This window comes from Lissotriton vulgaris, chromosome 2_1, assembly GCF_964263255.1.
Source record: "Lissotriton vulgaris chromosome 2_1, aLisVul1.2, whole genome shotgun sequence".
Lineage (NCBI taxonomy): Eukaryota > Metazoa > Chordata > Amphibia > Caudata > Salamandridae > Lissotriton > Lissotriton vulgaris.
This window is the reverse complement of record NC_141687.1, coordinates 944,624,152-944,912,509: the sequence shown is the minus strand read 5'-3', so window position 1 is coordinate 944,912,509 and position 288,358 is coordinate 944,624,152. Positions and strand designations below refer to the sequence as shown.

Genomic DNA, 288,358 nt, shown 5'->3' with positions numbered 1-288,358 from the left:
TTAAGGAAAGGATCACCTTTAAGACCCTTTGAATTTCACACAAAATAATGCAAGGCAGAGGCCCGCCGATCCTGAGATCCCTCGTCAAACCCCATCAGTGTAACAGACAACTCAAATCAGACTCCCTCTCCCTGGCCAGTGTCCCCAGAATAAAAAAGGCCCGCTCTGGGGGGCGATTGTTCTCCTACAATGCTCCAAAACTGTGGAACTCCCTTCCACTTTCCATCCGAAGAGAACATAACCTACTTGCCTTTCGTAGGCAACTGAAAACATGGCTCTTCCCATAATACTTCACCTCTTCTTCCCCCCTCCGGAACTATAGGTCGATTTACAGCGCTGAGACGCCCCAGGGTAGCTACGCGCTTTATAAATCCGCATTCAAATTCAAATTCAAAATTCAGGAGTCCCCCAGCCTCGTCACGGCGCTAGGAAGAGTCACTTCCTGGGCACTAGGACTGGGGGAGGAGTATATAGGCCTCCCCCACTCTCTTGGCGCCCTCTTTCGCTTGCCCGACACGCCGTCTCCCATCCTACCGCTTACCCGGCGTGGTTTGTGGCAGGCAGGAGCCAGAGAATGTTGTAATGTTGTCTTTTTTCGTTGCAGTTGTGTGTTTATTTATTAGCATGCATGTTACGTTGGAGGGATGGGGAAGGCTGCTAATGGTGATACTATGCCTTGGGACGGAACTGAAGCATGGAGGAAACATCTGCAGAGAAAGGTGAGAAACTACTCTCTTGCCCAGGAGGCAGTTGAGACTTATAGCGAGCAGAACGGGAGTGAGATGCTGAATGCGTTCCAAAGGGAGAGGCGAGTAAGTTGCCCCAAAGAGAAGAAACAGAGGAGGGAAAAAAATCTCTCTGAGTCTCACGTTTACAGGCATCGAGTTATCCCCACGTCTGCTTGTGTGTGGGGCCTAGAGCCATACATTCCAACATTTGGGAATGTACTGTAAGCCCACCATCACCTTCCAAATATTTGAGTGCAGTTTCCCCAGTGTGGATTGGTCTTTGTCGGACTGTTTGGAGCGCGTCTTTGGAGTGGTATTACAGAGGACTCCAGCTTCCAGCAACAATCAGCAGAGTGCAGGGACACATCAGCCAGGCCCCTGCTACCCTGGTGAAGGGATGGCTCATCGACGCACGTGTGTCAAAGGAGAGGCAAGGCTAGGGAAGAATTCTGCATTTTACTTCCTTTGGACAACTTGCTGGAGAGAGTATTGCCCTGGGAGACAATCTACTCCTTTTCACCACTCGTTAGTCGTAACTTTTTGCACACCTTTCTCTCTTTTCCTCTGTTTGATCGATCCCCACAAGGTTTGAATTGTGTGCATGTTTTAAGCATGGGAGGGCCTCGGGCTCTGTGTGCTCCTTAAGCACTCCACTGGGGAGCTTACCTCTTTGTACCATACCTTCATTTTATAATTTCTTAGCATATCATTATTTCACTCTAGAACTGTATGTTTCATGGCCAAACGCAAAGAAAATCTACAATTGGGAGTGATGCATTTTTACAAGTTGCTTTGAAATAGGGCCTAGATCACGGGTACTCCTTGACGGCCCGCGGACTCTGCAGACATCATACCAGCCGCGTAGCTAGGGGGCGTTGGGCGGAGGGGGGAGCGGTCCACCCCAGGCGTCACCTTTTGCTGGGCGCCACCTTTTTTAAGGCGGCCGCGGCCACGCGGGCTGGCACTGGCGGTCTGCCGAGGCCCGTTGCGGCCGCGGCAGCCTCTGTGACTGTAGGGCGGCGGCGGCGCTCATTATGATCATCATCATAGTCACTTCATTTCCCAGCCAGCCATCTGAAGTAAAGTTAGTTAGCACTAACCAGCACCTGAGCACGGATAATTTCGTATGGGGCAATGCATGGCATTATAAATATATAAATACTGTAAACTTGCTGCTGCGGTATTGGTAACGGCCCCCCACCTCTCAGCCTCGCTCACTAGTCCTCCAGGGCCGTCAATCCAGTGGTAGTGTGCACGGCGCGCGCGAGCGCAACCAATGACGGCCCTGTAAGGACATATTTGGCCAGCCCTCGCCGCACCGTGGCAGTGTAACGCATTACTCAATCACTGCCCCACGTCGTGTCGAGGAGTCAGAGGAGTGCGTGGAGACCATTCTCTTCTTCTTGCCTGGCCTGGCTGCGCACTTGACGGAACAACTATAAAATATTTAATTTCAAGGTGAGCTGGTCTGAGTGAGAATGTCCGTCCAATGACCAATTATCATTGCACCCGACGGCACCAAGAAGAAGGTTTGCGTGTGCCTTACATGCCTTCAGGCTGTCTGTGTGTGCACCGTGCACGTTGGTGAATATGAATGTGTGCCTGGCACAGGGAGTTTCTTCGGGCTGTTACTGTAACCGTTTCTCCACTCCAAAGGTACATCACGCTCCGTTTAATTCCAACGCTGCTAATTAATTAAAAGGTACCTTTCGAGCGACTGGCTCTGACTGGATTGTGCATTCTTTTACTGTACCACGAGGTGCTGAAACCCCCGTTCAGAGGGTGCGTGCCGTGCCGCTCCACCAGGACATGCCCTAATGATAGGCGCCTCACCAGGGAACTGCAGGCCGCAGCCCAACCCCTTCTCGTTCTGGTGGTGTCTTGTACCTGTTCGCTGCTGGTTCCTGTGGGCTTGGTTTAGGAGGGGCAAGGACACTCTTACTTACCTGTTCCAACAAGCACCCAGACTCGTTTTGCACTCTGCCGTTAGTTAGATTTTGGATCTATGTGCACTTCTAAAACCCATGTTACTGACTGCAGAATTCCCCTTGGACAACCTGCAAGGAAAAACGATAAATAAATGATAGTGACACTATTGCATGCGTGTGCAAGCCATGTTGCCAAGTTGAGTACCAGCCACTCCTGCTTAGTTTTGCCAAGTCCTGTTGAGGTGGGAGACTGGTGGCTTCCATGTCGCTTCGGCAGCAGCAAGACCTGGTTTGCTGGTTGTAGTGGTGGCGTTGTAAGGGTGAGGGATGCATTAATGTTGTGATAGCTTAGTTGGCGCTACTCATTTTCGTAGATTTTCAGGGAGGATGGATGGAGGCTTCCAGTTTGGTAATCAGACCTCCACTGGTTGCTGGGCTTGGCCCCAGAGTTTTTCCTACTCAAGTGTGGTTTGAGTGACTGTTCAGTTCTCAAGACCTCGTCCCGGCTCGACTGTCTGATTGTTCTGGTTCGGCCCTTGTTCCAGGACCTCATGTGCGGATTTGCAGTGCTTGTCTCTGGTGACTGTGGGGCTTTTGGCAGTAGAGGGACAGAGCTCAGCTTTGTAATCCAATCCAACAGAAGGAAAACTACCTTTTCTTATGACGAGTTAGAGAGCGTCAGCGTTTGCTAACATAAGGGCTCAAAGTGCCTGAGTGATAGCTACATCTGCTTCCTATAACCTGCTACATTTTCTGTGTGTCCGGTCTTATGGTATGACACAGAAGCATCACACAATCACACACTCTCATGGTTATTGTAGATTACAAGAGCTTGAATACTATTGTGATAGTTAAGAGATAGTTAGGGAGAGAACCAATGGTCTGTTAGTTACTTTAGTTTTAGAGAGGGGTGATACAGAACTAATTTTGCAACAACCTCTATATACGAACGCTGTGAAGTATGTGATACTTTTCTGGTGAAGGTTCTTCTAGAAAAATAAACCAGGGCATGAGTTGTCAAGGAAGACTCAGTCTCAGAATTAATAAAGTTCTTCTCATAAGGGTCATTAAATGCTTGATGTTAACTTACACTGGGATCAGTAGTTGCATGAAACATTTCCAATATCCTGGTAGCACCAGTCATCCAAAAGTATTTAGTGTTCTTTTAAAGCTCACTTGTGTATGTACATGTGCTGCCAGTATTGATACCCTGGGATGGTTTGTAATTTGACCTGTTATCATCCTTCCTCAGTTGTGCAGTGTTGGACCGTTACTTCACTGGGTGGCAGTGTGATGCTGGGGCTCAGTGGTGGACTTTCCTGGAAGTTAGTGGAGAGGTGGGGTAGGTGTGTGGTACTCTGAGCTGGGAGTCAGGTGGCAGTGTAACAGGGATAGTGTGGTTGTCAGAGGTGAAGTGGTTGTAATGTGAGGTGGTGCTGCTGCTTGTGAGATGACAAGCTAATAGAAAGAGATTATGTAGTGGAGTGATGGGGAATCGTAGTTTGGTAGTGACAGATGGTAATGTGGGTCTCTCAGGTGGTATTGCTATGGTATTGGTGATGGTGCTGTGGTGGAATAGAGGAAGGTGGTATTGTTAGACCAGTTTTACTGCAGTCTGGGTTAGCAGGGCATTTATTTTGCGACTGTGCCATGCTGTAATGTGGTTGGATTATATTGTTGCTAAATTTCCTGACTCCGCGCCAGAGAAGGGCTTAGAGTGATGGAGTTCTGTGCATTGTAATTTTGAAATACTATAGCCTGAGCTAATCCTTGGCAAAGGGAGCTCTAGGTATTACTAATAGTACAGGCTTTGTGTGCTGAGTTGGTGCGCTTTTTATTTTGCACAGATAATTATTTAGGATGTTAGACGACCACCAATACAAGGCAGTCTCTGGCACTCATTCAAAAGTCTGATGGAAGGCAATGCTCATGCTGATTTTGTGAATGGGTGTTCTTCGGCTCTGATTGACAGTGTGAAACGTGTCTGACTGAACGTGGCGTATGTGGCTGCTCTAAGAACAAAATAGATTGATGCATATGCCCTTTTATATATCACACTTTTTGTCAACAATATCTGATGGCAACGAATCTTCAGTCGCCAAAGAGAGACATATTTTGCACACCTCTTTCTCTGGCTCTTTATAGTGACTCTGATGTTGTTGGATACTGTCTTTTTTGGAAGACTGCGTGGGATGGGTGGGTTTCGGTTCATGTCTCATCGCTTTCGCCCTTTGGCTCTTTTGTCCATTTGCTTTGATGCCCAGTATGGATGTTAAATCTCTGTGGCTGAGCCACTGACACATGACCTGAGGACATATGAATTTCCAAGAACAATGACGTTACTAGGGGTTTAACATATATATGCACTAAACAGGCAGCTTAGTTTTAGTTTTTTATTTATTTACAAAGAGGTTAGCCTAGAGCTGCAGTGCCAGGTGCGTTAAGTTGTATGAGAGAGGAGCGAGCACAGCGCGCAGCGTTGATGACATTGATTAATTACACACACTGTGGAGACATTTTAGATTCAATGTATGCGGCAGGTCGCATAGTGCACTCAGTAGCTCCAGAAGTTAGTTATAAAGATGGACAGCCCTACAAATGTTTTACTGTTGTTTCTAGAGCATTATTTTGCACAAAAGACCGCCACAATTTATAAACGACATATAGTTTCCATGATGTAAATGCTTGTTTTACTCTCAATGAAGAGTCACTCAAAGTGCGACGAATTGTACATTAGAATGCCACGCATAACACACGCATGGACAAGTCACTCACAGATGATACACAGTAGGAAGCGTTCTACTGTGTACATTGTTGTTTTGAGTAGTTCCAACGTCAGTTGGTAAAGAGCAGCCTCAAAGTGCATAGCTGCCAAGCTTTCAGATTGCTAGGTGTGATATTTTCATAATTTTATTGTAATCATGAGTCGGCCGCCATAGACATTTGCACCAGTTTTAGTCCTTTTAGAGTGTCTCATTGCTGATTGCTCAAATGGGTGCATGTAACTTGCATGATCGAGGTAACTTTTAGCAGCAATACTACGTGTCTCTCCTCGAAGACTCAGACATCTTTCAAGTGCTCGCCGTCCTTTTTCCCCAGCGCTACCCCCCGCCCCCCAAGGGGCAGCAATCTGAGGGGTAGCCCCGGGCACCACAAGCTCTAGCTACGCCCCTGCATCATACCTGTGTTCTTTTATTGCAGGAGTGCGACTGAGACTCTGCTCTATGGGGGCCCACGCGATTCCAGCGATATTCAGAGTTGAGCTGCAAGGGCGCTAAGAAGAGATGAACAAAGCCTCATTTACATGTAAATGGTCTTTTAAAGACCTGTGAAGTACTGGGGTGCGGCTGTGTCCGCGCCTGGGAAGCTGTTTTAGCCCAGGCTGACACACACGCGGGATGAGATGACAGAGGGTGACAGAGGACAGCAGGGACTAAGAGTGAGGGGGGTGAGAGGGGGGGTTGGGACGGTTTGTGCCCCTTTTGCTAACCATGTTGATATTAGCATAAGGAAATTGTGGCCATGCTCGGTGCCTTTGCAGGAACTTTTACTGATGGCTTTCTTAGTTAATTGCTCTCAACTTGTGAGCAGGAATTTTTGGGAAGCACGGGCAAAATAAGATTTTGTGTTTGGGTACTCCCTTTGCCATGCAATCTGGCACCAACTTGCAGTTGCAAGCGGCCAGGCAGCTGCCTACAGTGGCTTAATGTATCCCTGGGCCTCTTTAATCTTTCAAGTATTAACATCTGAGAAATCGCGTCTGTGGAATGATAACATTTTACATAATAGTGCTACAATTTAAATGGCATTGCTTCTTCTGAATGGTGAACTTACTAGCCTTTATGCCATTCCATCAACTGGTCTGACTTTTCTGCCCTTTTTCCTCAACTTCTTTCTATATGTATGAGTGCCGAATGCAAATTGCTGCGTGCGAGACATAAAGACAATAAATCCTATTCCCTGCATTGCCACTTTAAGTGCTAAAAAGATGCTACAATAATCGGATATTTGCGGTGCGAGGTGACGAAGGGCAGCAGGGAGTGAGAGCCAGGTGAGATGGCAGAGGGCAGCAGGGAATGAGAGGGGGGAGGGTGAGGTGACGAAGGGCAGCAGGGAGTGAGAGCTGGGTGAGATGGCAGAGGGTGACAGAGGACAGCAGGGACTAAGGAGGGGGTGAGGTGACAGGGGGCAGCAGGGAGTGAGAGCAAGGTGAGGTGAGACAGGGACAGACAGAGACTGATAAACACATTTAGAGTCAGGTAGAGGCAGAGACAGATAGAGACAGGGGCAGATAGCGACTGTGGCAGACAGAGGCAGATAGAGGCAGACACAGGGGTGAAGGCAGAGACAGATAGAGACAGAGGCAGATAGAGACTGGGGCAGACAGAGGCAGATAGAGGCAGACACAGGGACAGGCAGGTGAAGGCAGAGGCAGATAGAGACAGAGGCAGATAGAGACTGGGGCAGACAGAGGTAGACAGAGGCAGAGACAGGGATAGACAGAGACAGATGGAGGCAGAGACAGATGGAGGCAGAGTCAGATAGAGGTAGAGACAGACAATGATAGAGAGAGAGAGACAGAGACAGAGAGAGAGACCGGGAGAGACAGAGATAGAGACAGAGATAGATGCAGGGACAGATTGAGGCAGAGACAGACAGACAGACAGAGATAGAGACAGAGAGAGATAGAGACAGAGATAAGGGCAGACAGAGGCAGAGACAGACGGAGACAGAGAGACGGAGAGGGGAGACAGAGGGAGGGAGACAGGGACAGACACAGACAGATGGAGGTAGAGACAGATGGAGGTAGAGACAGAAGGAGGTAGAGAAAGATGGAGGTAAGGACAGATAGAGGTAGAGACAGACAGAGACAGACAGCGATAGAGACAGAGAGAGAAAGTCAGAAAGAGAGAGACAGAGTTAGAGACCGAGATAGAGACCGAGATAGAGACCGAGATAGAGACAGAGATAGAGACAGAGATAGAGGCAGGGACAGATTGAGGCAGAAACAGATTGAGGCAGAGACAGATAGAGGCAGAGACAGACAGTGATAGAGAGAGAGAGACAGACACAGGGACATATAGAGACAGACCAAGACAGACAGAGACAGAGGGACGGAGAGGAAGACAGAGAAAGGGAGACAGGGACAGACAGAGACAAATAGAGGCAGAGACAGGGACAGGAACAGACAGATAGAGGCAGAGACAGAGAGGCAGAGTGACAGAGAGATGAGAGGGAGACGGACACGGAGGGAGACAGGGGGAGACTGGGGGAGGAAGAGGGAGGGAAAAGGAGGGAAAGGGTGACAGAGGGAGGGAGAGGGAGGGGGCAGAGGGTGACAGAGAGAGAGGGAGACAGAGAGAGAGGGAGACATAAAGAGGGGGAGACAGAGAAATAGGGAGACATATAAAGAGGGAGACAGAGAGAGGGAGGAAGACAGAGAGAGGGAAGGCGACAGAGAGGGAGGGAGACAGAGGGAAGAAGGCCGATGGAGTGAGACAGAGGGAGGGAGACAGAGAGAGAGGAAAATAGAGAGTCAGAGAGAGAGGGAGACAGAGAGGGAGATAGACAGAGGAAGACAGAGGGAGAGGGGGGCAGAGGGAGGTAGACCGAAGGAGACAGAGGGAGGGAGACAGGAAGAGACAGGGAGACAGAGGGAGACGGACAGAGGGAGACGGACAGAGGGAGATGGACAGAGGGAGACGGGCAGACGGAGGGCACCAGAGGGAGGGAGACAGAGGGAGGGTGACAGAGGGAGTGAGACAGAGAGAGGGAGACAGAGGGAGGGAAGGAGACAAAGCGAGAAAGGGAGGGAGACATAGAGAGAAAGAGAGGGAGACAGAGAGAAAGAGATGGAGACAGAGAGTGAGTGAGTGAGACAGAGGGAGACAGAGAGGGAGGGAGAGAGAGAGAGTGAGGGGGAAAGACAGAGAGAGGGAGGGGGAGAGATAGAGAGAGGGTGAGAGATAGAGAGAGGGAGGGAGATAGAGAGAGGGAAGGAGAGAGAGAGAGAGAGAGAGAGAGAGAGAGAGAGAGAGAGAGAAAGAGAGATGTGTGTATGCAGGGTCTGTTGGCATCCGCTGCCAGGGCCTGTATTAACCTCATGGTCACAGTTTTCTTTTGCTCTAGCCCCGCCCACGCCCCCTCCCCCACTGACCCCGCCCCCACCGGTGCAGCCCTCGGCCACAAACCACACTGTAAATTTGGCCCCCGAGAGAAAGTTTGTGAGTACCCATGGCCTAGATGGACTTACAGCCACCTGGCAATAACAGTATTAATAAAGTGAGAGTGTGCTTCCCCCCTCCCCAGCGCTCAGTACAGTAATGAACAAGAATGCTGTATGTTGTGTAACACCTGTCGGTCATTGTAAACCTGCACAATTGTATACCTTCTGCTGGGAGACTCTCAGTTTGCTGCTCCCAGCGAATTTCACAAAAAAGCCCTCGGTATCGAAGTACATCAGGATGGGCACTCATTCAACACTTTTACGCCTCACCATTTTCAAATGTCAACAGCCACCACTGCCTGCAGCCACGTAGACATATAGGAGGTCACACTGTACTAAGGACCATATTTCTGAGGTCTGGAGGAGGAGCAAACTATTTCCCTCGGTCACTGGAAGGTTGAGCTGTGAATGTCCTACTACGGAATAGCTTAACTGCCTCACTAACACTAGCCAACAGGTCTCATCTACTGTGGTCTGGAAGTCCACAGTACAATTCCAATCAATCGAAGTGCTTTCTATTCACTGCTAGCATGCTTCCATTGGATTTGTGTTAATTTTTCTTTTGCAGGATAATTTGGGGCATCACAGTCCAATTTGTGGTACTACTGCCTGCCAAGCACCTAACATGGCAGAGCAGATGGAAGGCAAGCATGAGGAAAGGGGCCTGCCACGCGCTCAAAGAAGAAGAATCCCATGATAGTGATCCTCCCCTGACCTACAGCTTCACAGGGGCATGAGAGCTTCCATGGAGGATCATGTCTCTCAGGCAGTATCAGAGGCTTCAGAGCCTCACAAAGGATATGTTTGAAGGCTCATTGCAAGCTGTCCCATGCCTGATGAGCCCTCCTGGGAGGGAAGCCAGGCACAAAGCTACGCAAGTACAGAAGTTTTGAAGAGCTTGGCATACAAGCGAAGCTTGTGTATTCAAGAAGGCATTGGGGGATAGTGGGCCTTTGAGAGAAGAGTTGTGGCATCAGCTCAAGAATACGCAGGAGACCATATTACAGAGAGAAGAGGAGCCTCCCTGACTGGGGACTTCTTTGGAACAAGACCTTTGAAAGGATGCCTGAGATCTTTTTGGGCTCTGACACTCAACTGCATAAGGAGGTTTCTGTGGGAGCTTGGAAGTGGTGACGCAATGCCAATGTCTCGTCCCCGGTTCTCTGGCATAGCAGAGGAAGACGAGGACACCAGGAGTCCTGTGGATCCAAATGTATTGAAGGGGTGAACCTAAGGAATGATGCACTTTCTGGGCAATACCAACTGTGCGTTAGCCACAGAAAGGATTAAGGGTTTCCTGACCCTAAGTTGGGGGACCATGCAGCAATCTAGGCAGTGATAGTCGCATCAGGCCAACTTTTTGGAGACTCCTTAATTAGGAAAATAACCAATAGCATGGGCAGCTAGACTGTTTTGGAAAAGGCCCAATCAACGGTGACAAATGTGTTTAGCTAGAATTTGTTTCGGCAAGGCCGGTCGTAGCAGGTGCTGTTTGGCCAGCCATGGATCATTGGCAAACAAGGCCCGGCAAAACCAATACTCTCAGCAGTGGCAGGATAGGAGAAAGATATTTAAAAAATAATTTGTATAAATAATAAAAAGAGATATAGTTCTATTAACGCTTGGTACATTAAGTTGTTCTTTTATAATTGTTCTATCTGATTTGATCCGCATCTGACCAGTTTGTTGCCTAGTGATTCCATTGTGTCAATAGAAGAAATACATCACCTTTCCTTCCTTCCTTCCAGAGGCAGGAGAAGCTATGGCAGACCCTGGAGAGAGATATAACAGTTCACTCCTGACACTTAATCGGGAGGATCCGTGTCTAGGTGTCAGTTTGGTATGTTTCTCCAAAAATGTGTAAATAATTTCTCAAAACACCTGGGTTTTAAAGATGGATGTGGGGTTCTGACTGTAGTGCATTCAAATCACACTTCAGATTTGACACACAGCCCTAATCAGGTTCACTCAGGATGCATCAGTATTGGTGGACAGGGATGTTCAGAAGCTGGTAGAGAACGCAGTCATCTCCTACGCATATACAACTATTACAAGACCAGTTAGGGTGGACCCTGGAACTTCATTTACTAGTAAAGAGCCTGCCCATTCACAAATAAATGTAAGATAAGACCTGGAGAAGGCAAACTTTTGTTCCTTCAGCCAGCCAGCCACCTAGGGGGAGTGGAGCTACCAATCCAATCCAATCCAAAAATTCTTTATTTCGGCCATTTGAGACCATAAAAGATTCATTAAAACATTTAAAACATTAAAACACATCAGACACACAATAAAAGCATGGCGAGGTACATTTCATAAGTAGTTCAATTCCCTGTAGAGTCTGGGCATGAGGAAGCGATTAGCTCTATTTCGTTACAGTTCATAACACTTTTTACAGAAAATCAATCTTTTAATATTTTTCCCCTTATCTGCCACATGGCCATTATAAACTTGGCAACTGCAAAAACTATATGGGGCAGGGTACTTGTCTTCAGTATTCTGTACGAGTGTACATAGTTTCTTATGCCCAAGTTCCTACACAATGGCACTAGCCAATATTTCCTCGGTCTAGTGTAGGCAGGGCAAAAAAACAAAACGTGTGCTTCTTCCTCATCATACTTATTGCACCCAGGGCAGATTTTATCACCCCGCACTGTCCATTTACAAGTGAAAGTTTTGAGGGGCAGGGTGCCTAGCCTCCATTGAATGAACAGTTTCCTTGCCAAAATAGGAATATAATGTCCATAAAACCTTCAAAATGATAAGTATTTTTGGAATCCAGAAATTGTTCAGTCGGGGTGCCGATTTTGGGTGCACACACAAGAGAGACTAGACTTTTCTCCTTGGATATTTCAACCAGCCTTTTGCGTGGGACCCTTTGGCAGCCTCTTTCAGGAACCTCCCATAACTCAGGAAGTCCCAAACGATAAAGTTCTCTCTTGACAAAAGCTAACCACGGGATTCTGTCCCGCTGATTAAGATTCATAACGTGCTTAAGATCTTCCCTATAGTGGGCAAGTTCACCAGTGGACCAGAGCCTGTGCCAGAACCTCAGTGGTTTTAGTTCCAATTCATCCCCTATAGAAGGGAGCCCCAGATCTAATCTTAGAGGTAGCAAGGGTGTACCTTGGGGGAGAACTAAAAAGGCGTCTGAGGAAGTTATTTTCTACTCTGACAAGTTCTGTCCCGGCTTTGTGACCCCACAACTCACTACCATAGGATGCGGCCGCTTTGGCTTGAGTTTTGTACATCTCCACAGCTGGACTAATGGGTTTAAAGGTTGATGTGTTCGCAACCTTCAGAATTGCCCCCGACATTTGGGCTAACTTTAACCGGGATCTGGCTATCTGAAGACCCCATGATAAGTTCTCGTGTAAAGTTACCCCCAAATACTGGAACGTTCTGACCCTTTCCAGCCTTGCAGAACCCAGTGTTGGATTGGGCCTAGTTGTAAAGGAGGGGTTGAATATCATGAATTTAGTTTTCTCTGTATTAATCTCCCGACTGTGTTGCCTACAGAAAACCCCAAACCGTCTAATATCCGTTGAATCTCCATCGGGGATTTGGAAAGCAGGAGGGTATCATCGGCAAACATAATAGCCGGAACCCTCCTGCCTGCCAACAAGGGTGCGTCGTTGTCCCTGATATTGTCAAGATGGAGTATGACACTGTTAACAAAGAGGCAAAACAGGGTCGGCGCAAGAACGCAACCCTGTCTTACCCCTCTGAGAACTGGAAATCTAGAGGACAACGCTCCATCCCTCCCACACCTAACCTGGGCAAAATTGCCTTCGTGGAGCCTAATTATAGCATGTAGTAGTTGTGAAGGAACGCCCAACTCCTTTAAAACCTCCCATAGTTTCTTCCAGGGAACCAAGTCGAATGCGGACCTTTGGTCCACGAACACCATGTACAGACTCCCCCCTCAATCCTCACTGTTTTCCAGTAGAGGAGGACGAGGCGGAAAATCTGATCCATGGTGGACGTGTTTTTCCTGAAGCCCGCTTGGAGGGGACTAAGAATCGCATTATCCTCCATTCAGTCGAGAAGATGGTCCAGGAGAAGGCGGGAGAATAGTTTTTGGGGTACATCTATAAGGCTGATCGGCCTGTAGTTGGCAGGGAGCAGAGGAGAGCCCTTTTTGAAAACTGGTACTATCTCTGCCCCCAGCCAAGTACAGGGGATCTCCATGCCTCCCAGGATGGAATTAAAAAGAATTAGGAGGTATGGGCCCCAGATCTCTGGATGATATCTGAACAGATCGCCGGGCAACCTGTCAAATCCCGGGGCCTTCCCCGACGCCAGTCTCTCTATGGCGTTAACTACCTCGCCCGATGTAAATTCTAATCCAGCTGCGGGGTCAGATGTAATATCAAGGGCCACCTCATTGGCAAATTCAGGAGTATCTTGGTACAATTTGCTAAAATGGGATTCCCATACCGAGGCAGCGATGTTTGGCTCCACTGCTGTTTTTGGTTCTCCTGTGCCAGTGTTGACCAGAGACCAGAATTTTCTTGAGTCCCTCGTTTCTAGTGCTAGGGAGAGGTCCTGCCATCTGTTCCAGTCCCATTCTGACTTTGCTTGTGCCATGGCTTCCCTATATTTATGTCTGAGCTCAGCAACCTTATCCTTATTAGTGCCGGACTTTATAGTAGAAATCAGCTCGGTCTTAATCTTTTTACAAGTAGAGTTATACCAAGCTGAGGTTTGAGTCTTCTTCTTCCTGGGCACCACCACCGGGAAAAAAACCTCTCCTAAAGTTCCCACTAAATCTGTGTGGATTTGGGCTATTTTCTCATTAAAATCTGTGGCTCTAGGTTGGTTAATCAGTCCGTCTATTTCATCTAGCTTGGGGAGTGCTAATTCGTAAATTTTAATTATGCTCTCTTTTGAACTTACTAATTTCCCGTCTGTTGTTACTTAAAACCAAATTCCCTAGATCTTCACTGGGGTCAATAGATGACAACCCTACTGCAGGAACAGGGTGAGCCATATCTAAACAGAGGGCATTATGGTCGCTGTCTGATCTTTCTATAACCTTAAAATCCTGGACCTTGGACCACAAACCTGTATCTACAAAAATGTAGTCCAGGCGCGATTCGTGGTCCTTCCTATTGAAGGTGCACGTTGAAGGGGTATCAGATGGAGTGCGGCCATTGCAGGCCCTTAGGTCAAAGTTCAGAGTCAGGGACATAATCTGCACCGCTAGAGGATACCATGATTTTGGATGAGGGGATTGGCATGGAGGGATCCCCCAATACTCGTCTTCAGCAGTGAGGGCACCCTCCTTCAAACCTTCGAGGGGTTCGAAGTGGCAGTTAAAGTCTCCACCCATCAATATGTTACAAACGGTGGGAAGTTGGCCCAAAAATGATGATAGATCATCCAAAGTGGGTGATTCCATGGACGCACTGACTGGGCGTGAGTACACATTGACAATTCCCAGGTTGAAGGCATTGGGCCATTTAAGAATAACACATTGTATGTCCTCCGAGAGAGTAGGTACTATCTCCGCACTACAACCAATGTGACTGGCCACCCAGACAGCTAGTCCACCGGAAGGCCTCCCTTTACCATTCCACTTAGCATTGATGTAGAAGGTTGCATAGCCTTCTCTAAGGAAGGGTTCCCTAGCCCAAGTCTCCTGAAAGAGACAGATGTCGCTGCTGCCTACTAGGGAAACCCAATCATTTGAGTCTAATTTGTTGGCAATACCTGCCACATTCCAAGAGAGGACCTTCATGGGTCCTACGGGAGTCTTAGATGCCGTCCCCCTGGTCCTCTCGGCAGCGTTACCTAGTGATGGTAATTCAGACCTATCCTGTAATACTCCCAGATCTGATGGAGCTTCAGATGTTGGATTAGAACAGAATGGTCTCAGAGATAAATTAGCAGGGTGGCCCCGGGAACTACTGGTAATTGTGCTCTCCGAGGGAGATGCGTCAAGGTCTCGGTTGGTGATGTCAATTACATCTCTTCCTGTCCCCAGCCCAGCGGTTTCAGAAACTACACCTTGAGTGTCCCCAACAGATGCGTCCTTCGGGAGTCAGTCAACCTGGTCGAGGCAACTGTATCTGTTGGGGTGAACATAATTGCTATAAACAGGGGTATCATAGCGGGGGGGCCTGTACCTTGACTCGTCGACAGCAAATCCCACCCTGGTCCAGCCGTCGTCCCTCCTCGCGGTCGCGTCTCCAACATTAGGATAGACGAACGGCAGGGGGACCAGTTCTATGATGTGTTCCCTGAACTCCCAAGCTAATTGCAGATGTAAGTAGCAACCTGAGCATTCCTAAAGCTTATGATTATACAACCTCCCCCTTTTTTCTTAACAGTGTACCCAACCCATGGGACCCTTCTAACCATCAATACTTCTCCTCTTAGATTGGGTGGTAGGGGCCTTTGAACGTTTAACCAGCTGATAACTTTATTGCGTAGGGAGTCATAGGATTCCACCATGTTGCTGGAGAGCTCAGGTACCCCCATCAGAATTACAGTATAAGCCGCCGCCTCAGGAGGCAAGTAAACTACTTTTCGCCGGTTAAGGCTGTTGCCTGTCCGGTTGGGGCAGTCAGCCATTACGTTAGGCGGCCTCTCCTGTCCCATTGAGGTAGCCGAAGTAGGTAACTTCGACCTCCTAACAGGCGGTACCGGAGGCAGTTGCCTGGGGAGAGGTACAGGGACAGGTTGTAATGGGGTGATTGTGGGAACGTTCTCCGTGGAAAGGGTAGTTGGTGAGATTGAAACCACAGTAGTAGAAGCACTAGGCGGGAGAGAAATCCCACCATTAGTCCCATTTGCTCCATTTGAACTTGATCGTAACTCTTGCTGATCCGCCCTACCCCCACCTAATTTTTCTATTGCTAGAAGTCTAGCCTCCATGCAATCCAATTTGGACAAGAGGGGATCCAAGAGATTTTTAAAAATGTCAGTGAGTCTCGATCCCTGAGTGAGTTAGATGGTGTCCTCAACTGCAGCAGAACTGACTCTATAGTTTGATCGATGCTATCCATAAGTGATAAGTGTGTAGCATCCAGAAGTTGTGATGATCTAGCATTTGAAGATGACCCCGGGGAAACTAGGTGCGAGCTTTCCATCCCTTCTGCTATTTGTTTTTCTAAGACTGTGAGACCCTTGTTTACTACAGTATTAGCCTTAGCAAGAAAACTATCCAGAGTACCTGTGACCATGGTGGCCGCCTTGCTTCTTGTTTCCCTTGTTGTCATGTCGTTCGCGCCAAACTTCAGGGTAGTCAGGCAAGTGTTTGCGATTGAAATGTTCTGGTGAACGTGAACTTAGGGGGGTGACCCGGTCCGGTCACTACCATCCTCTATCGGCCTCAAACGGCCCGCCCTTTGCCCGGGCTTCGCCCCGGTCTTCGTCCCGCGCGCGTCCCGCGTGCGCGGAGATAGGAGGGATTAAGTAGGAAGAGGCGGGGCGGGGAAGAGGCTCCAGCTGCGGCGATTGCCTGGCAGCTCTGAATGCTGAGCCTCGCAGTCCCGGCCCCGTCCTCACTGACCAACAGTGCCCGCGATGGCCTTAGCATTCCTCAGGCTCGGGTAAGCGCTGGTCACTATGCTCCTTCAGGGGAAAGGCAGGGCTCCCAGGAATACAAGAGAAGAGAGATTCCACAGTGTCCCACAGCTTGCGAGTGGCTACCGCGAAGCGGGGGCCGCGAGCCGTTTTCAGGCGCTGCTGAGAGGCGGGGCGGGGAAGAGGCTCCAGCTGCGGCGATTGCCTGGCCGCTCGGAATGCTGGGCCTCGCAGTCCCGGCCCCGTCCTCACTGACCAACAGTGCCCGCGATGGCCTTAGCGTTCCTCAGGCTCGGGTAAGCCCTGGTCACGATGCTCCTTCAGGGGACAGGCAGGGCTCCCAGGAATGCAGGAGAAGAGAGATTCCACAGTGTCCCACGGGTTGTGAGCTACCTCATAACCAGATTTCAGCGACCATTGGGGAGTACAGTGCTAATTTCCTTGGCTACGTGGCCATGAGGACTGTTTCACAACAGATTCATTGCAAGTGGTTCTGAAGTTACCCATAAAGAAGATTTGGATGATCGACAAGTAGATAAGGAAGGCTCTTGCAATCCCCAAGTCCCTATTAGGGTTTTAACCAAAGTAGTGGTGAGACTATGTGCATCAATGCAGGTGATATTCACTGGTTCGGCCCACTAATAAGTTGCGGAGAGGATGAAGGGAGGTCACCTGCAGAGAGGCCCATCCTACTCACATTGGGTACCCTTGTCAGAGGTCAGAAGAAACAAAGATGGAACTGGAATAGTGGTTAGTACACATGGAAGCATGGAACAGTCAAGTCATCTTAGATGCAAACCCAGACAAGGTAGTGACTTCAGCCGTTTAGGCTGGGAGGCCTGCTGTAGCAATGTATTGGCAGGAGAACTTTGGTCAAGGCAGGAATCTGAATTCCATATCAATTGCTTTGGGCTGTTAGAAGGGTCTTTTACAGTGAACACAATCACCAGAGGCTAGGTACTGTATCCCTCTAAGAATGGACAGTGCATCAGCTATACATTACGACAATCGTCTGGGGAGAAATCAGGTTGAGAATGTTGGCCGAACTGGAATATTTGTCAGGTCTTCACAAGGTGACAGACTGGGAATCACTCCATTTTGTGAATCCCAGAGATTGGAAACTGGATACTTTGTCAGTGCAAGCACTACAGAAACACTGAGATCCGTGAAACTTGGATCTGTTTGCATCCTTGCTGAATTTTCCTAAGGAACGTTATTTCAGTTGGAGACTTGCCCTGGGAGCACCAGCGACAAACATTACTCTTCAGGTGTGGGGTCTTGAGTTATATTATACATTTCCCACACTTCGGATGATTTCAACGACGGTGGTACAGGTCAGGAGGCTAGTTGCAGAAATGATCCTGTTTATTCCTAAGTGGACAACTCAAGAGTGGTATCCAGTCTTCCTGGAGTTAACAGGGCAACCTCCAGTGCGGCTGCTGCCCAATGTTCTGATTCCAGTGAAACTGGTAGGAAACAGCCATCCTCTGGTAGAAGAAGCAGTGGTGGCTACTCTCAATGCCACGTGGAGGGGCAGCCTGGGGAAAATACAAAAAATCACTAAAAAAATAATGAAATGCGCAGACTCCCAGATGCCAATTCAGATGGCTCTCTGACGCTGGGAATACTATTACCAGCAAGAGAGAAGCAACAGAATTGGTCTGAGTGGCCTGGTTTGGCACTCAGACAGGGCCACGGAGCCTTTGTCTGTTCTCCACCCAGCTGTATAACACAGCTCGGGTTGGAGAAATGCTTAGTGTGCATGTTGGTATGGCCATACTAAGACAGCTGGCCAAACTGACATGCGCACTTATGGTCCCCACCATGTGTCCTCCCTTCTGCTGTCCATCAAGATGGTCCCATCCCGCCCTAACACTCGGCTGGTTCTGGTTCAGTGAAAAATAAATGATAATAACATTGTTTTTTTATCATCTTATTTTTGACGTTTGCCTCTGCTGACTATCAGCAGTGAGGCGTTGCTTCTCCGCCATAATGGAGGAGCCGCCACTGAGAAGAAGGTCTCTGGGGACTAATAGGATGGAGAATTTCGGAAACAGATGGGCCATTAGAGGCCTTTCAGAGCACGCTGAGCACCTCAATAAGAACGGTGGGCACAAGGTGCACACAAAAGCTACACAACAGCTTGGGCTAGATGTTCTAGCAGGTGTATTAAATGGGATTTGTATCCTAAGTCAGCACCTTCAGAACATTTATTTATACTTTCTCCCAGAGTTGGTTCAACAACGTAAGGCATATATGGCAGTGCATTCCTACAGGTCCACCATTTCTCTGTGCCTTGTTAATGTAGATTGGGCACCGGATGGTAACACCATTTATTAGTGTTATGTACCTGAGGTAGGCCCGGTAGACAGTCAAAATATCGAGTTGTAAATATCGACTTCCCATAATATCGAGTCTGTAATATCGAAGGAGCATAATATCGAAGGCAAGAATATCGTAGGACAGAATATCGACCCAAGGTAAGTAATATCGAAATACTTAATATCGATGTAAGTAATATCGAAGTTAGTAATATCGATAGCATATATATCGATGTTAATAATTTCGATGACACTAATATCGATATTTGTATTATTTTATAGTTTTTTATTATGTATGTGTTATATGTTTAATTTAAGTATTTAAAATAATTACTATTATATGTGTATACATTTTCTATAATAATATAGAAATTTATAAGTAAATTTGATGTTTTAGTACCGGAGCGGGTTGTGGGTTTATAGGGGAATAGGGTGGGAAGTAATTTAATTATGGTACGTTGATTAATAATTAGTAGGATTAATTAATTAATTATAATTATTTGCTAATTAATATTGATTAATTGGGAAATAATTAATTGATTAATTGATATATATTTTCTGTAGCGGGATGTGGGTTTATAGGGGAATAGGGTGGGGAGTAATTTAATAATAATTAATTAATTAATATATGTTTTTAAATATTTATAACTAATTAATTGGCAAATAATTAATATTAATTAGTTAATTAATTAATATAATTTGGTACATATTTTAAATTAGTAATTAATTGGTAATTAAATAATATTAGTTAGTTAATTACATTATTAGAGTAATTTATTTATATATAATTTTTAGTTACTGTTAATTAATTAATTGGGGAAAAATGATAATAATTATTAAATTATATTAATTACAGCTTATGTGCTAATATATTTACTTTATTGTTATTGTTAATTAATTATTAATTGCTAATTAAAAAATATTATTTAACTTTGGGTTAAGGAGTATTTTTAGGGTTCAGGGTCATTTTTGGGTTTTTGGGTAAAGGGGTATTTTGAGTGTTCAGGGTCAGTTTTCAGTTCATGGGTAAAGGGGTATTTTTAGGGTTCAGGGTCAGTTTTCAGTTCATGGGTAAAGGGGTATTTTTAGGGTTCAGGGTCAGTTTTCAGTTTTTGGGTAAAGGGGTGTTTTTTTAGGGTTCAGGGTCAGTTTTCAGTTCATGGGTAAAGGGGTATTTTTAGGGTTCAGGGTCAGTTTTCAGTTCATGGGGAAAGGGGTATTTTTAGGGTTCAGGGTCAGTTTTCAGTTCATGGGGAAAGGGGTATTTTTAGGGTTCAGGGTCAGTTTTCAGTTCATGGGTAAAGGGGTATTTTTAGGGTTCAGGGTCAGTTTTCAGTTTTTGGGTAAAGGGGTATTTTTAGGGTTCAGGGTCAGTTTTCAGTTCTTGGGTAAAGGGGTATTTTTAGGGTTCAGGGTCAGTTTTCAGTTCTTGGGTAAAGGGGTATTTTTAGGGTTCAGGGTCAGTTTTCAGTTTTTGGGTAAAGGGGTATTTTTAGTAAATTAATTATTAATACTTATTGTTTAGTACATATATATTATATCTTTACTGTATATATTTTTATTTATTAATTTTAAACATTATTAGATACTTTTAAATATGTTTATTTTATTTATTAGTGTTATATACTTACTTTTACATTTATATATATTAAAAAAAAAATCGATATTTTTAACATCGATATTTTTTACAACGATATTATTTTTTCGATATTTTTGTACTTACCATGTTGTAGATAGGATGTCGATATTTTTGCCCTCGATATTGTTGACTCGATATTCTTGTAGGTCGATATTTTTGTAGTCGATATTCTGTCATAGATCCGGTAGGCCCATGTAGCAAAACAGCCAGTTTTCCTATATTGTCCTTGTTTCTGCACAGTAACATTATTTGCTGTGACCTTTGGACATATTTGTGTGCATGACAATGTTGGATTTGTTTCTCTGAAACTACTTCTGTTTACACATTTGGCTTTGTGCAACATTATCAAAATGCCTCGAACAACAAGAACAAGGCTATTCGCATGATGTACAAATGTTGTTCTATCTTCCTCCATGGGGCTACAGGGCTATCTACATATCCACGACAATGCTAATCTGTGTGTACATAGCAAGGATGCTTTTTATTATAAATAAAGAAGCATTTCTGGGGGTTAGCAGAGGAGACACGTCCGCTGACGCCAAGGGTCCCTGCATGCTGAGGCTGCCCCAAGCAGCTGTATGACATCTCCATGAGGGGTATCCAATTCGTGACCAAGACGGGGTCCTACATTCTCTCCCACCAGGTAATGGGGTTGGATCACCCCTTGGGGGGATTAATGGCTCTACACCTACATACACACAGCAGGGATTGCATAGTAGGAGTATGCTTGAATACTACACTGTGTTATATGCCTGCATCTATACACTGTCTTAGCACCATGGTGGAACTGTATTTCCGATTTACTCTTTTAGTGCTTGTAATCAATTTCATCTGCCTTTGTCTACTGATTATCGCAGCATATGTAGCCTATACAAGAATAACTTTGGTTCAATAAATATATTGAAAACGTCCAATTGTGTATTCTCTGCAAATTTCTCTGAGAACAAGAGTGCACGAGTGACTGAGCGAAAAGGTTCTGTACTGTTTCCACGATCCTTGAATGGTCAGGGTTGTCATGTTCAGTCGTTTCCAGAAACCATTCGCTCCTTGTTTGGGTTAGGTGGGCTTGTGGTGGCACTGTGTGCTAGCTGGTCTCTAGGACAACATATACTACAGGGTGCTTGGAATCAGTCTAGACACCACACCCAAAGTTGTTTCAGTCCTGACGTGTCAATGATGTTTTGCCTATCAAGGAATTGTCAGGAAAGCTAGCCTTGCTTCTGTTTCTTTTTTTTTTTCAAAATATCTTTATTTGATTCTACAGTAAACATACAGTTTACTTCCCCCCTCCCCCCTCCAGGACAGGCAAGATAAATATAAAATTAGATGGTAAAAAGGAAAGGAAAAAATACCTTTGTAAAAGAAAGAAAAAAGCAAAAAATAACAGAAAAAAGAAACGGAAAAGGCATTAAGAAATTATACACTTCAATTAAGGTATACATAATTACTTAAACATATAATTCAATTCTAAATATACAGCGATATTTTCTGATATATAAACTGTAATATTACTAAGTGCTATTTTGGCGTTGAGACCATATCCTTAGAGCGAGCCAGACTTTGAGCCCCTTTCTCCGTCGTTTCCTGCCTTTTGTCTTGTAAATAGCCATCTCTAAGTTAAATATGGCTAGCAGCCTTGAAAACCATTGTTGGAATGATGGGGCAATGGGGTCCAGCCAGGCAGAGGCTATGCAGATTCTCAGTACAGCCATTGCTATAAAAATTAATTCGCGCCCGGATAACGGATTAGTGAGATTCGTTACACCCAACATGACTGTTTCATCGGGGAGGGTAATTACTGCATTTAAAACCAGTGATAAAAAGCGTTCAATTCTTGATTTCAAAGAGGTTAAACATGCACAAGCAGAAAATATATGTATACAGTCAGCACTTGGTAAATTACATCTAAAACAACATGTGCCTCTCCCACTCCCCCATTTGGCTATTTTGTCCGGAGTATAGTACATGAAAAAACATATCTTGTAAAATTGAGTCTGTAATTTTGTTGACATTAGAACGTACTGTGAAAGGCCATATGCAAGTTTAAATTCTTCTTATGTAATATTAAGGTTATTCTGCCACTTTTGCGTAATTTTCTGTATATCATCCGGAAAGTGAGACAATAGGAGAGCATACATCCCCCCAAGCCTGATTTTTTTCCGGGGGTTACATAATATATTAGCAATGTCAATCTCACAAAATAATGTGTTTTCCCTGTTATGTTGTAGTATAAAGTCTCGAATTTGGAGGTACTTGAAAAAGTCTCTCCATTCCAAGTGATACTTCTCTCGTAAATCCTTAAAAGAGTATAACCCTTCCAAGGAGAACATACATCCTATGTGGGTGATTCCCGCAGCCTTCCATCTGTTCATGAATACCCCACTAAATATTTCAGGTAGGACGGGGTTATTTTGAAGAGGGGAATAGAAAGATATACGTCCTATACCAAGTAGTTTTCTCACAGCTTTCCATACTTTGAAGGATCCCAAGAGTGTTTTTAACCTGACTTTTCTATGGTAGCTGTCGAAAAGATGTCTTCATAAATAACTTGTACTTTTGTGGCCCAAGATTAGCTGGTAAATAGACGGGCAACTGTTGCCCATTGATGTTTCTATCCCATCGAAATGAAGGAGCTCCTGACTGTATAACAAGACTGTTGCCCAGTAATATACCTTTAAGTTCGGGAGGGCAAGTCCTCCTTTTTCTTTTGGGAGCGTCAAAGATTTATAAGCACGGCGGGGCTGGGTGTAGGACCAGAGAAAACTTGAGAAGGTGCGCTCCACTGTTTTAAGCCATTGATCTGAGATTTCCAGATTTATAGCTCTGAACATGTACAGGATTTTTAGGAAATAAACCATTTTTAGCGCGTTTACCCGACCGATCAATGATAGGTGTAAGTTATTGATATGGCGGAGGTCGTTTTGCATTGTATCTACTAAGGGCTTCAGGTTTAGGTCCACTAGATTTTCTAATTTGGATGTGATAGTTACCCCTAGATAAGTAGCTTTATCTGTTACCCGAGGATCTCTCAGATCGCACTTGCTGTTTAATATAATTTGTGTCTTCCCTTGGTTCAATGCATATCCTGCGACTTTCCCAAAAGTTTTTGCCCCTGTTTCAATAATGGGCATGGCCGAATTTGGATCAGCGGTCACTGTGGCGATGTCGTCGGCATAGGCAAGTGTTTTTGTTAGATATCCTTGTGTTGAAATGGGAGCTATGTCCCCGTTGCTTTCCAATTGTCGGATAAAGGGATCTATGTAGATTGCGAACAGCAATGGGGAACAGGGGCATCCCTGCCTAGTGCCTCTTGTGATTATCAGCTCTTTGGAGAGGTTACCGTTAACCATGACCGAGGCACGGGGGTTAATATACAGTTTCTGGACAGCCCCTAGGAACCCCTGTTTAAATCCCACTCGGGACATTGCCTGCCACATTAAAGGCCAGGAGACCCTATGAAATGCCTTCTCTAGCGCCATAGGGTCTCCTGCCAACTCAGTGTTGTCGAACAGGCTGATTACTCGCCGAGTGTGATTTGTGGTTTCCCTCCCGGGAACAAAGCCGTGCTGCGATTCAGATATGATTTTATGGATAATAGGTGAGATGCGGTTAGCTAATAATTTAGAGTACATTTTTGAGTCAACATTTATTAAGGTGATAGGGCGATATGATCCCATCAGATCCGTGGGTTTTTGTTTTTTGGGGAAGATGACCATTTTCGCCCTGGACCATGAGATGGGGGGCCGCCCTCCTCTAAATATGTGTCTACATAGATCTAATAATATATTTTTAAGTTGGTCCAGGAATGCTGTATAAAATTCCAAAGGAATAGCGTCTAGCCCAGCTGCTTTCCCCCATGGGAGATCCTTCACAGTTTTTATGATTTCGTCTATGTTAGGGGCTACCTCCAGGTTTCCATGATCAGCTGAATTAAGTTTGTTAAAAGTATCCATTTCCAAATATTCATTAATCTTTCCTGGTTCTACTTCACCTTCTTCTTTATATAAAACGCTATAAAAGCCCTAAAATGCCTCTCTGATCTTTTCAGGGTCGGAAATCCTGCCCTCTACTGGGTCTTGTATCTCCCTTATGACATTCTGAGATGTCTGTTGTCTCATCCGAATAGCCAGCTGATGGCCGACTAGCTCATTAATTTCATATACCTTTTCACGGTGGGCAGTAGCTTTTTGAACCGCTTTGGTGGTATAAATATTTGTTATTGCCGCTTTGGCAATTGCCACCTGGTATTGAACATTAGTTATTTCTTCTATAGTAGAAGAACCTCTTGTTACATTTATCAGGTTTTCCTCAGCCCCCCTTAGAGTTTCTTGTAGTGCATTTAATGACTCTCTTGCTTTCTTATTAGATCTTAAAGAATATTGTATTGTTTATCCCCTAATTCCTGCTTTCAAGGCATCCCACACATAGTCTACTGTTGTACTCCCATTGTTATCTTCCAGAAAATTGGCAATCCAGCTTCTCATGTGTTTACAATATTCAGTCTCAAGTAGCAAGGATCTCTCGAAAGTCCATATTCTTTGTCCCTGGTGTGCTAGGGCTAGATCTACTGTGTATAACAGAGGATTATGGTCCGAGAGTATCCGGGGTAATTGTTTTAAAACCGATGTGGATCTTAATGAATTTGAGATTAAAAAGTAATCTAGCCTTGCATGTGTATGGTGTGGGTTTGAAAAGAATGTGTATCCTGGATCATTGGGGTTGGGGTTTGATGATTGCCATCCATCCACAAGTCCATGTGTAAGAAATAGCTGCTTAAAGGCCCTGAATACTTTTGGTTTCCGACCACGGTACTGCCAGTCATCCCCAGTTGACCAATCATGAGGGAGATTTATGTTGAAGCCCCCACAAATTATTAATGATAGAGGCCAGTGAGTAAGTTAATTCGATACCTGATGTATAGCTGAGGGGTCATTAGTATTATTCCCATAAATAGAGCAGATGGTTATTAGCTGGGACTTTCCAGGTTTATATTCTGTGATCACCCATCTCCCATATTTGTCCCGCTTAGTTCTAGTAAAATTATTCCCTACACCTGCACCTTTAGCCAGAATTGCTACCCCTCTTACCAGCCAGGTTCTGAGCTGGGATGGGGCAGTGAGATAAATAACGGTGATGGATCAAGCCCTGATCTTTGGACTGGGTAAGAGTGGTCTGCTTAATTCAGACACTCTGTTCATCACCACCCCCTTTTCTAAATCGATTTTGGCCACTATAGGTGTGGCAGGGTATACTCAGACATGAGTCCCTTTCTCACTGCTCCATCAGGATTCAAGCAAGCCGGGCCGAAGACGGCTGAAATGCCAGAAACCGGTCCCCGGTAGCTTGTCTCCTTTCTGGTAAAGAATTGGCTTGGTAGTTTAGTCTGCCCTGTTCCCATGATGCACTGGGCCAGGGACAGACTGATTTGCATATAGCCAGGTTCTGAGCTGGGATGGGGCAGTGAGATAAATAACGGTGATGGATCAAGCCCTGATCTTTGGACTGGGTAAGAGTGGTCTGCTTAATTCAGACACTCTGTTCATCACCACCCCCTTTTCTAAATCGATTTTGGCCACTATAGGTGTGGCAGGGTATACTCAGACATGAGTCCCTTTCTCACTGCTCCATCAGGATTCAAGCAAGCCGGGCCGAAGACGGCTGAAATGCCAGAAACCGGTCCCCGGTAGCTTGTCTCCTTTCTGGTAAAGAATTGGCTTGGTAGTTTAGTCTGCCCTGTTCCCATGATGCACTGGGCCAGGGACAGACTGATTTGCATATAGCCAGGTTCTGAGCTGGGATGGGGCAGTGAGATAAATAACGGTGATGGATCAAGCCCTGATCTTTGGACTGGGTAAGAGTGGTCTGCTTAATTCAGACACTCTGTTCATCACCACCCCCTTTTCTAAATCGATTTTGGCCACTATAGGTGTGGCAGGGTATACTCAGACATGAGTCCCTTTCTCACTGCTCCATCAGGATTCAAGCAAGCCGGGCCGAAGACGGCTGAAATGCCAGAAACCGGTCCCCGGTAGCTTGTCTCCTTTCTGGTAAAGAATTGGCTTGGTAGTTTAGTCTGCCCTGTTCCCATGATGCACTGGGCCAGGGACAGACTGATTTGCATATAGCCAGGTTCTGAGCTGGGATGGGGCAGTGAGATAAATAACGGTGATGGATCAAGCCCTGATCTTTGGACTGGGTAAGAGTGGTCTGCTTAATTCAGACACTCTGTTCATCACCACCCCCTTTTCTAAATCGATTTTGGCCACTATAGGTGTGGCAGGGTATACTCAGACATGAGTCCCTTTCTCACTGCTCCATCAGGATTCAAGCAAGCCGGGCCGAAGACGGCTGAAATGCCAGAAACCGGTCCCCGGTAGCTTGTCTCCTTTCTGGTAAAGAATTGGCTTGGTAGTTTAGTCTGCCCTGTTCCCATGATGCACTGGGCCAGGGACAGACTGATTTGCATATAGCCAGGTTCTGAGCTGGGATGGGGCAGCGAGATAAATAACGGTGATGGATCAAGCCCTGATCTTTGGACTGGGTAAGAGTGGTCTGCTTAATTCAGACACTCTGTTCATCACCACCCCCTTTTCTAAATCGATTTTGGCCACTATAGGTGTGGCAGGGTATACTCAGACATGAGTCCCTTTCTCACTGCTCCATCAGGATTCAAGCAAGCCGGGCCGAAGACGGCTGAAATGCCAGAAACCGGTCCCCGGGAGCTTGTCTCCTTTCTGGTAAAGAATTGGCTTGGTAGTTTAGTCTGCCCTGTTCCCATGATGCACTGGGCCAGGGACAGACTGATTTGCATATAGCCAGGTTCTGAGCTGGGATGGGGCAGTGAGATAAATAACGGTGATGGATCAAGCCCTGATCTTTGGACTGGGTAAGAGTGGTCTGCTTAATTCAGACACTCTGTTCATCACCACCCCCTTTTCTAAATCGATTTTGGCCACTATAGGTGTGGCAGGGTATACTCAGACATGAGTCCCTTTCTCACTGCTCCATCAGGATTCAAGCAAGCCGGGCCGAAGACGGCTGAAATGCCAGAAACCGGTCCCCGGGAGCTTGTCTCCTTTCTGGTAAAGAATTGGCTTGGTAGTTTAGTCTGCCCTGTTCCCATGATGCACTGGGCCAGGGACAGACTGATTTGCATATAGCCAGGTTCTGAGCTGGGATGGGGCAGTGAGATAAATAACGGTGATGGATCAAGCCCTGATCTTTGGACTGGGTAAGAGTGGTCTGCTTAATTCAGACACTCTGTTCATCACCACCCCCTTTTCTAAATCGATTTTGGCCACTATAGGTGTGGCAGGGTATACTCAGACATGAGTCCCTTTCTCACTGCTCCATCAGGATTCAAGCAAGCCGGGCCGAAGACGGCTGAAATGCCAGAAACCGGTCCCCGGTAGCTTGTCTCCTTTCTGGTAAAGAATTGGCTTGGTAGTTTAGTCTGCCCTGTTCCCATGATGCACTGGGCCAGGGACAGACTGATTTGCATATAGCCAGGTTCTGAGCTGGGATGGGGCAGTGAGATAAATAACGGTGATGGATCAAGCCCTGATCTTTGGACTGGGTAAGAGTGGTCTGCTTAATTCAGACACTCTGTTCATCACCACCCCCTTTTCTAAATCGATTTTGGCCACTATAGGTGTGGCAGGGTATACTCAGACATGAGTCCCTTTCTCACTGCTCCATCAGGATTCAAGCAAGCCGGGCCGAAGACGGCTGAAATGCCAGAAACCGGTCCCCGGTAGCTTGTCTCCTTTCTGGTAAAGAATTGGCTTGGTAGTTTAGTCTGCCCTGTTCCCATGATGCACTGGGCCAGGGACAGACTGATTTGCATATAGCCAGGTTCTGAGCTGGGATGGGGCAGCGAGATAAATAACGGTGATGGATCAAGCCCTGATGTTTGGACTGGGTAAGAGTGGTCTGCTTAATTCAGACACTCTGTTCATCACCACCCCCTTTTCTAAATCGATTTTGGCCACTATAGGTGTGGCAGGGTATACTCAGACATGAGTCCCTTTCTCACTGCTCCATCAGGATTCAAGCAAGCCGGGCCGAAGACGGCTGAAATGCCAGAAACCGGTCCCCGGTAGCTTGTCTCCTTTCTGGTAAAGAATTGGCTTGGTAGTTTAGTCTGCCCTGTTCCCATGATGCACTGGGCCAGGGACAGACTGATTTGCATATAGCCAGGTTCTGAGCTGGGATGGGGCAGCGAGATAAATAACGGTGATGGATCAAGCCCTGATCTTTGGACTGGGTAAGAGTGGTCTGCTTAATTCAGACACTCTGTTCATCACCACCCCCTTTTCTAAATCGATTTTGGCCACTATAGGTGTGGCAGGGTATACTCAGACATGAGTCCCTTTCTCACTGCTCCATCAGGATTCAAGCAAGCCGGGCCGAAGACGGCTGAAATGCCAGAAACCGGTCCCCGGTAGCTTGTCTCCTTTCTGGTAAAGAATTGGCTTGGTAGTTTAGTCTGCCCTGTTCCCATGATGCACTGGGCCAGGGACAGACTGATTTGCATATAGCCAGGTTCTGAGCTGGGATGGGGCAGCGAGATAAATAACGGTGATGGATCAAGCCCTGATCTTTGGACTGGGTAAGAGTGGTCTGCTTAATTCAGACACTCTGTTCATCACCACCCCCTTTTCCAAATCGATTTTGGCCACTATAGGTGTGGCAGGGTATACTCAGACATGAGTCCCTTTCTCACTGCTCCATCAGGATTCAAGCAAGCCGGGCCGAAGACGGCTGAAATGCCAGAAACCGGTCCCCGGGAGCTTGTCTCCTTTCTGGTAAAGAATTGGCTTGGTAGTTTAGTCTGCCCTGTTCCCATGATGCACTGGGCCAGGGACAGACTGATTTGCATATAGCCAGGTTCTGAGCTGGGATGGGGCAGTGAGATAAATAACGGTGATGGATCAAGCCCTGATCTTTGGACTGGGTAAGAGTGGTCTGCTTAATTCAGACACTCTGTTCATCACCACCCCCTTTTCTAAATCGATTTTGGCCACTATAGGTGTGGCAGGGTATACTCAGACATGAGTCCCTTTCTCACTGCTCCATCAGGATTCAAGCAAGCCGGGCCGAAGACGGCTGAAATGCCAGAAACCGGTCCCCGGGAGCTTGTCTCCTTTCTGGTAAAGAATTGGCTTGGTAGTTTAGTCTGCCCTGTTCCCATGATGCACTGGGCCAGGGACAGACTGATTTGCATATAGCCAGGTTCTGAGCTGGGATGGGGCAGTGAGATAAATAACGGTGATGGATCAAGCCCTGATCTTTGGACTGGGTAAGAGTGGTCTGCTTAATTCAGACACTCTGTTCATCACCACCCCCTTTTCTAAATCGATTTTGGCCACTATAGGTGTGGCAGGGTATACTCAGACATGAGTCCCTTTCTCACTGCTCCATCAGGATTCAAGCAAGCCGGGCCGAAGACGGCTGAAATGCCAGAAACCGGTCCCCGGTAGCTTGTCTCCTTTCTGGTAAAGAATTGGCTTGGTAGTTTAGTCTGCCCTGTTCCCATGATGCACTGGGCCAGGGACAGACTGATTTGCATATAGCCAGGTTCTGAGCTGGGATGGGGCAGTGAGATAAATAACGGTGATGGATCAAGCCCTGATCTTTGGACTGGGTAAGAGTGGTCTGCTTAATTCAGACACTCTGTTCATCACCACCCCCTTTTCTAAATCGACCCCTCTTACCCGAGCACCCTGTGTGGTGGCACTATCACATTGTAGCCCAATGATTTTAGCATATGCGACTGAGAGCCCTCAATATGGGTCTCTTGAAGGCAGACTATATTAGCACCTATAGACTGTAAGCCGACTGTTACTAGTTGCCTTTTTTTCACATCGTTTAATCCACATATATTTAGTGACTGGTGGAGAAGTGTGGCTCAATGGTTAGAGCGGCAGACCCTGATGCAGAGGTCTAGCCCGGGACCAGGGTTCAATTCCCTGCCTGGGCGGGTCTTGGGCTCAAAATTCCACGGACCTGATAATTCTCGCCTCGGTGCCTATTCTAATCATAGAGTCCCACTCTGCAACTCTGGGCAATAGCTTGCTTAATCTCCACAACGGCCCCCACAACGCTAAGGATGCCTGGCCTTCACCCTGGGGGTGCCCAGGAGTGGACGCCTCACAGGGAAAGCCAGGACGGGTTCCACAGCGGTATTCGTACAAGCGCCTTGAGACCCTTGCAGGTGAGTAGTGCGCTATACAAGTATCAATTTACAGTGACAAAACTTTTAACAACCCCATTTTATCATTCTATGTGTCTCTATGTATCTTTTCTAAGAGAAGGCCGTAGAATGGCTAGAAGTTTCCTTTTTATTTAGAGCAGAAGAGATATGCCTGACCTGGCCCTGGTTCCCCACCCCCGCCACCTATGAAGGTTACCTGGCTCCGGTCGAGCCAGGGGTGTGACATCCGGCATGCAGGACCCGGTGAGCCCACCTGGGCCCCCCCCCCCCACGAACCATTCAAATATCCTGTTAGACATGAATTGAGAGAGTAATACTCATAAAAGAGAAAAGGGAAAGAGAGAGGGAGAAAAGAAAGAAAGGAAAGAAGGAAAGAGGGCTATAAGTGAATCTCTAAGCATTTGAGTAGCCATTATTTTTGTCCAGAAATTTCATCTAAGTAGGTTTTAGCCTGTATCTCAGACACAAAGCTACGAGTATGCCCTTTGTACACAATTTTCAATCTTGCAGGGTTTTGAAGAAAAACTGTTGCGCCCAGCTTCTGGAAAGGATCAAAGAGTTGCCACAAGCGCCATCTTCGCTCCACTGTAGCATGTACAAAGTCTGGCCTGGTGAAGACTGATATACTATCCAAGGTTCTTTTGCTGGTAGGTCTAGCGAGATCATAGAAAGCTTGTCGAAGCAAGAAATTCCCAAAGAATACTAGCATTGCTCTAGGATGTTGTTGAGTAGCTGCATTGCGATTTTTAATCATCAGAGGAAACCGATGGTCTCTTTGAATTTCCCTGCCCAGATCCCAGGCTTGTAATTCAGGAAAAGCTTTTTGCAGGAAAGTTATCATGAATTTCCTTGGATCCTCTTTCTCGATGCCCTCGGGTATTCCTAGGAAGCGAAGATTGTTTTGTCGCTGACGATTTTCCTGCTCTTCTAGCTTCCACATGATGTCCTTGACCGCGGCTTCATGTTTCTCAGTTTTGTTTTGAAGAGAAGTAACATGTTTCTCCAACTGTTCCATTCTGTCCTCGACTGCTGTCATTCTATCAGTGATCTCTGCACAGGTCTTGTCGACTTTCCTGACTGCCCCTTGAAGTTTTTTGGCAGCTAGGCAGAATCTGCGGTTATCAGATTTGGTCTCTGCTTGAAAGCTTTTAATAGATTGGAGGATATCTACCAGACTGGGTTCTTTTGGCCTCTCCCCGAGTGGTCCCTTTGTCTCAACATCCACACTTATGATAGTTTGATTCCCCCCAGATGCATTTATAGAGTCGGAGCAAAACAAAAGTGGAGGTGTCCCGTTGTAATCCCATTTTAGCTCAGGGATGCTCTCTTTATCCGATGAAATGTGTTCATTTCTGTGGCGGTCTCTGTCTTTCTTTTTCTGCAGTTTTTTGGAGAGAGGCTGGTGTTTCTGTGAGTCAGGGTTGGAGCTATTATACCAGTTGCCGCCCTCCTCCTCACTAGACAAGGAAATGCTAACATCAGACATTAATGACTCATCTGTGAGAGAATAATACAAATCTACATTGTCTGGGGTGTTAGGTATGTCCTCCTGCGGCCCTTTAACCAACAGCCCTTGTATAGGATCAATTCCTTCAGCACCCAGTGAGCGGCCTTGCGATGATGGAAGAGAGGGACCGGCAATATTACTCTCAGAGTCGAGAAGAGATGGTAAATCCTGCTCATTCAGAATATCTGGATCCTCGGGTAGTACCCCCTCCTCGGTTAATACCGTGCTACTTGCATTATTTTTTAACGGGTCAGTCAGTGCCCCAAAGCTGGCTGTAATCAGAGGTTGGCATACATCAGTATCTTTTTTTCTATCAGTCTCCTTTTCTGTGCGGCCCGGGCCTTTTTTGAAGTTATAATTATTCCCGGTGTTAGATTCATTTAGAGGTCTTAATGTGCCATCTTTTCTCCCCATTAATTTTTCGGTGGCTTTGTTCTTGACTGGCAGTAATGTTTCTGATTTAGGTGCCTTCTGTCGGGTAAGTGCTGAAGCAGAGCCCTGCTGCGCGCTAATGGTTATACTGCAGTTGCCTTTCGGCTTAGTAACGCGGTGTCCCTTACCCGACATGTCTTCTTCCTCTTCCGTGATGTAGACGGCAACTTGCGTGGCACTCCTCTTCTCCTGTATTCTAGCCGGGTTACTTTTTGTGCGGCTGCTGTAGAACGATCTCCTTGTGGTCGATTTCTGTACGTGTCTGTGCTTCGCAGCGCTTCCACTGAGTGATCCGTTGCTCAGTTGATCAGCCAAGGGCTTGCCCAGTTCGAACGTAATCCAGGATACCAGAGCGTGAAAGAGTTCTCTGATGCGTGATCGTAGAGAGAAATCCCGGCTGTCCGACCAGCGTTTACAAGTGAGTGATAAGGACAGCTGCTTCTTCTGCTGGGAGCTAGGCATACCGTTTTTTTTTCGTAGCTCTGATCGATTTTCCTACTCGTTTGCCATTTGCTCTTTCTTTCCTGTGTTTCCGACGTCTTTCATGCCATCACTCTTAGTTAAAACGAGATTTTTTGCAGGTGGAGCTCGGCGGAGCTCCGCCAGGGAGATGTCAGTCAGACGCCATCTTCCTTCCGAGCCATGCTTCTGTTTCTAGTGTTGTTCTGAAGAGTTTCCAATATCAGGGCTTTAGTCATAGTTGGTCAGTATTTTTCTTCAGAGGGGATTACTATTGTAATCTCCAGGAGAAATACAATGATCTCTAGGTCAGTTTCTTATCCTGTGTTCCAATGATCCTGAAACTACGTGTGCTCAGATGCCTGAAAGAATATGAGGATAGGATAAGTATCATAGACAATAGCAAGGCTTCTACGTATTGCCATGAAGCCTCCTGATCACGCAGTGACGTCTTCCTGGCAGGTGAGATGGGTCTGGTGGGTGATGCCACAGGCAGGGTAGATGTCTCGTTGCTTGGGGCACATTCAGAGGGGTCAGGCAACCAGTCTTTAAGGAACTTTATTTTAAACCCATTGAACCAGTTGGCTTGAATGTGTTGAGTAAGCTAATGACACAGAGATGAGTATTATCCTCCCACCAGAGAAAGGGAGATGGGAAATGTTGCCCATTGATTGGTTTGGAAGGGGTCAGATTAATACAATATGCAAATTGTTCAGTTGCATGATGATAGCTAAAAGTACAGAGATAGCTTTTTTCTGTAGCCCAACCACATTCTAATATGTCTGTTTTTCTCACGTTTTATTCAAAAGACAGAATGATCAATGTGGCTGAGGATTGCCTTTGTGTCCAGGATCCAGAGTTATGCTAAGGATTTTCACAAAAAAAGAAAAGAGGAAGAGAAGGTCTTATTGAAGGATGTTCTGGACTGGAGGAGGATATTGGTTACAGTATTTTATTTAATGTTTAGGCCAGCATTCATGGGATCTGTAGTTTTTTCAAAGAAATGTTACTGATATTTATTTGCTTCTGGTGGCTCATAAATATTGGAGAAGTACAATACTCGCTTTACAGACTTTTTAAAGTTTCCCATTAAATTTCCATACTCCTTTACAACAGAGGCGTAGCTGGCGGTGTTGGTGGAGGGCACTCTTTCTGGGGGCTGCGGAGCTCTCAAGTCGGGTCTGTCGACTATCTCCATCCCCCCGCCCACGAGAACAAGTCATCGCTCAGCTGCCACCACGCTCTTTTCCTGCACCGGGCAGCAAACTTAGCTAGCGCCCACCCCGGTAGGTCTAGCTACGCTCCTGCCTCACAAGAGTGATCTCTTAGAACAGGAACTGGGGGGCATATTAACAAGCTGAAGTATCGCCGCTTTCTCGGCACAATTTGCCGAGAAAGCGGCGATACTTCCAGCGCCCTATGAACAAGGGCATTGCAACGCCTGCCACAAGCCCACTTTGCATGTCAGCGAGAAACATCGCCAATGACATGCAAAGTGGGCGTTCCCACGTCCAACCACATGTAAAATGTGGTTGGAGGTGAGAACACCCTATCACCTAGGCAGGCGTTGGGAGGAAAAGACCAGCGATAAACTTGTTTATCGCAGGTCTCCCAACGCCTGCTCTGACCAGGCGTTAGGCATTGATAACATGGGGGTGTGGATCATAAAGCTGAATCCACCCCCCCATATTATCAAGGCACACATTAGCGCGTGAAAACAACGCCTGTTTTCACGCGGTAATGTTCACTATCACCGGCTATCGCAGGATTTACTATCGCCTACTTGTTGCGCGTTGATAATATCGCGCTAACACAGCAAAAAAATCCGGCGATAGCCAGCGATAGTGAAATGGGCGATGTGCGTTTTTTAACGCGCATCTTGTTAATATGCCCCTGGCTTCTTTACATGCCCTGGCATGTCGTGGCAAGGGTTTCTAATCCTATTTAAAAGCAGATCCTAATGCATCTCTACTCTGGGCATTAGGTTAAGAACCCCTCTCCTCGGTGTGCAATGGATCTGCATCACACATCATGGTACTGAAGCTCAAAAAGTGGCAGCACATGTGAAAGACAGAACCATTCCAGGCTATCTTTTGCTTGTGTTTGTTATGGTCCAGGAACTTGCATAGCACAAAGCATTGCAAACTAAAGGCCTGAGTTAGAGTTTAGTACTTCTTTGCAAAGCAATGGAGTACCTTGTCCACCAAACCCTCGGACTACCTGTCTCATTTACAGTTTGGCGGACCATATGTATTCTGTCGATGAAACCTGTGTGGATGGGGTAAATTCCTTCCTCCAACAGCCCCTACTCCATCAGATCATCAGAAGTAGGACTGTATATCATCCACCATATTTAGGGTTGATGGTGTAAAGTCTTTCCTGTCAGACACCAGCAGGGAAAACTTGGTGGTAAAGGACAGGAAAAAACACAATGTCCCCCAAACCATGGGAGAAAATTCCTAGGAACTGGGGGCCATTAGTTGTTTGTTTTTCAGAAATGAGCTCCCGCTTTTGTTGGTTGTTTCTGAAAAACAAAAAAACTTTTGAAAAAATTGCTGACCAGCCGTCCTGGCTGAGGGTTCTGTCAGTCAAACATTACCTACAATGACAAGAACCACTATGACTGTGGTTTCTGTAATTGTAGAGAGTTTTCCGCTAGGCTGGCGGACTACTACAAATTTGGAAGACGGATGCCCCTTGGTATTGTCCTCCACCATCCAGATGAAGTACACTCTATCTCTCAATCTCTAAATCAGGATCTATATCAGCTCTTGGCTCTACTGGGTGGATAAAGATGTGTGGGTGGCTTAGAACAGTAGCAGGTAGGTTCTCATGAAAAGAAATCAGTTTGGGTGAGTGCAGCAGAGGGAGGTGTGGTGTACATGGCAGGGCCTGGAAAAGTGCCATGTTATGATTCTAAAGCCATCATAGTTGAATCTTAAGGAGGCTGAGGAATCCATCCCCCTTCAATCTTCATGTTTCCACCTTTTATCCCCCCCTCCCCATTAAAGAGTGCCTCTTGGTGTGGTTGTGGGCGGTTGGCGGGCTGGAAAATCAGGCAAGGAGGCCGGATATAGCGTGCAATAGTGGGTTTTTATTGTTAAACAGGGAGAGTCTTGGTTGCGTAGTTCAAACCAGGCGAGAAGGCGGGGAAGTCTTGGTCTTGAGTGAAGGTCCGTGTCTTGGGGTGATGGTCCGGGTCGGGTGTGAAGGTCCGCTCCGTCCTGGGGAGTTCTCCGGAGGGCAGTAAGAGGAGACAGATAAAGGAGCCGTTAGTCCCACCGTACTGGGAACAGTATTACCTCCACCAATCACCGGTTCGTAAGGGGATTGAAAAGTACAGTGAGGGAAGGAGGGAAGGGAGGTTTAGGACGACGGAGTTAGGGCGAAGATATAGAGGCTGAGTAGCAGCGTGAGTTGTGTTGGCGAGGGATGGTTAGTACTTTGGGGCTATTTACATAAGGGTGCTGTACATGAATCTACGGTGAGCTAGCAGGGTTAACGTGTCTAAGCAGTGTTAGGCAAGAAGAAAAACACTCTACACTATATACAGGGACGTATAGGCTAGGTGTTACTCACGCGCTCCGCCGCAACTCTTCGGGTGAGTTGCGGCCGCTCTTCAGCTTCCTCCTGGGGACTCCACCAGTCCTCGCACCACTCGTCTGCTTCTTCAGGTTCTCCGTTCTCTTCCTCCGCTCTAGTCGCAATCTCCTGCCACGATCTTCCGACGGCGTCTGCTCTCCCACTTCCGTCTTTTCTGTCAGTGGCCGGCGGTGTGGAGGCGGGACTTCCGGGGTCAGGCGGTTGTGCTTCCGGTTCTTGGTTTCTCCGGGTTGGTTCCTGCAAAACAGAGAGGGGAGGGGTTCTCGTTGTCAGGGACGCTGTTGTCGACGGATCCGCCGGGATAGGTGAGTGTCTGAGTGGCGGCAGCCCTGGTGTTTTACGTAACGGGGTCCCCGGTGTCAGCTCCCGATGGGCCATTTCACATCTGGGTGGCAGGTTTGCCCCACAGTCGAGGCTCCTGTTCCACTGCCCAGTCAGAGGCACTGCAGCTTACCAACTCTGCAATAGAATAGCCTGTTGGCCGCTGGGAGTTGAAGCTCAGGAGAGAGCCAGCACAAAGCATCATATGTTCCCCTATAGAGATGCAAGTACAGTCATCTGCCATTCAACCGCCCTGAATGTGTTAACGAACACCATGCTGGGGTTCTGGATTAGGAATATGCCTTTGGTGTTTATTTCTTCCATTAAGCCTGTTTCAAAGTGTTCAACTATTGTGAGATAAGTGGAGAGAGGCACAGGGTATGAGAGTATGATTTGCAAGGGATCCAACAGTCTGTAAAAGTAGGAGACTTGTGCCTGCATCACACAGCTGCTTGCTTCAAATGCTATCAAATTACCACTATATCGAGTTTTGGTGAATATACTATGAGACTGGACACTGCTCCTGCCCAGATGTCATTCAGTCCACATTTTCACCACACACTTACTACCAGCTTTTACAATGCGTGTAAAGAGTCCCAATCTTCCCTTATACAGAACAAAGCAAGAACACTCAATTTAGCCAAGTGGTGAGGTCTGGATTAAAAAACATGCACCCTATTCACAAAAAAAGATGTAGAGATGTAAGTATAATCCTCACAGATTTCACCAATTCCTACGGAAATTGCCATAAAAAGCTGTGCTGAATGCAGGTGTGAATCTATAGTAGATCATTTGATTCCAAACTTTTATTTCTATTTCCTCTATTTCTCTGAAGAGCGGGACTATATTCCCTTATTCAAAAGCACTTTAAAAAAGTATCCACCTGACATGCATATGGCTGTGTCCAAACTGAGGTGATATGGTGAGCTAAGAATGATGGGTTGGAGTGCTACCCCAAACAATTGCCAGTGGTTAGACATATTGCAAAAGGTCTTCCATCACCTTTAGTGTGTTTCTTGGGCACACCCAGACGTGGGTCCTGTGCTCATTGTGAACCTGGAACCAAGCGTTACCCTGATGATAAGCCCTTAACTAGGGTGACACCGGTCCTAGTTTGCTTGTGTTCTGGTTCAGAGAGGTCTTGGCTTAGCAGCTAGAGCTGGACTGTTCCCATGAGGAGCAGGGTCAAGGCTGATTTTTATTTGACTGGGTCCAAACTGAGGTGGTGTGGTGAGCAAAAGAATGATGGGTTGGGATGCTACACCGAGTTATTGCCAGTGGTTAGACTTAATACAAGCAGCCTCCAATCACCTTTTGTGTGTTTCAGGATATGGATATTTACCATTGGCATGCTAGCACTTAAAACAAGCGTATTCCATTTGGATAACAGAATTGTTCATTTTGTAAACTAGCCTCTGAAAGGTGACATTAGCAAGTAGTCATGGCTTACTCAAAAGGGTGGTAAAGGGTTGGGACTCAAAATATTAATAGTAATCACACTCAAAATGCTCAATACATGCCCAAGTTATCTTTTTTAAGCTGGCCTGATCTAGAGGAGGGCGATATCATATAAAAACCCCAAATGTGTTCTATGCAACTCATAGGCAAATGTCTTCTTATGCTGCTGCACATGCAAAGCAGCGGCTGTGCAAAGTTTCCTGCATAAAAAGTTAGCCACCATAAGTGCTACCTGGTTGGTCTGCCATTGATGGAATAAAACAGACACTCTGCCACCATGAGACAGAGAGGGCCTCCATCACTCAAAATATGTCCACCTTTCTGTGTCTGGTGGAGGGGTGCCTAGCAGCCCATAACAAAGTGACAACCCCCTGGGGAGTGAAGCCACTTCACTGCCACTCCAGTTGTGGTCTAGTGGGTTAAGAGGAAACTATGAAACTTGGTGACGTGTTTTAATCCTGGGACTCCATATTTGGCCAAATTGTGTGTCCTTGGCCAACCAAAGTTTGAATTTAATCCTCTGTTTCCATTTTGTCAAGAATGGGAGTATTTAGAATGATCCTAAAAGCTGTGTGGTTAAAAATATGTAACCGTTCTTACTATTATCCGCGAGGAGAGTCAGTACCTAGTCTCATGGTCTATTCACCGAAATGTATTAAGGTGCTAAAATTATCGACACACTTGATAATATTTGAGCTTTAGACAGAAGTAACAGTGAAGAGATGCAAGATCTGTAGAAAGATGGGCCAGCGAAGAGATGCTAAAAGGCGAAAACTGGGGATAGATGGGACAGTGAATATATTCTAGGCTGGTGAAGATATGGCAGAGTGAAGAGGTGCAAAAGTTGTAGAGAAATGTGTCAGTGACAAGATGCTGGGCTATTTATGAATGATGGAGACAGTGCAATGCTGGGGCTGTGGAGAGAAAGGGTGGGGAAGGGATCAGGGGACTTTAGTTTCAAAGGATGTAGTGACAGTGAAGAGATACAGGAGGTGTGGAGAGATAAATGAGAGAAAAAATAGCTGGGTTTGTAGAGTGATAGCGAAGTGAAGAGAGGAAAGGGTTGCAGTATAAAAATAATGGCAGCACCATAGTACAAAGCTGCTGTGGGGGTTTCTATTATGAGGATTTCATATTTTGTAATACTTTTGTGTTTGGCTTAAAGAAATCAAGTTCTCCCTACAATGTCACTTATTCCAACCAAGCACATTATTGCTTTCAATATAAGATAACCAGAGGACCCCCTTTACAAACCAGTGGTCCAGTTCTGAGCTTTCATTTTAAAAACACTTGTAATTCAGAGGCACTGTCTATTTGTGTTCATTCATAGGAATGCAGTCTAAAGCTACCACAATGCAGTTTTTGTGTGAAATAAAACTCCAGGACTGGAGCGTTCCATCATTTGTGGCACGCAGTCATTTGGTCACATTAATAACGGGCGAGTCCATGTTGCATGCTTAATTATGAATCATTTATATTTGGCTAGTGCAGCCCTAACGTTTTGACTTGAGACACATCACGTTTTGCTCAGGTTTGGAAAATTATAAACGCATGGCTGCCAATAATTCTCTTGTCACGAGGGCCACAAAAGCCAGGACTGCTGTTTGTCTGCTTGGAACATTTACAATATGCTGTTCATTACCGGTGTTGGGTGAGGGCAGCGGCCTTGACTCACGAGAGGCGGAGTCTCGAGTGGGTAATGACGCCATTCACCACCCTCACGCTATTGGTGCAGGTCACACAATTGGTCAAGGTTGTGACATTGGTCTACATCCCAGTACTGATGAAGGTCGTGGTGTTAGTCTTGGTTACAGGACGGATCATGGTTGCGGTATATGGCCGGCACAGGAAAGCGCGGTGGGGAGGGGCTGGGCGCGGCAGGGAGCGGCAAGGGGGGAAGCCGACAGACGACGGAATAGGTACTATTTATTTATTTCATTATTTATTTATAGCTAGTCCGTCGTCTGTCGGCTTCTCCCCTTCCCACCCCGACCCGCCCGACTGCGTTCTCTGCCGGTTCAGATCGCAATATTGGTCTGGGTCGTGGTAATGGTAGAGGCCACTGTGGTGATCTAAAGTGTGGAGTTATTGTTGCTTAAGTTATTGGTATATGTTGCATATGTACAAGGGGATTGCGCCATTGGAATGTCAACTTTTTACAATGTTCCGGTGGTGCAATGCCCTGCACCATATTTACAAAGTGGCGTTAAGCCACTTTGCTTGGCTAAACGCCACTTTGTAAATATGTCACCCTTTCACCCAGTTTTCTGCGTGAAAGGGGCGTGCAATGGGTGTTGCTGCAGGCGTTCCACCACAACACCCATTGCTTTTTGATGCTGCCCTAGATTTACAAGGATCTATAAATGTCAGACATCTCCAAAAACTAACACCATGCAAGAGCAGGTATTAGACTGGCGAAACGAGGAGAAATAGTCTTATTTCTCCTCGTTTTTGCTTTTTCTATGTGTGCTGTAACACGCATAGAAAGAGCAAAACGCCATGAATGATTGTTATGTGCAGGTAGGGACATCTTCCTACACATAAACAATCATTCCTAGTATTTATTGACACCATAGTGCAAGGGTGTCTGCTTTGGCACTAGGCAGCTAATTTTAGCACCAGCGCTAGGAACAACACAGGGGTGAGCTGTATTGTTGCAAATATGATGCATCCCTGCCTTTTGGAAATGTCGGAGCGTAGCGCTGAAATATTTGGCACACTCCACCCTTCGACATTTCATTGTACATATGTCCCTAGGTTTCTGCATCGGCCTTCGTTGCTGATGCCCAAGCGTTGCACCCAGTCACCCTTCTGTGCTATGAAACGCCACTGGCGCCAGGGTGTCTCTGAGGACAAGAACTAGTGTAGAGGAGTTAAAAGTCACTATTAGAGAGACAAGGGCAAAGAAGAGGGATCATTGTAGAGAGAGATGGCATTCAATATATATATTCTATTTAAGAGTGTTCCGTGATTGTTAACGTGCCTATGTGCTCCAGGAGGAATGCCGCTCTTCCTTCCCTATCTCTCTCTTCCTTTTCTCAAGATGTGTGGACAGCTCTATATGAATACCAATGCAATCAATATGCCATATATATTTCACTGATTGGTATTATACAGGAACGGGCAAGGAAAATATGAGTTTATAAGGCTGCCATGGTAACCAGGACTTGGGAGCGGCAGCAATCACCATTGCAACACTGTCATCTAGTGGCCAAATAGTTTATGGTGTTCCAAGAGATTCTGGAGGGAACTCGGAGCATATTTACAAGGGCTTTATCTCCACTTTTTTGGCTTAAAAAGCCAAAAACGCAGTGATGGAACAATCACCCTATTTACAAGAAGGTGCTAACATGCATAATCGCATGTTAGCACCCTTTTTCCCAATGCCTCCCTTTGCATCTCTAATGAGATGCAAAGTGGGCGTCACTAGGCGTACCTCGGATGGACTATCTCGCAAATATCGCTGATGTTCACATCACGATATTTGCAAGGCTGCCCCGATATTTTAGCACACGTTAGTTTTTGGAGAAAAACTCTGTTTGATCCAAAAACTAACGTCTGCTAAAATGCAGACTTACATTTTCCTAACATTGGGGTGGATTATGCTGATACGACCCTGTGGGTAGTATCAGCAAGGTTATCGCAGTTTTGCAGGGAACATCGCTGGAAAACCAGAGATTTTCCCTGCAAAACAGTGATAACGTCGATCTCTCTTGAATTTTTATCACCCTGGAGAAACGCATTGTTAATAACGCGCTTCCAGGGCGATAAATTCCAGAGATAGCCTGTGATGGCAAATTTATCGCTAAGCACGGCCAGCGATAATTACTGCTGGCCATTGATAATATGCCCCCTTGTTTATTTATAACAATGGGCCAGATGAACTAACATACCCACAGTTGGTTGCAAATTACGCACCAACTTTTTGCAGCAGGCATTTTATTTTGCAAACTTATTTATGCGTATATAGGGCAGTTTCCATAATACAAAGCAGGTTGCCTGGATCACTGCATACTCTCCCTGAAGCTGCCACCTCTACTCCCAAAGAACATGTCCAAATGAGACCACTTCCCATTTGTGAATCAGTTACCAACCGGACTTGACAAACGATAACTGATCAATGGCATGTGACCAAAATTACGTTTACAAATCATTGATTCATAGGTTACCACAACACAATTTGGAAGGTTTGCCTTTTACATGCCCTTTCCAAATTGTTATTCGTTAATGATTTCTTAACTAATTTTCGATTCAGAAAACTCTCTCTGCATCGGTCCTGTTGTAGTATCAGTCTAGGTAGCAGAGTTGGTCTAAAGTGTGTTATTGGTCTAGATCCTGATATTTGTCTTGGTTGCTGGCTTGGGTTAGGTCGCAGGGTTGGCCTAGGTTGCTGAAGTGGTCTAGAGTGTGGTATCAGTATAGATCATGGTATTGGTCTTTGTTGCTGGCTTGGTCCAGTTGCAGTATCGGTCTAGGTCACACAATTGGTATGTGTCGCTGTAGTGGTCTACAGTGTGGTATTGGTGTTGATCATGTTATTGGTTTTGGTTGCTGGCTTGGTCCGGTTGTAGTATCAGTCTAGGTGGCAGGTTTTCTCTATGTCGCTGTAGTGGTCTAGAGTGTGGTATTGGTGTCCATCATGTTGTTGGATTTGGTTGCTGGCTTGGTCTTGTTGTAGTATCAGTCTAGGTTACACAGTTGGTCTGTGTCGCTGTAGTGGTCTAGAGTGTGGTATTGGTTTCAATCATGTTCTTGGTTTTGGTTGCTGGCTTGGTCCTGTTGTAGTATCAGTCTAGGTCGCAAGGTTGCTCTTTGTCGCTGTAGTGGTTAGAGTGTGGTATTGGTGTCGATCATGTTATTGGTTTTGGTTGCTGGCTTGGTCTTGTTGTAGTATCAGTCTAGGTCACACCATTGGTCTGTGTCGCTGTAGTGGTCTAGAGTTTGGTATTGGTATCAATCATGTTATTGGTTTTGGTTGCTGGCTTGGTCCTGTTGTAGTATCAGTCTAGGTCGCAGGGTTGCTCTTTGTCTCTGTAGTGGTTTAGAGTGTGGTATTTGTGTTGATCATGTTATTGGTTTTGGTTGCTGGATTGGTCCTGTTGTAGTATCAGTCTAGGTCGCAGAACTGCTCTGTGTCGCTGTAGTGGTCTAGAGTGTGGTATTGGTGTCAATCATGTTATTGGTTTTGGTGCTGGCTTGGTCCTGTTGTAGTATCAGTCTGGGTCGCAGGGTTGCTCTATGTCGCTGTAGTGGTCTAGAGTGTGGTGTTGATGTCGATCATGTTATTGGTTTTGGTTGCCGGTTTAGTCCTGTTGCAGTATCAGTCTAGGTCGCAGGATTTGTCTGGGGTCGCAGGATTGCTCTGTGTCGCTGTAGTTGTCTAGAGTGGGGTGTTGCTGTTGATCATGTTTTTGGTTTTGGTTGCTGGTTTGGTCCTGTTTTAGAATCAGTCTAGGTCGCAGGATTAGTCTAGGTCCCAGGATTGCTCTGTGTCACTGTAGTGGTCTAGAGTGTGGTGTTGCTGTCGATCATGTTATTGGTTTTGGTTGCTGGCTTGGTCCTGTTGTAGTATCGGTTTAGGTTACAGGGTTGCTCTGTGTCGCTGTAGTGGTCTAGAGTGTGGTGTTGCTGTCGATCATGTTATTGGTTTTGGCTGCTGGCTTGGTCCTGTTGTAGTATTAGTCTAGGTCACAGGGTTGCTCTGTGTCGCTGTAGTCGTCTAGAGTGTGGTATTGGTGTTGATCATGTTATTGGTTTTGGTTGCTGGCTTGGTCCTGTTATAGTATCCATTTAGGTTGCAGGATTGCTGTAGGTCGCTGTAGGGGCCTAGAGCTTAGTGTTGGTTTAGATCATGGTTTTGGTCTAGGTTGCAGGATTGGTCTAGAGTGTGGTATTGGTGTAGGTAATGGTATTGGTATTGGTGTTGACTGCCGGCTTGGTCCACTTGTAGTATCGGTCTAGATTGCAGGATTGGTCTAGGTTGCAGGATTCCTCTAGGTCGCTGTAGTGGTCCCGAGTGTGGTGTCCGTGTTGCTCATGGTACTGGTTTCGGTTTCTGCGTGGGTGCTCTTTGCTGATGCTTGAGGGGTACAGGTGCATCAAGTCAGCAGCCACCTCTACGTGATGAATCGTCAGTGGTTCAAGGAAGGCTCGTTAGACGTGAGTTGGTATAAAGGGGGTGATAAGTCATTATTAGGGAACTGAGAGCAAAAAATGGGGAAAAATATTGAAGAGATGAATGGTCTCCAAACTATGGATATTTTAATTGACAGTTTATATTACGGTTAACGAGCCTATGTGCTCTATGAGGCATTCTCCCCTCTCCGTCTCTTCATTTCCTCTGCTTCTACATTGTGCTTTCAAGTGCACGAATGGCGCTGTAAAGAGCTGTTCGAGCAAATTATACAAATGTTTAGGGCCTCACGAGGGGTATGGAAAGTGCTATACAAAAAAGCAGGGCACGAGTCGGGGGTCCACACAGGGGGACAGCGTCCCCCCACTTCTTTCACAGGGTGGATCCCGTCCACCCTGCAAAGAAGTTGGGCCCCACTAAAAAAGATGCTAAATTCGACCCGGTGTAATTTCCAAACATCGGGACACATCCAGCAGCAACTGCACGTTGTTGTCTGCTTTCGATCACAACAACGTGCAGGCGGGTACGGGGCTCTCTTATTTCTGACTCCTGCTGGGATAGTCGGCCATAACAAAGGCAGAGGGGTCTCAGAGGACATCAAGCCTCCTTTAGTTGGAGTTTCCTGGCTGACTTCAGTCAGGAGCATCACACCTGATGCAAATGCAGCAGAGGGGAAACAAAGGCTTGCACCTTGTTAGCACTTCACACATACTTAGGAGAGGCATCTTTTCACTTTGTTCAGGCTCTGTTTAGGAGTTTTGCATGCACTGTTAGAAAGTCAGATGTGTTGATCTTTCCCAGTATTTGCAAAAAATAAATTGCATTTACATACGCTTATTACCCCTGAGGAGGCGTTGTAATAATTTAAATATCACTATTTCTTTTAAAGCACCATGGCTATAGAAAGCTTAACGCTGACAAAAGGTAATATTTAATATGTAGCGTACAAAAGTGTGAATCTTCTACCTAAATCAGAAGGGTTTGCAAGTATACTCGAAGTGTGCTCAAATGTACTCATGATACACCTGCTAAACATATATGTGATGGCTTAAGATCTGATATCACTTCTTGTGATGCCAGTTCCTGTGATGTCATGTGCTGTGATGTCACACGCAGTGATGTCTTTCGCTGCGATGCCACGCACTGCGATGCATACTTGCATACTGATTAACTAGGTTAGTCCCCCCACTTCTTTTTTTTAGGACTTGTGCCCTGCAAATAAGCAATTCAGTAAAAGCAACATGGCATATATATTTCAAAATTAGATTCGAGTTTGAACTACGGTCTTGTGGAACAAACACCAGTGCAACACTGTCATCTAGCGGCAGAAGGGAGTAATTCGTTTCCAGAGGGCATGGCGTGAACTTGCTTAGTTTAGCTGGCTCTATGCTCTATAACTTGTCAAACAAAGAGGGTCTGAAAGGGGTGGTTCTTAAGTTTTTTGCTTTTATTATCCCAAATATGTTTCCTGCCTGATGCAGGCTCAGCTATTCCAACAGTACGCCTGAAACATAATTTCTCAGTGCATATACATTTATCCATGGTGCTTGGTTTGTGTTTGATTTGGTTCAAACATTCGCCGGATGGTAGCAGTGACTGGTGCGCTTTAGGATTTGGCCACCTTGTGCAAACTACAGGAGACAAGTTACAAATGTAATAACGTAGCTCAGGTTTTTTTTTTGCTATTTACAAACCATTGCATGCAGTATTCAAGATAACATAATGTTTTGTAATTATAAGGTTGTCAAAATGAGTTCTATTGGGTGACATTAACTTATTACAGTTTGCAAGCTGGTGCCTTGGTTTGACCAGCTGAATACTTGCTCAAGTAACTGCAGGTCACAGTTTCGAAGACATTCCTTCCATCTAAGGTCGAGTTTGGTTTACTGTTATTTAATATCTACTGCAATTGTTAGCCCATCATCAGGATAATAATGACAACTCTCATTTACAGGAGTCAGAAATGCAACACAGGTGCTATTTTTTTTAAAAGTTCCGGTCTATTTGGCTCTTGCAATGTATGACTTGACACAGAGGGTATTTGTCCTGCCTGGAGGAATTTTGAGGTTCCAGTTAGACTCTCACTTCCACCTCTAAGACTTGCTGTCAGCATAGGAATACCCTGGAAAGGGAGGACTGTGATTGCCCATGAAACTGGAAATTTGCAGCCTTGTCATGACTGAGAGGTAAAAATTGATTTCTCTCCTCCATGCAGGCTACTTCTCCACTCAATGCACACACATTCTATGGCGTTGCTGCATGGCCCTCTCAACCGGTACATAAATTTGCTGGGGCTGGCTTGACTTCAGCTAAAACAGCTAATCTGAACCAGAATCAGGAATGCCTCCAGTCTTCTCCAACACTGCTTCCTGTCATGTGCGCAACTCCTGTTCTACTGAGTTGGGTGTACCATAGTGCTGTTGGGAAATCTTAGACTCACCCCCCCACCCCCAACCAACAATATTTACTAAGCTACGCCCCTGACTCACATCTACCTGATGTAGGCCAAGGATGATTAAGCTCACAGTAGTGGAACTTTTAAAAGGTAAGTGATCCTGTAGGCCTCACTTCAGTGACATATGGTAAACAGGTCCTGTTCACTACTACTGATCACTATATGGCAGTGCTTAATTTGTAGAACAGTAAGTGCCAGGGCGTTCGTCAGGGACCACTTCAGCTCACCCCACCCATTGGATTTACAAGCGCTGCCAATGACATTACACACCAACTAACCATCACACTCCTACAAGTTTGAGAATTCAGGCTATTCCAGGCCACCAAAGCTATTAGAATGACTTTGGTTGCTGGCATTAGTCATTTTCAATGTATATCAAATTTATAAACAAATTGTTTTTGTGCTATTCTCTCAATAGGATAAACAGCGCCACTGTGTAACTGACTGCCATAGTTGCCAGTGCTGACAATTAAGTGCTGGTGCTGAGCACCGGAAACCACTGGCTCAAATTAAGCACTGTTATACGGTATGCTGCCACCACCACACTTATGCTGCTGAACTCCTGGTGAAGGCAGTAACCTTCCATCACAATGAGGGTAGAGCTTTGGGTGCCCCTCTCGGTCTAAGATGGCAGGCGAGCCCAGACAGCAATAGACCCTTTACAGATCCCGCTCTAGCTGCTCGGGAACAGACGCCCATCTACATGGTGTAAGCCTGGACTGGAGGTGAGCTGCGAAGAGCGGTTGCCGGTGCTAATGGGCTCACCCCTCACGGCTACATATGCAATCATTCTTCACTCCTGCCTGACCCTAAAATGGCGGCCGCATCGCGCTAAATGGCGGCGCTGACGGACCTTAGCGATCAGCCCCGCTGGACCACCCGCCTTCTTCTTCTTCATGGCCAGATCTGCTGCTGCTTTTTAAAGCCAGACTGGGGGTCCATCGGGGGGGGGTTAAGGGGGGGGCGTCTGCAAACTTGTATTCTGGCCACCTGTGTCGATATTCTTGAAAATGGTGGATCTGAACGGAGAGCTGAACGGGAGCTGCTACAAGTCAATAAGATCATGAAGGACTGAGCCATGTATCATTATAAGGTGCTGGTGCCTTACTACATTCCCCGATGAGGAACTATGCATCATTTTAATTCTGGTGGATTGCTTGGCACAACTTTTAACTTTACTGCCTGACCTCAATATGGCGGTGCTGTCGTTTGGCATTTTGTTTTCCGAATCTATGTGGGTTCCTTAATGAGGTGCGGAGAGTGAACGCTGATATTTATTGCAGCCTGGGCAATCAGCAAAGTTCTTTCTATAGCGGGGTTTCTTATTGTGCCAGCTTTACCGCCGTAACTCTGTGCCCTAGCGTGAACTTTTGGGTCCTATGTGACGGTGAGGAGTTCTGCTTTGAAGGAGCTGTGGCACCGATACATTGCGGTGCGGTGGAGGCGACAGGAGGATATTGAGGATGCCACTTCGAACGACAGACCCCGGCCTTCTCTGCGTGTGCACTAGGAACGGGTCCCTTTGAGAGCCAACGGTGAGTGTGGGAGCCAGCTGCGGGGGCCATATGGGTACACAGTGAGGACCCTCTAATTATCTGGGCGAGAGTTGAGAGGTGGAGGAGCCCAGCACAAGCTAAGAGGCTTTCCCGAACGGGCTCAGTAACTGGGCCTCCGAGTGATCACCCAGCACAATTTACCCATCTACGCTGTTGGTGCACTTGTGTACCCAACTGGCAAGCTTTGCGTTCATCCCACCGGCACCACCGGGAAGAAGGAGACTGGACCATCTCTCCGTCACCGCGGAGCCCTCCTTGCCACGCACCCTCATTGGAGACTCCGAGCTGGGGTACGGAATGAAAGACGTCCATCTCAGGAGAACACCTTGTAGTGACAGTCTGTGAGTTGCCAGATCATGAGTGGAGTTGAAGTGGAAGAAAGGTGCTGAAAAGAGTGACCAGTTTGCACGCAGCGCTGGTGCTAGCAGCTGGTATGCTTAGGCGGCAGTAAAAGAGTATCACAGTATACGAGTGATTCTTGAGTTGAACATTTTGGCTGCTTCCTGGTTGCATCTGCTTGGCAAGGTGGTAATGGGAAATGGTGGGGTGCCTTTGCTTCGTCTTGCCCACCTCGCTGCTTCGAGGTCGCCCTGGAGCTGAGGAGGGGCCGCAGAGCAGCAGCTCGCTGGCTCGTCAGGGAAGTTAGCGCCAGTACTAGCTGCTCCCTGGATCCTACGAGGCACGAAGGGGCTGAACAGGAGCTGAACACGCATTATGTGGCAGATGTGACGGCCTACTCCCAGAGAACACCGGGCTACATGGCGAGGAAGTCTGGAGTGCAGACATACGCAGAGGCCTGTGGAGCGCCTGGGCAGAGCCCCGGTACAACGGAGCTGGAGTCTCCCGAGGCTAGAGACGCCGCAGTGGTTGCCTGTCTGGCACCAGAGCTAGATCCCGAGATCTGAGGTGCGAGCAGCCATCCCCGCCCTGAGAGCTTGATAGCTGGGCGGTGTTGGGGGATCCATTTAGATCGAAGAGACAAGGGTTGATCGGAAATGCAACAAGAGCGCCCACTGCCCGCAATCGCTAAAAGGTGAGTTAGGGGAGGCCTGCGTCAGAGAAGTTCCTGGGGCCCCCCTCGACACCGTGATCATTTTCTGCTTAACGGCGCGCTGCGCCAATGAGCAACCGCAAAGTGGGACAATAACTTGGGTGACGCCCTAAACTGTGTCTTGAGCAGGTGGAGCGTGGAAACCCCCCACACAAAATCGAGAGAAGCGCTGATGAAACTTTAATTGGAGCACAAAATTGAGAGCACACCTCAATTCAGCTGGAGGCCTTGTTCACCTAGTTAGTAACTGCGACCACAGCTCTAAGAAGTCCCATGTAATTTCGGCGGGGATGCGAGGAATACAGGCAATGTCTTGGGACTACACAGTTGTGTACCCGAAAATAAAACTGGGTTGATATCATCATCTCAACACCATCAAAATGGCTGATTTCTCTCCATTACCAACCAAGGACTGGCATTCATTTTGTTCTTCCTCTTTCATTATCAGAAATTGAAAGAGGTATGCACTCATGACAAAGTGGGCTTGGAAACAGAAGGAATGTTCTTTCAATTTTTGGTGGCCATCTTGGATTGGGCAACCCTTTAGAAATAGAAGAGGTATGCACACATGACACAATGCTGCTTCTCCCCTCTACCTTTCTGCCTGTTTTTAGCCTTGTTAGGTATCTCCCTTTGGTCCTGATTTGACCTCTCTCCTATTGGTTTTATTCTCACTTGATTTCCGGAATATGCGCACCCGTCTTATTTTACTTCTGTGCGCTATCACTACCCTAGTGGCCCCTTTTTCTATCCACCACACCACGTCTTCACCTCATCTCCTTATCCTGGCTTCCAGTCAAATTAAGTCTAAAATCAAATGCTTCAAAGTCATTAATCCCCCTTATCTGTCCAAAGCAGCAGCAAAACGGTTCAAGCATAATACCATTGAACAATTTCCAGATTCCCTCTTTGTTGACCAATTCCATAATGGGCGCCTAGGGAAGATCAAAAATGACTTCATTTTCTTCACTCATGACATCCCTTCCTGGTCCTCCAGCTTCTTTAATTCCTTCAACGTCTCCTCCTCCTCTTCTTTCCCGCAGGGGACGCGGTTAAAAATGTCTCCCTCCGCTTGCTTTAATGGCTCTCTCACCATTACACTTTATAACAATGGCACTGTCATGATCCAAGATTCAGACTCCTGTCTCTCTCTCTCTTTGACCACCTCTTCCACTCCCTTCGTCCCACCCCTGCGACTAATATCTCTCTAGATTCTTCCTCTTCTTCTAACTTGTCTGATTTCTCCCTTTATCCCCCCTGACCCCCACACATTCCTTCAGACCACTCTCCCGGGAGTCACAGGTCTACCCCTTATCCCCCCTTCTCTCATTCCCTCCCCTCCCATTCTGCCCCCTTCCCAACTGAACCTCACCCTTACCTCGTCTGCTTTACACCACACTTCACCTCTACATCCTGCATCTCCCCATTATTCCACTGCCTTCTCCTGCCCCCTAGCTACCCTATTCCTACCCATTTCCCCCTATTTAATCCACCTTTCTTACAAACTGAACTACCGATCAACTCGCCTTACCCCCCTCCTTCCCCTCTTCTCCTCACCCCTTTCCGCTCTTCCCCTTTCGTCGTACCTTCGATTCTGTTCTTACACCTCCCATCTCTCTACAACCTTCACTCCCCCTCCTATGCCTCACATCCCTGCCTCCCCTATTTGTAATTCCATCATCTTCCCTTCCATTGACCCTACACCTCCCATCTCTCCACAACTTACACTCCCCCCTATGCTTCACAACCCCTGTTTCCCCTCTTAGTAATTCCTCCCTCTTCCCTCCCTTTGACCGCACAGTCCTTCACTCCTCCCACAACTTTCATTTAGCTCAACCCCCTCCACTCTTCCTGGTGCCTGCACCCCTACATTCACCTTTCATTACTCATGGCAGCTGGCCTGCACCCTCTCTCTTCTCCCCATTCCTGTGGCCTTCCTTTGACCTCCATCCCTCCCCTCCCTGTACAGCCCCTTCTCCTCTCATCTCACCGTATCCATGGCCTTCCCATAACCCCCCTCCTCCCACCCTCCTCCTCCATCCATTTCTAATTCTCAATTTTCTCCTCCTATGTATGATCTCTATTCTTCACCTCTGTTCAACACCAGTAAAAATATCACTGTAACTCCATCCACTCCTTTCTATCACCTTCTTTCCCCCCCTCAGACCCTTGCACCACATCTCTCTCCCCAGTCCCCCACAGCCCACTCTCCTCCTTCGCCTACTTTACTTCCTCCTCCATCTTCGACCCTCGCACTCCACACTCTCCCCGGTCTCCCACTTCCCTCTGTCCTCCTTCTCTTAAGCCACTCCTTCCCTTTACCATTGAGCCACCCTTCACTCTATGCTCAGCTCACCTCTCTCTGGAAACTAAACTTGATTCTCTCATCTCTTCGATTTCCCAGCTTGAAGCACCCATTTCACTCTTATGTGCTAAGATATCCCCCTCCCCGAATAACCTCTCAAGGAGTTTCTTGCTCCTGCGCCCCAAGAAAGCCAACCACAGTCTGTCCTCCACAGACATCACCAACTTACTGGCTAGCTACAAGACTACCAACGTCAATTCGCCTCCACTCGCCTCTCCTAACAATTCTACTCAATTTGCCATTCAGACCATCTCTTCCGTCAGAACTTACCAGCCTCCCCACAAGGTGCACCAAGGTGCACCCTCATTCAAGAATCTAACCCCTATCCCCCTTATCAGTCCTGACACTCACATCACCAAAACAGTTGCGTCAGAGCTACACTGTATGCTCCATAACTGCAGATCTGCAACCAAACACAAACTGGAAATCTCTGACACCATCACCCAACACAAGCTCGACATGCTCTTTCTCACTGAGACCTGGTTTAATGACTCCTCTCACACTTCATTTGATCTTTTGATACCTACTGACTACTTTATCCTCAGAAGTGACAGGACAGACCAGATCGGGGGAGGTGTTGCGATTATCTTGAGAAACTCCCTCCAAATCAAAGCCTTTCCCACCATCCTCTTTTGCACTTTTGAATGCCTTTCCCTTGAACTCCAAGGTTCCATGCCATCTACCAACCACCTGGTAATTGCTCTTCCTTCATGGAGGAACTCATCCACTGCATTACCTACCAATATTCACAAAGCGACAAGAAGATCTTCCTAGGTGATTTCAATCTCCACTGTGGCTTCGCGGAAGACTCGGCTGCCAACAAACTTGCAACCTTTCTCTCAGCTAACGATCTTGTCCAACACTGCTCGGAAATTACACACGCCAAGCGCTAAATTCTGGACCTTGTTATTTCTAAATCAGACCAGCTTACCACTGCTCCCCCCATCTGTGTAGACTGGTCAGACCATTTCCTCATTCCCTTCCATTTTCACCTCTCGCACATTATAACTCTCTGCCAACCTGAAAGAGCCTCTACTTTGTTTCGCAACAAAAAAAACATTGATCTTGGGACTCTATGTGATTCTGCTATGCGTTCACTTCCTAGTCTAGACCCCAATACGGATGTCAACGATCTCACCTCCCATTGCCTCTCAATACTTGCAGTCCAAATCGACAAGGTAGCTCCACTCCAAAGCAAAAGGAAAAGACCCACTCCATCAGCTCCTTGGTTCAATAAAGTTCTCTATGCCGAAAGGAAAAACCTTAGAATCTTGGAGAAACAGTAGAGGCAAATCTCCTTCCACCTCCAACCTCTCTCTTTTACATTCAGCAAGATCCAAATACCACAAGCACATCTTCCAGGAAAAAACATCACATTTCAGATCCTTCCTCGATTCAGCTAAAAACAGACCCATAAAAAGTTTCGGCCTCATCAAAAACCCAAATTGTTCTCCCCAAACCATCAAACCTGAGGATGCTTCAAAGACAGCAACTGAGTTCGCTATATTCTTTGATCAAAAGGTAAAATTCTGGTGGAACAGGTCACCCACCCCTCCCCCATTGAGTAGCAAAAATCCTTAGTCACTTGGCAGAACGTTGCCGCCATCTCGGAAGATGATCTCCTCAAATGCATACTCGAAACCAAACCCTCCAACCATTCTTCTGCCCTCATACCCAGTGTCAATGCTATTGATTTCTATACCAACACTCTCTCCTATTGGACCAGGCAAGTTAATCTCTTCCTCAGTCAAGGATCCCTCCCAGTTGTCCTCAAAAAAGGACAGGTTACCCCCTTCTAAAAAAAGCCTCTGCAGATGCAAATTACCTCAATAACGTCCGCCCATCACCATTCTCCCTTTTCTTTCAAAGCTCACAGAAAAATGTGTTGCAAAACAACTTTACCAACACATTAGAGACAATAATCTCCTTGACATGTTCCAGTCTGGCTTTATTCAAAATTGCAGCATTGAAACATCCCTGCTGCGAGTGATCGATGATGTGCTGCATATACTCGATTTGGGGGAATCGTGCCTTCTGATTCTTCTTGACCTCTCTGCAGGCTTTGACATTGTTAATCACAACACCCGTCTTAACACTCTTCAACAGAGAATGGGCGAGGAAGGCACAGTTCTCAAATGGTTTGCCTCATTCCTCTCAGACAGATCCCAAATGATCAAGATTGCAAACAGTCTCTCGTCTCCACTGGTGGTTGGTCAAGGTGTCCCTCAAGGTTCTGTCCTTGCTCCCTCTCTGTTTAATCTCTATCTTGAACCATTAGGGAACCTCCTAAGCAAATCTGGAATCCTCTACCATCTCTATGCGGATGACACCCAAATCTACCTCAAGGTGTCTTCCTCTCATGATCTCTCACTACTCAACTCTACTCTCAACTCTATTCACAACTGGATGTTAGTTCACCAACTCATTCTCAATCCCTCCAAAACGGAAATTCCTCCTCTTATCTAGCTCTCTCTACCCGCCTCCTGTTCAATCCTGGATGGATCAGTTGAATCTACTCGACAGTAAACCCGTCCTTGTTGACTGCCCTAAATCCTTAGGTGTCATTCTTGATAAAAGACTCAACCTAATCTCACACATCAACTCCATTGCCTAGAGCGCACGTTATCAGCTGCGCCTTCTATGGGGGATTTGTCGGTTCTTCCCGGAGAATGACCTAAAAACCTTGGTCCAATCGCTAGTTCTCTTTAGACTGGATTATTGTAATTCTCTTCTGACGGGCCTTCCCAAATCTCACCTCTCCCCCCTCAAATCCGTCCTCCATTCAGCAGCCCACTTCATTTCAGGGTCCAAACGAAGTGACACATCACTCCTATCCTGTCTTCTCTCCGATGGCTTCCCATCGAGGCTAGAGCTATTTACAAAATGGCGTGCATCGCCCACAAAGCTTTGCACTCTTCCTCTCCTCGCTATCTGGCGAACAAAACTGAAATTGTCTGGAAGCTCAAGACGTTCTCCGAATGCGGAAAAGCTCCTACTTGAGCCCCCCTCCTTTAAAAAGGAAAAATTGATGGCGCAATCGTTCTCAGGTAATACGGTGAGAATCCGGAACTCGCTTCCTCCTTTGCTCTGTGCCATCACCTCTATCCAGATCTTCAAAGCGGACCTCAAATCTCTTTTATTCCAAAGACACTTTCAGAACTAATTCCCTCCTTCTCAGACCCCGCCAGGAAGTTCTTTATTCATTGTAAATTTGTCTTATCTATTTATATTTTTGTTTGTACATTCTGTGCTTGTTGTGTTTGATATTGTGTTCCTTTTGCCTGCGTAGTTTTGATTCTATGACCTGCTATTTTTCGCCAGGAAGTTTTTTAGTCATTGTAAATTTGGCATATATATTTATATTTTTGTTTGTACATTCTGTGCTTGCTGTGTTTGATATTGTGTTCCTTTTGCCTGGGTTGTTTTGATTCTATGGCCTGCTATTTTTGTTTGTTCCATTTTTGTAGCAGTTCTCTCATGTAACGCAACTGGTTCTATTGTACAGTGCTCTGATGACACCTTCGGGTAAAGTCTGCGCTTTATAAAAATGCATTAAATAAATAATTAAATAAATGAAATAAATATGTCATGGCACACACACATGATCCATGTTTGCCTAACACAAAGAATCTGCATTAGGGATCCAGGCAACAGTACAGTTGAGCACTCAGGGCAGGGGTATATGTCTTTACCATGCAGAGGACATTTCTGCCCCAACATCTCCTCATTCTAACTCTGAGCTCTTCACGCCATCTACTTGTGTGCTCCAAACTCCCCAGGCTGTCTTCCTATATGTTTCATGTTTCTCACTTGATATGCTAATGTAGCCTCAGCCCTTCACACCAGGCCAGATTCACAAAGGCAAATGTACGCTTTCGTTTAAGTTTACTACTTATTGGTATTCACAAAGGTAAAGTTGGACACAAAGTCTAACTTTATTACTTTTCGGTATTCACAAAGGTAAGCTTAGACCAAAAGTATAACTTTTGTTTGCAAGCGCTTTGCATCGCCTCCACTGCATTGATTTTTAATTTATATTCAGAGCGAGTTTACCCCCGGCGCTGTGCTCTGCCCTCCCCTCCGCTGCCATTTTGTTGATTGTTGTTTTCCTCGTCAGCCCGCCCCGCCTCCCAGCTGAGACGCCCTCCCACTTAGCATATACAGCGCTCCCGTAGCAGGAAGCGCTGTGATCCCCTCACTGCTGCTCACTGAGAGGTCGCTCCCCTAGTCTCTCTTGAGAGACCTGGTATCGTGTGCTGCCTTCATTTAAAATTGCTTTTTCGTGTGTTGCCTGCACTTGTTGTTTACATTGTAGCGCTTCGCCTCGCTTCCACGTGTTGCCTGCTTCTGTTGTTGTTTGCTAGCGCTTTGCATCGCCTCCACTGCATTGATTTTTAATTTATATTCAGAGCGAGTTTACCCCCGGCGCTGTGCTCTGCCCTCCCCTCCGCTGCCATTTTGTTGATTGTTGTTGTCCTCGTCAGCCCGCCCCGCCTCCCAGCTGAGACGCCCTCGCCCCTCCCCTTACCACTTCCCATTTATGCCCTATGTCCCAACGCGCAGCGTTCACGCGCAGCGACCGCGCCCAATCCGTGCCGAAGGTGCGCCAAAGGTAAGCCCGTCTACGCCCGTCCGCGCCTGGACCGCGCCCAGCGCCAGACCCCCTGCCCCTCGCGCTGCCCAGCCCTCCCGCATTACCTACGATGCCGCCACCCTCCTAGCCCTTAACCCCGGTCGCGCCCCCAACTGCGTCCAAGCCGCTCCAGGACACACTCATGGACCTTTCTCCTGCCACTCCTGCAAATTCATCGGCACCGACAACATCCCCGCTACGACCACACCACAGATTCCCGACCCCAATCACCTACAATGCATCCTTCTCAACACCCGATCGGTCCACAGACACGCCATCGACCTATGGAATCTACTAGACACCATCTCTCCAGACGTCGCCTTCCTAACAGAAACATGGATGAACGCTTCCTCCGCCCCAGACATCACCATTGCCATCCCTGAAGATTATAAGATCACACGCAAGGACCGTACCGGCCACACAGGGGGAGGAATCGCTATCGTCCATAAAAAATCAATCCGCATCTCAACCAGCTCTGACGTCAACCTCGCCAACTCTGAACACCTTCACTTCCAGATCCACATCGACCCCAAGACCACACTCAGAGGCACCCTCCTCTACAGACCACCAGGACCCCGCGCAAAATTCAGTGAAGACATCACGGACTTCATCACTCCACACGCGCTCCCCTCCAAAGATTACATCCTTCTGGGAGACCTCAACTTTCACCTTGAAAAGAACAACGACCGCAACACCACCACCCTCTTGGACAACCTCGCCAACCTTGGACTTAAACAACTGGTCACTTCCCCCACCCACATCGCAGGCCACACACTCGACCCCATCTTCACCTCCAGCAATCATGTCTCCTTCAGCCATACTACGGATCTCCTCTGGACCGACCACAGCTGCGTTCACTTCACCTACAACAAGCCGAAACCCATCAACCACCTCCAACCAACTCTGCAAAGAAACTGGAACAAAATCACCATCGACCAGATCTCCTCATCGCTCCTTCTAAACACCCCAGCCCACTCTTCTAACCCAGACCAAGCCGCCGCCAACTTCACCCTATGGTTATCCAACACCGCCGACACCTTAGCACCACTGAAAAAACGTCAAAGCAAACCTGGCAGCAAGAAGGCCTCATGGTTCAACGATGATCTTAAGAAGTCCAAGAAACTCTGCCGCTCCCTTGAAAAGGCCTGGAAAAAAGACCCAACCACCAGCACCAAGGACGCCTTCAAAAACGCCACCCGCATACACCACCAACTAATCCGAAAGGCCAAGAAAACAGCATTCAAGGATCGACTAGACAACAACGCGCACAACAGCAAGGAACTTTTTAACATCGTCAAGGAATTTACCAATCCCTCGGCCAACTCCAACGACATCACCCCCTCTCAAGCCCTCTGCGACTCCCTAGCCTCATTCTTCCACAACAAAATTGCAGACATCCACAACAGCTTCGACAACCAACCCAGAGACCAACCCACCCAACCATATGATGAACATTCTCCCCCCTTGAACACCCTTAACGACTGGAACCCAATCTCCACTGAGGACACCATCCGCCTGATGAACTCCATCCACTCAGGATCCCCCACAGACCCATGTCCTCACCACATCTTCAACAAAGCAGACTCCGTCATAGCACCACACCTCCGAGACGTCATCAACTGCTCCTTCAACTCCGCCACCTTCCCGGAAAGCTGGAAACACGCTGAACTCACCGCCCTTCTGAAAAAACCCACAGCGGACCCCACCGAACTCAAAAATTACCGCCCCATATCACTCCTTCCTTTCCCGGCCAAAGTCATCGAGAAAGCTGTCAACAACCAGCTCGCCGCTTTCCTCGAAGCCAACAAATCCCTCGACTCCTCACAATCTGGCTTCCGAGCAAAACACAGCACTGAGACCGCCCTCATCGCAGCAACAGACGACATTCGAACTCTACTGGACAATGGAGACACAGTCGCCCTCATCCTCCTCGACCTCTCCGCAGCCTTCGACACAGTCTGCCACAGCACCCTTTTACAACGCCTCAGAAACATCGGAATACAAGGAAAAGCACTCGAATGGATCACCTCGTTCCTCACCGGAAGAACCCAGAGAGTCCGCCTTCCACCATTCAAGTCCGAGGCCTCTGAAGTCATCTGTGGCGTACCACAAGGATCTTCACTCAGCCCCACCCTCTTCAACGTATACATGAGCCCCCTCGCGGCCATCGCACGCCTACACAACCTCAACATCATCTCTTACGCGGATGACACTCAACTGATCCTTTCTCTCACCAATGACCCCAGCACCGCCAAAACTAACCTACACGAAGGAATGAAAGAAGTTGCCGAATGGATGAAACACAGACGTCTGAAACTGAATTCAGATAAAACTGAAGTCCTCATCTTAGGTACATCCCCCTCTGCATGGGACGACTCTTGGTGGCCGGAAGCCCTTGGAAAAGCACCCATCCCGACAGACCACGCACGGAACCTAGGCGTTATCCTGGATTCTTCACTTTCAATGAACAGACAAGTCAGCGCTGTATCCTCATCCTGCTTCAACATTCTTCGCATGCTCAAAAAAACATTTCGCTGGATCCCCACCGAAACAAGAAAAACAGTCACCCATGCTCTGGTCACAAGCCGACTGGACTACAGAAATACCCTCTACGCAGGTACTACCGCTAAACTTCAGAAGAAACTCCAACGAATCCAAAACGCCTCAGCCAGGATCATATTAGACATCCCGCGTAACGAACACATCTCTGGTCACCTGAAAGACCTCCACTGGCTACCCGTCAATAAGAGGATCACTTTCCGACTGCTAACCCACGCACACAAATCACTCTACGGCATCGGACCAGAATGCCTCAACTCACGACTGTCCTTCTACACCCCCTCCCGCCAACTACGTTCTTCCAGCCAAGCCCTCGCCACTGTACCTCGCATCAACAAGACAACCATGGGAGGCAAGTCCTTCTCATACCTGGCTGCTAAAACATGGAACTCACTCCCCACTTACCTTCGCCTTACCCAGAACCACCTAGCATTCAGAAAGCAACTTAAAACGTGGATATTTGACAAGTAGTCCTCTTCCCCTCCCTAAGCGCCTTGAGACCCTTTGGGTATGTAGTGCGCTATATAAATTCTTTGACTTGACTTGACTTGACTAGTTAGACTTTTGATCTAACTTTACCTTTGTGAATGCCGAAAAGTAGTAAAGATAGACTTTTGGTCTAGCTTGACTTTTGTGAATTGGACCCACCATCTCTGCACAGCAACCTCCATACAAAGTCCACCTTTGTACCTCAGCTGTTCCTTGCACTATCCACCCATTTGCTCCAAGTTCCTAATGTTGTGCATCTATGTTCTCTGAGCTACAGTACTGACACTTTCTGCCCATGTGACTCAGGACAAGCCTCACAATGTCTAGGACAAAAAACTGCAGGAGAACTAAAAAATTTAACACAAACATATCTCTCCCCACTCGACAACATTGTGCAATCCTAGGCAAGACAGTTCATCACCTTGTTCGTCAATTCCCTCTGCTGTCAAGATTGGGCGTGCCTAGAAACAGGAAAAACGCAGTATTAGATGTGAAATACATTTTGTATTGTACATAGTTTCCTACAGCAAATGCATCAACACAAATTATTATGGCCGCAATAATGCCACCTGTTTACAGAATGGTTTCTCTTCTATGATCATGGCTAGTTTGAACCTGTAAGGTAAGCCAGCTCACTGTGATTTACATCAAACACCTTTACCAACCAAACTATCTCACTAGTTGAAAGGTAACGATTGACTTACAATCTCTATTCCCTCGGTATGCTCCACCGCGTTGCCTAAGATCTACTGACACTGGACTGGTACATCTTCCGAGGATAAAAAGAGTAAGATGGGGAGGAAAACGTGTTTTCATTCCAAGCAGCTAAACTATGGAATTCCCTCCCCGTCCAAGTACAACTGCAGTCCTGCCATACGCTTTTAAGGAAAAATATAAAAAACTGGCTCTTTACACAACACAAATTTTTCCTGCTGTTCCGGTTTCCACATTCCCCAGCACCAAGGTGCCTCGGCAATAATGCGCTCTACAATTATTTCACTAAGTCAGTCAGTCAGTAAATGTTGGCTTATGCCAAACAGTCTCCACTGTCTGAGCTTGGCAGGCTCTACCTGGGTATGCAGGTCTTTAATTGGCATGGAAAAGGAGGGATGTCTCTAAAAGGGTGTGGCGAAAGTAGCTCAACTAGGAATCCACTTCCAGAGGCATGGCCTATGTAATAAAGGGCTTGGCTTAAAATATGTAAACTATACTCCTGTAATTCACACAGTGTCTCATCTGCCCAATAAATGGGTGTTTGCCTCTTAGTACATCAAGACATATTACTCAACAATGAACATATGCCTAAAACAGGCCTATTAGCTTTGACAATGCTTATTGGCTATATCAAATTAACCCCTTCCATGGTGATGACGAACCCCAGCCGTCATGCACTACGGTGCTCGTGTGCTGATGACGGCTGGGGTTCGTCACGGCCCGCCCCTGTTCGTGTTGTTTACAGCACACCAGGGGAATCGCGGCCGCATGGAAAGGGTTAATGAATAACAGCATTTATTATTATTATTATTATTATTATTGAAATCTTATATATCACAACAGCGGGAAACATCACTTACAACGCATTTATTACAACGCACTACCATTACAAAGCAACCATTACAACGCAAACCATTACAACGCATTGCGCTGGGGGGGCGCTCTAGGATAGGGAATATATTTAATTTACTATCCAACACCTTCCCTACTATCCATGGGGACTGGATTTGGAATAGTAAATTAAATAAATCACTATCCAGCGCTTAAAAGCACTATGCGTTGTAGTGGTATGCGATGTAAAAACGCGTTGTAACAGCAGGCGTTGTAATAGCCTGCGTTGTAATGACACCAATCCCACAACAGCTACTGACAAAAGGTTTCCCGGCGCTTTCGCCACGGTTCAGGGTCTTACAGGACACTACCAAAACAGAAAATCCAGGTCTTCAGCAGTTTTCGAAAGATGGACAATGAGGTGAAGTTTCTCCGGGATTTCGGAAGATCATTCCACAGCTCGGGCCAAGGTAAGGAAAGGTCCGACCTCCTATACATGACAGTTTGACTCTGGAGACAGTCCAAAGGGACAAGCGAACTCAACGACAAGCAGGCTCTGACCAGTTTCCGAAGGTACCGTGGGCCTATCCCTGCCCTAGCCTTGTGCGCGTTGCACAAAGCTTCAAATTGCAAACCGCTTCTCCAGAGCAAGCCAGTGAAGCTCTCGGTAAAGGGCTGATGCTGAAGCACATTTTGAGAGTCGGTATAGAAACCTAGCAGCTGAGTTCTGGACTACTTGCAAACACCTGATGGAGACTTTCTCAGCCCCTAGGTAAAGGAAGTTGCCGTAGTCCAGTCATGAAATAATTAAGGTCTGGTTGACTGTCCTTTGGGCTGAAAATGGGAGCAGCCAAATGATTTCCCTCAGCCATTTCAGGACAACACAACAGGTTATGGCAACCTTAGCCACCTGAGGCTTCATGGACAGCTTCTCATCTAACCAGAAGCCAAAGTTCTTCAGCTTGGAGATTGACTCCAGAACTACACCCAAGGTTTCTGGTAAGTGCTGTGGTCCACATAAAAAAAGGTTCCTTCCCAGCACCAGTACCTTATTCTTGTTGCAATTGAGTTTGAATGGATTGCTGTTCGTCCACATAGAGTTCAAACCCAGGCAGGAGTTTAAGGACTTCGAGCTGTGGTCCTGCGCAGATGACAGTGAGAAGATGATTTGTGTGTCATCTGCATATGAGAATAAAGTTAGGCAACAGCTCTCCACTAAGTCTGCTAGTGGATGGATATATAGCATATAAATAACATCGGACTTAGGGCTGATCCTTGAGGAACACCAGAGGTGCTGCTACTCTACAGAGTCCATGATAGCTTTTTAGTGCCATTTTCCATTTAATCTTTTTATCCTCATCATAGGAAAGCCTCCAGGAACTCTCCAGGCCCTTGCAATTCTTTTTCTCTGCCCTTAGAGCCTCGTTAACTCGGTAAACCAAGGGACTGGGTGTGAAGTCTGGCTGAACGTCAAAGTTTGACCGGCAGTACAGCATCCAGAGAGTCCTGCATCCAGTCATCAATCAGTCACTTGTGCTAGGCTTAGCATCATATTCCTCAGATGGACATTAAAGGCCAGAACATTCAACCTCGACCAGTTTCTGGCCCTGACCTGAGATTTGTCCTCCACTGTGGAGGGACCTTGAGGAAACTGGATGGAAAAAGGTACTGCGAGATGGTCCGATCAAAGTAGTGGCAGCAGGGGGGATTGGCGGGGGGGGGTCAGTATATACATTTTTTAGATTTGAGAAGGTAAATTCTAAAAGATGACCTGCTTTATGGGTTGGGTGGGATTAATTAGACCCAGATTCAAAGCCCTGAGATCCTCTATCAGGGCCTAGCCAGGAGTACAAGAGACATCTTTTATATTTAAATCTCCTAACAAAAGGAAATGTGCGCTTCTAAGAATGTGTGGCACGAGAATGTCTGGGACAAGTGTGCACAAGTTTCCGGCATATCCAGGGGTGCAATAGATTAGTGCACCGGATATTGTCAGATTGTGTGTGAGGCCAATCGAGAAGGACACGCTTTGCAAGCCGGGATGGTTAGATCCTGGATAATGCATTTCTAAATGTGCTTGAAGACAATGGCAATCCCACCTCCTGCTGTGTCTGCCCTGTCTCTTCTCACTATGGAGTAATTTTGAGGCATTGTTGCAATAATATCGGGCTGGGAGGCCTCATAGATTTCCATGACACAGCTTCAGAGTCATGATCCAGCAGAACGGTAAACAGATACTCTGGATGGCATGGGAGTGAGCGACGGTTAATGCTGAAGAAGTCAAATTTGCTTCCAATCTCACTGTCTATAGTGGAATCCTCACTTCTCACTGATTCCAAATCAAGAGCCGCATTCCTCTCAGTGAAATGCAGCGAGTTGCTGTGTGGACTGAACAAAATGTTATAGGAGGAACAGCATTCTGAGCTCATTTGCAAGTTAAGCGAAGTCCGGTAGGCATCTAAACAAACTGGACAGAGTGTCCTCAATTGGTAGGCAGAAAATGTCTTAAAACCTGCCTGAGAGGCAGTGTTGGATTGGTAACGCGGGCACTCCGGCAATGCCCGAGGGGCCGGTGTCCAGTTCCAGCCGTGGGCTGCTTTTCTGAGCAGCCTGGGGGGCCTATTTGGGCAGTTTCTTGTTGTTCCGATGCCACCAGCGGCCCAGTGAGTGCCTGAGTGGCCTTTCTAGAGGCAGATGGGCGTCCATTACCTCCCTTTTATTAACGGCAGAGGTGTCACTCCCTTTCTCTCACTGGGCCGGAGGAAGTGGCCACACTTGTTTTCAGGTGTGTTTCACTAGTGTGAATAAATACGTGCATTTTTTTAATGCTCCGCCCTCCTCCTCCCATCATTTTTATAACATTTTGCCAAAGCAGTGTTTTACGGAAAGGAAATATGCAAATGGGGGCTACTTTTTTTAGCCTGCCCTGGCCGATTTTTAATCCCAATCTAACCCTGCTGAGAGGGGCAGGGTTATTGGACCCGTTTTGGTGCAGAAGGGCATAGAAGGGTGCAGATAGGCTTGTTTTAGGTTTGCCTTCGGCACGACTACGCCTGGGCTGGTAAAAGTAGTGGCGCATGCTAAAAGACTAACCACCTAACTGAGCATGCGAGGGTCCCAATAGTGGCCGCTTCTTAATGAAATACAGGCGGGCACATAACATGTACTCCTCGCTATTATAGGCAAATTCTAGTGCAGTCTTTTTTTCTTTTAAACAATGATTTGGTTGAAAATAATTAGAATTGAAACGGCTTCAATTCAGACATAAGATATGGTGAGTAAAATATTTCTAAGGTCTGTGGACCAGGTAGTGGCAGTATCGCAGACTTTATTCGACAGTCTCCCTTTTAGCCACTTATGCCCTTTTTCTCCCCACATCATTCTGAAACTCCATCTGTGTATCTTACACATTCTCACAATTGCAATTGGCACATAGGCGACCATTGCGCTGTGCGCTCCACGGAAGGCCAAGGATTGAATGAGCTTGAGGCACTGACAGACACTGTGAGAAACTCGCACTGCATTCTGCCTAGGGGGGCCAGATGTCCCTAATTTGCCAGACAGTCACAGTTTTTGAAGGACTGTCCCTGCATCCCAACACTTTCTTCAAAAAACCAATCAGTGAATTGGAGCATTCAAAAATGATCATTGAAATGATAACGATGTGTCTCTACAACAATATCTTTCTTTTTAACAAGAAAATGTATGCCCAATGTTGTGGGACTGCAATGAGAGTTTCCTTCGCTCCAAGCTATGCTAATCTCATGATGGGGTGGTGGGAGAGGTCCATAGCTTGGAGAGAAGAAAACAACCATCACATGATGAACGTAGCCCTATGGCTACTTTTCATCGATGATCTGTTTATAATGTGGAAAGGGACAGAAAGAGAGTTTCTGACCTTCATGGACATTCTCAATGATAATGATGTGGGTTTGAGGTTTACCCATACCATAAGCTCAAAAGAAATAGAATTTTTAGACACAAAGGTCTATATAAAAGATAACTGTATGCACACCACAGTACACAGAAAAAAGACAGCCACTAACAGTCTCTTACATGGACTGAGTTTCCACCCACGAACTCTGAAAAAGAGCATTCCGTATGGAGAACTACTGCGGATGAGGAGAAACTGCTCGGAGGATCAGGAAATGGAACACAAATTTGTGGAAACAAGGAAACGGTTCATGCAACGTGGATACAAACATGCAGACATAAAGAGAGGAGAACTCAAAGCTAGAACAAAGACAACAGCAGAAACATTGATAAACAAGAAAAAGAATGCAACAAGAGAAGGAATGAGTGGAGACACAAATGAGAATCGAAATGCTGCCAGTAAAACAACTCAATCAGACAGTGATCAACCACGACTCATAATCACTTACACCAAAGATAGCCAAAATATCCGAAAGACCTTGGAAAAGTACTGGAATGTCTTAAAGAAAGATCTGGGCATAGGAAATAAAATAGGGCTCCCAATCTAACAGATCACTTGGTGAAAAGCCACTTTGAATTGAAAAAAACAGAAACATGGCTTGAGGTTATATCAAAAGAGTTCACAAGATGTCTAGTGTGCAAAGCGTGCAAGATAGGTAAAAATCTCAAGAACTTAAAAGATCCCTCAGGAAACAACTTTGAAATCAGACAAACTATAACGTGTGAATCAACATATGGTGTTTACATCTGACACGATATGTCCATTAAAAAAGCAGATCTTGGAGCACACTCGAGCAATTCAGAACAATGACCAAACATATGCCATAGCCAAACATATGAATTTACATACTGGAAAAACATGGCTAGACATTAAATATTCCGGACTGGCAACAATTCCCCCAAACGAACGAGGTGGCAATCGTGTTTTGAAATTACGCAGACTGGAATCGAAATTGATAATGAGGTTTAAAACTAAGCAGCCACAGGGACTTAATGGGGATGAAGAGATGCATGTTCATCTCTAACATCATATGGATGGCAATGATCTGAAGAGTGGATAATGCATTTAAATAATTGATCTATGAAACTGTAGTAAACTGTAATTGTTTGTGTGAGACATATGTTTAATATTTAATGCACCATGCAAATCAGTGATTGACATAATGATATATTAAATTCACAGCCTCTTAATTAGATATGTGAGAGCGATGCATTGCCAGAGAATGGAGGTGATACTGTATAGACTAATGGGCACTTAGCCCTGTAGAGAAAGACATCAAGTCTAGTAACTTGGTTCATTGCAAAAGTCATTATAAAAAATAAATAATTATAATTGACTCATGATTCATACTTTGATGAATCAATCATGTGCCAGATAGGCAACTAGCGCAATTAAAATAGCAAGTATTCATGTAATTAGTCAAACAGCAAAACCAACATACGTGGCAATGCACAAGGACAATATAGTCGCTCAATAAAGTTGGTTCAAAAAATGTAACATATGTAATGAACCACGTTACCCACAATGCACCTTTAATGAAACCTGGTGATGCACTATATATAGAGAAAGTGAGAAGGGACAAACTGTTACAGACTACCGTGAGAAGGGACTTCGGTTCGAAACACGTAGGAAGGAATTGTATGGTCTGCCATAAATAACATCTTTAAACAGCCAAGAGGTGTCCCATGTATTTTCATCTTGAGGAAAGATAAACATTCAAGGCGCTGCCCTGGTCCTGACACGAGCACCACCTGAAAAGTGCTCCCTTCGAGAACAGGACATTTTGTGAGACGTGGAAAACAGAGTGAAGGAGAGCCCAGCATCATTTCCCCCAGTAACAGAGCTCTAAAAAGAATCAATGCGTGTAAATACCTGGAGGCCACAAAAAGCATAAAATTGATAAGTCGAACTGCTACGGACCTGAGCTTTGAACTGGAAAACAAACGATGCCAGCAACAGACCACGCCACAACTGCCTGGTTGAGCGCCGACGTGCGGAGTCGGAGGACGCCAACGTGATCGGGAGACTCCCAGGTAAGGTAATAGCAGGCTTTGTGGCGCAATGTTGCATATGCTGCAGGGAAGTAACTAAAGTGTACGCTAGTGGCTACGCATGAGCCAAACACTAACGGAGGCAATATATTTATCTGTCTCTGGTAAACTTCTCTTGGACTGAAATATTTGCACAAAGACCATACGTGAGGGAACATAAATGAGCTCTTTCTAAATGAGCACCCGATTTTATTCATCAGAATCATTACAGTCTGACCAGTGTCTCAGGCGGATTATTATATAAAAAGTGCAGAATTCAACAAAAATACAACTGGGCATTTGAGATTGTGAAAATAATATAAACACGCCGTGCACACTAAAGAAGACGCTGTTAATAAAATGGAGGAAAGAGCTGCCAAAAGAGCATCAAAAGCAGAAAACATGTTTCAACGAGGGGCAACAACATCAAAAGCTAATGATGGGAAAACGACATCACAACCCCAAGTAAGCACGATAAAACAACTGTTCTTACAACTTGAGAAATTAATGCGTAAAGAAATCTCCAGAGGATGGGAGATTATTACCCTCGAGAAATATATAGAAACCGGTATAGTGCCTAGAGGACTATGCATATTTACCCTTCCGAATCACCCCGATACCAATACGGAAATGCTTGAAGAATGGGGTAGGAATAATATGGAATGTTCAAAAATATGATGCTCATTGTAATTAAATATGCGAGAAAAGATGTAGAGGAACTCCATCAAAAAATAGCGGACATTGAAACACAAATTAAAGCAACAAATGAAGAAAGTGAGGTTATCAAAAAATTGCGTGCAGATATGGAAAGATACTTGGATAAACATGAGGATGATGTGCAGGAGAGGAAACAACGTAAATTTCGTAGAGATGAGGACGACTACAAATATGGCACCATCCTCACATTTGCGAAAAAATTTGAAATCTTTAAAAAACAATGGGAAAACAGAAAATCAAACATCGACCCCAGCACAGGTCAAATAACAAGTGAATCAGAATCGGACCTAAGCGAGGGGGAACAAAGATCAAGTGGCTTGCGCAAATTCTCTTTTTTAGAAGAGATGAAGCTGCTCTACCAGGAGCAGCAGACACCAAGAGAAAAACCAAAATATCGTGGCACAGGAAGAACAAGAGCGAGGGGTAGGGGATCCTTTCCCTCAAGAGATCAAGAAGGAAAACCAGAAGAAGCAAACGGCAAAGGCGGAAGATACAATCTCCGAAACCGCCAAGTGATGAGGAAATGAAACCTTATGGTCTAAAAACACCAGATCTGGTCATAAACTTATCCAGGTATAATCTATCAAAAGCAGAAAGTCATCTACTGAATAAGAGACTATCATTCTGTCCGGAAATAAATCAGGATATGACTGAAACAAAAATAGACTTATATAAGTATGTGAGAAAACTGAAGCTGAAAAAATTCTTCTCTAAAAAAGCATGTATGAGACCAAGTAACCAAGATCAAGACATACAGATGGAAGATTTTGAAAAGTATAACATCACAGAAGTGCCGCACTTGAGGACTGCCTATCAGCTGGCTAATGAAACTAATGGTTCCCAGATAACAGATACCCAAGTGCTGGAGGAAATGGGTATACAAACCAACAAACGGAAACCGACCCCTTTAAAAAATAAGTAAAAATTCTGTCCCGCTCTCCATCCTGGGAACAAAATCGACATATTTTATGACCTTGTCTTGGGAGAACTTGAAACCTTGCAAAATATCTCGAATAGAAACACCAAGGAGAACTTAACCAAGGAAGAGCGCAATGCAATAGGAACGCTGAAAGACAACAGTACAATTGAAATCAAGCCAGCCGATAAAGGCGGAAATATTGTAGTAATGGATAAACAACACTACATAGAGGAAGCAATGCGCCAGTTAAGTGAGGAGAAGAATTATAAAGTACTACAGAAAAATCCCACACAAGAACTGTTGGTAGATTTAAATAAAAGACTGGATGAATGGCAAGGCAAGGACCTTTTGGCAGATGAAGAAAGGGAATTTCTTCTAATGGAGAATCCAACTACACCAACGATTTACTTTCTTCCGAAAGTTCACAAGACATTAAACAGGCCTCCTGGAGGCCCGATAATTTCAAGTTGTGGGAGCCTGTATGAAAATGTAGCAATCTATGTGGACTGTTTTTTGGCCCCAATGGTACCAACGCTCACTTCCTACATCAAGGATACCGGGGATTTCCTGCGCACCATCATGGATACACAATGGCAACCCACATACTTCCTGGCGACAATCGACGTGGTGTCGCTATACAAGTCTATCGATCACAAGATAGGACTACAAGCGATGCAGTACTTCTTAAACCAAAAACCAATCAGTGAATTGGAGCATTCAAAAATGATCATTGAAATGATAACGATGTGTCTCTACAACAATATCTTTCTTTTTAACAAGAAAATATATGCCCAATGTTGTCGGACTGCAATGGTAGTTTACTTCTCTACAAGCTATGCGAATCTCATGATGGTGTGGTGGGAGAGGAACATAGCTTGGAGAGAAGAAAACAACCATCACATGATGAACGTAGCCCTATGGCTACGTTTCATCGATGATCTGTTTATACTGTGGAAAGGGACAGAAAGAGAGTTTCTGACCTTCATGGACATTCTCAATGATAATGATGTGGGTTTGAGGTTTACCCATACCATAAGCTCAAAAGAAATAGAATTTTTAGACACAAAGGTCTATATAAAAGATAACTGTATGCACACCACAGTACACAGAAAAAAGACAGCCACTAACAGTCTCTTACATGGACTGAGTTTCCTCCAACGAACTCTGAAAAAGAGCATTCCATATGGAGAACTACTGCGGATGAGGAGAAACTGCTCGGAGGATCAGGAAATGGAACACAAATTTGTGGAAACAAGGAAACGGTTCATGCAACGTGGATATAAACATGCGGACATAAAGAGAGGAGAACTCAAAGCTAGAACAAGGACAAGGGCAGAAACATTGATAAACAAGAAAAATAATGCAACAAGGGAATGAATGAGTGGAGACACAAATGAGAATCAAAATGATGCCAGAAAAACAACTCAATCAGACAGTGATCAATCACGACTCATAATCACTTACACCAAAGAGAGCCAAAAGATCCGAAAGACCTTGGAAAAGTACTGGAATGTGTTAAAGAAAGATCTGGACATAGAAAATAAAATAGGGGACCATCCATTAGTCTCCTATAGGAGAGCTCCCAATCTAACAGATCACTTGGTGAAAAGCCATTTTGAATTGAAAAAAACAGAAACATGGCTTGAGGTTAAATCAAAAGGGTTCACAAGATGTCTAGTGTGCAAAGCGTGCAAGATAGGCAAAAATTTCAAGAACTTAAAAGATCCCTCAGGAAACAACTTTGAAATCAGACAAACTATAACGTGTGAATCAACATATGGTGTTTACATCTTACAGTGTTTCTGTGGAAAGCAATACATAGGGAGCACGATATGTCCATTAAAAAAGTGGATCTTGGAGCACACTCGAGCAATTCAGAACAATGACCAAACATATGCCATAGCCAAACATATGAATTTACATACTGGAAAAACATGGCTAGACATTAAATATTCAGGACTGGCAACAATTCCCCCAAACGAACGAGGTGGCAATCGTGTTTTGAAATTACGCAGACTGGAATCGAAATTGATAATGAGGTTCAAAACTAAACAGCCACAGGGACTTAATGGGGAGGAAGAGATGCATGTTCATCTCTAACATCATATGGATGGCAATGATCTGAAGAGTGGATAATGCATTTAAATAATTGATCTATGAAACTGAAGTAAACTGTAATTGTTTGTGTGAGACATATGTTTAATATTTAATGCACCATGCAAATCAGTGATTGACATAATGATATATTAAATTCACAGCCTCTTAATTAGATATGTGAGAGCGATGCATTGCCAGAGAATGGAGGTGATACTGTATAGACTAATGGGCACTTAGCCCTGTACAGAAAGACATCAAGTCTAGTAACTTGCTTCATTGCAAAAGTCATTATAAAAAATAAATAATTATAATTGACTCGTGATTCATACTTTGATGAATCAATCTTGCGCCAGATAGGCAACTAGCGCAATTAAAATAGCAAGTATTCATGTAATTAGTCAAGCAGCAAAACCAACATACATGGCAATGCACAAGGACAATATAGTCGCTCAATAAATTTGGTTCAAAAAATTTAACATATGTAATGAACCACGTTACCCACAATGCACCTTTAATGAAACCTGGTGCTGCACTATATATAGAGAAAGTGAGAAGGGACAAACTGTTAAAGACTACCGTGAGAAGGGACTTCGGTTCGAAACGCGTAGGAAGGAATTGTATGGTCTGCAATAAATAACATCTTTAAACAGCCAAGAGGTGTGCCGTGTATTTTCAACTTGAGGAAAGAGATATATATATATATATATATATATATATATATATATATATATATACAAATTTCCACAAATTTTCATATATATATATATATATATATATTGTTTTCACGTTTGCCATATGCTTGGAGGTGCTCACGGGAAACAACACAGGACACCAACTCTTTTACAGGCGTCCTTTATTCCCTTTGAAAATCGGCAACTTGCTTCCTCAAAAGTCATTTCAGGTCCTACGCGTTTCAAGGCTCCTGCCTCTTGTTCACGGACCTCAGTGCAGAAAGGCAGCAGTGTCTCTGTGAATCCCACGTTTGATGTTAATTACCTGCCCCCAGGTGGGCTGGCTCCGGTGTCAGGCTGCAGGCATTCTGGGATATGTAGGAATGGGTTTCCCCCTCCTGTTCGCAGATAACGGCTGTCAAGGGACTGTTCATTTATTTAATAATGACGCTCTCCAGTGAGCAATTGTGCAAGGGAAGCCGGTTTTCTAATTTCACGGGAAGCAAGTTGCCGATTTTCAAAGGGAATAAAGGACGCCTGTAAAAGAGTTGGTGTCCTGTGTTGTTTCCCGTGAGCGCCTCCAAACATATGGCAAACGTGAAAACAGTATTAGGCCGGCCACGGTCGTGGAGTGCGACCTGCCACAAAAAGTGAAGTGGACTGCCACGAGGCACCAGAATCTCGAGGGGCAGGAGAGCAACACCCGTGAAATAAGAAAACCGGCTTCCCTTTCACAATTGCTCACTGGAGAGCGTCATTATCAAATAAATGAACAGTCCCTTGACAGCCGTTATCTGCGAACAGGAGGGGGAAACCTATTCCTACATATCCCAGAATGCCTGCAGCCTGACACCGGAGCCAGCCCACCTGGGGGCAGGTAATTAACATCAACCGTGGGATTCACAGAGACACTGCTGCCTTTCTGCACTGAGGTCCGTGAACAAGAGGCAGGAGCCTTGAAACTCGTAGGACCTGAAATGACTTTTGAGGAAGCAAGTTGCCGATTTTCAAAGGGAATAAAGGACGCCTGTAAAAGAGTTGGTGTCCTGTGTTGTTTCCCGTGAGCACCTCCAAGCATATGGCAAACGTGAAGAAAAAAAAAATACATATATATATATATATATATATATATATATATATGTATGTATGTATGTGTATATATATATATATATGTATGTAGCTGTAGTTTCCATTGCCCAACTACAGCTGCGCTGAGTTTGATTGAGTCAGCTGACTTCCCATTTGGGGAGGACCGGAACACTTTAAGGGAGAGGTGGTGCATTCCTCATTTTGTGAGGGGCGTCTGACGAAGGCACACTACGCCGAAATGCATTATGCCCAGCAAAATCTACATTAAAGAATCTTCTGAAGCCCCATGGTGTCCTCTGACCTCTTTCTACTTCGAGGGGTCGCGCTTAATTATTTATCTCCGCGGCAGCTGGCAAGCCGTGTTCAGAGGACCCGTTCTACAAGAGGACTGTGTACTTGCCGGATCCAGTGGCAACACTGCGTTTTCTTTCTCCGAGGTATCGGATTGTCGCAGTCCCGCCTCATCAACCAGGGCGAGCACACGGCCATCGCTAGCAGCGACTTGTGACTTCACTCGGCAGCAGCTTCATTGTAATGCTGCTGCATGGTACGCTCTCATCCTGCTGATCGAGGGAGAACGTGTGGGGACCCGAGGAAGACTCTCAGCTACACTTCAGGCTGCATCAAGGATCCCATTGCTTGGTATCACAGCGCTCATCAAACAAAGGTACCTAGTATACCGAACACTGCATCACGGTAGCTGTAGTTTCCATTGCCCAACTACAGCTGCGCTGAGTTTGATTGAGTCAGCTGACTTCCCATTTGGGGAGGACCGGAACACTTTAAGGGAGAGGTGGTGCATTCCTCATTTTGTGAAGGGCGTCTGACGAAGGCACACTACGCCGAAATGCATTATGCCCAGCAAAATCTACATTAAAGAATCTTCTGAAGCCCCATGGTGTCCTCTGACCTCTTTCTACTTCGAGGGGTCGCGCTTAATTATATATATATATATATATATATATATATATATATATATATATATATATATATATATATATATATTTCCGCCCGAAACGCGTCGCTGGTTCTGTTTTTATTTCAATAAAATTCCATCTTGCTGACTTTGATGGTCCGGTCCTCGTTCTTTGCTGGCGTGGAGGCGGTGTCTGCGAGCGCAGAGCAAGCTGAGGAGGAACTTTTCTTCATATATATATATATATATATATATATATATATATATCAATACGAACATAGCTAAAGAGGAGATGGTTTGTGGACTTCCCCCTCGACCGTCACCTACCAGGCCGGACTTTGGGCAGACTTTCCTTCGTCTCTCAGTTGCATTCTCCATCCTGCCCCTTTACCCTACCCCCTTACTCCCCATATTCTCCGTTTATCTTGTCCCCTATGCTCTCTAGATGTTTCCCAGTTGAGATCTAGCTATTTGATCGATGACCGGTGGAGCTACCTGATAGCTACAAAGGAGATGGGGTGGATAACCCCCTCGGCCGTCACCTACCCAGCCGGACTTTGGGCAGACTCTCCTTCGTCTCTTCATCCTATTTCAATCCTACCCCTTTACCCTACACCCTTTCCCTCCTAAGCTCCACTTGTCTCGTCTTCTACGTTCGTTAAATGTTTTTCTAGTAACTGTTGTAACTTATGTAATTTTCTAACTTTGAGGAACCTTACGTACAGCGCTCTGATACCTCCGGGTCTAGCCAACGCTATATAAAACTCAATAAATAATAAAGGAACTTTTCCGAAACATGTTTGGCAATATATGGCGTCAGACTCACTGTGAAGGCATTACCTCGTGTGCTGCTTCTTACTGAATAAAAGGATTAATCAATACGTCGGGTACAGTGTCTCCATTTGTGTGAGCAATTTTAACTGTATATATATATATATATATATATACTTACGCTAGGTGTCTGCTTCATGCAAATCCAGTTTCCTGTGTTTGTGGCTACCCAGCGTGAAGATGCCAGCAGTGTTCTGACCAATTGAAGCGGGACACTTAGCTTTTAAACTTGGGCGGGAGGAGCACTTAGTGAGATTCCTGGCGGCATCTGAGGAAGTTTTAATGCAAAACTAAAAGCGTCACGCACAACGCCTGAATAAAGGAATTTGGCAGCTTACCTGTTGTTCCGTGGTGCTCTGTTCCCTCTGCAGTGGAGGGGGAAGGTGGAGAAAATATATATATATATATATATATATATATATATATATATATATATTTTTTTTTTTTTTTTATTCTGTTACAGACTACCGTGAGAAGGAACTTCGGTTCGAAACGCAAAAGAGGCAATGTATGGTCTGCAATAAACAACATCTTTGACAGCCAAGAGGTGTGCCGTGCAATTTTTTTTGTGGAAATAAAAAATATCGAGACACTGCCCTGGTCTTGACATGAGCACCGCCTGAAAAGTGCTCCCTTCCAGGACAGGACATCGTGGGAGACACGATATATATATATATATATATATATATATATATATATATATATATATGAAAATTTGTGGAAATTCGTCAAGCTGCGCCAAAGTTATTGGCAAAACATAAAACGCTTTTCCTATGGAAACTTTGGTCCTTAGTATAACTACCAACTGGCGACCTCTAGTATGTAATATATTTTTATATAAGATGTCCTGAGACTCAATAGGACATACAGTCCTATTTCTATGTCTACGCCCGCCCCATTTTTCGTTCGAAAATCTGGTCACCTTACTTCTGCCTCAATTTCAGGACTTTCAATTGTGTGCTGTCCAAACACCAACCTATAGCCTGAGCTCACTCAGACACCTGAATGCAACTCTGTTCAAAGTATGCACTATACAAATGTCAAACACAGTGCTTAATTTGAGCCAGTGGTTGCAGTTGCAGCCCTGTCAAGTGCCACGCATCAGTCGTTAGACCAGTGATACCTGAGGGCCGCTAGCTGTCCTCTTGATCTTTACCTGCAGCCCTGCCCCTCCCCCCTCTCCCCGGTGACCAGCAAGACCAGCTGCTGTTTAGTTGCTCAGCACTAATATTCAGAAAAAAAAGTTATACGGTAAGCACCCGGTAACCTGCAAATAAATGCTTGCCCATTTATTTAACATTGTTTTTAGACATCCTTACCCAATCCCTGACCCACCGAGACCCCCTACTGCCACGCTGCTGGCATCAGTGCGGCCCTCGGTCACACCACAGGCAGTACTTTGAGACCCCTGGGCAAATATTTGCGAGCACCCGGTTAGACTAATGTATTTCAGTGTAGTGGTCTGCATCACAGCATTGAGAGTCGTGCATGCATAGCTCCCCTTGAAGCTAGGTTTGGTCTGCCAACACTTATTTGTTATCATTGAAAATTTAAAGAGAATAAAAGTGGAGAAAACACACAAAGGGGAAAGGAAGAGGAAGAGAAAGACTGAAAATCATCATAAAGGGAAAAAGCAGGACCCTGCAAGAGTGAGAGAAAGGAAGGGCTTTAAGTTGTCCGGGTCTCAACGGTACTGAGCACCGGCAGTTTTTTAAAGGGGGCCTCGAAATGGGTCTCTATTGGGCTCTGTTTTGTGCCCTGGCACAGGCGGTCCGCTTTTTTCCAGACTGCAGTGAGAGGAGGCACATCGATGTGCGCATGCTCACACTGCTCACTTCTCACCAGTGGAGAAATTACTGCAGGACGTCAACGTCATGCTAGGTGAGCGTTGTAGGGTAAGGGAAATCCTTTAAAGAGAGTCATTTTCTCTCTGGATTTCCCTTCTGATTTAACCCCTTGGGTGCGCGTGACAGCCGGGAGCGTGTGCGGAGAACAGCCCTTAGCCGTCGGAACCCCACCCACTCATTATTTCCCCAGCACCGCGGTGGAATTTTTTTGCAACTGACAGTCCACCGAAAGGTAAACACTGAAGTCTTTCCAGAAGGACTCCGTGTATATACAGTCCCACAGTAATATCCTGAATAAGCAGGTAATTATTATGAAAAACACAAATATATTTGTGAAAAAATTGTGGAAAAACAAAATTGTGAAAAAACAAAATGACCCCTCACGTGCTCACCACCAACAGGTTTACTGGTAGGTGCTCACCAGTTGTGCCCACTTTTATCATCATCGGTGGTCATTTTGTTCGAACAAATATATTTGTGTTTTTCATAATAATTGCCTGCTTATTCAGGATATCACTGCAGGAATGTATATACACAGAGTCCTTCTGGAAAGACAGTCAATACACAACCAGGCAGAGGCACACAGAAAGGTTGAACAGTAAAATAGCCACTTTCTAAAAGTGCTATTTCCATACTTAGAATTTAAAAACCATCTTCACTAAAGGATGTGTTATTAAATTGAATGAATGAATGAATGAGTACAGATTTGTATAGCGCTGGCTACCCGGGGGCATCCCAGCGCTTTAGACCCATCTCAGACAAATCACTCAGCAGAACAGGAAGGTCTTCAGCCGCTTTCTAAACTGCAAATGATTAGGCTCAAGCCGCAGGTAATCAGGCAGCTGATTCCAACTTTTTGCTGCCTGTACTGCAAAACGTCGGCCCCGTGTACGAGAACGCTTGATCCTCGGGACAGAGAGCAAATTGCGGTGGTTGGATCTAAGAGCTCTGGGCCCTTGATGGTGCCTCAGGAGAGGGCACAGAATGGCAGGGCCCTTGTTGATTATTGATTTGTGGGCCATACACAAGGCCTTAAACTGGATCCTTTCCTGAACAGGTAACCAGTGTAGACCCCGGATGGCCGTCTTCGCCGAGCTGTGTCTAGGGACATCCATAAGCATTCGGGCTGCGCAGTTCTGGACTGACTGGAGTATCTTAATGGTCCCTAATGGTGCCCCCAAGTAGACCGCGTTCGCATAGTCAAGCCACGAGAGGATCAGGGACTGAACCAGGATCCGTCTTGCCTCGAACGGAAGAAGGGTCAGGACCTTCCGTGGGATCTTCAGAAGGCCGTAACAGGTAGCGGCAACCTTACGGGCTTGAACTTGAAAACTAAAGGTGGGATCAAGCCACACCCCCAGACTTTTAATTTGCTCCTTCGGGGGAGGGGGCGGACCCAAACATATGGGCCACCATGCGTCAAGATTGATGGGGGCCTTATATCCCAGCATCATAATCTCTGTTTTTGAACCGTTAAGTTTCAGAAAAGAGGCATCCATCCAATCGAGGACCTTGGTGAGACACGGGGAAAAGTTATTGACCCCAGAATCCACAGCATCTGCCCTAGCCAGGGAAACCACCAACTGCGTATCGTCGGCGTAGGTGACCAATTGGATTCCCCAGGGAAGGACCTCATTAGTCAGGGGCCTCATATAGATATTAAATAGGGTCGGGCTCAATGAGGATCCCTGGGGAACGCCGTAATGCAGTGGGAATTGTTCGGATGCTGAGTTCAGGGATACCAGATTCCATATGTCAATCTTGACGTTATGGGAAGATATGCAGGTAAACATGTTACACAGCATTCCCTATGTTTTCCTATGGGCAAGTTAGCCTTTCAATAGTGAAAAATGAAATTGGCAGTATTTCACTATCAAGACATGTTACCCACACTAGTAACACCAAACAAAACCCGGGACGTCTGGTCACCCTACCTTTGAGCTTTGAGGCCCGAAAATAGAGCCCCCTAGAGCCCCTTTTTGAGGCCCGTGAAAAAAAACTGGGGGGCTCAGACCCCCACAGACTCCCCCCCCCCCTCATCCTCCCACTTAAAGCCCTGCTGGTAGTGAATTAAAGAGGAATGTGGTGGATTCAAGACTTTCAGCCTTGGTGTTCGGCCCGCAGGAATTTATTCACATTGCCTGACAAGGAATGCCTTAAGGCTATGGACTTTATTTACGGTGAAACGTCGTCGGCAGTGCCTCCACAAACATGGCCGGGAGAAACTGTCAAAACAGCCACTTCCTGTATTTTCATAGTCAGCCTCGGCGTCCGTGACTCCGCCCGTCCAGCACAGGCTTTTTATTGCACTAAAACCGAAGAAGAACCGATTTTGACCTGAAACCGGCGAGCAAGGAAGGGTGAGTGTGCTCTTATAGAAGAGACGGGAGCAGGAGCCGTGTCGGCGAACGGCGGAAATTCCGCTCAGCAGCATCTGAAATTCACGGGTCCTTCAGGTAACAATCACAAGAGAACATGGGAAAAAGTGAGTGGAAAATAGCCACGCACACAAGTGTGTTTATATTTTTATATTTTGATGTATATATACTCTGAATAAGACAATCGTTTGGATTTTGTATAGTGAAATGTTTTACTAAGTTAACTCCCAACCAGGTAGAGCACGGGCAGTAGCAATGCCTGAGTCCCTTCTTCACAAAAACTGTTTTTCCTCAAAGAGCACCTGAAACATGGCAGCAGCAGTGCAGGGATTTCACCCTCAGACTCCGAGTGCCACGAGAATGAGGCCAAGTATATCCAACAGTGCCTGCCTAATATATTGTCATGTTTTGCTTCCCACACTAACATTAAATCGGTGCCAGTCAACGGGCAGCGAGGAACTGTGTCTGAAGACACACAACATACAGGTGAGTGATGACTGGAAGCACTGTGCATGTATGGTACAGGGAGTGACCCTTAGCGTTAGGATGCCCTTTGCTTTGACGGCAGAAAGTGACCATTACTCCATTCTGGGAGGACTTTACGCAATCAGATTGGCTCCTAGTGATGATAGCAGTAACGGCCCAGCGGGTGTTTTTTCTTGGTTGATTTAATTGGATCTCATTAAGGCGGAGATAGACTCGTAGATTAATTTGGGACCAGCTGAAAATAATATGGATTGCGATTCACACATGAATACTCCACACCGAAGTGATTTAGGTGTTGTGTTTGTACTCCGTAGTGAGGCAATGGAACAAGGAGGGGTTTATTAAGTTAATCAGTTTCCATTTATGAGACTCCTGGTAGATACAGGCAGGCTACCAAACGAGGCTTGTCTGCTCTTTCCGGGTCTCGGATGTTGTATTCTTGGAGGTGAGCACTGCCAGGTGTCCTTCACTCCAGTAGCATCAAGGTCACACTCTTGGGTGAGGACACATATGGAAGTTGCATCCGAGATCGCTGACCTACTGGTCAGTAAGGCAGCTTTGTTGTGATGTGCAGCGGATGGGTCACTGAGCTGAGAGGAGGCGAATCTTCTGAGACTGCTTGGGTAAAATGACCCTGGCTCTGGGGACTGTCTTTGGGATCAAGGGTCAGTGGGTGGGGTTTGTGAACGGTAATGTGCCAAAAGGAATGCTCAGAAGTATTGGATGTGGTGAGCATGTTGGGCTCCACATGAGAAGGTGTGTTGGGTGAGGTGTGGGGTTGGGAGGAGGGTAGTAGAACTGTTCTTGGGAGGTGAGTGCTTGTGGCGGGGGAAAGACACTAGAGAATGTGCTTTGCAAACTTTTGGTCATCTCACGCAGAGGGTTCTGCTTCCGCTTAATGTCAATCATTTCATTTATGGTAGATAAGACATTTGTGCCCTGGTCAGTGATAAGAGGTCTTATTTATTTATTTATTTATTTATTTCATTTTAAAGGTTTTATATAGCGTTGACTAGACCCAGAGGTATCAGAGCGCTTTACAAGAGTGCAAGGAGTTACAGTAGTTGATACAATTGGTCAATAACATTGCCATACAAACCAATATAACAGGAAAAGCAGATAAATACAAGTGCAATAAATACAAGAGTATAATGATAAGCTAATGTGGATGGGGTGTGATTAGATTAGGGTGGGTGTGAGGGAGTGAACAAGGGAAGAAAAGGAGGGAGATATGGAGATTGGGAGATTAGAGGAATAGGGACGTGGGAGATCAGAGGGAGGCCTTGCTAGAGTCTAGATGTCATACTCCATGAAGTATGAGACAAGTGGCCATATTTTTTATGGCAATCGTACCTATGGGTGATTATCTCTCTGTGGAGAGTCAGTTTGTGTGCTGGGTGTGTTTTTAGGTTTTGCCTGGCGAAAAGATGCGCTCTGCGCATCTTTTTCGCGCAGGCGAAAACCTAATGAGTATTGTAGTGGAGTTAGGAACGGCCCCAGTCTTCTATTGGCTAGCTCCATAAATGGAGGCTAGCCATTGGAAGATGGGCCTGTCCGTCAATGCCGGACCAGATTCGGGGGCGTTCCCGAGAATTTTTGGCTTTTGGCGACGTCACGCTACGTCAGCCAAAAGCCGGGAACGCCCCAGAATCTGGTCCGGCATTGCTGGCACCTGCCTTCCTGCTCCTGTTAGCTGATTGGTTGAGCTGCGTGGACGTCACTGCTGGTCCGCGAGGGAGCCTACTCCTCGGGAAACTTCGCCGCCCGCCTGCCTGAGCTAGAGACGGGGCGCGGCCGGCCGGAAGTGCCCGCCCCCCCGCAGCCCGGGGGAAGAAGGAAGACGGCAAGAAGTATGGCGGCCCACGTGGGTCTCCCGTGGCCTGGAGGGAGCCCCGGGAGAAGCGGAGGACGTTGCCGGTCTCCCATGCCGAAGAGGGAGACCGGAGGAGTGCCCAAGAGATTGCCGCCGTCGACGTTGCCGGTCTCCCATGCCGAAGAGGGAGACCGGAGAAGTGCCCAAGAGATTGCCGCCATCGCAAGGTGCAGGTGAGTTGATTTGTTTTATTTGGGGCTAGGGGAGGCTCCCTCCCGCTACCCGTGGCAGCAGTGGGTGTGGGGGGCACGCAGGAGTGTTGAGGTACGCCCCTGTGGGTGTGGTGAGGCAAGGAGGAGAGTTGAGGTACGCCCCTGTAACGGTGGGCGGGCCCAGCACTGTCACCCAGGCTCAGACCCCTTGCTCTGTATTGCTCGCGGCGCGGTCCCTGCTGGAGCTGCTCACAGTCACACACCCTCTGCAGTGGAGCCGGGACTCGGACGGAGGCAGCACCGAGGCCATGGCGGACAAGGACCCCGAACAACCCAAGGCCCGCAGGGCGAACGAAGGCGTGGGCCACTTCGAGGGTAAGAGGGGGCGCGGGAGATCGGAGAGCTGGAGAGGGGGCCTGGCTGGGGAGGTGTGTGACGGGGGAGAGGGCAGGAGAAGGGGTGTGTTGTGGAGACGCGCAGTTGGGGTGGTGTGTGGAGCAGGGGTCAGAGGAGGAAAGAGGGTCTGAAGTGGGGAAGATGTTCTGTGGGATCCCCACGGGAGATCAAGACTGGGAAAGGGGCGGGTGATATTTGCACCAGGGCCCAGGGGGCAAAAACGATCAGTAGTTGGTAGGGTTTGCAGGGGGAATGTTGGGATACTCTTGGAGACGAGTCCTGACAGAGCACGAGTCAGGGGGTACACATGGGTGGACGGCGAGAGAGAGAGAGGTCTCGCACTATAATGGACCGGAGAAGTGCCCAAGAGATTGCCGCCGTCGCAAGGTGCAGGTGAGTCGATTTGTTTTATTTGGGGCTAGGGGAGGCTCCCTCCCGCTACCCGTGGCAGCAGTGGGTGTGGGGGGCACGCAGGAGTGTTGAGGTACGCCCCTGTGGGTGTGGTGAGGCAAGGAGGAGAGTTGAGGTACGCCCCTGTAGCGGTGGGCGGGCCCAGCACTGTCACCCAGGCTCGGCCCCCTTGCTCTGTATTGCTCGCGGCGCGGTCCCTGCTGGAGCTGCTCACAGTCACACACCCCCTGCAGTGGAGCCGGGACTCGGACGGAGGCAGCACCGAGGCCATGGCGGACAAGGACCTCGAACAACTCAAGGCCCGCAGGGCGAATAAAGGCGTGGGCCACTTCGAGGGTAAGAGGTGGCGCGGGAGATCGGAGAGCTGGAGAGGGGGCCTGGCTGGGGAGGTGTGTGACGGGGGAGAGGGCAGGGGAAGGGGTGTGTTGTGGAGACGCGCAGTTGGGGTGGTGTGTGAAGCAGGGTTCAGAGGAGGAAAGAGGGTCTGAAGTGGGGAAGATGTTCTGTGGGATCCCCACGGGAGATCAAGACTGGGAAAGGGGCGGGTGATATTTGCACCAGGGCCCAGGGGGCGAAAACGATCAGTAGTTGGTAGGGTTTGCAGGGGGAATGTGTGGGATACTCTTGGAGACGAGTCCTGACAGGGCATGAGTTGGGGGTACACATGGGTGGACGGCGAGAGAGAGAGAGGTCTCGCACTATAATGGTTACTTTTAACAAATTGTGTGTTTTCAGTGCTTGTGGACGCATAAAGGGGCAGCTGTGTTCAGGTATCACAAAGGTGCCAGGTGCCATGTGATGAGTCTGCAATTTACCATTTATTTACCTGATGGTGGTCTTTCCTTTACGTAATGGACAGGGTTAAAGTTGTATGGGATTTTTTTTAATTTTAGCTCTGGGTATTTGTAATACTTTGTTCTGTCTACATCTAAGTACTTGAACGGATAGGGGAGAGTGTAGAAGGTGTGTGTGGGTGTGTGTGTAGAGGGGTCATGAGGGGGGGAATATTTATTTACTGTGTGTGTTTTAATTATTAAAACATCGCAATCTATAGAAATGTAATTAAAAACGTAAATGGGTTCCCAGTGTGAGGTGGAAAATAGATTAAATGGACTGTTTTACCACTTTTGAAAAAGATTGTGACCCTGCCCTGTGGAACGGAACATACACATGTAAACCTTATAGGGAAACGTCATGAATAGCGGAATAAAGGTGTGGGACGGACTCCCAACAGCAGACTTTTAGCTGAGTAGGACGCAGCTTCCGGTTAATGTCAGTCTGTCATTTATGGTTCGTGGGGTCAACAGGCTAGAGTAGAAAGGTCTACTGCATATACTAGTGAATACAGTCATCTCTATATACAGAAAAAATGAGTTATATTTAGAGGGGTCGGAGTGGGACACTGTGTGGATGGATGCATGATGGATGGATGGATGTATGCATGATGCATGGATGTATGGGTGGATGCATGGATAGGTTGTTGGTTGGTGGATTGCATAAATTGTTGAGGGATTGGCTGTATATATGCATCTATCCATCCACCCATCCATGCATCTATCCATACACCCATGCATACATCCACCAACTCATCAATGCAAGCATTACAACAAGAGCCTGCAGCTCTCCTTCGTCTCTCCTCGCCCCCCCTTCCCTGAGCCCGCATCTCTCCTTCGCCCCCCTCACCCCCCTTCCCTGTGCCCTGCCCTGCTATTGTAAATGACAATGCCATTTATTCATGTTAAAAAAAACATAAATAAAAAAAATGTCAAGAGCAATGCCAATAGCTCTAACTTTAACAAAGGCAAAACCATTGCATTGTAAATGCTTGTTTAATCATCCTGCGCGTATATTGATTCCATATTATCAGCTTGTATTATATCACTAAGTTAACTGGACGTGGATCTGAAACAGTAAATCTACCCTTCTCTATATCTTCTTACCTTGATGATACAGTAGAAGAAAAATGGTGTGGAGTCAATATATGTGGCAGTCGAAATACGGCTGTTATCGTTTTGGTGTAGCTGGACTGGACCAAGCATTCGTTGACAGAGGGAGGCAGTATCGAGGGGAGGTTGTGGCTACTGGTTGACTTGTGGGGTTGTTCCAGGCTATGGTGCTTTGACTTGTGCTGCTGTATGCTGTTGTGTTTCATTCCATGAAGGGCGTGTGGGTGAATATGGAGAGATTGATTGATGAGCCAGAGGTGTCATAGTGAGCATAGATGATAGGTACAATATCAGTTTTAGCCATCACAGAAGATTTTAGGACCTTCATGGTAACAAACAATCTGGTGTAGAAATTGATGTTTATATCTGATGATTGAATCATGGCCTATGTCTCTGTGCTACTAGGAATGCCTTTGGGGCCATTGATCCAGGTTGCCAGCCCGCTTGGGACTAATGGGGAACTCATTTTGAAGCTCTTAGTAGACCAGCATTTGCAATGCAATAGGTCTCGCAATAGAAAAATTTGAGCTTTTGGTGTGTAAAATGTAAATATTTTTTAATTATTGTTTATGTTTTTCAAAATATAAAAGTATTAATTTTGTTATTAGAAATGCCAATAGTTATAAAGTTAGCAAATATTACATCTATAGCATTAGTAAAGGTACATGTTTAATTTTCCCGTCTTACATGCATTGATCTGACAAATCACAATGTTTTAACAAGAACAGAAGTGAAAACATTTAAAATCTTTTTATGACATTTGTAATAAAGCTTGAAACATTGACAGTAAATATTTGAACCAGTTGGTGTTGAATGGTTGCACAGATTGATGCTGTGGTGGCGCTGAGTGATGTTGTTTTGGGGACAAGTGATGCTGTGGCATTCAGTGATGCTGTTGTAGCGCATAGTGATGTTGTGGTGCCCCTGAGTGATGCTGTGGTGGTGCTCAGTGGTGCTGTGGTGGTGCTGAGTGGTGCTGTGGTGGTGCTGAGTGGTGCTGTGGTGGTGCTGAGTGGTGCTAAGTGGTGCTGTGGTGGTGCTAAGTGGTGCTGTGGTAGTGCTGTGGTAGTGCTGTGGTGGTACTGAGTGGTGCTGTGGTGGTGCTGTGGTGGTGCTGTGGTGGTGCTGTGGTGGTGGTGCTGTGGTGGTGCTGAGTGGTGCTGTGGTGGTGCTGTGGTGGTGCTGTGGTGGTGCTGTGGTGGTGCTGAGTGGTGCTGTGGTGGTGCTGTGGTGGTGCTGTGGTGGTGCTGTGGTGGTGCTGTGGTGCTGTGGTGGTGCTGTGGTGGTGCTGAGTGATGCTGTGGTGGTGCTGAGTGATGCTGTGGTGGTGCTGAGTGATGCTGTGGGGGTGCTGAGTGATGCTGTGGGGTGCTGAGTGATGCTGTGGGGGTGCTGAGTGATGCTGTGGTGGTGCTGAGTGATGTGGTGGTGCTGAGTGATGTGGTGGTGCTGAGTGATGTGGTGGTGCTGAGTGATGTGGTGGTGCTGAGTGATGCTGTGGTGGTGCTGTGGTGGTGCTGTGGTGATGCTGTGGTGATGCTGTGGTGGTGCTGTGGTGATGCTGTGGTGGTGCTGTGGTGATGCTGAGTGGTGCTGAGTGGTGCTGAGTGGTGCTGAGTGGTGCTGAGTGGTGCTGAGTGGTGCTGAGTGGTGCTGAGTGGTGCTGAGTGGTGCTGAGTGGTGCTGAGTGGTGCTGAGTGGTGCTGCTGAGTGATGGTGCTGAGTGATAATGTGGTGGTGCTGAGTGATAATGTGGTGGTGCTGAGTGATAATGTGGTGGTGCTGAGTGATAATCTGGTGGCGCTGAGTGATAATGTGGTGGCGCTGAGTGATAATGTGGTGGCGCTGAGTGATGATGGGGTAGCGCTGAGTGATGATGGGGTAGCGCTGAGTGATGATGGGGTAGCGCTGAGTGATGCTGGGGTAGCGCTGAGTGATGCTGGGGTAGCGCTGAGTGATGCTGGGGTAGCGCTGAGTGATGCTGCAGCAGTTATGTCATACAGGGACACATTCTTTTGTAGCAAGCAAGGGGTGAGTAAGTGATTTGCGCTGAATCACAGGATGTTCAGCAGACATCCAAAGCCCGGAGCCGGCAATTCTGAGCGTTAAGCCACACCCGGTCTTGGTTCTGTAATGACAGCCTGAGCAGAGAGCGAGAGAGAGGGGGCTTGTACCTGGCTTAGATGCTTGGTATGTTGGGCAGGTCAGTGTTTTAGGGTATAACTTACGGCGACAAGCCCTTAGCCGTGGGCTGCATGCATGCCCCTAGAATTATGTTCTGACTTCTCTGCATTTCTTTCTGGGGACACAGATTAAGTCGCCGATCCTTTTAATATCTTCCCCTGCCATATAAAGATGTGTTTACCGAGTCCCACGCTGTTTAAATGTAAACAATGTAAGTATGCTTCAGCTCACAAATATGAAGCCGCGCAAGGCCATCTCTGCCTTCCATCCTTCAGCGCACGTTACGTTGGGATTTAGTCCAGTTATTCGCAGCGCTTAGCATTTGTAAACTTGCGAAGTGAGGCCGTGGTCACGATCTGTATTATTTTCAGTTCTTAGAAACAACAGCAGTGCGCAATTTAGCGCTATATAAAATCAAGGAGCTAGATTTATCAAGAAGCAATTCCCATGGGAAGTCAGCTTTTAAAGCAGATACCTGTGTTTTCCCACAAGGAAATGTCACCTTAAACTGTGATGTTTGTGTTTTTCACTCCGATGTCGAAATCAGTGGAATTCTTCGCCTGGTTTCCATGGGAGTGCAGTAATCCTCCCTGTCCGTGGACAGCTGATAAGATTTCACCGGATGCTCATGGCTGGAGGTGGGTAGGCTTTGCTCGCTCGTGCACACGCCCGGGGCGAGGCAGATTCTAAAGTACACACCCTGCTCGTTGCGTCTAGGCCCCAGCCATTCATTCGCATTTACAAATGAACGTACCTTGTAATGAGGCTTAACAAGTGGATTTGTAAGAGTTAAAAAAACTAGAGTCAGTGAGAGCTGGGCCCAACGGACGGTTGTATGTATAGTGTCCTGGCGAGATGGTGAGCTAGGTGTGTATGAAAAGAAGGTAGGCACTATACTTCTGTGAGGGCAGCATCTGAAGCTGGGGAGAGAGGGTGCAAGTTGCTAAAGAATTGGAGTTTGTAGTATTTCTTTCAAACATGCCCCTAGAATTACTGATTCCCACGCTGTTTAAATGTAAAGCGACGTGCCTCGCGCGGCAGCAGGAACGGACGGTTGTATGTATAGTGTCCTGGCGAGAAGGTGAGCTAGGCGTGTATGAAAAGAAGGTAGGCGCTATACTGTTAAAATGTGGAATTTCAAACCATTCATTAAGCAGGATGGCTCCGTCTAGTGGTCCTTGTGCAGTGTGTACTGAGCCATGTGGTATGATGTGATGCGATATATTTTCTGCCAATGTGCAGTGTAAAGTCCAGTAGCCTTGCTAATACATGTTTATGTGATCGAATCTGGAGTGATAGGGTATGCTGGGTTGTTTTTGGGGTTGACGAGTGAGAGGAAAGTGTGAAGAAACCTGGCGGGAGGATCCTATTTGAAATGCTAACTTTGTTCAGCTGTGCATGGATGTGTTTCGAGGTCGTAGATGGTTGGTGTGAGTCAGTGGCAGAGACAGTAAGGTATCATGCAGAGAGGCGAATGATAACTGAAAGGCGACAGGAAAATGAAAGAAGCGGAAGGAAAAAGACAGGAGGAAGGAAAAGGTGTAGAGAATGGAAGGTGAAGGAGGAAGACAGTCGGAAGCGATGGCGGAGGAGGGGAAGGGGTGAGTAGATTTAAGAGGAGAGGCAGGAGGATGAGAAGGAAGGAAACTAGGACGGAGGAGGGGAGGGGTGAGTAAACTTAAGAGGAGAGGCAGGAGGATGAGAAGGAGTAGAGAAGGGTGGGAGGGAATTATAGTGGGAACCGCTAAAGGAACAAGGTTTGGAGATTGTGGGCAGAGAAAACTGCAGGACGAGCACTGGGGGAGGGCTATTAAATGAAGTGGGTGGAGAAGAGCCGAAGCAAAACAAGCGGCCGGGGGCGGGGAGCGGATCACCGCGAAAGAAGTGTAATTAGGGGGAGGAGAAGTGAGGCCGGGTGTGCTGGGGGGAGTAGAGATGCGAGTCACGGCCTGCGGCTGTGAAAAGTGAAGTGAATAAGGCTCGGTCTGCGTCCCCTGCAGCGTGCACGAGGGAAGGAAGGCTGGCACTGGCAACCTGTCGGCTCATGTAAGCTCACAAAACACACGTATTACGAGCTAGTGGAAAAGGAAGTGACTCATTAATATAGTGAGTAACAATAGGGGAAAAGGAGAGAATAAACACAGCGTAAGTGAGCGAGAGGAGAGGAAGACGGAGGTAAACACAGAAGTGTAAAGGAGAGGGGGGCATGAAAAGGGAGAGGATGACATGTGGCTCGGGTCTGATGCAATTGTGCGAGGCAGCATGGTTGGGGAGTGCAGGTGGGGGGGCGGGGAGGGAAGCCTGTGGGAGGGAAGCCTGCGGGAGGCTGATGCCTTTGATGTGAGACCAGGGGGGAGTAGAGATGCAAGTCACGGCCTGCGGCCGTGAAAAGTTAAGTGAATAATTAAGGGGGGAGAACTGGCAGAGGCCGGCCGAGCGCACGCTGTGGGAGGGAGGCTGATGCCTTTCATGTGGGGAAATGCACGTGCTTGTGGTCACGTGATTCACGTGAACTGTTGGAAATCTGCTTTTTGGGAGCCTTGGGTTTAAGTCTTGGTTTGACGGCATTAGACTCGCATATTCATTCCTTGCGGAATGGAATAGGCGAGACCTAAAAACGTTTAGTGTATCATCCAGGAGAGTATGTCTTGTGTAAGAAAAGAGTATGTCTGAGGCCAGTCTAAGACTACGGTATTTGTCCTGCTTGAGGTTTCCAGGCTGGTCATCAAGGCTCGATGTTTGTGTGATTTCAGGGTGGCTTTGAATCGGCCGGGGGGGATGGTTCTTTTGTGAAACTTCTTGTCAAACTGTTTGTATGTAAACCGCATTCTGCAGGTTGAAACTGCTTATGTGAAACCCTCAAATACCTATTCGGTCTTGTTTGCAGTATACAAAACTTTTAAAATCGATAAAGAAGGAAATAAATTGGATCTCTGCGGTGTTGTTCAGTATACGACAGATAGAGTATTAGGCTGTGGGGTATCAGTCAGTAAAGAGTCAATGCGGTAGTAAGATGTAACACTGGGAGTAAAAGTTACACATAATTTTGACCTCATTTTGATTAAGAGCAAATGGAGATGCAAAGTCATCTTTGGCACAATTGCAGCAGAAGGATAACAAATTATATTTAGGTGCAAAATCACATTTAAGTGCAGAACCACCTAGGAATTCTCACAAAATATACTATGGCTGATAGCATGAGGACTACTGCTTCCTATTGGTTTCACTTAGCTATACCCAGGTGGATTCCCCAATCATATACTAGGGGCATCTCATATGCCTCTGCTTTTCAGTAGCTCCACAGTGGAACCATTAGAGCATATATTGCGGCTAGTTCTATGATGATTGTAGCGCTCTAGTGGTCCGAGGGTCTCGGCTGAGCCCCGGAACCACTCACACACAATGTAGCACCTTCAGGCCAGGCGTGGCCTGAAGGCTATAAATAAATGGTGGGAAGTCACTCGGGACTTCCTGTCCGACCGACTCACTATCTGTGTCCGTGTCTCATTATTCCTCTCAGTAATCCCAGGCCTAGTGTGCAACCCTTGCAGTATCCTGTGTACCTCACATATTCTTACCGGCACCCACACTGGCGACGAGGGTGGGATCGCCATAACCTTACCTGCAGGCGATGTCTGTGGCGAGTCCGGAACCGGAGCGACGCGTGGCCCACGAAGTTTTCCCCGGGGGCGCCGAAGCTGTCCCCGCCCGAGACCGTGTGGCGAGCTGCTCAGCCCTCGAAGGAAGAGGGCGCACAAGAAGTCCAACCCGGTAAGCAGCGTGAGCGGGAGCTGCGTCAGGCACCGGGTTGGGGGGAGAAGGCAAGACCAAGGCCCAGAAACGCCGCAGAAGCCACCCAGAGCCTGCGCAGAAGCGGGCCCGACGCCCGACTAGGCTCCACACACGCGGAACCCGCCAGAAACACGAGCGCAGAGCAGCGCTCTCACCAGCAAGCGGGAAAAAGCATCGGTGAAGCCCATTTCAAACGCAAAGAAGGCCCAGCTGCCCCAGGCCCATAACAAGAAAGAAAAAAAAAACATACACGAACAATAGTGAAGCATCAAGCATTGGCAAATGCAATAGATAGAACAGAACAGAGGGAGAAACAGACGGTTAGATTTGGCAGCTACATCCTGAAGGAAAACACAACAGAGAGACATCACAGGGACACATTAATGCCAACAAGCACTGGCAAAACCAACAAACAACCCAACAAGCATTGGCAAAGCATCACCAGGTACGAATTGCCTAAAAGACGTCACAATAAAGCCAAAAGGGACCATCAGCACCCACAATGTCCAACCAACCAGGGGGAAACGTGGGAGGTAGCCCTCCAAGTAATGCAGATAATGCTGCGCTTCCACCAAATGCAGCAGTGCAGCCTCCACCCCAACAGCACGTGCCAGTGCCGATACCACCCAACACTCATCACACGCGCAGGTGCAAGCATTACCACCATTCAGTGGACTGGCAGACCCGTCGACGTCAGCACCTAGGTGGGCCATATGGCTAGGGAGACTAAATAACTATTTTGTGGCCACCAGGGAAAGAGACAATGAAGTGAAGCGTTCACTACTACTTCACTTTGGTGGCGAAGAAATATACAAAGTATTTGCGCACCTCCCGAACACAGGGGAATCAGACAACTACGATGCCGCAGTACAAGCACTTAATGCACATTTTGATCCTCAACTGAACCCACACTATGAGAGATTCAAATTTAGGCAGTCCAGGCAAAGGGAAGGTGAAAGCATGGATGCATTCCACGCCCGCCTACGCGAACTCGTCAGCACGTGCACAGAAGATGACCCGAATAAAGAAGTCACAGCCCAGCTCATACAAGGGTGCAGAAACAAACCCCTAAGGACGCTGATCCTCCGCCAACCAAAGATCACCTTAGAGGAAATCTTCCTACTGGCAAGGTCGCATGAGTTGTCGGATGTACGCTCATCAGCAATGGAAGCAGCGTTGAACGCCAACGCGAACACCGGAGTGACAATCAAGACAGAGAGGGTCGATGCAATCAGCAAGTCCAGCCGAGGTGGAAGAGGCCGATGGCCAACCAGAACACAGAGACAACCACAATGTGGCTACTGTGGGCGTGAGGCACATGAGGCGGAGAGTTGCCCAGCACGCGGGAAGACCTGCTCGAACTGCGGGATCCTGAATCATTTCTCCAGCGTATGCCGAGGGAGAGGCAGAGGAAGGGGATCATTCAGGAAGAAATCATTATCCGGAGCGGTCCGCCAGCTAGAAATCGAAGAGGAACAAACACCACGAAGCATGAAATCAACATACCGAAGATGTGACAGGCTCGACGACTCCTCGGAAGATGGCGAGTGCTACTTCGTCTCGTTCACAAGTGAGCTGAAACGAAGACGGCGGCCGCAACCCAAGTGCAACATACTCATAGATGGGTCCCCGGCAACCGGGGTGATTGACACAGGCGCCACAGTGAACGTCATGGGCATCCAGCACTATAAGGCTTTGGACCTAAACCGAAACTAGTTCCATCCAAGGTCCGAATATTCACATACGGCGGGAAAGAGCCACTCCCGTTGCGAGGCAAAATGGTAGTACAAGTAAAAGCAGAAGAACACGAGGTCACTGCGACGTTCCACGTGGTGGACAAAGAAGCCGACCTCCTCGTTGGAAGCCACACGGCCGAAGACCTGCACCTAATTGCGTTCGCCAATGCCATCAAAAGCATCCAAGTTGACGAGTTACTACAGCAATTTCCATCGCTGTTCAAAGGATTGGGCATGATCAAAAGACCGCCAATAAAGTTGCACATCGACAAAACGATACAACCCATCGCTCTCAGGCACAGAAGAATACCATTCCATCTCAGAACAGCAGTAGAAGAAGAACTAGAGAACCTGGAAAAACAAGACGTAATAGAAAAAGTCACTGGCCCAACCCCATGGGTTTCACCAATGGTGATCGCCGAAAAACCCCGTCAGCCCGGGAAAATACGCATCTGCATAGACATGCGCATGCCGAACAAGGCAATCAAACGAGAGAGGCATATCACACCGATGGTCGATGACATTCTAGCTGACCTCAACGGAGCACAATGGTTCTCTAAGCTCGATCTCAACGCCGGATACCATCAACTCCGGCTAGCGGAGGAAAGCCGATATATCACAACATTTTCCACGCACCTGGGCCTGCGACGCTACAAACGCCTGAACTTTGGCATCTCGTCAGCTGCCGAGATCTTCCAAAACACTGTCAAAGAGATCTTATCAGGATTGCAAGGAGTACTGAGCGTTAGCGATGATATTCTCATCCACTCAAAAACTAGTGAGGAACACCACCAACGACTACGTGCAACACTCAAACGGCTATCGGAGCATGGAGTCACACTCCATCAGGAAAAGTGCAAGTTTTTCCAAAAATCAGTGGAGTTCCTTGGATACATATTCGACAACAACGGAGTAAAGGTGGATCCCCGCAAGTCACACGCCATAAAGCACGCGCCAGCCCCATCCACAGCATCAGAGGTGAGGAGCTTTCTAGGCATGGCGCAGTATTATGCGCGATTCATCCCCGGCCTGGCCACCATAGCAGAGCCGCTTCGAAACTTGACGAAGAAGGATGCACCGTGGAAGTGGGGTTCAGAAGAAGAGAAAGCATTCACAAAAATCAAGACAGCTCTGCTAGACACCACAACGCTTGCGTATTTTGACACCACCAGGAAAACGGAGATCCTAGTCGACGCTAGCCCGGTGGAGCTCGGAGCATTACTGACGCAGGAAGCAGAGCCAGGTGTATGGACCCCATTGGCATTTTGCAGCAAAGCACTAACAGCCACAGAGTCCCGGTACTCACAAATTGAAAGAGAAGCACTGGCAGTAAAATGGGCCTGCAACCATTTTCATTTATACGTGGCGGGATGCCCGTTTCGATTGGTCACCGACCACCAACGACTGATACCACTGTTCAGAGGAACCGCTCCACATCCAGCCCCTCGGATAGAGAGGTGGGCAATTCAAATACAACAGTATCAAATGGACCTAATTTACAGACCTGGTGAAAAGAACCCAGACGACTTTCTGTCCCGCCATCCAGCAGCGGATGGAATGGTGCCCGAAGAACAAGAAACCCTGTTTGAAGAAGAGATCAATCTCCTGGCTCAGAGAGCGTGCCCTCAGGCCATGTCCATTCCAGCGATAATCGAACATTACCTTCAAGACAAAGTGTTACAAAAGGTGGCAAACACCATCCGAACAGGAACATGGCATGGGTTCCTAAAAGACAACAATGACTGGTCAGAGAATGAGCACTCTAGGATAGGCCAAATATGGAAAATTCACAACGAACTAAGCATGGCAGAAAATGGACTGATCCTCAGGGGACGCCGCATAGTACTACCCCTCAGCTTGCAAGAACAAGCCACCATGTTGGCGCATGCAGGACACCAAGGAACGCGGCGGATGAAGAGCCGAATGAGAGAAGGTGTGGTTCCCATAGATGGAGAACAGTATCGACACCCTGGTAAAGAATTGCAGACTGTGCTAACTCGCCAGCACTCCTGAAGCCCCAGCGCCTGTCATCTCAGAGGAACATGCCCCTACACCCTGGTCATGGGTAAGCATGGACTTTGGGAGCTTCCCAGATGGGAGAACAACGGTTGTACTAATAGACTCATTCTCCAAATATCCCATCGTGGAGCTAGCTGAATCCACCAGCTTCAGAAATGTTCAGCCCATATTGAGCAAAATATTCGCCATGTTTGGTCGCCCCCAGATCCTCAAGACAGACAATGGACCTCCTTTCCAGGGGGGTGAGTTCCGCGACTTTATGAGCACACTAGGGATCAAACATCACCGCATAACACCGGAGTGGCCGCAAGCCAACGGTGAGGCCGAAAGATTCATGCGAACCATCAACAAGGCATTACGGATAGCAAGTATTGAGGAAAGCGACCCAGAATCAGCACTACAACAGTTCCTGGGAGAATATCGAAGCACGCCGCACAGCACAACACAGAGAACAGTGGTCGTTGATGTTCGCAGGGAATCGGCAAGACAGTCTCCCGATGACAGAAGGCTGGGCACCAGAACCTTATAAATCCAGTGAGACCCAGCGGAGGAGAAGACTGAACAATGAACGGATCAACAAAAGGAGGAGAGCACAGAGTCGAGACCTAGCGCCGGGAGATACGGTGTTACTATAATAATAATAAAGAGCTTATTGAGCGCTCAGTAACGCCATCACGGCGTGTCCCCGCGCTGAAAGCTATCAGTGAACAGCGTGAGAGCCTAGGATCTACGCAGTGTATAGATGTGTTTTAAGCATGGCCCTAAACCGCGATTCACTGCTCTCCAGTCTCAGAGCAGGGGGAAGTTTGTTCCATAGTTGAGCTGCTTGGAGCGCAAAAGAGCGTCCACCCATTCTGGCCTTCCTAATCCTGGGGACTGTCAGCAATCCGGCACCCTCCAAGCGGAGGGTCCTAGTTGGTTCATATCGGCTGACTAGATCCTTTAGGTATGCGGGCGACCTGTCCCAGACAATTCGGTGACAGAAGAGGAGGCACTTAAACTGCACACGCTTCTTCACAGGCAGCCAATGAAGCGCGTCCAGCGCCTTTTTCGAGTTAGCTCTACTGGGTCTTCTTAACACCAGTCTGGCGGCGGAGTTCTGTATGAATTGTAGGCGGCCTATGCTGCCCTCGGTTGCCCCAAGGAACAGAATGTTTCCATAATCTAACCGCGAGGTCACCAGTGCCTGAGTTAGTGTCCTTCTGGCCGCTAAGGGAAGGAGGTCTAAAGTTTTATTTAGGGTCTTTAGTACTCCAAAACATTTGCCCACAAGACGCCTTATGTGGCCATCATATGAAAGAGAGGGGTTCATCCAGATTCCTAAATTCTTAGCCTCCTGACATGGTATGGGGGTAGGGCCCAGGCATGAAGGCCACCACTCGGCCGACACGGCGGACATGAAGACCAGGTGGCAAGTTCAGGACGCCATATGAGCCCGAACCATGGGTCATCAAGGACACCAAGGGCACCGCTGTCACTGCACACAGGAATGGAGAGGAAGTGACCCGCAATGTATCCTGGTTTAAACGCATCCCAGCGGAATCAGCAGAAGCTGAAGAAGGCTTTGAAAACCACAATGATGACCGGTCAGCTGGTCGATGTGAAGACCAACCCAGGACAACACCACATGAAGGGGAACAGACTCCGCCGGCACCAGTATCACCAGTGCAATCGCCTGTGCGAACAGCGACGTCAGCAAGAGGGAGACAGATGTACCATCTCCGGCCTAACCCCAAGCCCAGTCAGAGACTAGCAGACTATATGTGCTACTCGTGAAAAATGTTTGAACATAGCAAACAAGAACTAACTTGGGAAGGGATGTAGCGCTCTAGTGGTCCGAGGGTCTCGGCTGAGCCCCGGAACCACTCACACACAATGTAGCACCTTCAGGCCAGGCGTGGCCTGAAGGCTATAAATAAATGGTGGGAAGTCGCTCGGGACTTCCTGTCCGACCGACTCACTATCTGTGTCCGTGTCTCATTATTCCTCTCAGTAATCCCAGGCCTAGTGTGCAACCCTTGCACTATCCTGTGTACCTCACATATTCTTACCGGCACCCACAATGATGATTTCTGCAGGCTGCTCCCGCCTATCCTGGGTGGAATCTTCAGAGCGTGTACCATGACTGACTGTATAATGCCCATTACTATGGGTTGCTGCTATACCACCCCTGTGTAGAGCTCTAGAAATAAACTAACGTTTATGCATGATTCCACCTCTTAAGGGTATCGTCCTTCTTCACCACTTGGGTACCTCCTATCCCACTACTTTGTGAGCTTGTTGTTATGATACAGACCAATCAATATCTGGGATCATATTACAGAAGGTGCCCTTGAGATGCACCCTTGGCATTGCCCTGCAGGCGGATGAAGTAATGCAGGCGAAGGCCTTATCAACATTTTAAACACACGCCTTTTAAGCGTTTCCCACTTTTTAAGCAAAGGGAGTCTGCGACTAGTAAAAGACTAAGCCATGGCTTCAAACCACTGCTTTGACTTTCACTGATGGTCTGTCCTCTGTGCAGGTGCAAGCAGTTTGCACCTGCACTTAGTACAGGATTTTTTTTGTGATGGGATGCACTGTCTCGGTCTGCCCTGGGCCCATCTTATTAAGGGTCTGATATGTAATTCATGCCCTGGTAGATCTTTTCTTGCATACGCAGCCTGGTCTTTTCTCACACTTTTCTCCTGCACCCTTGGTCCACTTGATGCAGAACAGCAACCCTACCCTTTAAGCCACATGACAAACACATGCTTTTCCTTTCATATCACTGCAGCAGAGTGTCATGCTACCAGCCCGTAAATGCTCTAGAAAGGGGTATGAAGCACATAAAAATGCAAGTATAATACTGTACACTCTGCAAGACTGGGTAAACACATTTGGTGCCACAAATCATGTTTAGAAACAAAAATACATTTATGTGCAAAATCACCCTTTGAACATCATACAGGAGCAAAAAGCAAATGTAGGATCAACATTTAGAGAAGTCCGCTTATGCTGTTTTGAAATCAGGGTCATGCATCACATTTGTGATCACCAGGGCCTCACAAAAGCTACTGCCAGGCCTGCACTTACAAATGAAGAAGTCTCTTCCCGAGTCTTTCCTAGCACAGCTACACAAAACATTGACAGACCTTGTCTTAGAGAATTAAAGAGTCACATTTCCCTTGCACGTCTTCAAAAGCTTAGTGAATCTGCCCTTGTGCTTCTGTCATTAGATTTTGCTTTTGTGGTGCAGTAGCATCATTCATGACAATTGTGCTTCGTATAAAACAAGAAGAAGGAAGTTAGTTCTTGTGGGGGCGAAGTTGTGCCCTTTGTGATTCCTGCTTGACGAAACTGCAAGGAAGTGAAGATATTTAGATGTTACACTGTTACCATGTGGTGTCCTTATGTCATTCGAGTTCTGTTGTAAATGCTCCTGTCCTCACCTTGTATGAGGAACTCAGCCATTTGCTGTAATTACTTGTATCCACGGCACAGCACTTGTAGCTGAAGCAAAACCAGTGCATGCACTCTTTCCCCAAGATATGTTTTTTTCACAGTTAATCTGCTTGGTATTTCCCTTTTGCTGGGGTCTCTTCCCTCACATGAAAAACATTTGAGTGCGTTTTGGCTGGTAGAACTACACACACCAAAATTAACTTTTCAGAATTAGCAGTTTTAGACACTTATTAGGTCGAGTTTACTCGAACCTAATGTTGTCAACCCAAAAAATTCCTTTCTAGAGGATTTTGAACAGTGCATGAGAGTCACGTGACTCCTTGTGGACGAGCATGCCCAGCCCTCCCACTGCCAGGAGCATGTCTCCACGGCCGCCAGGCCACATCAAAGGCTTCCCCAGCGTGCACTCGGCCGGCCTCTGGTATTTCTCCTCCCCTAATTATTCACTTCACTTTGGCCGCCAGGCCGTGACTTACTCGCATTTCTCCTCCCACCAGCCCATCGCAGCCTGCCCAGCCGTATCTCCCTACCACTTAACCCTGCCCCCACCACCTCTCGATATTGTTGCTTGAGCTTTTGCTATTTAAACTTGTTTGACATCTAATGATGGCGCAGAGTGTAACCTGACGTTAGAAAGTGTCACCGGAAACAATAGCACTCGATAATTTGGCTTCAGAAAGCTTGATATCTGACAGTATTACATTTGAAATTATATTTACATTTACTGTCCCATCGGACGAGCTCATTGACATCTGATGAGTTAAACGACATCGGATCATCTGATAGTACCCAGGCCCGCAGACACACATCCAGTTCTGCGCATTCTTGTTGACAATATGTGTGTTCTTATGGATTTCAGGGGTGCTCAATTCGAAGATGGACGGACGGAACTCTGCGTCTGCCTGACACAGATTTTTAGTGGCATAAGGTGTGCGCGGGGTTGGAGTGATGCTTGCTGATGGGACATGTATTTTACTGTAACACTCAGATAGTTAGTGCCTCCATCCGACATTCAAGTGCTGTAATTTTACAAGTCTGCCACCTAAGAACGGTCTACATTTTACCCAGGGTGAAGGATAAACAGCAGACCGAGCCACGTTGGGATTCGATTGCGTGCAGTTCACGCGCACTTATCTCCGCCGCGTACACTGCAATTCTGCGACTGTTTTTAAAGCCAATGACGCAGAAAGTGTAGAGAAACAATATCCATATTTATTAGGTGGGTTTGGAGGAACTGGAGCCGCGTGAATATTGATACATAAGCAGAGTTGAGGAAGCACCGTGCATAATGCACGTGCCCGTGAAGCAGCCAAGGAAGGTGTAGGCATTGTATTAGCAGGGTCTGAACCACAAACATAGGAGCAGTAGCAGATATTTCACACTATAAGGCTACTTGTTATTCAAAAGCACCTCGTAAGAGCGCGGCTAAAATGCATGTCCTTAAAAGGGCATTTTCACCCGGGAACAGGTCTCACTGCCCCTTCCCCGTGCGCCGAATCCTTCGCTCTAAAGATGGCAATGACAGCCCACTTGGGCCCCGCGAGTTTAGCGTGTGCACCTTGGCAGCCCTCTAGGATTTGTTACAACTCGAAAGCATTTTGAGAAATCCTGCGCAATTTCACCATAGTCTGTAATTGCTCAGAATGTTATAGTTTTATAGATTGCAATCTGTATATTTAGTTATATATTGTGTTCTATACTGGCTTCAGTGTTTAGGCTTACAGATGGTGAGGTCATTCTTGTATTGTTAGAACCTGCAGGTAATCCCAGCATGCAGAATTACAGAGAGGGAGGTCCAACCTCACACAGAAATGGCTCAAGGAGTCCCCTAGTACCCAGGACGTACCATGTTAACTAAGTTGCAAGACATTGTACTCTAGCGATGATCCTGCACAGGGCACTCAGCTTGAAAACACTTGACTTGCTAGCTGCAATGCTACATCCACTATGCTTTGCCTCTAGACACTCACTCACCCTCACCTTCCCCCCTCACCCTCACAACCCTCTCACTCTCACTCACCCCCTCACACACCCTCACCCTCACACCCCCTCAACCTCATCCCCTCACCCTCACACACCTCCCCACCCTCACCCTCAGAACGCTCTCCCCCTTACCCCCTACACCTCTCACTCTCATACCCCCTCACCCTCATACCCCCTCACCCTCATACCTCCTCACCCTCATACCCCCTCACCCTCACCCACCCCCTCACCCTCACACACCCTCACCCTCCCACACCCCTTCACCCTCACACACCCCCTCACCCTCACACACACCCTCACCCTCCCACACACCCTCATCCTCTCACCCCCTCTCACCCTCACACAACCTCTCACCCTCACACAACCTCTCACCCTCACACCCCCTCTCACCCTCACACAACCTCTCACTCCTCACACACCCACTTACCCTCACACAACCTCTCATCCCTCACACACCCTCTCACCCTCACTTACCCTCACACCCTCTCACCCTCATACACCCTCTTACCCTCTCACCCTCACACACTCTCTCACCCTCATACACTCTCTCACCCTCACACACCCTCTCACCCCCTCATCTTCACCCTCACACCCCTCACCCTCACACCTCCTCGCCCTCACATCCCCTCACCCCCCTTACCCTCACTCACCCTCACACCCCTCTCACCCACTCACCCTCACCCACCCTCTCACCCTCATTTACCCTCTCACCCTCACACACCCTCTTACCCTCACACACCCTCTCACCCCCTCATCCTCACAACCCCTCACCCTCACATCCCCTCACCCTCACATCCCCTCACCCTTCCTCACACCCCCACACTCCCCCACCCCCTCACACCCCCACACCCCTCACCCTCACACACCCCCTCACCCTCCCTCACACCCTCTCACACCCCCTCACACCCCTCACACCCCTCACCCTCACTCACCCTCACAACCCTCACTCACCCTCACCCCTCACACCCCACACACCCTCACCCTCATCACTCAGTACCACCCCAGTATCACTCAGCACCACCCCAGTATCACTCAGCACCATCCCAGTATCACTCAGCAGCACCACATTATCACTCAGCACCACCACATTATAACTCAGCACCACCACAGCACCACTCAGCACCACCACAGTACCACTCAGCACCACCACAGCGCCACTCAGCACCACCACAACACCACTCAGCACCTCCACAGCATCACTCACGGCCTCCACAGCATCACTCATGGCCTCCACAGCATCACTCAGGGCCACCACAGCATCACTCAGGGGCACCACAACATCACTATGCACTACCACAGCATCACTGAACGCCACAGCATCACTTGTCGCCACCACAACATCACTCTGCACCATCACAGCATCAATCTGTGCAACAATTCAACAACAACTGGGTCAAATATGTTCTCTCAATGTTTCAAGCTTTATTACAAATGTCACAAAAAGATGTTAATATTTCACTTCTGTTCTTGGATTTTCGTCACAATAAAATACACTAAACATAATCTTCACTAAAGTTATTTACAAAAGTTTAAGCTATTGCCATTATAAATTACAATCACTTTAATTTAAGTATTAATTATTTTTAAAAATTAAAAGCCGTGGTTATGTGTAATATCAATACACCTAAGTCACGTAAATACAAAACATGGTTCATTACAAATGCTATAGGTGTCACATTTGCGAAAGTTATAACTATTGGCATTGTAAATGACAAAGCTATTAATTTAGCTTCTTTCAAAACCAACACATAAATAAAAAAATTGTCATTTACAAGACCAATAGCTCAAACTTTCATAATGCGAGACCTATTGCATTGCAAATGCTTGTTTTTTGTGAGGAATCTAGAAAATAGTTTACCGCCCTTTGACCCGGAAGCGATTGAATCGCTTCCGGGTCAAAGGGCGGAGCTGAGGTCAGGCCAGTTGAGACTGGTCTGACTGGGAGGGTTTAAAAGGCCGGGGAGCGCGGGAGGTGTTCTCTTGTTTCCAATGACAGAAACAGCAAAATACAAGTAGGGCAGCTCACCATGCTAAGCACAGAGGGGCAGATTTACAAGCCCCTTGCGTCTCTTTTACGCCGCCGTTGCGTCACTTTTGTGATGCAGCGGCGGCGCAAAAGATGCGCCATGGTGCGGGGTATTTACAACGTGACGCGTTACGTTGTAAAGCCCTGCGCGTTAAGGAGGCGTTCCGGCGCAGGGGGGGGGGGGGGCGTTTCTGCCCTTTGCCCCCTCAGCCTCTTAGAGGCTGTTATCTGTTTCTCTCGTTAGTCTTACAGGTTTATCCCGGATAGCGTCGGCGAGGAGGACAGGACGGCGGCGCTTTCTTTTGTTTTTTCTCTGCAGGGTCGAAGGAGCGGGCAGGAGCATGCGTCGGGTTTTTCCGCGTGGGGATCGCACCGGCACCGAGAGCGGGAGCCGGTGAACGTGCGGCAGGAACAAGGAGTTGCAGAGGAGTCCGGGTGTCCGTGGAGACGGTTTAGAGGTAGACCCGGCAAATCGGTAAGGCGCGCACACACGCGCTCACAGGTGCCGAAAGGTACCGGGGGCAGTTGTCTGAGGCGGTGCGCTCCAATTCAGCCACGCTTGAGCATTGAATAGTCTGAGGGCAATTTAGATTAACGGGGCTCTGGGGGCATTTTAAAAGCATTGAGGGCTGGTTGTCGGGGCTCTTGTGGACCAGGCAGTGTTTCGTTTTTCTCTGCCCGATGTTGTAGGGGCATTGGTAAATATAAGGGTCTGAGAGCAATTCAGATTACGGGGGCTCTGGGGCATTTGAAAAGCATTGAGGGCTGGTTGTCAGGGTTTCTGTGGACCAGGCAGTGTTTGGTTTCCTCTGCCCGATGTTGTAGGAGGTTAGCTCTCCGTTTTGCTCGCAGCCAGTAGCTTGTAACGTGGATGGTGGAGATTCGATCCCTGGCAGGCATTTTTTAAACATAAAGGTAATAAATAACCCAGCGATAATTAGGAGCACAGTGGTTATAATGCTGGGGGGAATTACATTACATTAAACGTCTTAATAACCCTGTGTTTTGAAGGCCTGTATGCTATTACTGATGCTCATCCACTACTGCAGGGTTGAATAAGTTTGGTTTTTGTGTGTCCCTAATATATGCGAATCTGTTTTCCATCATAGGAGCACAAAAAGGGGCTCTGCTGTGAACGCCGGGTATTGAGGCTGTGGACATCGCTGACAGGGGACACAGGCAGGCCTGCACTTCACTGCTTCTGAGGGCCGCCGGGCTAGAGTGCGCTCGCCCAACACCCAGACTAGCTGGTGTGGCGCGTTCCCAGTTGCGTGGTGCTTACGGCCAGTCTGTGTACCCCCAACTTCTGCAGGTAAAAGCCGGGTTAGGACCTGGTGGTAGCAAAATAGCATTGTGCTGGCAGTGTTATTGCAGGTGTAGGTGACCTAGCAGTTGTTGGGTGAAAGGGGATGTCTAGTAAACGTGGCGCAAAGCGTTCCTGCATGGCACAATTGCTGCAAGGTATGATGCGTAGTATGGCAACGATGAACAGGAGATGGGGGAAAGTAGAACAGATAGGAAAGAGAGTGGTGGAGCTCAGGCAGAGGTTGGATGAACAGGCTGGGCTGTCGGGCAGGCCCAAGCGAACGATAGTACCCCCGCAACCCAGGGGGGAAGTGGATCCACTCCCCAAGCGGGCTAGAGCCAAGCAGGGGAATGTTCGAGATCCAAAGCAACATAGTGGAGAGGGTCCTTCAGGGTAGGTCCTGTAGGGGGGCTGGTGCCACCGGTGATCCCTATACCTACTCCTCAGATTCCGGTAATTATACCTGCAACCCTGGCACCTGCCACGTCCGGGCCAACATCAAGCTCAGTGCCTCTGGTGGACCCAGATGTAGTCCCGGTGGTACCCACATCTAACCCTGTGCCAGTGCCGGGGATGCCTGTCCCAAACGCAGCAGCCCCCATCCCTGTTTCAACACCAGCAGGGGTTGGTCAGGTTCCACCTGAGCTAGCGGCGCAGATAGCGGCAGTTCTCCCTTGGCTAGGAAAGGGGAAATGTTACCGTCTTCAGTGGGCGCGAAAGAGATGGGGGAGGATCCTTTAGCTGAGGCACATAAGATGGTGGCGAAGATCATGTCTGCCCCAAGTAGCGAGGGGCCGAGTATTCCTAGTCCTTCACAAACAGCGTATCCATCCAGCAACCCCGGAAAAGACAAGATGGTAGAACCAACGGGTGCCGAGGAAATTGGTAAGGAGGTGGCATTACCATTGCTGGGCGAGGGTACATTACCCTCTAGGAGAGAACATTTGGCTCGGCATGTAACACGAGAAGTGAAGGAATTAATTTGGGCTGGCGTTTATGTCAATATTTTTTCTTAGCTTGTGGATAGCAGGGAAATGGAATATGCTAGAAGGATTGGATGTTGCCTAGTGAATGGCAGGTGGAAATGGCGAGATTCAGGGTGGAGGAAACATTGAACAATTGGATTAGAGCCTTCTTTGTGTTTATGGCTATTACAGCTGAGCGTTCCTCTAACTTGCAAGCAGAGATGGCGTTTTACCAGAGTAGGATCACAACATTCCATGATAAATATGGGGGGTGTAGGATGGAAGGATTATGACATTAGTTTCAGGAACGCTAAAGAGTTTGACTCATCACTTACCTGGGATCAGGTTGACTCAATATCATGGTATGGTCAGTTTACAGCAGGACAGGCTGGTAGTGCGGGGCAGAGCTTGAACAGAAGCTACCCCCCCAAATCCCCTCAGCCCTTCCGGCCGGCGCAGGGCGGGGGCATGGCCCCTAGTGCAGGGAACAGTGGTGGGTGAAAAGGGGTTTGCTGGGATTTTAATAAACGTTCATGCACTAGGGCACAAGTCACATGCAAGTTCAGACACGCATGTTCCATTTGTAACCAACCTTCCCACCCGGCAACAACATGCCTCAAACAAGCATTTACAATGCAATGGTTTTGCCTTTGTTAAAGTTAGAGCTATTGGCATTGCTCTTGACATTATTTTTATTTATGTTTTTTTTAACATAAATAAATGGCATTGTCATTTACAATGCCACTAGCTTTATCTCTCGCAAATGACACACACAAACACACAGAGCCCCCCCCCACACACACACAGAGCCCCACACACACACAGACAGCTTCCCACATACTATCACTATAAATGCAACACTCGCCGCACACTTTCACAACAAATGCAACACTCTGCTAAAAACTACCTCCTCAACCGGGTACTGTCCGAAAATACTCCTCAGCGCCCCACAACTACGTATAAAGGGCTCTATAAATACTTCAAAAAGGACTAAATTAATAGCGGTTACTGTGCTACTCGCAAATACAAGCAGGGTGAATATTACCACAAGAACATGGTCGGAGAGTATGGCGAAGCCGAAGCATACTTGCTCTTGCAATGATGCAGTGCTGTTCTACATGACGCGCGTATTAACACACATTACATGCAGTAGAAGTGATGGCAAAGTGTCATGTTTGTCAACCAGGACACAGTTTCGTTTCGCCATCATGTTTTTAAAATAGTTTAAAACTGAGAGCGTGTTAGGCTAAAAAGTTGGGGCTGGCTGAAGTTGTACAGCACTACTTAAAAACAAAGTATGGTATCGCTGGCAGGTTTGCCGCAGTGTTTTGAAGGGCCAGTGTGTGCACTGGGTTTGGTTGTGCTGTGAAGTGCGAACCACTGCAATGGTTTCAGTAGAGTTCTGTCAGCCTCCTACCTGTGCCCGGACTGTGGCTCTCCTCCCCGGGCTCTCCCCGCCGCGGGCACTCGTGAGGCTGTACCAGGTCACCCCCACGCCGAGGAGCACACCCCCCACCACGGGGGCTTTCGGCCACAGAACTCTCCGGCTCCCTGTTCTTCCAAGGGTAGAGCCGAACAAGCGGGCAACCCGGCCCCCACATACTCTCCAGCCTGCAGCTGCCATCTTCACGGAAGTACCGGCGATCTCGCGAGAGAGAAAGCGACAGTTGGTGATACCTCTCAGCTCGGGATAGGGAGGAGGAGGAGGAGGAGGAGGAGGAGGAGGAGGAGGAGGAGGAGGAGGAGGAGGAAAGCCTTTTGGGCACCGCAGGCATGCGAAGGAGCCACTGTGTACCACATAAACGTCAATATATGCACTTTGTGTTTCCACATGTAAATAGTAGCTGGAAAATCAGTCCTCAAGTGCGCCTAGGCTGCGCATGCAGAGTTTGCTTTTTATTGCATAGGCATCCTTCTTATCTCAAAGCCCCCTGGGCAATCCCATTCTCCCTTTAAAGTTGTAATTCCACTCCTGGCAGTCCCCCGTCTGCCACACTCGTGTGCCCTTTTACCCCTCCTTTAGTCAACTCCATGTTTTTTAACGGGGCCTCTTGAAGGTTGGGGCCACTCCTGGCGCTAAGCCCTTGCTTAAAATACAGTAGTTCTAACAATTCGTCGTTGAATTGCACCTTATGACAAGTCTCTTCTGTTATGTGCTACTGCCACCAAATGTAATGGTATTGGATTCGTCCACCTTAAAAGGATGAAGGTATTGCCGGAAGTATGAGCCGTGGCGTTTAGGTGCCATTGGCGATAATTTGATTCACCAAGCCAGCTTTACAATGAAGTAATGACCAACCTCGCCAACAGGACCAACAATGGCAAAACGTTTCATCTCCATAGATGCAGCTCCTGTGGGACAACAGTTATTCATTAATTGATTGATTCATCCATGTCCAGTATCCTCTGCTTCCATTAGGGCAAGGGTATGAATAGGTTCAATTAATCCATTCATTAATGCCCTCATTTCTGCGTTCGCTCATGTGCGATAGCCTCAGCTTTCATGAGGCCAACACGCTCATCCGTTGAATGCATGCATCAAACCCCTAGCCATGTGTTCATTCATTCATGGTAGCCTAGCATTCTTGTATTGATGCCATCCATGCATTCATTCTTTCGACCACAAGTGCACTCATTCATTCGACGATTCAGTTAATCCGTTGATTCATTATTCAGCCTATCCAGGTGTTAGCTCATTTATGCATGCATCCATCCATCCATCCATGCATGCATTCATTCTTTTGTCCACAAGTGCACTCATTCATTCAACGATTCAGTTCATCCGTCGATTCATTATTCAGCCTATCCACGTGTTAGCTCATTTATGCATGCATGCATCCATCCATCCATCCATGCATTCATTCATTCATTCATTCTTCCACAAGTGCATTCATTCAACGATTCAGTTAATCCGTCGATTCATTATCCAGCCTATTCACGTGTTACCTCATTTATGCATGCATCCATTCTCGAGTCGTGGCTCAAGCCTGCAAATGGAACATAAAGGGCATAGCGGATTCAATTCACCCAGTCATTCATCCATCATTCAGCAACTGAGGAAGGCCGCGCACGCGCATGCCAGGTTTGCTTTGCATTGCCTCGCGGGAAGCCCCGTTCCCCCTTAAAGTTTTAATTCCACTCTTGGAAGTCCTTTGGGCAAGGTTACCGAAATGCGCCCCCCCGTTTGCTGCCACACTCGCGCGTGCTGTTCCCCCTCTACTTTCCAATGCTTCCCTTGGCTGGAGTAGGGACACACCGGCAGGCATGTTCTTGTAAATACGTCCAGCTTGCATTCAAGTATTCACGACACGGGGCTAATGCCAGCTCAATGAACGCTGCTGCTCGGCCGCCTAGCGCAGCTAAAAAACATCACCTCCCTGCTCCCCCCTCCACCCCCCCAACACCCCCATTGTACCAGGACCCCTATCTACAACCACGTGGTGCTAGGGCGCATTGAAACATCACAGCACTGCGTCCTTGCCCCATCTGCCTGCACCTCAAAGCTCGCTGGCTCTGGGGCATCGAGGCTGGTTTAAAAGACACCCCTTCTCTCTCCCCCTCCCCTCTTAAGAACCGACAAGCTGCCGCAGTTTACTTTATCTGGCATGCATTTGCGTTGCGTAATTTCTTTTCTCGGGACCCCCGCCACTGGTTAATGGCCAACTTGTATATAAAGTAACATTGCTATTTACAGCGCAAATACCCCAATGTGTAACTAATGTGAGAATCATTGCAAATGCTTGTTTTACGTTAGGTTTCAGATATTAGCATTCGTACACGCAGACCGGACAGGCTGGACCCGTTCCAGCGGCGCGGGGCACAAGGCACCCTACCACCTGAAATGTGCCCTCTGCCGCAGCACGATCACCCCCCCCCCGCCCCCGCCGCCGCCGCCCACAACACCCGATAAGAAAGCAATGAGTAATCCTGTTATCAGAGCAGTGCCCGGGGTCACTGGAAACAAAGCCGCCTCGCGGACCAGATTCGGGGGCGTTCCCGGCTTTTGGCTGACGTCGCGTGACGTCGCCAAAAGCCAAAAATTCTCGGGAACGCCCCCGAATCTGGTCCGAGATTGACGGACGCCCCCTCCTCCCAATGGCTAGTCTCCATTTATGGAGCTAGCCAATGAGAGGAGAGGGCGTATTCCCGACCCCACACACACACATCAAAAGGTTTTTTGGCGCATGCGTACTGAAGTACGCATCGCCAGTCAAAACCTAAAAAGGTGGCACCTCCTCTGGAAACAGGGGAAGAAAGAAACGGGAATAGGGAGACAGTACGGCTGGTGTCGCATTCACCCATTGACGTTCTGGCTATGACTCCTTGGCTGAACAGGTACCCAGACCATGCCTCTGCTAGGATGTTGCAAGAAGGTTTTTTGCATGACTTTAGGATCCCACGCTGGACTACACAGTCAGAGTGTAGAAATCAACTGTCTGTTAGGAAAACCCAGAGGTGGCAGCAACCAAAATTGCAAAAGATCTACGCCTGGGCAGAATAGCGGATCCTTTTGATCACATCCCTGTCCATAATTTTGTTTGCTCACCCCTGGGCATGGTGCCGAAGAAAGATGAGGGCGAGTTCAGGCTGATTCATAAACTGTCAGCTCCTAGGGGCGCATCGATAAATGAAGCCATCAATGGAGACATCTGTAGCGTTAAATATGCCTCCTTTGACCAGGCGGTGGATATGCTGAGAACTTCGGGACCAGGGGCCCTTTTGGCAAAGTCAGATATTGAATCCGCTTTCCGGCTACTGCCGGTCCACCCTCTAGATCACCATCGGCTAGGTTTTTTCATTTCAAGGCAAATTCTATATGGATGAGTGTATGCCCATGGGTTGTTCTGTTTCCTGCGCCTACTTTGAGAAATTCAGTTCTTTTTTGGAGTGGGTTTTTAGACAGACAACTGGGCACCAACACGTCATGCATTATCTAGATGACTTTCTCTTCCTCGGGTCGGCGGGCTCTCAGGAGTGTGCGTGGGCATTGCGGGAATTTTGCTTGCTCATGCGGGCTTTTGGGGTCCCGCTGGCGCCAGGAAAGACGGTGGGTCCAGCAACAACATTAGAATTCTTGGACATTGAACTGGACTCGATAGAGGGTTGTTTTAGGTTACCTAAAGACAAAATCATGAAATTTAGAGTAGCATTCCAGCAATGTTTGGCCAAAGACACAGTGACACTACATCAGCTACAGCAGACTGTTGGCCAGTTAAAATTTGCACTGAGAGTGCTACCCATGGCATGACTACTCTCCCGCTCAATCTCGCAGACCATGACAGGCCTGCGGGAGAAGCACCATCACACAAGACTGCCGGCTGAAGTACGCCAAGTCATGCGCATTTGGATCGCATTTCTGGAGGGCTTCTATGGCAGGGTAGTGGGGCTCGGTCCCCCCAATATGTCTGCAGAGTTAGGTTTATGGACAGATGCTGCGGGCAGTGTGGGACTTGGTGCCATACTTGGAAACAAGTGGGTGGCACAGCAGTGGCCGGCATGGTGGGAGGAGAGTGGTCTGACAACTAATATAGGTTTCCTGGAACTATTTCCAATCTGGGTTGCACTGCCAGTTTGGTAGCAGTTGTGTAATCAATCTGTAATTTTCTGGTCGGATAACATGACAGTAGTTGAATGTATCAACCAGCAGGTGGCCTGGTGTAAAATGATACTCTGCCTACTGAAGGAGATAGTGCTGGTGTGCATGAAGCTTAACATACAGTTTAGGACCAAACATGTTCCAGGGGTGCTAAATAATGCAGCTGACGCACTCTCTCGCTTTAAGATGCAGGTATTCAGGGAACATCTACAATCTACAGAGGCGACGCCTACACACTTCCCGGCAACACTCTGGCAGATTGGTGCCCCAGCTAGAGAACCTCGTGGAAGCTAGCCTCGCACCCAGGACCAGAACGGCTTACGAAGGGGCGTTTTTGTCTTACTGCACTTTTCTGGGGCAGGGTTGGGCGGAGAGATGGGATCAGTCAGGGAGCTTCACCCAGTGCCTAGATGCATTGCACAGGGAGGGGCGCTCTGCGGCGACGGCCAGCCGGCACATGGCAGCTGTTTCTTTCTTTGCACAGATCAAGGGTACCACGAACAGTTTCATTGTGAAGAAGGCTCTGAAGGGGTGGCGGCGCCTCCAAGGAACCGCCACGGACACAAGAAAACCCATAGGTTTAGAGCAGCTGGCATCACTATTAAATGCCCTGGGTGGCATTTGCAGTTCAACAGGGGAAGTGCTATTGTTTAGAGCTGCCTTTTCACTAGCCTTTTATGGGGCATTCAGGGTAGGGGAGCTGGTGGCTAGCAATAAGCAGGACCTGCTAGGGGGACTCCAGCTTGAACTCACACGGATACTAGGTGATGCGCTGTTAATTACCATTAAGAAATCAAAAACTGATCAAGAAGCCCGAGGTGAGGGGCTGGTACTTCATCGGGCACAAACTAACCCATTCTGCCCAGTGATGCACGTCGAGGCCTTCCTCCACCAGAGAGTAGGTGCAGTGGGGGGGACATTATTATTAATGCATGCAGATGGTACCCCACTTACCAGGTTCCAATTCAAAAGGGTGTTGGCTATAACAATTGACAGGGCTGGTTTAAGTCCAAAAGATTTTGGGACACATTCGTTCCGAATAGGGGCTGCCACTGAGGCAACTGCTAGAGGGTTACACAATAGCAGTGTGAGAAGAATTGGGAGATGGTCTTCTAACTGTTACAAGCGTTATGTGTGGTTGCACATGTTGTGAGGGTGGCAGAACAATTGGACTGATCCCTGTCTTGTTTGTTTGCTTGTATTTCAGTTTCTCGAACCTGTCACGCAGGATGGAAACTGCCGTCAGCACATCACCAGCAAGTATCTTCATCACGGCGGACCCATGCACAGGACAAGGATGCACATGTTGTGTGGGTTATTGGTCATTCTTATGTAAAGTGTGTCAAATCTGTTTTTTCACAGGTAATTACAAACAGAGGGCTGAAAAGGGAAGTTTCAGGGTTTCCTTTCATGGTAGGGGGGTCTCTGCCTCAGTCAGTTTAGGGGGTTTGTTACAGAGTTGCTGAACAGACACACCCCGCCGCCCACAGTGGTTATCCTGTACTTGGGCGGAAATGATCTGGTAAAATTGGGGAGAAGGTTCCTGATGGAGGAGATAATCTCTGAGGTAGGCTGGTTAGCTAAGACATGCCAGGGCTGTATCATAGTTTGGTCTCAGATGATTCCCAGACAGGTGGAGGGGGGTTGATGCTGTCAAAGCATTGAATCACTTGGTAAAGATGATCATCAATGAAATTGAGAAATTATTCTGGTCACCTCAATTGCAAAACATACCACAGGGGTGTGTCAGGGGGGACCTGTGCTTCTTACAAGATGGGGTTCACCTGACTAGTGCGGGCAATGACATATTTTTGGAGACCATCATGGCGGGGCTAGGGGGTTTCAGTTCTGGGCATGACCTTTCAGTGTAGGAGGATGGGGGGGCAGTTAGTCGGGCAACTACGCTGGCCTGTGACGTAAGGTCATGATTGGTGAGCAGTCAATTTAAGGTCCTTAGGGGGCCATTCTTGAATGGGGTCACCCAGGGGGAGGGACAAGCGGTTTCTCCTAGAACTCAAGGGGCGGTACATCCGGTTGGATGGATGGGTGCGGGGGAGGAGGGAGTTACGCTTTCTTAAGGCAGGTTGGCCACCCCGCACATGCACTATGACGTCATTAAACGGCGCAGAGTGCAAGGGCCCCCCTTTTGTTAGTGGAGTTCATGGAGCGTACGGGGGTAACCGGGGAGGGGGAGAAAGTACCCTCTCGGTAAACGGGTCCTCTGCGCATGCGCACTCATACGTGAGGGCGTGCTGATTGATAAGGATCTGACACCGGTTAGCGACCTTGCCATAGGCCCAACAATACGACCCTTGCTCATTGCACCATCAGGATTCAAGCAAACCGGGCCGAAGACGGCTGTAATGCCAGAAACCGGTCCCCGGGAGCTTGTTTCCTTCCCAGTGTAAGAATTGGCTTCTGTAGTTTGGTTTGTCCTGTTCCCATCATGCACTGGGACAGGAACAGACTAATTTGCATACAGCCAGGTTCTGAAACTGGGATGGTGCAGTGAGCTAAAAAACGGTGTTGGATCTAGCCCTGATCTCTTGACTGGGTGAGAGCTTTCTGCTTAATTCAGAGACTCTGTCCCTCACCACCCCTTGTTGTAAATATTTTTGTCCACCCTAAGCGTGGAAGGGTATTCTCAGATGTGAGGCCCTTGCTCATTGCACCATCAGGATTCAAGCAAACCGGGCCGAAGACGGCTGTAATGCCAGAAACCGGTCCCCGGGAGCTTGTTTCCTTCCCAGTGTAAGAATTGGCTTCTTTAGTTTGGTTTGCCCTGTTCCCATCATGCACTGGGACAGGAACAGACTAATTTGCATACAGCCAGGTTCTGAAACTGGGATGGTGCAGTGAGCTAAAAAACGGTGTTGGATCTAGCCCTGATCTCTTGACTGGGTGAGAGCTTTCTGCTTAATTCAGAGACTCTGTCCCTCACCACCCCTTGTTGTAAATATTTTTGTCCACCCTAAGCGTGGAAGGGTATTCTCAGATGTGAGACCCTTGCTCATTGCACCATCAGGATTCAAGCAAACCGGGCCGAAGACGGCTGTAATGCCAGAAACCGGTCCCCGGGAGCTTGTTTCCTTCCCAGTGTAAGAATTGGCTTCTGTAGTTTGGTTTGCCCTGTTCCCATCATGCACTGGGACAGGAACAGACTAATTTGCATACAGCCAGGTTCTGAAACTGGGATGGTGCAGTGAGCTAAAAAACGGTGTTGGATCTAGCCCTGATCTCTTGACTGGGTGAGAGCTTTCTGCTTAATTCAGAGACTCTGTCCCTCACCACCCCTTGTTGTAAATATTTTTGTCCACCCTAAGCGTGGAAGGGTATTCTCAGATGTGAGACCCTTGCTCATTGCACCATCAGGATTCAAGCAAACCGGGCCGAAGACGGCTGTAATGCCAGAAACCGGTCCCCGGGAGCTTGTTTCCTTCCCAGTGTAAGAATTGGCTTCTGTAGTTTGGTTTGCCCTGTTCCCATCATGCACTGGGACAGGAACAGACTAATTTGCATACAGCCAGGTTCTGAAACTGGGATGGTGCAGTGAGCTAAAAAACGGTGTTGGATCTAGCCCTGATCTCTTGACTGGGTGAGAGCTTTCTGCTTAATTCAGAGACTCTGTCCCTCACCACCCCTTGTTGTAAATATTTTTGTCCACCCTAAGCGTGGAAGGGTATTCTCAGATGTGAGACCCTTGCTCATTGCACCATCAGGATTCAAGCAAACGGGGCCGAAGACGGCTGTAATGCCAGAAACCGGTCCCCGGGAGCTTGTTTCCTTCCCAGTGTAAGAATTGGCTTCTGTAGTTTGGTTTGCCCTGTTCCCATCATGCACTGGGACAGGAACAGACTAATTTGCATACAGCCAGGTTCTGAAACTGGGATGGTGCAGTGAGCTAAAAAACGGTGTTGGATCTAGCCCTGATCTCTTGACTGGGTGAGAGCTTTCTGCTTAATTTAGAGACTCTGTCCCTCACCACCACTTGTTGTAAATATTTTTGTCCACCCTAAGCGTGGAAGGGTATTCTCAGATGTGAGACCCTTGCTCATTGCACCATCAGGATTCAAGCAAACCGGGCCGAAGACGGCTGTAATGCCAGAAACCGGTCCCCGGGAGCTTGTTTCCTTCCCAGTGTAAGAATTGGCTTCTGTAGTTTGGTTTGCCCTGTTCCCATCATGCACTGGGACAGGAACAGACTAATTTGCATACAGCCAGGTTCTGAAACTGGGATGGTGCAGTGAGCTAAAAAACGGTGTTGGATCTAGCCCTGATCTCTTGACTGGGTGAGAGCTTTCTGCTTAATTCAGAGACTCTGTCCCTCACCACCCCTTGTTGTAAATACAACAATACGATATGCAGAAAATTAATAATGTGTGATTATGATTCAAAATATTAGTTTCGGATAGAAAATACTTTGTATTAGAAGTATGTTAAGGTTATCCCTTTGATACCTGTCTGCATGAATTGTAATCTAATGTCAATTATGTTTTCTGAATAAATTATTGTGTAAATATTGTTTATTTCAAATTATTATTTGTTTTTATGTTTTATTAAATACAGCCGGGGGGTTGTAAGATCCCCCCCTGCCTTCCAAAGAAAAATCCTCTCTCATGTCCAATTTCTAATAAATGTGGGGGAAAACAAGGCAGGGGATTGGGATGGATGGGAGTCCCTGACCATAAGGAAAGGCTGTGGCCGCATTGGCCCCCCCACAGGTATGGCAGGGCGCCGGCCCCCCTTCCCCCCTGTGGACAAACCATAGTGGGGCGTGCCCCCGCCGCGTTATTATGACGTGGTAAGCCCGCCCCACCATTGATTAGTGTACAGCTACCCAGTTGACCAGAAGCGATTGAATCGCTTCCGGGTCAAAGGGGGGAGCTGAGGTCAGGCCAGTTGAGACTGGTCTGACTGGGAGGGTGTAAAAGGCCGGGGAGCGCGGAAGGCGTTCTCTTGTTCCCGCGCTCCCCAAGCCTGCCCTTTGCCTCCTCAGCCTACTAGAGGCTGTTATCTTTTTCCGCACCCACCATCCCCTGAAGCAGATAGTGATTCTTGTGTGATGATGTTGTTGTATGGTTGTGGTGCTCTTTTTCAAAGTAACTGTGTTGTGGTGTGAATTTTATCCTTAGGACTTTTTCCCGTTTACAGGTCAGCAATTGTCGTATTTATTGATATTTCTTGGTCAGACGGTAAGGTCATGATTGGTGAGAGTCAATTTAAGGTCCTTAGGGGGCGGTGCCATTCTTGAATGGGATCGCCCAGGGGGAGGGTCAAGTGGTCTCTCCTAGAACACCAGGGGCGGTACATCCGGTTGGATGGATGGGTGCGGGGGAGGGGGGAGTCACGCTCTCTTTAGGCTGGTTGGCCACCCCACACGTGCACTATGACGTCATTAAACGGCACAGAGTGCAAGGCCCCCCCTTTTGTTAACGGAGTTCATGGAGCGTACGGGGGTAACCGAGGGGGGGGGGAGTACCCTCTCGGTAAACGGGCCCTCTGCGCATGCGCACTCATACGTGAGGGCGTGGCTGATTGATAAGGATCTGACACCGGTTAGCGACCTTGTCGTAGGCCCAAAAATAGAATATGCAGAAAATTAATAATGTGTGATTATGATTCAAAATATTAGTTTCAGATAGGATATACTTTGTATTAAAAGTATGTTAAGGTTAGCGCTTTGATACCTGTCTACATGAATTGTAATTTAATGTCAATTACGTTTTCTGCATAAAATATTGTGTTAATATCGTTTATTTCAAATTTTTATTTGTTTTTATGTTTTAATAAATACAGCCCGGGGGTTGTAATACCCCCCGCCTTCCAAAGAAAAATTCTCCCTCATGTCCAATTTCTAATAAATGTGGGGGAACACAAGGCAGGGGAGGGGGATGGACGGTAGTCCCTGACCATATAGGATGCCCATATAATCCCTTGAATTCAGCAAAATACAATAAACACACTTTTTATTTTTTTATTCATCAACCTTTTCGCCCCATAAATTTGTTCATGTTGCACTCACATCCATCCATCCTTGTACATCCATCCATCCTTGTATCTGTCTGTCTACTTGTACACTCACACATGCATTCATCCACCCATGTATGTTATGTTATGTGTTTTAGATAGTACACGTCTGCTTATTGCTTGCTACCACATCAGTTTTACTTTCAGACGTGTGGCTTTGGTTGTGAGTTTGCCCACATAGGGTCATCCATGCTATATATTCCGTGGCTGAATGTTTCTTTGTGTGTGTATGGATGTGCCGTGTCTATGGATATTCCTTGATATGTCAACTGTATTTGTATGCGTTGATATCTGTGAGTATATTTTTGTCCTGTCTTTATATGAGCATGTTGGTGAATATGAACCCTTCTTTGTTACTTGCATTATTCAGTGTATTTTTAGGTCTGACCTAAAGACTGCTTTATCTGACTCACGAGCCTCGTGTTTTATAACACATGTATAATTAAAATACATGCAAACATATACACCCACAGGGGCTTTCAGGCAGCCCTCTTAATCTGTTGGTTTGTTCAGGTGTCAATCATATTTTGCTTCTACTCACCACAGTATAAAATATGGATAATGGGTCCGCAGACTTCATCCATTTGCTCTCTTCATTGTGAGTGACAGCATTTTGCTTGTGAACTTGTGCATATCCACGTAAAAAGTAGTCTACTTCAATGCCAGGGCTGGTGGGGCAAACTCACTTTAAGTTTTCTTTAAAATGTATTTTCATGTTGAGTCATTTTTAGGTTTGACTTGACAGTGCAACTGACATCATACCTTATGTAATATCTTTTGTGATCAAGCGAAAAAAATCTTTCAGGAGAATACAGAGAGGGACTGTAGCGCGGCCAATTTGTTTGTTACCCTGAGTACAGATTTTGATTGGCAGAAGTTGCGCGGTTCCACTGAAAAAGACTGCTTGCATTACAGTTTCTGCCTTGTGAGGAACTGTAGGCTGTTTATTATGAAAAGTTATGACATAGGCAGTAGACCTGGCTATTTTGTTGTGAAAATTACATGTTAAAGTGAATAGAACTTTAAGCGAGGATTGTTATCACACCCGGTTTAAAGCTTGGAGGCAGGCTTTGCATTACATGGGTTCTCACAAATCTTTGCGGTGTGTAAAGGTTTTGTTGTTGACGCTCAACATCCTGTTATTCTGGGCAAAGCACTTAATCTCCCTGTGCCTAACAAAAATAATGAATGTGTCCTTCTGTAACGCAACTGGTGCTCATGTAAAGTGATCTGATACCTTCAGGTCTAGTTCGCGCTACATAAAACACTCCAAAAAACAAATAACATTTTTTTCAAAAAAAGAGTGCTTGAATATTTTTTCCAACTGTAATTTTTTCTAAATATACATACATTTCTGACTGTTTGGCTGTAGTTGCCCTATGTGAAAGCTTATGCAGAAATCAGTAGGCCAGAGTGAGTTGGGCGTGGTGACAAGTTAACGATAAAGGATATGGGTCTAATTGGTTCTTTGGAAGATTTATGCAAAGTCCCAAAGGTCTGATATGTTTATTATGAAAGTTACAACAAAATCAATAAGCCTGATCAGTTTTTAGTGAAAGGCCTTTGTTAACACCAACAAGACTTTAAGGGTGCATTGTTGTTACATTGTGTTAAAGGCTGGTGACAGAGGTTTTGTTACATGGAACATCACAGATTACCACAGTAGACAAGGGTTTTGGTTACCTCTTCTGACAAACAGTTGGAGTTGAAGATTTGCAATGTGATAATCCTTGTTATGCCATTTTCACAGGGGTTGCTTATTGTTTTGCCAACAGTAAATCTGTATATATTTGTATTTCTACGACTGTGCATCTGATGCTTACTGGCTTATGTGCAATACAGGAGGCCTCAGTTCAAAGTGGTGACAAGCCAATGATTCAGCTTGCTGTGGTGTAACCTAATGTAAAGCGCTCTGATACCTACGGGTCTAGCCAGCGCTATATAAAACTCGTTAAATAAATAAATGAAGGAAATAGGTTGATTGGTTCCCTGCAAAAAGTTATGTAAGATCCAGTAAGACTGATTTGTTTATGACAAAAGGGTACAAAAAAGATATTATGCCTTTAGCAAAGCCAACAGGCCTTTAAATGTCAATTGTTGGTACACTGTGTTGAAGGCTGAAGGCTAGTATTTTGTTATATGGAATCCAACAGATTAACTCATTAAGCGAGATGTTTTAGTGCTGGTTACTCTCGGGAATAAACCCTTTGGGGTAGATGATTAGAACTGTGGTAATCCTTGTTAGACCTTCTTAAGTAGGACTATGTCAGCCAGGCCCCCTGTAAAAATATTAACCCTTTAGGTGCTGCGCACGTTCACCGGCCGACGGCACCACTACCTCGGAAGTGCTGCCGTCGGCCGTTGAACGTTCGAATTGCACCTGCGCAATGGAACGTCCAGCACTGGAGCTGGACGTTCCATAGCAGCTATGAGGTTAAACACTCTACAAACATATATACACATTGAGGGTTTTTGGGCATGCCATCTTCTGCTTGTGTAAGTGCTATTCTCATTCTGCTTCTTCCCATGGCATCATACTACATGGGGCAATCAGTTAGCCAATTTCTGCCACTAACTGTATTGTCCTGTGAATGCCCGTGAGCCATTTGACCTCATTGCATGAGCACGTTCTCCTGAAAATAGGAGCTCTTCATTGACCGGTCTGGTTGCCAGTTTCCCATTTCCATTTAAATGTCCCTTTTCATGTCTTTTGGTCTAGTTTTTTTATAGCTTCCTGCAGCTCACCGGGCTTTCCTGCCAATCTCATTGCTTGCCCTTTATTTAATCTGCAGTGGGCCGCATCCTGTGCGGCCACCATGTCTAAACTGGACGGCCATCTTGGAATGGTATTATGTATAGTGTATCATTGTTTTACCTTTCAGGCTGATCACCCTGTTTTGAAGCATTATCTTGGCCTTATTGGCTAAGTACAACAGTGATGCACTATAGAAAACGGCATTCAAAGCCATCTGCCTAGTGGATATTAATTGAGCGACTACTTTGGAATGGTAATGTGCATAGTGTATTGTTTTAACTGCTCCCAGACGGCCAATAAGTTGCTTCTAAATGTGGCTGCTACAATGGAACTTTAAATCAGTGATACATTATGTACAATACTGTTGCAAGATAGCAACACAATACTATGTTTAATTTTATTTTTATATTGGAAGCATATGCCACCAAGTTTAGGAGTCAGCATGTTTTCTTTTTTCTACTTGTATTCTATTCTTTTGATTCATCTTACAAACACTTGTCGAATATTGTGTATGCATGATGATTTATTGAGTGTCTAAACTCATCAGAGACTGAAGTGACCCTTTCAGTTCTAAAGCTATTGACACTGCTATTTTTATTTATTATTTCTATGCACACCCCCTTTAGATTGCAGTATTTTTACTTTACAGTACTTTTAATGTCTATTGCATACTTTGTGCACTAAAAATAAACCTACAGGCTTTCCAAGGCCTGACCTATTGGCTTTGCCAGTGCTTGTTTATTGTGCAATCACATCCCACTTTAAGGAATTACTCTAGCTGTCAAGAGAAGGGACATGAAGTGGAAATGTACAGTGGAATAGTGTACATTTTAACTTCTGTGTTTATATAGCACCTACTCAGCCTGTTTCAAAGCACTCCCAATGCTGAAAGAACCGATCCATAATGGAATGAGGTGAGAGTCACAATAAGATACTCAGGTTGCTGGATCCTAAGTCAGTCACCTCTTAAATGTAAAACCCACCCGCTTTCCAACAACTTTGGGGTTTTTGGTCCTTGATATCCAAGAACTGCCTTCGTTGGTGACAGAATTACGATGCCATTTTAGATTTGAAGAATTGTTACCTAATAATGTATTTTTTTATAAGCAGCATACTAACTCAAATAATTCTTTCTCAGGCTAATCAGACGTCCCATGGCATCAAAACTATTTGTGTTACACTTTGTTGATGAAGCCACGCCTTTCTGAAGCCTAGAGTTCTTGACACTTAAGTACAGAGTGAATTGGAGTGTCTCCATCTTTCATTCCCACTTTGTGCACCTGATGTTCTTGGACACTCTTTGGGCCTGAGTTCCAAAGGACCAGAGGATGCAGGGTGTTGCCATGCTCCACGTCGCTGCCCTGCTGCTCTGGGTCACCAAGGATGCATTGGCTCAACAGTACCCGTTCTTGGACCCGTCCCTGTCCTGGGAAGAGAGGGTGGACGACCTCTTAAACCGGCTAACTTTGGATGAGATGATACTGCAGGTAAGTTGGAAATAGCCTAAACACAGAACACAGTCAATCTCACTTTTAATTTAGAAAACACCATAATGCATCATTTAGAAATCTACTATGATGCTCACAGGTGCTTAATTGACATTATGCAAATGAGGGGCTTGATAAGCGCAGCAGTTCTGGGGTGTCTAGAGATGGCCAGTGATCAAGAACTGTGGGAGTTCAAAACGCGTTGGGACAGAGTACACGTATTGGATCTGGATTGCTGTGTTATTTTGAATAAAAGACGCTGTGGAGGAGGAGTGCATCGCCATTCTCTTTGACAGAGGTGTTATATATGATCAAATTTAGAGTGTCGCTGGTGTTGACAGTGCTCTAACTGGAGCCGCTTTCCACCCAAACTTGAGAACTACCCAGAGTTCTCTGCTTCTCTTTTTTTTGCATAATTTATGCATTCCTCTATGCCTGAAAGGGTATTTTTTGACTTATACTGGGTGCTCCCTTGTGTCTGGACCAAGCTATACCTCTCTGAAGAATTTTAATGAAAGCGAAACAGTGGTTGCTTTTATTCTTTTCAGGTTTGCTTGGATGGTATTTTACCTTTCCAAAGCTGTAATACTGTGCCTGGAGTGGTAAAAGGCTTTAGGCATTTTACAGATCAGCATGGATAGCACTGCGCTAATCCTATGCTTAAAGACTTTGCTGCAGAAATGGCAAAATACTTTGTCTCATTCTATCTCGGCTTGGATGGCACTGTGCTAATACTATGCTTAAAGACTTTGATAGAAAAGCAGACATTTGAGGTGAGCAAATTTAGAGTGTTGCTGGTGTTAAGAGTGCACTAACTGGAGCTGCTTTTCACCTAAACTTGAAAACTACCCAGCGTTCTCTGCTTTTTTTTGTGTATGTACGTATGTGTGTGTATATATGTATATATGTATATGTATATATGTATCCAAGTGAGCTCCTTCAAAGAAAGAGATGAGGCCACAGTAGGGGAAAACCATGAGGGCAGCTTTATTTCGTCACTGAACAACGGCAAATGCATTTCGGCACCATTTGCCTTCCTCAGCGCCAGCAGTGTTAGAGATGTGTGCAGGTCATCGACTTAAAAATACTTCACAGTCTCCGCCCCCAACAGCAGTTAGTACTGGAGCTCACCTGTTGAAGGTCACGTGGTCTATGTGAACTGCAACTCCCAAAATCGACTTAAAAATACTTCACAGTCTCCGCCCTCAACAGCAGTTAGTACTGGAGCTCACCTGTTGCAGGTCACGTGGTCTATGTGAACTGCAACTCCCAAAATCTATTGCGAAAATCAGGTAGGTGTAGCGTGGGGAAAAGAAAGTTCCAAATTTTGCAGGATGTGATGTAAGCACAATGAAAATGAAGCACCAAACCTGCTTGTTGACAATGTCCGATTTCCAGCTCCCCCTTGGGTCCCCAACCGCATCAACCCAAAGTTCAGGAATCTTGTCAGCGGGGGCTAAAATTGGCAGTCCAATAAAGCCCAATGCGAAGTCAATGACCCCTGCACCACTTTCTCTCCTCCGGAACAAATGGGTGGGTTCTGGCTATTCCAATCCCTTGGAGCAAAGAAAATTCCGCTGCAGCAGACACCAGCAGAGCCAGACCAACTTGAAGATACGGGGACCTCACAGCGCGTCTCTGGTCACCACGCCAAAATATCTAAGTGAGCTCCTTCAAAGAAAGAGATGAGGCCACAGTAGGGGAAAACCATGAGGGCAGCTTTATTTCGTCACTGAACAACGGCGAATGCATTTCGGCACCATTTGCCTTTCTCAGCGCCAGTAGTGTTAGAGATGTGTGCAGGTCATCGACTTAAAAATACTTCACAGTCTCCGCCCCCAACAGCAGTTAGTACTGGAGCTCACCTGTTGCAGGTCACGTGGTCTATGTGAACTGCAACTCCCAAAACCCATTGCGAAAATCAGGTAGGTGTAGCGTGGGGAAAAGAAAGTTCCAAATTTTGCGGGATGTGATGTAAGCATGATGAAAATGAAGCACCAAACCTGCTTGTTCACAATGTCCGATTTCCAGCGCCCCCTTGGGTCCCCAACCGCATCAACCCAATGTTCAGGGATCTTGTCAGTGGGTGCTAAGATTGGCATGTATATATGTATATGTATATATATATATAAATATATGTATGTATGTATGTATGTATATATATGTATGTGTGTATGTATGTATGTGTGTGTGTGTGTATGTGTATATATATATATATATATATATATATATATATATATATATATATATATATATATATATATATATATATATATATGGTCAGTAAATTACTTATTGGATATCATAAGCCTGAGAGATGAGGGCAGAAACTCTGCTCCCATGTTTGTAGGAGTAGGTCGCCCGACCAACATGACCAGAGGGGAGTGGGGGGCTATTGGGATCCTTCTTTATTCAACTCACCAAGCCATTAGTCTGTCCAGCCTAAAATTTCAGGAATGTACCCTGATAATGTAGACATTATTTTTTCTTAAGAATGGTGGGAGAAACTGCAGGTTGCAAGAGATCAAACAGGGGGTCTTTTTCCGCATCTGTTCGTTTACTGCTAGCTTGCTTGTCGTTGGTTTGAACTGAGGGTGCACCAAACTGTGATTGGCGGTATACTGAGATATTGATCCCATTGCCAGTGTGGGCTGAAAGTTGTAGCAATGGACCTAAGCTGTATAGTCGCACACCTTTTTTTTTTTTTTTAACTCTACAGATGGCAAGAGGAGGAGTCAAGAAAAATGGCCCTGCCCCCGCCATAGAGAGGCTGGGCATTAAGCCCTACTCCTGGAACACGGAGTGTCTGAGAGGGGATGCAGAAGCTCCTGGCTGGGCAACCTCCTTCCCACAGGCGCTGGGGCTGGCGGCATCATTCAGGTGAGGGTTTACAGCTGTAAGACCACTCTGGTACTCTCTGCGGCCTGTATGTTGCTGGTTGTTGCAGTGTAAGTAATGAAATGTGAGTGTGCACACTTGTATATAGCGGGCGGTGTGGCATGAGCAATTCAATTAAAATAATGAGCTTACACAAATGTATTCTACTGATTACTGCAGTTGTTTCCTCATGTAAAAAAAGAAAATCTCACTCTACTCTAACTGGTTTTATTTGGGACTATGAGGAAGCTAGTCAGGTTGGAAAAACTGTTATATGCTCTGTTGGGTGGGAGAAAGCTGTGTGCTACTGGACCTTTGGCTAAACCTCTGGAAGGGCGAGATTTTGATCGATACCTTATCACTATTGATCTAAACCCCGATCTGGTCGACTGAACCTTTGTTGCCTGTCATTGAGGGAAGAAAGTGCATCTCTTACCAAGTTAGTTCACCCAATAAAGGACTCCGCTCCGAAAGATCACAGACAACTTCTAGCTTTCAAAGATTTATTATATAGTCAGAATAAGCTGCAAGTACAGGCATCTCAGAATGAGATTCACAAGATACACGGGCCCAACTACATACATGTGCTCTCTGAAAACCCTCAGACGAGCAAAGAAGACTACGAGTACAAGTTCTAGGAATAACAAAGCTATCAGCATAGACACGTATTGAGATCTCTCCGTCATTTAAGGCTGGAGGAAAAACACAGGTTAGGCTGTCCCTACCCTGTTCTGGATGGTATCCCTACTTAACAAAGTCCCAACCTGTCAAAAGGTGTCAGCGGTGAGTGACTTCCTAGGGAGGTCACCCACTCTTAGTCTCTTGGTGAAAGCCTACAGTTCTCCAATCAAGGCCCCTCTCTGCCTACCCATCCGCTCTCTAAAGGGTCCTCAGGCATCTGCTCTAACTCCACCCAGGGGTGCTGTCCCTAATACAAAACAGTCAACAACATTTGAGACGCCCCTCGTGAGACGCCCCTCACGTGGTGTAGCTTCTGGCTTTTTCCATGCTGCTTTGTGTTGGGCCTCGTGCGTTAGAGTTGACCTTGCTTCTCAGACTCTTCTCCGGCCCGCTGATACCCCTTAAAACATTCCGGAACCCTCCTCCATGTCTGTGCCGGCTCCTGAACAAACCCCTATTCATTTCATTTATAATTGGATCCCCCCTTCCCTTGCAGACAGGCGTCTGCAGCCAAGATCCCAATTCTCATAGACTTCCAACAAAGGTTTGCAACATTTCTCGGCCCAGACCAATACGTGTAAATCAGTGTCTATAAACATTTCAGGCCTACAGCATTTCTCATAATGATTATAGCGTTCAACTCTTTCATTAATTAATAGCATGTTAATACTCTTATTCTATTATTCGGTAAGCACATCTATAAATCATGGCCCATTAATCGTTATTACTAAAACATTAGTGCAATCCATGTCGTGAAAGGAAACACCTTCCCCATCCCTTCCATCTCTGGCCCTGAGGCCTACCACGTTCTACGTTTAACCGCATGCCATCTTACATTTTAGCAGCTACACGACATGGATTCAGGATTAATCACGTCTAATAAAGTCATATATTTTCACACATTTCTGCATTAGTTCCACTTCTACTTAAATCTCTAAGTTAACTACACATTTCAGAATATAGATGCAGGTACTATCAGCACTCATGGCATTTCTCCTCATGACTTGTGCTTACTACGTGTAAGTGTGACATACTTATACATTCAGGTCAGTTTGCGCTCTCTCAGTTCCCCCCTTTGATGACCTCTCGGGGTCATCACTAACATTTAAACTGCAGTAATCGCTAATGGACCTCGTTTCCGCGTTTCCAGAGCCCTCAGGCTCCTGTACTGATTGTCTTGTATGGCCGCTAATCTCTGCAGCTGTTCCTCCCGAGCTCTTTCAATTCTCCTGGCTCTGTACCATTTGAATGCCCTCACCAATCCCCACAACATGATCACACAGATCAATATTATGATGATAGGTTTCAACACAGACCACACAAGGCTTTTTCCTAAGTTGGCAAACCACCCTCCAGCTTCACCCATTCCATGGCCCACCTTCTCCCAAACATTTTCTCTACTCAGGTCTTCGATCTCTTTGTGAATATCAGTTATGTTTCTAATAACTTTCTCAAGGGGTTTTGAATTGTCTGGAATGTAGGTGCAACATTCCTGGACCTTCAAAGCCTTACAGACTCCGCCCTCTTTTGCTAGCAGGACGTCTAAGGCAAGACGGTTCTGAAGAACCATGGCCCTTATCGATTGCATCTCTCCCTCCACCAGCATTAAGGACTGAGCAGTGCTGGCAGACAACCTGTCTACGACTGTTGCCAGTCGTCTAATCTTGACATCATTAAGTATTAGTCCCAACATAGGGAACACAGCTCCAAATACATCTCCAACCATTTCTGCGTCTCCTATATCTCTCCTTCCTCTCGCTGATGTCTTGCCCTCGATGATCTCTAAGTCTTGGGCATGATATATTTTGGGGAAGATAATTGCCAGGTAACATGATCCATACCAGTTATCAGGTAGTCTCACGTAGGCATTTCTTCCACAAACAAAATATACATTTGGAATCACTTGCATTCCCTTCAGGAAATCTTTGGTATAATACTCTAAATTGAAAGCATGTTCGCAGCTGACTTCTCCCACGTATACATTTTCATAATACGTTTTGGCTCGGTGAAGACATAACTTTCCTCTCTGTGTTTTATCCAAAGCTATTGGACCACTACTACCCTTCCTTTTATGTGCCTTCTCTTCCTCGGTCCAATCTGTTTTCCATTGTCCTGATTTTTTCAAAATCTTTTGTCTCCTGTATCTATCATCCACCTGCCCTATGAACTTCTTCTCGACTTCTGACACCTTGCATGTCAGGTTATTTCTGCGGGCATGTGAAGTATCTAAGGTAATCCAAGGAATGAAAAACTTTGCCAATCTGTCTTCACTCTTCCAGTAGTCCCATTTGTTCATTTGCTTATAATTTGGGACTTCTGGCAACACTGAGTCATAATTGGAGAAATAGTATTCAAAACTATCTCTCCCATAAAATATACTAAGCAATAAGCTACATGTAATGCCATATGTCAGCGGGAGGTGATGATATCGAATGCCTTCATCTACAGACGCCGGCAACTGCATGCAGACATAGCAGTCCTTAACCTCCATGGCATCCACGTATTCATATAAAAGTTTAGCATAAGCATTTGACCTAAAGTCGCCTTGGGACTCATCTACGTGTAACCTGCGAGCTTCTGCAGCTAATAACGCCTTGTCCTGTATGTTTACCTCTTTCTCACCTGCATCAGTGGGTTTAGGTGTCACTACAGATTTCACATCGGTTACCTTTGCCTCTTCCTCATGTCCCTTTACATAAGAAACTGTGACTACTAAAACTATTAATATTATCACTCCTACTATTAGTGTGCCTATTATACATTTGGCTCTGCGGTTCTGGGTGCCGGCCTCCATCTCATCCGACAGTATGGCTCTCTCGTATCTCAGCACAAAGTTCTTTTCTTCTCGTTCCTTTACAGTCTCTTTTATTCCTTTTGTCCTTAGAACCACACAACTGGAGGCTGACAACCTTCTTCGCAAAAGTCCTTTAACAGTTCAATACAGACAACCCTAGCCCTTCTCCGTCAACTCAAAGGAAGGTCCCTAAGATTCTCTGCTTCCTGGGCGCTAGGTAATCTTCTTTTTCTTCTCGCTTATTTACAAAGTCTCTAAGCATCTACAATCAGGCTTGTGCCTGCAGCTTCGACAGCATAGTTCAATATTTCCAAACGAAGATTGTGCTCTTCATGGCTTGTTATCTTTGTACCAAAGTCGGGGAATTGCAATTCTGTGAAAAACATGTGCCTTAACTTGCTGAGGCGGGGAGGTCTGGGGAGCATGAAAGTTAGTGACCCTTCTTGTTCGACTCCGGGTACTAACAGTCGTATTTCCACTGTGACGATGGGCTCAGAACTGGACACCACCACCGCTCGTATCCTCTCTGTTTTCTGTTCCAAAGACATTTGTCGCCAGATATGTCCACTCAGGGGTGGAGTATCTTCGGTTAGGCACACGCACTCTTCTTGACCTTCTCAAGTCCGGTGCTTCAGCGCCCTGAGCACCTTCTTCCGGGTCTGGATCCTCTGATATCGGAGGAAGGGTTCTCTCTGGAGTTGACCTCAGGCTAGAGCTCCTTCTTTGTGGCCAATGAGCTTCTCCTCGTACCCTTCTACTCCTTCTCCTTCTTGTCTGTTCACACTCTCTGTCAGACTGGTCAGTCTCTGACTCGTACTCCCAGCTACTTTCTCCCTCAGTAGCGCCGTCTGTTTCGCTGTTGTACTGACCGTCTTCAGCGTGGTCAGACTCGTTCCCTGCTTCTGCTGGCACCTCTACAGCTTGGCTAGCCCCCTCTATGGCTTCTCGGTCCTCAGCTGGACGTCTATCCGAGAGAGGAGCTGTTTCTTCCAGAGGTGCTGGGACCCTCCGCGTATGCGACGCGTGGATCCAATTGGGCAGGCCTCCCACCTTCACAGCAGTGTTCGTGATCAGGATGATCTGGAAGGGCCCACGCCAACGAACATCCAGGCAGCTACTCCTCACGTGCTTTCGCACAAGCACCCAGTCGCCAGGACACAGGTCGTGGCACAGGTCCTGGCACGACGGAACTTCGGCAGCCTGCACCTGAAGGGACACAGAATGAATGGCGTCAGATAGCCCCTTACAATAGTCCAGGATCATATCATCTGTGATATTTAACAGTGCGGCAGTTGGGACAGATGGCAACCTCATTGCTCTCCCCATCAACACCTCATGAGGTGACAGCCCCGTCCTTCTATCCGGGGTACTACGGAGGCTCATAAGGACCAATGGCAGAGCGTCAGGCCAACTCAGGGATGTTGATGAACACACTTTTGCAATTCTGGCCTTTATAGTACTATTGATCTGCTCCACAATTCCTGAGGCTTCTGGTCGGTAACTGCAATGCAATTTCTGATCTATGTTCAGAGCCGCACAAATCATTTTCACAAGCGAGCTGTTGAAATGCGTTCCCCTATCTGATTCCAAAGAGGCCGGCACCCCGAAGCGCGGAATGAGCTCCCTAAGCAGTAACTTGGCTACTGTGAGGGTGTCGCACCTACGTGTAGGGTATGCCTCAACCCATCTGGAGAATACGCAAACAACCACCAGAACATAACGGAGGCGGTTGCACCTCGGCAATTCGATGAAATCCAACTGCATGCGGTTGAATGGACCCCCTGACCTCCCAATGTGGCTCAGTGCAACTGGGGTCTTCTTCCCTACATTCAACTGCTGACAGGTCACACAACGCTGGCACACTGCTTCGACTGCTACTCTGAACTTAGGATTGTACCAGGTCTGCCTAAACACTCTCAGCATAGCGTCTCTTCCTAAGTGTACAGGACCATGTATTTGTCTGGCCATTGGGCTCACCATCTCATTGGGCAGCACTGCTCTGCCATCTGCTGTGACCCAGAAATGGGCCTCACCCACCACACATCCTGCCTTTTCGCATGTTTCTTTTTCAAAGTCAGGAGCATTTTCTTGCATGCACTTCAGTTCGTCCCAAGAGTCAACAGTTTCCAGTATCATAGCTAATTCAGTTCTTACATTTATTCCACCCACTTCCACCTCTGTGAAAGAGTACCCTTGTTCCGCACAATACCGTGCGACTTCGTCGGCATATCTATTGCCTTGTGACACGAAGTCCATGTTTCTGGTATGTGCGGTGCATTTCACAACTGCGATACCTGCTGGACATTGCAGCGCCTCTAACAACAAGCGCACAAACTCTCCATTGCGAATGGGAGAGCCTGAAGAAGTCATGAAACCTCTTTGAGACCACAACTGCCCGTAATCGTGAACTACCCCGTAACCATATTGGCTGTCGGTGTATATGGTGACTCGAATCTGGTTGCTTGCCAGGCAGGCACGCGTTAAGGCAATGATCTCGGCTACCTGAGCGGAGTGTACTCCTTCTAGGCATCCAGCTTCCACAACTCCAGTAATGGTACAAACAGCGTAGGCTGCTCTCAACTGCCCAACTTCGTCTCTTACACATGAGCCATCGACAAAGAAAATTTCATCTGGGTCAGTCAGTGGCTCATTCACGATGTCGGGTCTAGGTTTGGTGCATAGTTCAGTCACATCGAGGCAGTCATGGTCTGTACATTCATCATCATCTATGTCATTTGGGAGTGGCATCAAGGTGGCAGGGTTCAAAACAGAGCATCTCCTGAGGGTCACGTTCTCTGCAGCAAGTATGACTTGCTCATAGCGCGTGAGCCTACTGTTGGTCAGATGCTGTGTTTTGGTCCTGGTCATTAACAGTTCAACGGAATGGGGCACGTATACCTCTAACGGGTGCCCCATAACGATATTCTCACATCTCTCAATACTGACACCGGTTGCGGCAACGGATTTGAGACATCCGGGCAACGCTGCAGCTACTGGATCTAACGTAGCTGAGAAGTAGGCAACTGGTCTACGGGCATTCCCATGAATTTGGACCAACACAGACAGCGCACAACCCTCTCTCTCACAACAGTAGAGCAAGAATGGTTTATCGTAATCCGGCATTCCCAGAGCCGGAGCACGACACAAGTCCTCTCTCAGCTGTAGGAACGCCATCAAACAGTCTTTGTCCCATGGTACCGGATCGCTCACCTCCTTGTGCGTCAGTTTTTGCAAGGGCTTTGCCTTCAATGAAAAGTTTGCAATCCACTGTCGGCAATATCCCACCATCCCTAGGAACATCCTGACTTCTCTCTGTGTTTTAGGCGCATTCATCTTCATGATGGCCTCTATCCTGTCTGGGGACACTTTTCGTTTGCCTTTCTCAATTCTGTGTCCCAGGTACTGCACTTCTGTCAGGCAGTACTGCAATTTTCCCGGGGACACCTTGTGCCCATTTGCAGCTAGGTGATTTAGCAAAGCAATGGAGTCCTCCCTGCAAGCTTCCTCTGTTTCTGACGCCACAAGGAGGTCATCTATGTACTGGACCAGAACTGACCTCTGGGGCAGTACTAGACTTTCAAGATTTTTCTTCAGAAGCTGGTTGAAGATCGATGGGCTCTCTGTATACCCCTGAGGAATACGACACCATGTTAGGACGCGACCTTCCAGCTTAAATGCGAAAAGAAAATGGCTTTCTTCGTCCAAAGGGATCGAAAAGAAAGCCTGACAAAGATCAATCACAGTGAACCACTCAGCTTGGAATGGAATCTGAAACAGTTTCACTGATGGATTTGGTACCACTGGACAGCATGAAACAACAATATTATTAATCTTTCGGAGGTCCTGCACTATCCGGAATTTCCCATTTGGTTTCTGCAGACCCATAATCGGGGAGTTACATGGACTACCCACGATTTCTTTCAGTATCCCCTGCTTAATCATGGACTCAATCACGGGCTTTATACCTGCAATTGTTTCTGGAGTCAATTTATATTGGGGTGTTCTCGGAAACTCAGCATGTGGTTTCACTACAATTTTCACTGGGTCTACTCCCTTGACCAGTCCAATCTCTTCCCCGGTAAAATCCCACACTTCCGGAGCCACTGTCTCTCTCAGATCCCAGGGGAGCTCGTCTACAGTCAGAGTGGGGTACAGCTCCACACAGATTCTTGAATTTGCGACTTTGAAGTCAGCATCGTCGTCATCAGTCAATACCTCCACTCCTTGCGGTGTGCAGTATATGGTGCAATTTAATTTGCACAAGAGGTCTCTTCCTAGCAGACATACAGGGCTAGAATCGCAAACCACAAACTGGTGCTCATCGCTGTACTTCCCTATTTTCACCTGCACGGGCTCAGTCAGCGGGCTGGTCATTCTCCTGTTAGCGACCCCCACCACTTGTATGGTCTCCCCAGACATGGGCAGGCCTGGAACTGCGGCGGATCTGATCGTGGATCGAGTGGCTCCTGTGTCCACTAGGAATGTCGTTGGGAACCCCGCCACTTCGGCCTCAACATAGGGTCCCCTCTGGTCCACCTCCAAAGCTGCCCCGAGGGTGCAGTCTTCCCTTTCCACTCTCTGCCCAGTTAGTGGGTCCACATAATAGCACTCCTCTCCACCTACAAACAGGGGCATCTGTCTATATGTCTTACCCATAGTCCCTACTCGGGGGGGCTGAGGGAACTGGGCTCGGGGAGGAGGACCCCCCCCCTTTGAGCACCTTTCCCTGGTATGGCGTTACCCCTCTTGTAGGCGCACTCTGGACCTCTTCCTCTTCTACCTCCTGTTCTCCTATCTCAACGTTATAGGGACACTCGCGTTTCCAATGCCCCACCTCGTTACACTGGTGGCACCGAGTCGTTTTCTTCAAGGCAGCTATGTCTATTCTGGGTCTGAAGGTGGAGTTCTCCTCATTGCCCTTGTTCTGGCTATACTGTTTCTTTCCCCCAGTACCGGTCCCTTGCTGCTGTTGCTGCTGTCCCCCCTTTCCGGCTGCCTGCATCTGTACCACCATTAGTTTCTCCTTTAGTTTCTTTGCCTTGGAGTCTATCTCATCGCAGCAGTACCTGGCATATCTCAGGATTTCATCTAAGGGTTTATTTTGCCAACAAATCAAGTGTTGCTGAATCATTAAACTAATATCCGGTCTCAAACCCAGGACGAATTTGGACACAAATTGCCCTATGTCCTTTGGATCCATTACATCCAGACCGCTATACTGTTTAAACGCCTTCAACAATCTCTCATAGAATTCGTGAACTGTCTCTTTGGGTTCCTGTCTAGTTCGATCTATTTTGACCCAATCTATGTCTTGCATTGGCACTTTGTCTTTTAGCCAAGTCATCACTCTCTCGTATTTTGCCATTACGGTCTCGGACGGCCCATTAGTCTTAGCATCCCTTTCTGGCTCTGTTGTGGGCCACTCAGCGCTAACCTTGCATGCTGTCCACAAATCTCCTGGTACTACAATGTCGAACAGCGTGTTCAAATCTATCCATAGGACCTTTGAGATTTTTACGAATCTCTCAACTTGCTTGTACCACTCCACTGGGTTCTCCCGTAATTTGGGGAAGGAAGTGGTAAAAGCAGCTAAATCTCCCCTACTCCATGGGACGTGTACATAGTTCCCATTTGAAACTTCACGCAAAGGGTACGTCTCTACTCTTTGCAGTCCTCCTGGAGTCATACCAAGTATGCTCCTCCTGACGGTCCCCTTCTTGGACCACCTCTCTTCCCATTTATCTAGTGCCCTCCACGTCCTTATCCCAGTGATTAATTCCCTTATGTGTGTTTTCAATCCTATTGTTCTCCTCTCATCTAGGTCTCGATCAGAATAATGTAGCCTGTGGTTCCCCTGTAATGCCTTGGTCCTTGACAGGTCCACCATGTATTTGCCTGCTAGCTCGACTAACTTCTCATGGATTGTTCTCGCCTTTCGGGTAACGTCCTTTGCCATGAACAGTATTTCATCCTGCTCATACATTTCCATTCTTTCCAAAGGCAGGGTACCGTCTACCATGTCATCCAGATCTGACTTTAAGCTGGCGACATCGAGTCTCTTGGCCTTTATCTCAGCTCGCAATATGTCTTTCGAAGGGGGTTCACACATTTCTCTCCCATCCCAACTTCGGGCCCTACGTTTGGGTTCGGGAGAGTTAAGGAGTGTTCTCCCTTGCTCCCATCTTTCCAGGTCCCATGCTCGGCCATCCGATCTTGGAATGTGATGGAACACGGGCCTGTTACCCCCAATCTTACTCTGCCCATTCTCTCTTTCTTCTCTCTTTTCACAGTAGGACTCTCTGCTATTCTCCCTCCGGTCGCCATCCTCTCTCTGTCTAGTATCACTCAGTATCTGATATGATCCTTCTTGGTTGCCCATATTCCCTGGACTGCGCTCATGTCCGTCATCACAGGGACTGTGGCGCGGCCTCTCACAACTCCCATTCTGATCTGTGGTGCCGGGCACACAGTGGGTACACTTAAAGCTGTTTCTGTACTCTTGCGTTCTCCTCTCTCCTTCACTGGGTATTGGGCGGGACACCCCCCCACTCTCGGGGCCCCCGTTTTCCAGGTTTGTTCTACCTCCACTCCGGGCCCAGTGGGTGACTCCCCTACTGACCTTCTCCCTCCCGTCACACTCCGGGCTGCTCTCCCCAGCCCCGCAGTGAGTCCGGGCTCCGCTATCCTGGCTTTCCCTTTCAGCTTCCGCAGCTATGATGCTCTTGTGAGCCTCGACTGCCTCATCCCACTTCTTCATGTACTCGTTTAGCTCCTGAAAGGATTTTCGTCCGGATCCCCTCATATCCATTGGCCATCTATGGCCCCCAGGATCCCCCCCTGGGTCCTCTGCTGTGTGTACCGGGGTGCTCCACTCTCTTGGTATCGGCATCTGACTTGGGGAATTGATCGTATCGTTCCTCCTTGCCATTTCTGCTCTTTCTCTGTCCCTCCGTACCCGTTCCTCTCCTCTAGCTCTTTCTGGGTCATAAATCGATACTATAGGACCTATGGTAACAGGTACTTGTAGGGCATCGGGCAGTGCATAGGATGTGGCACACTCCGTTTCCGGCACTCTTTGTACCACAAACCTCCCCACTACCTGCTGCATCGGACTAGGCTGTGACAATTCTTTCTTTGCAGCGGGATCCCAATCTGAACTGGGAAGCAGTCCATTCTCTCCTACGTTGCCCCCCTCCCTTTCGCTATGCTCGCCTTCTCCCCCCGCTCTGTTATACGGGGGTGGCCTATCTGTCAATAATCTGTTTATCAGGCTGTCCTCTGTTTCGCTCTCATCATCTTCTTCTAGGGGGCTTTTGTTTTCGGGCACCTCTAACACTGGGTACAATTTATTTACTTCCATGTTATGCACTCTCCATCTTTTAGCATCTGCATCCCACTTGGCATCCTGCACTGCTCTTACCGATCGTTTCACTCTTTCCTGTCGTCTATTCAAGTTCTTCTCGTGCGCTGCCCTAATCCATGCATTGAGAGCTTAAAACTGGGTTGGTCTAGGCAAGGGTCTCGTTGCGGTCATAACTGCTTTTAATCGGTGTAGCACCTCTAATCTGAACGTCCCGTACTTCGGAAACGTCAGTTCCTCATTTCCTTCTGTAATCTTACTCCACTCTGTAATCCACAAAATTGTATGCAACCCAACATTTTCCGCCATATAACGAGCTGGCGTACCCTCCGGCGGGGCTTCTTCCCCTTCATAAGATCCCCGCCTCTCTTTCTTAAAAGCCGCTCTTAACCATTTAAAACACTTCATGATTATACGCACAAATTCCAGCCTCAATACTCTGTTTACTTCCTGATGACAATCCACCAATCCTAGCGCGGCTTTGCTAGCTGGCCTATCGCAGCGCGGTCTTTCTCCGGCCGGCCAATCCCAGCGCGGCACTTTGTGACGTCACTCATCTCCGCTTCGCAGCAGCACCCCTCCTTTGTCCGCTCTTCTCCCGGTCATGCATGCGTCTCATTCATACTCCGAAAAATGACTACTTCCGACCAAGCGGTCACTTCCCTCGACTGTACGTCCACAGTCTATCTGTAATTGCCAACACAACTGACGAAATGTCTATCGTCCCTCTGATAGGTTGCTTACACACACAGTAACTTCCGACCAGCGTCCGTTACTCACGCACTCACTCTTTCGTTCCCCCTATCTCGGTCCTGCGGGCGATCAATGGTACCTCATGACCCCCTTTACTCTGGTTGACAATTACTCTGGATGTCCGATACACCCGAACCACTTAAGCTCTCTTTGAACTTAAGATTTCCACCGGTTGCGCGCGCTCACAACCTGTTCCACAGTCACTCTACAGGCATTCAACTCCGCCAGACATTACAACATAGATACAATACAAAAACACCGCAATCTTACACGCATGACCCTTTATACTCACTCTCGACCGATACTGCTGCTTTTCTGTCTCACGTCATCCGGACCTTCTTCGGCGGGCGGTTCTTCTGATCATCGGTCTCTAGGGGCCTTGGGGTAATCTAACCTGGCCTAGGTCACCTTCCTCAAGAAGGCAACCATCCTCTATAGCTACCAACTGGAAGGGCGAGATTTTGATCGATACCTTATCACTATTGATCTAAACCCCGATCTGGTCGACTGAACCTTTGTTGCCTGTCATTGAGGGAAGAAAGTGCATCTCTTACCAAGTTAGTTCACCCAATAAAGGACTCCGCTCCGAAAGATCACAGACAACTTCTAGCTTTCAAAGATTTATTATATAGTCAGAATAAGCTGCAAGTACAGGCATCTCAGAATGAGATTCACAAGATGCACGGGCCCAACTACATACATGTGCTCTCTGAAAACCCTCAGACGAGCAAAGAAGACTACGAGTACAAGTTCTAGGAATAACAAAGCTATCAGCATAGACACGTATTGAGATCTCTCCGTCATTTAAGGCTGGAGGAAAAACACAGGTTAGGCTGTCCCTACCCTGTTCTGGATGGTATCCCTACTTAACAAAGTCCCAACCTGTCAAAAGGTGTCAGCGGTGAGTGACTTCCTAGGGAGGTCACCCACTCTTAGTCTCTTGGTGAAAGCCTACAGTTCTCCAATCAAGGCCCCTCTCTGCCTACCCATCCGCTCTCTAAAGGGTCCTCAGGCATCTGCTCTAACTCCACCCAGGGGTGCTGTCCCTAATACAAAACAGTCAACAACATTTGAGACGCCCCTCGTGAGACGCCCCTCACGTGGTGTAGCTTCTGGCTTTTTCCATGCTGCTTTGTGTTGGGCCTCGTGCGTTAGAGTTGACCTTGCTTCTCAGACTCTTCTCCGGCCCGCTGATACCCCTTAAAACATTCCGGAACCCTCCTCCATGTCTGTGCCGGCTCCTGAACAAACCCCTATTCATTTCATTTATAATTGGATCCCCCCTTCCCTTGCAGACAGGCGTCTGCAGCCAAGATCCCAATTCTCATAGACTTCCAACAAAGGTTTGCAACATTTCTCGGCCCAGACCAATACGTGTAAATCAGTGTCTATAAACATTTCAGGCCTACAGCATTTCTCATAATGATTATAGCGTTCAACTCTTTCATTAATTAATAGCATGTTAATACTCTTATTCTATTATTCGGTAAACACATCTATAAATCATGGCCCATGTCGTGAAAGGAAACACCTTCCCCATCCCTTCCATCTCTGGCCCTGAGGCCTACCACGTTCTACGTTTAACCGCATGCCATCTTACATTTTAGCAGCTACACGACATGGATTCAGGATTAATCACGTCTAATAAAGTCATATATTTTCACACATTTCTGCATTAGTTCCACTTCTACTTAAATCTCTAAGTTAACTACACATTTCAGAATATAGATGCAGGTACTATCAGCACTCATGGCATTTCTCCTCATGACTTGTGCTTACTACGTGTAAGTGTGACATACTTATACATTCAGGTCAGTTTGCGCTCTCTCACCTCTGTATACCAATGGATGACAGTTGAAATGGCTAAATTGCGAGAGCTCTTAAGATTTAGTAGACATTCCGATTACATAATTCCAAGCGCTTCAGAGACCGTGTTTAAACACTGGAGGAGTCGTAGTGTTAACAAGATCACGCCAAGTTTTTGTAAGTCCTGGTTGGAGTTTGGCTAGATACATCTAGGTGCCTAACCCAGCAGTGACTCGACATGCACCGCTTTGGTCCGAGCAGTGTTTCCTTCCCCTAAATGCAGTGGGACGACTATTCTAGGATCTGAGCTAAGCCTGATTTCAAGACCCCTGGAGGGTTGTGTACTGGGGAAAGTCATGCTACTGTTGGAATTAACGTGTTCATCATTTCAGATACCAAATAATGCAGGTACTTGCAAATTGAAGATTACTTAAAATGCCAGATTGGAGTTATTGTTTGAGTTATGTAATTTTGTAGTGAAAATTATTAGGAAAGGGGGGTGTCCAGTTCACAATTGTACAAAGAATTGTCGAACCAATCAATTGAATATTGATTTTTTCATATCTGGGAATTATTAACCTTTGCCAGCAAGGGATTATAGTCATTTTACATTTATTGATTATGTGATTTACGTTTTTTCGTATACTGCAGATTGTGCAGGTTCTGAGGGCTTGCCATGCGCAGCCTCTCTTCTATGAATGGCTCCTTTATTCTACTCCAAGCTACAGGTCTTCCACAGACTTGTCTCATACAGCACAAAGTAACAGAATAACGTTTGTTTTCAATCTCTCTCCTCTCCTGTTCTCAACATATGTAAATGTGAGTTTAAAGATCAACGCTCTGTATGCAGGGCTATAACTTGTGTGACTTCATCACTGGAACATCCACTCTCACAAGGAAAATTACACTTGATAAGGAGTGTTCAAAATTAGGGAGCATGCAATATTGAAAGTATTGGAAAAGTTCTGATTTTGTTTTTCATGCAGAATTTAACTTGTATTTAATTTTGTAACATTCTCATCTTTTAAATATTTTTGTGAGAAACATGCAAAGGTCACAAGAGAAAACACTTGAAACTTTGCACATTCCTACTACGGTTCTGATTCTTAAGTAATCTGGACTGCATCTGTTCAACTACAGATAGTATCACATGTTGTCTAGAGATATTGGGTTGTGCCAAAACACGTCTGATAGTTTGGCCAGCATTTCAAAATGGTCTGATTGGTTGATTTCAGTGGAGGGGCGGGATGGATTTGGCATTACAGGCACTACTAAGCACATTATTGTAGCTTCTCAATGCCTTTATTTCAACTGTACAACCTTGTATAAATTAATATATTCGTGGGTAAAGCATGTACATTAATTGATCTTACTGTTCCTCTTAAGCACCCCATACTCTGTGAGGGTCACAAAATCGGTCAGTCCATGTGCCCGTCCAATCCTCCGCTTTCTCCATCTGCAGCACCGATCTGCTGTTCCGCGTTGCTGATACCACAGCCACTGAGGTCCGAGCAAAGCACAACTACTTCATGTCTATTGGTGACTACAGGGACCACACTGGCATGAGCTGCTTCAGTCCTGTCGTCAACATCATGAGGCACCCACTATGGGGGCGTAACCAGGTAAGCCCGCTGTTTATCCAAGCTCTGTATTTTAAAGCGTATGTTTATGTGTGTGTGTGTGTGTGTGTGTGTGTGTGTGTGTTAGTTAGCACTTTTGTGATATATGAATTATGAAACAGTGGCAATGAGAGGAGAGTTACCCCTGCACATTTATGGAAACTGCCTACTGGTTTCTCCTGTAAAGGTTGTGTTTGTCCCTGGAACGTGCGTCCTCGCCATTGTCATGCCTGGCACATTCTTGAAAGGTGTCTGTGGCATGTGTGAGTTTCTATAAGTTTCAAAAGGAGTCGTGAGTCCTGGGGTTCATTGAGGTCCATTGGACACTACGGGCTTGATTCACAAAGGTAAAATTAGACAAAAGTCAAACTTTACGACTTTCGGTATTCACAAAGGACATTTACTACTCGTAAATGTACCTTTGTAAATGCCCTTTGTGAATACCAAAAGTTGTAAAGTTAGACTTTCGTCTCAGTTTACCTTTGTGAATCAGGCCCTACGTGTGTGTACTGCACCAAATGGAGGTCAGCACTGGGCTTGGCTGATGACGTCCATCTTCGACAACCCAGAATGCAGGTACACAATTTCCTGTACCACTGCCTGAATCTGAATGGAGGAAGTCTCCAGCCTATTCCTTTTATCCGTAGTGTAGGTTTCACTGCCTGAGCAAAACCCATTCCACACCATTGCCCGACTGGCCATGACAGGCATCGTGCTTTTTCTCGGGAGGCTGGAAGGGTGGGGGCAGTTTTGCAGCAGTGGGGTTTTTTTTGTTGTTACTGGGGCCAGTTTTGTGTTGCTGGGGGACGGTTTTACGTTATTGGGGGCCGGTTTTGCAGTGTTGCTGCAATATCGGGCCCCAGTAACAAAAGCAGCAGTGCTTCACACTTGCACCCCCCACTTCCCCAGGGGAGCGGGGTGGGGGCGGTCCTTCAAAATTGCCTGGGCTGCTTTGGGTTTCCAGTCTGGCCCTGATTGTGCTTCCTAAAGAGACTAATGCACCTAGCACCCAAGCCAGGATAAGAAGGTCAGCTGAGCAGGAAGCCCATGAAAGTGACCACCCAGACCATCAGAGGACTAAAAGTGCTGCCCTCTCTATCAGTATTTTGTTTATCTAGACTGACCAATCACCAAGAAGGCTCACACACCATGTAAAGAATAAAGGAGCTAGAGAGGAATGTAAGGTTGGTTGCCATTTTCCTTCAAACCAGACCTAAGGGAAGGAATACTTTTGGTGTTTCCATGCTGCTTGGCCTGGAGATAGAAGGAATACCAACATTCTGGCACAAGAATCTGAAATGTATCTGCCAGGACGAGAGACTTGTCCCAGGAGGACAGCACAGGGCTCAGCCAACTGGAACAAATGTTTTTAGGAGAGCTTGAGGAACTGAAATTGCACAGGAGCCAAAAGAATCCAAAGCGTCCTAGAGAAGCAGGAAGACATTAGAGCTGAACACCTGCCTCCATCACATTTATTATTGGGAAGGGGAGTCTGTAACGTCCTTGACACTCCTTGTGCCAATAGTGTACCTGTACCTGTCTTCAAACCTCCATAGAAACCAGTAGAAAGTCTGCCTTTAACCACCGACATGAGGTTAAACTCTATCCAAAAAAGGAGGCCATCTTAAATTGGAATCTAGTGATCCCTCCTTCCGTTACTTGTAAAACTTTAGATTTTGCTGGTTAAAATCATGATAACCTTGCCAGTGGCTGGCTACCACTGCCTGTAAGGCTAATTTTGGGCACCTTTGGGACCTGTAGGTGCCTAGCCACTCAAACATTTCTACAGATTCCGAGATTCCGGCCTGTGAAGAAAAGATACCCATTACACATGCTTGGAACTGGCCCACTATTTTTTAATATTGCCATCACTATACAAAGAGGTCATTTGGGCCCTTAACTAACCATAAGAACCCCAATAATTGGACTGTCTCAAGCAGGTGTGAGTGAACCGACACCAACTCACCAAAGCCATCACCAAGAAAACACAAGACTTTTGTTGTGGGTGGGAAGAATTTGGTTCAGGTGGTTATTTCTAAGATTAGCAATGTTTTCCCCTTTCAAATGCCCATCTTAATCATCACATGGGGCTATTTTTAGGATTGACACTTTTTATTCAAGAGTATCCTTGAGTACCAAGTCAGATACCTCAAAACAGAACTTGGTGGCTGCTTGTATCCTTTCGAACATTCCTATGTTTTTGAGAGGCCTAAATGCTTCAGATAACTCCACCTGTAGCATCCTCCTAAGACAGCATTGTCCATAATGATCAATGTGAACTGCAGGTCTAGAGCCTACCATAAGGGAGCTAGAAATACATTTTGGTGTTATAATATAGACCCAGCAGATGTCAAGGCTGTGAAAACATAATCATATATTCCTATGTATTGCAGTGTTATTCTTCTGTACATATGCTTCTGTTTCACTATTTAACAATATATTTTATAATAAAGACTGGATGGCATTTCTAATTGATTTTGAAGTGTCCTTTAGCCCCAATTATGCTTGCTGAATTCCATGGCTTTAGTAGGTTAGTAGGACTAGAATTGAACTTATGCAGGACAGCCAGTACGTGTTTCTCATTTCTGCAAAGCATAGCCTCGTTTCCAGTGTTTTCAACAGGAAGCTGGATTTCTAAAAATAATGAGCTCTCTATTGTATTCATGAATTACATCTTCTCCTATCACTTCCTTCGGGAGAAGGAAATGCGACCTGTACATTAGATAAGATTTTGCTGAAGGTTTGTGTCACCTGATTGGTTTCTAGAGACTTGTATTGGGAGAAAACGTATATAAACTGTTCTAAATGTCATACATTTTAGTATTAGGCTCCAACTGACCATTTTCTAGTTTGAGCTCTGGTCAGTGAAATGTCAATTGCCTATTGACTGTGTGCAATTGTTTGCTGTGCTGCTTGCTATTTTTCCATTAAGCGCAGTATAGATTTGTGGGATTCACGACTTGTGTTTGATTTTTAAGAGGGTGTTTTGGTTTTCATTGGCTATTTTAATTATAACTATACTATTTTATTTCTTTGTTATTAAAGTTCCTTTCTTATTATAAAGTAGAACACTAATTCAATGTTAACACTCAATAAGTTTATTTATTGCGTCATAGTGATTCAAAAGCCCTTACTTAGGGCTGGATTTGCCAGATGCTGGAATTCTACCACTTTTTGACGTATGTCCTTACCACCCTATTTAGAGTGCAAAGGGTCTTTCTGCACTCCAAATAGGGTAGATGAGATAGTCGCCACTTTTTGCAAGATGTATGTCCTACATCCGGGAAAAGTTTTGCAGGCAAGCCACTCTGTCACAACATGGAAGATGTCCCATCTGGTATATTTAGAGTGGCATTGACTATAATAAACTTGTAATATGGTGGACATGTCATCAGTAGTTTTTTGACTGAGAACCTGTCCGCCAAACCTTAGATAAGGGTGAAAGTCTCTAAGTTCCTCCATAAGCTTCAACTATTTGCCCTTACTACGTTGAAAGAGTCAAGTGCCTTACGTTTGTCCAATTTAGAGTGCCCACTGGGAGGCCCACTAACCTTTAACTGTCCAAGGCACCCAAGGAAAGGCCTGTTTGGGTACCAATAACACATTTCTTAGTGTGGGATGCAAATTATTGAAGGCTGTGAAATAAGTATCAACTTAAAGGAGCCATGGCGTAGAATCATGGTCAGACCTATAACCTTTTACTTTCGAAGCCAGTATCCCTGCATGTATCCTCATAGGTAGAATATAAGCAGATCTTAATGAATACAATAGGTTGACACATGATGTCTGTTATTCGTGTGTTAGCATAGTTACATAGATAAGTACATATTGAACTGCTAAGCCCATGTAGATTGGACATATCCCTATCAGCTTTAACATCAAGGGCATAATCTCAAATATGTATTTACTATGTCAATTAAATGATTCCCCTTGTCTGTCTCAAAACGTTTTGAGCCCATAGGTTTCCGATGCTCAGCACCAGCTCTTAAACATTAACACCAGTGCTTTTCATGAGCACCAGTTAAGGACACAATCGTTTGTGGGGAGATTAAGTGATTTGCCCAGAATCACAGGATATTGAGCCAACGCCGAGACTCGAAGTTGGCAGCTCTGGTTATTATGCCACATCCTCTCTCCACTTTCATGGCTCGTGGCATGTTATGTTTTAGGCGGCACTAACAGGAGAAATGGGCTGGTGCAAGCTGCCTTCTGACTAGAGCCCAGCACTTATTTTGTTTACAAATTAACCACTGACATTGCTTTATTTGGTGCCTTCTCATAAAGGCAAATTACTCCACTGCGGGAACTATAGAACCCAGCAGTGAACTCACCCAACTCTGACATTTACCCGCTTTACGGACTCCTTATGAGAAATTGTGTTACCCATCTCAAGTGGGATATTCTTTGACTACCAGAAAAAGACAGACTTCAATTTAAAATCTTGTCACTAGTAATTAAGTGCATCCATTCCATGAAACTGGAGCTTTCGATCTTATGGATAACATCTGTCTGTGCCAGCCGAAGGCCACTGCATCCAGGGTTTTTAGCCTTCTCATGGTTCCATAAGGGGAGTTAGAAGGCAGAGTTGTGTGCTTGGACCAACCAAAGTTTTGCAATGAATTTCTTGTAAACATCCAGAAGGAGGCATGTTTGCTGTTCTTCCTAGATGCTATTAAGAACTGACTCTAAGACAAAGTTTTTCTTTCATCCACAATTAGATGCCAATGATTGCTGTGCTTATAAGTGACTAGATGCTGGTCGGCTTGCGGTTCACATTTTTTAAATAACTAGAAAAGACATAATAGATACCTCCCTTTCCCTCCCCTTTTACATTGTTTATATCCAGGAGGTAGTTAAATGCCTCTTTCTTGTATTACATATAACTTTCTCCGTTCCAGCATTCATAGCCACGAGTAATGTAATGGCACCCCCTCCCTAGTTTACTATGTGTGTATCAATAAGATACATTGATTTATGATTCATATATACACTTTCTTTTCTCTTCTTCAGATTGTTGTCCTAAGGGTATTCAAATCTCACTTTCTACTTCTTCCTCAGTCTCTGTATGTTATATAGTATCCCCTTTTCCTACTCTGCAGTATTTATACCGGGGGGGGCATTATATGTCTTTCTGATATCTTCGTTTTTCCTCATCATCACCTCCACAACTCCTCTCCACTACATCGGCCACTGGGTATTGAAGTGCATAACCTTCCTGCCATTTCCTCTCGTTCTTTAAAAATAATCTTATCAGTAAAATATTTAGATGTCTCACTAATGTCTCACCTTTCTCCTATTCTACTTTGTGCCTATTTGTATTTTAAACGTCTCTCTCATAGCCCCCTTTCCCCATCCACACAGTATTTATACTTATTGGGAAAGTGATTTGCCTAATGTATGTTGCTGAAGCCCTGAGATACAGCTGGTTAGCATGCTGATGAATACAAAACCTGCCCGTGCCTTCTGCGTTTGTCTGACACATCCCTAATCTTGTCCTTCCCTGCAGGAGACATACGGTGAAGACCCCTACTTGAGTGGAGCCCTCTCCGCAGCCTTTGTGAAGGGGTTGCAAGGATCCCACCCCCGCTACGTCAAGGCCAGTGCAGGCTGCAAGCACTTTGCTGTCCATGGCGGACCAGAGAACATTCCAGAGTCCAGGTTCAGCTTCAACGCCAAGGTGAGCCCACTGCCCTGATGAGGTGGCCGTAGAAGTGGAAACCTTCTCGCGTATACACCTACCAGGCACTGCAGGTCTAATACTTACTAACGACCACCAATAAGTGAACAGCTACAAAGAACTATCCGCTATAGTGAATGATGGAAAGGTGCATGCCACAAGTGGAGGCGTGATGTGTGCAAGTAAGGATCTCAATAGGCTCTCAACTCCTAAACCTGGAGAGAACCTTTACCTATTTTGGAAGCACATTAATCCAAAGCCAGAAACAGCATATGGAATATATTAATAGAAAGTTTATTTTAATTAAAAAATTACAAAATAGTCCCCAGACTACCATTCACACAAAGCAGCGATATCCGATGATTACTGCCTTTATTTACATTAGATCATACACACGTTATTGTTCCTTGTCTGTCCCCAAACGATCCAGGATTTATTTGTTGTCCCCAGGTTGTTATTTCGGTCTTTAACTATTTGGTAGTTTTTCCTACACAGCACGGCTTCTATTATAGCCTTGTACCCCCCTACCAAGACCAATAACAGTTGTTAAAGGCCCTGAACCCTTCGGTTCATGCCTGTAACGAGGGAGAGCGTCAAAAGTTACTGATACAAATAAGTAATGATAATTTATGGTTTGTGATGTCTCAAGACCATCTTTAGAGGAAGCAGATATGGCCCAGTTGCAGTGCATGTTTATGTGTGGTGAGCCAAGAGTGTTGTCTCTTTCCCGTATACTACGGCGAGGGCCTCAAACCACCTAACATTGTTCTTTTTCTCCAGAAGTGTACTGTAAGGTGCCCCAAATCTGTAATCTATTTCCAGAAGAGCTTTACCACAGCTCAAGGATACCAGCATTGTTATTCTTCTCTAGCAGAGCTCTGCCCTGACAATGCAACAGCATTGTTCTCTTTCTTTCTCCAGAAGAGCACTGTGAATGTTATGGTGCCCAAGCATTGTAATTTTGTTCCAAAAAAGTATTGTCGAGCTTTAAAGTACCCAACATTGTTATCTTTCTCTGAAGATCTCTGACTGACAATTCTACAACCTTGTTATATCTTTCCAGAGGAGTAGAGCCTCTCCTGAGAGACAACAGGATGTGGGAGCATACCGCTGACCTCTCAGGCAAGGTTCGCCCCTGCCATTCTGGGAAATGCAGTCTCTTGTAGCTCGCTCCGATATTTTCGAGTGTTTCGCCAAGGTTGGCGCAGATAGTGCTGATCTCTAGACACTTGTTTCTGGTTTATTGACCGTCACCAGTAGAGAATACAGTCTTGTATTTTGGGGTTTGCGGAGTAGGCTGCCAAACATTATATCAGGTCCGGTACCTCTCACTGGCGCGCAGGTGCTTCATCCACGAGCTCGTCAGCTCAATGACTCACGGGAGTACTTTAAATAGCACCCACATGCCTGTGAGAGGTACCTGACCTGAAAAAGATATTGGCAGCCTACTCGGCAAACCCCAACTTTCAAAGACTGTAGTATCTACTGATGACGGTTAAGGAACCAGAACACGTGTCTAGAGATCCGCACTATCTGCGCCAACTGTGGCAAAATACTCGAACACTCTTGAAGCAAGCAAGTAACTGAAACTGCATTTACCACAATGCCAGGGGCGAACCTTGCTGGGAGGTGAAGTGGTGTGCTCCCACCCCTGTTCCTCTCCTGAGAGACCCCAGGTTAGTTCTGTCTCTCTTCATCTATACTAGTAGTGTCCTGTCACCAGTGGCGGCTTTTCCGCTATGGTGGAGGAGCGTGGCATCACTGCTTTTTAAGCAGTGCAAATAAAGGAAACAAAATGATAATAACTTTGAGTTATTTTCATTTTATGTTTCCGTGCTTTGTGGGTGGGCAGGCAGGGCTGGTCTACTCTTGGAGCAGGGCAGGGGAGTAGTGGTTTGCCCACTCCTAAGTTCTCATGTCTGTTTGGCAGGCCATCTGGGGCCGGTTAAACAGTCATGCGCACTTTCCCTGTTCTCCAGGCAGGCTGCATTACAGCCTGTGTGGCAAACATGCCCAGGCCCCCATTCCCTGGCTTCGCGTCGAACCACGGCGCTCATTGGTTAGGGGAAACTGGGTGCTCACCAATCACAACTCTACATTGCAGTGTTGTGATTGGTCAGGGGAGCCTGGCTGGGCTTCCTCTTCCAGGAGTCCGACGGAGGAGAGCAGGAGCAGAGACGCAGGATCTGGCAGCAGGCTAAGTGTTTTTTCTTAAATTTACATTGCGCCTCTCCCCCACCCCCATGGACAGTCCCCCCGCCCACTCTTCAACCCGTTAGCTGTGCCGGCTGCCACTGCCTATCACTGCACCAAGTAGTGTGGTCTGCCTTCCGACAATAGTCTTGTCAAAAAACAAGGGGGACCCACTAAATGGCTTTGGACCATGGGTATCAGTTATTTTCTAGAAACAAAGGTCCTAAGCATAGAACATTATTTCAAAACAATGTAATATAGACCACAGTCGGAAACTATATACTCTTTTCTTATACCCAGCCGGGCAAAGAATTTATTTCGTAAAATATAACACGTATTCAAAGTTTGAGATACAATCTGACAACAAACATTTATCGTTTGAAGTAAGGCACAGCGTAACTGACGAGGAACCTGTGGACTGGCACTGCGTCCCAGTATCTTTCTAGAGCGGATCGCTTATTTCACCGACCGCACCAACGGACAACTTTCACTTAAGCACGGATCGAATAAATTATCGAACGCCGCATCAATACAACAGGACGGGGCTCCCACACGGGACTTGCCTCGACATTCTAAATTGCCTCGCTATCACAAATCCGCAATCGTGACTTCGAACTGAGAAACCGGCCACACAGCCCTATCGAGTAAACCAACGCGTAATCCGGAATTTCCGGCCTCTAGGGCGCATTTAATTTTGTAATACCAGGCAATCATTAAGTCCTGATGATGATCCCATTATAATTTGATCCCGGGATCGAATCGCCGTCGACTTTTGTTTAGTAGACATACAGTTTATTTGCGAACACCTCTGTATGTATGGACTACTCTGGGAATTACTGTCAATTTAAATGTGAAGCAGTACCCAGTTTTGCTCACTTCTTTTATGCCTGAAGTAAACTGTCCTCTCTTCTACATCTTTCCCTATAACTTTCTCCTACTTCTAAAGTACGGCACAGGCTTGTGCCTTACTTCAAGCGATAAATGTTTGTTGTCAAATTGTATCCCAAACTTTGAATACGTGTTATATTTTACGAAATAAATTCTTTGCCCGGCTGGGTATAAGAAAAGAGTATATAGTTTCCGACTGTGGTCTATATTACATTGTTTTGAAATAATGTTCTAGGCTTAGGACCTTTGTTTCTAGAAAATTCCGACAATAGTCTGTCAGAACAGTGGTATTTCATGGACACAGATTCACCAAAAAGCTGTCAGTAGTGAAAGTGGGCTCATGCACCCTTTTTCCCCCATGACTGTGATGTCCAATAAGGATTCAAGACAAGGTATGTACAGGATTCTATTTCATCCAAAGAAGCACCTTGCTGGTTGTCTGAGACCTTCGATGCAGAGCACTCAGCTATACTTCTGATGGGTCATCTTCAAACTTCGCATACCACAGCACTCAGCTGGGGCAACAGTTCTGGATGCCACCCATCCTCGTCGCCAATATTTATGTGATGTCCAATAATGAGTGAAGAAAAGGTAGGTATGGGAAAATTAGTTTATTTTATCCAAATAAGCCGCTCGCTAGTCATCTTATCCTGTGCACAGCATGCTCAGCCAGCTGTCTCCTCACGCACTCCGCATTTGATTTCAACATTCCACTCACACATTCATATCACATGTCATCGCGTGTCAGACTGATACAGGGATGCAGCAACTACTAACAACATGCATAAACAACATAACTGCATAGCATACAACAATGACATATGAGTATTGAACCTTTACCCCACCTTTAGTACTTAAAATCCTTCTATTTGTTGTTCAGAGACAATGGTAAGCAATAGAGTAATTTTCGAGCCCTGATTAATTTGTTTTATTTCGACTGCCTACATGACTCTTGATACGAAGTATCGCAAGAGCAGTGCTAGGGAGTGCAACCAATGGGAAAGCTATAGATAGCAGCTGTTAATGCAGTCTATCTTTACACGAAGTCCCTGTCCAAGTCTCCCAGAGCAGATGTTCTCCCAGCAGTGCCTTTCATAGTATTAAAGTACATCGATTTTGTAAACTCAGGGCCTGGCTTAGACGTCAGAGCACAGATTCAACTCCGTCAGGGCGACAGAGTAAAATACACCAACGCCATCCTCCAAATTTAGAGTTGTCTGCTGGCCCACCGGACAACTCTAGTCATTGACAGGAACCCTGTCCCTAAGTAAAAGGCTTTACAGGCAGCTCTGTAAACATGACGGCTACCCATCAAACTTTTAACAAGTATTTGTTCCTTCAGAAACAAAATCCCAAAGCAGGGTTTTGTTTTTAAAAAAACAAAAACTATTGAACCTATACCATGGTACACAATGCTTATAACTGTTATATAAATGGCATGGCTCACTCTGTTCTCACTCTTGTGTGATCATTCCAAGAAATTCAGAGTGCTTGTAGGGGATGGATAAGGGGAACTGAGGTTTCCCCTGCGTTGATTGAGGTTTGTGTACCACACCTGTAGTATCGCCCTGGCAATCAACAGGCAGACACTACTTGTTATTTTTAGGAGCTTTATTACTTACTTCTGTTCCATACCTAGTGTAGCATCGTGCTACAAATGAATACAGACACTTCTTAGTATCTTAACTGGAGCTTTATTCTTACATCCTCTCCTGACCCTGTCCCTACTCTAACTGTCGTGGTTCCTGTCCCTGGCTCCTCCCGTTCCTGCTCCTCCCTCTTAACTCCACCCCAACCACTAGACCACATCATACAATCCGACATCTCCCCCTTTCTTAACAAAATGAACTTAATTTCCACAGTGTTCGCAATTCTTCAATCCACCACACGGGTTGGCGGACAGCTTGTTCTTCAAGCATCAGTAGTCTCGAATCCGTGGTGGTCCTGACATTGATCAATCTTTCCGGTGTCTTAACCAAGACATCCTTGACTACGGGAGTGCACTTTTGAGAATGCAACCCATTATGTGTAGGCTGTTTATTATCCGGTTCCGCAGTTATCAAGGTTCTTTCATGTTGTGTGACTGCTACTGGCTCAGCTCGGCAGTGGCAGTCTGCTTTCCTTGGTGACTCTTGTTCTGTTGACGGTTGATCTCCTTCGGGAGTGGACAATGTTCCGGTCTTCTTCCGAGCTCCCACCTGTAAGGTTATTTCTCTTTGTCTTGTCAGGTTGGGAGCAGCACTGTTCTTCTGTTCACCGTCAGGCATGCCAGACGTTAATGTACTATCTGAAATGGGTGTCCTGTCTTGATTCTTGGACTTGTTTGCTGCCTCTGTTTGTCTCTCCCTCTCCCAATCATGTTTGAGACTGGCGAAACCCCTGACCATCCGGTCATGTACCTGTTTCTCTCTCATTCGGTGACAGTCTATCCCTGTCATCACTTTTGGTCCTCCTCCCGGGGTGACAGGATAATCCTTTTCCACTTGGTAGATACTGTCCCATCTCTTTGTTTTCCTTCCGTCAGTTCTTTTGGTCAGCCTCGCTGACCCCATCAGGGGTGACGGCATATTACTCATGTCTTGAAATGGCGATGACTGATGTGACATGTTGTCCTTTGGTTCTGTTGTGCGTTCGGGTGATTGATGCCATGGACGTGGTCGGGACCATGATTTTGTTGACCTGAATGCTCGGACAGACATATTTTCCGACTCGGAGGAGTCGTTCGCCGATTCCTTTTGAGAGCGTTCCTTTGAGGGCGTCGTTACTGATAAGTTTATTGAGTTGGTAGTCTGGGATGAGATGCTCCTGGAATCGGAGCTATCTACGGAACATTCCTTTGGGTACGTCTCTTCATGTGTCTTTTCTGTTGTTGCAATGGAGAGATTGTTTGCTAACCACACGTTTACTTCTTTAGTTTGATCTCGGAGCATTTGGTCTTTACCCTTTTCACGGGACATCAGTTGTCTCTTCTCCGTTTTCTCATTTACACAACTGTCTTGAGTGCACATGCCCCCCCCCTTTCCGGTGTCTGAGTGGCTCACCACTCCTCATGTGGTTAGTTTCTTCTTTTCGCTTGTTGGGTGTGCTGACGTCCGTGCCATTGGGGTGATGTGTCTCACGGCTTGATGCTTCCTCTAATTCGTCTACAGACTTTGGTGCATAGTGGGAGGATGCCCAGGGATGTTCGTGTGCCGATTTCCGGCGTTGACGGGATTGGTCCCGTCTTCTGTAGTTTGTCTTTCTTGCCCTCTTATTGAGCAGGCTGCCATCTTGTCCATGGGTGTGATCTGTCCCACTTGACGCTTCATCTGCTTCATAACCATTTTCACCATCGGTTGACTGGCTCCTTGAGGTTGAGTAACTCCGTGAGGTTGTATCAATCTCACCATCTGTTGACTGACTCCTTGAAGTTGAATAACTCCGTGAGGTTGTATCAGTGCCGCTATCGCAATCCTGACTCATCCTGGTTTTTTGTGATGTTGACTTGGAGTATTCCATGACGCTTTGTCTCTTGTTTCGTCTTGGCTCTGATTCACCCTCCCTCTTTTCAGTTATGTTTGTTTCCTGGGCCTTGCCTCCAGACATGAGGGATGTTCCTTTCCAGACATCCATGTGTCTTGCATTCCAGTGCACGTCTCTCGATAAGTCTTTTGCTTTTACCCGCACTCCAATCTCGGCCCCTCTGATGATTCTCTTTAGCGACCACTGCCCCCGAAGAATCTTGCGCTTTGTGTCTGCATTTGAACAACCTTCGATTATCCGAAGCCGAACGGCTTCATCATTTGTAAAGGTATTGAAGTAGCAGCCAGGTACCAGTCTTTGCAGCCGGGCAATGAAGTTTGGCAGTGGTTCTCCTGGTTCCTGACGTGCTGTGAAGAAGGCGATGCGAGCATGATCCACGTCTACCGGTGCGTGGAAATAGGTACGTAATTTCTTTTGGAGTCTCTCATAGGTCTCGGTATCCTTTTCAGGAAATGTTCTGACTAGACGTCGGCCCTCGTGACCTATCAGCTGGAGAAGTAGTGTCAGACATTTTCTATCTCTTCGTTCATCGATCGCGTCGAGGAAATCGTCCAATGATTCCAGCCACCGGTTCCATTTGGGGCCTAAACTCTGACGGTCAGTCTGGGTCACCGGGGGCGGTACTTCAATGCAAGGATCGGACCGAAGGGTTGCTGTACCCACCGCCATGAGGGAGGAAAGTTTCCGACTGCTACAGTTGTAGGATCGTTCACTTTGCTTCCCGTCTTATTTGCTGATCTTCTTCTGACGAGATTCCGTGCTGGATCGTTTCTTTTGATTCTGGTAGAGTTCGCCACACCTGGGTGACTACTGTATTCTGTCCACCCTTAGTATGGTTGTCTCAGTGAGTTTCACTGATGAGAGAATATTTCCTTTGATGTTCACTTACTCATGCCTCCGGATCATTTATTTTCTTATCTTCTGTTATTTTTAATTGTTTATCTTCACTTGGTGCTGAACATTTTCTTTGGTGCTGGCCTTTCGCTTGTGCTCGCTACACTCAGGATTTGTATTCGTCCATGCTTGGAATGTTCAGGTTTGTGTTGGTTTGTGCTTGTGCGATCATGGATTTGCATTCGATCGGGTTTGCTTATACTTGACACGTGTGTTTGCTTTCAGCGTATCTCTTGCACTTGCCAGTGCTTATTGTGTTTATTGACGCTTGGGTTCCTTTTGTTTCAGGTTGCTTGTACTCGTGCTTGTTTATCTCTGGGCACCTCTTGCATTTGCCCGTGCTTGTTTGTGTCCACTCGTTGCTTCTATCTACCTCTGTTTCTGTCCGTGTTTGTTCCTTTACCTTCGTTAGTGCTTGCTCTCTACATTTGCCAATGTTTGTTGCGTTCTTTCTCTTGTCTTTACCAGTGCTTGTTCTTTTCCAGTTGCCAATGCTTGTTCATTTATCTTTATCAATGCTTGTTCCTTTTGCTGACTGACATTTATCCAGGCTTGTTCTTCTAACTTGATTTGCCTGACTTCAATATGGCCGACTCCGATCCCTGACAGGGGATTGGAGGAGTCGCCTGACTCCAAAATGGCCACCACTATGGGAATCTCGTTTCCCACGAGATTTTGGTTTCTCCACTCATCCGGCTCCCTCTGCCACAACCGGCACTCACCGACAGCCGGTCTCTCCAGCGATGACACCTTCCCTGACCACCAGGCCAACAGCACGCCGGACCAGCAGGTAGGATCGGGGTGGGCTCCCGCAGCGCCTCACCAGGCTCCGCATTCACTCTGCGACTGCGTGCTAACACTCACGCATCATGGGTGAGGTTTCCGACGTCAGAGCCGTTCGAGCTCTGTTTCAAGCTCCGCTTTCGTCGCGCTTGTTGGTGCTTGGCCACAGGTCCTCTGGGGCACTTTCCTTCTCTCTGGGCACTCTTCACTGCGTTGAGGTGCAAGGCAGAGTCGGGGTGGGCACCCGACTTCTGTTCCGCTGAGGGCACGCTTATTTACACGCATCAAGCGTCAGTCGCGTTTTGGCGCGATTGAGCGTTTCCTTTCTTCCGACGCTCGGGCGCTCGTTTCTTTGGTTCTTTCGGGCCCCCTCAATCCCCTGGCTTTGGGGAGATAGTCACTCGCTGCTGGCCTCTCTTCCTTAGGCGGCAGCACGGCTCCACACGGCAGCGTTTTGCTTCTTGGGACACTGCACTGGACAGGGTGCTTTCAACAGGGTTCTGTGGGCACAGGACATGCCTATCCCACCCTCGTCGCCAGTTGTAGCATCGTGCTACAAATGAATACAGACACTTCTTAGTATCTTAACTGGAGCTTTATTCTTACATCCTCTCCTGACCCTGTCCCTACTCTAACTGTCGTGGTTCCTGTCCCTGGCTCCTCCCGTTCCTGCTCCTCCCTCTTAACTCCACCCCAACCACTAGACCACATCATACAATCCGACACCTAGTCCCTGCTCTAACTGCCCTGAGCCCGTCCTCTACTCCTCCCATTCCGGTTCCCCTCTCGGCTCCACCCCCTAAACACTAGACTGCCTCACACAATACCACAACACCCACCGGAGGGGAGGAGATCCTCTCATCCCAGTAAAGAGTCTCGAAGCACACTGTAGAATTCTGCAAAATGTTGCCAGTTTTCTCAGACTTAACAAACATTTCACATGGCATACCTTGCTTTGCTGACTATGAATACAAAATATAAATGTAGTCTTTTTTAACACAACGTGTATGAGTGTGTCTTTGTGTGTGTGTGTGTATGCACGCTAAAACAACACAACATAATACCATGCTTCTGTGGGCATGAATCACGATGCAAAAGGAGTTCCTGTTTTCTAGGTCTATGGTTTGCTATTTTTCTCCATCTTCTCTCACACATCCCTCAATTCTAGTATCCTTCCCTCTGCTGCCCTGCTAGCAGTATGAGGTTTTAGTTCTGGGTGTAAAAGAAAATTAAAACGTAGGCTAGCACAAGCGTTTAATGTAAAAATAGCCATAGACAACAAGCTTTCAAAATAACCAATTGTTTAATCAATGGACCAATGCTTCACTTCCAATCAGTTGCAGCATTTAATGCAAAAATCCACACATTTTGGTGTTACATTTATGCACTTTTCCCTTGCAAGTGAAGGGAGGAGGAACACGTGTTCAACAGAAATCTACAGAGAGACACTAATGATGAGGTATCAGGCTCTTGTTATATGAAGAATGCAAGATGTCTTTGGGAGGAGATACATTTTTCACCAGCAAACGGCCGACTCCACTACTTTCTGACATCCTTGCTTCAGTGTGCCATCTGCAGAACAAGAGGCGCCAAGTAGAACAGCATAGCTAAAATGTGCTATGTTCAACACAGAATAACAAATAAACTCATTTAAAATTTATCAGTTGCGGCTGACACAATGAAGAGGTGGTGTGGTGGGTGGAGGGGGCGTAGGGAGCCTAGGGGTGTTAATAATTTTTTTTAAAGACCACTTACCTGAAGCTGCCGAGTCACATCACTCCTCGTGCCTCCATGTTCTTCCTGGTCCTTGCATACACTGGAACAGCAGCAGAGACTCCCTGTGCAATCCCCGCGCTGCTCTCATTCTAGGAGAGCAGCGCTGGGATTGGCCTGAGCGGACTGCTTTGACGCTCCGCTCAGAACAGGGAGTCTATTCTGTTTCTCCAACCTGGCTGTTCAATACAGCCTAGAATGAAGAAATCAAAGTGTGCATGTGTGTTTGGCCGACCTGAGACAGCCGGACAAAAAAACACATGTGCACTTATGAGTGCACAAACCAGTCCTCCTCCCCCTCCCATGGTCCTGCCCCATCCCTCCCTGCATACACTGGTTCAGAGCCGAGAAATGAAAAATAAAATGATTATAGTTTATCGTTTTATTTTTAACCTGCTGGCTTTGAGCCTCTGGGGCGACACTCCATCAATGCAGAGGAGCCACCCCTGAAATTCATGTAAGCGTGCAATAATGTTATGGAGTTAGTGGGCTTCAAGCTGGTACAAAAACTAAATTACAATTGATTCATAAAATATATCAGCACACGTGGTAGATTTGTGTTCTTATAGCACACAAGTAATCGTTAAGAAAAAATATGTATATGAATTACGTTCTCAGGGGATTCATGTCAAGAGAAAATTCTGACCATGGTGTTTGTAAAGTGATTAGCCAAAACAACAGAATAACACAGCACATTTTCGTAAATGTGTATTAGTGCACATACATGCCTGTGCATCCCTATCCATTCCCATGCAAACACAGGCATGTATGTGTATTCACTTTCATTCTTGTGCTCTCATGTAAATTCACATGCATGCCCTGGCATACTTTTGTGCAAGCACTAAAAGTGTGCCCACGTTGTAAATAAGTGCACAGTCTTGCCACGCAGACTGGCTCACATTTGTGATCGGGCTCGGGGTAACTCATACACGTGCAGACTCACACTGGTATATACACTGCTACTCAGTCGTATGCACCTACTACACATATACATTCAGCTGTCCCAATACACTCTCACAAGTCACTCACATTTGTGCCTCAGACGTGCAGACCCACATATCCATAACACACTGAGAATACATCCACTTTTTTCATGGCCTTGCACTAGAAGAGAAAAAGAACTGGAGACACTAAAGGCTGTAGCACATGAAAATGACCACAGCCTGCCTGATAAAATGCCCTCTTAAAGTGCAGAAGCAGGGTTTCTATTGCTGCTTTACCTCTATTCGGACAGGAGAAAACAATAGGAAATTTTTACACAAGCCCGCTGTATTCTGTTCTCCTATACTTAAGTGATGCCTGGCCCGACTAAAAAGATAAGGAAACGTATCACTAACAAGACATTGCAATGTGGGCGATAATAATAGTTCGAGGCATGTGGGCTGCTGAATTCATATCTGTGCATAGATCGCCGCCTAGTGTTGGGTCCGGATGATTGCACATTGTTGTCCTGGAAGAGTCTTCGAAGTATCACAAGATAGGTGGCTCCTCCCCTGGACTACAGTGCGCATGGGCATCGACACCAGCCCCAGATTGTTTTTTTCCCCCATTGGGTTCGGATGTCTTTGGTTCCCTCTTGTCGGAATCGATAAGAATTAACTTAACTTTACTTGAGACCAAAAGGTCTTTAGGACTTGCGTCGGTATTGTCTTGCGTTCGGCTTCGCAACTTTCCTCGGCTCCAAGCCAAGCTTGTACTTCCGCGTGCTTTCGGCGCGGAGGGCCTAGTCGACGCTCCAGACTCTTCGACCATCCATCATGGAACGAAGTCCATTCAAACGATGTCCGGTGTGTAACTCGAAGTACCCACACATCGACGTCCACCCGGTGTGCAACAAGTGCCTGTCGCCGGACCACGACGAGGCCAAGTGTATGGCCTGTTCAAGGTTCCGGTCCAAGAAAACACTCAAGGTCCGTCGAGCTGCGCGCCTGGAGGCCCAGCAATCTGCACCGGCACCTACGGACATTTTCGATGCTGGGGAGGTCGAGGATGAAGATATCCAGGACATCTCAGAATCTAACCCCGCGTCGGAGGTCGAGGACGACTACGACGCCGAGGCCGAAGATTTCGGTGAAGTCGTCGAGGAGGTAGGGGACGGCGACGGGGCCCTTGGGGCCATGGAGGATAGCTCGGAGGAAGAGCTTCCTCAAACTGACTCCGGGGCCGTTCAAATAAATAAGGCCCAGGTCAAGGGATCGCCTTCGGGCCTTACCCGAGACCTTGTTGTGAGTTCCTCGGCCCCGCCTGCTGGCCCGGCCACGGACATTGGTACCGATTCACTCCCGCTGACACAGAAACCGAAAGTGAAATCTACGGTCTCGACGCTAGAGATATCGAAACCGAAAGTGCGCATCGCATTGGTCGGATCGAAGACTTCGGAGGCCTCGGCGCTGAAGAAATCTAAGATGGCCGTCGAGCCGAAGAGCCACGTCAAAATGGCCGACCCGAAGGCTACTACGTCGAAGCCGAAAGTTAAGGGGTCGGACGCAGTCTTCGGCGCCGGCAAGGGTCGACTCGATCACAAGAAGACGGTCGACGACCCCAAGAGGTCTCTTACCGACCCGAAGAAGCGGCCAGATGACCCGAAGACCCTCTCTGCCCCGTTTCCACACGACAAGGCCAAGGGAGCTGCGCCAAGTGTGTCGACTCCGAGGGGACTCCACTCCAAAACCGACCTCTAAAGACTCTGTTGAACCGGCGCGTCCATCCGCCGCATTCACAAAGAAGGTTACGGAGTCCCTACAGCGCATTAGGGACGGCGCCGCAGCAGTCGAGCCGAAGGACCCTCCGCCGGCCAAGCCTCTGGAGAAACCGGCGAAGGCGCCCACGCCGATCCTTTTCACCTTGCCGCCTAAGACGGCGCCGAAGGCTTTCGCTGCTAAACCGGGGGCCGGCGTGCCCGAGAAGGTATCTTCGACGCCAAAGGCATCGTTGGTGGTCCTCAGCCCACGGCCTCGACAACTTTCAGAGGAAGAGCGTCAAGAACATTTCATCGACGCCGAAACGGGCAGGCTTTCCCTCCTGAAGAGGAAAATCACCCCGGAGCCCCAATTGGAGTCGTACAAGATCCCACTCAAACGGAAGATGGACTCTGCTGGTACTCCAGCCTTGGTGGAGCCCATTTCACCACAGGCTCACGAACTCTTGCCCACTCACTCCAATGTGGACGCTGGTGAGGGCGACGACGAGGATGAATACTGCTATCCCGTCTACACAGACCCAGAGGTTGTGGCAGAGCCCTGGTCTGCTGGTGGTGAGCCTGGGGACCCGCATTCTGGGCAGGACCCTCAGCTCTTCTCCGCGAAAACGTCCCCCACTGAGGACGCTGCGGCTTTCAATGCCCTCATTGAGCGGGCAGCGGCCAATCACAACGTCGAGCTGCATGCTGACCCTGTGGACGTCGACTTCCTCTTTGACACCATTTCTGTCTCTGAAAAGACTGTAAAAACTCTGCCAATGCTGAAGGGTGTTTTAAAGCACGCTGCTGAGGTCTTCAAAGAACCCACCAGGGCGAGAGTCATCAACCCGAGGATCTACAAAAAGTACAAGGCGGCGCCCACTGATCCAACTTATATTAAGGGACAGTTGCCTCTGGACTCCCTGGTTGTCTCCAATGCCCGGAAGAGGGCCAACTCGCAGATTACGGGTGATGCTCCTCCCCCAGACAAAGAATCAAAAGTCTTTGAGGCTTCGGGGAAGAGGGTGGCAGCGCAGGCAGCCAACATATGGCGCATCTCTAACACGCAGGCGCTCCTGGCGCGTTATGACAGGGCACACTATGATACCCTAGAGACCCTTTTGCAACACCTACCCGATCAATATAAGGTACGGGCTGAAATGTTAATACAGGAGTGGAAGCTAATCTCCAACGCTTCCATAAAGTGCGCCCTGGACGCGGCTGACACCGCCGCACGAGCGATTAACACTAGCGTTATGCTTCGTAGACATGCATGGCTACGGATATCTGGGTTCAAGCCGGACATTCAAACACCATCTTGAACCAAACGGTCAACCCAGATCACCTGTTTGGCCCTGAGGTTGATACCACCCATGAGAAGATGAAGAAGGACACCGACACTGCAAAATCCATGTTTGCCTTGCAGTCCCAGCAGTTTCGGAGTGGGTCCTTTCGTCGCTCCAGTATTAGAGGCACCTCAAGGGGTCAACTTTCGCAGTCCGCGCAGTTCTACAAAGGCAACACCCAGACTACTTATGCCAACAAGGGTCGAGGTGGATACCGCGGCATTAACGCCAAGGGCAGAGGACGTGGCAACAACAACTCGAGGTCCTCTACCGCCAACAAACAGTGACGCATTGTCACTGCCCCCCGACCACACAACACCGGTCGGGGGAAGACTCCAGCAGTTCCTGCCCGTGTGGAAGTCCATCACCATGGACAGGTGGGTCAGAAAGCTTATCCAATTTGGTTATTGTCTGGAGCTCACATCCACTCCACCCAACATACCCCCAAGGCACCGTCCTATGTCCGGCGAGCACTTGCACTTATTGCAGCAGGAGGTCACAGTCATGCTGCAAAAAGGGGCAATAGAGCTTGTGCCCTTGCAGGAAAGAGGCTCGGGAGTTTACTCCCTGTACTTCCTGATTCCAAAGAAGGACGGATCCCTCAGGCCCATCCTGGATCTCAGGCCCCTCAACTTTTACATCCTGTCCGAGCATTTCCACATGCTAACACTGTCAAGTCATGGAAGTCAAGTCATGGAATTTGTATAGCGCACTACATACCCATAGGGTTTCAAGGCGCTTAGGAAGGGGAGGAGGATTACTTGTCAAATATCCATGTTTTAAGTTGCTTTCTGAATGCTAGGTGGTTCTGGGTAAGGCGAAGGTAAGCGGGGAGTGAGTTCCATGTTTTCGCAGCCAGGTATGAAAAGGATCTGCCTCCCATGGTGGTCTTGTTGATGCGAGGTACAGTGGCGAGGGCTTGGCTGGAAGAACGTAGTTGGCGGGAGGGGGTGTAGAAGGACAGTCGTGAGTTGAGGCAATCTGGTCCGATGTCGTAGAGTGATTTGTGTGCGTGGGTAAGCAGACGGAAAGTGATCCTCTTATTGACGGGTAGCCAGTGGAGGTCTTTAAGGTGACCAGAGATGTGTTCGTTGCGTGGGATGTCTAATATGAGCCTGGCTGAGGCGTTTTGGATTCGTTACCAGAGATGTGTTCGTTGCGTGGGATGTCTAATATGAGCCTGGCTGAGGCGTTTTGGATTCGTTGGAGTTTCTTCAGGAGTTTTGCGGTAGTACCTGCGTAGAGGGTGTTTCCGTAGTCCAGTCGGCTCGTGACCAGAGCGTGGGTGACTGTTTTCCTTGTTTCGGAGGGGATCCAGCGAAATGTTTTTCTGAGCATGCGAAGAATGTTGAAGCAGGAAGAGGATACGGCGTTGACTTGTCTGTTCATTGAGAGTGAAGAATCCAGGATGACACCTAGGTTCTGTGCGTGGTCTGTCGGGATGGGTGCTTTTCCGAGGGCTTCTGGCCACCAGGAGTCGTCCCATGCAGAGGGGGATGTACCTAAGATGAGGACTTCTGTTTTGTCCGAGTTCAGTTTCAGACGGCTTTGTTTCATCCATTCGGCAACTTCTTTCATTCCTTCGTGTAGGTTAGTTTTGGCGGTGCTGGGGTCATTGGTGAGGGAAAGGATCAGCTGAGTGTCGTCCGCGTAAGAGATGATCAACAGGGGGACTTTCTGGCAACTCTGGACCTGAAGGATGCGTACTTCCACATTCCGCTACATCCTTCACACAGAAAATACCTCAGGTTCACCATCCAAAACCAGCACTACCAATTCAAGGTTTTGCCTTTCGGGGTCACCACGGCACCCAGGGTATTCACAAAGTGCCTGGCGACGGTGGCGGCGCATCTGAGACATCAAAACATCCACGTCTACCCCTATCTGGACGACTGGCTCATTCAGGCGAAGTCGGCCCAGCAGTGCGCCGACCACGTGTCCCACACCATTCACCTCCTGTACGATCTGGGATTCTCACTGAATTATCCAAAATCCCATCTCCAGCCCGCCCACATACGGCAGTATCTGGGTGCGACCATAGACACTCTGGCGGCCACAGCCCAGCCAAATTCAGTGAGAGTCGGCAGCATTCAATCGCTGATCCAAAAATTCAGACCTCAACACTCACTTCCAGCAAGAGTGTTCATGCAGTTGATAGGCATGATGGCCTCCTGCATCTCCATTGTCCTGCACGCCAGACTACATATGCGTCCGCTTCAGGAGTGCTTAGCACGTCAATGGACTCAGGCTCACAACCAGTTGAAAGACCTAGTGTTGGTGAGCGGTCGGGCATACAACTCTCTGCATTGGTGGAATCCACGAAACCTTTGCAAGGGTCGACCGTTCCAGGAGCCTGTACCAGAGATTATCCTGACCACGGACGCCTCTCTCCAGGGATGGGGAGCGCATGTACTCCAATACACTGTGCAGGGACTGTGGACGCAGCAACAGGGGAAGATGCACATCAATGTTCTAGAACTGATGGCGATCTTCATGGCACTGAAAGCTTTCAAAGTACATCTATGCAACAAGGTTGTGTTGATTTGGACGGACAACATGACGGCAATGTACTACATTCAAAAGCAGGGATGCACACACTCTCCGCAGCTGTCTCATCTGGCTCAGAGCATGTGGAAGTGGGCCATTCAGAGGAACATCTTCCTCATGGCAGAGCACCTCCCGGGCAAGGACAATCAGTGGGCGGACCTGCTCAGCAGGCACAGCCACCAGATGCACGAGTGGGAGCTACATCCATCAGTACTCCAGCCGTACTTCCAAAGGTAGGGTCATCCAGAGATAGACCTGTTCGCCACAAAAGAGAACGCAAAATGCCAAAGCTTTGCCGCCAGGTTCCCACACCCACAGTCGCAGGGCAACACGATATGGATGCACTGGTCAGGCAAATTTGCGTACGCTTTTCCCCCAGCACCTCTGATACCGCTGGTGGCACGCAAGCTCCGGCAGCGCTCGATGACTCTCATCCTGGTTGCTCCAACATGGGCTCGCCAACCATGGTACACCACGTTTCTAGAACTGTCCGTGGTACCGCATCAAAGGCTACATCTCACACCCAGCCTTCTGACGCAGAGCCATGACGACATTCAGCACCCAGATCCGCACCAGCTCAACCTGGCGATCTGGCTCCTGAAGTCCTAGAGTTTGGCTACCTAGACTTACCTCCCGACTGCATGGACATCATTCGGGAGGCGAGGAAGCCCACTACTAGAGCCTGCTATGCGGCAAAATGGAAGCGGTTTGTCATTTATTGTGCGAACCACAGCATTAACCCGCTGGATGCTTCTATTCAGAACATCATCTGTTACCTTTTCCATCTGTACAAGTGTAATCTGGCCTATACTTCCATTCGCATTCATCTGTCTGCAATGGCCGCTTATCTCCAAAATAGACAGCACCTTTCACTCTTCAAGGTGCCTGCCATCAAGGCTTTTTTGGAAGGCCTCAAACGAGTCATTCCACCACGGACTCCACCAGCTCCTGAGTGGAACCTCAATGTGGTTCTTACCAGGCTGATGGGTCCTCCCTTTGAACCACTGCATTCCTGCGAGATTCAGTTCTTGACATGGAAAGTGGCTTTCCTCGTAGCAATTACATCGCTACGGAGGGTTAGTGAATTACAAGCCCTCACAATCCAAGAGTCATTTATCCAAATTCATTCCAACAGGGTGGTGCTCCGCACTAATCCCAAGTTTCTGCCCAAGGTTGTGTCTCAGTTCCACATCAACCAAACAATCGAATTACCTGTTTTCTTTCAAAATCCAGAATCATTGGCGGAGCGGATGCTCCATACCCTTGACGTTAAACGGACCCTAATGTATTACATTGATAGGAACAAGGATTTTAGAAAGACTAAACAACTCTTTGTCGCCTTTGCACCACACCACAAAGGTAACCCTATTTCCAAGGCTGGTATTGCTAGGTGGATCGTTAAATGTATCCAGATCTGCTATCTGAAAGCTAAGCGTACTCTTACCATTCCACCAAGAGCCCACTCCACCAGAAAGTTGGGTGCCTCTATGGCATTCCTTGGAAACATTCCTTTGGAAGACATATGTAGAGTAGCCACATGGTTTACCACACACACATTTACTAAGCATTACTGTGTTGATGTGCACTCCAAACAGCAGGCAGCTGTAGGGCAGGCTGTTCTCAAGACACTTTTTCAAACTGCTGGCACGGGCGGCCGCCGCTAATGGAGGGACTGCTATTTATTCTATGCACAGATATGAATTCAGCAGCCCACATGCCTCGAATCGAATATGCTACTTACCTGTTCTTGGCATGTAGGGCTGCTGACATTCATATCGCCCGCCCTCCTCCCCGGCGCCTGTAGCAGCTGCAGTATTCACATATACTCATAGCATGGTCATCATTCACTGAATTTCACTCCATCTTGGCCACAATGGCTAAAAACAATCTGGGGATGGAGTCGATGCCCATGCGCACTGTAGTCCAGGGGAGGAGCCACCTATCTCGTGATACTTCGAAGACTCTTCCAGGACAACAATGTGCAATCATCCGGACCCAACACTACGCGGTGATCTATGCACAGATATGAATGTCAGCAGCCCTACATGCCAAGAACAGATGCATACTGGTAAGTAGCATATTCAACCAGACTCAACCATGCCTAGCTTTCAACATGTCATCGCAGCAGGCTCTGTGGTCAGTGTTTTATTTATTAAAATTTCTTCTGTTTTCATGTGCACGTGTAAACAAAGCACCTTCGTATGTGGACTCCTATTGATATCCATGCCATGCCAGCAATAAGGGTGTGCGAAGCTGCAAACTAAAACCACTGACTTACATTTTTAAATCCTTTGTTGTCTTTACAAAATGTGATTTTGGAGAAGTAAAAAATGGTAAAAAAGGAAAATTTGCAAAACTGCACATAATTTGGCTGAACATTTGCAAAGATGTTTTTATGCAATTTTCCTCACATCGCTGTTGTGTGCGCCCTGTGATAGGCATAGAGGAAAGACTACAAAATGTTGTAATCAGTTTGCAAGAGAGACTACTGCTCTCAGCCACAGAGTGAAATGGTAAGAAGCCTCAGAGCTACTCACTACTGTTGGAAGGCATCCAAAATACTCACTATCCCTTTTGCTAATGATGGGACGACAGCAGAAACAATACGCAGTATTTGCACCGAAGCTGAGATCAGCCGATTCAGCCGTGCATCTTCACATGAGATATCAGTGCCTCTGTCCTGCAGGAGTGATATTACACAAAACAGTGGACACACCCTAACCAGACATTTCCTCTTGTGTCCCTGATCTAACAGGTGCAGGAGCGTGACTTGAGGATGACGTTCCTTCCTCAGTTCCAGGACTGCGTGGAAGCGGGGAGTTTCAGCGTCATGTGCAGCTATAACAGGTATGGGAGTCCCACAGTACTTCCCGAGCACACCTCCGCCTTACCTCTTCATGTCGCCCTTCCAGACGGGTCACATAGGGACTAGTTTCTGCAAACATGCCTCCAGCCTTCCACAAGACTCTGCTCCTAACAACATCTAGTTTGTTACGTTTTACACAACGACTAATACAAGGCTCCCCCCGTTGAGAGGCAGACTCCCCAGTGCACTGCGCAATATTGACCAGAAGGTCTAAAGTTTCATAACACATTTCATTCCAAAGTTCAATCGACAAGGTTCAATGATTCATCTTTAATCCATATACATTATGCTCCATGTATAGATCATCACTTGCAAAATGTTGATAATGTATATCATCCACAAAATCATAATCCAATATTCAATAATCCCAATGCATTTCGGGCTGATTCGTAGCCCTTCCTCAGGGGATAGCTTCAAAACGCTGTCAGCGCGATCCCATATTAAGCATCAGGTAGCAAAGATGGATCGGGGCACAGGGTAGACGGGGGCTAATGGGCCACAACCCTAGTGGTTGGGGTTGTCTTTGGTCTCAACCTACTGTGGTTCTCCAAACTGGGCCAAATACTTTCTTTCTGCACTTGACTCTGTGGTAGTGATGGTGAGCTGTCAAAGGCTCACCCATGGGCTCATAAATAAACACTACACCCTCTACAGTGCCCTCCTTCTCATTCTATGGTGTTCCACAATGTCTGTGGTGACCGCCCCTCAATTTAATTTTAGGCAAGAGTAGGAACAGGTGCACATCACTGAATTTCAGGATTGGCTGTCTGCAATGCAACACTAGGCTTCTATCTTGGGTAACAGATGCAAAGGCACCAGATAGTTTCCAAAGATGCCCATACACGTGGATTAGGTATGTCCAAATGTATCATTGCATTAGGTGGAAAACATCCAACCTTGATGACTTTGGGGAAGGATGGTCCCTACTTGTAACTTAAGCAGGAATCAGTGGACTTATTCTTGAGAAGGCATGGGGGGAAATCTGGGTTGGTGAGGGTGCTTAGGAGAAATGTGTCTAGTAACATTAAGAGAATCTGCTTTACAGTTTAGCCTTCTCTTAAGACTGGGAGGGGACTTATTCTGGGCCAAGCTGTGCTTTCCTCCACTCCTCTTTACGCAGTGACATTCTTACTCTACTATTATGATGACTTCCACTAGAGTCAATGGAGTACCTGCTTGTGCCAATGCGAAGCTTCTGACTGACATTCTGCGTGTGGAATGGGGATTCCAGGGGTACGTGGTGAGCAATGAAGAGGCCTTGGAATTCATCTCACGGGCACACAAGTACACAAGCTCCTTCCTGGAGACCGCCATTGGTGAGTATGGACAGAGTAGTAGATATTGTCACAAGTATTGTATTGCTGGTGGAGATTAACAGACGTACCATCACAGCATACAAAAAAACAACTATTTTACACAATTTCCTTATAGCCAACCCATCTCAGCCGCAGCGCTTTGTCTGTCTCACCACAAAATTCAAGGCAGGAGGATAGAATAGCTTAGAATAGAACATTTTCACTGAGAACAAAACGTTAAAGAACAATTTCCCTATAAAGAAGTTAAAGAAACCCTTAGTATATATTTACATATATCAGTATGCTTCCCTAGCAAGAAGTAAGAAGCATGAAAAACTAGAAAGGGCAGTATCTATTTACATGATTCTGCAAACAAAAGATGATTACCAATATGGGCCTTCAGAGCATGCCTTTAGGTTTTATTGTGTATAACCTGATCTACCAGTGAAAATAATTCAAAATTACTTTGGTTCCAAGAGTATCGCAAAAGAGAGATGCTAAAGATTTTCAAAGATTTTTATTTTGGGTGATCGGTCTTGAAAAAACAAAAAACATTACACCAAATAACAGGTTTTAAATAATACTACTACATATAAACACATAGAATCGTTTGCTGTTTCTCACGAAAAATAATCTATAAGTTACTTTTATGCGTCCAATATATATATATATTTTTTTTTTTAAACAAAAGTTTAAAAAGAAAAATCATGTCTTTCTGACATCCTTATATAAAAAACAGCACTTTGACTCTTCTTAATTTTCTGGTTGGCTGTTAGTTTTGTATAGAGAATCTTTTTCGCTCTCTATATAGTTTCAACCGATTTCCATTAAATACACATTTAAAAGTTTCACCCCTCTACACACTAATGGGATTGAGGTCCCACCGAGCCAAGTGGCTTCTCTACATGAGCGTATATTCAAACTATTCAGTACTGATTTTAAAAGTGCCTTCCATTCATTTAGTAACATAGGGCATACAAAAAAATGTGTTGAATAGATTTATCTTTATAGTCTGCATTCTGGATTTTCCCTTTTATCCTTCCATACTGGGATTAAGTCTTTTGTTTCCCACATGGCCAGACGCAACCTCATAAATTGATGTTTTCGAGTAAGTGAAAAATAGGCTGATAAATATTCCTGAGGCTTCCGTTTCCCATATGAATTAATAACCGTAAAGGCATGCCGTCTTTGCAGTATGGTGTTCTCATCCTTTGAGTGAGACAAACATTTTCTTGTGATGTTAATTCGTTTGTTGAATGCCTTTTTACCTATGCTAAGATTCCAAATATCTAGGGCAGAGAGGTCCTTTATCACCTGGTTTAAGTAACTACCCCAGGATCCTTGCGTTTTCTTTCCTTTTTGTCTTTCTATTTCTTTCCAGCATAGGTGATCTATGGTTCCGCTTGCAGAAGCACGCAACCTCCAGCACAGTTTTATGAAAGCTCCTTTACTGCGAAATTCCTGGTTTAATAAGCCAAACTGTAGCCCCACCCGAGCAGGCGATGCGCTTTGCTGGATATGGAAGACTTTTTTATATACTTTTGTTTGTATTTTGTTCAAGGCTGTGATTTCACATCCTTTCATTATTTCGGTGCCATAGGTTATTGTTGGCATTAACTGTGCCTGCATAACTGTTAGTAAGTTGCCATATGATGGACAGCTTAATTTCTTTTTTAATACATTGAAGCCATATATCAGATTTTGAGATTTTGACTTCATTGAAATGAGCTGTGATTTGTGGGTTAATTTTCGTTCTACCATAAATCCCAGATATTTGTAGGAAGCAACTATTTCGACTTTCTTACCCTCTATATACCATATACTCTATATACCATATATATTTCTTGTTTTTGTTTTTGGCATCTACTAGCCGTACGACCTTTGTTTTTGATAAATTCAGTTCTAGCCCTTGTGCTGTTTAAATATTTGGCTAAGGCATTCATTCCTCTTTGTAATCCGATTTGCGTTTGACTTAGGAGTACTAAATCATCGGCGTACTGAAGGCACCTAATTTCCTCATTAACTATCGATGGTGGATGACTATTGATTTCCACAAGGGCATCTTCAAGATCAGATATATACAGGTTAAAAAAAGTAGGAGCTTGCACGCACCCCTGTTTCAGACCATTTTGTGTGTTTATTTTCTTTGATATCCACCGGCCATCTCCTACCTTTACCCAGCTCCATGTACGTGAATATAACTCTCTGATGGCCTTTAACAGATTTGTGGGAATGCCCCAGCTGGCCAGTTTTTCCCAAAGGCGTTCACAGGACACGCTGTCAAAAGCTTGCTTAAGGTCCACAAAACAGGTGAACAGGCAGGTGTTCTAAAATTTACTTTTTTTGGCTAACAATGTTAATGCCGTTAGATTGTTAGAGTTCCTGCTCCCGCCCGAAACCCTGTTTGAGATCTTGGGATGCGGTTGTTTTCATCGGACTTTTTTTTTAGTTTGGTTAGTAGGCAACTCGCATATAACTTTGCTTCAACATCAAATAAAGCAATTAGTCTGTAGTTGGTCGGCATTGTTGAATTTCCCCCTTTAAAAATTGGCTGGATAATACTTCCCCTCCAGGATTCAGGGATTCCATTTGTTTCATACAATTCATAGGCCCAATATGAAGCTTCTCCCTTGAAGAGGGCATTTGGAATGCCATTTGGTCCACGTGCGCCCTCCGAGTTTAGCTTTTTGATGATTTTTATTAGTTCGCTTACTTCTATTAATTTGTCGGAGCTTTTATATTTCGGGGAGATTGATTTGATATGCTAAAAGGACTCTCTGTCGCAATTCTCCTGTATTTGGGAGTTAGGATTCTACTATTTATGAGATGAAAACATTTTTAGAATATGATAAGATCTCTAAATCTCACTTAAGTTTCTATTGTAAATTTAATTTCTTTACTTATTTCTATGCAATGTTTGTGAAACAATAGTTATTTTTGCATCCCCCTGAAGTGATGATGCTATATTTATATATCCTGTTTTATGCCTAGTCATTGGTAAGGCTTCTAAAGGTATTATAGCTCCTATGAGAAATGTATCGCCATGAAGTGACTGAGCCCCGAGTTGGTTTACATAGTCAAGACATTTTCCTGCATGTTCTCTTTCTTTGAAACAAACCAAAGAAAGCTAGAGGATGATCTGAGGGCATGGAGGGCAATGTTAGGTGACCTCAAACGTGAGAGGGGGGACGAGGAACCACATGTGGAGGCCACTGGAACTGTACGGTCGGGAAGTGGGCCAGAAGGCAACTGAGGGAAAGAGGAGAATGCCCATCCTTGACATGTTGGATAGCGCAGTGAAACGAATAAATAGCAAATACACAGGTTTTATAATATAGAGATGCACGCAAGACATGGGGGCGGGGGGTAGAGTACAGTTAGGGGTTGGGATTATTTGATATAGGAATGTTTTTTAATGTAATAAAGACTTGGACCAAGGAATTATGCTTTATAGGAATGAGGATCAATTCCACAGAGTTCACTTCAATGGGACTAAGCTGTTAACTGTGTGATTAATACACAGGTGTGGAACGTATTTGATACAGTTACCCTTGTGTCTACAAATATATGATAACACTTAGGGCCAGATGTAGGTCGGTCGGTAACGGCCGAAAATCGGTATTATCGGCCGTTACCGACCGGTATTCAAGAATTGGCATGTAGGGGCACAATTTTACAGGATCGGTAAAATTACCAAATCGGTAAAATTTACCGATTCCGTAAAATATCGAATCAGTATTTTTACCGATTTGGTAAATCTCAGATGTAGGTGGGACTCTTCTGAGTCCCAAAGGCCCTACAAAATCGGTATTTTACCACACAATCCTATTGTGTGGTAAAATACCGAATTCAGGTGTGCATGCACATGTGTGCATGCACACCTAGCCATGTGACAGACAGACATGCCCTTAGGGCATGTCTGTGTGCCACATGGTGCACATGCCTATTTGTGGGGTGCCAGAGGGTGTCAAAGTGACACCCCCTGCACCCTTGCAAAATTCGGTATTTACCGATTCTGTAAATACAGAATCAGTATTTCCCATTGATTCCTATGAGCTTCAAAGCCCATAGGAATCAAGGGAAATACCGATTTTGTATTTACAGAATCGGTAAATACCGAATGTTACAGATTCGGTATTTCCACATCTGGAAATACCTACATATCCACCCCTTAGATGTACCGATTTTTAATTACTGAATCGGTAAAATTTAGTAATTAAAAATCGGTAAATCTATTTTACCTACATCTGGCCCATAGTGTATAACTCCGAGAATGTCCAAATGTCTTCTCATTATTGTTTCAACTGTTAATAAAGATATATTCTTAAAACATAAAATAAAAAAATTAAAAGAATGACGGGAGCATGTTTGCAGGCATTGATGATATTTCAGTTCACACTATAATTCATTCAAGAGTCCATCTTGGGCTTGGACATCATGGCCCCTTGGCAATCTGTAAGCCATCTTGGTCTGGGAAGCTGAAGAAAATTTGTAGATTCTGCCAAAGATCTTCCGTTACAGGAACGGCTACCCTCAGATTAGGAGAATAGAGCAGCAATGACGCTAGCAGCTAGAGAACGGAAGAAGTGCCAGCTATCCCTATGGAATTCCATCTTATCCTGCAAGAGAGGGATTGTGTGACCGCTGTCCCTTCTGCCTCCACTGTGGAGTAGCCATTTTGGGCCATTGCATTGAGGTCCTTTGAAATTATCTTTGGACCTTAGTAGCCTCTTTTGACCTTAGTAGCCTCTTTGAACCTAGGAAACCTCTTCTGTCCCCAGTATGCCCCTCCCCCGACAAACTAAGCGAAGGGAAAAGACTGGAGTGACAGAGCAGTGAAACTACAGTGATAAGCAGAAAACGTATCACCATGTTGTTCTATGAACACTTGCACAAAAGTTGATTCACTAAAAAGATAGAGGTAGTGTTAATGATAACAGGCATCCCTTGCCCACCAATGAGATCACAGGGACATTACAGTATTGGACCCTTAACAACATTGGATTTGCTGGTGAGTGGGTTGTGTAAAGAAATGCAATGGACACTTCAGTAAATGGGACTGTTCAGAGCTCTGTTTACACTGTGTTTCTGCTGATGCTGTTATGGTATCTGACACACAGGATGTCAAAGTCTAAGGGATACTAAAGGGTAAACCCCGGCTGCTCCCTACCCGGCTGTTCCCTGTCCACCTCTTGTATAAATGGATAACCTGGACAGTCAAACATGTAAATTTAGACAGTTATCTGATTGTTGATTTCCGCCTAATGATGCCAGTCTACACCTCTGCCATCTTCGCACCTCTCACACTCACAGCCATTAGAAGTCTCAGGCCAGCTAATTACCAGATAATTTGACAAGCCCTTTAAAAGCTAGTCTTTGTCCCTTCCATTACCTCCACTCCATCTCTGACCCAGCCTTTCATCTGGCAAGTCCAGTGTCTGTGAACCACCAACCTGCATCCATTGGTCAACGTGTGTCTGAAAGACTTCCCATTGTAACACATCAAGAAATGCTGCAGAGAATTGCAGCATATCAGTCTGGTCGTTTGGACTCTCTGATCTCCCCTAATTTCATTGGTACCCGTTTCCCATTTGTCCTTTGAAGCAGCAGCCACCAACGTGTAGTGCATGATACCCTTCAAATATAAATCAATATATAATAGTCTATATCGGAGCAAGCATCTCCTTTTTTTTAGGTCCAGGACTGGAAATGCTGGCTTGCTAGCTTCCGGTAGGAGATCTTATGTTTCTTAGTAGTGTGGTTTAACCCGCCTCTCTCCTCCATTGGCTGGCTTCCTAAACGGAGGCGAGCCATTGGAGGAGAGGGCCGTCTCTCCAATTTAGCCCCGACTCTTTCGGATTCGGGGGTGTGTATTTTGCTGTTCTTAGCCGATGACGTCATCTGTCACTCAGAACGCAAAATACAACCCCGAATCCGAAAATTTTCGGAGCTTAGAGGCAGCCATTTCTGCCCGACCACCGCCGCCGCCGGAAGAAGTCCTGGCTGCTCATTCCACCTTATATTTAAATTAAGAGGGAGCCTACCCCTCATCAGCCCCGCATTACCGCCGCAGCCCAGGAATCCCGAAAATCGCCGCTGCCGGCCCGGGGATCCTCTGAGAGGCATTGTGCCCGCCTCCAAATTCCTGGGCCGCGCTGCGATTGGTTACCGCAGCCGCGACCCGGAAGTACAGTGGGCCAGGCAGGAAGCGGACGGGAGGTCTCCCCGCGCTCCTGCCCGGCAAGGAGAAGAAGCCTGTCCTCAGCCGCCACCGGAGAAGCCCTCAATAGACAGGCTGTATTGTTGCCTGAAACATATAATCGTATTAAGTTACTTTTCTCAAATATGAGATCTTTTCAGTCCTGACCTTTGATCCTATACGTAAAAGTAAATGCCTTTTTAACTTTCAAAGTAATTCACTACTGACTCTTAGAACTAATTATTATCCTGACTGGCAGCTGTATTCGATTCAGCTTTAAATTTCGTTTTTCAAATATTTCGAAATATTGTGCCTAGAAACAACGAACATTGCAGAACGCTTCTGTAAACACGCGGTCCGGGGATTTCTGCAGCAAGGGAAACTATGTGCTCACTGTACTCCCTCTGTTGTGTGACTTCTGCCTTTCCCTTTAGATGGAATTGACAAAACATATCTTTTTTTTCCGTTCGAATAGTTGTGCGTTTTAAAGGAAGTCACAAGAAGCAGAAACATGTTTTAACTGTTTATTTTTATTGATTTCACTACTTCAGTAACATACTTACAGATCACTATGATTTTTTAAACACCTCTGAATGCAAATCACGTTTTATTTTGATTTGATAACACCGTACGTAGCAATACATATCTCTTACTCAGGGTGACGTGGAATTATGTTGTTTTCGGGTTGTGATGTTTTATGGCGCCAATAAATGTAGTTGTTATAAAAAAACGTTAAAAATCAGCAATATCGATATATTATCGATTGCGTCGACCCTTCTCAGCCCATAAATATTAATGATACTCGCAGTACATTCATTAGTTTCTAAACTCAACATTGCAACTGGCAGCGTTTATAAAAAGAAGAGAAACTCGTGAACGCTACTTTACATAATACGTGTACACTTAATTTTGTGTCTCAAGGTTCATTATTCGAACCTGCGTTATTAGACGCAAATTCAAATTGACCATCAAAAAGTAACTGATTGTGTTGCTAATTCCTGCAATCCTCCTTGGGTCAAAGTTCGTGCAAATTCCGGCATAAATGAATACGGAATGCGTATTTATTAGCGCTTCTCTAATTGCGCGTCACGCTGGCGGGTAACACCGCGCATATATCTGCTCTCAAACGGATACATATCGATGTCCCCCATGCTGTCTCCGAGATGCCAAGCCAGAATATTTTGTTTTTTTTCAAATTAAAGAAGCTGAAAATAGGAGGAAATAAGAACCGCTCATTTTTTTCACACTGTTGCAGAAAAAAACGTGTATTTGAGTTTGTTAATCAGATCTGTACAATTGCTAAAATATAGCATACATCATGTGTACATTACTCCATTCGTTTCCATTTGATAGGCACATACAATTAAAATTAGCTGGAGATATACGTGCTATATTAAGCCACACCTTTAAGAGGAAAAGGGCGTGTTATGTCGATTATTCTGTTCCGCACACCAGGGGGGGGTACGAAGTTGTCTGTTTTGCAAATTATAAATGCTGATTCTTGTAAACAATGGTATAACACAGGGTTATTATTCCCGCAGTTGCAGTTTGTGTCACCACCCAAGAATACTGAAGATCGTCACATTCCCTACAAAGCCAGTTTTTCACTTTAAAGCTCACCGCCGGTTCTTGACCTCGTGTTAGGGGTCGCATTTACACCCACGTTTTGTCGCGCAAGAGGACATTGTTTTGCTACTTGGTGATTTCAAAAACCACAATTTGATAGTTATGTTAATCAGTAATTTTGTCAAATTCGATCATTTTTTGCACTTTTTTAAAACGACATTGCAACACTGGAGCTGTTCAACCAATCGAGTGATGGCAAGAATTTCAGATTACAAATCTGTCCACGCCTGCTGTTCACCTAGGCCAAATTTTAGTAAAGAAACGCCATCTTTGGTGTGGGGAATCTAAGGGGAATGTCTTGTCTTGTCATCACAAGCCTCTTTTTGACTCAAGTGCGTCTCCTGAACAAGTGGGTTGTTATTACCCGTGTTTATATTACACTAATGTGACATCTTTTAGGCTTTACTTTAATCTGTTGCTTCTTAATTATTCCGTGTGTTATCGTGTTAGTGATACACTTTTTACAAAAGGATGAAAGTTCATGTGGGAATACGTGTTCTCTGCTTTTCAAGACAGTGTCCTACGATAGTTTAGGTATCTTTAAATCCCAAAAATCCACATGTAGGATAAGTATTCCAAATGTATTGTTTATTTGCATTCCATATTGTAGTTACTTCACAACGTGGAAAATTATTTTCAACATAAGTTATTCCATATGCTCCCTTTAACCACTGTGTGCACCCTTTAACAACTGTCTGCTTCCCTTCACCAGTGTCTGCTTCCCTTCGCCAGTGTCTGCTTCCCTTCGCCAGTGTCTGCTTCCCTTCGCCAGTGTCTGTTGCCCTTTAACCAGTGTCTGTTGCCCTTTAACCAGTGTCTGTTGCCCTTTAACCAGTGTCTGTTCCTTCACCAGTGTCTGTTCCCCTTCACCAGTGTCTCTCGCTTAGTGTCCACCCGTCCCCAATATCTGCTCTAACACCAGTTCTCTTTCCCTCATACCAGTCTCTATCCCCATACATGTCCCTCCCTGTACATCTGTCGTCACCTACACAAGTGTCTGTTTGTGTCTGTTCCCCTTCACCAGTGTCTGCTGCTTAGTATCTACCCCTCCCCACTATCTGCCCTAACACCGGTATCTGTCCCTTATACCAGTACTATCCCCATACATGTCCCTCCCCATACATCCGTCGCCACCTACACTTGTCCTGTCGCCAGGGTCTGTTCCACTTCACCAGTGTCTGTCGCTTATTGTCCACCCCTCCCCCAGTATCTGTCCCTCATACCGGTGTCTATCTCCATACATGCCCCTCCCATACATCCGTCGCCACCTACACTTGTGTATGTCTTGCACCACCAGTGCCCATCCTCACCACTGAGGTCTGCCCCAACACCATGTCCGTCCTTACACCAGTAAGAGTCTGCCTGTCTCCCTACGCTGGCACCAGTCCCTCAGCAAGTGTCTGTCCCCAAATGTTGCAGTTTCTGTCTCAGCAAGGAGGGAGCACATATTTGCAGACTGTAGACATGTGAATAGGTCAGCAGCTGTTAGGTGTCTGGGAAACACTAGGAATCCATTTCAGAAAGGGGTCAATCTCACCAGCATTGCAACATTTTCCCTCTACATCCCTCTGTAGGAGAGTAGGGTCTGCAATCCTATGATCACCCCAGATTTTTGGTTTTTGCTTCACTGGTTTACGACTTCCCTGGCTGTGGGCCTGCTAATCCGACCCACAGCCTAGCTGTTCTCTCACTAAATTGACACGTGTACCTTAGGTGCATTTACCAATTGGTACTGGGCCACCTTATCAGACCCTGTAACTCAGGGCATAGGTGTACCCAGGGCCTACCAGGGGCTGCAGCATGTATTATGCCAACACTGGCTGGCCATCTAAATCTGACACAACTGGCTGCACGACAGCTGGGGCAAGGTGGTGTAATCACCCTTTGCTTTAGATATAGTATACCTATATCTAACCCTAAAATGGACACTTGTATTCCTATCAGTCACTCCTATGGCAGGCCTTAACAATCCTGAAGGCAGAGTGCGTGGAATCATGTGAGATGGTGCTCTGCCATGAGCTGAACCCGTTTGCAGCTTGCGGAACCAAGTCCTAATAGCTGTTCCATGATAACGCATACCATATACTCTTAAGTGCATTATAATCCTCGCGGTTATATGCCAACTCTGGTATCGCTTTATCAAAACATGTCGGGTAAGGTGTCATACGAATTGGAATACAAACCCCTCGCCAATTCTGGCGACGGGGTTAGCATTCCACCCTTCTAGAGGGACACGACACGTATGTAACTGTGAACCCCGGTTAAAGTTAACTCGAGCCTCAGCATCACAAAATGGATGCTGCCACCACAGACACAAGTCTGACCTCCTGCTGCTGGGAGTCCTTCCAGCGAGGAGAGCTTGGGCAAAGGGTTTCCTGTCAGGGGCGGTGCTAGCACCATCCCAGACAGGGTTTTGTGTATCCTGGGTAGGCAGGGCTGAATAGGAAGGTGACTGCAAGTGGCACCCCGGTGCTCACTATGCATAGGCCGGCTTGAACCAGTTCCAGGGGCACACCAGCCCCTGAGCTGGGGAAAGTCTGGCATGGGAGAGGGGTGTAACCACCCCCCTTCCTGGTCCCACCCATGGGCAGGACCTAGTCGCGTACCAGCCCCTTTCTTTAGTATAAAGGTGGGAGCGGGGACCCTTCCAAATTAGATCATCTTTGAATCCTGAAACTACTTTCTACGAAAGGAACTCAAGACTTCTTCTCAAGATTTCTCCCTTGTGACTAAGGAGTAGGCACCCTGCATCAGCGGGCCCCAACTAAGTAACCTGCGGTTTGCTGCACGTCCTTCCTCCGGAACCAGACCGACCAGCATGACGAGACCCGGCTTCCCTGGCACCTCTGACCTCTACCTACATCGTCAGCGACGCTGAGATTCGTGGGTGTGACGAGACCTCGAGGAACCGGCCATCTTCAGAACTGCACTAAGCTTATCCAGCACGACCGCCGAGGGATCCTCGAGTGGGTGCTTTGAGGTTTGAGAAGCCCTAACCCTGAGCAGCTCCAGCACCAAAGTCCAGCCCCCCAGCATCCACGAGATCTGCGTGGGGCCCTTCTGCTTTTTGCTGCTCACCGCGTTGTCCGGCTACTTGCCTGCTGGCTTGTAGCCCTCTTGACAACGAACGACGACATCTTCATCACTGCTCTGGTTGCTCCAGACTGGCCCTTGCTCCCCTCCAACAGAGGAGCACCCCGGACCCTCCTGGTCCACTCCAGACGCCATTTTGAGTCAACCGCGTGGGCTTGCATTTGCCAAGAGTTGTTGCCCCAATCTTGGGTCCAGCGACGTCGACAGCAGATACCTTTGTGGAACAGCTCTCACCTCCATCCTGGTCGCCTACAACGCCTCCTGGTCCGAGAGACTGCAGAGCCCAGCGTCGCCCACTCACCTGGTCGAGGTGACTTCGTCCGGTGCCATCCTGGTGCCCATCTAATCACTGGCTAGTGATTCAGAACTTGGTCCCCTCTGCTTACAGGTATCCTCCATCATCGATCCAGGCTTGGATCACATCGAACTTCATCACTGGTCGCCTGCCAGCAACTTCTTCTTTCTGGCTCCATAGACTGCAACGAGGATTCCCGACGTCTTTTCATCCCTTTTCAGCCGCAGCCCCTGGGCTAGGTAACCTGAGCATTTCAGTGCTCCAGCATAGCTTAACTATCTAAGGGTCCAGATCCTTTTTCGTTTCAGCTCTACCTAGTCGGATTCGTTCGATAACACTAACTTTACGAAATCTAGCATCCATAGACTTTGTCCCGCATCCCGCGTGAGAGTGCACACTCTGCACCCGATCTCCCTAGGCCTCCTGCTCGTAATCTGAAGGTTCAGCAGTCCAGTCCTAGCGATCCTAAAGCCTTTGAGACTAGTTACTTACCTGCTAGTATTTCGCATTCCACTTTTGTAGTATATGGTTTTCCGTGCCCCTCGGGCATTTGTGTAAATTGTGCGACTTTCAGAATTTCTTTAAGAGCTTTGTATTGTGCTTAGCACCCTGTCCTCATAAAGAGTCCAGGGTTGTTGTGTTCTAAATAAATATCCTTTTATTTCCATAACAACTTGTGTGGTGTCCTTTCACTTGGTGTTCAAGGGGTATATGTGATGGTATAACAGCTGGCTTAACACGCCCTCTAGAGTTTAGCCTAAAGACTGCTCTTGTCCATGCTACTAGGATAGCTGGTCTATCAGGTTGACTTACAACCAATCATCAATAAGGGTCGTTTGGAATGATACATAGTGATCACTAGAATAGTGAGCACTGCATATCAGGCCAACTTCTCACATTGGTGAGCAGGGTTGGGATTTGAGCTTGCTGTTGTTTTACCACACGTATCCTAAGAATATCATTTGAAAGATCACATAAGTACAAAGGTACATATAACTTAGCTTAGAATACTCTGAGTTCTACTGAACCAGCTGTTATAGTTCAACAGGGCCTAGCACACCCTGACTACAACTCTTAGCAAGGGATCAGTAGGCAAACAAATAGTGTAGGTAGGTGCCTCACTTACACCACACTAGAAGCATGTCAGACAAAGGAGGGAACGCAGAGACCCCCCTTGTGTCAGTTGACCCTCCACAGGTCATTTCAAGATATGCAGCTCTTAGCTTCCAGGAGATGAGACAAGTGTGTACCTCCAGGAAGCTAAAACAGGGTTCTAACCCTACCATCCCATTCCTGATTGGTCTCTTAGAGACTTATGATGCCAGGAGGGCTTTTAACACAGGCCCTCCTAATCCAGATGGGAGCCTGCCCCCCTTAGAGGGAACCCTTGGGGACACTGACCTCCAACTTAATGGAACAGTTAGTGAGGAGGAGGAGGATCAGGAAGTGTCAGGGGATGCGGCAGACAAGGGTCAGGTAAAAGTCAGTAGACTCACCAGGACCAACTTAAGCAGGCATGAGAATGGATTTGGAGGACCCCCAGGGCTCTCAGGCAGGCTTAACATTGGGAGTGGACAAGTTAGGTCTCTATCCAGAGGCTCTAACAGATCCATTCGAACCAATGGCTCTCAGACCTCTTCTCACAGAGGGATGACATCTCCTCAGAGAAGAGAGCATGAAGCTAAGATGAGGGAAGTCAATCTGAGGATTGAAAGGGAAGAACTTGCCCTGGCCAAAGAGAGACTTGCCTTTGCTAGAGAGCAGAAATTGAGTGGGGCAGACCCCACTGGTGGCAGCATTTTACCTAGAGAAAAGGACAGGAGTTTAGACACTAGACACCTGAGTAAGATAGTGCCCCCCTTTAAACAAGGGGATGATATCCACAAATGGATAACTGCTTTGGAGAGGGCCTGCACTGTCCAGTGCGTCCCCCAGTGTCAGTGGGCAGCTGTCTTGTGGCTCTCCTTTGAAGGCAAAGGTAGAGATAAGCTCCTCACTACTAGAGCTGAGGATGCTAACAATTACCAAGTCCTGAAAAACACACTGATAGATGGGTTTGGCTTAACCACTGAGCAGTACAGGTTGCTGTTCAGGGATACCCAGAAAACTCAGTCTCAGGATTGGTCTGATTTTGTGGATTGTGCCACTAAGGCTTTGGAGGGCTGGTTGCTGGGCAGTAAGGTTACTGGTTATACAGGATTGTACAATCTGATCATGAGGGAACAGATTTTGAACAATTGTCGTCAGAACCAGTTGTTGCATCAGCACCTTGTTGACTCAGATCTGACCTCTCCCCAAGAATTGGGAAATAAGGCAGACAGATGGGTCAGAACAAGGGTTAAGCAGAACCAGGGCCAGAACCAGGGTGGTCAGAAGAAAGCAGACCAAAAGGGTAATACTAAGAATGAGCAAAATGACCAGAAGTCTTCGACAGGCCCCCAACAAACCAAAGAGGGTGGGGGTCAGGCTTCACAGCAGAAAAAGAAGACTCAAGAAGGCCAGTCTAAAAGGTGGTGCCAATACTGTAAAAGTAAAACTCAATGGTTTAGTGAGTGCACCAAGAAAGAAGGGCAAACTCCTACCACTGCAGCCCCTAAGGCATCTGCACCCCCTAGTACAGTCAGCAGTGGTAGTGCACCTCCCAAGGGATTAGTTGGGTTAACCTTGGGATCTGAGGGGTATGACAACTTAGTTGGCACACTTACTCAGGCTGTCCTTGTCTGTACAGGGGGTATGGATATATCCCCTGATGCAAGTCCCAATACTTTGGGCAAATACAGGCAGACACCTTTTATAAATGGAAAGATGGCTCAGGCCTATAGGGACACTTGTGCCAGTGTCACAATGGTGACACCTAACTTTGTGGACCCTGGACAGATCATACTAGGTACAGACTACCTAGTGACCAATGCCAGAAATGTCACTACCCACCATAGTATGGCAATTGTTGCTTTCTCCTGGGGAGGGGTAAGTGGCCAAAAGAAGGTTGTAGTTAGTTCAGACCTCCCAGTTGAACGTTTGTTGGGCAATAATTTGGAGTCATCACTATGGTCAGAAGTGGAGCAGAGGACTCACATGGAAATGTTAGGCTTCCCAGCACATGTGGTTGCTGTGACTAGGTCACAGGCTAGAAGATGCCCCACTGAACAGGTGCTGGATCCTGGAACAATGGACCAGATACCTTCCAAGAAGAAGAGCAGTAGGGTTAAGGCATTGCCTTCCCCCTTGCCCCAGGTAGAGGATCAAGTCTCAGAGGAGGCTGACCTCAAAGAGCTGAGGGAAACTGAGCCTAAAGAACTTGAACCTGATCAGGTTGAGTTTCTGGGTTCAGGGGGACCCTCCAGAGAAGACCTGGGGAAGGCACAGTTAGACTGCCCTTCTCTTGAACCCCTCAGACAGCAGGCTGCTGCTGAGGCTGCAGGGAACGCCACAGGTACCCACAAGGTATACTGGGATGATGGACTCCTGTACTCTGAAGCAAGAGATCCCAAACCTGGTGCAACCAGGAGGCTGGTCGTCCCCTTGTCACAGAGAGGTTTCCTTCTTACCTTGGCCCATGAGATTCCCCTTGCAGGACACTTAGGCCAGAATAAGACTTGGGACAGACTTGTCTCACACTTTCACTGGCCTCACATGAATGAAGATACCAAGGAGTGTTGTCGCTCCTGTGTCACTTGCCAAGCCAGTGGTAAGTCAGGTGGCACAACAAAGGCCCCCCTTATACCAATGCCTGTGGTGGGGGTACCCTTTGAAAGAGTGGGGATTGACATTGTTGGTCCAATGGAACCCCAGACAGCATCAGGGCACAAGTTTATACTGGTGGTGGTGGACCATGCCACCAGGTATCCTGAAGCTATTCCCCTTAGGACCACTACAGCACCTATTGTGGCAAGAGCCCTAGTTGGAGTGTTCTCCAGAGTGGGCTTCCCTAAGGAGGTTGTCTCTGACAGAGGTGCAAACTTCATGTCAGGATATCTGACTGCTATGTGGAAGGAATGTGGTGTCAACTACAAGTTCACTACACCCTATCATCCACAATGCAATGGGCTTGTTGAAAGGTTCAACAGGACCCTAAAAGGGATGATTCATGGACTACCTAAAAAGCTCAGGCGTAGATGGGATGTCCTGATACCCTGCCTTTTGTTTGCTTATAGAGAAGTCCCACAGAAGGGGGTTGGCTACAGCCCTTTTGAATTTTTGTATGGACATCCTGTAAGAGGACCCCTGTGTTTGGTGAAGGAAGGATGGGAGAGACCTCTCAAAAAGCCTGCAACCAGCATAGTGGACTATGTACTTGGTCTCCGCTCCAGGATGGCTGAGTATATGGAAAAGGCTTCTAAAAACCTTGAGGCAAGCCAAGAACTCCAAAAAACTTGGCATGACCAAAAGGCTGTCCTGACTGTGTACAAGCCTGGACAGAAGGTGTGGGTGTTGGAGCCAGTGGCCCCAGCAGCACTCAAAGACAAATGGTCTGGGCCCCACACAATCATTGAGCAAAAGGGAGAGGTCACCTACCTGGTGGACCTTGGAACTCCCAGGAGCCCCCTCAGGGTGCTCCATGTGAATAGGCTCAAGGCATATGTCGACAGGAAGGACATGAGCTTGCTCATGGCCACAGATGAGGGACAGGAGGAGGAGAGTGACCCTCTCCCAGACCTGCTCACTCAGAACCCTGATGATGGGTCAGTAGATGGTGTTGTCTTTTGTGGCAGCCTCTCTGAGCATCAGCAAAAGGATTGTAAACAAGTTCTTCAATCCTTTAGACATATGTTCTCTCTGACACCCAGTCAAACCAATTGGTGTACCCATGAGGTTGACACTGGAGACAGTCTGCCAGTCAAGAGTAAAATCTACAGACAGCCTGATCATGTCAGAGACTGCATCAAGACAGAGGTGCAGAAAATGTTGGAGCTGGGAGTCATTGAGCCCTCAGATAGCCCTTGGGCTAGTCCAGTAGTTCTAGTGCCAAAGCCTCACACCCAGGGTGGTAAGAAAGAGATGAGGTTTTGCGTAGACTACAGAGGCCTCAATGCAGTCACTAAGACTGATGCCCACCCAATACAAAGGGCAGATGAGCGTATAGATAGATTGGCTTCTGCCAACTACTTAAGTACATTTGACCTGACAGCTGGGTATTGGCAAATCAGGTTAGCTGAGGAAGCCAAGCCCAAGACAGCATTTTCTACCCCTGGTGGGCATTATCAGTTTGTGGTAATGCCCTTTGGTTTGAAAAATGCACCTGCCACCTTCCAAAGGCTGGTGAATCAAGTTCTCACTGGGCTGGATGACTTCTGTGCAGCATATCTGGATGATATAGCTGTCTTTAGTTCCACCTGGGAGGATCACCTGGTCCACCTGAGGAAAGTGTTAGAGGCACTGCAGAAAGCAGGTCTCACTATCAAGGCCACAAAGTGTCAGATAGGGCAGACACAGGTTGTATACCTGGGCCACCTTGTAGGTGGAGGCCAGGTTCAGCCACTGGAGAGCAAGATACAATCCATCAAGGACTGGGCTCCTCCAACCACCCAGACTCAGGTTCGAGCTTTCTTGGGCCTGACTGGTTATTACAGGAAATTTGTCAGGAATTATGGATCAATTGTGACTCCACTTAATGACCTGACAAGTAAAAAGATGCCAAAGAAAGTTCAGTGGACAGCAGGCTGTCAAAAAGCATTCGATGACCTAAAGCAGGCCATGTGCACAGCACCTATCCTAAAGAGTCCAGACTACTCCAAACCATTCATTGTCCAAACAGATGCTTCTGAGTTGGGTGTGGGGGTCATGTAGGAGAGTAGGGTCTGCAATCCTATGATCACCCTAGATTTTGTGCTTTTTGCTTCACTGGTTTACGACTTCCCTGGCTGTGGGCCTGCTAATCAGACCCACAGCCTAGCTGTTCTCTCACTAAATTGACACGTGTACCTTAGGAGCATTTACCAATTGGTACTGGGCCACCTTATCAGACCCTGTAACTCAGGGCACAGGTGTACCCAGGGCCTACCAGGGGCTGCAGCATGTATTACGCCACCCCTGGCTGGCCATCTAAATCTGACACAACTGGCTGCACGACAGCTGGGGCATGGTGGTGTAATCACCCTTTGCTTTAGATATAGTATACCTATATCTAACCCTAAAATGGACACTTGTATTCCTATCAGTCACTCCTATGGCAGGCCTAAACCATCCTGAAGGCAGAGTGCGTGGAATCATGTGAGATGGTGCTCTGGCATGAGCTGAGCCCGTTTGCAGCTTGCGGAACCAAGTCCTAATAGCTGTTCCATGATAACGCATACCATATACTCTTAAGTGCATTATAATCCTCGCGGTTATATACCAACTCTGGTATCGCTTTATCAAAACATGTCGAGTAAGGTGTCATACGAATTGGAATACTAACCCCTCGCCAATTCTGGCGACGGGGTTAGCATTCCACCCTTCTAGAGGGACACCACATGTATGTAACTGTGAACCCCGGTTAAAGTTAACTCGAGCCTCAGCATCACAAAATGGATGCTGCCACCACAGACACAAGTCTGACCTCCTGCTGCTGGGAGTCCTTCCAGCGAGGAGAGCTTGGAAAAGGGTTTCCTGTCAGGGGCGGTGCTAGCACCATCCCAGACAGGGTTTTGTGTATCCTGGGTAGGCAGGGCTGAATAGGAAGGTGACTGCAAGTGGCACCCCGGTGCTCACTATGCATAGGCCGACTTGAACCAGTTCCAGGGGCACACCAGCCCCTGAGCTGGGGAAAGTCCGGCATGGGAGAGGGGTGTAACCACCCCCCTTCCTGGTCCCACCCATGGGCAGGACCTAGTCGCGTACCAGCCCCTTTCTTTAGTATAAAGGTGGGAGCGGGGACCCTTCCAAATTAGATCATCTTTGAATCCTGAAACTACTTACTACGAAAGGAGCTCAAGACTTCTTCTCAAGATTTCTCCCTTGTGACTAAGGAGTAGTCACCCTGCATCAGCGGGCACCAACTAAGTAACCTGCGGTTTGCTGCACGTCCTTCCTCTGGAACCAGACCGACCAGCACGACGAGACCCGGCTTCCCTGGCACCTCTGACCTCTACCTACATCGTCAGCAACACTGAGATTCGTGGGTGTGACGAGACCTCGAGGGACCGGCCATCTTCAGAACTGTACTAAGCTTATCCAGCACGACCGCCGAGGGATCCTTGAGTGGGTGCTTTGGGGTTTGAGAAGCCCTAACCCTGAGCAGCTCCAGCACCAAAGTCCAGCCCCCCAGCATCCACGAGATCTGCGTGGGGCCCTTCTGCTTTTTGCTGCTCACCGCGTTGTCCGGCTACTTGCCTGCTGGCTTGTAGCCCTCTTGACGACGAACGACGACATCTTCATCGCTGGTCTGGTTGCTCCAGATTGGCCCTTGCTCCCCTCCAACAGAGGAGCACCCTGGACCCTCCTGGTCCACTCCAGACGCCATTTTGAGTCCACCGCGTGGGCTTGCATTTGCCAAGAGTTGTTGCCCCAATCCTGGGTCCAGCGACGTCCACAGCAGATACCTTCGTGGGACAGCTCGCACCTCCATCCTGGTCACCTACAACGCCTCCTGGTCCAAGAGACTGCAGAGCCCAGCGTCGCCCACTCACCTGGTCGAGGTGACTTCGTCCGGTGCCATCCTGGTGCCCATCTAATCACTGGCTAGTGATTCAGAACTTGGTCCCCTCTGCTTACAGGTATCCTCCATCATCGATCCAGGCTTGGATCACATCGAACTTCATCACTGGTCGCCTGCCAGCAACTTCTTCTTTCAGGCTCCAAAGACTGCAACGAGGATTCCCGACGTCTTTTCAGCCCTATGCAGCCGCAGCCCCTGGGCTAGGTAACCTGAGCATTTCGGTGCTCCAGCATAGCTTAACTATCTAAGGGTCCAGATCCTTTTTCTTTTCAGCTCTACCTAGTCGGATTCGTCCGATAACACTAACTTTACGAAATCTAGCATCCATAGACTTTGTCCCGCATCCCGCGTGAGAGTGCACACTCTGCACCCTTTCTCCCTAGGCCTCCTGCTCGTAATCTGAAGGTTCAGTAGTCCAGTCCTAGCGATCCTTAAGCCTTTGAGACTAGTTACTTACCTGCTAGTATTTCGCATTCCACTTTTGTAGTATATGGTTTTCCGTGCCCCTGGGCATTTGTGTAAATTGTGCGACTTTCAGAATTTCTTTAAGAGCTTTGTATTGTGCTTAGCACCCTGTCCTCATAAAGCATCCAGGGTTGTTGTGTTCTAAATAAATATCCTTTTATTTTCATAACAACTTGTGTGGTGTCCTTTCACTTGGTGTTCAAGGGGTATATGTGATGGTATAACAGCTGGCTTAACACGCCCTCTAGAGTTTAGCCTAAAGACTGCTCTTGTCCATGCTACTAGGATAGCTGGTCTATCAGGTTGACTTACAACCAATCATCAATAAGGGTCGTTTGGAATGATACATAGTGATCACTAGAATAGTGAGCACTGCATATCAGGCCAACTTCTCACACCCTCCACCAGGCATGCTCTCCACAAACATTTAGGAGCAGTTAGAAGTGTGAGTGCATGGAAAGGAATGTGGGATCTGCCCCTTACGGACACCAACTGCTGGAGTCGGTATCAAAGGGTCGCCTCTTCCCCGCTTCCAAGAAGCAGACTCAGTTATAGGTGAGACTCTATGTGTGGGTGGCTGTGTTTGTGTGTGTGTGTGTGTGTGTGTGTAGCTCTGTGTGTGGCTCTGTGTGGATAGCTTTTTTTGTAGGTGGCTTTGTGTATGTGGCTCTGTGTGGGTGTAAATGCAATAGGTCATGCATTTGCAAGCGATTAAGCTATTGGCATTGTAAAAGACAATGCCATTTATTTAATGATTAAGCTATTGGCAATGTAAATGACAATGCCATTTATTTATAATTTTTTAAAAAATTAAAAATTATGAGCAATGCCTATAGCTCTACCTTTAATAATGCCGAGACCATTGCATTGTAAATGCTTGTTTATAATTGGTAATTCTGCATATGTAATGTCACACATTTTTTTTTAAGTGGAAGGAAGTTGAGGTACATCATTGTTGCACATCAGACATGATGTTAATACACTTCAAATCTGACGCCGTCTCCTATGCAACCTGGAAAAGGGCAATCCACATCAGATGAAATTAACTTCATACCAACTGGACACTTCCTCCCTAAAGTCCTCTGGCATCTTGCTTCCCTTGAATAATTCCTACTTGGTAGGGAAGCCACCATCATATCTATCAGAGGCCATCAACAGACGGGCGTGCAGAGATATTTTGTACATGAGCTTGCTGGGTTTACCAGTAGTCAACTTAAATCCGGCATGGGCCCATCCGGTAAAGGAAGGGGCTTGCAGGCTATGCAATTTTAAGCGTGAATCATGGTTGCACCTCCTGTGCTGCTGTTCCACTCTCTGTCATCAGGAGGTCCTTACTGAAACCAATTATTTTGACGCAGGCGGTTGGCACTTGCTTGGAGGCCTCATTGCTGTGCTTCACCCAAACCGATGTAAGAACTTTATCGAATTATAGAAAATACGTCAAGGAAGTCACAGCTCAATTTTGACTCCGAACCACTGTGTCCCAGTCCATCACCTTTACCCAAAAACGTATAACGGACTACTGCACGCAGAAATCCTGAAATGGGAAGTTGGTGTGGTGAGGGGTTCTCAGTCTATATATTGTATGAAGCACTTTGTCTTTATCTTCGGGGGCGAACTGGAAAATGATTGTCATTTTCTATAAATCTCTCGTCCTTTTTCATAGCTCCAAGGGGATAGCTCTGATTGAAGCAATCTTATGCACCAGCAGCACACTCTTGCTTTGCCACAATCCTACCTATGCACTTTAGTCCAAGAGACACTTTTCAACATGGGTGCTTGAAGAGGTGAAGGGTTTACCATAAATTAAATATCCCTGCACTGCTATAACCTAAGGGTTCTAAGACTTTAGCTTGTAGCCTTCTTTGTAAATTACATCAATCTCTTGAACCACGCACTTTTAACACCCAGTACTTGGTTTTAACCCCTCCTTGTTTACGCACTTTCAACTCGTGAGGTTTTGATAAAACTAACTTTTACCCCCCCCCCCCCTTTCTTCATAGAAGGGGACTCTGTTTTAGAAATCATTTTATTGGGATAGTAAAATATTAATTTTGATTACTTTCAGTATCTGAATGGCTTTTACTGAATATTGTTCATGTCGAAATTTTTATGGTTTTTATTAACGAAACAACCAAAATTGACATTGACACTTCATTGCAGAAGTGTTCGATAACAGAGGGCAGAGGAAGGATGGTGGAAGAATGGAAAGATAGGGGCAGAGGAAGGACAAACGTTTACCTGCAGATTAGTCAGAAATCACGCACAACAATCCATAAATACAGATATATTGGAAAATCGGCGTCGACTAAATAGTTGTTTCCTTCTGTACACTAAACATCCTGACGTCCAAAAATGATCATTTCTATGTGGTTAAGAAGAATTTGTACAGTAAACTGTATGCAGCCCTTGATCTGAAAGCGAGCTGTAGCAGTGACAAAGTCTTTTCTCTTTTAACCTAGCCTCTGTAAACGCCGGATGCAACCTGGAGCTCTCCAACAACCTGGCAGACAACGTCTTCATGGCGATCAAGGAAGCGGTGGCGCATGGGAATATCTCACTGGAGGCAAGCAAGAGTCCTCACCGCCCCTGCGGAGTCTTGGTGTGCTCCTCGGCTCATGGCCACAGGCTCTAATGTTGTGTTTTATGGATGCAAAGTAATAGTCAATTTAACTGCTCTCCTTCTCTTTGAGGTCAACTTCCTCCTGGTGCCAATTCATCCTTTCGTTTGAGTTTTAAGCTGTTTTGCTTCCAAACCTGCTTTATTTCGAGTTTGAGGCTACCCTGCTTTTGTTGCTACATCCCAATTTTTGAGCTCGAGGCTATCCTTCTTCTTGGTGCTGTCTCTGACATGTTCTTTTGATTTGATGCTACCTAGTTTCTTGTGTCATTCCTTCTTTTACTCTGAGTTTGAGTGGCCCTCCATATAGTGTCTCGGAAACCCCTTTATGCGTGGCTACTTTCATACTGGTTCGAGATGAGCCTTTCCTCTGAGCATGAGGCTGCCTGGTTTATATTCTTGCTCAAGCCTATTATAGTTTAAGGCTATCTTGCTTATAGTAACCCAGCTGCATTTTTAGGTTTTGCCTGGCGAAAAGATGCGCTCTGCGCATCTTTTTCGCGCAGGCGAAAACCTCTTGAGATGTATACGGGAGACAGGAACGGCCTCCGTCTTTCATTGGCTAGCTCCATAAATGGAGGCTAGCCATTAGAAAACGGGCCTGTCCGTCAATGCCGGACCAGATTCGGGGGCGTTCCCGAGAATTTTTGGCTTTTGGCTACGTCACGCGACATCAGCCAAAAGCCGGGAACGCCCCCGAATCTGTTCCGGCATTGCCGGCACCCGCCTTCCTGCTCAGGCTGTCTTCTGCGTCTCTCCTCCCCCTTTCCCACCCCCTCCCGCTTGTTTCCTGATGCTGGTCCCTCCTACAGCCCCCCTCGCTCCAATCAGACCTCCCCTCGCTCCAATCAGACCTCCCCTCGCTCCAATCAGACCCCCCCCCCCCCTCAACGCGCGAGAGCACGGACCCGAGCCCCGGGTGCCTTCTGTGGGAGGCCGAAGGAGGCATCTCTCACCGGGCACGGCCGCTCCCCTTGCATTGTCAGGGCTGGGCGGGCACAGAGGGCGGCCCCGCCTGGCAACGATAACAGATCGCTTCGAAAGAGCTAAGTAATCCAGTGCATTTATGCCTTGTTGATCTGGTGTGTGGGCGTTCGTTTCCTGGCACGCTGCTTGACTTTGGTGTGTGTCTCCGGCCCCGTTCCCGCCCCCCTCCCGCTCTCCATGTCTAAGGCCCCGTTCCCGCCCCCCTCCCGCTCTCCGTGTCTTTGTTTTAATGATTCTGTGAAGGGGTTGAATTTCCGATCTAGGCTGGCACCACTGCCCTCTTTTGCTGTTGCATCCCTATGCCTTGTTGATCTGGTGTGTGGGCGTTCGTTTCCTGGCACGCAGCTTGACTTTGGTGTGTGTCTCCGGCACCGTTCCCGCCCCCCTCCCGCTCTCCGTGTCTTTGTTTTAAGGATTCTGTGAAGGGGTTGAATTTCCGATCTAGGCTGGCACCACTGCCCTCTTCTGCTGTCGCATCCCTATGCCTTGTTGATCTGGTGTGTGGGCGTTCGTTTCCTGGCACGCAGCTTGACTTTGGTGTGTGTCTCCGGCCCCGTTCCCGCCCCCCTCCCGCTCTCCATGTCTCCGGCCCCGTTCCCGCCCCCCTCCCGCTCTCCGTGTCTTTGTTTTAAGGATTCTGTGAAGGGGTTGAATTTCCGATCTAGGCTGGCACCACTGCCCTCTTTTGCTGTCGCATCCCTATGCCTTGTTGATCTGGTGTGTGGGCGTTCGTTTCCTGGCACGCAGCTTGACTTTGGTGTTACTTTCTCAGTGCTGTGTGAGATGAAATCATGTGGAGAATTGATTTGTCAAGGCAGGTCTCTTTCTATAGCGGGTTCTTCCCCTATCTCACTTGTTTAACATGTCTGTCCTATGTGCCACTTGCTGGGACTTAACCATATCTGGAGGTGGGGAAAGGGGCGAGGTGGGAGGTGGGAGGTGGGAGGAAAGGGGGGCGGGGGTGTTGGCTAGCAGGTCCAAGATGGCGGATGCACCCTAGCCCAGGAAGCACCGCACTGCTGCCCCTTATCCGACACTAATCCTGGCAACCAATACACCTCTGAAGCACCTGTGTCCCCGGTTTTGACTTTGGAGTCACCCTGCAGCTGAAGCATTTACCGCGATGCTGCTTAATGTTGGCAAGCGGACTATTGCAGAGACCCTAATCAAGGCCTGCTGCCACAAGGTGTCTGGCTAGGGACAGCTGGCGGGACTAGGCGAACGTGGCACATCACAGGCCCTAACTTGCTCCCTGCCAGACCACGGAGGAGCCTACTGACCAGAGTCTAGGTGCGGAGAGTTGTGAGCACCGTGAAATATATCCCTGCCCACTGCTGTGCCTGAGGCCCGGGACACTCACCATACACACTACTCGAATCAAATGACTATCCAACTGGTGTCCCGGCGGGGACGCAATACCTACGGCGCTGCTACACCACCGGGCCCCTTTTCTTCTAGCATCTGTTGCGGGGCACCTCGCCCTGGGAGAGGTGGTTCAGGGAGTAGGGGCGGGCGTCCCCAGGTGCAGGTGCGGCTCCTGTAGTCCAGGGGGAGACCCCTACAGCTCTGCTGGGGCCTACCTGCTCTGCTGGCCGTGGGCTGCGTTGCTATCTTGCTCCTAGGCGGCCTTCTCAGACAAAGCGGGCACTGGCTATTTCCGACTGCCCTTCCTGGTGCCTGCTCTGTGCCTTGTTGCCTACCTACACAGTGGAGACTGTCCGGTCACTGGATCCCTGGGAGCGGTGCTCAATGGCCCATGATCAGAAATGTACTGCCACTGGACTCTCGCCACGCAGAAAAGCCCCTCCCCACCATCCTTACTTGCCGCACCGCCTGGCCTTCTCCAGTCATTCCTGTGTGGGGGGGGCTCGCAGTGTGTGAGGAGGGCTTGCAGTGTGTGAGGGGGGCTCGCAGTGTGGGGGGGGCTCGCAGTGTGTGGGGGGGGCTCGCAGTGTGTGGGGGATGCTCACAGTGTGGCTGTGTGTGTGGGGGGCTCTGTGTGGGTGTGTGTGTGTGGAGGGCTCTGTGTGTGTGTGTGGGGGGGCTCTCTGTGGGTGTTTGTGTGTGGCATTGGCAAGAGATTAAGCTGTTGGCATTGTAAATGACAATGCCATTTATTTATGTTAAAAAAACATAAATAAAAATAATGTCAAGAGCAATGCTAATAGCTCTAACTTTAACAAAGGCAAAACCATTGCATTGTAAATGCTTGTTCTTTAAAGCGCCCTGTGTCTGCCTGTCCTTCTCTCTGTTTAAAGGTACTCCCCATCTGATGAACACATCTGTTGTCTACGTTTCAGTTTTTCTTGCTTTGGTGCCTCTCGAGCCCTTTTACACTATACTCTGAGTTCACGTTTAACCTGCCTTTATTGGCTTTTCGTCCTTTCTACGATTCCAAAGCAGCCCTACTCTCTGTTCAGCTCTGTTCTTCATTTTTAGGTCGAAGCCTACCAGACAGCGCAGCTGTCTGTTTTGCTTACAACTACTTGTGGGCATTCAGAAAGGTTCCATGGGCACTGCTTGTGATTGGCTTTGTGGTTTGTAACTCACGTTTGCTTGATTCCTATTTGCTGGCTTTATTTGTTTTAGGCTGCCCACTTGAGCTCATCCCTTTCGTTGTCCATACTTTATTTACTGTATTCTTCCACCAGTGTTCGATTTCTGTAAACAGGCCTTTAAATCTTGTTCTGATCTTGTCACATTTGCTGAGCATCCAAAGACATATGTTAAATGTCAGGCTCTGTCTTCCAGGGAGCTTGATGTTTACTTTTCTTTCTCTGAATTCAAAGTGTGAGGATTTATGTGACAATCATGCTGACCACTGAGGGTCTGCTGGAGGAAGGCTGTGAAGGGTGGTGGAAACAAATATTTTAGTATGAACAAAAATAATCAATACATTAGGTGATGACATTTCCACACATTGTTTGTGTGCTGTATTCTATTATCAGTAAAACTGCATGTTTGTACAAATGTAATGGTCATTTCAATTGAAAATGTGTTGTCTGTAATGGCAGTGCGCTACCACAACATGCATACTCCACTTTATGCTGCACCACTCCATGCCACTGCACTCTACTCTACACCACTCTACTCTACACCACTTCACTCTACTTCTCTCTACTCTTCACTACTCCCCTCTATGCCAATGCACACTACTCCTTGCCCCCCCACTCTAGGCCAGTGCACTATATGCCAACCCACTCTACACTGCTCTACTCTTCGTCACTGCATCTACCCTGCACCACTCCGCGCCACTTCATTCTACTTCGAAACAATCTATGCCACTGCACTGTGCACAACTGAAATCAACACTGATCCGCTACAATCTGCACCACTCTACTGAACTCTGCCCCTCTCTATTCTACATCACTACACTCTATGCCAATGCACTCTACTCTTTGCCTCCCCACTCTGCGCCAGTGCACTACATGCCAACCCACTCTACACTGCTCTACTCTTCGTCACTGCATCTACCCTGCACCACTCCACTCTGCACCACATCATTCTACTTCGAAACAAACTATGCCACTGCACTGTGCACCAATGCACTCTACGCTGATCCACTACAATCTGCGCCACTCTACTCAACTCTGCCCCTCTCTATTCTATGCCACTGCACTCTACTCTAACCACTGCACTCTATGCCAATGCACTCTACAACACTTTACTCAAAACCAATGCACTCTACACCACTGCCCCCTACAGCAATCTACTCTGCATCATTACTTCTATACCACTATACTCTACTCTGTAACACTCTTCGCCACTGCACTCTACATCATTATGCTCTATATCACTACACACTATGCCACTATATTCTGCACCACTCTACGCCACTGCACTCTACGCCAATGTACTCTACATCATTATACCCTGTCACTGCACTCTAAGCCACTGCACTCTACATCATCATACTCTACGTCACTGCACTCTATGCCACTCTAATCTGCACTACTCTATACCACTGCACTCTATGCCAATGTACTCTACACCATGGTACCCAATGACAGTCTACTGTGCAACACTGCAATCTCTTCTACTGAATTCTGCACCACTCTACTCTACGCACCTCTACTCTGCATCGCTCCACTCTATGCCACTACACTCTACTGTATTATGCACCACTCCACGCCACTCTGCAACAATGCAGTCTTCGCCACTGAACTCTCCGCCACTCTACTCTGCATCACTGCAATGTATGCCACTGTGCTCTACTCTATGCCATTCTACTGCACTCTACGCCAATACACTGTAAGCCACTCTACTCTACTCTACATCCCTTCACTCTTCGCCACATCCCTTCACTCTTCGCCACTACACTCTACTCCAGTCTACTCTAAGCCACTCTAATCTACTCTACACCACTGCACTCTATGACACTCTAGTGTACAACACTCTACTCTATTCCACTGCACTCTAAACCACTTCACTCAACTCTGATGCCAACTACTTTACGCCACTTCACCCTAAACTACTCCGTTCTACTCTGCACCATTCCATGTTACGCCACTCCTCTCTATGTCTCTGCAATCTGCCCTTCGCCACTCTACTTTACACCACTCTACTCTGTGCCACTGCACTCCACGCCACTCTATTGTACATTTACATTACATATTTTACAGTGGAGAAGTGTGGCTCAATGGTTAGAGCGGCAGACCCTGATGCAGAGGTCAAGCCCGAGACCAGGGTTCAATTCCCCGCCTCGGCGGGTCTTGGGCTCAAAATTCCACGGACCTGATAATTCTCGCCTCAGTGCCTATTCCAATCATGCAACTCTGGGCAATAGCTTGCTTAATCTCCACGACGGCCCCCACAACGCTAAGGATGCCTGGCCTCCACCTTGGGGGTGCCCAGGAGTGGACGCCTCACAGGGAAAGCCAGGATGGGTTCCACAGCGGTATTCGTACAAGCGTCTTGAGACTCTTGCGGGTGAGTAGTGCGCTATACAAGTATCAATTTACATTTACATTGCTGCACCCTATGTTACTTCTCTTTACACCTGTCCACTTTAAGCCACTCTAATCTACTCTGCGCCATTGCACTCTACAACATTGCACTCTACATTGCTAAACTCTGTCACAACACTCTATGCCTATGCACTCTACTCTGCACCACTGCAATCCATGCTTTTGAGCTCTACATACACCATTCTACTGCACTTTACACCATTGCACTGTAAGCCATCCTACCCTGCATCACTCCACTCTACGCCACTGCACTCTACACCAGTACACTCTAAGCCACTCTAATCTACTCTGCACCACCTCACTCTACAACACTGCACTCTATCCTGCACCACTATACCCTACCCTACCCTACACCACTTCACTCTACTCTGTAGCAATCTACTCTACCCTAATGCACTCTATGCCACTCTACTCCACACTTCTAAGATCTACCTTTTGCCACTCCACTTTATACCACTGCACTCTATGCCACTCTGTTCTATACTATACTATACTATGGCATTGCACTCTATGCCAGTGAACTCCATGCCACTGCATTCTACGCCACTCTATTCTACCCTGCACCTTTCTACTTCTCACCACTGCCCGCTACACCAGTCCACATTACACCATTCTACTCCACACCACTGCACTCTACGACACTCTTCTCTCCAACACTGCACTCTGACACTCTACTCTGCAACACTGAACTCTGACACTCTACTCTGCAACACTGCATTCCATCTCCACTGAACTATAAACCATTATACTCTGCGCCACTGCATTGTACTCTTCACTACTCTATGCCACTCTACTGCACTCTACGTCAATGCAGTCTATGCCACTAAACTCTCCACCAGTCCACTCTCTGCTACTCTAATCGACTGTGCACCCCTGCACTCTGACACTGCATTCTACGCCACTTCTCATTACATCTCTACTCTACCCACTCTACTATGCACCACTACACTCTTTGTCACTGCACTCAACACCACATCAGTGTAGTCAATTCCACTCTACTTTTCACCATTCCATTCTACGCCACTCTACTCTGTGTCACTGCACTCTACCCTGCACCACTCCACTTCACTGTACTCTGAAACAATCTACTCTACACCACTGCACTCTGCCGCTGCAATCTACGCCACTGCACTCTACACTACAGCAATCTACGCTGGCCTACTCTACTCTGCTCTGCACCACTCTATTCTATTCCACTGCGCTCTGTGAACTCTACTCTAAACCATTGCACTCTATGCCAGTGCACACTACACCACTTTACTTAAAACCAATGCACTGCACACTACTGCACTCTACTCTGCACCACTGCACGCTACCTCACTCTACACCATTGCGCTCGGTCACTGCACTCTATGCCACTCTATTCTACTCTGCACCACTGTACTCTGCACCACTCTATGCCAGTGCACACTACACCAATGCACTCTACTTAACCCCACTGCAGTCTACAACACTCTACTCTGCAATACTGCACTCTCCACTACTGATTTCTATGCCACGCTACTCTGCACTCTATTCTGCACCTCTCGATTCTGTGCCACTCAACCACACTCTATGCTAATGCACTATACGCCACTCTTCTCTGTATTACTCCACTCTACACCACTGCACTTTACGCTGCTCTACTCTACACATGTGCACTCTACCCTGCACTACTTCACTCTTCCCTGAAACAATATACTCTACAACACTGCACCTTACTCCACTCTACTCTGCGCCACTCCACTCCATGCCATTGCACTCTACTCCACTGCAAAATACACCCTCTCTACTCTGTCACTGCACTCTGCACCAATGCACTCTATGCCACTTTACTCAAAACCAATGCACTCTAAGCCAATCTACTATGCACCCCTGTACTTTATGCCACTACACTCTAGGCCACTCTATTCCACAATAGTCCACTCCGACTCTCCATTTCATTAAACTCTACTCCACTCAGACACTCTAAACAGCCTTGTGCTACAGCACTCTACTCCACTCTAAACCACTCTATGACATTACTCCACTCTATGACACTCTACGCAACTCCCTCTAAGGTACTCCATGCCACTTTACTCTTGTCCACTGTTCCACTCTATGCCACTTCACACCACTCTATGCGACTCCACTGTACTACACTCTACAACACTCTACGCCACTCTATGCCATTCCTCTGTACAATCTGCTCCACTCTATGGCACTCTACTCTACAACACTCTACTCCATTCTATACAGCACGCTCATACCATTTTGCTTTGCTCTAAGCCACTTTATGACACACTATGCCACTCCACACTACGACACTCTATGCCACTCTGACACTCCACTCTGTGCCACTGTGCGACACTACATGACACTCCACTCTGCTCTGCTCCACTCTACTCTATGACACTCAACTCACCTCTATGACACTCCACTCTACGACACTCCACTTAACTCTACGACACTCTACTCCCAACAGAATACTCCACAACACTACGCCACTCCATGACACTCCACACCACTCAACTTTACTCTACGGGCCTCCATGACTCTCTATAGCACTCCATAACACTCCACTCCACATCACTCTCCTTTACGCCACTAACTTTAGCCATGTTCAACATTGCTAAAACATATTGGCAAAGCCAATAGCTCTTGCGTAGGCGAGACCTATTGGTTTTGCCAATGCTTGTTGAGTTTGGCACTGCCCTGTTTCTGTGCCAGTTCTTTTTGCCAAGGTTTCTGCCGGCTTCTTATTTGAGTTCAAGGCTCCCATGCTATTGATGCACCTGTCTTCTCTTTCTGCTCCACATCCTTGTCATTGTCTACTCTCTCCTTCTGCAGACTGTCAGAGAGAGAGTGCGCCCACTGTTCTATACGCGCATGCGCCTGGGGGAGTTTGATCCCCTGGACATGAATCCCTACAATGCCTTAAACTTGAGCTTGGTGCAGAGCGAGGCCCACCGGAACCTCTCCCTGGAGGCTGCTCAAAAGAGCTTCGTCCTGCTGAAGAACACTGCGAGCACGCTGCCCCTGAGACTAGGCGACATCACAGGGCGTAAAATTGGGGTAAGTTCCTGCTACAGGCCATATTGTGTACACACTGGTGAAATGTGACCATAATGTGTTCAGTCGGAGGCTCGTGAACCATCAAGCCTGACCTAAAAAGCACCTCTAATTCATACATTGGGGTGTTTACAAAACAAGTAGCACATATATCCAGTGGCTGCTGGTAGGGAATGGTGGCGGGGTGTTAGATAAAAAATAAAAAGAAGACTTATCTGCTGATTGCCAGCCGCTGCCTTTCCTTCCTCCTCACTGTATCCTACCTCCTGGAAGCACCCAGGCTCCCAGACTCCCCAAGCAAATTATGACAATGCGGTCATCAGCATGACAACATAGTAGTGAGTAGTCTGGCAGCCATGGTTAGGCGCTCACACAGGGAGTGCAAGGCTGTGATGTTCTCCTCCCAGGCTGTGCAATACAGCTGGTGGAGAACATGCTAAGTGCCATAACGATTTGCCCGGCCCAAGACTGCCAGCCAAACTGTCATGCGCACTTATGGTGCAGCAGGCACACCTCCTCCCTCTGACGTCACGCAATCCCAGCCCCGCCCCACCCTAACATGGAGCTTGCAGCCAGACAAAAAATAAAATGATAATAAGGTTCTGTTATTATCATTCTTTTTTTCCTTTGTACTGCTCTTAGAGCATTGCAGCAACGCTCCTCCACTTTAGTGGAGGAGCTGCCGCTGCATATATATCATTGTAGTCATGACTGTAAAGAGTTGGTAGCAGGTGCTGCCCCTAGCTTGCCTTTTGGTATCCCTGGTCTGTGCCAGGGTGCATGTGTCAAAGGTACCAGGGTGCATTTGGTTGTGGGGCTCATGAAGGCTAGAGCAGGAAGAGCTTCCAAGGATCCCACTTAAACACCACATTACAATCTTCTTTCACCCTAATTCATAGGAGGTTTCCACTGACTCCTGCTTAAATATCTTCCCTAATCTAGAGTGCAATCCATTGAGGGCAGGCATCTTTTTATATACTATATTCAAGCATACGTCAAGAATGGTTATAAATACATCTGTTTTGCCCCAAGGCATTTTTTAAATAGATGCTCAGTTTAAAAAAACATTCACGCATAATTATGTAATCACGTATTAATGATCTTCTTTTATTAATGTAATTTGACACACTTGGGCATATAAGACTCATTAAGAGAAACCCTCTGTCTGGTTGTGAAACAATTTGCATGGTTTCCCTCATGAAAGTATTACAATCATTTTGATAACGAAAGAGTTGATAATATGCACACAGGTCAAAATGTGGGCTTGTACAAATTAAAACCATAATGACGTTCAGCATAAATGTTAATAAATATGTATGTATTCCTTTCACAGTAAGTTAAAAATAGTGCTATGCAGCTAACACGGGGATGTTGAACTAAGATTTATTTTTGTACTTCACTATACATTATACTGGTATTGTTTTAATTCAATTCCCCCTTCATTTTTCACATAAGTTTGTTTTCCATTTGAATGTTGGAGTGACTCATAATAACAAAAACAATTTATTTTTGTTATAAACACTATAGTTGAGCGTATTTATTTTAAACTTAAGGAACTATACTGCTTTTATATATATTGTGTAGCAGTTGCATAATCTACATGAGGACAGCATAGTCCACATGTTGGTGTCACATAACATAAAATAATACATTCCAATGCAACCTTCAATCAAAGGAAACAATTGTAAGAATAATCCACATTTAGGGGCCGATGACAAACTGCAGAAAATTCTGCAGGTCTGACCCACACCTACACAGCCCCAGTCCAAATCTGATGATCAACATGCGAAACCACACTGCATCGCGTTCTGAGCTGTATTACCCAAATAAACGCATAATAACCAAAGGAGTCTAACAGTGTTAATATAAAGTAAATCGACAGCAGCGGCAGAAGATGCCCATTGTGTGCTCCTCTCCCCTGGACCACCATCCGCAAGTAGAGAGGGGAGGCAGGGAACCAGAGAAAAACAGGGGGGTGACGGGGCAAGGAGAACGAAGAAAATGTGGGGTCACAGAATTACAGTGGCCCAAACCAAGGGTGGTAAGCCCCCCATCCTGCCTTCAGACTCAGACATTGGCTGACATACCATCTTTAATTCTGGGACCCAGTCCTATGTGTTAGCAGAGGGCGCTACCATATCCACCGGTGAGTGCTCAGGAGATGTAGCGGGGCACGGCTTTTAGACCACCAAACATTTCAACGTATCACCCCATAGCTCTAGGTCTCTCTCAGTATTCTCATCTGTGTCTGTGCGCATCATTCACAACCGCCGCTTCTCTGCCACTCCCCATTCGCGCAAGTCAGCCTGCCATCTGCCCAATGTGGGAGGGCTAGTATGCGTCCAGTTGATGGTTAGGCGTCGCATAGCCAGCAGCAACCACAACAGAGCGAACCTGTGTCTCATCTGAGTCCCCTGTTTTGTGATCGTTGACACTCCCGCCAAGCAATGCTTGATCGAGGTCTCCAGCAAGACCCACATCATCTCCCACAATTCATGCAGTCTTCCCTCCCACTAATTCCACACTTTATCGCAGTCCCAAGTCATGTGGAGGAATGTCGCCGGCTCCACCCCAAAGCTGGGGCAGACGGGAGACTGTGCTGCATTAAATCTATGCAGGCATTGAGGAGTTAGATAGCTGAGGTGAAAATAAAAAAATAGGGTGAGCTTGAAACGGGCATTGCCGACAACTTCCTGGACCTGCGCACAGGCATATCTCCATTCACTATCCGTGAGAGGCTCAGGTAAATCAGCTTACCACCTAATACGGACCCCCATCATATTGATCCTTGTGTCCACCTTCAAAGCTTTATATATGCAAGAGATCAAGCCCCTGGAGGAGCCCGGGTCCAGCAGCAGCATCTGTGACTCCTCCAGCTACGTTGAGCAATGAACCCAAACCTTTCACTCAATATGGAACACCATAGCATATTGGAGTAATTGGCTGGGATGTACTTGAAAGAATTCCGGTGCCTTCCATATAGTGAGCAAGGTACCAATGAAATATAACTCCCCTGCCGTGGTGCATCCTCTCCATCATACCACTGTGTTATATCCATCAAAGATTGTATCAGCCGGAAACAGGGCAACCATTTAAAGGACAATAGACTGGCGTCACCGCTTGCTCCCAGACTTCTGTGACCTGTCGGACGTTAAGTGGGCAGTCATCCGGTGCTCTAGATCCCATCATCAGATCCCCCAGGAAGATCCATCCTGGCACCCCACCCGGCTAGTAGTTCCTTTTCTCCATTCAGCCATTCGCGCACCTTGGCTCAGCATATTGTAGAAGTCCTGCAAAATAATGCATCTGTATGTCTGGAAGACCCAGGTCCCTGAGCTCCGCATCCAGTTTTAACACCTCCAACTTAACTCTATTCACTTACTAGCCCATGCCAGGGACCCAGAAGAGTATTCTGCCTGCTGAAGGTAGCTTGAAGCATACTACAGAGAGAGTTTTGCAGGACATAGAGGCAGCAAGGGAGCAAACCATCCTTCTTAAAGCCACCCTACCCACGACACACAGTCCGGCAATTCCAGAAACCGGTCAATACCTCCAGATGTTCGAGAACTCTCCCCATGTCCAGGATGTAATTGCCTTTGGCAGAGTGGGCTACCTGTATGCCCAGGTACCGGAAATGTTTGCGCTCCCAGCAGAGCCCCGTCACAGGTATCGCAGCAGCGCCCGCCCCTACCAGTTTGGCAAGAGGGAAGAGCACCAGCTTCTGGCGGTTGACCCACAATCCAGACACCTCTACAAAGGCAGTCATTATCTCCAGCAATACACTCACCAATCGCTCTGGGTGAATGACGTATATCAACGCATCATCTGCATATAGGAAGACAACGTGAGTGTGTCCCCCCACTATAACACCCCAACGATCCATGTCCTGGTAAAGAGGAGTGGGGATGGGGGACAGCCCTGCCTCGTGCCTCACTCAATAGGCCAACATTCGGCACCACTTTCAGATTTGGGGCACGCGTCACAGAATAGGCATAAAGCCGTATACGTGACAGGAACACTGAACCCAGTTCCATCCTCTGCCGCACTTCCCAAAGCTAATCCAAGCCGAGAGTATCGAAGGCTTTTTCAATGTCTAATGCCACCACCACAGCCTTCAGATCCGTGCTAGTCACCAAGTAAAGCACATGGGACAGCCTACGCAGGTTCATCTGTGTTCCACTACTGGACATAACACCACACTGGTCTTCATGTACCAGATGGGTTACCACCTAACCAAAGCGCATCCCCAGGGCCTTTGCTAGGACCTTAGTGTCAACCCCTAGCATGGACATGGGACGATAGGAACCGGGATCCAGTGGGGCCCTAACAGCTTTGAAAGCATGATAATCTGGTCCTTCCGCGTAGAGTGCGGCAGCAGACCATTGTGTCTGGATTCTCGAAGAATCTCCAGCAAGCGAGGTAGCAATAGTCCTGCAAATGTCTGATAATATACTACAGGAAACCCATCTGGGCCCGGAGCCTTATATTGCGACATGACACTGACCGCCTCCTGCATTTCTTCCACCCGGAGGCTCTTTTTGGAACCCTGTCCCTGTGCATCGGTGAGGCAAGGGAGGACTAAATCATCCAGTAACCACCCAACACTGCCAGGGAATTCCCAGGACCTGCACTGTAAACAGTTACCAGGTTGTCTTGTAAGAGTGAGTTAATGCTGGCTACCCACCACCATGCCATCCGGGCAGCTCAGTGAGGGTGTGAATGGGGACGGGTGTTCTCTTTTTAACAGTCACGCCAGCATCCTCCCCGACGTATCACCTTCCTGGTGAAGCTGTTGCTGATATTCACGCCTGGTCAGACAGTCAAGCCTGCCCCATATGTCTCCAGTCCTTCACTGCGTAGCTAAAAAAGACTCACGGTGTTCCCCACCTACAGGCACATTAAGCTAACAGTCTGTCAGAGCCCCCTCCGCCTCAGTCAGCTCCAGCTCAAGGCGACGTCTTGTACCGCCAACTCTGGACATGCATTCCCCACGCTTCATAAATTTCAGGATATCCCACTCCAGCCCCTCTGCGCGGTGGACAACCAATTAGCGTCAAAGTAGACGTTAGTACTTCACAGAGTTCTTCCCGAAACAGTCTATCACCCAGCACCCCCGGGTGGAGACCCAAAGGGAGACCCTGGCTTGATGCCGCCCAGGTCCCAAGTAAGCAATTGAGTTGCATTTAAACTGTTGTATTATAAATGTAACAGTATGTTACAACAGAAAGTTTAGGAATCAAAATGTATCCGATATGCATAAACATGTGCGAAAAGAATTGTTTTATAAAGAATGTGTGGAAATTACATTAGAAAATAAGATATGAACTGCCCTCAACTTTGTCTTAAGGGTTTGGTAGAAACTATGGTGGAACAAATGAAATGGTATGAGGTCTCTAAAGATCTCTGAGATTTACAAATCTAATATATGCTCACCCAGGGTTCCTTTTTGAGCTTTTCAAATAGTTTTGTTGCCAGAGAGTTACTTTAAATGAATTTTTAAGGAATGAAAATACTTAGAGACAGATTTATTTATTTATCTATTTATTTGAACGTTTTATAGAGTGTACTAAGAATGCTCACAAGTACTCAGATTCGACATTTGTAGCGCTAACAATGCATTTTCAGATCTAATCACATTTTAGGAGTCAGAACAGTCTTCTGACTCCTAAAATGGGATCGCAAATTGATACCGATTCAGTATCTAGAAGGACAATATTGTAGGTGTCCATTTCAAATACCCAATGCGTATGCTGTGTCAATGTTTTGTGCCTGAAGTGCAGCCACAAAACCTTAAAACGTTACAGACACCTAGATGGAGGTTGTAACCCAATCACAAAAAGGACCCTTGTGAATGTTTAAAAAAAGTTTGGTGGAAAGTAGACAATGATCCTCCAGACCACTCACAACTCTCAAATAAACAGAAAAAAAGTCAACTTTGACGTTAAGGAAAACAGGCTACATTTAAAAAAAAAGTTTATTTAAAGGCGACCACAGACATAATGGTCTCCTGATCCCAGCAGGCCACTATCCCTGTGATAGTCTCTAATCATATTGAGTCTCGATTTGCGAGCTACCTCATTGATATTCATGACGTAGGTCGGATTGCGACCCACTATGATTTGGATTTCTAAGAACCAACATATTGGCACCGAGGTAATTTCTTAAAAATCTTTAATGGTTGCAAAAATACCACCTTAAGGAAGCGGGATGGTGAAATGCACTGGCCTTTGTATGTTTTAGTGCTCCATATTATATTAAAGGATTTACACGATGCTTAACTGTCCCAGTGCTAGTCCTAAAAGAGCACACTGCAAAAAGCGACCAATCGCAAAGTGCCACAGAAACAACTAAGAAGAGAAAATCCAGGTCTTCCGGATTTTCCTGAAAGGCCATTCGTTACGAACATTCCTAATGGACAGAGGGAATGCGTTCCAAAGGGCAGGGGCTTGAGTGCAGGAAAAACAGCCACCTGCTCTGACTCTCCATGTGAAGAGTAAGACCTAAATCTAGGTGATGAACTAGAACAAGTGATGAAAAGTTTCTTTCACGTCAAAAGTATGTTATTTTTCCCTCAAAAATGTAATGAACAACTGTTGCAGGGCTGGCACTTCTATAACATGGGATAAAACAATAGGGGGTGGCACATAAAAGTGGGAGATGTGACAGCAAAAGGCCTGAATAATGACCTTTAATTAAGTGCATGGGGAGAACAGCAGCAGGTAAATTTCTATTTTGCCTGAAACACCGTTCTTGAACAGACGAACTTACCGCACACAAATCACAGTGCACGCAAGTTGCCCTTATTACAAGAGCCCTCTTAATTACGATGGTGCTGGATACAGCAGTTACAAGTCCGTTCACAATTATGAGATCCACGGAAACTCCACCAAGAGCAGCTGAAATCGCCAGGTGAAAGTTTGGCCTAAAATTAGTTTTTGGGGGAATAAGAGGGACCCCTTAGCACCAACAGGGGAGTAGGACACTAATTCAATGAAAATAAGAAAATCCATTGGGGTAAAAACTTTTCAAGAAAAGACCTTAATGTTCACACATACACACTACTATCAGATTTGTCTCAAATTCACACCTCCTTTCGTTGGACCATATGTAATAGGGAAAGCAACATGTACACAAATTATATAAAAAAATATATCACATATGTTTATTGTTTGTTTGTACACATAATATTATGATTAAAAAAGACACAATTATTCATACAGTTCATAACATAAGATAATTTAAAAAGGAATATGATAAAACACCTAAAAGCAAATAAGCATGAAAACATCAAGAGTGGAACACTAGCAGCTAGACAGAAAAGTTTAGTCTAGTTTTAACAGGGAAATCTGACCCGCAATTACCAATTCCTCAGTACTTCCTCATTTCTTGGTAGACCCTCATGGTTCAACTCATAATGGTTTGGATTTTCCCCACCCACAGAGTTACGGGTACCCCCGGTATCAGTAACTAGGGGGTGCTTTAATAAGCCACTCCTAATGAGGGTCAACCGAGGAAAATCGCTGCTTGGCATGGTTAGAGGATTTTCAAGAGCACTATAATACTGTACATGCAGTCACTAGATGGCATTAAGGTGAATGGCAGTGAGGCTCGGACACTCCGAGTCTAAGCACCAAGGTGGCACAGAAACATTGAGACAAAGAGGCAAAGAGGAAAATGTATGCTTGAGCATAGGGAATGTTTTACAGCAAACAAATGATGGACAGAAGGCTGACAATGCAAACATTCTCCCCTAGTCAAAAGATCTGGGTTAAATCCATAGTTCTTTTTTGCCAATTTTGCTGTAACACTTTTCGCCCTAAGTGGAATGGGTATGCCCAGACATGGGTCCCTTGCTCACTGTGCCACTGGATTCAAGCTAGCCTGGCTGAAGAAGGGTGACATACCCTGAAACCGGTCCCAGGATGCTTGTTTCCGGTCCATGGAGGACCTGGCCTGCCAGTTCAGTCTGGACTGCTCCCATGGGGCACAGGGTCTAGACTGATTTGCATATGGCTGGGTCCAAACTGGGGTGGTGCAGTGGGCAAAAGATAGATGGATTTAACCCAGATATTTTGACTGGGGGAGAATGTTTGCATTGTCAGCATTCCGTCCATCATTTGTTTGTTTGAGCATATAGAATGTCAGTGATAAGCCGACTCAGAAACTGAAGGTTCAGAGAGAGAAGACAAGGCTCAGAAACAGGCCCCAGACAATGAAAAGATTATATGCCAGGAGTCTCTGTGACATTGAGGTAGAAAAAAGGAGAAAAATCAAATACAATGTAGACCAGACAGGAGACCAATTAGTATGAAGCAACAAAGTAGACAGTGAAAAGAGGTTTCCTACCACAATGCAGAGTGTCGATGCCTGCTACACAACCGAGGGTAGAACATCGACTAGCACTACATCATTATTGTTATAATATATAGATAAGTGTAGGTTTAATCTTCTTAACTCCACATCTGAAGGCAGGGAAGATGTATATCTTCAAGGTACATGTTGACCATATAGTGGGTAGTCCATATTCTGTCCTTGATTTTGTGGTAGAAAACCTCATAAATCCTAAGAAATCTCTTATATAATCCAAAGATCAAGTATGTCAATTATCTATCACTTTTTGTTCAACAAAATGGACACATAGGGTGGTAATAACTCAAACAGCATGCAGAGGGAGGATTGCCAACCACTCACACAGGAGGAGGGTCTTTCATTAGCTCTGTTGTAGTCTCCAACGACAGAGTCGCAGCCACCCTTGGAGGTGACCTCACATGTGACTAACGCTGATAAGACACCCTACCTAGTAGCTAAGATTGAAAGCCAAAAATATAAAGTCCTGAACACATGATCATGTACATGGCAAGTCAAAAATGCAAAATTTCAGGACACAACACCAGCATTTGAAAACACTGTGCCCCATGAGCAGCTGTTAGAAATGAAGTGGGGGATTCAGAAGACGCAGCCTTATCGGCTCCTCTGATTGACTGTGATATTCTTGCTGCAGGTCCTGGGTCCTTTTGCCGACAGTCCAAAGTTGCTGTTTGGGGACTATGCGCCTGTGCCTGATCCTCTGTATATTTCGACACCCAGGTAAGGCGGGACGCTGTTTTGTACATTATGTTGGAACATTCTGATATCAAAATGGAGGAAGAGCCTACTCATGTTGCAACAAACAGTGACCCACAGATGAAGAGGTCTCGGAAACGTTAAAAAGGTACCTACAATGCGCAATCTAATGGCTTAGACAGCAGAGGCAGCTCTTATAGATTTGCACAGCAGAGATATTAATCCGGGTACAGAGGACTTACATGTTTACACGACAGACAGTAGTGAGAACAATAATCATCACATACAGTCTTTGAATATCTCTCTTCCACTTCAGGTGAAACCTAAAGACCGACCTCCTCAAGAAACACGTGGCACAGTGCAAGTTCCCAAAATGTGTCTGTACCCCTGCCTTGAGTGCCTGACTTCATAATGACTTTTTCTTTGGCCCTTGCATTATGTTAATCTAGCATGAGAACAGAGGCCTAGGGCTCTCTCTGGTAGCGCTAAGTCAAGAACCTGTTCTTTGAGTAGACTGGCAGAGTTCCAGGGGCCACAAGGTGACATGGTGGCTCAGGGATGTGAGGGAATGGTTCATGGCCAGAGAAATATGAATGAAAATGGCGAGGAGTGATGTTAAACTTGCTGAGGTTATTGACACATGGTATTCACTGTCTTAATGAGATTCTCCCTGGATGAGTACCTGCTTTTAGGTATGTCAATAAAACTTATAAATACATTTATAATTAAATAATCTATTTGGTGACCTGGAAGGGCACAAAAAGCATGCCCTCGAAACAGGCATACGTCTATTGTCCAAGCCCTGGGTAAACGTATAAAGCAGTGGTGACAGTGTGCTGAGTTTTTGTGAATCATTAGTGTGACCAGATCTTTTTCTCTGTGTTAGGAGGACTGCTGTCTACTGATGCCTCTTATGTAAAGGTTGGATGTTATGTGAACTTCAGATCCATGCGCTGACATTCTGTATGCATGTTGAGTGTGGTTATGTGCAGTGGGTGCGTGGCACATGTATGGTAGTAGGACTCTGTATGCTGATGCTGAGAATACAAGTACTGAAACCAGTGGGATTCATTTTCGATAGATTCTGGTTTATTGTTCACAAAATGAATGGTGGCTAGCACTTTCCCAGACGATTGAAGTATATACACACCGTTCCTGTAGCTGGAGGCTGGGGATGCAGAGGTGAGGGAGTCATGACACCCTAAGAAACTCAACAGGGGCCCAGTAAGCAAGGAGCTGCTCATTCGTTCATCCTGGGCACTGCCATATGTTGGATGGTAGGTGAGAGACTGCAGTTAGGCAGGGCCAGCCCTTCACCATCATGGATTATTACTTCAGTGAGGCTGATGACGGCCAGCTGCAGTAGTCTCACACTTCATTGTACCTTCGTTTTGATTACTCCAGCTTAGAGAAAACCTCATTGCTTCCTGCTGTGAGAACCACTGCCTGGCACAAAGGCTGCGTCTGAGGAACAGACAAAAATGACATTTGAAAGAGAACCAACCCAAACCAGTCTGAAAACTTAATTTGATCCAAACCACCCCACTTTCTTCCAGTTCTATGTTCTTTATGTCTGAGGACAAGCATGCTCCAGAGCACTTTCGAAGGACTGACGTGGGACCCGGGCTGGTGTCTGCTTTTCAACCAGACTCCCAGAGGTGAGGGGGCATCATCTGAAGTGTGTGCTTGATGCTGGAGGCACTTGAAAATAACTGTGTGAAATCTGCACCCTTCCTGAGAGAATGGTGCTGCCACTGCTGATTTTGGAGTTTGAGATTCCTTGTAGCCCCCAAAGCAGAAGACATGCCAAAGAGACACTCAACAAGTGATGACCGGTCCAGAGACCACACCTGCCATCCAACCGCCCTTGTGTGCACACATCCTTGGGAGGCTGCTATTGTGGAGGATTAGCACCTCGGTGTGAGCTGAACATTTAACCCACTCGGTGGCCAATTTCTGAGCAAGGTCGTAGCCGTTGCCCCCTACATTCCAAGAACCACCGCCGCAGGGGTGAGACCATTGCATGCATCTGTCGCCGACTGTCCTCAAGTGAATCTACAGAGTGCAGGTTACTGTGGTTGCTAACTGTGAGTGGAACAAGAGACAGAGGAAGCAGGATGAGTTCTTCCAAACAAACTTGAGACTTTTAGAGGGTGAATTTGAATTGGTGAAGGCAAACAGAACTGTGCACATCTAAGTTGTGGGGTGTGTTGAGTGTACTGCATCTGTACCTAATCATTTCTTTGCCCCATGTTACACACCAGGGATTAGACACCAGGACACTCTGTTGATGGGGGGGAGGGGAAGGGGGGGGGATCAGAAAGGGTCACGTTCCTCACTGTTGCAAACAGGATTGCAACCCTGTCTCTGAGAACCCTAATTGCAATGTGAAGTATTACCTTGTGCTGTGTGATTAAAACACTTTCTTTTTTAACCAACTTTGTTTAGTCTGTTGTTTGACTGTGAGTCTTGAGCTCCTGCTCCCCACACTACCTCCCTGAGAAGCCCTTGACTGCTTAACCTCACTACCGTGAGTCAAGTGCAGAAAGGATTATCAATAGTTGGATGGACCCCAGTACACCAGTGGCAAAGGACCTTAACCTCCACAGTTGGAGTGCAGTAGGACCTCACTGCCCTGTGGCCTCTCTCAACACCCCGCCACACCAGAAAAGTAATTGCTGATTTATTCTAATTTATAGGCAGAGTACCTGCATCCAAAAAATGGCTTTAGAGTTCCATGGATTCTCTACACGTGTGGTGTTCAAATGACATAAAGTTCACAAGTCGTCAGTACTGTTCGATTTTCGCCTAATATAACAATATTTAAAGAAAGAAAGCAATACGATTTCAAACGCAGCCTTGTCGGTCACAGCCTGTTTACTAACACAGAGAGTAAAAACCAATATTGATACAGTCCTGTGACTGCCTTCATCAAATTTTGAAACAGAGCTTTAATAACTATTTTATTTGAAGTTCATAATTTGGAAAGAGATTTTATTTTGGTTCAAATATTCAAACTAGCTGAAATTTGACCTTGTACTGTCCTTTCTGTTAACTATTGTGTAGCCTGAAACCAAAATGGCTTATAAATTGTCAATAAAATCCTCCAGCTTTATGGCACATACATTATCTGGAATTAAAACATATGAAAACCAAAATCAAGAGAAGATTGATGCATTTTTCCATAGTTTCAACTTTGGACCATAACTAACATTTACTAACTGCATCTTACGTCAGCAATAATGAACATTCTTTTTCAGTTTGTTGCAAATGTGTTTGAGTATTATATTAAGGATGCTTCCAAAAATGAAAACTACCAGCTCATATATTTAAATTTGAAAGCCATGTTAATGTTTGAATTCAACAGAGAGGAAACTTTGTTGTTTCATTTGTGATATTACGTGAGATCTTGTGTGTGATATCATCAGCAATGTTCAGGGAATGAATAGCCTGATCTTTTTTAGTTCATAATAATAATAGTAACCAGTTTAGTGTATAGCGTTGAAAGCCACACACATGCCATTCATGTGTGCTGTAAATGGAAGATGTCACTATTTAGTTTTTTCTGTAGCGACTTTGACAGTTATAAGTCATTGTTGGCTAGGATGGAACAATACCTGGAGTATTTGTTTTACTTTACCCCAACTTTCACTGAATTGCAAGTAACTTGGACTCACCCTGGACCGCAACCTCACCCTCCAGGAACACATTGCCAAAAGACACATAGAGAGCCTGATGCCAGTTGTCTCTGCTAAAGAAATGAAATCTGTTTCTTTAAGAAAGCAACTTTTAGAACATGCTGTTGTACTGTTGCATCTGAATGGTGGTTAATGCCCTGCACAATGGCTTCCTAGAACCCATTCTGCTACCCCTTAAGGGCAACCATATACCACAGGACATCTCATCTAGGGCCTGAAGAAATATGATCACATTGTCCTCATCCTCGTGGAATTCCATTAGCCCCACCAAGCCGCTCCCCCCCACCCCCCCATCCTCAAAACCAGTCTCATCAATTATAAAGCCATCACGACCAGCATTGCCGCTTTCCCTGCAGACAAGCTCACCATCCCCGGTGGTTCTCAGCACACCCGCAGCCAGGACACCATCAGACTGCAAACTAAAAAGTGTAAAAAATGAAAATCAGGACTGTATGTCTCTTTCATTAATGCACCCAGGATCTGGAGCAACATCACCTTAGCCAAGAGGACCTCCCCAACACTGCTCCAGATTAGGAAAGAGCTGAAGTCACATCTCTTTAAAGAACACTACATCACAATGCATGAACAGTCCACAAACCAGCCACCTCTCCTACCACTCACTGAGTTTATGCTTGTCTGTGACCCTCTACAGCTCTCCACTACCTTTTTGCTTCGTTTGTGCTTTAAAAATGCCACATACTTAATGAATTTTTCAGGTGTTTCCAGTATGTAGTGTGTCATGTCTTGCTGACATATGATTAACTCTTCGCCAGTCCAATTGGCCTCTCTGAGGTTGCTACCCTTTGGTCATTCTATCTATTTCTTTGGTACAACTCACCAACCCTGACCATCTGGACAGGGTGATCAGAAACCTCAAAGCCTATCTCACCTCCATAATTGAAATATACTTGTTCGTAAATAATAAACTATCTTCAACATGTGTTCCCTTTCTTACACAGGAAAGGATTAGAAAAGCTGCCAGTAGAAGTCAACTATGCTGCAGGGTGTAGTGATCCTCGCTGCACAAAGTACTCCCCTGCTGAAGTAAAGGCAGTGGCACAGTCTTCTGACATCCTCATCGTGTGCTTGGGAACAGGTCAGTCCAGTACAGCTGGGACTGTGCACGAACATAAAATCAAGAGATATGGAAATGGAGATGGTGATTTGGAATTGTACATGTGGTGTGTGGAATTAGCAAAAATCCATATATATCTAACTATCTAACCATAAGGATGTTTTTCGCAAGACAAACTTGTTTATTTTGGTGGTAAGTCCCCAGACTGCCCTGACCTTAAGTTTCGTCCATTGAGTAGGACACATGCTGACGAGGTGGCTATTTCCTTTCAAAATGACTGTGCTTGGTGTGGGCGTGCCAGACATTTTCCAGAATAGTTTGTCAGACTCTTAAGACATTACGTGGTATATTTACAAGTGAAGTGGTGGAATGATGCGTAGCGTTGTTGGCTTAACACTGTGCTCCTTCACTTTTAAAACGCAGGGCTGCACCGTATTTACAGAAATACAGGGCAGCCCTGCGTTTCCTCCTGAGCTGGTGCTAATTACAGCTGCCTAGCACCAACTGAGGCACTCTTGCACCATAGAGCAAGGGTGTCTGCGTTGAGGGGAAGGATTGTTTATGTGCCAGAAGGTGTCCCTTCCTGCACATGAACAATCGGAAATGGCGATTTGTAACTTAGAAGTTGCAACTCGCCATTTTTAAAAAAAAATTTTTAATGATTGATCATGTGCAGGAAGGGACGCCTTCCTGCACATAAACAATCAAAGGTGTTTTGCCTTTTCTATGTGTGTTGCACAATGCAGCACGTATAGAAACCGCAAAAACGAGAAGAAATAAAGCATTTCTCCTCCTTTCGGCAGTGTAAGACATGTTTTCCCTGGTCTTAATTTTGATGCTGCCCCAAATTTACGCCACCCTTGTAAATATGGGGCAATGTCAAAATCAATGAGTGTTGTGGTGGAATGCCCACCACAACACCTACTGCCAGCCCCTTTCACACTATGTATAGCGTGAAAGGGTGCTTTGTTCACAAGGCGGTGTTAAGCCACTTTAAGTGGCTTAATGCCGCCTTGTGAATAAGGCGAAGCTCCTATCACCACATGAACGTCACTAAAAGTACACTAAAAGTGACGTTCCTGTGACAATAGGGGCTTGTAAATATGCCCTACGTTTTAATAGTGAAAAACTAATCAACCTGTGTTTTTCATAAAGCTGCCAAATTGCATTCTGCCCAATAATTGTCCAGAGTTTCCAATTATGAAGCAGATTTGCCTCTTGAGACCTGGAATAGCAAATATGTTAACACCAACCCCATATTGTACCGAGTGAGTGTAGCAAGTGAGTCTGACCATCTCCAGAAAAATTTGAGGGACTAACTATTCATGTTAGTATAAAAAATATGCATGTACCCTCATTGCTGTTTGCCAGTAGGATAGCTGATGATCCCTCCATCCTTCCACCCCTGAAAGCAGCCCAACCAGGTCCTTATGCTACCGAAGCTTTCCCCTTTGTCCTGTATGGCCAGTCCAGCCCTAAAGTTTTCCCGCCCAAATGAAAGACTGTGGTGGAACGGCATCGTACATTATGAGTTGGTGTTGAGAGGCCAGTGTTAGAAAGGACGTGGTTTGGGGTAGGGCAGAGCAGTTTCAGCGATGAAAGAAGATTCAAGTTAAGGGCACCTGTGGCTGACCTGACGCAACTGACTCCATCCCTACCCAAGTGAGTATATCCACATATAAGGGCCTCTCCTGCACCCAGGACCCACAAACTAGGCAATGGGAGACACCGCCTTCCATTTTTTCCATTAGTGAAATGTGTGAAAAGTAAGTAAAACCTACTAATATCAGTAGATGTCCAGAGTTTTAGAACTAACTGTGCATATGAGAAGCATTACATCACTGTCACACAAATAACTGGGAAAACCGATACAGCCTTGTTAATAACTTCATAAGAACACGCCTGGGGGAAACACACTTATCGAAGAATCATTGAATTCCCAGAAAGGTTTAAGCCTCTGAAAGAACACAGTAGGGCTTTGTCTGCCATATTACTGACTCTTCCCGAGCTCAATTCACTTTCTCTTCAGAGTCATTGGCCAGTTAGTAAATCCACTGATTTGCCTGCAAGCATGTACACATGCTAGACCAGTGGTACTCAAAGTACATGTTAAATACACAGGCAAGCCTATTTTTAAAGGTTAACTGAAGTAAAAGAAAGGAAGTAACTAGGTTGTCCTGCAACTCTTAACTTTAGGAACACTCATTTTCCAAGTCATTTTGCAGCCAAAGTGTAAAAATATGGTAAGGTCTCTCAAAAATTGAAAAATTGTGTATTTCATTAACATGCAAAACAATTTCACCTTAGTACATCAGATTATATCAGTGCATTTTGAAGTATTTTTTTTAAAGTGGAGCAGAATGCCACTGCCAGGTTGGTAATGGACTTGCCAAAATACCACTCAATCTCGGCTTCTCTTGCCACACTGCACTGGCTTCCGTTGGACCACAGAATCCTTTTCAAATCCCTCTGTTTGACTCACAATGCCTACTATAGTTTGGGCCCTGACGGTATCAAATCCATGTTCCAGGGCTATACTCCCACTGGGGAGCTCAGGTCGGCGAGAAGACACCTCCTCATAGTACCAAGGTTCAAAAAGGTGAAATCGTGAGGTAGAGCCTTCTAGTCAGCCGCAGCTAAGTTGTGGAATTCCCTCCCAGAGGAAATCTCTGGGCAGGTGTCACACTGCCTCTTTCACAAGGCCTTAAGACCTAGTTGTTTACAACTACCCCTGTCTGAGCGTGTTCCCTCCTGTCTGCACATCGTCCCGCTACAGCACCTTGTTGCCCTTGGGCTAAGTTAGCGCTCTATACATTTTATATTCATTCATTCAAATATGAGTTTAGAAGCATTTATTCTTCCCCTACACTGACAACAATGCAATTAGTGAACTAAGAGGCAAGTCAGTTGTTATGTGCACTCTTAGGGTGGCCTGGGTCCCTATTATACATGAACAGCATTATAGTTTACTAAAAATCAAACACAGGAGAAGGTTCTATACAACGCACATACTGAAGTCCGGTATTTCAAGCTGCTCTTATATATGATAATCAAGAAAAAGTAGGGTAAGTGAAATAAAACAATGGCCTAAGATCACACAATGTAGTAAAGTTGGATGCTGGGATTAATCCCACGTTTTCTGGTTTCACATTGTGCAATTCAGCCTTTAGCTTTATATGCTCCTCTTCCCCTATTCCAACCTTACCGTCCCCTTCCTTCCAGGCCACCACCCCACTGGCTTCAATGCAACCCTAGGTCACATCACAGTCCAAACCTTGTGGCCCCAGGGAAAATGTTTGCGAGTACCTGTGTGCTGGACCAGCCTTTGCAATCTTACAGAGAGTGCCAGACTGCCTAAAAACCGATCATATCTAAGCAGAGCAGGCTGACCTATAGGGGTAGCAGTACATCTGGCTGCAGACCAGTGCTTATATTATAACCTATCCGAAGAGCCAAATCAGTCACAAACAAGACTCTTTATGACTGACCGACCAGTGGTGTAGAGCAAAATGATTCCGTAGACGGTGAAGAGGGGCCCCTGATTTTCCAATATGTTAACTAGATTCATTTGCCTTGGCTGAATGGTGTCTCTGTGAAGGGTTGGGTGGCTCTGAGGGGATGGGGCCCTGTGCACAGCAGGGGCTGCAGTGCCTGCATTACCCCATGCTGTAACTGACTGCCCAGCCCCTACTGGCTCTCTTAGGCACTGGCTGCCCTCTCAGGAAATACTCTGTTGCCCTGTAGGACAGGGCTTTTCTTGCAAGAGTCTGCACATTCTTACACGAAGTACCAACCCTGGCAAAGTAAACACTGAACACAAGAGGCATATGTAGCCTAGCTTTCAGTGAGATCCTCCCGTTTCCATGACAGCCTACCCTTAAGGAGACTTTTGCCAGACTTCACTGATGGTAATACAAGGAGAACAGAGAAGACACTTCACTTTACATGGATGTAGACAAGAGTCGTTTCTAGCACTAAAACTGCACATGTGTTTCATATTTTGTTAAAGAATCTTAGATCTTGTATACTAACTCCTTTGTGGTCGCAAAGCCTGCTTTTTGCAAAATCTACTGCTTTATGACACACAAAAAGGCAACGTACAAAGCAAATATTGCAAGTTGTAAATATCTTTCTAACTTGAAAAATAACTTTTCAACTTATGACGAATCAGAAGTGGGATGAGATGTGATAGGGACGTTCCCTTCCTTCCTTCTGGGTCACAGTCATCTATATCAGAGGTAAGCAACCACAACTATGGTATGTCCATCTCACAACCGCTCGCGTGAAGCACGATAAGGTGCAAGCTTGGGGGTCAGTGTGACTGTCCTGAAAATGATGAGCGGTTCTCAGATGTACTCCAAGTGAGCTCCTTGTCAAGTCCAGGATATAAATATCACTTAATATATTGGTTTACCGAGTTGCGGAATACTCTTAATTTTTTGGAGGATAATGCATCGAAGGTACCAGAAGAGGAAGTGATTTTACTGAGATCTTGCAGTTTGTTCAAGTGAAAGAAATGGATTTCAAGCTCTGCATTTCCATGTTCACAGTTGGCAGCTACTATTCCACATATCATTCACAACTATCAGTGTGGCCCACTCCACTGTGAAGGTGTGTGGGAGATGCTTCTGATTTTGAAGGGAGTGGACCGCACTAATATACATGTTTCAGCTCAAATTGTTTGTCTTCCTCAGGGATCGGCATTGAGTCAGAAGGGAATGATCGTATCAACCTTGCACTGCCGGGCTTCCAGAATGACCTCCTGAAGGATGCTGTCGCAGCCGGTGAGTGCACCTGTTGAAGCAATGCATGTGCAAACTGAGGTTTACAGGTTCCAATCCTTCGTGGTTGACTCGGGATGTGTATCTTCTCATTTTGATAGAATTGGTGGAACGGTAGCTTCTGATAACAGACTTTTCAGCCATCTATATTTTTGTCCTGTTTAACCTTATTGTTTAAATCTCTTTTATTGAATTTATACATAACAAGAAAATTCAACATAACAGTTACCCTACAAGAGCTGGGAAAGGTGGAATGAGTGTCTGCCGAATGCCATCATGGAGCAAAACTGGAAATATATATGTGACATGACAGGGAAACTCAGTATGAATGGCAATCTCCTGATCATACACTTTAAATTTATACATCAAGTGTACTATACGCCGGCGTGGCTGCACAAGTATGGTATGCGTGGGATTGCATGCTGTGCTCGGTGTGGACAGGATGGGGCAGATTTTATGCATCTGGCGTGGGGTTGTCGGACAGTGAGTGAGTTCTGGAGTGCGGTGGTGGGTGGTATACAGGAGATGGTGGCTGTAGAAGTGCAGTGCACTCTGTTGGTGTGTCTGCTCTGTTGTGTACCACAGGTTCGCGGAGTGAATGGCACTTCAGTACGATTGGCATTGCTCATGGCGGCGCGCAGAGTGGCTATCACATGGGGGGGGACGGTCTAAGCCCATGCTTAAGGCATGGTTGGCAGATTTAGTCTATTGCTGTGATAATCTCAATACATATGCAGAGGAGCTGCCAGTCAGTTCGAGGCCAAGGGACATTTGGGAACCTTTACGGTTGTATCTACTTAGCAAGTCAGGGTAGTGTTCTACATGTGTGCAGTTGGCGAGAACGAGGCGCACAGTTGAGGTACCATCGCAGTGACATACATCTGGCTCTTCTAGACGGATTGGAGGGGGCACCGGTAACTGATACACATTATTGAAATTCATAAGTATTGTCTTCTTTTTTTCTTTGCTTTGGTGTAGATATATATATTTATTTTATTATGTTTTGCATTGTATAGTTCAATGATGCACGGTCACTGTACTCACTGTCGGTATTAGCTTTAACAGAGTTGCAGTTCTGGTGTATGGACTGATATAATTGATAGCGACTGAATTGTGGCGGAATTATGTCTGTTTCATGTATATCTATTGATATTATTTATTTGAAGTATTGTTTTCAATAATCGAACAATGTACAGGATGTCAAGATGGAGTTTTCTTTTGTTTTTTTTTGGTATATTGTGTTTTTTTCTTTTTTTTGTGTATTGTTGTTCTGCAATTCAAAATCAATAAAAATAAACATAACAGTTACCCGACAGATGACATTATAAAGCATCACAGCGGAAGAAAATTATATCATATACTGCAAGGGCTGAGAAAAGGCAAGCAACAATGGTCATTATACTGGCCCAGGCAGTGGGACATAGTGCCGAAGAACAGGTGTAGATATCCTAGCAGAAGGTGGGCCAGAAATGCTTAGTGCCATAACAGCAATGAGGGTCAGATAGAATGTATCAGACAGGTGACTGTGACTAAATTAGCCAGGCAGCCAATGTGTCAGTGCCAGGGCAATCTCGGGTAGCAAATGATGCCGGGGGAAAACAGACCCATTACTCTAGAGGTATCAAAAAGGCAAGCACGCGAAGCGTAGCGGAGCGTCTTGGAGGGCGCTATTCAATGCTCCTGCTCTGCTCACTCAAGGCATTTATCGACCCGTGAACCCGGGCGCTGCGCCGATCCTTGCTAGAGATTCGCCTAAAGGCAACATATGCCCATGATACTTGCCCTGTCAATAATCAGCAGTGCGTAATGGGGCCTGCAGCACCTGCAACTAATTGATTTGGGATGCCTCAGAACTTCTAATCTGCAAAGACCAAAGAAAGGAAAGAAAAGAGCGCATCAGAGGAAGTCGTACCTCCCCTGTCAGAAGTCAAGTGGAGGAAAGAAAAGTAAGAGGAGTAAAGAGGAAGGGAGAGAAGGGGAGAGGGCATAATGTGCCAACTCTTCGGACCAGAGGGAGTTCGGGAGAGGGCGGAGGGCCCTATGGGCCGTACGGGTGTAATCTGTCACCGCATCGTATGGAATGGCAAGAGGGGTTTGAATTCTCTCCCCATTCAGCTTGTCATCTTCATGGGTTTTTCCCTTTGGGAGTATGGGATTAGCAAAGATTTGGAGGGCTCTCAAGAGAGGAGGGACAGATCAGGCATGTTCCAACTGAGAGAGATGTTAGATCAAGGGCTACCAAGTGCGTTCAAATTTAACGTCAGTGTGTGCCAATCTGTGGGAAAGAAGTTCCATCGCCATTACATGCCAGAGACGGGTAAGCCAAACCAATGTCGGAGGAGTACAAGTTTTCTTCCAATGGAGCTCAATGACCTGTTTTGCAGCAGAGAGCATGTGGAAAATCAAGCGCCAGTCCGTGTGAGCCATAGCTTTAAGAGACGCTGGACGGAGCCCTAGAATGATTATCCCCGGGTCGCTTGGAAGGGGAAACCCGACCACTTCCTTAATATGACCCAGAACCTCGCGTTAGAAAGTATTAACGAGAGGGCATGACCACCATATGAGAAGGAAGGAGCCCTGGGCTGCTTGACAGCACCAGCAGAGCGGGGCGAAGCCCGGGAACATCTTCTGGAGTCTAAGGGGAGTGTAATTCCAACGAGTCATGATTTTATATGCTAATTCTTGCTGCGTTATGGTTCTAAAAATGAGCAGAATATTCCGCCAGAGCTGTTCCCATTGGTCTGGAAGAATATCACTCTCGAGGTCTAGCTGTCACTGGCATTGATAGGTATGTGGAGGCACTGTGTGTGAGAGTTGGAGTACCTTATATATCCGGGAAATCAACCCTCGGGTGCCATCAAAGGAGCGGACCAGAGACTCGAATAGCATAAGCTGGCTCGTGGCGCCTTCCATGTGCGAGGGAGTGCAAATTAAAATCTTTCCTGCACTGTTCAAATGATTTAAAACTTCCTTTCTCAAACAGTTGTTCTATGATGCGGCACGCGCCAGCTGCCCACACCGGAAAAGATGCTAAATGCAAAGCTGGCGGAAATTCCGGGTTACGTGCTAATGGTGTATAGGGAGAAGGGAATGTAGAGAGGCTGCGAGGCACGGCGATTCTATTCCAAATTCCCAAAACCATCTTTGTTGGGATGGCAATATAAGCACTACAGTGCTAGCACTTCTCTGTAACCAGGCCAAATCCCACAGCGGGCGACAGGCCACAGCCCTATCCATATGGAATCAGTCTTTTCGCTCTTGCGAACCTCCCATTCCAATATGTAGTGGAGGTGAGACTCCCAGTAGTAGACTAGCAAATCAGGGCAGGCCAGCCTTCCTCGGTCTTGCGGTAGCATTACAACCCTCATAGAGAACCGTGGCTTACCTCCTCCCCAAATGAAGACGGTAATCTCCCGCTGGAGGCCTAGGATATCCCTATGAGGGATCGGTGTAGGGAGCACCTGGAAAAGATACAGGACTTTCCGTAAGATTGTTATTTTGACTGCAGTAAGGCGGCCCAGCCAAGAGATAGGGAGCGATTGCCAGCGACGGAACTCAGCACATATTGAAGCTTGACAGGTCAGCCAGTTTGCTTGTGTCCTTGTGTCTAGACTAGCTGTGACATTAACCCAGAGATAGTGGATTGAGAGCGGGGCCCATTGGAAGGGATTAACATCCCTCAAATAATCCAATTGTTTGGGGGGAAGGGTAAGATTGAGTGCATGGGGTTTAGGAAGATTAATCTTAAGGTCCGACACTGGTTCAAATTGAGAGAGTATGTGAGTGCGGGAAGAGACCTTGCGGGGTCTACGAGTGTCAGGAGAAGATCATCGGTGAAGAGGGCAATCTTGTGATCGGTCCCCCCTTTCAAATGCCTCGGATGAACTCCGATTGGCGGATGGCGATCGCCAGGGGTTCCACAGCAAGTACAAAAAGCAGAGGCGAGAGTGGCTACCCCTGACGCGTGCCCCTGCAAATGGAAAAGGAGGGTGAAAGGGGGCCATTAGCACGAATGCGTGCTGAGGGCACCGCATATGGGGCCATAATTTGCACGATCATGACAAGCCCAAGACCTATACGATGGAGCACTGCCCGAAGAAAAGACGTATCAACCCATTTAAAGGTCTGCTCAGCGTCAAGGGAGAGGAGGAAGGCAGATATATTTTAGTGTTGAGCCTTTTGTGCTAGATGAGCTATTCGTTGAATATGGTCACCTCCCTGACGCCCCTGTATGAAGCCGGCCTGGTTGGGTTCAATTTGGCCTGGAAGGTGGGGAGCAAGGTGGCCGGTGAGAATTTTGGTATACAATTTAGCATCTACATTCAATAAAGAAATAGGCCTATACGAGGCACATGCAGCAGTACTTCCCAGGTTTAGGTACAAGCGCGATCTCAGCCTCAGCCATCATCTGGGTCACAGACCCAGATTCTGCAAAAGAGGCGCAGCAAAAGGGTCTGAAGCTCCGGAAGAAAGAGGGAATAAAATGCCAATGTTAGGCCATCAGGCCTGGCGATATCCCCACTTGGCATGATTTTCAATGCTTGCAGAATTTCTGTTGCTGTGATGGGTTCCTCCAGCTGCTGCTTATAAAAGGGAAGTAAAGGTGTCCAACGACAGGCTGCCAGAAAGGGGTCTATCTGTTCCACACTGCTATCTCCCTGATTATACAAATTGGAAACAAATTAAATTCCAGATGTTTAGCTCGTTCTGAAATAACCCTTCCCCCCTCTTGGCAAGGCAATCTTAGGGATGTGGCAACGGGAAACCTGAAGACGGAGGCGACACACTAGCAGTGAACCCACCTTACCCCCTCCATAAAATATTTGCTTTAGTGCCAAGAGGGAATGCTCCACTTTGTTCACACGAAGAGCTTTGAGCTGGCCCTGAAATGAGTCAAGCCTCTTATGCATTGAAAAAGAGGGCACATTACAACTTTGTTGCTCCAAGGATTTAATGTCACGGGCAAGGTTATCTTCTACTAAGCGGGCTTCCCGCCTGCGAGCTATAGAGTTGGAAGTAATAGTACCCCTGATCGAAGCTCTAAAAGTGTCCCACAAAATGTGGTTGTGGGTTCCTGGGAGATCATTGGTAGCAAAATATGATTGTATAGCCTGTCTTAATTCCGCCACATCAACATGGTCCCGGAGGACATGCCGGGGGAGGCGCCACTGTGGGAGAGAGCCCGGGTATGTACACACACCAGATAGGGCGATTTCTAAGTGGGCATGGTCTGAGATGGTTATGCCCAAAGTCACTGCAGAGTTCAAAGAGCGAATGAACGATTGGGATAGAAAGAAATAAGAGAGTAGGAGCGGTGGACATGGGAATAAAAAGTATGGTCCTGTGCTTCCGGTTCCCGATAACACCAGGCATCTATGAGTCCCAGAGCGTCTATATCACGTTTGAGCCCTGCAGACATAGCCCCTGTTCCCTGGTAAGGAAAGGTGGTGCGATCTCAACTGGAGTCCCATACCAAATCCAAATGGCCTCCGTGAATGATGGGGTTAGTTTCACGAGAGAGCTGGTTCCGAAATAGGTCACGGGGAAAAGCATCCTACGCTTGGTTCGCCGTATACGTTAAGCAAGGTAAGCGACTTGCCCTGCAGTATGACCCCCAGCTTGAGTAACCGACCCTCTTTATCCCTTCTGGTGCATGTGACCTGCATGGGAAGAGCTGCCTTAAAAAAACGGCCATCTTAGTTCGTCAATAGGCCCAGAATTGCATAGGAAACTTAGGGCGAGCCATGCGCGAAGTGTCAGTACGTAAGAGATGGGTTTCTTGGAGAAAGATTATGTCTGGGTCTTGTAATAGTAGATAGCTCCAGATTTGCCTCCTCTTGTTCGGGGCGTTTAGGCCTTTAACATTCAAATAGAGACATTTAAGATGAGCCATTTGTCATTATGGATGAGGACCCGCGAAGGCAAGGATGCAGATCACATCTCTCTCCCGCTAGACTCTGGGGCCTAGGTGCACGCAAGAATTGCAATGTAGAATGGGGAAAGTGCATGAGCCTGCCCCAACAAAGAAGAAGTAGGACTCCCTCATCTGTTCCCCCGGGTGCTGGCCAAGGAGCTGAGCTAAGTGGTCGAGCATGGTCCCTCCCCCGGGAGCCCAGACGGAAAAAGTGAAGAGAAAAGAAAGAATAGTAAAGAGGCAGGCTGAGAGAAGAAAGAATACCAACCTACAGAAAGGCCAACTGGGCTAAAAAGGACCATTCCAGTCCAGGAGCAGCCCAATGGTGGATACCAGGGTGGCTCTGAGGGAGTCGCTCCTCTTGGAGACTAAGGAAATGGTGGGGTGGATCATGGAATTGCACCGAATGGTCCGCGTCCGTCCTCCAGTGGTCGGCTCGCTTTCCTAACAGTGTGGAGGTACAGGGGCCTACTCATGGGTGTTTCCAAGATTCCTCAACGGGGTGTGTAGTTAAGAACATGAGGTGAGAGAGAGCATCAGGAACTGATAGCTACAGACATGAGTGTATAGAACACAGAGGGTGCGCAACATGTGTAAAGCTTCCATAGTAATATACAGCTAAGTAAGCCTACATCGTAGTTAAACAGATTATTGTAACCGTGCTCACTAGAACAAGTGGCCATATAAAAGAGCAGGACTACATCAGCAGGGTAGGAGGGGAATGTCCCTCAAAACTCAATGAAAATGCATATAACAATGAATCAGACCCCAACACCGGAGCCAGTAAGGGGGGGGGGCGGACCGCGGACCTCCCCCAGTCGAGGATTGTGAAGCCTCCATTGCTTTAAAGTGGTGGATGATTTTTTTATACTTGAAGGGTGGATGCGTTGGCTTTGGAGAGTCTACAGGGGGCTGCACCTTTGACCATTCAGGGCGGAGAGAAATCCGGGATTCCAAGTCGGCAGGTGTGGGAGAGGAGGGCTGAGAGCCTAGGGAAATGCGAAGCAATTGAAGAGCCTCCTTACGGGATCGCAAGGATCTACGTTTCACTTCCCAGTGGAAAATCAGAGCAAAAGGGTGCCCCACTGTTATTTAATATTGGATTCTTTCAGTTTATCAGTGACTGGTTTGAAATCCCTACGGCAGCGCAGGGCGAGGGGGGAAGATCCTGAAAAATTTGAATGCTCTGCCCTTCATAGACCAGGTTCTCAGTTGCTAGAGAAGCCCGGAGGTTTGCCTCCTTCTCTGTAAAGAAATGAACCCTGGTCAGGATGTCAGGAACCAGGCTGGTGTTCCCTCACGGGGGGGGGGGCGACCTGATGCGCGCGGTCCAAATTTGGAGGTGAAGAGTCGTCATCTCCCTTGACTGCTTGGAGAAGGTCTGCGACATAGGTCATTATGTCCTCCCCTCCCGCTCCCTGCGGCAACCCCGGATGCAGAGGTTGTTCCGGCGGCCTCCTGCTTAATTTGTAGCTCTATATTTTGCTCTTCCAGTGCTGAGACTCGGCGCCAGAGCTCCTCCTGATTTTCCGTGCGTGAATCGAGGGTGCGTTCCAAGTCGTCCACTCTAGTGCCGAGTTCAGTTATATCGCGCCAAATGTCTGTAAGACAAGTCTTGACCTCCACCTTCTGAGAGGAAATCTCGGATTTTACTTCTTGAAAAAGTTGAACCTGCGTGATAGGGCCTTGCTCAGCCTCCTCCAGCTTAGTGGCCATCGTGACAGCCTCCTGCGGGGGCGTCGGGTGCGTTTATTCCACAAGTCCGCCACCAACGTGTCTTTGGACGTTGGTTGTGCCGCGGATTTCCCAGTTCTGGGTTTGGTCATAGCTCTGGTGGAGGAGGCACTGCCTGGAAAAGTGCTCTCCTGCAGCCAGCCAGGACGTTCCTCCGCCCACACAGTAGGACAGGTCAAGAGTAGGGGTTGCAGATGAGAGTACCACCAACCAGGGTCAAGTCCGTCCAATGCCCAGTGAAGCATCAAGCAGCTATTCACTAATAGACTAGAGGGAAGGCACGGCAATTACGATGGGCAGACCAGGCGGCCTCACCAGAGATCTCAAGAGTTTGGTTCTCTATTTAGCACTAACAGAGTGGGTGGTCAGGCCATGTAAGGCCCGATGAGAACTCGGAGCCCCGGGGATTAGGCAAAGGGGGTGCCCGGGCCCTTCTACACTCCAGGTCCGGGCACAGACACCAAGTACAGCAGGGGCCCAGGTCTCTTGTCACTTCAGTCACTAGCTAGGGTTCTCAGACTGACCACTTGCAGGCGTTTTGTCCCCCCTTACAGCAGGCCAAGGCCTTAGAGGATAGCTTTGGTGCGAGATGAGATAGTAGGCCAGGGCCTAGGTCAGTGCAGGTGTTTATTAATCCAGTCTCGTATGTAACCCAGTCTTAGAAAAATCAAGGCAAGGAATAGATGTTGCAGAATCACTGTCGGGGGACAGGGGCAACAGTAGAGGGCAGTTTCACTCCTCCCCTTGTAAAAGCTCGTCGCAGCCCCCTGCACGCGTCCCGAACCCTTCGTCACTCCGGGCCCAGACCAAACGCGCAGGCTGTACTGCAATAGCACCGTAATAAAGGCGGAGAAGCTCCCGAAATTACAAGGCTAGAGGCGGGGGAGCGGAGAATGCAGATCAGGACCCGAGCAGCCTGAAGAAGAATATCCTCGTGGCGCAGCAAGAAATGGCGGTACAAAAGGGGGTGGTGATGGGCGGAGCATCTGAATCAATCAAACACTCACACCCAGTCAAAAGATCTGGGTTTAATCCATCACCGTTCTTTAGCCCACTCTGCCACCCCAGTTCAGACATGGCTATATGCAAATCAGTCTGACCCTGTGCCTCATGGGAACAGTCCAGCTCGAACTGCCAAGCCATGTCTTCCCTGGACCGGAAACAAGCTTCCGAGGACCGGTTTCTGGCATTCCAGCCGTCTTCAGCCCGGCTTGCTTGAATCCAGTGGCAAAGTGAGCAAGGGACTCACGTCTGAGCATACCCTGCCACACTTACGGCGGCCAAAAGCGGTACAAAAGGGGGTGGTGATGGACGGAGCAAGAAATGGTTCACAGGACTACCCAGGCTTCAGCGCCAGCAGAGATGCCTAAGGAAGCCATGTGCCCCCCCCCCACTACCACAACTGTCCAGGGGGCGTGCAGCAGGGAAGCACCACCAAGTGTGACAGGTGCAGAACCAGTCACTCCTCATCACAAGATTTTCCGCACCTCCAACCGATCCGGTGGGCGACCAGGTAAAGCTGCTGAGCCCAGACAGGCACCTGCTACCAGGGTCCGCGCCAGCCGTCCTGAAGGGCTGCCGCCGATCCTTCACTACTGCGCAGGTCCCCCGGTGTAGCTCGGTAGCAGGATTGGGGATCGCAGGGCAAGAAGACTTACCCCAGCTACTCCCGCACTCCAGTCGCGCAGTGGGCAGGATTCAGGCCCTCGGCAGGGGGGGAAGTACTCTTTCAACTCCAGCTAAACGGTGGGAAAAGTCTCCTCGGCCGTCTGCCTCTGCTGTCTCAGGGAGCCCCCAGAGCCGCCCCGACCACCAAGCGCGGCCGCCGTCAGGAGCTGTGTGATGGGACAGGAGCACAGACCCCAGCAACACCCCCACACTCAGTGCAGGCCCGTCCTCAGGCTCGCTGGCAGATGGAGAGCGAACCCGCGACCTCAGGCTAAACGGTGGGTGGGATCGCTGCAGTGGGCCGCCTCCTACGTCTCTGGGCGATCCTCAGCACCGAAGTCCCCACGCACCATCCGAAGGCCGCTGTGGGCCAATGCAGGAGGGGACAGAGGCCCCTCCGACTCCAACAAAATGGTGGTCAAAGTCCCCGCGGCCGTCTCCCTCTGCCGTCTCAGGGAGCCCCCAGAGCCGCTCCGATCACCAAGCACAGACTGCCATCAGGAATGGTGGCGGCGGGACAGGAGGATACACCTCAGCAACACCCCCACCCCCACACCCAGTGCAGGCCGGTCCTCAGGCTCGCTGGCAGATAAAGAGCGATCCCGCGACCTCAGGCGAGATGGCGGGAGGGATCGTTTCAGCGAGCCGTCTTCTCCGCCTCGAGACGATCCTCGCCACCGGAGTCCCCGCACACCATCCAAAAGCTGCAGCGGGCTATGGGCTCATGCAGGAGGGGGCTGAGGCTGTGCCCCCACGCAGGTAAGTGCTGAAAATAGCCCTAGACCGACCCTGGAGGACGGAGCTCGAGCCGCACACGTCCTACTCCATCAAGGTCTTGGCCACGCCCCCCTGTTTAACCTTATTATTATTATTTGTAATAGTAGCGTTGTTCTTGTTCATGACTGCTCTTTATATTGTCACTCTTTCCATTATTAATTGTTGTAGCATGGTTAATTACTTTATAAATATTATTGTTACTATTTTTAGAACTATAATTACTGTTACATTAGTTATTATAATTTTTCTTCCTAATTTTATTTTAAATGGTATTATTATCATCAACATCACCATCTGGTAACAATAATGTTGTTGTTACTGTTAATAATAATGAGAGAATTGCTGGTATCATTTTTAGTTGTTGGTTTATGAATATGTGGATGTAACTGTGCCAGAGATCTGACCCACCCACCTCTCAAATTTTCAGTATTGACCCTGCTCTCCATGGCAACAGTCCAGCCCGAACTGACCAGAAGTAAGCATCCTGCAACCGGTTTCGGGATATCAGGGTGGACTTTTATCATGGGGTGCAGGGTCAAGTCTGATTTGCATGTGGCTGGGCCCAAACTGGGGTGATGTGGCGTGCAAAATAACAATGGACTAAACCCATATCTGTGACTGGGGAGGAGTGTTTGATATGTTTCAACACTCCGTCCATCATTTTATTTTGTGATGATGGCACAGACAAATACCACTGTGTGATGCCAAAGCCCACTCTATTTAAAAGAAATGTGTAACAAAATGTTATTCAGTCAGCTGCACTGTGAAGACAGACCTAAAAATGCAAGTGAGGAAAGAAGTCAATATAAAGAGGAAAGAGGAAGTTTTGATGAGTAGGGAGAACACAAAAAAGAAGGCATTCCTATTTTTACTATGTGGCAATGAGTTTGAAATTGCAGATACAGAGCCACAGCATATTTCTGATGTTTAGATTGCATACATTATGAAACTCTCTGCTTCATATTTTAGAATGCATGGAATTTCTGATAGAGGTTTCTAACTGTAGATTCCTCACCTTTTGAATACTTCCCCCGGCATGAGAAAGGATCCAGAAAACTTTTGAGCAGGACCACTGCATGCTATCCGTTGGCACTGGGTGGCTCGCACTGATGCTGTTCTGCTCTGGAAATGATGTGCAAAGCCAATATAGGTGCTACTTCTCCACACTGCGGTCGGTTCATCTATTTAAGCACCACCAGATGCAGATCCAGAGCTATCTCTCTTCTCTCTCAAGACCTATTTATCTCAAAGTTATACAGTATGAAAGGGAAATGTTACCCCCCAAATCAACAGGTTCTAAACCCTGTAAGGACTGTCTCAAACAAATGTCTGTGATGGATTAACATCAGTAAGCCTATGGTCCCTGGAGTCGAGCCACAACCCTAAGGCCTGCAGTGACTGCACGTCATAATATCTGAACGACTTTTCGGACTGCAAGATGAAGTTATACATTGCCAATCATTGGAAGACATAATGTTAGGACCAGTCCAAGTCCAAGTCTAAAGGTCGGTTCTTCTCCTGTTCCAGGTGCGTAAGGCGGCCCAATATAGCCATACCGGTGATAGAAGAGGAAGCACACCTTTGGCAGGAACAACTAGGAGTACATTCCAATATCCCCCGCATAGCATATGAGTTTGCGCTAAATTCATTAATGTCGATAAAGCTACAGGCGCAATTTTATAAAACCTTCTTCTTCCTGGGGGCGCTAGAGGGCGCGCTTGCGGAATGGCTGCCTAGACCTGCAGCTCCCGCTCCTTGGATATTGATCCTACACTGATCTGCTGCCACGGGGTGCCGTGTTACCCCCAGAAGCCCGGTTCCTGCATCACAAGAGTGCTCTCTGCACTCGGTCGAAGTTTGGGGCGGCTGTGAGGCTCGGAGCCAGAGATACGAGCTTCTGCAGATTGCTCGACGCCTGCCCTGGTGCACACTGGAGAGGGAGCCCGGCCACTACAGCTACGCGACTCCGGGGTCCGCCACGAGGCGCCCAGGCCGCACAACCACCCTGCCTGCCTCACCCCTCCGGACCGGAATACTGTGCAGGTCGAGAGGGTGAGCGGCACCTACCGTCCTCTGCTTGGCATCCTTCTGAGTACGGCTTTGCCGACACGGAGTGCGACCTGTTTCCAGCGGGACGGCTGCTGCCTTGCTGACGGCCGTGCCGGTCCCCGCTGTCGCTGCGGACCCGGAGCTGCGTGCTGCTACATGCCGGACTCGGCAGCCGGCTACAGCGTTGGGGAGGCGAGGCTGCTGCACTTGAGAGGAGTCCCCTTGCCACTGACGACGCTCCTTTCCCACGGGGCGCCACGGATCCTTCGTACATTGGCAGCGTGGATGGCTGCTGTCGAGTGGCCTGACTGCCCTTCCCCCATGGGGCTGCCTGGCAGACTGCATTGCGCCTTCTAACGGCTGGTGGGTCGCGACTCCTGAAGTTGATCCGGAGGCTTGGCACAAGGACTGGTGCTTCAACGCTGACATTGCCTAACAGGTACCTAGGGCTGCTGCTGGAGGCGCGGTGGGCGACTGCTGCCATAAAACAATTGCTGGCCGTGGGGCGCTGCTTGTGACACTGCACGCTCCTTGTGTTGCTGCTGGGCTCCGGCCTTGAGACACCCCTGGTGTGCAGCTGGTTGCTGCCCGCCCGCTTGACTTCCACTGCCTCTACCACCCTATCTGGGCCCTCACCTGCTTGGAGATTCCGCCATGGGGCGTCCTGACGCTCGTCAGCCCAAACTGAGCTTTGACAGCACTCGTAAGGGCCACACATCGACGCAGACGCGCCCGGGTCCCAGTGAGCCACCCCCGCAGCCTGCTCCGCCTGATGCCCCTGCTGCGGATATTGCTAACCTGCTACTGGAAATGCGGCAGGGATTCGCTACCGTGGTGGAGAAGGTGGATGGAGTCACGGCCCGGCTGGACGCCTTGGTCCATAAAGTGGATTGCCATGAGGAACGCCTTACAACTGCGGAACAAAGGATCTCCGACAACACCGATGTCACCACGACCCACGCGACACAGCTAGCGAGAATGGATAACCTCCTCTGCATAATTGCGGCGAAGAATGAGGACTTGGAAGCGCGGAGCCGCCGCAATAACATTCGCATTACCAATGTGCCGGAATCCACTGCCACAGGTAGAATGGAACTCTATGTGGAGAAATTGCTCAAGGGATCTATCGGGGAGGATGCCTTCTCCTCCCAGTTCATAGTGGAGAGGGCTCATCGATCACTGGCGCCTATGCCCCAGCCTGGCCTGCCACCGAGACCCATAATCGCTCGACTTCTGAATTACCGAGACCGCGACACGGCCCTTCGAGCAGCCCGGACACAGAGGTCGCTGAGGTATGAAGGCATCACCTTTTCCATCTATCCTGATTTTACACCGATGGTTCAGGATGAAAGGCGCAAATTCCTTCCGATAAAAAAGAAACTGAGGGAAGCCCAGATAGACTATGCACTTTTGTATCCGGCAAAACTGAGGGTTACTCACCAGGGCAAACCACGCTTCTTCACTAACCCGCAGAAAGCCGAGGATTACTTTAAGTCCAGCCGGAGAGCACGCAGAGACAACCAGGCACCTGACGACGGACTAGAGATCGACGACTTGCCTCCTGAACGTCAAGAGGATTAATTGCCTTCATGACTCTCGGCCTCAGACAACTATGTACTTCTTTGCTGGTCGGCGCTGGCTCCCCATTTGGTGGTTCGGCAGAATCACGAGGATCGGACTTCCTGGACTGCGCACCCCCCGTGGTAACGTATACCAAGGACCGCTTTCTCGGCCCTAGTCTCCACCGAGGGCGGTACAGTCTGGAGCTATGGGCCGGATCGTTGCAGCACGTACCTTTGGATGATCCCTAGTTGGGTATTCCCCGCTGATCTATTGCATGTTTGGCTATTTGCCACTCTGGAGTTGGGGGGGAGGGGGATGAGGGGGGGAAGTTTTTGGGGATTTCATGGCTGCTGGCATGTTTGGGATGCTGGGGTGGGTGGGGGGAGATCGGACTTCATGAGGTTACTGATGCATGGAATGTGTTTGCATATATTGATGTGGTGTGGAGCCTGGCGCTTCTGGTGCGGGTATGATATTATGCTTTGGCCCGATTGGGCGCCTTCTTCTTTGTTGTCGATGTACTCATGGCTGCGGTAAATTCGACTGCGCGATTGACATGCCTTTCATGGAATGTTCGGGGGTTGAACGATGCTCGGAAATGCAGGAATGTTGTCGCCTACCTGAATAGACACCATGTACAAGTAGCTCTGCTACAAGAGACACACTTGCCCGTGCGCAGGGACGCCCCGTTTGGACAGAAATGGGCGGGTACCCGCGCTTTCTCCTCTTATTCGTCTTATGCCAGAGGTGTGGCGATTCTTGTCGCCCGTGGTGTACCCTTCCTTCGCATGGGTGAGGTGGCGGATAAAGAGGGAAGATATGTTTTGTTGTGGGGGAGAGTGGGACATGACACCTATCTATTTGTCTCAATGTATGCACCGAATGTTGACTCACCTGTTTTTTTTTCCACACTGTGGGGCAAAATCGTTTCCATTGGTGCACGGCATGTCATTTGGGGAGGTGATTTTAATCTGGCCCTAGTGCCCTCACTAGATAGGGCAGATGGGGTTAACTCTTACAAGCCCCGAGCTAGGGAGGTTTTAGAAGGAGTGATGGAGGAGGGTGGACTATTGGATGCCTGGCGACAGATACATCCCCACGGGCGGGAGGGCACGCACTTTACACATCACACCGGGACCTGGGCGCGCTTGGATTATTTTTTGGTAACCCGGGACGTCACTGGGGGCCTGTTGGTGGTCGACCATCTGCCTACAACCTATTCGGATCACAGCCCCGTTAGACTACAGTTCCGTACTCCTGGGTGGGATAGTCCGAGACCGCAGTGGAGGCTGAGCCCAGATACGCTCCTTGACGAGCTTTTTCGTACAGAGTTGGGGGAGGAGATCAGGGACTTCTTCCCTAGAAACAAGGGTTCAGTAGAATCAGTGGAACACATATGGGAGGCATTCAAAGTAACTATTCGGGGCTTCTGCATTTCCAAGAGCCATGGGGTCCTGCGGGATATTCTGCGTACCATTACCACATTGGAAAGTGAGTTGCGTGCTCTAGAGCTCCGAATGGTGGCGAGTGATGACCCACACCTACAGGCGTCCTTTAGGGACACACTATCCAAGTATGAGGAGGAGGCTGCCAGGGAGGCGAAATACCGGGGCAAACACTGGGTGGCCCGGAAATACTGCGAGGGGGATAGGCCTGGCAAGGTGCTAGCCTCACTCACGCATGCGCCACGAGAGCACAATACCATATTAGAACTTACTGATGAAACTGGCACTGTCACTAGGGAATCGGATGAGATACTGACTACATTCACGGCACATTACTCTACACTATACACTTCCAAGGCAGAAGCGGATGCTCCATATGCTGACTATTTGAATGACGTGGCGCTCTGCTGGCTCAGCGATGGCGATAGGGAGTTCCTGGCGGCGCCTTTTGAACTCGAGGAAGTTCGCGAGGCCATTATGTCCCTACAGAATGGGAAGGCTCCAGGGCTCGATGGCATCCCAGCCGAATTCTACAAAGCTTATATTGATATTATGGCACCCGTGCTTAATGAAGTCTTTACTGAATCGTTGGCTGACGGCAAGCTGCCTCGATCTATGCGCGAAGTGGTTATCACCTCCCTTCTGAAACCTGGCAAGGCCCCTACTTCCTGCGACTCTTACCGCCCACTTTCCCTTCTAAATTGTGATGTGAAGATCCTTGCTAAAGTACTCGCCACGAGACTCTCACTGCTAATGACTAGAATCGTCCTGCCCGACCAATCTGGCTTCGTGGCTGGCAGATCTACTTCCCATAACTTACGCACCCTGTTTTCCCTGCTACGCTCTGTCCACCCTGATATCCCAGTGGCGGCTGTGTTCCTTGACGCCACCAAGGCGTTCGACTCCGTCGAGTGGCCCTACCTCTTCTCGGTTCTGGGACGCATGGGGTTCCCTAAACTGTTCTTGGCCTGGGTACGCCTCCTCTACACGGACCCCACGGCGAGAGTGCTGATCAATGGGAAGCTATCGTCACCTATCAGTCTTACAAGAGGTACTCGCCAGGGGTGCCCGCTCTCACCCCTATTATTTGCTATTGCGGTCGAACCACTAGCATGCCGCCTGCGTCAATTACACCGTGAGGGAGCGATTCAATGCTTGCAGCGGCAAATCGATGTGTTCCTCTATGCGGATGACATCACACTGTATGTCAAGTACCCGGAGCTACACCTTAACCCCCTACTCCGTGAATTCGTCCTGTTCGGTGGACTATCAGGTGTTCATATTAACTGGACCAAATCACAATTTTTTCCCCTTACTGACGCGGTTAGTGCTTTCCCATTGGATTATCCGTTGGTGTGGTGCCAGGATGATCTGCGCTATTTGGGGATTCGTGTAGCACGGGATAAAGATGAGACACTTCGCTCCAATTATGGAGTGGCCATGACTAAACTGGCCGCTTCTGTCGACAGGTGGATCACGATGCCGCTCTCAATGGCTGGCAGAGCCTCCCTCATTAAAATGGTGATATTGCCCCGCTTTCTGTATTTTTTCCTCAATATCCCCTATTACCCAGGGGCTTTCTTTTTCAGGACACTCCGCGCCGAACTACGTAGACTCTTTTGGGGTGGCAAATCTCCCCGGCTAAAGTGGTCCACGTTGACCCTTCCCTACGACCAAGGCGGCTTCGACATCCCTGATTTCGAGGCGTACTACCTGTGCGCACAAGCGCATTTTGCCTACCATTGGATGGCTCCTACCCCCTTCATGCCACACATAGCAGTGGAGGATTGGATTGCACACCCACTTCCATTGAACGGTCTGATGCACTGTTCCGAGAATTCCATCTCTACGGCAAATACCTCGGTCTCCTGCACCCTGGACGCGTGGCGGCGACTCGCCCGGCGGCTCCTCTGCGCGCTGCCCTACTCTCCTAAGCTTCCTCTGGCCTATCATCCGAACCTTGCCTTGCTATCGGAAATGGGGTTCCGGCAGCTCTGTAGCAAACTTCACGTCTCCTTCTGGGGCGACCTGTTCCACAACGGACTTTTCAAAACAGCGGATCTTTTCTTCCACTCGCATGCCCCCACACCCCTTGAGCTGTTTTACTATATACGACTGCGCGCGGGGATGCGGGACATCCTTCCGGATTACCCTGCTGAACCAGCGACCTTGCCTCCGCTACACCACCTCCTGGAATCTCCAGATGGGGCCCATTTGGTCTCTGGGCTCTACTGCCAATATCGGGGAGCTGCTCCCTTACCGGTCTCTGCTGCCAGACTGCGCTGGTCGGCGGAACTTGACACAGAGGTCTCGGACGACCAATGGCAATACTGCTGCACATTGACTTCCCGCATCTCTGCCAGTTGCAGGTTGAAAATAATACATTATAAATACCTGCAGAGGGTCTACTACACGCCGGTCCGGAAATACAGATTCGGGCTAGCCGATAGTGATCGCTGTGAACGGTGTCGTGCAGACCACGCTGACTTTCTCCACCTAGCATGGTCCTGCCCCCAAGTTGCTGACTACTGGCGTCAGGTCATCGAGGCTGTTGTGCAGATGGTGGAAGAGGAAATTCCCGCTGATCCTTTGGTGACCATCCTTGGATACACAAAGCACATATCCAAGGCAAGCAGAAAATTCGTCGATATTGCATTCCTCCTAGCCAAGCGACGTGTCGCCTGCCGCTGGAGCAGAGGCAGAGCGCCCAAGTTCAAGGATTGGCTAACTGACTTAACATATTGCCAAGATCAGCACAACACCTTTTCTGAATTACTGCCTCTCACGAGTAGGCCCAGGAATGTTTGGGACCCACTGGTGCACTACTTGCTCAAACGCTCGGACGATGACGCAACGTCGGGCGATGGGCTCATTGCTTCTCAATCCCATTAGCAATTTTGCTCGCCTTATTACTACCTGGCTATACACGACGCATGCTGTTTTCCACTATCTATGGGACCCCTATGCCCCCTGCAGTCTCCTCACGGAACGTGTGGCACTAGCCTCCACGGCACCGCCCCCCCCGCCTCCCCTTCCTGCGGCCATCTTCTCCTTCCGACGAGCCACGAGATGTCCCCCCCTCCATCTGGAGAGTGCTGTCCTGCATACCACTGGCAGCCCTGCACTGCCACTCCACGGACTACCGATGCCTTAGGTCCTTGAACCCGGGACATTCACCGCCCCGCGCACTGGCGCCTAGCAGAACCACCACACTACACCACTACAACACGTTGTTATTGCACTGTAATACACCATCGCACATACGTAATCTCGTTGAGAAGTTGGGGTTTTCTCTTTTTCTTTTCCTTGTTCTACCCGTTACAAAAAATTAGGAGTGAGATTCTCTTCTTGCTCACACAAAACCTGTTCGACTGCAGCACATCCTTCCTTGGCCTGCCCCGCCGGACGGCGTTGTGAGAAGCTTTCTATCTGTGATATGCCGCCGGGCCCCCGGGATGCCGGCTACAAGGCTGTGTATTGTTGCTCCACTATTGCTGCCGGCCTCCGGGTTGTAGGCATCTCAAGCTGTGTATCCTTGTGTGCTCTTATCAATAAAGTAGTTTGAACACCAAAAAAAATAAAAAATAAATAAAAAAAAAAACCTTCTTCTTCCTATATTACACCCCTAAGAAAATTGCTAAATGGGGAACAGGGAAGGGAACAACATGTCCTCGTTGTGCACTATACGGGACGAATATTATACATATATTTGCCACTTGCAACACGCTGACTAAGCTGATTAATGACATCTCTGAATTTCTATCAGAAGTTTGTCAAACAAGAATTGAAATCTCAACGGAGGAAATCATGCTGGGGGTAGCAAATCGTGAATTACAGACAAATTCTCAGGGCTTAATATTCGTGGCCATGGCTATACTTCGACTTACTATTGCCTCAGCCTGGTTAGATCCTGATCCACCCGCATTTCAACAATGGAGGTCTAGGCTATTAGCCACTTGTAGCCTGGAAGTTGCAATTTATAAAAACAAAGGTGCTAAAAAAAGATTAATGGGCATGCGGATTTGGTCACCAATGTTATTGTGGATCCAGAGACCTACATGATTGTATTTTGTGTATATAGTATTATCTTCATCTTTATTTCTTTTTATCCTTATGGTAAAGTATATCATACTGGATTAATTTCTGTTGTATGTATATATAAGCTGTTTATTTATCTATTTTTGACATGTTCTTGGTCAGGGAAAGGGGGGGTGGGGAGGGTGGGAATGCATTTATTATGTAAAAATTGTCAATAAAAAGATTTTTTTTTTTTTAAAAGGACCAGTCCAAGTCTAAAGGTCGGTTCCTCTCCTGTTCCAGGTGCGTAAGGCGGTCCTGAGGTAGATCGTCATCACACTTTGGGCAAGTCCAAGACTGCTCAGAAGTACAAGACTCTTGATCAAATCCTAAAACATGTCCTGGTGCAACCCAAGTGTCCGGGGCAATCTGCAACTCCAATACAGATCAAAGAGTTCAACATGGCATCTTGGGACTTTTTGGATCCCTTCTGGCTCCCTCTGGTGCGCCTGCGGGCCACACAGAGCTGAAAAGTCCTCCATCTGGGATACTGCCGGCGGGTCTGCTCTCAGCGCCAGTTGACCTTCTGTTCCTGCCACCAGACCTACACAAGCAACTTTGCCGATTCCACATCTGGCTCCAGAGCCCACGCCAGTTACTGGATCATCAACACCGGTGCCGACTCTGTCAACGCTAGAGAATGCAGCACATCTTATTGTGCTCCCTGACTCCAAGTCAGCACCACCTTGCATGCTCAGAGTCCATTGAGCTGTAGCTTTTGCCCGCTCCATCTGAGCAGTTTAGCATAACTTGTTTGGTACAAATCTGATAAGGAGTCTGACGAGGGCAATACATTTGTTTAACCCTACCTAGAAGAACACTGGTATGAGGACCTGCAGGATGCTAGTTGCCTAGACATTTTGTCCCAATGAAGGCCTAGGCTCATCCCCAGGCCCTGCAACTAAGGATAGTGCCTCCTTCACTATGGTCATGTGGGGGGTGGCCAAAGTTCTCGACTTCAGTTCTCCACCTTGGAGGTTAAAACCAATGTGCTGACCAAAGTTCTTGAGCCAAGACAAACCAATACTGAGCCCCTGTAAACTTTTAATGAGGCCCTTACCAGCACTCCCTCATGGTCCTCGGTTAAATTCTGTTCTGGTCCCCATGTAAATCAACAAATTGTGCGGTACCATCATCCTGCCCCCAGCAAACCCTCTTATTTTGATTCAGCACCCCTCCGCTGAGTGCTTAGTGGTGCAAGCCTCCACCAGTTGGACAAGCCTGAATGCCTTCCTGACTACTTCGCTGTATAGGGAATCTAATCTAAAAAAGTGAACATCTTTGGGAAGAGGGTGTTTTCTTTCATAAGTTTGGCTCTCCAGCCGGTCAATGCCAGTTGCCTTTTGGGCCCATATTCTCACACTCTCTGGGATTCTGTTGCTTAGGTCCTTCCAGGTGTTTCGGAAGACGTTCATCCTGTACTGACACAGGCTACACAAGTGGTCTATGATGCCGCTAAATTACAATCCATTGTGGCTGTATACCATGGGTCTCATTGGGTGCCATCTGTCGCCATGCTTGGCTCACATTGGGAGTTGTCCAGTTGTCCCTTATGGGCATGCCCTTTGATGAAACTCTCCTTTTTGAGGATAAAGTAAAGTCTGCTCTGGAGCACTTCAAGAAAGCAGGGCCACAGTGCACTGTTTGGACATGTTGTCTCCTCTACGCCAACCACATCTGTCTTTTCAATTCTTCTGGGGCTCTGGCAGGGGGGGCCCTTTATGGACAGTTAGTTCAGCCTCATCTGGGTTCCCAACTGTTTTGTGGCCAAGGGCATGGCACACACTGACCCGCATGGTCATGGTCAATGTGCCAGTCACCCCACCATTTCCCCCGTAGTTCCACTTGCCTAACCCCTTTAGAATGCCCTTTGTAGAGCAAGGACAACCGGTTGAAGGCAGGATCCAATGATTTTTACCATGCTGGAAGGCGATAACTTTGGACAGAGAGATTCTGCAAATTGCCTGCGATGGGTATTCACTACCCTTCCTGGCCACCCTGCTGCACATTCCACTGTCCTCAGAACACATGATGGAGGTCCATCTGCCCATCTTACGAAGGAATTTCAAGCCTTTCAGTAGTGGGTTGTGGTTGCTAATCCCGCTACTTCCTGGTGCCGAAGAAAAACTGAAGCCTCCGTCCTAATATCGACCTGCACACTCTCAACACCTTTCTCGGGAAGGACAAATTCAAGATGCTCATCTTGGCCCAGGTCTTGTCTATTCCTGACCCAGGGAACTGAATAGAAGTATTGGACCTGCAGGTGTCTTATTTACACATCCCCATCCTGCAGGCCCACAATCCCTATCTGCCGTTCATAGTGAGATAGCAGCTTTTTCAGTTCACTGTAGTCCACCTTGGTCTCTCCAGCACAGCTCGGGTATTCACAAAAGTGAGGCAGTGATGGCAGTACATCTTCGGAGGTCATGGGCCCAAGTCTTTCCCTACTTTGATGACTAGCTACTGGAGGGGGGCTTACCCCAGCCAATTGCTACCCACCTACAGACCACAGCAAACCGCTGGACATCTTTAGGGTTCAATATCAATGTGTCAAAGTCACACCTGGTTCCTTATCAAAGGCTATCTTGCATTTCGGCCGTTCTGAACACAGTCCGGTTTAGTGCCTTTTCCCCCAGAGAGTAGAGTCCAGGAGATTCAGGCTATTGTCCTGATCTTTCAGCCTTGGCCGAGGATTTTAATGACGTTGACTCTGGATCTGCTGAGACTGATGGCTTCCTGCATCCTGCTGGTGACATACTCCAGATGGCATATGTAGACTCAGCAGTAGGATCTGAAGTCTCAGTGTGGCCAACATCAATGGGACCTATCCAGTCACTTGGAGGAGACTGCAAAAGACATGCGGTGGTGGTTGCACAACTGCAATTGAGTCAGCAGCAGACACCTCTCCCTACCCCACCCAGAGCTGACGGTGATTTACAATCACATCATAGCCACTTGGGAGAGCTGGAGATCAGAGGCCCGGATCCACATCAACCTTCTGAAAGAGAGCCATCCACTAGGCTTTTAAAGCCTTCCTACCATCCATCAGGGGAAGGCTGGTGAAGGTCCTCATGTACAAGACCACTGCAATCTGATACCGTAACAAACAGGGTTGGGTGGGATTGTGGAGCCTGTGCCAGGAGGTGTTCTACCTCTGGAAATGGCTGGACCATCAAAGAATCTTCCTGACTGTGACCCACCTGGTTTGATCTTTGAATACCAGGGTGGACAAACTCGGCCATTGACACCTAGCAGATCACCAGTTGCAACCACACACAGAGTTGTCAAAAGTTCTCATCCACTCTTGGGGAGAGTCTTGGGCTCAATCTGCTTGTCACTGCAGAGAATGCGCAATGTCAGCAGTTCTGTGGGTTGGAGTTCCCAAGATATCTCTCACTGAGACACGTTCTGCCTATGAAGGGACTCAGGAATTTTGTATGCCTTCCCGCCGATACCTATACGGCCCTGAGTTCAGAAGAAGATGAGAAACAAACCGGCCCAATTCATCCTAGTAGCCCTGGGTTGGGCATGGAGAGTTCAGTATTCAGAGCTCCCGGGCATGAGCATCTGTCCTTACATCAGGCTACTCCTCCGGGAGGATCAGCTGTCACAGCAATGGAGCAGGGTCTTATACACAGGCCTCCGCAATTTCCACTTTCATTCCTGGGGATTGAGTGGCAACAGCTGTACACATTTGACCTCCCTCACGAAGTGGATGATGTCATCTTAGCAGCCAGGCGTCCCTAGACAAAAACTGTATACACCTGTTGCTGGGACAGTTTTGTGGTTTGGTGAGGCACACAACAGATTGACCCCCTCCAGGCCAAGTCATCTGATGTTCTTTTGTTTGTTCTCGCCCCTCTCACAGCAAGACTTTGGTTAAAGGCAACCTTTCGGCTCTTTTGGCCTTTTTACGGCTATGGGAACAGCCCTCATTATTTACATCACTTGTTGTGATGTATTTTTTTCAAAGGACCCCAGCATTTGCTCCCTCCTGCTCCCTTCATTATGCCATGGTAGGATCTTAACCGGTTTCTTGCATATTTGGTGTGCACTCTCTTTCAGCCACTGTATAGCCTCCTTTGCTGCTTCTCACACGCAAGACAGTGTTTCTAGTTGCCATAACATCCGCACCTAAGATGAGTGAGCTCCACGCTCTTGGTGTCACCCCTCCATACACAACCTTCTTCCCAGACTCACTAGTTCTGCAGAATTTGACATTGTTCTTTTTAAAAGTAGTGGTGTCATTCCACGTCAGTCAAACCATCACCTTGTTGGCATCCTATTCTCTGCCTCACCCCTCTAAGGAGAAGGGAGACTCCATCGCCTAACCTCAAAAGAGTGTTAAGCTTTTACATCATCATACCACAGAACGCCAAGTAGATGATCAGCTTTTTGTGGGGCTGGCTGGCAGGAACGAAAAAGGGCAAAGCTGTGCATAAACGGACCATCTCTCCCTGTATTGTGGTTTGTATTGAGATCTGCTACACATTGACCAAGAAGCTGCCCCTGCAAGGGTTAAGGGCTCATACCACCAGAGCCTAGGCTTCTAACACTGAGTAGCATGCTAGGTTCCTGTCAGGCGGCTACATGGGCATCCCTCTATACGTTCATGAAGCATTACTGTCTGGACAGCCAGGTTCTCTGAGAGGGGCATTTTCCCACTTGGTTTCAAGGGGCTTTTTACCTCGAGTCAAACTCGCCAATCCAACTGCAAATAGGTATTGTGTTTGCTCTTTCTGGTAGAGACGTCATCTAACCACAGATTTCTCACTGCCTCTCCCTCCCCCACCCCCAATCTCCCCGTTCTGAGAATTGGTCTCTATCCATTAAAAAAGGTCCCAAGTCTAGGACTCTTAACAGTGCATTTAATTTTGGAGCTCTGCGTCCGCAGGCGCGGACAGCCTCAAAAGAATTGACATCAGCATGAGGGGGTGGCGCTTATATATTGCCTCCGCACGCCATTACCAGAGCAGAATGGCATCAGTGTGGAGCCACACGGCACCTTCTGACTGCTCACAGAGGTACTGCTCAAACATTTCCAGATCCATTCTGACGCCTGAGGAAGTATTCAAAAGGTGAGGAATCTGTGGTTGATAGTGCCTACCAGAAAAAGCGTTACTTAAGGTAAGTAACCTGTTCAGTTACACCACTGTGTGCTTATTTTACGTAAGTCAGACGTTGGCTTTGTCAATGCTTGATGAATATGCTTCCTGCCAATGGATGTCCACAGACTGAGAGCCCACCTATTCTATGCCACATGACTCCTCTCCTTTAAACAGCATCTAGCACCTAGTGATGTTTCATTTCTTAATTGTGCCCCATACAATCATTATTTATTCATTCATATAGTCATTCATTCAAATCAATGAAGAAGCACAGTGTGCACTGTGTCCAGAATGGAGTCCCCAACCACCATTGACTTACTCGCTGACACAACTTGAGGAGCTGAGAACTAAGGACAAAAGCTAGGATCCAGAATTTGTCAAAACATTGTACAGCAGTTCATTCACAAACCGTTCCTACTGGATCACTGTGAATGTGGTATTTCTCCCAACGCACCCAAACCCACTGATGTATTCTCTCAAGATATTTACATTGATTTCATTGAGTTCTACTCTATAATTTCCTAAAATTGAGTTTGAAGAAATCACAATTCTAAAACTATCACTTTACTTGTTGGATATTCATGTCCGATACACATACGTGTGAAAATGTAGAGACTATTTTATTTTCTGATGCCAATTTCTGAATTAAAATCCAGGTGTTATCTCCAAGCCTCAAAAATCATTGGCAGAGTTCATAAAGCCCATTCACAACTATAGGCCTTATCTATAAGGCCTTGCAACACTTTTGCACTTCCGTTGTGTCACTTTTTGTGACACACCAGCGGCGTAAAAAATGCGCCACTTTGCGCCCTATTTACCAAGTGATGCATCTAGGTAGCTGCATCACTTTGTACACCCTTGCGCCACATTATACCAGCGTCTGGTATAATGTATGAGGGTTGGGCGTTACCGCGCAAAAAGCCATGTAGAATTGGCGCATTGAAATCTATAAGATTTCAGTGCGCCACTTCTAGGACGCTACTGCATCAATATCTTATGCCTACCTCACACCAGGCGTAAGACTGATGCAGGCCCTTTCACATGGAGCAAGCCCCATTGCTGGAGTTGTTCTGTTTTCAGACTCTCCCCAGCAATGCGTCACTTTTGCGCCTACGTATACGTCAGAAATACCGACATATCTGTAACTCCTTACGACATGGAGCGCCATACATTAAATATGGCACATCCATCCTGTCTCAAGGAGGGCACAGTGAAAACTGTTGCATCGCTGTTTTCACGCAGTGATGCAACCGTTTTCATAAAGAAGGCCCTATGTGTTATTAGAGGCCGATCTTTTCTCAGCTGTATCTGTAAGCACCATCAACTTACCTGGGAGTGCCATTCAAACAACATACCTGCAAGGGTTGCCCTGAGACCTCCAAGTGGTCTACTGTTTGAGCTATGCTCTGGTCACACACTTTCAGCATAGACAAAGAGTTCATTTCAGGGGCTTTTGTTTTCTGTAGTCTACACTGTGCAATAGTAAACCAAGCAAAATGTCGTCGAATGTACCTTTTAGTGCTTAATAGTTGCATATTCTGTATAATCCAGAAGATCTTTATGTAGCACAAGGACAGTCTGTATGTGCACGGCTAAATACCTGCTGCCCTGAGCTCGCCCAGGGAAGCTGGCAGCATGCACGATTGATAGGATTTATTACAACCTTGACAATGGCTTGAAACCCAGTAGTCTTCCAGGTTTATGTAATGCTGGAAAATCCCAGGGTTTCTACTGCTGGAAATGTGAAAAAGAACCATAAAAAGGACATATGAGTGGGATGGATACATTGTCCTGTGTGATGCCATTCCGAGGTTCTGGTGACATTTACAAATCCCTTGGCCTGCATCCTTACGGTTTATCGGATCACCTGACCTCTTTGATGTCTTTGATGATATAGGATCGTGACACAGGGTAGTCGATTGTATTTGATCTACGCTTTGTAACTTTTAATTTAGCATTTTGTTTGTGGCTTCCAGCTTAATGTCTTAGTACTGCCCTCTCTTGCTGCCATTGGTTTTAACACATTTTATAAACACTGCATGTAATAATTGCCTGTCTTCGTTCTCCAGCTAATGGAACCTCTCTGTCCTCTACAGCTATCTTTGTTCAGAACTTTCCCTCTAAATTAACCACTTCATTGCCGAAGCCACTATAGGTGATGCGTATGGCAGTTCCATGGCTATAAATGTGTTTACCTTCTAAACTCAATTATTTCGTATTTTCTTATGTGATCTGCCCCCTTTTCCTTGCCCACTTTTGTTGTGCACGCAAAGCTTCGAAGTTAGGACATTTGAGGAAGTAAAACATCCAAATTGTAGCCACCTCCACAGGACATGTCATTTTCTCTGTCACTGTGCGGGTGAGATTAGAAATGCCATCCCATGCATCTTTGGCGTATGTCACCTTCGTTGTTCTCTGTCCCCCAGCTGACGGGCGGCCCACCATCCTCCTGCTGTTCAACGCCGGGCCACTGGACATCACTTGGGCCAAGCACAGCGAGGGGGTCCATGCCATCATAGAGTGTTTCTTCCCAGCCCAAGCTGCCGGCGTTGCCATAGCCAACTTGCTGCTGAACATGGAGATGGCTAGCCCTGCGGGCAGGCTCCCTGCCACCTGGCCAGCTGGCATGGACCAGGTACTGTATTAAGGACATATATATTTTTGGTGTTGTGGAAAACTGCATTATTTGTCATAAGTAGTCACATGGCCGTCAAAATTTGAGGCATTAATGGGCTTATATTGCTGTCAGGAGGGACAAAGTAAAAGGAGTAGAAGAAATGGATGGGGATGTTGGTTGGTCTGTTCTGTTCTGCCGGGGACTATTTGGGTTTTTGTTGTGGAGTTGTGTAATGGTATTTTGAGAGTCTTGGGGGTCTATTTGTGAGTCTGTTGGAGGTTATGTAGGTGATATGTATGTAGGGGTCTGTATGAGGTTTTGGTAGTGGCTCTGTGTGGTTCTTCTAGCTGATTATCAGATGGTCTGAGGTTACATGTGAGGGTTCGGAGGTTTGCGTTTGAGTATGTTGGTACTGTGTGAGGGTCTTTTGAGAGCTTTGTGAAGGTTTGGCTGAGGTCTGTCTGCGATTTAGTTAGCTTTGTAAGTGTTTTGGGGGTAGTCCTGTATGAGGGTGTTGTGGGTACATTGTGCGAGTCTGCTGAAGGTTATTTCTATGCCTGAAGGAGGCTCTCGATCAAAGATTGGAAGGTGAAAAGGTCTGTAAAGGCCACTACTTGAGCTCCAGATGACAAAGCAACTCCTCCCAGTCGAGTAGACGGTACACATGAAAGGTGCCAAGTGTCCCCCGAATAGGGCTTCAGTTAGGGAGAAACTCCACAAAGGGTAAAAATAACTCTCTGGCAGTCTTGTAACTCCTGATTGAAAATAAATATTAATAAAGAAATGGAAAGAAATAGCAGATGTAAAATAGAGCATGGACTGAAGAAGGTTCGTCCCTCCGTGAGCCCGTGCCTCCTCCCAGCTGACCCGCCCACGCTCCGCCCCCCTCCACTATCCATTTATGACAGATGTCCCAACGCGCAGCGTCCACGCGCTGCGGCCGTGCCGAAGGTGCGCCAAAGGTAAGCCCATCTACGCCCGTCCGCGCCTGGACTGCGCCCAGCGCCAGAGCCCCTGGCCCCCGCAAATTCCCAGCTCCCCCGCATAACATACGACGCCGCAACCCTCACGGCCCTCAACCCCGGCCGTCCACCAAACTGCCACCAAGCTGCACCAGGACACATCCATGGACCCTTCACATGCCACTCCTGCAAGTTCGACTGCACCAAGACACACACCACATCCACAAACACCAAAGAGAGATCCGACACTAACCACCTAAATTGCATCCTGCTCAACACCCGCTCGGTCCACAGACACGCCATCGACCTTTGGAATCTACTAGACACCATTGCTCCGGACGTCGCCTTCCTGACAGAAACCTGGATGAATGCCTCGTCAGCTCCAGACATCACCATAGCCATCCCGGAAGGCTGCAAGATCATCCGAAAAGACCGCACCAACCAAACAGGAGGAGGCATCGCCATCGTCCATAAGAACTCCATCCGCATCTCAACCTACTCAGACATCAACCTTGCTATAGCCGAACACCTCCACTTCCAGATCCACACCGACCCCAAGACCACACTCAGAGGCACACTCCTCTACAGGCCACCAGAACCCCGTGCACAATTCAGTGAAGACATCACTGACTTCATCACCCCACACGCCCTCCCCTCCGAGGACTACATTCTACTGGGAGACCTCAATTTCCACCTGGAAAAGAGCAACGACAGCAACACCACCACCCTTCTGGTCAATCTAGCCAACCTTGGACTCAAACAGCTAGTAAACACCCCCACCCACAACGCTGGACATACACTCGAACCTATCTTCACCTCCAGCAAACACATCTCATTCAATCACACCACAGCTCTCCATTGGACGGACCACAGCTGCGTTCACTTTACTTACAAAAAGACCACAATCCACAACCACCCTCAGCCTACTCTGCGAAGAAACTGGAAAAAAATCACAATCGACCAGATCTCCACATCGCTTCTTCAAAACTCCCCTGCCTATACGTCGAACCCTAACCAAGCAGCCATTAACCTCACACAATGGCTAACCAACAGCGCCGACAACCTAGCACCCGTGAAAAAACGTCAAATCAAGCTAGGCAGCAAAAACGCCCCCTGGTTCAACGATGACCTTAAGAAATCCAAGAAACTCTGTCGCTCCCTTGAGAAAGCCTGGAAAAAAGACCCAAACACTAGCACCAGGGACGCCTTCAAAAACGCCACCCGTTTACACCACCAACTGATCCGGACTGCCAAGAAATCCGCATTCAAAGACAGACTAGACAACAACGCCCACAACAGCAAGGAACTATTCAACATCGTCAAAGAGTTTACCAACCCCACCGCCAACTCCAACGACATCACTCCCTCTCAAATCCTTTGCGACTCCCTAGCTTCATTCTTCCACGACAAAATCGCAAACATCCACAACAGCTTCGACAACCAATCCGGAAACCAACCCACCCAACCTACTTCTGAACATAAACCCCCTTTGAACATCCTTTACCACTGGAACCCAATTTCCACTGAGGACACCATTCGCCTGATGAACTCCATCCACTCTGGATCCCCCACAGACCCATGTCCCCACCACATCTTCAACAAAGCTGACTCCATCATAGCACCCCACCTCCGAGACGTCATCAACTGCTCCCTCAACTCCGCCACCTTCCCGGAAAGCTGGAAACACGCGGAACTCAGCGCCCTTCTGAAAAAACCCACAGCAGACCCCACCGATCTCAAAAACTACCGCCCCATCTCGCTCCTACCTTTCCCGGCCAAAGTCATCGAGAAAGCCGTCAACAACCAGCTCGCCGCCTTCCTCGAAACCCACAAATCCCTCGACTCCTCACAGTCCGGCTTCCGAGCCAAACACAGTACTGAGACCGCACTCATCGCAGCAACAGATGACATTCGAACACTACTGGACAATGGAGACACAGTCGCCCTCATCCTCCTCGACCTCTCCGCAGCCTTCGACACAGTCTGCCACAGCACCCTTATACAACGCCTCAACAACATCGGAATCCAAGGAAAAGCACTGGACTGGATCACCTTGTTCCTGGCCGGAAGAACTCATAGAGTCCGCCTCCCACTGTTTAAGTCAGAAGCCACTGAAGTCATCTGCGGCGTGCCACAAGGATCTTCACTCAGCCCCACCCTCTTCAACGTATACATGAGCCCCCTCGCGACCATCGCACGCCAACACAACCTCAACATCATCTCCTACGCTGATGACACTCAACTGATCCTCTCACTCACCAAAGACCCTAACACCGCCAAAAACAACCTACATGAAGGAATGAAAGAAGTAGCTGAGTGGATAAATCACAGCCGTCTTAAACTAAATTCAGACAAAACAGAAGTCCTCATCTTAGGTACTTCCCCCTCCGCCTGGGACGACTCTTGGTGGCCAGCGGCTCTTGGAAAAGCACCCACCCCAACGGACCACGCACGGAACCTGGGCGTCATCCTGGACTCCTCCCTCTCGATGACCAGACAAGTCAACGCCGTTTCATCATCCTGCTTCAACATTCTTCGCATGCTCAAAAAAACATTTCGCTGGATCCCCACCGAAACTAGGAAAACGGTCACCCACGCATTGGTTACAAGACTCCTGGACTACGGAAACACCCTATACGCCGGTACCACCGCAAAACTTCAGAAAAAACTCCAACGCATCCAAAACGCTGCAGCAAGACTCATACTAGACATCCCGCGCAAAAACCACATTTCCAGTCACCTGAAACACCTCCACTGGCTCCCTGTCAATAAGAGGATAACGTTTTGTTTCCTCACCTACGCACACAAAGCACTCTATGAACTTGGACCCGAATGCCTCAACACGCGACTTTCCTTCTACACCCCCCCCCCCGCCAACTACGCTCTTCCAACCAAGCCCTCGCTGCTGTTCCACTCATCAACAAAACCACCATGGGAGGAAGATCCTTCTCCTACCTAGCGGCTAAAACCTGGAACTCCCTTCCCATTCACCTCCGCCTTACTCAAAACCACCTAGCCTTCAGAAAGCAACTTAAAACCTGGATATTCGACAAGTAATTCCCCACCCCTCCTCAAGCGCCTTGAGACCCTCTGGGTATGTAGTGCGCTATATAAATTATTTGACTTGACTTGACTTGACAAGTACACTCACCTTTCCAGTGGATCAGTAATTGCAGATGGCCCTGCAAACTTCCAAGAATCAGAAATTACTTGACCTTTATATTCTGGTTGCTCTTGTACCTTAACTGGAGGAAGTTCAGACCCAAGCCATCTTAACAGAAGCAATATTTTCACAGGAACATGTAGCTTCACTTAAGTTGAATGAAAAACAGAAAGAATCTTTAAAGTGCAAGACATCTTAAACCAAAAGTGCACACGGTTGATATGAGGAGTTTTAAAGTGGGCTAAAAGAGAGGTGTTTGATCCTTAACTGGCAGTGTAAGGGCAGAAAGAAAACAAGAAGAACGTCTGATTTTCTCTTTTTTAATCTTCATTTAACATCATATTCCTTCATCTGGACCTTAAGGTATCATAACGTTTAGAAACAAGTTGCCTATCCTCTGTAACTGATTCAAATCATCAGTAGTCCTTGAAGATGAAAGAAAACTATTCATTGCAGTCAAAAGGAAAGTGAAACCTTTTTGGTTCTATGAGTTGGATTATTAAAAGAAAATTCTGCAGCTGTTTAATAGGAAGCCCAGCTATCCTGGGGGCCATACATTGTGTGCATCATGTGATAATCTGTTGGGATCATGTGAACGTTTGATGCTTGCTTTTTAAGGAAGATTGGGCTGTGTACTTTTCTGCACATTGTGGTTTCGGCCTTTTTTTAGGGCAATTAATTTGCCTAAAGGTCGTCTGTCGGTAGATTTGTTCTCTCTTGAATGCATGTACAACAGCATCTTTTCTCACTTTTTTCTCCATACCTGTTCATAGTTGCATGCTTGCTGGGTCATGGCTTCAGCATTCTCTGCCATACACGCACAACATCGAAATATGTTCCACATATGTCAAACTTCAAGCACACACTTTATATCCATCCAAATTCTTGAATGTAGTTCATTAGCATCCTGTCTTTCCTTTTGTCTTCAAGCACATGCTTGGGCACATTAACAAAACAAGATAAGAGCACAACTCTGTGCTTAGCGTGTGACATCAAACCCCTATCCATGTAAGCCGTGTGACAGAAACTCCTTCATCCATATGCGTACCTGTCGGAAAATGTGCCTCAACAACTTGTCAGTGGTATGAACGATACATAAAAGTAACTACAAAATAAACTTTACAGTTTTGACTCTTCTGCAATTTCTAGGTACCAGCGATGGAAAACTACACTATGGAGGGACGGACGTACCGTTACTATGGCGATCATCCACCCCTGTATCCATTTGGTTATGGACTCTCCTACACCACTTTCCATTACAGTAACCTGGTACTTTCCACCACATCCCTACCCATTTGTGGCCATTTAAGCATTTCTGTGGAGGTGGAGAATTCTGGGAAACGCGACAGTGATGAGGTAAGTAGATCAATTCCTTCTCTTAAATGTTCTCACACCTCAAACAAGTATCAGCTCACCCTGTTCCTCACAACCGTCAGGGAAACTGGGCGGGGCAAAAGAACCCCTCAACTTGCGTGCAAGGGCACAACTTGTAGGAAATGTCCCATCTGACAAATAGAAATAAGTAGATCTCAAGTCACTTACAAGAGTTCTTAAAGGATGAATGGATGTTTGTTCCCACAAATAATGCAGAATAACAAATTTAACAACTGCTAGGTTCGTTGAGTGTCTTTGTGACATATGGCTGGTTTTAATAGGGTGCGGTGTGATATTCAGTAGATCATTTCCCATTAAATAAATAAATCCAGTATTTGTAAAGCGCAAATTAATCACCCCTAAGGGCCTCAAGGTGCTGAGGGCTGTCGGGGCGAGGGGGGTGGGGGGATTAAGTGAGCTATTGCCCAGAGTCACATGATGCTGAGGTGATGCCGGGGAATTGAACCTTGAGCCAACACTCCAGAGGTAGCCACTCTGGCCACTGAAACACACTTCTACTCCACTGATAGTCTTCCATAAGTGGAGTGACATCATTCAGTAGCCTGCTTTAAGCATTTTGACAGTAGTATGACATCACCTGATAAGCTACCCAGCAAATCACAATCCAAACTATTAAAAAAATATTGGCCCCACTCATTCTGCAGAACAGGCTGCTCATAATGCTGTTATATGAGGCTAGTGGCATCACGTCTTTGAGTGACAGAGATTGTTTTTTCACTGCTATGACATAACGGTACTCAATCCTTCATGTTTATTTCTATGTTTAAAACAGCAGACTTTAAAAAGCCTCTTTACAATAGTGGATGGATTTTGAATCCATACACCACATAAAATAGTAGATGGGCAATTGTGAATAAAGTGGATGTGTTTCCGACAGACATTACAGAAAATGCGAGCTTCACTCTTGTTGTCTATTTGATGTCACTCAGAACGCCCTCGGTGAAAAACAATCCCATTTTTCATAATCACCCATCTATAATTCGATATGTTATTTATAGATAGCACATTACCCTATTTCTCCTTGTAAGTTTATACCACAAGGTGTAACAAGAACCTCTAGAGCTTTCAGTTGCAATCTACCAGCCGATCCCTCATGTGAAGCCCACCCACAATGCAGCAACTTGTCACAACAAGTCTGCCCTTAATAACACATAAAGGAGTTCCATGGTAAAGAGGAAAGTTTTGTATAAACTTCATAGCTGGAGTGAACTACCAACAGTCAGGAATCTTTAGATCTGAACGAAAGAGCCCGTAAGTGGTTCCTAAAAGAGCACGTGCTATGTTTCCCTGATGTATAATGGGAGGAAATTTACAAAAGAGCCTCGAAGTTGTTTCCCTGAGCGCTTTGTCTTCCTCAGTTTTGGAGATTAGATAAGTGTCGAAAGCAGCACGGCCAGAAGAGTTGGCACAGTTTAAAATGTTTAAGTAAAAAAGTGGTGCAGGTGAATGTCAAGCAGTATGCACAATGATTAGAAAGCCACTCACCTTAGAACTGGGCAAGTGCTGGGTTAGCATTGCCTCTAACTTATGTAGGTCATGAAGGGAGACATTGTTTACAAGCATGTTGCCTTTACAAAACAATTTTTACAACGCAAAATACATCACAACGCATTCCCCAAAGTAATGTGTTGTAAGGGCACGCATTGTAAATGCATACATTGTATTGTGTCCTATTCGGCCATGAAGAATTTTTGCATTAGCATTTTGAACTTCATTTAAGTGAGATAGCAGGTATTTGGAGACATTGTGGTACGCTCTGTACGCTGTCATGGTCATTGTGCTGGAATTTTGATATCAGTTGCCTTTCTGTTATAAAAATGTATGTGTTGTCACATCATCGAATAGTCTTCCTTACTCCTAACAACAGGATATTGTCATCGCTTTCACTCTGCCCTAGTACGACAGTTGCCTCAGCGGGGTTTTTTGCAGTTGGGTCACACTACGGAATCAAAATGTTCTTCATCATTGTCTTCCTCTCCCCAATGCAGGTGGTCCAGCTATACCTCAGATGGGCAGAGGCTTCCGTTCCCGTCCCTCGGTGGCAGCTAGTTGGCACTAGTCGCATCCTGATTCCTGCTGGCCGCTCGGTGACTGCCATCTTTGAGGTGACCTCCAAGCAGCGGGCTGTGTGGACGGACCAGTGGGTCCTGGAGCCTGGCGGCTTCTCTGTTTTTGCTGGTGGACAGCAGCCTTTCCAAGAGACCAAAGCAGATTCCAACATCCTCCAGGCAGATTTCATGGTGACCGGGGAAGCTCGGCCATTGATATTGTGCACAGAACAATGTTTTAGGTGAACGAACACACTCTGTATAACCAGAAAGGTCCTGGACGACTCAAAAATGAAGGAAGCGATGAGGTCTTTCTACAGAAGAGTAATGTGTTGCAGTTTGTGTTTATGGCTTGTGCAATAAGATTTGAATGGATATCCGAGATTGGTGTCCCAAACTGGAAGCCGTGATGGGCTGTCCCGGTGCCTCTGCTATGGTAAAGCCTACAAAGCCTAAGAGATTAAGACTACCAGCCTGCCATCCATGGAAATGAGCTCCACAGTGCGATCAGGCACAAGACCGGAGGCAGCCTTGCATTGGAGCAAACATACCATTGACCTCAACTCATAGGAGCAGGAAGAGCCTCTGCTGAAAAATGTGACTATCTGGGGGTCATTTTACAACATTATTTTCCAATGGTTTTGGCTAAAGGCTACGTATTTCACTGGCAGTGGGCAAAGAAAATATAATTCAATATTCTAATACTTCAGCCAAATATTTTGTTTAAACACATTGTTCTGACTAACCTCATAGCAATATCTACTATGTTTTATGCTCTGTCCAGAAAGAACCCTATTAAATGTGAGCTCTTTAGGATTAGCTGAGGCTGGTGAAACATGTGAAATAAGTATCTTGCAACATTACAATTTCAATCACCCATACATATGCATCATGTCTGTTCATTTGGGGGTTGAAAACACCTATCATGCACAGGTGTATTCTATGCCGTACAAGCTGCTGTATCTTGGTGGACTGCACCTCCTTCACTTTTGAGTGGACCACACAAACTTACTACCGTAGTTCTATTGCTTATTCCCCCAGGTTGTGGCATCTCTCCTTCAAAGTGCACCTCATAGATCCAATAAGCTGGTGCAGGTGCTTTATGCCACTGTGTGCCTCTCTGCTTCTGAGATGATCACATAAATCTACTACCTTGGGGTCTGTGGGTTATTCCAGGCTCGGTCTTCCCCACTCTTGTATAGCGCACTCGGTCCTAGTACTGTGGTATCAGGATTTATGGCACAGGCCAGCGTCTTCTTGTTTAGATGAACCCCGTACTACTCCTAAGAGTTTAGCCTCAGTCCTGGTCCCCTCAATCCACTGCTCCAGTCCCTACTACTACAACAACAACAAAAACAACAACAACAACAAGGTGGTGGATGATATGATTGAATTGATCTCAGCCACTGACAACCGCTCGTGCCGCATTCCAGTCCATTGTTTTTTGCCCAGTAACCACTCTGGACAAAGGCCCACCTTATGTAAACCAGAACCAACCCTGCTCCTGATGGGACAGTCCTTCCTGAACTGTCAGGAGAGCCCCCTAAAGAAGGGACTACAAGCGAACGCAGACCGATTTCGACCAACTTAGGTCTCAGGGAACAAAGCAATACCAGACTGATGAGTCATAATAAGGGTGAAACTGGTCTTGGGTTGCTTATGTTCCGGTTTGTGGAAGACCTGGCCTGGTAGTTTGGGCTGAACGGTTCCTATTGAAGCAGGGTCAAGTCACATTTGAATATGGCAGGTTTCAAACTGAGGTGGAATGGTGTATAAAATAACAATGGATTGGGATATGGCCCCGAATAGTTACCGGCTGTTGAGATAAATTCAAGTATTCCATCCATCACTCTGGTCTATACTCCACCTCCTACCACAGCACCTATCTGAACATTTTGGTAACCTCAATCTAGCTTCCTCAAAAATATCTGAGTTGTCCATATAGCTTAACCACTGGTGCTCTAGATCAGCTTGGTAAACTCACTATTTCAGCTTGCCCCTGGACTCTGCAGCCATACTGGCCTGAAAAACCACTGGATCAAAAATGTTCACCCAAACAAGCAAAAAATAACCAACAAACCATGATACCACCAACCAAGACACAACTATACCAACTTTCTTCCTTCCTGCTGCCTGCGCACCAGAGATGTATCTCATATTATATGAAAGTTAATCAAGTGAAGAAATGGACACTTGTAACAGATCCAGACCATTGGTTGGAAAAACTATGGTACCCTCAAAAGACCCAATGTGAAATAGGTTTAGCGGTATATATCGTTCCTCCGCCCCTACATTGTGGTTCGTTGGCAGTTATCATTGGGTACCATAGGTAGTGTGGGTGCCTGCCTCAGCCAGAGGCTCCTCTGGTCTGGATTGCAGTGACCAGAGAAAAAATTTTTGTGCAAAGAAAAATCAAAAAATAGCTGTTAAAAATAAGATCAGCACCTTGTGGAATTTAATAAATGGTGTTGGTCTTATGGTAAAACCAATGGGTACTTAACCTAGATCGAGTTAAGGGATCTGGAAGTATAATCATACGTAGGTGTCGACATGTTTCAGCCCCCTTTGGCTCAAAGGAGTCTACGGGGCTTTCGTCAGGACAAGAAGGGACAAACAAACATAGAAGTTTTACTCACACGCGTTTAGTGGAGTTCAATGCAATTGAGGGTCAAAATTTATATGAACCACTCAGGTATATATAAGCCCCCTTTTGCGGAGAATATTGCTTCTATCGGGGTTCAGAGCCGCATGTCTCGGATCCTGCACCGCTTGTGCTGACTCTGCCCCCGGACCGGGTCAGCAGAGTCAGCACAAGCGGTGCAGGATCCGAGACATGCGGCTCTGAACCCCGATAGAAGCAATATTCTCCGCAAAAGGGGGCTTATATATACCTGAGTGGTTCATATAAATTTTGACCCTCAATTGCATTGAACTCCACTAAACGCGTGTGAGTAAAACTTCTATGTTTGTTTGTCCCTTCTTGTCCTGACGAAAGCCCCGTAGACTCCTTTGAGCCAAAGGGGGCTGAAACATGTCGACACCTACGTATGATTATACTTCCAGATCCCTTAACTCGATCTAGGTTAAGTACCCATTGGTTTTACCATAAGACCAACACCATTTATTAAATTCCACAAGGTGCTGATCTTATTTTTAACAGCTATTTTTTGATTTTTCTTTGCACAAAAATGTTTTCTCTGGTCACTGCAATCCAGACCAGAGGAGCCTCTGGCTGAGGCAGGCACCCACACTACCTATGGTACCCAATGATAACTGCCAACGAACCACAATGTAGGGGCGGAGGAACGATATATACCGCTAAACCTATTTCACATTGGGTCTTTTGAGGGTACCATAGTTTTTCCAACCAATGGTCTGGATCTGTTACAAGTGTCCATTTCTTCACTTGATTAACTTTGATATTACTTGGGGAAATAAATGGACACGTTTTCCTCGTCCCTCCTTTGATAAACTCTCATATTATATGCTCTTGTGTCTTAAATAGCCAGAACGATTGCCAGGACATCGCAGGTGTGAACAACCATCCTCGGCCACAAGTCACTCCAGTACTGATCTTAGTAGCCAGTGAATCCATTGCAACTTCCTAAACAATCAATTACAGCTCTCTGCCCATTCAATCATTTATCACCTCAGTCAGAACGCCTGCCAGAGCAGTGACCACCAAAGCTGACTGTTCCCTAGCAAAACGACGCTTCAGAAAGGGGAATCCCTTGAATGCGATTAGATTAACTCATACAGCTGCAGATAATAGAGGATTCCTCAGAACTACCCAACTCGCCAGCTAATGCACTAACCTGAGATCGCGCAAAGACTACTTTTCCTGCACTGTAATTCATCCAAGCACCTAAGACAAGAACATAATCTGCACATATCACCAACTATCAGACTCCAAAGGGACGTCCTCATCATCTCCGACATTTTCTGGGGCAAAGGAGTGATGGTGAGTTTACCAACATAATTATCATCATAAATTAACACTATCAATGCTGCAGAAATTCCCCCTCTGCAGATCCATGGAATACATTGTTTCGTGACGAGCTCAGCTCGTCATATGCACACGACCAGTGTACTGCATGACGAGCGGAGCTCGTCATGAGCAGCGAAGGGGTTAACCTCCACAGAAGTGTGAATATCTACTGTTTCACTGCTATCCCACTCCAACCTAATCCATCACCTTTCCATTTATCTACTACTACTTCCTCTCAACAGTGGTTTTGCAGACAGCACCCTAGCTAGATTCCATCACAGACATTATCATTGGCCATCAAAACCCATTCACTTAAGACTTGGTTTGACAGGCTGAAACTGCATTATACATTCTCAGGCTGCAGGCCCTAATCTTGATGCAACCATAGCCTCCAATGAACTGATCTCAGTAAGAGGAAATACTGGACCAAATGATAACTATCTGTCAATTTTGCTAGTGGCTCTCGGAGGTCTTCAACAAAGTGATTCACCTCAAAGCTTCATGAAACCAAGAACACCTTCAGAAGGTGGGGTGGCCAGATCCAGTTAGAAAACTACAAAAATAATCAACCAAAAAACCACAGAAAGATGATGGAGTAGAACTTGCACCATTAGCATAAAAAATTACAGAGACAGTTCAAAATAAATAAAGCTACCATCAACAAAGCTAAGAGTTTGCAACATTTACTGCGCATCTCGGATGCCCCAAACTAAGGAGGTCTTCCAAACATCTCCAATTCCATAACCAAGACTGTGTCTCAATCCATGGTAACTTCTCCCATGAGGTCCACATCTCGATGGCTGACCACTTCATTGGAAGAGCTCACAGCCTACTGTCCTACGTTCAATCAAGAACAGTCCTTGACACGCCCTTCATGCATCCACAAAACACCATCCAAACCTCTTCACATTCAGCGTTCTCGCTATAAAATACTCTGCTTAACTAATAAAATCTATCGCCAATTCCTGACTGACTCACTCATACCTCCCCAAGCATTTTCAGAAACATCCTCCTAGTACTGTCTGCTCTCATCCAAGCCAAAGCAATGAGTTGATCCTTTCAAATGGAGAGATCCTCAATAAACTAAAATGACTTACTATAAACCAAGGCCTACGAGACAAGGACTGGGCCCAGCAAACTAAAGGTTAGTAGCAAATGGCAATTTTTTGGGAAAGTAACTGTAAAAACAGACTTTAAATCTCTCATTTCCTCAATCACAACAACCTCCTCACTGATACACAGACTGCCATCCAACCAGGAAGAGGCACAAAACCAACATTCATTGCAACTTGGGGTGACCTCCAGAATATTGCCCATTGCAATGCGTTGGCCGCTTAGCTTCTAGACCATGCTTTGGAGTTGATATGGTTGACCCATTGCTACTGCTCTACAGGCTGATCAAGACTGGAATACAAGGCACTGTCCTTTACTGGGTCAAGACGAGCAGTGCTTAATTTGAGTCTGTGGTTTCCGGTGCTCAGGGCTGTCACCTAATTGTCCACACCAACCCTTAAGACTGTTGCGTGCTTATCTAGGACCCTGATCGATACTGTGACCTTATGCCCCTATTCGGCTATAAATCCATTTATTCCCTATATTGGCATAACCGTTCAAGTACAATATTCAGTAACTCATCTCTGGCCTCACACGAACAGAGCCACATTCCAGAATAGCTTTCTCTGCCACTTCCTTTGCAACCAATTAGTGCAATGACAGAGCAGAAGTCACTATCTGAGATTCCTAGATTAACACTCTGAGTTCTTCAACAAGATAAAAACTCAGCAAACCTGGAAATCCCCGCTTGCTGTGTTTTGATTAGTAATAGAACTCTAATGAGCACTGATAGACGATCACTTCCTAGTGACATCTTTATTGACGTCTTATGTCCAGCAAACTTACGTCAAACAAGGCACCTTTCAGGTATAAATACTACCAACGTGGCCTTAAGCAAGAGCCCTGTTGCCCGTCGCCTGAAGCTGCTGTTATGCTGAAGATATCATAGCTGCTATCGCTACTGCTATCGCTGCTAACTAGCGAACGATGGTGTGGTGAACTTAGGAGCTGAACAGCCGTCCCCCTGCAAGAGCCCAGCAGATGCAAGCTGCCCGCGGACGCTGTCCCCCCTCCTTCTCCTCCTCGACGCGCTGAGAAGAGACGCTGCCTTTCTCCTGCCGAGAAATCCAGCTCCAGCGTTTCTGGTCTACCCTTGCGGGTGACTGGGATATCGAGCCCTGAGGGAGATACCAGACCTCCATCATTCTATTCCAGAGGTATGGTGTTGACTAAACCCTTGAGAGAGAATTCTTGAAGCAAACCTTGGCAAAACCAACTTAAACTAAAGCTACTTACTTACTCCCCTCCCAAGTATTAGGCTTAGGTCAGGTACACTGGGGTAGGCGTAGTTAGAAGCACCAGTTGAGTATTTTAGCCTAATGTATATATGAATGTATATATGTTTTATTACTTTTAAACCATTGTATGGCTAAGAAACCATATCAATGCTTTTACAGTATTATTTCGCAATACTAATCTTACTGTACGTACTTTTTATAATAACAAGTCTTGCAATTGTGGCAATTCATTTCTCTTGTATGAGAAGAAAGACTGTTCAATAAATGTTAACTCTTTATTGACAAACGCCCGTCTCTCTGTTCTCTACATATTGTGAAAGTAAACTGCACCAACCTGACTGAGTAAAATAACTGTCTATTGTTTCACACGACCCTAGAGATTGACTCTTGATCTGAGGAGCAAAGTTGTCATGTTGCACGGTTGTTGGAAAACTGAATCCCTTCTTGTCTGTGCCAGGGAAGCTGATCACTTCCTATTTCAGTCAAGAAAGTTTCCAGTGACCTCTGAGCTAGTTGGTAACAAACCCAATTAAGTTTAGCATAGTCAGTAGAGGCCTGGAAGATCCGCACTTCTACGTCGATACTACTGTTTATGTTATTCCAATGCGCAGGGCCTATTGGGAAAATAGGAACTACGCTACATGGCGCCCAACGTTTGGTAAGGCGATAAACTAACGCAAGACGCTAGAGTAACTCAGTCGTGCATATTTCACACAGACCCCTTTCTCCCGTAAATACTCCAATAGACGTCTGGAGTGGGTGAAAGGTTAAAATCCGCCCGAACTCAGTAGGAAGAGATTCCTATGTAAAGCTCTGGTTTATTCAACGTTGAAGGATACAGTGTTCCAAAATATTGTGCACCTAATCTTTGTCTCCTTGGAGACCTACTCTGCAAAGCCTGCATTTATAAAATGTCAGACTTAGAAAACGGAACCACTGGGGGCGCAGCAGATGCGACTCAGCAGGGTCCCGAACACACAGACCCGGATGCAATTATCATCCCGGTACATTTAAGAAAATATATAACTTTAAAACTTATAGAAAACGGACTGACACCACAAGGTGGTACAGTAATCTTCGTGATAGAGGCACACGAATATCGGCAGACAGAGGTATTCTATTCATGGATAAACTTTCCAGCGGCAAACGCTAGAACAAAAGAGTTTCACTATTACAAAATAGAGAAACCTCCGGAAGAGTACGCTCCTTTCGAGGAGACTGAAATCCCACTAAAATTCCAAGAGCACCTGCTCTGGTTTAATGGCGCCCTAAAACATAATGATCATATTACCAGGCTCGGTCCACTAGGTAGACCAGGAGCAACGTGGCCGGTTCTAGCCAGCTACACACCACATCCGGACATTGCAAAAATGTCTAGAGAAGAGCTGTTAGTACAGCTAAAAACATTAATTAAAATACATAGGCAATTAGTCCAATATGTAATGCGGACTGCAACAGTCCAACCAGCTGTTAATGTACCACAGCTGACCCCTCGTCAGGGGAACACTAATAAAATCACACCACAGAACATACAGTCATGTCTTGGTAAAACACCCGTAAAACGGGAACAAATTCCTTTCTGGTTAGCACAGAAAATCACTCAAATAGAGGCAGTATTTCCAGATACTACCCCTATTGAGAAACACAGAATCTTGACCATCTGCCTTCCTATGGGAATCGCACCACACATGGAGGACTGTGACACTTGGGGTACAGTCTTTGCTTCCATCTACACAAAAACACACGGTGTTCCGTCTATGGCGGTAATACCAGACGTGCTAAAACAGATTCAAAATGAATACGGTCCAGAGCCCGCTTTAAATCTTGGTATGAAATTACTGAAAGACTTCAAGCAGGTCTCGGCTATATTATTAGCCAACATAAAGGGAGAAGCAGCATCTGTGGCGATCCGCCAGAAGTTGAAGGAAACAGATATAACAGATCAGCCAATTGAGCTTGCCAGAATCATAGAAAAGTGCTATGAAGAATTAGGTAGAGACAGCTTGGGTGGGAAACCAGTAAAGCCCCAACTGCTCGAAAATCCTGAAAAATTATTTATTAAAAATAATTTAAACACTCCTAAAAAGAGCTGGGATGGAAATAAACAATCCACTCCCAAGGAAAAAGTTTTCCAGTCCAGAGGAAGGTCTCCTCGACGGAGGGAAAGCACTCCGACTCGAGAACACCAGTCTCCCCAGAGGGAGCCCTCTGAGAAAAGATATAACCTTAGAAATAGGGATAATCTGAAAAAACCTGATAGATATCAAAGTATTGATACACGTCCCTCTCGATCTTTTTCGCAGAAATCGGAAAGAAGAGGACGGTCAGACCCAGGAGAGCACACCAAGTCCAAAGACAAGGAACCTGCTCAGAGTAAAAAATCTCAATTTCCAAAAAAGAAGGTATCCAGTATTAGAGTAATCAACCATGCCGAGAATACTGAGGACACAGTTGAAAAACGGGGAGTGGGCATTGACAATGTTAGACAGTGCAGCAGAAATCAGTATAGCCCTCAAGATCTTAATGAGTCATCTGGAGACAGTGGACACGAATGAATACATTCAGGTTGAAACTGCCGACACCAGACTTAGCGAGCCCCATAAAATATACGAAATAACATTGCGTATAGAGGGTGATAAGACTAGGAAAATAAGAGGTCTATTTTGGGATAAACTCTCAAAAGGCTATGATATTCTGTTAGCTGAAAAAGATTGGCCCTCAGAGTTTGTCAGGGAGTGCCCTCGTGGCGAAGAAGTGATTATGCCTGCCTTCTCGAATCACATTCCGATTCACAAAAAATATACTTATGCAAGGAAATGGGCAGTAGCCCAGGCACCGGCATTATATAAAAATCATGTAGGATGGGATGAGGACTCACCTCCTCACAAAATCCAGTTAAAAAGTGAACCAACTGCCCAACGGCAGTATCCCATAAAGCAAGAAGCTAAAAAACAAGTCAGGGAGATCTTAGATCAACTTGAATACCAGGGGGTGATTGAAACATGCACCTCTCAAATGAACAATCCTTTGTTTCCTGTCTCCAAGCCAGACAATTCATATCGTCTAGTTTTGGACTACAGACATCTTAATGCATGTTGTAAAACATTTGCAGTACAAAACTCGCATCGTGCAGCCCTAATGAATAACATAGTTAGGAAAAAAAATAAAACGACATTAGACATATCTAATGGTTTCTTTTGTCAAAACATTGCACCAGAAAGCAGATATTTGACCGCTTTCTCAGCATTTGGGTCACAGAAAAAATTCTGTCGATTCCCACAGGGGTTCAAGAACAGCCCAGGACTATTCTCAGCTAGGGTAACAGAGTTACTACAAACATATGATGATGAGGCATTATCTTACGTAGATGATATTTATCTCACAGACGACGACTTGGATACTCACTTGAAAAGAGTGAACACCATTATTCTTGGGTTCGCAGCAGAGGGTTACAAATTCAACTTTAAAAAGTCTCGAATTGCCCATCTGACAGTACTATTCTTAGGATACGAATTATCAAGTGAAGGAAAAAGCCTAGCAGACAACTTCTTAGAGAAGTGCGCTGTACTCCAAGCTCCAAAAACGCTGAAGAATTTAAAATCCATACTAGGTTTTCTGAATTTCGGAAGAACTTACATTCTAAATTACGCAGAGAGGGTTAAACCTCTCTACGAACTAATTAAACCTGATTTTAAACAAATCAATTGGACTCAAAAACACACAGAAATTTTGAGATCACTGCAAACAGACATGTTAGCTAAAACAAAATTAGATACACGTGATAACACACACGATCTTGTAATCCGAGTCATCCCAGGAAGATGCGGATTCACGTACCTGACCTCTAATGAGGGAGAAAAGGTACCAATAGCATACAAATCTCACTTGTACACACAAGTAGAAAAAACATTCAGTCACACAGAAAGAACTGTGAAAGCAGTGCAAATTGCATTAGCAAATGAAAGAGAACTAGCACATGGTAAACGGATTAATATCCTCACAGCGGAATCCGCCTTCGAGGCGCTATTCAGCCCAGTCAACCTGCCTACAGTGTCACTGGATCCGAAATGGATACAGTGTATAGATTCTCTAGGAGCGGAAGATGTGAAATACTATTTCGCCCCGCAATTCGAAGAACTGAATGATTTAGAATATGAAGAAGAATATCCTCTGCCAATCGAATTTCTGCCTCTCCCACAGTACGCCTGTATAATCTATACAGATAGATTTGTACAGCATTTCAACGTAGAGAGAAAATCCTACGATGCAGCCTGTGCGATTGTTAAAGGTCGTTGGCTGTGCGGTAAATTCAGACCGAAATTAACAAAAACTGAATCATTAAGAAACTGTTCGGCTCAGAGAGCTGAAATCAGATGTTTAAAGATGGCGCTCGAAAATGCAGAACGTGAATTCCCGACACTTATCGTGTGCGATTCTCATTTATGCGTCAACTCTTACAATAATAAACTGCAGAGTTGGATTGAAAACGATTACAAAGATGACACAGGTGCCACAATAAAGCATAAATTGCTCTGGAAACAGGTAGCTCTTTTACACAAAGAACTACAAAAGACTCACGTGATACACGCACAGAGTCTTCAACGTGATGGCGTTCACGTTGCAGGGAATTCATTGGCTAATACAGCCACAGCGGAAGCAACTAAACCGGCTTCCGTAGCCACAAAAAAGCGTACAGAAAAATACATAGACGGGGAAACCATGCTGGCAGTAAAGACGACCGTAAAAGGCGACTGTGCAGCACTACCCGTGAACTATCCACTCAATTATGCATACGTAATCGATGCAAACTCCGTTCCTTTTGCTCGAATCCCTGGAGTGGGGGATAGGGTAATTCCAAACATGAACAGGAGAATATTTTTAATAGCAGACGCACACATGGGATTGGGTCTGAGACACCAAACAATCAGGGACTCTCTGAGAGAGTTAGAATCAGTATACTGGTGGCCGGGAATGAGTGTACAACACCAAATATATGCAAACAACTGTGAAAACTGCAACAGGGATCGCAGTAGTGAACCATGCTACCGGCTACCGATCAGAAACAGCGTAACGCTGTCTACACCCCATCCTGCGTCCTAATAATGGTTAAGGCTAAACACACTTAAAAAAATAAGGCCTCCAGTGCTCGGCTGACGCTAGAACGGTTATAAAAGATCTGCGAGTCTTTATCAGCACATACGCAATTACCACGTTCCATTCTGACCAGGGTCCTGCTTTCAGCTCTCGAGCTTATAAGGAGGCCATGGCCAGCATGGGAATTGGGTTGCGGTATTCTTGTCCGTCGCACCCCGAAGGGAATAGTGTGGTTGAAAGAAAAAACCGGGACATAAAGCGATCTATAACAGCGAAGGTATTAGGTTCAGGCGCTGGGTGGGTCAAACATTTAATAAGTGTCCAGTCCAGTCTTAACAATTTGCCAAGAAAATCTCTAAAAGGTTTCAGCCCATACGAACTATTGTTCGGAATTAGAATGACAATTCAGGACTTAGATAGTCAGGCGTCAGTGGTACAAGATAAGAAAACAGACTTTGACATCAAAGATCGTTTGGCTGTTTTACAGGAACTGAATGAAACAAGAAAATCCTTAAGCAACATAAAGTTAAAACAACAGCCAGATACCACTGACGAGGCACCACAAGCAACAGCCCCAGCAACAAGGCCTGTCTGGATTCCAAAGATTGGGGATCTAGTCAGAGAAAAAATTGTGGTGAAGAAGGAATTTGGGCCTTCTTACAGAAAAGCATTACCTGTCTTGGCAGTCACCGGAACAAGATCAGTTGTACTACCGCCCCTTGCTGGTAAAAAGGAGAACAGAGTTGTGTCTATCGACCTGGTAAAACCACAACCATGTGGCCTATAATCAACAGTAGGCCCAGTGGACTCCCAAGAAACAACAGAATACCCAAACTTGCAACAATCCAAGAGGTTCAAACTGAAAGACTAATCACATTCGATCAGCCTGCAGTGCACAGAGAAGGACTATGCAATAATGCCATGGAACTCGTGCCTCTTGAGACACAGATTGAAACAGTTCGTCAAGAAACACCAGTCTACAATAATGTGGCATCAGAAAATGCTACCGAGAGACAGATTGAAAGAACAATCCCAACAATTGACAGAACTGCCTCTGGTTATTTCATCAACTTCGACAACTTCTCTGAAGATCAAAACGACCCCGAAGTGATGCCAGAAACAAAAATGATTTCAAAAGAAAATACAACAGGACTCCTTCAACAAATCAAAGAATTATACCTGGATTCACCGTTGATTGAGCATTGGATTATTTCAGGGGTTTTCATACTCCTTCTATGCCTAATTTTAGTTTTAATTTTAGGAATGTTTATTACAATTGAATGGACACAGCAAGTCAGAACATCAACCTAGTCCTCAAACCACACAGATCGTCCCACGTGAAGAAAAGAGAACTGTCAACAGTAAATGTCACAGCAATTCCAATACCTGGTGGGGTAGTATGAGAGAAAACTGACTATGAGATCTATGGTCCGGTCGAGATCCTGAAGTATCCTCATCAACTGAAGGTTTCCTTAAGTGACTTTGTAAAACCTAGTACATTCTCTGATGATTGGGACTTTAACAGTATTAATGACATGATGTCTGATTTAGTAATGTCAGCTAGATTCACAGAACATGATTATTTACAAGGTTCATCTAGTTATGAGCAGTTATTCTGTTTTACACATTATGGCGATCATTATTTGCATAAATCTGCACAGCCTAGAAATGTTTTTAAGTATAATCAATGGGAACATTGTGCTACACCACCTAAAAGCAGTTCAAAACAATTCTTTGAGAAATTCAAGTACTTCTCAGGGTTTAACACCAGTGATGCAGAAACTTTTTATTACAAACTGTTAGATAAAACAGGAATGAAAACAATGCTGACAAACACTAAATTATTATATTCAGAAGCATTTTATGAAAAAATGATGACATTTGGTTTTGATTATTGGAAAAATAACATTGAAACAAAAACCATTTGGGGTACAAAAGATTGGCAGGTACAAGGCCTTGAAGCACTATTCAGAACCTGCATGATACCAGAACAAATTATGTTTTTAAATGACACAATTCACCAAACATCCTGTCTTGGCCTAGCTAAGATCAAAGAGCTAAACAAACCGTCTATTCCAAAGCCAATACCTGATAATGCAACAACAGATATTGAAATAGACGTGTCACAAATTTTACATTTTAACAGAACACATCCTGATTGGAAAAAGTGGTTAATCTGGCCTACTGACACAAACAGCTGTCAAGATAGATTCCTGAACAAAACACAGGGGTTAAAAATGACCAGACAAGACCCTAGATACTCCCAGAGACAACATCCAGGGATAGTAACAACATACAGTGTAGGGAAACTCTGCCTCGAATGGCTAGGAACATCCACACTGGCTGAAATTAAGCAACACTTGTCTTTACTAAAAGATGGTGCTGATTTGCGCGATTTCATTCTTGGACCACGCAAACAGAGTCAAAAACGTTTCATAGCGGCCAGCATCTATGCTGCGTACAACGAGGCTTGGAAAGTGACACAAATTGAAACAGCTGAAAAAATACGAGAAATTTATCGTATTAATTTGGAAAAATCACTTTCTGTAGTGGACAATGGGTTAATGACTCTGTCCTCCAGAATATATTCGTTGGACAATATTGTATCTTCTGCCTTTGACATAATAGACAGAGACTTGCTAATGTTACAGCATGCCACAGCATGGCCAATCTCATTTACGTTCTATTGTACAACTGGGCTGGACGCTGCAAAATCTTCGTTCAGGCTATGTGCCTTGGCGTTTAATCAACACAACGTCATTATTCCATTTTTAACCTTACTGATAAACAAATCAGTTTGGCACAGAAAGGAGCAGACTATACAATCCTGAGCATCGAAAAACTTGAGAGATTACCATTGACAATGTCAGAGAGTCCTGTCATTGAATGGATAATACACGGAATTATCACTATTCCGATAACAACTTTCCGATTTAAAAAGTGCCTTGAATACATACCTACTGGCCAGTATGAACGATTGGGTAAAGGTTATGTTAAATCAGAATGGAAATTACCATACACACATTCATGCTATAGTGACATCGACAAAAATGTATTTCTTAGTGGTGAAAACTGCAAACGTTCACTAAGCGGTATACTTTTGTGCCAGGGTATTAATTTACACGGAGCTTGCGATGGAAATTCTAACAACCTTTCATGCCACCAGCTTGTCACACCTGCAGCTCAGATAGAGCCCTTCTTTATGCAACTTGCGAATGGGAGTTACATTCTTAGAACGGATCACAGATGTTGTGGCCTTTTTCCAGGGAAAAGTTTATCTAGTAAGCGTAACATCCATGGTCAAATGCTGTATGCAAGCATTGTTCCCGAGCGGGCCTGTAGACACAGAGACTCCCATCTGGCCTCGTCTGAATCTCTATTCTATACGAATTGATACTTTAAGCAAAATGAAGTCTGTGCTTTTACGGACAACAGTGCCCATAACGTCATCAAAAGAGACGTATGATCTTATAGTTGCAAGGACAACTACGGAGGTTCATTACCTTTTATCAACAAATTGCCCCGTGCATTTCGTAGAAATGCTTAGCCAACTCCTTATCATGTCTAGTGCCACAGGCATCCCAGGCATATTTAAGACGATTTTTACGGGACTGCTGACACCATTTCAAGCAATTCTAGGAATCGTTCCAAATTTTGTCCACTCTGTTTTTGGCGGCATACCCCTATTTTTGGGACTTGTAGCAGGGATTTTATTTTTGACCCTCCTGCTTTGTTATGGCAAGCCAAAGCTCGGACATGACTCCTATGGGAATGGAAGAGACAATCCTAGCAATCCGCTACCGGGACAGAATAACTAGAGTCCTTGGATTGGCCAGGCTGAGAGATCTAAACATGACCTGGTTCCTTTCATTCAGACCTATATGGCAGACCTGTATCTTACCAGTACTTCGATGTATGCTATGCGGAGATGAGTGCGTGTTGGACATCTGTCTTTCACTTCCATCAGCAGTACCAATGGACGTTGATACTTTGCTAAGTCCGATAACAGCTCACGCATTGTGTTGTCCCCAGCCGCTACCAATCCTGATGACGGCATTTGTTGAGACTCCTGTGCTACGACTAGGTGGTAACAGTGGAGCGAGTGACAAAAGCAACATCACCCAGGTACGACCTTCTGTGAGCATTGCTGATCCTGACTATGATGACAGCAATCATTCTCACACCTGCCAAGTTACAGCACTATCGAATTTGGTCGAACTGTCACCTGATTTTGTAGACCAATTCTTTGAGAGCCTGTCTGATATGATGTTCTCACCCGGACAGAAATAATAACTTTGGAGAAGCATTCCGACACACAGCGTTCCCATGAACTCTGGATTCGGCCTTCAGTTTTGAACAACAAAAACTGCTAAAAGCGTTGGAACTCTATTTTCCCCGTTCATGCAATAACTCTTTTTGAATTGAACACTTTTTAATATTCACCCTTTTTGGCACGAAAAATTCTTTGCTTAAGGTAAAACTATTCTTAGAGAACAGAAGCTTCAACTTCTATTTCTAAACACATCTAGAGACATAATAACTTTACGCCAGCCTCTAGCACATGGTATTGCAATGCATTTATATGTGATGATTTATCTCGCCCTTCTTCTGTTTCAGAGATATTTCATGTGTAATTCTTTTTGCATAATCGTTCATTGATTTCATATGCTATAATTTTTGAATGATTTCTATGCTTCAAAAACGTACAGTACCTAAATTTTCACGTATTACAATATACGCCTATTTCAAATGCATTTATGTATTTTGGGGTGGGCAATGTTACACATGCATCTTATTGCTCTAGTTTTAGTAATTTGATGGACATGAATTCGTGGAGTGGGTGTTGTGTGCTTATCTAGGACCCTGATCGATACTGTGACCTTATGCCCCTATTCGGCTATAAATCCATTTATTTCCTATATTGGCATAACCGTTCAAGTACAATATTCAGTAACTCATCTCTGGCCTCACACGAACAGAGCCACATTCCAGAATAGCTTTCTCTGCCACTTCCTTTGCAACCAATTAGTGCAATGACAGAGCAGAAGTCACTATCTGAGATTCCTAGATTAACACTCTGAGTTCTTCAACAAGATAAAAACTCAGCAAACCTGGAAATCCCCGCTTGCTGTGTTTTGATTAGTAATAGAACTCTAATGAGCACTGATAGACGATCACTTCCTAGTGACATCTTTATTGACGTCTTATGTCCAGCAAACTTACGTCAAACAAGGCACCTTTCAGGTATAAATACTACCAACGTGGCCTTAAGCAAGAGCCCTGTTGCCCGTCGCCTGAAGATGCTGTTATGCTGAAGATATCATAGCTGCTATCGCTACTACTATCGCTGCTAACTAGCGAATGATGGTGTGGTGAACTTAGGAGATGAACAGCCGTCCCCCTGCAAGAGCCCAGCAGATGCAAGCTGCCCGAGGACGCTGTCCCCCCTCCTTCTCCTCCTCGACGCGCTGAGAAGAGACGCTGCCTTTCTCCTGCCGAGAAATCCAGCTCCAGCGTTTCTGGTCTACCCTTGCGGGTGACTGGGATATCGAGCCCTGAGGGAGATACCAGACCTCCATCATTCTATTCCAGAGGTATGGTGTTGACTAAACCCTTGAGAGAGAATTCTTGAAGCAAACCTTGGCAAAACCAACTTAAACTAAAGCTACTACTTACTCCCCTCCCAAGTATTAGGCTTAGGTCAGGTACACTGGGGTAGGCGTAGTTAGAAGCACCAGTTGAGTATTTTAGCCTAATGTAAATATGAATGTATATATGTTTTATTACTTTTAAACCATTGTATGGCTAAGAAACCATATCAATGCTTTTACAGTATTATTTCGCAATACTTATCTTACTGTACGTACTTTTTATAATAACAAGGCTTGCAATTGTGGCAATTCATTTCTCTTGTATGAGAAGAAAGACTGTTCAATAAATGTTAACTCTTTATTGACAAGCGCCCGTCTCTCTGTTCTCTACATATTGTGAAAGTAAACTGCACCAACCTGACTGAGTAAAATAACTGTCTATTGTTTCACACGACCCTAGAGATTGACTCTTGATCTGAGGAGCAAAGTTGTCATGTTGCACGGTTGTTGGAAAACTGAATCCCTTCTTGTCTGTGCCAGGGAAGCTGATCACTTCCTATTTCAGTCAAGAAAGTTTCCAGTGACCTCTGAGCTAGTTGGTAACAAACCCAATTAAGTTTAGCATAGTCAGTAGAGGCCTGGAAGATCCGCACTTCTACGTCGATACTACTGTTTATGTTATTCCAATGCGCAGGGCCTATTGGGAAAATAGGAACTACGCTACAAGATAATATGCCACATGGTGGCACTGTTTGTCTAATTTAGAGAGGAGCACAGTTATTAGTGTAATATGCATTACAAATTAGTAAGAGGAGCACAGCTATTAATGTAATATGCATTACAAATTAGTAATACCTGCTGCCCAAGCTAGTTTATATCTGTGGGGGTGTTGGAATAGTCTGAATTGTCACACTTGTAGGAGTGTGATGGTTAATAGTTGGTTTGGTACTGTCATTGGCAGTGCTGGCAGAAGCAATGGGTGGGGCAAGCTGCAGTGGCCTCCTGACGAGTGCCCATGGAAGTTATTGTTTTACAAATTAAGCACTGTACAGGGCGACTGGTGTTAATGGGTACAAGGGTGTTGCCCTGCCACCCTTGGGGGAGAGGAAAAAACAGTGTTTAAAAAACTGAGCAGCTGAAAGGAAATTACTGCTCCGAGACAGTGTGCTGATTCTCTTGGGTGAACTGTAATGAAGTTTGCAGATGTCGTACTGCGCAAGTGCCAAACGGGCGAGGTGTTCTTCGACCTGCAGGCACAAGCTGCACCAGTGACATCATATGAGAGGGAGTGTTGACTCAGAATGCATTTAATCCGGTTGCTTTTGGGGTGCATAAACTGAGGCTCTGAGAGGAGTCTGCAAAACTCCATTTACTTCAATGGCTGTGGGTGGGGCAGGCAGATGAGGACAAGGAGGTAGTGGGTGGCGACAATTTGTTGATCATCACAGAGGGACAGGCTGTAGGAAGGGGTGCAAAGGGCTGTTCTCATTGCAGTAGCAGGTGTATAGTACTGCATTTGGTTTCACTTTGAAAATAAATCATTGTAGCCTGTTCCTCTGAGTGCTCCTTATCTCGACTCGTTCCTGCAGCAGAGGCAGAAGAGACAGAAGGAACCAGCTGTGGTCCTGAGGACAACAATGACACTAGTGGACTTCTATGCCCCCGCCACGGTGTCACTCGACCCTTACAAATGGCCAGCGATCGGCGATTGATGTCAGGAGGAGCAATGAGTCAACGTAAGTATATTACTGTGGGAATATATGTTATCTTCAAAGTAAGTGGAGGGAGAACAGTCTCCCCATGTGCAAGATTGTTGTGTATACAATGGTTCATCCACACTCTGGAAATAGTCAGGCTGGCAGTGTTGGGGCTCAGTCATAAGGATGCCTTGACTGTCTGTAAACCAGCCCTGTTGGCCTCACCTATGCAATAACGAACAAAGAAGGAGGTCTGATGAAATACTGTGTTTGCCTAGGATCACACAATTTGGCCAGACAGGGATGCTGGGATTAATCCCAGGTAAGGTGTCTTAAAAATTAAAAACTGCGTATTTCTTTGACATGCAGATTCGTGTCACTTTAGTAATTGGATCTTATCTGTGAATTAAGAAGTCTTTATTAAAAGTGCATTTTTTTAACGTGAACTGAGAAAATTTCTGGTCCCTCTGTGATGACAATAACATTATAAATCTAAAAGGCATATGTGATAAGAAACAGTCGGTGTGTTGTGGTGTTTACATAGATGTTATCTTTCAAGTTTAGTAGTGGGCCCAGACAGTTGGACGAGGTGTTGGGCGAAGGGCGTACATAGCAGAGAGGCGGTTATTGCCCATGTTCCAGCAGCCTTTATTGCCCCTCGGCCACAGTAATGCCTTTTTGAGCCATTGGTTCATTCACAGGCTGGCGATGTTAGGGCAGAGTCATGTATAAGGGTGCCTGAAACGTGACTGTCTGCACTCCACCCAGTTGGCCTCACCTATGCAATCTAAACAAAGTGGAGGACTGATAATGTACAGTATTTGCCTGGGATCACATAATTTGGGCAAACAAATAAGCCAGGATTGATTCCAGATAGGATGACTTGAAAATTCAAAAAAGTGTATTTTTGTAAATGCATGTCACCTTAGTACAATAGATTATATCTATGGCTTAAGTAATTCGGAGTCTCAACATTGGCGCAACCGCCTGTGATTGTGGGCAAAACATTTAATCTCCCTGTGTCTACAAAATGAATGTTACTTTATCTAATGTAGCTGGTGCTCATGTAAAAGACACCGGGACTTTTGAGTTAATTTGTGCTATTTAAAAATACAAAACAAATAATAATACCTAGGAGGACCCACGTGAAAGAAAAAAGTTGGAACCAGTTGAATCTGCTAGGCCTGAACAGTCAGCAATTGTGTGTGTGCTGGTAATAACACAGATGCTATCTTCCAAGTTTAGTGACGGGCCTGGACAATGGGACGAGTTGTTTGGGGAAGGGCGTAAGCAGAGCAGCCATTATTGCTTATCCCCAACAGCCAGTAATGCCCCTCGGTCGCAGTTCCATTTAAGGCCTTTATGAACCGTTTCATCCATATCATTCAGGAAGTCAGACTGGCAATTTTGGGGCTGAGCCAGTCATAAGGGTGTCTGACATGTAACTGACTGCACACCAGCCCTGGCGGTCTCACCAATGCCATAATAAAGAGGAGGTCTGATGAAATACAGTATTTGTCTAGGATCACACAATTTGGTCAAACAGGGATGCCAAGATTGATTCCAGATATAGTGTCTTGGAAATTAAAAAAGGTATATTTCTCCAACACTCAGATGTGTATTACCTTAGAATTCCCAGATGCGTATCACCTTAGAACATCCAGATCCTGGTCACCTTAGAACACCCAGATGGGTATCAACTTAGAACACCCAGATGCGTAACACCTTAGAACACCCAGATGCGTCTCACCTTAGTCCATTGAATTACGTCCGTGAATTAGTCTTTATTAAAAGTGCCCGTTTTTAAAGTGAACCGCGAAAAATTCCTGCCCTGTCCTGATGACAATTCAATTAATATACTAAAAGGCATGTGTCAGTTTCCTTCCACATTAACCCCTTTCATGCTGATGACCCCGGCCGTCATGCATCAGGGCGGGCGTGGGCTGATGACGGCTGGGGGCCGTCATGATCCCGCCCACTCTTTAAAACGGCCGCACAGCACGAAAATTTGCTGCGCATGAAAGGGGTTAAGGAGGCTACATCATGCAAGACCAGTTATGATGATGGTAGGTATCCAAGGCACTGAGATCAGAGCTAGGGGAGAGGATGTGGCATTGCAGCCAGAGCTGGCGAGTTTGGAACTGGAGAACCAAGTTCTGAGTCTCTGCATTAGCTCAACATCCTGTGATTATGGGCAAACTCGCAGTGCCTACAAAATAATAGTGATCTTATGTAATGTAACTGGGGCTCATGCAAAGCACTTCAATATCTACAGGTGTTTGTGCTACATAAACATTGTGAAAGAAAAAATCTAGGAGCATGCCCAGCCCATTTAATGCCACAGCCCCCTTTTTCTGTTCGAGCTTGCTTACTGTGCTCGATCATTTCATATTTGGGTTGAAAATGTATGCCCTACCACTTTCAAAATCCACCAGCCCTGCCTGACTGATCAGACCCTTTCTGTGAGGTAGGTCTTGAAGTGACAAGTTTCCTCCTTTTTCTTCTCCCCCAGCGGAAAACAGTGGTTGTTAAGCCTCTGCCTAAGAAAAGCAACCTGGATTCCTCGGAACCCAAACACTGTGGCCTATTTCCTTGCTACCTGTTCCCACTAAGATCTTGGAGAAATATCCAAATGCCCAATTGAGTACCTACTTGGAACAACAGCACCAGCTCGATTCCTCTCAATATGGATTCAGGAGTGGCCATGGTTCTGAGACTGCATTAATAGCCGCAGTTAACCACATACACATCTAGGTAGATGCCGGGCAGACCTCGTTACTAATTCTGCTGAATACCATCCCCCCAATAAGGCAGATTGACCGCCTTCAGGAAATTAGGGTGTCAGACTCTAGCTTGGAGCTCCTCTCCTCATTCCTGATAGATCAGTCACAGAAAAAAAAGATGGACCATTTTTATTCTGATCCCATACCTACGTTCAGTGGAGTTCCGCAGGGTTCCTTCCTGAGTCCCACTCTATTTAATAAATATGTTTCTCCGCTGGCCAAGCTGATTAGATCCTTCGGGTTGGAGGCATTATCGCATGCTGATGATACATAAATAATCATGTCTATGACAAAGGAAATAGAGGCCTCTGCCACCAATTTCAACAACTGCATGCAGGCTGTGGCTTCTTGGGTGGTAAACAACTACTTTTGACTCAATTCTGGTCTTTGGGAGCCAACAAACTATATGGACTCGCTCATGGTGGCCAGGAATTCTTGGCCCATGTCCTTGCCCTGCTGCTTTCTTTTGATCTCCATGTTAATAGTCAAGTCAAGTCAAGTCAAAAAGATTTATATAGCGCGCTACATACCCAGAGGGTCTCAAGGCGCTTATGGAGGGGTGGGGAATTACTTGTCGAATATCCAAGTTTTAAGTTGCTTTCTGAATGCTAGGTGGTTCTGAGTAAGGCGAAGGTGAGTGGGAAGGGAGTTCCAAGTTTTAGCTGCCAGGTAGGAGAAGGATCTGCCTCCCATGGTTGTTTTGTTGATGCGAGGTACAGTGGCAAGAGCTTGGTTGGAGGAACGTAGCTGACGGGAGGGGGTGTAGAAGGACAGTCGTGTGTTGAGGCATTCAGGTCCAAGTTTGTAGAGTGCTTTGTGTGCGTGGGTTAGGAGGCGGAAAGTAATCCTCTTATTTACGGGGAGCCAGTGGAGGGTTTTTAGATGACCAGAGATGTGTTCTTTACGCGGGATGTCTAGTATGAGCCTGGCAGAGGCGTTCTGGATGCGTTGGAGTTTTTTCTGGAGTTTTGCGGTGGTACCGGCGTAGAGGGTGTTTCCGTAGTCCAGGCGGCTAGTGACCAGTGCGTGGGTGACCGTTTTACGAGTTTCGGTGGGGATCCATCGAAATGTTTTTTTGAGCATGCGAAGAATGTTGAAACAAGACGAAGAAACGGCGTTGACTTGTCTGGTCATCGAGAGTGAGGAGTCCAGGATGATGCCCAGGTTCCGTGCGTGGTCTGTCGGGATGGGTGCCTTTCCAAGGGCCTCTGGTCACCAAGAGTCATCCCAGGCGGAGGGGGAGGTGCCTAAGATGAGGACTTCTGTTTTGTCGGAGTTCAGTTTCAGACGGCTGTGCTTCATCCACTCGGCTACTTCTTTCATTCCTTCGTGTAAGTTGGTTTTGGCGGTGTTAGGGTCTTTGGTGAGTGAGAGGATCAGTTGAGTGTCGTCAGCGTAGGAGATGATGTTGAGGTTGTGTTGGCGAACGATGGTCGCAAGGGGGCTCATGTATACGTTGAAGAGGGTGGGGCTGAGAGAAGATCCTTGTGGCACGCCACAAATGACTTCAGTGGACTCTGACTTGAATGGTGGGAGGCGGACTCTCTGGGTTCTTCCGGTGAGGAACGAAGTGATCCATTCCAGTGCTTTTCCTTGGATTCCGACGTTTCTGAGGCGCTGTAGAAGGGTGCTATGAAAGACTGTGTCGAAGGCTGCGGAGAGGTCGAGGAGGATGAGGGCGACTGTGTCTCCGTTGTCCAGTAGAGATCGAATGTCGTCAGTTGCAGCGATGAGAGCGGTCTCAGTGCTGTGTTTGGCTCGGAAGCCGGACTGTGAGGAGTCGAGGGATTTGTTGGTTTCGAGGAATGCGGCGAGCTGGTTGTTGACCGCTTTCTCGATGACTTTGGCAGGGAATGGAAGGAGTGAGATAGGGCGGTAGTTTTTGAGGACTGACTCATACTGTTTCTGGGTTATAAGGACCATGAGGAAGACCTTCCTGCTTCTGTCTCTCTCTGCATGAAAACAAGCAGTTGTTGTCCTGATTCTGTCCAGGATTGATTACTGTAATACACTGTACCTGGACATTAAGAAGGCATCCATTTTTAAGCTGCAACTTGTCCAGAATGCTGCAGGGCGAATTATTTTGGATCTTCCCAAATTTCACTCAATTTCTGCTGCTATTTGGATATTGCATTGGCTTCCAGCTGAGAAATGAATTCTGTTTAAGGCCTTATGCATTATTCATAGGGCGCTTCATAACTCAGATCCAGAAGGAATCAAACAACCTCCTCCAACGTTACGGCCCTGTTAGACAGCTGCGTTCTGCCAATCAAAATAGGCTGGTTGTTCCCATATATAGGAGGGCAAGATTGGTAGTAAGTAGGGGTGGGCGGACATTTCTGTTCCGCCCACGGAATGTGCGGAAATTTGCCCCTTCCGCAAAGAAGGCGGAAAAACGGGACAAATTTCCGCATACTCGGGGGCGGAACGGAAGTTGGCCGCCCGCCCGCCTGCCTCTCGCCAACCCGCGGGAGCCTGCGCATGCGCATTCCTGGCAAGGAATGCGCATGCGCAGGCTCCCGCGCATGCGCAGTTTCAAGACGAAGGCGCGATAGACCATGAAGAGATGTTCCCGCGATAAGGTAAGTGTTTTAAATCTTATTTCAGGCTTTAATCTGTTTAATACTGCGGGTGGGAGGCAGGCGGGTGTCACGTAATGGAAATTTGTGAAGAGGCGCGGAAATTGGTTCAATTTCCGTGCCTCTCCGCGACAGTTCATTACGCGACTTCCGCCCACCCCTAGTAGTAAGAGCCTTTGCTGTGGCGGCCTCTAAACTTTGGAACACTCTCCCTCTATAGATTTTCTGCCTTGAGTAACGGATGTATGGCGTTACAACGCATAATTTTACATCGCATTCCATTACAACGCGATTTTTACAACGCAGGATCCATTACAATGCATGCCTTTACATCGCATGTCATTACATAGCAGATGCTATTACAACGCATGCCATTACAACGTAAGTATACGTAAGTATATCTTTTTTTTAAAAATGTAATTAATTTAATTTAATTAATTTTAAAATTGTAATTAACTTAATTTAATACATTTAATTCTATTAATTTAATTTAATTAAATAAAAAATTGCAATTAATTTAATTTAATTAATTTAATTTAATTAATTTAATTTAATTAATTTTAAAATTGAAATTAATTTATTTTAATTAATTTAATTTAATTAATTTAATTTAAATAAATTAAAAATTGTAATTAATATAATGTAATTAATTTAATTTCATTTCATTAATTTAATTAACCTAAAAATACCCCTGTACCCCAAAACCCAAACCCAGCCCTAAAACCTAACAATACCCCTGTACCCCAAAACCCAAACCCAGCCCTAAAACCTAAAAATACCCCTGTACCCCAAAACCCAAATCCAGCCCTGAAACCTAAAAATACCCCTGTACCCCAAAACCCAAACCCAGCCCTGAAACCTAAAAATACCCCTGTTCCCCAAAACCCAAACCCAGCCCTAAAACCTAAAAATACCCCTGTACCCCAAAACCCAAACCCAGCCCTAAAACCTAAAAATACCCCTGTACCCCAAAACCCAAACCCAGCCCTGAAACCTAAAAATACCCCTGTACCCCAAAACCCAAACCCAGCCCTGAAACCTAAAAATACCCCTGTACCCCAAAACCCAAACCCAGCCCTAAAACCTAAAAATACCCTTGTACCCCAAAACCCAAATATACTCCTATACTCATACTTATTTTTAAAATTACTAAAATTAATATATTTAATTTATAATAAAAAAACATAAATTAATATATTTATTTATAATTAATATTAATTAAATTGATTTAAAAAAAATGTATATACTTACCTATACTTACGTTGTAATGGCATGCGTTGTAATAGCATCTGCTATGTAATTTCATGCGTTGTAAAGGCATGCGATGTAATGGATCCAGCGTTGTAAAAGTTGCGTTGTAATAGAAGTGTGTTGTAAAAGTTGCGATGTAATGGTTGTTTCCCTTGAGTAACATCTCTCCTTCCGTAAATCTTTAAAGACCTAGCTCTTTGCCCTTTAACTTTCCTTAGAGGGTTGATACTTCCATCTCTCTGACAGTGGTACTGATCTAGTGCCTTGACGCATTTGTGCAATTGTTTGCGCTTTACAAGTTGGTCATTCATTCATTCATATAATAAGTGGGTCGTTGTCACCCAAGGTTAAAAGATCACCACGTGCTCTTTAATATTTGCTTTTACCTATTTCTAGAGAAGCATGAAAACATTCAGCCTCTCTTGCTACAATTACGCTGACAATGCCCAGATCATCTTGGTGGAGTAGACATGTAATTAAGAAAATTCTTCATCTTGTTTCATATCCAAATCAGCTGCAGCTGAGCATTAATGAAAACCATGACCTCTCCCCCCGTAGCTCCATTGGCTTTTGGGTAGTCTTTGGTACCTCTTTTGAGCACATGCATTCCTATATTCCCCCTCCCTTGGATGGCATTTTATCAGAGTCTACTGCCAGGTGCATCTTCCACACAACCATGCAGGGATGGATGAGTCTCTAATCAAACCAAGATATTTATTTACCACACCAGACTGCTTGGCGACGGCGTCTCTAGAAGAGATGTGTGATGGACATTGTCCCTGCCTTATTGGCATGTTACTGGCACTGGCATGTTTGGAGAAACTTCTGGGTATCTCTAGGCCAATTTACCTGCACATCCTCTTAAGACAGACTGACCCAGGGACAAAACCTTTTTATGGAACGATTGCCACATAAACTTAAATATTCCATTTACCACAGGATGGCTTGCTCCCTTTCATCATAACCCAGGGCTATTTCCGTGCCACGTCTACCAAGAAAACGCATTTGAAATGATACATATGCTTTGCTCTTAAAAAGACAGTGTAACAATTGAATATTCTTTTCAATACATTAAATCACATAGTTCGCACTGGAAAGTGGAAGTTTCTTGATGAATACGTGCATCACAGATGCTTTATTTGCAACCCAACAGCTTCTACTGGAGCCTTCGTTATTTTTTAAGTCGAGCCAGGGCAGCGCATGAGCTGCTCTGCGAGCCATGCTGCATTGGCGTATGCCCACTCTCCGGAGATATTTGTCACTGGCTTGTGTCATTGTCCTTCTTAAATGCTTGCTTCTGATTTGTTATTAGGCTTGTTAGTCCCGCCTTAATACTGCCTTGCTTTCATTTGTAACCTCCCATGAACACTGGCCCTTTTACTTCGGTTATTACACTGTACGTCTTCTTTAGTCTGTAAGCACTATTTTCTTTAATGAGTTTCTCTTACTGCAGGAGGGCCTCTCCTGCACAGTTGTGACCACGGGCTTGTTTATTTAACTCGTAGCAAACGGGAAGCTCTCCAGTGGCCATGGGAGACAGGAGGGGGAAACTCAGAGATGCTTTTAAGCGTTTGGAATTCAATAGGCCTCACATTTACGAGAGTTTAACCTATTGCCATTGATAAAAGGCATTGTCATTTACAATGCCATAAGCTCAAACTCTCCTGAATCCGAGACCTATTGCATTGTAGATGCTTGTATAATTTCTTATGTATCATCATGAAGGGAAACAATGGCAAAGAATAACCAAGTACCATCAGGAACACTGTACACGACTAAAAACACACCCCAAGTGCAATCTACACACCAAATAAGCAATCTGACTGTTGCAGCAAGAATGCGGATCTATGTTTGACATAAGTGCCAGCAGAAGGTTCCTTCAGCACAGCAGTGCAATAAAGAAGAAGAATTCCAGCCTCCTAGGGGCTAGATGCAGCCATGAGAAGGACAGGATATGTGGGAGCCTGTTGGAGCAGTCACCAAAAGAGTACAGACCACCACAGAACCCTCCACTGCACATGTCCGGACAACCCTCTTGTGCCCAGTGACAGGCTCTACTATCGGTGGGCCCCAGGGTGCCCAGACAGTAAACACTGAACTTGCGTCCCAGAGTCTCACCACAAATTCGTGGAAATAAATGTATCCCAGATTTCCCAAAATCGAGGTAGTTGGGAATTGATCATATAAATTGCCAATTCATGGCCAGCCATAATCACCAGACCCCTGTAGCAGTCATCCCAGACCTCTATTTCCTCAGAGCACACATCTTTAGCAGTGGCCGCACTACTTTGGAAAACCAGCCAATCAATGTGTAGTCATCCCTCCGATCCCTGACAAGTCACGCGATACGACCATAGACTCAGTGAGGGGAAAGCTTTGCCCATTGGTGGATTTTATTTGTTCATGTACCACTGTGACATGACCAAGAATATGTAGACTCCCCCAACACTCCATGGCCCCTCCCACGCACACCTCATGAAACAGCCAGCAATTAGAAGTAAGATTCAAATTAATGGGGTTCACGCGCAGCTGCTTGCAGTGCCATCCACAGAGAACACCAAATAGAGCGAACCCTCAATCTCACGTGATGGCTGAGATCGAGGTCTCGCGAGGGACCTCTTTCCAGAGTTGTATGAGCGCAATATCTTTGGGGCAGAGAAAAAAGAGCATTGGCCATCATTGACCGAACATCAGAGCCCTAAACTGACCCCACCTGGTGAGATATTCCAGATAACGGAGGAGAGGAGGTCCATTTGGCGGAATCAGCAAGACAACTTTAGATTGTGGAGACTTTTAAGGCGTCTCCAGTTCTGATAGGCCATATGTTATATTTGAGTTGCATGGTCTTAAAGGATATCGGGGCGCAACCAGGTCGTGCATGCATGCTGCGGACCAAGTGCCCCAAAAGAACGGAGACACGCCCCCAACCTAAGTTTGGTATTCCTCCACAGGGGAGCGTCATCATGCACATATGGAATGTCGCAGTAATTGGTATTGAAGCTCAATTTTGAAACAACATTGCATTGCATGAAATATATCACCTTAATCCAATGTTAATTTAATTTTTACCTGTAGATGGCAGCGGTGTGCCGCCTATAAGTATTTTTCCTGCATTATACGTATATATTATGTTATATATAGGGTGCAATGTTTAATTTCCAAAACAATAATTGCCATGAACAAAGTTTTGTTCTGGAGCTCGCTGCAGCAGCCTCCTTAATCCACCACCAAGCACCCAATCCATGCTTTCTCCCTTTGTCGCTGTTTTTCCACCTTTCTCTTTCTCCTTCTTTTGCCCGTTTATATTTTTCTCTCCCTTGCTCTTAATCAGACTCTAGTGAGGAAAAAAAAGTGCAGGTCCCCAAAAATGAGTGCCAGTGAGTCCCACCTGCTCAATTAACCAACGACTGGGAGACAGCCTCAATCGAACTTGTTTTATTTGTATTTTACTGAGGGGACATCCCAGGCGACCCTCCCCTTAACTTCTTTTAAGTACGCGTATTATTTATTTGTCCTCCCTTTTGTTTTGACCCTTGACATTTTTGCTATTTTGATTTAATTACTTCAAGATTTTTGTATCCCGGGGTAATTAAATCGAAAGTAAAACATCACCACGTAGCTAAAGCAAGTTGTTTTTTTTTCCCTGGCCAAGCAGGGTCATGGGCTTCGGGTTGGGGCACCTGAGCAGAAGACTCAAGTCCATGAGCCATGTAGTAAGTGTACATGTGTAGCAGGGGCTGGGCTCGAGTCGGGGTACCACGCGGGTGGACGGCGCCCCCCACTTATTTTACCGGGAGCTCGATAACTGGAGCAAATGGAGCCACACATTCACTCTTTGGCCTCTCTGGGGCGAGATCGGAGCCCATTCAGAACGCTGCTCGTACGCTGGCTTCTCTGATCCAATCACATCTAAGGGGTGAGCAAGGGGAGGCAATGAGTCTGATGGTGCAAGCCACCTTTCGTGACGTCACTTCCTGTCGTGGCGGCAGCGTCCCCCCACTTCCTTTTTTAGGACTTGTGCCCTGGGCAGGGGCGACTGACCTATGTGGAAAACTGGCACTGCCAGAAGGGCTGGCCTTACAGGTCTGTATGTTGGTTGCATTTGGCAATTTGTGGGTCTGTTTTATGGTCTGGTGGGCAACATTCATTCCCCCTCAGTGCGAATAGCCAAAAGAGGACCATCGTTGGATCTCATCCTACGCAGGATGAGGACTGACGAGAATTCCCAGGTATGGAGAATCTTCAGGACCATCAAATGGATATTACTCTATAGAGTACCTCTGGGTATATATGGCGAGCGGCAGCATCTCACTTTTACTCCAAACGACCATGCAACATGAGAAAAAGGAAAACGAACAATGATGGACATCAAGACTGAGGTAGAGGAGTCCGATTGGACAAGCAAAGGAATACAGTGTTGATATAGAGAAACAGCTTCTAGACAGTTATTGCAATGCCCTCTCATCCTTTTAAATAGCCACAGCCATTGGCTCCAATGCAAGTAGCGAGGGGGATACAATATCCCTGTCTAGTGCCTTGTTTAATACAAAACGCATTCAACAAAACCCCTCTATAATTAGTTAATGGCCATTTGGTTCCCATACAACCACCCGCTCGTATAAGCGATAGGCTTATTCCTGCCAGAGCCAATGTCCTAACCCAGCAGTTCTTAAACCTTTTGACTTCTGTGGGCCCATAGTGAATGACTACCAGGGGGGCGGCTCCTACACTTAGGCAGAGGAGCGTCGCCCCCCTGCTCTTTGAGCAAGAAAAATAAAATGATGATAACAAAGTTATCTTTTTTTTTCTTGCAGGTTTCTGGGCTGGGTTAGGGTGGGGCGGGGCTTGAGGCACAATGGGAGAAGTGCTTGGCACACTCCAAGTGGAATGACTGCTTGGCCGGACAAACAGTCATGCGCACCTTACATGTTCCACCCAAGACAGCATTACACAGCCTGGTGGGGAACATGCCCAGGCCCCCAGGCCTCACCTGAGCGCCGATCCATGGCGCTCAGACCAATCACAATGCTGCATTGTAGCATTGTGGTTGGCTTAAGGGAGCCAATCACAACGCTGCATTGCAGCGTTGTGATTGGCTATGGGGAGCCTTGGTGCTTCTCTGTTCCGGGACTCACTGGAGAAGTGGAGGCCAGACGCTGACGGCAGAAGAGGTACGTGTTTTTTTTAAGATTTATTTTGTGCTCCGCCCCACCACGCCTCCACCCTCATTCCCTGCCAGCCGCTACTGATCACTACTGGAATTTAGGGACCCCCACTGAGGGATTATTGGAAGCCAGTGACCCCTGGCCTAAACAATTTCTATGATTTGAACCTCAAAACAATACAAAAGCAAGTGTATAACAAAAACATCTCCAAATGTTGAAATATTTTAAGTCAAAATAAAATATAGACAAAGTTCTCACATTTTCAAATTTGTTTCTTTATTTGGACATAATTTAATAATTTAAAAATTGTAACATTTTGTAAAACTGTTGCGGATCCCCAGAGTAGGCTTTGCAGACCTCGAGGGGATCTCCAACCACAGGTTAAGAACCACTGTTCTAAACAATTTCCACAAACTTACGCAATCAAATGCCTTTTCTGTGGCTTTTGAGAAGGCAGTGTTCAGGCCCTCCTCATTCTGGACTTGCTACAACCTAAGGGAAAAGGTCCGCAGATTGTCGCTCGAGGAGCATCCTTGAACAAAGCCTGCGAATAAATCAATTGATAGATTTTTAAAGCACAGGCAATTAACCTGGAACGGGTCTCAAGGTGCTGAGGGAAGATGGGTAGGGAGGGGTCCGCAGATCCTGGAGGGTCACTGAGTTCCATCGAAGAGCCAGGTCTAGAGGTCCTTTAGGAACTTGGGGAGCGATGGAGTCTGCCAAAGGTGCAGAGGGAGGGACTTCCATGCCTTGGCCGCGAGAAGGAAAATGGAGCGTACTCCTGTTCTGGTTTTCTTTATTCGAGGTATTGTCACGAGGGAGAGCTGGGCCGAGAGAGAACGCTGGAGAGCATGGAGCGTGAGGCGGTGGTTAAGGTTGGCGGGTCCGGTGTTATGGAGGTCCTTGTGTGCATGGGTGAGGAGCTTGAAGGTGATTGTCTTCTCGACGGAGAGCCAGTGTAGAGTCCTTAGGTGTTGGCTGGTGTGGAAGTGGCGCCGTAGGTTGAGGACTAGTCTAGCAGTGGCTTTCTGGCTTTTCTGGATTTTGCGGTGAGGTTCTTGTTGATCCCGGCATAGAGTGCGTTGCCGTAGTCCAGTCTGCTACTGATGAGGGTGTGTGTGACGGTATTCCTGTATTGAGTGGAGACCCAGTTGAAGGTCTTTCGGAGTAAGCGGAGGGTGTGGTAGCAGGAGGAGGTGATGGCGTTGACCTGGCGGTCCATTTTGAGTTCTGAGTCCAGGATGATTTTGAGGTTGCGCATGTGGTCCGTGGGGGGCCCCGAGAGTGGGGGGCCACCAGGTGTGGTTCCAGGCATCAGGGTGTGGGCCCAAGATAAGTACCTCGGTTTTGTCCATGTTGAGTTGTATTTATCCGAAAAAAAAAGGGTTCCTGTGTCATATTACTTATATGATACTCAGTCAATATACAAGCTCAATAGCAATTCAATCATTAGAGGGAGGGTGGCAAAAAGAAAGAAACACAGTTGTACCAGTTTAAAAAGTTTTTTTTGTATTTCAAACAAAACAGATAGTACTGTAATTTTAACTGCGACATACACATAATATAACAAAGTGCAATGTGTCCCAAGTGATATTTGTGAGCGAAACAAAAACGTGTACAATTGAGTGAACTATACAGGTTTCAGCTGTGAATATTTACAAAGGAGGAAACTTCCCTCTAATGATTGAATTGCTATTGAGCTTGTTATATTGACTGAGTATCATATAAGTAATATGCCACAGGAACTATTGTTTTCTGGATAAACGCATTACCCTGGTTCCGTTGTGAGTAGGGTTTCCCTTGTTCTCTTTTTCGCATGTTGAGTTGTAGGCAGCTGTTCTTCAATCCATCCGGCGACGGCCTCCATTCCATCTTGAAAGTTTCGTTTGGTGATGTTGGGTTCATTGGATAGGGAGAGGATGAGTTGGGTGTTGTCTGCGTAAGATGTGATGTTGAGTCTGTGTGCTCTGACAATTAATGCTAGCGGGCCATGTAGCTGTTGAACAGAGTCGGACTGATGGAGAATGCTTGTGGGACTCCGCAGGTGGTTGGTGTTGGCTCTGAGAGAAATGGAGGGAGTCTGACTCATTGTGTTCTGCCGGAGAGGAAAGAGAGCCTCCAGTCGAGGGCCTTTTTCCAGATTCCCACGTTGTGGAGTCTGCAGGCTAGGGTGCGGTGAGAGACGGTGTCGAAGGCTGTGGAGAGGTCTAGGAGGATGAGGGCTACAGTCTGTCCTCTGTCAAGGAATGTGCGGATGTTGTCTGTTGCCACGAGAGGTGTAGTTTCGGTGCTGGAATTTTTCCTGAAGCCTGATTGTGAGGAGTCAAGGGTGTTGTTTTCTTCTATGAAGGCGGTGAGTTGGCTGTTGACAGCTTTTTCCATGACTTTAGTTGGATAAGGGAGTAGTGAGATCGGTCTGAACTCTTGAGGTCAGTGGGGTCTGCTGAGGAGCCTGTGAGGAGTGTGTAAGATGTGGGATCATTCTTTTCAGATTATTAGACAGTCCGATATTGAGGACTTTAACACGTGTGTTCAACAGGGAGACTGGACGATAGCTTGAGCAGTAGAAAGGGACCTTCCGGGGTTTTGGAAACAGTGTGATGACTGCCCTATTAAATTCAAGGCGCAGAGAACCTACAGTGGCTGCGTCTTTAAACAGTGAAACACCACCTACACACAGATCTTATTGATTTTTTATAAAAGTCTATATCAAAAATGTTTTCCCTTGTGATTGCCCATTGGTAAAGCCTACAGTGGCCTATTGGTTTTCCTTCAGCGTCCAAATCCACCCATATGTCATCAGGCAGTCTGGATAACCTCACATTAGCAAGGAAATGGCTCTCTTCTACCCACGTATCAGTATTATGTTAGTCACATGAGGTTTGAGGAAAACTCCTCAGAAAGGACAGAGGAGCGTGTGATTGCAGCGCCATCATCCATCCTGAGTGCAAGAATGTCTGACAAGGACTCTCTTTGCTGGAGTTGCATCGGCTGAAGATGGCTGGCCTCTTAGTCGTGCTCATAGTCCCTCTGCCATATGTGTGACAGCACGTTTTCTTCCTGGATCATGAAGAATGTGCTAAGGTGGTATTTGCCCATTAAATGTTCTCTCGCCAAAGCCACAGTGGTGCAGTTATACCTCAGTGCAAGGGATTTCATCCTGATCTCCCCCAGTGTTTGCTTTTACAGACCCTGTTTTCGATATTTCAATGTTGACTTACACATAAGGTCCCCTCTTGCAAAGGAGCTCCTGTATTACTTGTGTAAATCACCTCCTCACCCAATTCCTTCTCAACGTGACAGATTTGGGTGAATTTCCAGGATGAGGACTGAATATGGGTTCTTCAAAGACATCTATAACAGGGCCTTTTTTGCGTTTGATGTAATAAGGGAACATGTTAACATTAAAGGAAGGACCACCGGATCTCTGGTAGGCTGCCTGATTCTTTAGTCTCTCCAAACCGCTGACGTAACAAGACACCCCAAATGTGGGAGATCACTCTATTGTGTATCTAACAAGTTGGCTAAATCGCAATATGGAATGGGAGGCACTAGGGTATGGCCGAATGAAACATAGAAGACTGATAAGAAATACCTTCCAAAAGGGGAAAAATGTAAGTCGAACAAGACCATCCTTTCTACTCCCCAAACAACTTATTTCAACAGCACTATAAACAGGGAAGCTCCAAACCTGCCCCTAATGGACACCCACAGCCCTCAAAATCATGGATTTGGGAGGCGCATACGGACCAGACAATTAAAATGTTAAATATATTTTATAACATTTTAAATCAAACTGGCAAAATAAGCCTTTCTTAGAAAAAACACAAAGTTATCTCAAAGCAATTACTGATATCAGCAAAACTAGAGGTCTAGAAGGTCAAAATAAGTGAAGTACTGACCTCTGCTGCTTTCAAGCAGAGCTCCGCTTCTTTGCATTTTTCATTATCTCCTCAGATGGGGTTGGGGAGAAGTTCGGATGGTTGACTGTAAAGACCCTGTAGAGCACTGTGAAAGAGCTCAGGGGGAACTGTTTGAAAAATCATTAGCATAACTTCCCTCTCTGAGCACTGTCACAGAACTCCTACAGGTGGTCACTGCCAGTTCAACCCCAGGTGCACTGCTGCGCAGAACATTTGATGCAGGCAGTTCTTAATTTGAGCCAGTGATTTCCAGTACTCGGCACCAGCACTTAATTGTCAGCACCGGCTCTAGTGACAGCCCACCACATGGTGGCGCTGTTTGTCTAATTTTGAGATGTGCACAACAGCAGTATTTGATAATTCAAGATCCATTAAAAATGAATAATACCTGACTCTCACACCATTGTTATAGCTTTAGGTGGCCTTGAATAGTCTGAGTCGTCACACTTGTAAGAGTGCGGTGGTTAGTTGTTGTGTTGGTGCATTGACAGTGCTGGCTGCCACAATGGGTGGTGTAGGCTTCCGTGGCCTCTGGAGAAGGGCTCTGGCACTTTGTGTCAAACTAAGCACTGCAGAAGGGGTGGGGAGGTGAAGCATGAGGACAGAGATTGGACACCAAGCACAACCCACATGAAGGCCCAATGGTCAAAGATAACCTTGAGCTGAGCCAGGGATAGGCGTCTGGCTCTAGCCTTTAGCGGCTTGACTACCTTTACGTGCACTGGGAGGTAATGTGTGGGGGCTGTGTGAGGTGTTAAAAGCAAACTTTGTGGGGGTGTTACGCCCCCTGATGAAAATGTATGGAAGACAACTGCAGTGTTTATTTCCATATCTGCAAATAAACATGTTCAAGTTGCACCACTGGCTATAAAGACAAGGGCTGCGGCTCCCTTCCTCCTCTCACCCCGCCTATTGAGGAATGAGATTTCAGGGCACCCACCTTCTGAGGTGGCACGTGCTAATGCTGAGGCCAGCGGGACAGGACTGCATGTGTGTGTTAACCACATGTGTCTGGAGCACACCTGGGCGCAAACAGGGCCTCGTATCAATTCAGAGAGGTTTCAGTCTGGAAGCGTGCGGGGATGAAAGTCCATCTGGGTGAGTCAGGCGGGTGACAGGTCAGGTGAGTGTCTGCCTGGATCTGTCTGTACTCAGGGTAGCAGCCATGGAAGGGGGGTGGGGGGGTTGGGCCAGCCCATAATAATCTTTGCCCCCCTAAACGACCAAGGCAGCTGGCACACTGTAGAGTTCAGAAGGTGAACAGGCAATAAAAAGCCCTTTAAGTGTTGTTTTTATCTTGTTACATTTGGTTCCTGTTACAAGATATTTCTTCTGACAAACTGCATCTTGTTCTTTTAACAGCATACCAACATTTTGTTTACTTATCTTCCTTTGTAAAGAGAGAGGCTTTTGTAAAGTGAACTATGTGACAATCTCTCTGTGCTACAGACAGGACCACTAGAATTAGGCAGCCTAAATTATGTGGCAGTGTTGATTAATTTATGTGGCAAAAAACACAAAATTATGCACCTTAATGCTCCACATTTTTTAATAGCATCACTTCATTATGTTGTCATTTTTACTCGTTAGCACTGTCTGGGCAAAGGTTTCACTTCATTAGTACCAGTTCTACGTCCAAATACATCTATAAGTAACTGAAAGGTGGCCATTCAATCTTTGCGAAGGACCTTACACTGCAAGGCAGCATGTGTTGCACCATTTTTAATTTAAAAAAATTAGTGTTTTGCTTAAATCTGCAGAATAGGCAGCAGATGATGAAATATGTTGCAGATTATTGATAATTATGCAGAAAGCGCAACAGCCACAAAATCGCAATTTTCCCTGGCCTTGTATAAATAGTGTAGGATGTCGATTTGTTTCTAATTCACAAAATCTTTTTAAAACCTGTGAATTCACCTGTCACATATTTGAACATACACCAGCAGTTATGAAAGCACAAATGCAGTGCATTTTGTTTTATAATTCTGAAGTGTGATGGAAACAAAGATTTTAGTAGGATTAAAACAAATCTTGGTGATGCAAGTTATAAATGTTGTATTGTATTGTATTGCCCATTTGTATAGCGCTTACTACTCCTATGTGTGGCACTGAAGTGCTGTCTTTGTTTTGTGAACCAATGTGTGAAGTATTTTTATGTCGTGCGTGATGACCACCGATATGCGGTTATCGTATTGTGGGATGCAGATTGTAGCAGTGTGGTAGATGATGAGGTACAGACACACAGTTTATGGTTTTTCAGTACACTGTCAGCTTTGAACAGCTCTGCAGTTCCCATTATGATATTTCTTATGATTATAGTCTGTTTAGCAGGTTACTGCACTGGGTTGTCCAATCAGAAATTTGGGGCAGATGGACTTACATTTCACACAACTCAGCAAGTTACCTTGTTGCACTGCATGAAAGGCAGAGAGCAGAAATGCACCATATTTACAAAGCTATGGCACATTTCTGCTCTCTCCTAGCACTGAGAAATTTTCTAACTCCCAAGCACACGTATTTATATCAAATTGTTTCCACTTATTCAGAACAATACATATATCTTCAACAAAAAACAAGTGAGTCCATGGTTCCAATTTCAAAATCAAATTCTTGTCTTGCTTTAATTCTGATTTCTCTCCAAACAGCACAACAGCCAACGCATTTCGTCGCTACAGATAGTGGTTCCGCGACTTTCTCAAGGCTAATAGTCTCTGTTACGTGGTTTTGTGCGTGGTGATATTTCCAACCCACACGTGGGTTCCAAGTGGCGAAAAATAGATCTGTGTCGGTTTTCTTATAGTCTGTGTTAGGTCCTCATCATTTACTTCTGTAAAGGCAGCTAGAGTAGCGCTGCTCCAAAGTGCTTCCTCGCCATGTGTGTTTCGCGTCCGCGGCACCCGTGTAGACCGCCTCTGCACTGGTGCACTGTCTGCTGCCTAGTGCCAATGCAGGCACTCTTGCACCATGATGCAAAAGTGCCTGTGTTACAGTCTGGATTGTTTATGTGCAAGAAGGAGCTACATCAACAAACAAGCATTAGAAATGCAATAGGTCTCGCAGCATTAGAGTTAGTGCTTTTAGAATTGTTTATGGGTTTTTTTGTAAATCTTTAGCATGAGGGTGAGTGAGGGTGAGTGAGGGTGAGGGGTTGAGTGTGAGTGAGGGTGAGGCTGAGGGGTTGAGGGTGAGTGAGGGTGAGTGAGGGGTTGAGGGTGAGTGAGGGGTTGAGGGTGAGTGAGGGTGAGTGAGGGGTTGAGGGTGAGTGAGGGTGAGTGAGGGGTTGAGGGTGAGTGAGGGTGAGGGGTTGAGGGTGGGTGAGGGGTTGAGGGTGGGTGAGGGGTTGAGGGTGGGTGAGGGGTTGAGGGTGAGTGAGGGTGAGTGAGGGTGAGTGAGGGGTTGAGGGTGAGGGTGAGTGAGGGTGAGTGAGGGTGAGTGAGGGGTTGAGGGTGAGTGAGGGTGAGTGAGGGGTTGAGGGTGAGTGAGGGTGAGTGAGGGGTTGAGGGTGAGTGAGGGGTTGAGGGTGAGTGAGGGTGAGGGGTTGAGGGTGGGTGAGGGTGAGGGGTTGAGGGTGAGTGAGGGGTTGAGGGTGAGGGTGAGTGAGGGTGAGGGTGAGTGAGGGTGAGTGAGGGTGGGTGAGTGTGAGTGAGGGTGAGTGGGGGTGAGTGTGAGTGAGGGTGGGTGAGTGTGAGTGAGGGTGAGTGGGGGTGAGTGTGGGTGAGTGAGGGTGAGGGGTTGAGGGTGAGGGGTTGAGGGTGAGGGGTTGAGGGTGAGGGGTTGAGGGTGAGTGAGGGTGAGGGGTTGAGGGTGAGTGAGGGTGAGGGGTTGAGGGTGAGTGAGGGTGAGGGAGGGTGAGGGGTTGAGGGTGAGGGGGGGTGAGTGAGGGTGAGGGGTTGAGGGTGAAGGTGAGTGAGGGTGAGGGTGAGTGAGTGTGAGTGTTACAAAGAGACCGTACCAGTATACAACTTGATGAATTTTGGTGTACAATTTAAAATATACTGCTGCCAGAGAATCCTGTGCATTTCTTTAAGAGACCCCATTAATAGTTTCAGTCAGATCAAAGAGAGATGGGAGCGATGGCTGAGGGAGGAGGGGGAGGGCGAGGGGAAAACGAGAAGAGGTGGGGTGAGCCGCGGGGGAGGGGAGGGGAGGGGAAGGCACACGTTAGAGGACATGGTGGGGAAGCAAAGCAAATGAGAGGAGCAAGTGAGAGAGTGGGGTGACAAGGGAAGAGTGAGGCGAGTGATGGAATGGGGTTACTGTACAGTTTAAAACCTTTTGCAAAGGACGCCCTGCTGCCCCCACCCCCTCCTCAGCCCTGTAGAAAGGTCGGTCTGTGGCGGGTCACACGAAAAGAATGACGTTGGTGTGCAGGAGAGCGCTGAGGGAGGAGGGGGAGGGCGAGGGGAAAACGAGAAGAGGTGGGGTGAGCCGCGGGGGAGGGGAGGGGAGGGGAAGGCACACGTTAGAGGACATGGTGGGGAAGCAAAGCAAATGAGAGGAGCAAGTGAGAGAGTGGGGTGACAAGGGAAGAGTGAGGCGAGTGATGGAATGGGGTTACTGTACAGTTTAAAACCTTTTGCAAAGGACGCCCTGCTGCCCCCACCCCCTCCTCAGCCCTGTAGAAAGGTCGGTCTGTGGCGGGTCACACGAAAAGAATGACGTTGGTGTGCAGGAGAGCCTGCGTGTGGATGGAAGCTTGCAGTAGTCTGGCACCTGGTTTTTAGACATGCAGCTGTTGAGCACCGGCAGAACCCGGCCCACTTAAAGCCCCTGGGTTCGCCAATGTTACCACGTCTCTGTCAGTCTCTGACATACAAAGACTCACTCTCGCACCAGGCATTGCAAGGGAGACATTTTTGAATGGTTTGATCGGCGCTGAAAGTTTACATTTCTATTTCAGCATGAATCTCGTTGGTATGCTCCCTTCCCGTATCTTCAGATCCAGCACCCGTGTGACGTCTTAATGTTTAGCCTCTTCGCGTCATCTCTGTCGCAATCATACACATCTGGGTCTGGAGTGTGTGGGGAGCTTCATGCACTCATGGCTGCTAGAGGATCCCCTTGTTACCCGCCTCTGTGTTTCCCAGACTAGACTATGTTTTCCTTTTGTTAATAAAAACGCTTGCTAACAGTTGGCGCATGCGCAGAGCGGGGGCAAGCAAGAGAAGGAGTAGACACAGGAGGGAGCCGGAGAGAGGGAAGAAAGGAGTTATGTCACGTTGGCTGCTTATACGGCACGGAAGTTGCCCTACATTTTTAGTGCACCGTAGTACTTTAAGGAAGCAGTAGGGGTGAGGAGAAACAAGTGGAATGAGAGAAGAAATTGGAGAGAGGGAACAGGAGAACCCGATGTAATATGTCAGCAGTTTGCATAGATAGTGCTTATGCCGCATGTAGATAGGGTCAAAGCGCTGCATCTGAAGGGAAAAGGTACACAGAAGCGGCGCGGGGAAGATGTCACTTTATGTAATGTATTGGCTTGCATAGTGCTTATTGCGTTTAAGACATGTTTAAATCGCTGCGACACAACTGAAGAGGGAATGACAGGGCATGGGGGAGAGGGAATACTATAGGGAATTGGAGCGAGGGAAACAGGGAACACGATGCTACGTCACACTGCTTGCTTGAATGGTGTTTAACCCTAAACATTATGCTTTGTTATACTGCTTCCTAAAATGTGCAGCGCTTATGCCAACCCTATGCATGGGAAGAAAGGCACGAACATTAAATAAAAGAAAGTGGCACGAGTTACAGAAAGATCTCGGAAACAGGAGCTGTAACCCGAGGAGTTGTTTTACATGACTACAGGATGGGTGAAAGGCGGGGTACAGTTACAGAGACTCACAAGACAAGACGGAGGGAAGAGAGGGGAGGGGGGAGGAGAAATGCGACACGGCGGGAAGGGGAGGGTACTACAAGGGCGGCGCAGCGGTGGGCACACGCTCCGAGAGGCTCGGGCGCGCTGGAAGTCCACAGGGAACTGGATTTATCGTATATCCGTCTGTGATTACATTGAAGGAGACGCATCTCCGGCAGATTTATAATATCGAATCAAGAGGGACCGATTGCCCCATGCACGGTCTGAGAAGACAATAAAGTGGAAATATGGGCAACAATAAAAGGCGGGAAGCTGCAGAATGCGCGGCTGCCTTTGATAAATATTGATGAGCCGGGCAGGCTGCGGCTGCGGGCGAACGAGGCAGCGGGAGACAGGCCTTCAAGAGGGTCGTTCCGAGGAGGCAGATTGTGATGAAGTGCAGCAGAGGGACGGGAAGCTTGCTTCGAAAACAGGAAGACGGAAGGAAGAGAGGGGAGGGGGAGGAGAAATGCGACACGGCGGGAGGGGGCGGGCAGGGGAGGGGG

At 46.8% G+C, this 288,358-nt stretch overlaps 1 protein-coding gene across 4 annotated transcripts; it reads left to right on the top strand.

Moving 5' to 3' along the window:
• The first annotated feature begins 78,451 nt into the window (after positions 1-78,451).
• Positions 78,452-248,454, top strand: LOC147731446 (uncharacterized). 4 transcript variants are annotated; one of them, XM_086956488.1, is made up of 16 exons: positions 78,460-78,661; positions 110,106-110,208; positions 118,819-119,167; positions 121,887-122,047; positions 136,901-137,060; positions 142,564-142,734; positions 162,113-162,204; positions 163,382-163,539; positions 185,295-185,398; positions 194,215-194,439; positions 203,438-203,523; positions 208,157-208,293; positions 212,967-213,056; positions 239,815-240,023; positions 245,280-245,486; positions 247,514-248,454. In XM_086956488.1, exons 3-16 carry the CDS (start codon positions 119,009-119,011, stop codon positions 247,817-247,819), a joined length of 2,265 nt encoding a protein of 754 aa, XP_086812614.1. In that variant the 5' UTR covers positions 78,460-78,661; positions 110,106-110,208; positions 118,819-119,008; the 3' UTR covers positions 247,820-248,454. The 4 variants fall into 4 exon arrangements, with proteins under 4 accessions (XP_086812612.1, XP_086812614.1, XP_086812615.1 ...); XM_086956486.1 differs by lacking the exon at positions 110,106-110,208 and having other exon boundaries at positions 78,452-78,661; XM_086956489.1 differs by lacking the exon at positions 110,106-110,208 and having other exon boundaries at positions 78,462-78,565.
• Positions 248,455-288,358: the final 39,904 nt, after the last annotated feature.

Coding starts and splice junctions, on each gene's coding strand:
- LOC147731446 (XM_086956486.1), top strand. CDS start 119,009: ATGCAGGGTGTTGCCATGCTCCACGTCGCTGCCCTGCTGCTCTGGGTC. Junction 208,294..212,966: donor CATCGTGTGCTTGGGAACAG/GTCAGTCCAGTA, acceptor TGTCTTCCTCAG/GGATCGGCATTGAGTCAGAA. Junction 213,057..239,814: donor GAAGGATGCTGTCGCAGCCG/GTGAGTGCACCT, acceptor TCTGTCCCCCAG/CTGACGGGCGGCCCACCATC.